General features: G+C 41.8%; 7 protein-coding genes and 1 long non-coding RNA gene across 23 annotated transcripts; 5 read left to right on the top strand and 3 right to left on the bottom strand.

Moving 5' to 3' along the window:
• The first annotated feature begins 45,764 nt into the window (after positions 1-45,764).
• LOC139827926 (uncharacterized) lies at positions 45,765-48,314 on the top strand. Its single transcript, XR_011739065.1, has 3 exons — positions 45,765-45,890; positions 46,726-46,894; positions 48,245-48,314. It is a non-coding gene; the product is annotated as an uncharacterized lncRNA (long non-coding RNA).
• Positions 48,315-61,124: 12,810 nt separating this feature from the next.
• ADAMTS3 (ADAM metallopeptidase with thrombospondin type 1 motif 3) lies at positions 61,125-188,743 on the top strand. Of its 3 annotated transcripts, XM_065836366.2 has the most exons (23): positions 61,125-61,459; positions 62,557-62,584; positions 70,133-70,533; positions 100,315-100,471; positions 121,397-121,474; positions 150,981-151,180; positions 161,514-161,597; positions 162,728-162,884; positions 164,856-164,961; positions 165,942-166,085; positions 167,099-167,231; positions 167,703-167,816; positions 168,859-169,004; positions 169,547-169,722; positions 170,585-170,718; positions 171,251-171,374; positions 174,981-175,061; positions 176,720-176,883; positions 177,490-177,655; positions 178,390-178,522; positions 178,792-178,999; positions 179,741-179,858; positions 185,952-188,743. In XM_065836366.2, exons 1-23 carry the CDS (start codon positions 61,391-61,393, stop codon positions 186,527-186,529), a joined length of 3,699 nt encoding a protein of 1,232 aa, XP_065692438.1. In that variant the 5' UTR covers positions 61,125-61,390; the 3' UTR covers positions 186,530-188,743. The 3 variants fall into 3 exon arrangements, with proteins under 3 accessions (XP_065692438.1, XP_065692439.1, XP_071664000.1); XM_065836367.2 differs by lacking the exon at positions 121,397-121,474 and having other exon boundaries at positions 61,127-61,459; XM_071807899.1 differs by lacking the exons at positions 61,125-61,459; positions 62,557-62,584; positions 70,133-70,533; positions 100,315-100,471 and adding an exon at positions 119,326-119,416.
• Positions 188,744-205,902: 17,159 nt separating this feature from the next.
• On the bottom strand, positions 205,903-225,744 carry LOC139827954 (uncharacterized). Its single transcript, XM_071808362.1, has 8 exons — positions 225,532-225,744; positions 224,807-225,385; positions 220,994-221,525; positions 219,748-219,929; positions 218,376-218,483; positions 218,078-218,269; positions 213,500-213,762; positions 205,903-210,201 (listed from the first exon to the last, which is right to left on the bottom strand). The coding sequence occupies exons 1-3, from the start codon at positions 225,742-225,744 to the stop codon at positions 221,457-221,459; spliced, it is 861 nt and encodes a 286-aa protein (XP_071664463.1). The 3' UTR covers positions 205,903-210,201; positions 213,500-213,762; positions 218,078-218,269; positions 218,376-218,483; positions 219,748-219,929; positions 220,994-221,456.
• An 867-nt stretch (positions 225,745-226,611) lies between these two features.
• LOC136101429 (sulfotransferase 1A1-like) lies at positions 226,612-228,037 on the top strand. Its single transcript, XM_071808361.1, has 5 exons — positions 226,612-227,004; positions 227,244-227,370; positions 227,460-227,554; positions 227,641-227,826; positions 227,945-228,037. The coding sequence occupies exons 1-5, from the start codon at positions 226,612-226,614 to the stop codon at positions 228,035-228,037; spliced, it is 894 nt and encodes a 297-aa protein (XP_071664462.1).
• Positions 228,038-229,354: 1,317 nt separating this feature from the next.
• On the top strand, positions 229,355-231,924 carry LOC136101334 (sulfotransferase 1B1-like). 4 transcript variants are annotated; one of them, XM_071807897.1, is made up of 9 exons: positions 229,355-229,372; positions 229,510-229,586; positions 230,376-230,524; positions 230,622-230,750; positions 230,857-230,954; positions 231,062-231,188; positions 231,274-231,368; positions 231,444-231,624; positions 231,697-231,924. In XM_071807897.1, the coding sequence occupies exons 3-9, from the start codon at positions 230,377-230,379 to the stop codon at positions 231,807-231,809; spliced, it is 891 nt and encodes a 296-aa protein (XP_071663998.1). In that variant the 5' UTR covers positions 229,355-229,372; positions 229,510-229,586; position 230,376; the 3' UTR covers positions 231,810-231,924. The 4 variants fall into 4 exon arrangements, with proteins under 4 accessions (XP_071663998.1, XP_071663999.1, XP_065693460.1 ...); XM_071807898.1 differs by having other exon boundaries at positions 229,356-229,372; positions 230,373-230,524; XM_065837388.2 differs by lacking the exon at positions 229,355-229,372 and having other exon boundaries at positions 229,392-229,586; positions 230,373-230,524.
• Positions 231,925-232,050: 126 nt separating this feature from the next.
• LOC136100994 (UDP-glucuronosyltransferase 2A2-like) lies at positions 232,051-261,323 on the top strand. Of its 5 annotated transcripts, none has more exons than XM_071807896.1 (9): positions 232,051-232,434; positions 243,514-243,673; positions 244,850-245,737; positions 251,557-252,201; positions 254,125-254,273; positions 255,596-255,727; positions 256,142-256,229; positions 256,981-257,200; positions 257,908-261,323. In XM_071807896.1, the coding sequence occupies exons 3-9, from the start codon at positions 245,005-245,007 to the stop codon at positions 258,182-258,184; spliced, it is 2,244 nt and encodes a 747-aa protein (XP_071663997.1). In that variant the 5' UTR covers positions 232,051-232,434; positions 243,514-243,673; positions 244,850-245,004; the 3' UTR covers positions 258,185-261,323. The 5 variants fall into 5 exon arrangements, with proteins under 5 accessions (XP_071663997.1, XP_071663996.1, XP_071663995.1 ...); XM_071807895.1 differs by lacking the exon at positions 251,557-252,201 and adding an exon at positions 233,565-233,675 and having other exon boundaries at positions 257,908-260,958; XM_071807894.1 differs by lacking the exon at positions 251,557-252,201 and having other exon boundaries at positions 257,908-260,958.
• On the bottom strand, positions 235,087-240,765 carry LOC136101604 (uncharacterized). Of its 4 annotated transcripts, XR_010651352.2 has the most exons (3): positions 239,211-240,224; positions 238,899-238,945; positions 236,503-236,604 (listed from the first exon to the last, which is right to left on the bottom strand). XR_010651352.2 is itself a non-coding variant. In XM_065837871.2 (2 exons), exon 1 carries the CDS (start codon positions 240,222-240,224, stop codon positions 239,259-239,261), a length of 966 nt encoding a protein of 321 aa, XP_065693943.2. In that variant the 3' UTR covers positions 238,084-238,945; positions 239,211-239,258. The 4 variants fall into 4 exon arrangements, 1 of the variants encoding a protein (XP_065693943.2); XR_011738843.1 differs by lacking the exon at positions 236,503-236,604 and adding an exon at positions 235,087-236,175 and having other exon boundaries at positions 238,899-240,765; XR_010651351.2 differs by having other exon boundaries at positions 238,899-240,224.
• YTHDC1 (YTH N6-methyladenosine RNA binding protein C1) lies at positions 260,470-282,909 on the bottom strand. Of its 4 annotated transcripts, XM_071807891.1 has the most exons (18): positions 282,791-282,900; positions 281,123-281,251; positions 278,782-278,883; positions 277,732-278,057; positions 277,245-277,599; positions 275,332-275,421; positions 274,775-274,828; positions 274,065-274,159; positions 272,025-272,133; positions 271,807-271,924; positions 270,616-270,700; positions 268,317-268,483; positions 265,706-265,788; positions 264,206-264,242; positions 264,074-264,113; positions 263,907-263,969; positions 262,219-262,353; positions 260,470-261,515 (listed from the first exon to the last, which is right to left on the bottom strand). In XM_071807891.1, the coding sequence occupies exons 1-18, from the start codon at positions 282,816-282,818 to the stop codon at positions 261,291-261,293; spliced, it is 2,241 nt and encodes a 746-aa protein (XP_071663992.1). In that variant the 5' UTR covers positions 282,819-282,900; the 3' UTR covers positions 260,470-261,290. The 4 variants fall into 4 exon arrangements, with proteins under 4 accessions (XP_071663992.1, XP_065692752.1, XP_071663993.1 ...); XM_065836680.2 differs by lacking the exon at positions 281,123-281,251 and having other exon boundaries at positions 282,791-282,909; XM_071807892.1 differs by lacking the exon at positions 274,775-274,828.
• Between the last annotated feature and the right edge of the window lie 5,449 nt (positions 282,910-288,358).

Genomic DNA, 288,358 nt, shown 5'->3' with positions numbered 1-288,358 from the left:
AACAAAACCAAAAACCACCAAGAAATCCTAGTGAAAGCAGAAGAAATCATGACTGGCTATTGCTTTCTACCAGTCGGTTCCATTAACCTTTCCACAAACAGAACCCTCATCTCAGCTGATAATTAATTTTACATTAGAACTAGACTAAGGGACTAGATGTGATGTGATGTTTTGGGAAGAAGCAGTCATAGCTGTGCAGGTAGATCTGAAAATTCAGAGAAGAGCTTTCAGTAGCTCACTTAGATTCCCAGATGATGGAAATATGGATCTTTTAAAGTATACCTCTCAAAGTCACAATTCTTTGTTTAAAAGCCAGACTCCTTGAAGTCAGAAATAAAGACTTTAAAGCATTGGTTTTGTTCGAGAATACAGGACTTTGTGAGACTCTCCATATTAAAATTTAGACTAGTAGCACTACTGCGGTATTGTATTAATTTTCTACATTGTTGGCATAAAAATACCACTTTATAAAGAGTTCATTGTATTGAAAGATGAGAAAGTACAACTCATGCACATCATAAGGTCAAATAGGAACTAGTAGGGCCCTTCCCAGACCTGTAGAAATGACATAGGTGCTGTCATAGAGGAAAATGAGGATAGTTATCCTCTGTAGGAAGTGATGGTCCAAAAATGTAAGAGAGGGAAATTATCTGGTCGTCGTTTCTTCACAGGTGATACCCCAGTGAAGTTTTTTATACGTATGTCTGTATTTTTGTGTATACATGTACTCCTGTCATAGTACTCTGTTTTTTGGTAACCTGGCTGTCTTGTCATTCCTGGTGTTACTGCATAGATCCAGCAAATCATGAGAGCTGCCTAAAGAATACATGGTCAGTTTTAGCTAAAGCTAAATCAGTTTTATAGATGCTCCGCAAAAAAAATGCATTCGTGTTGCCCCGGACATTCAGACTGCTCCATGGAAAATCTTATGGCAGATTTTAAGCTATTTTAATTTTTGTTACCGATGTTTTACAAAACTATAATTTAGGACCTGAGCCTGGATTAAATTTATATGCATCTATTCAGTGAGAAACCATGCTGGAAATTGCTGGTGAACGGTGTTTCTAACAGCTCCTGGTTTCGACAGGCTTGGAAACATAGACTTTCTGGTTTCCAAAATTCCATCAGACTTCAAAAGAGATTTTTGTCATTTTAGTTTGGCTTTTTAGGCTAACTTGAACCCCAGTTTTTAATTTATTTGAACTTTGTATGCATTCTCAGAATTGGCTCTGTAGGGAGCCTGGAGGATTTCTATTTATGAGTCCCCTTTTATACTTTCAGTTCATATAGCAGTAATATTAAATTCAGTGTTTATGTAGCAGTCTCACAAAGGTCTCTTTGAGCTTGGTGGCAGTCTCTATTTATAGACAGGTGAGAGAAGTACACAGATTTAATGACCTGTCCATGGTCACTCAGCCAACTATTAGTGACAACAGTCTTTCTTGACACCTTGCTTACATTGCAGCAGCCACAAGACTGTGTGTGTTGTTGGATGGATTCTTTTTATATGAAAATTATCTGGAATTTGCATGATTTCTAGAACTATAATGTACAAGGCACTCTGTGAATGAATGAGTGATAGCTGATTTTCTTGAGGTGAACTTCTGTTTTTGTTATAGTGATTCTATTGAAGATTTTTGCCCAGGGGGAGCTTGTGGATAGAAACACATTTAGAAATGTGTGTCTTCTACGTAACTTCAGTATTGTACTGTGGATGCCAATATGATCTTTGCTGTATGCACTAATTTCCACACACATTTTGAGAGCTTCTGTATGTCCATTTTTGAAATGGCTAAGGAGAAAAGAATGGGGTAGCTTCTTTGGACAGAGGAAGAAATGCTTATGGAGAAATTACGCACCAGAGGAGTCTGGAGAGCTCCAGGGAAATTCCAGCTGACCTCCATCTTGCCCTTCCCCGCTTTTCTGTCTTTGTCTTGAAAGTCCTCTCTTCTCGAGCAGCCACGTGAAATGTAATATTTTCTGCACAGTAGACAAGATGGGAAGTCTGGCAAGGCCAGCTTTTGAAGAAAGTGGTGTCAGAAATCTTTTCTGGTTTGTTTGGTTTGTTGGGGTTTTGTTGTTGTTGGTTTTGTTTGGTTTTGTTCGTTTGTTTTTGTTGGGGGGGGCTGTTTGGGGATGTGTGTGTTTTGTTGTTGTTGTTTGGTTGTTGGATTGTTTTGTTTGGGTTTATTTTTGGCAGTGTATGTCATTATGTGTCAACAACTTATGTTTTAGAGGCTTAGGATAGGCTGTGTGTAGGTGGGGGCAGGTGTGAGCACAAGCCAGGGCATAGTACCAGTACAAAAAAGAAGGCAGAGTCTATCATAAAGATGTGAGGACAGCTAGTCTGTAGAAGCTAGCTATTCTTGCCGTGGGCAAGTACAAAAGCATGTAAGTCTAAGAAAACTAAGTATTCTTTCCGTAGGAAAGTTAGCTTAGCTAATATACTTAATTTGCCGCTGGTTATCTTTAAATTAGAGTTAAAATCCTCTGCCTGATTGCTTCAAGATGTATTCTTTTTTCCTGCAAGGACTCTTAAATCCCATGAGAATTCCTTTAAACATCTGTTGTGGCTTCACTAGACGTAGCGATGGGTGACTGCTGTGATACTGTAATTAGATATGGCTGTTTGGTTAGCTGTGGTTGCTGTGTCCATCTGGTACCATCTTTATAATGTGAGCAGTTACATACATCCCATAAGCCAAATAAAAGCATCCGTTCAGCATTCTGAAATTGGACTCAGTGCTTGTTTTCTCAGCAAATTTTATAAATCATTGAAGTCTCAATTTGAAAAGCTTAGAATATGCGTTTGAGTACTGAGCTCTTCGAAACGGCTGCATCCAGGGTGCAAACACAACCTTTAAGACAAAGCATGTTAAATATATACTTTTTATGTTAGATATGCTTATATGGAAAGAAAGTAAAGATATAAGCAAAGCCCCCAGTGCCAGTCTAGCCTAGCTTACAACAGTAAATCCAAAATGCTCTTTGAAATTAGTACTGATGGTTTACACAGTTCTGAGAATGAGAATTTGGTAGACATTTTCACAATTCACATCTTGGAATTTTCCAGAGAAATATCTAAGAGTGAAATACTAACCAGCAGATTTCACCAATTCTCTGTTATTCAGTCTCAGCAGCTAAAAATTGCAGGTAACTTTCTCATCTTTGCGAATGCAGTTGTGTGTTTTAATATTGTACTGTGTTTATACTTATGTTTTACTACTTCCAATCAAAGCTTATTTAGCTTGCAGATTAGCAATATATCTAAAAAAGTGAACGTAATAGAAAAAAATTAAAAAGCTACTCTTACAGATGTGTCTTAGGATGTTTAAGTCATGACATGTTATTTTTGGCAAATCCATTATTAATAAAGGTTCTGCAGTTGGGACTTTGTTAACCATTCCATAACTGATCCACCATGAGCCAGGATAACCCAATTTATCATTGTGAAGGCTATATTGTCTCTGTGTTTTCCTGACTGCGCTTACATTTTGTAAGGAAAAAAAAAAAAAAAAACAAACAGCAAAACAAACCCAAGATTATTTTTTTTTAATTAGAAGCTACCATTAATCATTCCCTGTGTCATTGCTAAAATTAAAAAAAAAAAAAAAAGTCCATCAGAAAGGTCTATGTTGTCTTAACCCAAAAATCTGTGGATTTATAATCCAATTTCACCTGTGCGTAAATAAGAATAACTTCTGTTCAGTGTAATTCGATCCAGTGTTTCAGCAGAATTAAATTAACCTAAGGAAATGAGGTTAAGAATGATGTGCAGCCTTACTCTGCTGTCACTACAAGTGGTTCATTTTTGTTAAAGCCAGTTTCACCTGTTCAGTCACCAAAGCTAACTTGCTGGGGCTCTGAGGAAATGTTCACTTGATTTCAGTTTAATCTGTTTTAAGAATGGCCATAATTCTGTTTGCTTAAAACCCTGCTATTTTGGTGCTTAAAGCAATTAATTTTTTTTCTGAAAATCCATATTTGTAAGAGCTAATTTTTCTACTCCTTTAAACATACAGACTGTTAAGGGCCTACTGTTACATTAGTGTGTATTGTAACATCTAATTTCTTTTATGTAAAATCTTGGGAAATCATCACTGCTTAAGTTCATGTTTTGGTGCAACTTCCATGAATGATGTGCATCCAGCGAGTATTATTTTAATGGTCTCATGAAGGGTAAAATTCCAAAATACTTAGTACTGATTTAATACTACTTGTATTAAAATCATCAGCCTGTTTACCTCATATTAGTTCTTGTTGTAATATTGTTTGACCTCCTTATGTATTACTTCTTCCTCACGTCCAGTTCTGATCACTGCATTTTGTTAAGTACATCATCTTGCTGATGGTGCAAAAGCCCAGTCTGGAATTATTTAGCAGATTGAGCTCTTCTTGAAATTTAGAGGAAAATTCATTTTCTGAGTCCTTTTCTCTTTTGCTTACCTGATTGGTTTCAGTAGAAAGAAATGAGCTCTTGTTCCTGCTTAGCATTGGTACTGTTCACAAAGGACTAGCTAGATTTCCAGTGAGCATGTAAGCATTTCAGTGGAAATCTCATTCCTCTGTACATCCCACTGGATGCCATTCCGTTATTTACATGGAACTGAGCACTCCTGCATATCTGGTTGAGAAGTCTTTTCTGTATGGCTGGCACGACCAGCACAGGTAAATGTTCATTTTTCCTTTGCATTTTGGAAGCATTTCGAATACAAGCTTTACCATAACCTGTATTTTGAAGCACCTCTTTCTGCCTCCTAGACGTCCTTTCTCTACCTTCTCATCTTTTTCACGTTATTTTGAATGCTTTTCAAGAATTGGCCAGGGTGGCCCTCCAATAAGTAAAATGCAGGGAATGGTCAACAAGATTAGCTAATTATTTGTGTTTCTGTTCTTTTCATTCCTTAAATTTATTGGTGGTCATTAATTTGACTTATGATCATCTGAAAATTTGCTTGAAAACCTGGAGCTGTATCTGAATTCTACCAAAGAGGAGATGCAGTTCAAGTAATATGTGTAAATAAAGGCTACCATGTATTCACATTTGATTGTCACTTTTTTGCTTTATTGGAGGAATGGGCACAGCTTCGTGACTCAAGTGGAAGTACACTGATTGTGTCAGATTATCTCTGCTAATGCTGGTGGCCAATTTCTAGTATAAAGGAAAAAAATAATATTATTTCATCATTGCTGCAGGTAGATAACAGGCTAAGAGACAAAATCTGTCATGGAGATCTGAAGGAATAACAGTCTGCATTGCTATATGGTGAGAGGAGGAGTCTGAAAGGCTAACTTGGCTTCTAGACCAGGCACAGCTGCTCTAAACTGGGGTTGTAAAGAAGCCTGCCTGGTCTGCAGAGCTGAAAGCAAGTCCTGCCCGTGGATTCTGCAGAGTCACAAAAGTGTCCTTGAAAGATGCCTTACTGCAAGGATGGTGACAAAGGAGTTCTTCAGTTAGCAACGATCTTGTCTGTCGAAGAGACTCCACTTAGGAATGAGTTTGAGAAAGGATTAAATTCTTAACTACTGGCTGAATCTTTAGCATAGGAATGCTAGGTTTGTAGATTAAAAGACTGAGTTTATATTCGGATCCTCTCAATAAGACATTAAATACACAAGAGGAGCCGTGACATATGGGCCGTGTTCCACATTTTCAAAGCATATTTCAGAATTAATTGTGCTGACAAAATTTTATAAAGAGCAACTCTAGGCTCTTTTCTTTTTGCCAACAGTTGGTTCTGGCTGTCGTCTAGCAGATGAACATGTTTTTATGGTTTTATTATTTTGGGCTTGGCTTACATGCTTATTGTAAAGATGATTGGAGGGCTGGGGGGAGAATTACCTTGCATTCATTAAGCAGGCTTAAAATACTTGCAACAGTTGACTTTTTAACATGTTGCCCTGAGTGCCTGGGAAGTCAGGAGGGGGAACAGCAAGAGGGAGAGGTGGGAGTGAAGCCTGGAATAGGATCCAGGCTGTGTTGTTGTTTGCAGCTAATACAGATGACTGTCCGGGATCCAGAGGGCTGAAGTCTAGTCTGTGGAGAATTCCAGCGTGGTTTAGTCTAGACTAAACATTTTTGGATGCATTGAGTCTATCACTTTTGCTCAGGCTCCTCTGCCAGGGACTAATTGGAGCTGATGATCACAATACCCATGAGAATTGTGAGTTCCATTCGGAAGGTGTTTTTTTTCCTTTTTTCTTTTTTTTTTTTTTTAAACCTTTAAAAAAAAAAAAAAATTTACAGGATACTTCTGGCTCTAAAATTATGAAATACTTTCAGCATAGATTCGGGTATTAATGTTTAATACTCTCCAGATACCTTAATTTAAAAATTATGCCAATTACAAACAAACAAAAATCCACCCCTCTTTCTCATTTGGTTAACTAAATTTACTTTTTGCTCATTTATTTTCAGTCTTGAGTAGTTCTTTCCTTCAGGCCTTGTAACATGGAATGCATTCATTCATTCTTGTTTTGATAGGCTTTCGTTATATGTTTCTCCCACAAAATTTGCATGCCGTGGTGAAGCGATATGGGTGGGATTTCCAAAGGGCTCACCCTAAAATTACTCTCATTTAAGTCAGCAGGATCAGTGTTAAGCTGTCTGTGGGTGCTTTTGAAATCTCATTGTTGCTCAGGCAGTTTGTGTTTGTTCGTTCGCTTCTTATAATGCATTTTCCATGGATAGACCTTGAATGCTTTTACTTCATACTGAGTTTTCAGCTTATATTGCTTGACAATGTGAGCGAAGGGAAGGCTATATATAGTGTAATATAATGAATTTTAGTAATTATTGCAGATTTGCTTTCAAATTTTATAAGGCGATTCTTCTCTTCTCACCGTGTCTTCAGTGTTGTCAGGAAAGAAACCTTAAGGGCAGATATTTTAATGTTGCCAATCAAACAAAGGCTTTTTTAGAGAAGAGATATCAAAAGGCAATCATTGTGAAAATTAAGTGTTTTTTTAATGAGTTCTTTTGTGTATGTTTACGTAATGCTAATTTGGAAACAATGAGATTTTGTAAAAGCCCCGAAGTTCTGAATAATACAATTATAATCAATGTACATTTCCAAATTTTTTTAAAATCAAAACCAGAAGTAGCAGTGAAGGAGCTGCAGAACTCATGAATGGTGAAAAACAGAAACTTTGCAAAGGAAGCCTGCTTATTGCATAAATGTCTTCAGGCTGCTGCCTGAAGAAACAATATTTATAAGCATAAGGTAGCCTTGCTGTCATTGGGATGAGATGAAAAGTGTCTGTGTCATCAGGTATTTGTGTAACAATAGCATTAAAGGAAGTATGAAATTACTTGCTGTTAGTGGAAGAACCAGTTGGTAAGTGTGATGAGATATTTGGGACTTCAGTAGCCCTTGCATCTGATGTAATCCGTTGTTGTCATTTTAAGTCTGAATAGCTTTGTTGGAGATGACCCATCAAGTTTCTCAATATACTGATTTCTCTCATTGCAAAAAGCCTCCTGAAACTGGTAAAACTTTAAGTGTTTGGAGTTAAAAGACATAATAATAATTGCTGTTGCATACCTTACTATAAGAATCAGAAAATCATTGTCTTCTCTTTGTGTGGTGAAGTTCAGATTAATACTATTTTTGAAAGTCATAGCTCAAATGTCTGGCTGAATGGGAAGAAATGCAGAGGCCAAGGAAAGTTCTCCTCACTTACTTGTGGTTTCATATTTTCTATGATAAAGCCTATTTTGTAATTAGTCAGTTAGTTTTGGTTCCCATTTTGTTACAGCTGTCATACAGCTATATACTTGACTCCTCTGTCCTTCCAACAGGAGTAAATGCTTCCTGAGGGGCTCTGCCACAGGACTCTTTCTTGCCAGCCCAGGCAGTCTCCCTTAGAGCACTATGAAGTAGCAAAGAGAACATGAAGTAGCACTGTAAGGGATTTTGTAGTCAATTTGATCAGCTTTCCCAGTAAGAATTTTTTTTAATCTATTTTTTCCTCCTTTTTTCGTGTTTTATTTTTTGTTTGTTTGTTTTTGTGGGTTGGCGGGGGGTGTGTGTGTTATTTTTGTTTTTGTTCAAGTTCCTCCTCCTCCACTATAGGATATATAGACCATTCCCCTAATACTGCCAGTCAATTTGAGGAAGATGCTCACTGCTTTTGAGGAAATTTCAATATGCTTTGTAGAAGCTTTCAAGAAGCAGTTGTAGCAAGGCTTAAAATCGCTAGGAGATTAAACTCCCAATGTCCTATTATTCCTCTTGTAGTAGTTGAAGCCTCTTGAAATCTTCTGAGCTCATTTCAGATCTCCTGTAGAGATTTCTACAGGGGTCTTTGGAGTGGTCTGGCTCTTCTGGAGAAATCTTCTCTTGGAGGGTAATATTCCTGCTTACTCCTACCTCATTTGTGTCCTCTAATTTCTTGGAAAGACTTCTGAAAAAGTGGCAGCTGACTGACTCAGGATCAACTCTACTTCATTTCCATAACCACAAGCTAGTTGGTTTTTGGGAAATTATTTGAGGAGTAGATGAAGACATGCCAACAGTGCTGTGTTCTTTGTGAGAAATACTAGATTTTCAAGTAGTCTCCAGCAATGCTGGTGAACATATGAAGCTGTTGAATAAGCTGTGGGACATGGCAGGAATTTTTTTTTTTTTTTTTTTTTTTATGGGCTGGCCTAATTGCGTTCAGTGAGTCCCCAGATAGATGTGATGGTTGCTTGCTCTGCCTCCCATAAGGTCTTTAAAGTGCTGAGTTTCATGAAACTTAAACTTGTCCACACTATTTGTTGAGATTCTTTGCCAAGCCTCCAAAAGTGAACCTAAAATTGTAAGTGTATTTGCAATTCTTAACAACCTGTCTTCTTTCCTCTGGGTCTTCATACAGAAATTTGACTCCTTGATGTTCCTTCTGTACACAAGGGAAAATGTTAAATGTAAGTACAGACAAATAAAAAGTGAGATACGATGAGGATTTTTTTGAAAACAAATGTTAACTCCAGTTTCTAGACTGTCATCTGACAGACCAGACAGCAGTTCCTCTTGTGTCAACAAGTCTCATTCTTGTGGTCTTTTGACTCACTTTTTGTAGATAGATTTCAAATGCCTGCCATGAACATGAAGTCCTAGAAAACAGTTGAGATTTGCACGCAAGACAGTCTCAGCCATTGTATCTGCCTTCCTCTGCCTCTACAGATTTCTGCTGTCCTCTCTGTGTCTGAGCAGTGTCAATTCCGTAAGTAAGCAGGCCAGTAGATGAAAGGATGATGCTTAGTGTTGTTCGACGGAGGCCTTCAGTCCGATGTAAGACTGTAGAAAGTGTATATTGTCAGGCCTTTATTGCTTTCTAGGAAGGGAATTACACAGTGGCCCCACACCTTATTTCCACTCGCCCTAGGATTAGGGCATCACAAAAGTTTTGTGTAGTGTTAAAATTTCACCATTAACTTTCGTGGAGGAAAGCACACATGGCTTTTCTTCGAACACTAGAGGAAAGGCAAAGGAAAAGGCTATTGTTGTAATGATACTTTTTTTTTTTTTTTTGAAGAGTCCAAGGTTGATCTATAAACCATTTGCACTTACTTGTAAGAGCTTGTGCCAGTTGTATGCCCTCTAATTACATTAGCCCAGGAACTGCGGTGTTAGAAACAGCATCAAATATTTCAGGAGGTGCCAAAAGTGATTTCTTCCAAGCATTGATGCATAATTTCAGCCTGTGTTGAAGTTTCTTAAATAAACCTGGTATAAAAAAAAAAAAAAAAAGATGCAATAAAATGTAGAAGAGGTCTTGCCACATGGTTTGAATTTACCTTGCCCATAGCCAGCAACCGTAGATTAAGATTTGTGATGCAGCAGATAGCTGGAGACCATAGTGTTTGCATTAAAATACACTTCACTTCATTAAAAGGCAGCATATACAGATAGAATGTGATCAGTTACCAGTTTTAATAGAATTACTGTACAAAAATTGGCAAGAAAACTGCTGCAAGTGTCAATGTGTCCTGTTATGCTGTTTCTTCTAACATATTTTCTTAGTTTTTACTATACTTAAATGCAATGTCTATTCTTAATTATTTCCAAATGAAAAAAAAATAAGACATTTTACAGCATTGTAATAAAAACTGCAATGCATAGCAACAGAATTAGTCTGCTTGTTAGAGAAAGGTTTTAAGGAATCAGTAAATATAATTATTTTAACTAATTCCATAAAGGAAAAAGACCAGCGTGCTGGAGACAATTCATAGGCTTATACTTTTCACTGACTTGATTACATTTAGCTTTGGAGGAATATACAACTAATTTTAATAGACAACACACATGTAGATGTATTTTCGTTGGAGAAAATTTTGTAATCAGTTATGAGACAAAAACAGATGACCCAAACCAAACATGAAATTCATTATATTTTCCTTGCTTAGCATAGACAGATGCTTTAAACTTAGTCTACAAGCAACACTCTTGCTGTGAAGTGGTGGGGCATGAAGAGGGAGGATAGAAAGAATGAAGTCAAAAGAATTGCCACTTGTAGGAAAGAGATAAGAAAGAGATGGAAAAACTGTAAAGGGTGGGTTTTTTCTCTTCAAAAACGACTGCCAAGTAGTTTCCTGACTTAAACAACTATTCTGAAGGGCCTGAGTGAGACATTTTGGGTATATACTCACCTCAGTCTGGTCTGGGATTTAAGTACAAAGCTGTGCTCAGCAAACTAAAAATATAATACTATGCCTCTTGGATCCTAATGTTTACAAATTGTGTGGGTTCTAATGTATGGACCACGGTTTTTTTGTTTGGTTGTTTCTGGTGGTGTTATTGTTGCGTTTTCTATCCACTGCCTTGGATTTCCCGTATCTTTTCTATTACAGCATTTGTGTGCCTTCTAATAGTTTTACTTGCACAGGCACTGAATTAATCTCAAGTTTTACTTGGATTATTTTCCCTTTTACTCATTTCTCTCCCTGAGGTAGTGATGTGAGAATGTCAGCTGCTGTCCTTAAGTCAGAGGCTTTATGTATCCAGAAGCCAAAGTTGGCTTATTTTCTTTTCATAATCTCCTTTAACATATTGCCAATGTGTCCATCTCTTCAATCTGCTGACACCTCCCTACTGCATGTTTCAATTTAGATAATGTGAAGGAAAACAAGGCAAGCAGGCACCACTGAAAGTACTGCTGTATCTGTGCAAAACTCTTATGCTCACTCTGAGCTGTCTAAATGTGAAGGTGTTTCTGCCTGGCTTAAAAGTCATCCAAATACCATGCATTTGGAAGATTGATATCCAGTTCAGATTAGGTTTCACTTAAGAGGATGACTAGAGGAACAAAGTCTGAGAGGGGAATAGTAGTAATAGGAGAAGACCGCAAAAGAGGTTAGAAGTGGAGAAGAGAGAAGAATGAACAAGCCTAGAAAAAAAGAAGTGGAGTGCAAAAGGAAGAATGTAGGAGCCAATGGAGAGGAAGGACAAGGAAAATCAAAGGCTGCAAGAAAGGAATGGGAAGGGAGAAGCATGGATGGGAAAACAGTAGAAATTCTAGAAATGGTGCTTATGTATGATTCCTTGTATTATGGTAACTTTATCTTTGTTATTAGCACATGTTTCTCCTGATTTAAATCCTCCCTCCTTTCTGTGCTTAGCACATTAGTTGTTTATTGGTATTTCTTATTTCATCTGTGTCTTTAGTAGCAGAAGCCCTTTGAAATTTTCCCCTGGCTTTCTGTAGGTGCAGGATTAAATCTTCTGAAAGAAAGCAGTAGTGTAAAGAAAGAGTAACAGGCAGGAATTTGCCTCTTGGTAAAAGGAATTCCAATAAGGAGCACTACATTTCAGAATATCATAAAGCCTTCTTTTAAATTGGAAGTTCTAATTTTAAACTGCTGAAACTGATGATAACCTTGGCTGTCTCAGCTGATCAGCTCCCCAGGGGTCTTTTTCATCCTTTCAGTCTGTGACTTTATTAAATTGTTTCATTCTGAAGGGAAACCTCAGGAAAACTTGTCTTATATATATTTATAGTTAGCTAGCCTAATATTTCTCCAGAAACCAATTGATGATGATTGCCAGATAACAACAGCAGGAGTATACTTTGTTTTTACAGAGCAATAACTCATTTCAGGAGCAGTTAAAATTTAAGGCTGACAATAGGATTATTATGGCAGAAAAACAAAGGTGTCAGTTCTGTTATGCCTATCAGACTGGGAATGATATTCTTTGGTACTAATAGCAATCATGACAGAGTTTTATGTATTAATGGAGACATCATATTTTCCTGTCTCCTCACCCAGCCCTGTCCCTAGCTGTGTTTTGATGCTTAGACCACCCAGATTCTGAGACGATTACTGCAGCTGAAGTCTAAATTCAGTTCCAGAGCATGGCCAAGAGGACTAAGAGTCACAGAATGAGTCACAAAATAAAATAATAAAAAAACAACACTGAAACCTGAAGAGGCTACTACTGCTCTGTGTTCCTGGAAGTCACCAGGAGAACAGGATTCAAATACTGAAGGAGAATGGGTGAAGGACAGTATGAATCTACAATTTATCTACCTGCTCTGGAAAGGATAAATGCTAGATGGGATGCAAATAATTATGTATAAAGTAATCAATGCTTACTTTTTCTTTCTTTCATCCTTTTATAGGCGATGAGAACAAAGAGATGCCTCATAAGTGTAAGGGCAATGGGCTTTGAACAGATGCTGACTGAACATCTGTGGGATGTTTAGGAGCTGACTTAAGCATCATATAATAAAAGGAAATGCTGACTTTAGGTTTTCTAATGGGATACATAATTTGATGATTACTAGCAACGTCTGTAACATTGTGATGTCAAAGTCGGTTCAATCTCAACTTCAGGGAATGCCTAAGTGGTTTCTGAAGTATATGGCTTAAAGGCTGGTTGCCAACTTCGTCTGGAGTATATCGAGCTCAGTTTTGCCAGGAGCCAACATTAGCAGAGGACTAGGAAAATATATTATGAAATTCAGTTTGGCAAATTCTGAGTTTATGTTAACTGAGGGTACAAATTGTTTGATGTGAGTGATTTTGTGTTGTTGGTGAGATGGAAGTTATGGGTGGGATATGTGGCACACAGCTGCAACAGAGGAGGCGCGAAGATACATTACCTTGAGAGATAAACCCCTTTGCATGTTATGTTGCAGAATATTTATGTAATGTGTGGGATAGGGAGACTGCTATTGGCATTATCCTGGTATCTGTGCAGACAGAGTCATGTTGTGTCCTCCTCCAACAGAAAATAATGCATTTTCTGGCTTGTGCCTTTCTTGTGGCAAGAAGAATTCCGTGGGTCTGTCCCTGCTTCTCTTTGTTCTGACTTGATGGGAGGATTGGGACTTCTCTTTTGAAAAAGAAGAAATCATTGCTGGCCACAGAAACAAGAGGAAATCAATGACTGTGTCTTGTGTAAAGAAGTAGGAGCAGCAAAGCTGCCTTGATAGCTCTCTTCAGTGTTAGTCTATAATGCAGTATTGTATTGATTGTGTTCTTTGTCCTGTGAGTGGCTGGAGCTGTCTTCCTTTTGTTTATGGTAATATGAAATTATATGAATATATTGACTTCTAATATTTTCAGTAGGAGTAGTTTGGGAAGTACCATCTGTCTCTGTCTTAATTTTTATATTTCATGGACTTTTTCATCTTTTCATTTAGATTTTTACTTTCTAGTTATTTCTGCTTTTTCATATTTCTGTTTTGATATTTTTGTTCCTTTGTTGTTCTCTACTCTTACACTCCTTAGGAAAGTATGAAAATTCGGGTATTAATACTGGATGATTTTTAGTACTATAGTTTCAGCTTTTAAATTTGCAGCTTTCCCTTGCTTTCCTAATGTTGATGAATTCTCTGTGAGAACTGTTGCAGTGATCTTCTGTATTGATCACAAAGTAAGCAACTATTTAACATAAAAACAGTGGAACTGGGTCTTAACTTTTTTCATTCGTCTTATCATAGCTGAACTGGACAAGGTGCTGAGCAAGCGATTCTAGCTGACCTTGCCCTGAGTTGGACCAGAGATCTCCAGAGGTTCCTTCTAGTCTCATTTATGCTGTGTTTTTTGTGGTAATCTACATTTCCACCCAGCAAATATGTAGAAGGTGGAGTAAGTGAAGCTTTTAAACTGATTAAGATACTTCCCTCTTCTGAAAACTGATACTAAAAACCGTATTTCTCTGTCAAGGACCTCCACAAAAGTCAGTATCTGATGCAAGCTTTTCCTTCCAAATACATCCCTCCTTAGCCATGCCTTTCAAGATTTGTTGTCAGTCAAACATTCAGTCAAATTCTTCCCTGAACACTTTTGGTGAACACACAATGTACCTGGAGTAAAATCCACAGTTGTATCATTTCATCATGGCTCCCCATCATTCTCAGAGAAAAATCTTGCTGAAAAAGATGACATTTTGACAGGATGTAAAAAAAGTCTTCATTAGGGCAGTACATACCAGCTTGAAGTTGTTCTCTTTTTCATTGCATTAGTACAGGTTTTTCAGCTTGTTGTTTATAAACAAATGCTCATTTTTTCTGAAGATTAATAAGATTTCTGTATGGTGTGTTTATTTAAAATATCTTAAGATGTAAGACGTACAGATCCACCTTGAGCCTCCTTAAAAGAACTTACCCCCAAATGGTAAGCCTTCAGAGACCTATTTTAGTGAGTTATAGCAATTAGAAGCATGAATTCTGTCTAAGAGCTCAAACTGCTTCTGTTGACCTGGAATTTTTCCCAAGACCTGCAGAAATGTAACAACCAATATCTATACAGATAAAACACACTGTCCTGGCCAAACAATTGACATTGTTAATAGGTACTCTGATATCAGGCTTTTTAGAGTGCACAACACCTCTGTCAGCAGCCGAAGCAGCAGTATCATCTTAGTCCAACACTGCTTAGGTTTCTGTAGATAGATCATAAGCACAGACTTAAAGTCGTCCTGAACATGCCACTGTCATTCACTCTTGGAAATGCTGATACAGAAGTGTCCAATGGAGCCAGTAGCCATCAAGACCCCACTGTTGTCAATCCTGTATGTGTGCAGGACAAGCATTTCCTGCATGGCTTCCACCCGCCTTCTAAGCAGGACAGAGAGCAGCAAAAGAAAGCTGGTGCAGTGAGGGGAAGTGATGTAACTGAGCTTATATGGAGAAAAAAACCCACATCTTCTAGCAGGGCAGATTGTGCAGTGCTGTCTCTGCTAGCTGCATATTCAGAACATTTAAGCAAAATACTTAGGTATTAACAGAAACTGTTTTGGCTTTGAGCCATGTGTATGATGTTTTAGTTATGTATGACTGAAGTCACTTTAATTCTTATTATCATTGCTTACAGGAAAGATCTGCTTAGCCTTCCAAAGATGAAACAGAGTTCACAGGGTCTCTTCCTCTGAAGACGAATTATTTGTAATATATTCTTTTGGGTGACTCCTTTTTAAGAGAAATAGGCTTGGGATTTCTCCAATTGCTTTTAGGAAAAAAAAAAAAAAAGTTATTTAAGTATTTGGAGGCATAAAACAGAAGCTGAATTAAATGCATTGAATGCTTATTTTGTCAGGATTATGTGTTGCTCTTCACAGTAACCCAAATGTTTTTTCTACAGGAGAAACCATTCTGTGAAGTTTCTAAAGGTACAAACAAATAGCTAGTTAGATTAGCAATGATCAGAAAATGTTTCTGAGGACAGAGTAAAGGCAACAATTGCATTTTCTGTTTGGATGGGAAGAGACAAATTTAATTTTTGTGCTTGGATGGAAGCAAACTCAGCTTTCTGTCACTGGCCTAAGCAGTGGCATGTGGTTTTCTGGTACGTTCAGTGAGATTTCCTGAAGATGTTGTGGCTGCGTTTTCAAGGGCTCAGCAACTACCAGTGGGCCCGAAATTAGGAAGGCACTGTGCACAAAGCAGCTTCCACTGGAACAGTTCAGTTTGGCTTTTCTGACTTTCCCAGGAGGTATGGCCCTTGCTATGCTGCAGACTTCCTCTGAACCTCCAGCTGTAAGATGCAATTATTAAATATGTAAAACTTTTCATATTCCTTCAGTGAATCAGCTTCCACGGACACATATTGAGGCCTTCAGCCTCATCACTGCTTCTGAAATTATCTTTTTTTCTTGTAATAATTTCAGACAGGTGAGCAGTGGAAATTTAAAATCATAACTTTATCCATGCTGTGAACCATTCAGGATAATGAAAATCATTGAAATGAAGCCCCAAAACAATCTGTATAGTAATTTTGAACACAGTCTCCCCAGTGTTCCTGGCACATGGTTTTCAGTGAATGTTCCCAAAGAAAGTAGTTGCTTTGTGTAAACTATCTATCTATTGTCTGCTTTCATTATAAAAGCATCAAATAGCATTTCTTTTTCCATAAAATTCCATAGACTTATCTTGCCAGATGTGGAACTAAATCGTACAGTTGTGAATCAAACCAGTCACTTTCTTCACAACACTAAAAGCTGTGATTCTCAAAGGCTCTTCACTATTGCTTCCCCCTCAAAATCAGAAGATACTATTACGAGATGATACGTAGACTTAGTCTCCAGCTCTTTCTCAATTTTTTCTGATACTGATAAGCAATTCATAATGGTAATGTATTACTGGTATTGCGCAGCACTGATTTGGAGTCAGAATGGCCTGGAAAGGTGCCATGGAACAGATTCTGATGTATCAGAACTGTGTCCGTGGCTGTATATAGTAGTCTGCTGGCACCTCCTTCCTTGCAAAACTAGCTAGGTTTTGAATCTCTGGTTTATGATGTTTTACATACTGCAAATGTTGATGACATCCATCTGTTGCTTTATTGTGATTCCAAGACCTATAACAAGCTAAACATAAAAGCTGGAAAGGTAACAAATCCTTTTGAAACCAGACACTTACTTGCAAACTCAAGGGACTTTCCATGTAGGATTTTTGAGTACAGCAAATTATTGATGCACGATTTACCATGGAAGCACATTTCTTATTTTCTAAATAAGGAAGTTATCTTTTACTTCTTTATAAGCCTGATTTACTCATTCTATGTAGAATGTCATAGTTTCTTCTTTTTCTTTGTGTGTTCTCCTGGGGTAGCAATCTGCAAACTACTAATCCTAAAACTCAACTTATTTTCACTGCTGAATTGCTGGAGTCTTCAAGGGACATCTAGCTGTTCATAAGTTGTGAGTCAATGCATATTTTCTCTTGAATTCACACATTCACATCTGTTTATGCCAGATGAGGATATTCGGATTCTTGGTCCTTCCTGAAGGAAACAGTTTAGCTGGCGCTCTGTCAGCGGACAAGTACACAAAACCCAAAGGATTTCTCCTGTTGATCATGTGCATCGGCCTGAAGTGTTGTCTTTTGTTTAAACACAAACTTTTTAAACATCCAAATAATCAGTTTCTTGCAGTGGGCAACTATAGCAATTACTTGGCCTTTATCAGCCAGTGCTCTCTTGTCAAAGCCCCAGTGGTCTCGTGTCAAAGTAATTTGCACAATGCTTGCTAATTAGTAAGTGATATTTAAATGTTTCCCTGCTATCTTCTGATCCATTGGTGTCAGCAGTCAAGGGAAGGAAAGTAAAAGAGAGAACTGTTGTTACAGAGTTCAGATAAGAGGTATTTTCAGTATTAGCTTGAAGTCAGTCTGTCTTTTGAGTTAGAACAAAGTCTATGTTTAGTAACAGATATTTCTATGCACAAAATCAAACAACTAAGTTCTTAAATCCATTGCAAAGTGGATTCAACCAAACTGTCAAGGAGATTGGAGTACTGAGGGTGTGTATTTTTTTGTGAAATTAGTAGAGTTCTCGTTCTAGTATGAACTGATTAATTCCTTTTACTGTGGAAGGTTTCATCTATATCATTGCGTCCCACTATGGTTTCTTTCTTCGTGACATTCTGCATGTTTTATTCTTCTACTCTGCAAATATTATTGACTTGAGCTTCACTTTGACTTCATGTAGTAGTAAAAATGGCAAGTATGTAAAGCTTTTTTGTGTTAGACAAACATTTTGTCTGAATCTAGGATCAGCTAGAAGCAGCTTTTTGCAGGACACTCCATTAGCTATGTTGCTTTCATTGTACAATTTTTCTAATAAACAATATTATTTCTGCACAGTATCTATGTTATGGCAAATATTAAATTTTTTTCTTTCTGGGACTAACATTTCCATAAATATGTCTATATTTCTGGTAGCATAGTGACAGACTTGAACAGATTTTTAAATACTTGGGAGCACTATTTTAAAATAATACAGTATATCATGACTGAAAGAGCTTATCATGGAACTGTGAAATGATTGTTCCAGATTATCTGCATGAGCAGACACCTGATTTCAGTGCAAAATTGTGACAATGCAACACTGATAGTAAAGCAGGAAATAGACTGTCAGAGCGTGGAACTGCTGCAGATTTTCTGAATTGTCAGTCAGATAGGTGTCAGAAATGGTTTCAATGTATATCATGCTAGGTGGTTTAGACACTGCCTTGGGAAAAGGGATATGGCTACAGATGATCTCTGTAGCTCTTTCTAGCCCTATCTTCTGTCTCTTCTAGGGTCATTGAGACAGTTGCACGTGTGTTTTTGCAGACTGAACACCCGCCTTTTCCGTTCCCTCTTGTTCATCCTGGATTCTGCCTCTCTCCAAGGTGACTTGGTTCCAGGAATGAACCAGTATCACAGTTTGATTGCAGGGTGACGATAAACCGTGGCAGATGCTTTGTTAACCCCCCCTTTTCCCCACTCAGTCCCCCCTCCCCACTAAGGAAAGGCAATAGGAGGGCAAAGAGAGGCAAAGAGAGAAAGGACTTGCAAGTTGGAAAAACTTAAAAATGTTTTACTAATGCTACTAATAAAATAGAGAAAGTAAGACAAAATATACAATACCAACCTTGACATTCCAGCACAGCTCAGCACCAGCTCCGCACTGCAGACCAGGCAGCCGGGAATCCTGGGTTGGACTCTTCAGCAGACCAGAACTGGATTCAGTCTGTCACTAGGCCTCAGATTTGCAGGGATGACTGGCAGACTCCTGCCTAATGCTGGCCATAGTCCAAGAGGGATGAGACCCCCGTGATTGCCCACTTTCATATGGTGTTATGACAAGGATGGGATGGAATAATTACTTGGTCAGTTTTAGTCACCTGTTCAGTTCGCTCCTCCTTGCTTATGGGATGTGCATTCTTGTCAGCCACCTTGCACGCCATTGCTATGTCTACCAAAACATGTATCCAACTTCAGAAAAGTGCAGTTGCTAAGAAGAACTCCGCTGAAAGAAAAGTTCACTGAAAGAGAAACTGTTTTTAACAAAATCAGGACAACCAGTCAGACCTGGAATGCGAAATTTGAACTAAATAAAAAGGTGGACACAATCTCTTCATACCAGTGGAATAACTGCCATTAATTCAATGGGGTTTAAGTGATGAGAAATTGTGCTCATGAGACCAGAATGCAGTTTGAAAACATTTCAAGTTAAGTGTATTTGAAGTAGCTGTCTTGAAGTCTTTAAGTACATGCCTTTTTACTGTGCAATTGCTTTATTCAATTTTGACATGTTAAGGTTAGCTAGGAAAATGCATTTACTGGTTTTTCTCCAAATACTGTTTTATATGTAACCTGTATGTTTGTTAAACCATAAAGAGTTAGTGGAAGGATTTCTTCAATTATATTTCATCCTGGAAATGCTGTCCTAAAAGGTGGTGTTTCTTGAAGAGACTGAATCTAATGATGTACAGAAACACAGGAAGGAGCAAAGCTGCAGATAAATTTAACAACGTCTACGTTTGAATGTAGTATGGTGCCAAGTAGGTTAAATAGCATGATCTTTCAATGAAAAAGCTGCTTGAAGCCCATAACTATAGTGCCTTTGAGAAAGCGAAGTCCATTTATTACAGAGTAAATACTTCATGATTATGAATCTCTATCTCATGCAAAACTATTTTAGATTAAATCTCTTTCCAGTTTTCATTGTTCAAATAATGATATTTAGCTGAGGTCAGAGTTTTGACAGTGCATTCCTATCCCTTTGGTTTATTAACTGGCTTCAGGACCAGACCACAATGTCAAACAGCTCAAGGAGGTTTTCGATTTACTCTGTGTTTTGGCTATTTTCAGCTGTGCTGCTCCTTCCTGCTGCAGTCTAATCAATGTAGCTATTTGATAAGTGCTTCTCCATTCTGTGGCATGCCTTATTTGCTAAAGCTTTACTTTCTAAACAGAAACATCCACTTAAAATGCAGAGTCTATATATAAGACTACATTCTTCAAAATGAACTACTTCCCAGTTCTGAGTAGTAAACCACAGTTAAAACAGTAATGGAAAGATGGTGTACTCAGTGAGGATCAAATCTGAGAGCAACATCTGGATTTGTTAGTATGAACAGCCAAAGTATGCTGAAGTGTTGCTTTTAGAGCAGAATATTCTCCGCATCTGGCTTTTTGGTCACGCTGTGTACATGCTTCATGCCATTAACAGTGACAGAGCGTCCAGGCAGAGCAGGGTAGTAAGGTAACAGAGCTGAAATCTGTTATGGGATTAGAAAGGACCTTGGCAAATGCAGTTGCCTCTGTATCATAAACAGCATCCTGAAGAAGCCCATGCAATTGCTTTGCTAAGTCGGGCACGCTGCATGAAAAAACAGGTGGTTTACATTTCTTCTATGTGAGCCATGTTTCATTGAAAGACCACTTGCTCAAATAAAATATTGTTCTATGTCCTCTGAAATATGTAGATGTTTAAAAATAATTTCCTCAAGTCATTTCAGTTGCGGGGAGAGAGGCTGTTTTCCTCTGGGAAGTTTTATAATGATGGAAGTTTTATAATCATTGTTCCTCTTGTCATTCCTGCCAGTTCAGAACTCTGCCTTCAGAAGAAACAAGAATCCGTCTATGGTTCCTTCACTGTTAGTTTCTGTGGCTCTTAAATCACTTAAGCAGTTGGTGTGACCTCTTAAGAGTCGCTTTCCTTTAGATGGTTTGATGCTGCATAAAATTAAAATGTCAGACAGTGATTCTTTTGCTGTTGATACCCTCAGTTCTTCCTGACATCTGCATTGTCAGTCCATTGTCAGTAGTCACAGAGAATGAGCTGCCCACACGTTTCTGGAAATCTAACTCAAACTGGATGTAATATGTTTTTATTCAATGGCCTCTGTACATGAACTTCAAATGACTGTTTCAGAGGTGGGTGGGGAATCAAATGCTTATTTTTCCTACTGATGAGACACCTTTCTGGAGGAACAGGAATTGGAAAACCAGATGGACATGGAGTGAGATAAGGGCTGCTATGCCAACTACTGAATGACATACTTAAACACTGTGCACCTCTAATTCCATTTTATTTCTGTTCATGTATTTTATCTGTAAATTGAGCAGCATTGTCTCTTGTTATGTTTTTACATACGGTATCTTGCACAACAGAGGTGTAGTGTTGGCTAGCAGCTTTAACCACAGCACTGATGAGGATGAATCATGTATTACATCCTCAGATGTGGTTACATATCTACTCATATATCTTTGAGATGTTAAAGCAGATTTCTGACAAAATGAGTTAATTTCTGATCAGAACTATACTACATTACCAGTTGTTCAGAACATCTGTATTATCCTGAGGCTAAGCTTTCTTTGCATTCTGAATGTGCTTATAGCCTGAGAAGCATCCAGCATATTGAAAGAATCATGAGGACCACCTCTAAGCTTTGCTTCTCATCTCTGTTGGCCTTCTGGTGTATTTTATTCATGTTTCTGGAGGTCAGCAGCTAACATGTGGCTATCATTTGTTTTGAAATCAAGGGGCACTATTATTTGATATGCAGCAGTACATACCTTAGCAACTACAGCAGTACTCTGCTGGGCCCCAGCTCTGCCTTCTTTGAACTTGCAAGTAAGACTATGTAACTGAAATTTTTACATGCAAGTGCTGCAGATCTTTTCCTCTAATTTTAGGTCACAACAAACAAACTTGATCCTGTGGAGGGCAACTGTTTTTGTAGAATTTAAAGGTATGTTTCACCGCCTACCTTTTATTGAGCTGAAATCTGAAATCACTTACAGAGCCATAGAACAGTTTGGTCGGGCTGCACTGTCATCTGTACAACATTGAGGAATTGTGTAGATTTTTCTTCATCCCTGCCCAGACTTTAGACATAGAAAAGGAAGTAATCTATCTGATGCAGGCAAGAGGGGGTGATTTCTTCAAGTCAGCAACATTTAAACTGAACCTTGTTTGGCCTTCTAGGTAGCACCACTTTACTGTACTTCTTATGTACAAGCTACATAACCCCTGCTACAAAGCTACCATATGCTCAACACGTTCAGAGAAATGATTCTGTACTCCTCATACTTCAACCATTTTTTCCTTGTATTTAGACTGATTTCAAATGTATTTTGAGGTGAGCCTAATGATCCTTTACGTAATTGCAACACAGTTAAAGTAGTTGCACAGTATTTAGATATTTGCTTGCATTTCAGAAGTGTTTCTTCTTCTTCCTAGGCCAGACAGACTAGCAGTGAATATATTTATATTTCACTCACTGACTTCTATTAAGAGACAGCAAATTGGTTCAAGTCATGGTAACAGTTTTCATTATGTAAATGCAGGTCTGCAGCACTGAATCCACTGACTGCCTGTTCGATGGTTTGCATCTGTATAAGGATGGGAATTTTTCTCCTCTGACTGCTCTCGATTCTGTGCTGGACCACTCTGAGTTTTGGTTCTGAGATGAGGTTAGTGTTTACACAGGTTCGGCAAAAGTAGCTCCTGAGGTTCGTCTTTTCAAGAATTGGGATTACAATTGCTGAATTACACCAGCTCAAGGACCAAAGCAAAAAATCTAGGGCTAACTCACCAACTGCATCTGTGATACAGTTTGATTTTGAGTATCATATTTAGAGAAGAATAAAATAGCAGGAGATCTTGTTTAAAAGGAAAGCTATAGTTCGTTCACTGTTTCATAGTGCATTCCCAAGTTAATAACTATTGTAAGTCTCTTGTGCTCCAGAGCTGAGAAAGCAAACTGATTTTTAAATAAATTTACCTAGTGGCTCCGGCGATTAGAAACTATGCACACTGGGACGCAGACTGAGATTCACACACAGACAGAGATCTTGTTCAGGAAGGAGCGCAGAGCCAGGCAGAGCAGAGAGCTGAGCCAAGCTGAGACCCTCTTTATTAGCCATTGACAATTTACAGGATTTACAGATATGGGCCTGGACCAAGATATAAGATGTTTTTCCAATAATTGTTATTAAAAGCACACCACACTCATGTTATGTTTGTTTCAGTTACATTCTCACTCATTCACAGACCAGGCCCAAGGACATTCACGCATCCCATGCACATGGGGGGCAGTTATGCAGCCTGAGATACCATTCTCACGAGTCTGGGCTATCACTCTTTACAATTATGAGAAACGTACTTCAGCACAGTCTGTCCAAGGCCCTTTATATTTTGCAGTATTATTTCTTTCACCATCCAGATGGTCATGTTAGTATTGATTGTCCTGTATCATCCAGGTGGCTGGAACTGCACATCTTGCTTTCCCACAGTGGCTCTTTTGAAGACAAATCTTGTATTGATGGAAGTTTCAAAGTTACTAAACTTGCCAAAGCTGAAGGTCGGTTGTAGTGTTGCATTTCTGTGGCTTCCCCTTTGCTGTGTAGGTGGTGTGATTCTGTATAGATAAAAGAGGGTTACTGATGCCCATGTAAAATCTAAATTATAATTAGCCAGAAAATAAAGAGTTTTCTGGTAGGTCTCTGACATAACTGTCTGAGGCCCTTCATGGAGATTATATTCTAAGTCAAAAGAGTGTTTTCTGGTAGGAGTTACGTCAGGTATTGTAATGCTACTGTCCACATGATACTTGGGCTGGCACCTGTTTTGAATGATGCGTAGTAGACAGCAATGGATGCTGAGTCAGGCTTTCTACAATCATGAAAGGGAATGATTTTGCATCACTTAAATGTACTAGGAGAAGAGCATATCAGGTGTGTACTTTCTATGATCCATGAGCTACCTCATAAACTGGTTACAACTCTGAGATGGCCTTCTCTGAAAGAATCGTTACTTGTGTAGACAGGTCAAAGCATAATTATTCCTAAGTGATAGGTCTTTTCTGTTGAAGTGTGTCCAATAGGAGATTAAACTTTAAAAGTCCCAGGACTTCCCCAGGGTGCATGAAGTGTGTTGTATCCTAGAAAGATGCAGCTGTCTGCTTGCGCTTCATTATGTGGCTAAAAACTAATGGAAACATGGTTTGCAGTGTCATGTCCCATTCTTTGTACCTCAACACATGTAACAGTTCAAAGATTCAGTGCTTTCCAGAAAGCAGAAGTATTACAAGTTAAAAACAGGAAAAAAAATGAGATGTATGTACTTCTGTGCTATTACTGAGATCAGGAATACGGACTGGTTTTTGAAGGAAGATGACAAATGAGCAGGATGCACGTATACCTAATTTGGGGGGAGAGTATTCTTGTTGTTAAGGTACCCTAATACTGGGTTTCCCAGTTGATTTGGAGGCCCTGACATGGGCCTTTTTCAAGACATGGTGCAAGTCATCCTTCTCTATATGTCCATTTTGACTGTGCTAGTAAATTAAGGCTAATATTTTCTACATCCCACATCAATCTCTGTGTGTTGAATCATTTGTCTGTGATGCACAGTTTCTACTGTAATCAGGCCCTGATTTCTGTTGAAGACATTTGGTAGTACTGTAGTATCAACAAAATTAAATACTGTGTGATGGATCCTAATCCAGAACACTTACGGTAAAACTTGATTAAATATCGTTGTGCAACATGCATTGGAGCTTTGATGTGTTTGTGCCTCTTATTTGTTTACTGAAAGATAATAAAAGATAGGCATTGTTTGAGAATTTTCATTTATATCTGGTTCATCGTATTATTATAGTGTTTCCTCTGCCCCCCTGGAGGTGCTACCATTAGTTGCAATAGAGTTATATCAAACTGTAGTAGTTTATACAGACCTTATCTGGAAACATGCATTTCCTCTTCCTAGAAAACAGAATTCACAGCTTACATTGTTTAGTGACATTTTCTACAGATATTTTCACTGTTGAACAATTTGTTTCTTGTCTCTGTAGCTTGAGGAAAGGACATCAAGTGAGTCAAAAGCTTCATGTATGTGAAGACTCACAAAAGTGCTGCCATCAGTGACTCCCAGCAGGGACAGGAAAGGCTTCTGTTGTGAATTGCAAAGAAACGGCTCTGCCTGTGTAACGCTGGAGTGGGCTGCAGCAAGAAAGTCACACATGGGAAGGCATAAGTCAGCAGGTAAGCCTCTTGGTGTCTCATTAATCAGTCCAGACACTTCATGGTTTCTCAGGTTTTGAAGTCTGTGGTGCTCAGAAACAGTTCAGCAAGTTCTCGTTGGAACTCTCTGGCTGCCGCACAAATGAGGGAAGAATGGGAAACAGAGAGAAGAGGGAGTTACTGACTTGGCATGGGGCACTAAAAAGGGAGCCAGGCATCTGACTTCAAGTTTTTTGTCTTGTTCACAGAAACAGGTAACCTGATGTATGAGATTTTTGAGGCATTTGGTGATTTTTGGTGCAGAATTACAATGAGACATGTCTTTGTCCTTTCTTGGCTTCTTTCAGTTTTAACCAGCTATCCCTGTTAATTAATTAATTAACTCCAAATTAATTAATTCCAGCCACTACTGCTACTATTTGTCACTGCCCTCTTGTTACATTCTATCTATGGTTATGTATGCCCTGAATAACTGAGTGCCTTTAAGGGCACAATTTGCAGAAGCAGTCACATCACCTCCCCACTTGAAATTAGGTACTTGGAATAATCTTCACTTGGGTGAGAAGTAAAGAATACTAAGCTGCTTTGGATAATAAAGTTAGGTTCCAATTTTTAGATTTTTTTGTTTTGTTTTGTTTTTTGGGGTTTTGTTGTTGTTGGTTGGTTCTGTTTGTTTGTTTGTTTTTAAAGAAAGTACTGGCCAAAGATCTGTGTGTGTTCATTTCAGTGGGAAATTGTGAGGTGCTTAGCACTAGCAAACTGACCTTGTTATTTATGTACACTTTACACATGGACTTTTGGTTCACATAAGTCAACAGTTGTCCTCATAAGTTTGTATGCATCCCTTCATAAGATGGATGTAAGCCAGAAAACATTAGTCTTGGGCCAGATCTTCCCAAAGGATACCTGCCTTGATTCAAGTCTTGCTGTGTGACAGAAGTGTAAATCAGGAACATTAATCTTCAGAAAGAAGGCCCTACCAAGACTCTGTAGTTCAACTACCACAATCACTAGCTACTTCTCCAAAACAGTGTTTTCAACTCAGGATTTTTGTAAGTCACAGTCTTGCCACCACACATGTTGCAGTAAATTTAATTTCATAGATTACACTGCACTCAACGGTGTAATTATATCTAGACTATCTGACACATCCTATTTTAAAACACAGAGTGCTTTGTACTGCATATATGTGAAGTAACAGCAGGCCAGCTTTGCTCTTAAGTGGTGAAAACTAATCTCCTGTAAAGACAGCTGTGTATTTTTTCAGAACTTTAGGTAGTAGAATAGTAAAATATATAATTTATGGACATGCAGGCTTATATTTACTTTTGTTTTTCAACTCTTTCTTGCTAGGTTGTAACCCTGAATTAGAATTTAATTCTAAGAAAGAATTTTAACCAGTATTGAAACTGAGAAAACATCCAACTGTTTTTTAAAAATTATCTGATTAATTTTAAGCCCCAGTTTATTAAGGAAATTCCTGGGACAGGATCTAAAATCAGTAAGAATTAGTTGGGTATTTTTTCCATATTTTTGCTCCTAGAATAATTCATAGAAATAAGTGCAGATGGAGTTGTTAATAGTACTCATATTGCTTTCCTTCATCTAGAAAGCTGAAGGGGAAATGCCTTTTTCCTTTCAGTGCAGACAGAATCAGTCCTGAAACACCTACATGAGAGTGTAGCAAAGCGTTTCGGCTTTTCCCTGGATCCAGTCCCCTCCTGTGTTCTTCCTGCTGCGTATTTCCTATACCCACCTCAGGGGAATGCAGGGCAGTTGAAAATTCTGCCTTTTACTCCTCGTTCCTGTAATAATAATAAAACTAGATCAGGTGCTGTATTCAGTAATGAGCAATGAACAGCTTAATGATAGGATATTAAAAAATGGAGGAAAATATTTAAATGCAAGTGTGAGAAAAATTCAGAATAAAAAGATTTGCTAAGTCATGAACAAAAGTCAGGTACTTGAAGGTACAGGTAGCTTGCTAGCCTTGAAGAAGCAAACATCTTTAACCTGCCATTAAAGGAAGAATAGACATAAAAGCTATTGCTTTTGCACAGTGGTCTTGATCCTGTGCTGAAATGTTGAGCTTCCAGTCTTGAACAGTCACTCCCCCATATTCTGTATGCAATATCATATGTCTTGGTTTATAACCTTGTGGATTGTGGTTTTGGCAGAATTTTTTGCAGGACTAGCTCTGTCCTTCGAGATCTTATGAGTGTCAGCTGCTAGGCACAAATCCAGAATTCTGTTTATTTTGTTAGATCTCCAAACCAATGTCTTTAAGGCAGCATCTTTGAAAATGAATAAGAGTTAAATCATTAATTTTTCTCACTACCTACTTTTACACAAAGTCTGTTATTTGGCATTAAATTACTCGTACACAAACTAGGTTAAGCCTGCCCCCACAAAGCACTCAAGAAGCTAAAAAAATAAGAGCACTGATATGGGAATGTATATACTTCAGGTTCTTCATGAACTTCAGTTTTTTACTGTATCATGAGACTTAATAGATGCCCAAGGAAAACTTCTAACAAGTATGATAGAGGTAATGTAGCTTATCCACATCACAGTGAGTACCCCTAGCATTTACTTCAAAATTCTTATTCAGTGTGTACTTGCTTAGTCAAAACTGAATCTTTGTAGTTTTCATTCAGGAACTGTTTTTGTGCCTGTGATGACATTGCTTCAATAAAATACAAGTGCTTAACTTAAACTGTATCATAGCACAGAAGTGTTAAGCATGTCTCCCAAGTATCAAAAATTTACTTCTGATCTTAGATGCCTATTTAGAAATACAGTCTATGGTAAAGAACTTTGTTTTAAGCTTTCTTTCTAGTGTCCCAAACTGTAGTTATGAATATTAATTATTGATCATTCCAGAAAGGAGGCCCTCCTTCTAGCCACCTGTATGTGTCCCATTAGTGAACACAGTATCGTGTCATTGTTTGAACCTCAGATGAGGTTCTTAAAAAATATACACCATGTCACTTCAGTCATGTAGTTACAGTGTGAATTAGGGCAAAGTGCAGAAGAATCTGCTGATCTTACCTGTATGGATACTCTATATATTTATGGTTTCACCCTGAAAACCTCAGACTCTCCACCTGTGTATTCAGCAAGTTTTGAATTGCTCATCAGAAATGAGAATTTAAAAAAATCAAGTCTGATAAGAAAGGCCACACCTTGAAAAGAGGTGAGGTAAAAATGCTGCTTTTTGGCTGCCAGCATTTCAACGATTTAGCTCAGTCTTTTTTTTTTTTTTACAAAGCTAACCTTCAGTGCTGTCTAATAAAATGAAATAAGAGTGAAAAGTTCAAATATTAGACTTTTCTGTGGAACTGGTTTCATAGTAGCCTGACAACCAACATCAACAGTACAGTAGTAAGGATTTCATGTTTCTGTCTTGTCTGTGGTGACCTGCTGAGATGGCATATGCCTGGGAGTGAATAAAAACTCCTAATGGGAAAACCAATCATATACCTCATATAGAAGTCCAGCTCAATGACTGAAGGGGATTTTTCTTTTCCTCTTCCGTATCTCAAAGCAGGTATCATTTATATGTCTGTATGGAGGAAGAATGGGAAAGCACATCACACCTCAAAAAAATTGTTTTTTCATTTATTTAAATAACAATGGGAGCCTCAGTCTTGGATCCTAAATTCAGTTCTTAATCAAATTTAGACTGTTGCCTTGAAATCCATAGTTGCTTTGGAGAACTGAGAACAAAAGTTCATGCAGGTAGGGCACAGAGGGTGAATATTTTGTTGTTGTTACAGTTATTGTTAGGGTTGTGCATGTGTGTTGAGGCAATAAAAAATCAAATTATATCTTTAAAGATGTAGCTTTTTTCAAGAGTTCAGCACAGAGGAGAAGAACAAGAAGAAATCTTTGTAGCATTGATTAGAAAGCTTCTGCTGGGCCTTTTTATCTGTTTGTTGTTGTTGTTAGCATTTTTTTAAAAGTGAGATTAACTACATTTTATGTTTGTCTGCTAAAAGTAGTATGTCATCTTACAGGGAAGAAGGTGCTAGGACAAACACCTGCTGAAGACCAATGATAAAGTGCAAATTGTTGCTTAAATTATTTATAGCTGTTGTCTTTTTTGTGAGCAAAATTTGGCCTTATTGCATTGCTGTGGGAATGCAAAAAGCCCCAAATCCATGCATATAGTGCAAGAGAATAATTGTGCCTGTCTTTTATCAACAGAACCTAATACACAGGTTTTGTGAAAATGGTACCAAAGGGGAGAACCTTGTCTTCTCTTTTTGTGGTGAATACAGAAGAAATGTGAAGGAATGCAAATTCATGGGCATTGTTCTGTGGTGTCACTTGTGGAGTATGAGAAACAGATTTGTAGAGTCATTCCTATTCATCAGCCTTCTCTCCTAGCAGTGATACACTAAATTAAGTGGACAGTGATTTCTCTTATCTGTTCTTTGGCTACATAGAGGAAACACAGCTGATCAGGAGAAAAGCAGACAGACATCTCACTAGGCAACAGACACTCCTCTTTTTCAGCTCATCTTTTTCCTTAAAAAACTAAAAGCAAAAATCCAAATGTCTGATTTCTTTAGCAGTGATCAGTAATTCAGCTGTTTTCTTGCTCATTCTGAAGAAGAAAACTGCTGATTCTAATTCTTGCAAGGAAGATGAATCAATTTAATTTAGAAAACCAAGATCATGTTTCTTTAAACTCCAGTTATAAGCTACACTGCACAATCAAGGCATACAGTGAGGGATGTAATCAGTAAATACTAAAGTGTGCTTAAAATTAGCAGTGTGTTCCTGAACCCAGTTAGAGGGTTTATTGAATCTGCATGTGGATCTGCATCAAGCAACCACACAATTTTTATTTCGGTGACTTCTTTTCCTTAAAGTAGGTTGTTCTTTGCTCAGAGAAGAGGTTATAACTAAACCTGTAAGTAAAAATGAAAAAGCAAGATTTACATATAGGGCCACAGTAAGATTTCAGTGTAGTGTACACCTCGAAGTATAGTCCTTATCAGTGAGATGCAGCCATATGCTTGAAGATAAGCATGCGAATCACGACCGCAGGAAAATTTGGCTCACTGGTTGTGCTGTCTGTGAATTTATCATTAAATATGTAGTTTTGTGAGCAACATGAGCCTAGGTTTCTAACAGATTTGTGTCTCTTTGCTGACTGATTTTGGAGGCTAAGAAGATAGGTTTGAAGAGAAGCATTTTTGATGTATGTGGCGTTTTTAGGACTTCTTTTCCTGTAAGGCTGATGTTGCAGCTTTTCTTTTAGGACATTTGGACAGTCTTTCTCCTTTACCTTACTACCTAGATTGCAAAATATGCAGGAACCTGATTGTCGTGCCAAATTTTGTTAAAATTAGACCGCAAGAACAAAACTTAGTAAGGAAGCACTTATGTATGCACAGTGATTAAAGAAGTCTTTTTTCTCCAGTAAATTAGCAAGGAAAAAAAAAAAGGTTTGGACTTTTCAATCATCTGGCTTCCACTTAATCAATTTTCAAAAGGTCTTAGTAGCCTGTATGTTGATATTTGATAACTGGTGGCAGTTGTGAAAAGAAATAACTTCAAAATTTAGCCCATAAATATTAACTACCTTTGTTGTTAGACGAAAATTTATGCTGTCAAATCTGTTGAGTGAGAGAGTAAGACTGAAGATCTTTTTACATCGTCTTTAGACAGAAGGAAACAAATTGCTTGTCTCACTGCTAAGTTCTTACAACACGTCAATCTTAGATCCACTCTTGTGGAACATTTTGCTTGTTGGGTTTAGCAATCTAGAGATCTAGCAACAAAGTCTGAATCCTGTTGAGTTTTAACTTCATAGAGCCAATGGGAGGGAGAGATTAGGGTGTTAGAGAGGTGCTTAGTGCTTCCTGAACTGGCCCAGAGCTGTGCTAAGAAGTCTCACCCCAACCCAGCCTCAAAAAGGAGAGCTGGGCAGAACAATCCTTCTTGTAATAAATGCCTCAACTCCATCCCCACTTTGTCCTTCTCCTTCCCTCCTCATACATCCCTCCGTAGTCTTAAAACTTGAACAGGCCTGCTTCCTTTTTGGAGTGACCTTTCCTCCTTACAGTGCAGGACTTTCTATTTTTCCTTCTAGAGCACTGATGCTACTACCCACTGCTGTGCTATATTTGCACAGGAGTTATGTAGGTGTTTTAGATGTCTGAGTGACCTCTGCTAGCTAGCTTGTAGCTGGTTCTGCGTGATGTGAGTCTGCCTAATAACTCAGATTAAAAACAAATGAACAAAAAAAGCACTAGAAAACTATTTTGTTTGTCTGTGTTTTGTCCAAATTTAGTGCTCATACAAGAACTCACATGAATGTGAAGCACAGTGGAAAAGAGGACCGGGAGAAGTAATTAAGAATTAATATTGGCAGAGGTGTATGGAAAGAGATTAATAGGAATGCAATAACAGCCATCCTTAACGTGAGACAGAGGCCTCTTCCATTTAAAATAATGAACAGAAGTGAGTTTCACCCTTACAAGATGTTGAAGGCAAAAATTGTTAACTTAGACAAATGCTGGAGCTCTGCGGTTTTAGTACATCGTTTTGAAGTTTTCCAGTCACTGGGAGATATTGAAAAAATATTTTCCTAGATATTAATAATGTTCTTGTTGTAAAATGTATTCCTAGACCAAGTATTCATTTTAGAGGACTCTTAGCAAATCTGTATTTTTATTAAAAAGCCAAACAAAGACCTTTTTTCTGTTAATGGCAGATGGTAGGCATAATGGGAATCTGCAAGGAGATAGGCCTAGGCTCTGCTATCATAATTTCAGAAAAATGTACCTGGGGTTGTATTCTAACTGGCAGGAAAGCTAATTACTTTAAAGGGGAATTCTTTTAAATATGGAGCGAAAGGTTGCTCATCAGTGAGACTGAGAAGGCCAAGGCTTGCACAAATCAGTGGAAGGTTTTCCAGATGTGTTAGCTTAGGCTCTATTTTTTTTTTAGTGTCTATGAAGAAGTCTTCTTTCCTACCATACTTCTTTTTACTCAGTACCTCTTTTCCTTTTGCTGCAACAATGTCCTTTATTAAAGATTTTTTCTAGGATGCTGAAGACTTACTATCCCTTCTGTATACTTACCCCTTGATGAGGTCAGAGGCTCACCTGGTAGCAATCCATTGTTTTCTAAGGAGCTACGCCAGGTTGTACTAACCAAGGGGATCTGTCTTTCTCCCATATGACTGTATAAAACAAAGTGAATGCTTTAGTATATGTACAGTGGAATTAACCTAAATAACTACGTTGGTATTTGGGAAAGTAATCTGAAATAGAGTAGTATGTAACTGTTGAGTTGCTGACTCATCTGGGGTGGGCAATTACAGTTATGATGGGCCAGCTGGATGCAAAGAAAAGTGCAGATGGAGAACATCAGTGAAAGCTTAGGTTAAAAAAATGCAAGAATGCCGGGCTAGGACAAGAGAAGGACTGTGAATGATATTATTGCACAAATAAAAATGAGAATAAAACATCACTGCACTGTCAGCACTTAAAAGCAATCAAGAGAGTTAAGTCAAAGTCCAGGGAAGTTAACAGCCTCCCGTTGCCTGCTATGGTCTTTGGACTGAGCTCACCAAGTGGACTCAATTTTGCTTCCAATGGCTAGGTATAAAGGCAGCTCTTATCCTTCAGCTATTTTAGAGGCTATTTGGGGCAAAAAGATGAATATTTTATTGGACAAATGTGATTGTCAGTCCAGAATATTTCAGGATATTTTCAATGCTGGTGATTGTTTTTTTACTGTAGCTGGTTGAAAGGATAGTGTTTCTGCACAGTGTCACAGAGGGTTTTCTATGTTCACCACTGATCTTGATGCCAAACCATAACTTTGTTTGGGGTTTAGACTGGCAGCCAAGTAATTTGCTGCAGCTGAACGGAGTAACTGTGTGAAATGCAGGTGGAGACTGAATGTGTCCAAGTCGTACAGACAAATCCTTAGTGCAAGAGAAGAAACCACAAAGCTCTCTTCTGAACTATTAAGATATATTTGCTTGCTGGAAGATTTGAGCAGTGAGAGGAACATCAGGACTCTTAAGAAGTGGGGAGTGCAGTGCTTTTCCAGGAAGATTTAAGGTAGAATTTAATTTTACATGGAGCATCCCATACTTGAGGAATACCAAAGTGTTTTATACAGTATTATGTTAAATATAGAATGGTGACTTGGTAGGTAAAACAAAGCAACCACTAAATCAGTTCACACACATAACATTGGACAGCAAATGAAGGGCTTCAGTAGTAGTAGGGCTGTGATTCCTGACCTCTCACAACTCCTCCTGGGTTGATTTTAAGGGGTTGCTTTCCACTCTGCCCTGTATCAGCGGTGGGTGGCTCACTTCTGGCAGTGATAGCTGAGGAAGATAACTTTTAGATCATACCCATGTGCCTTGCCAGAGCTCATGAGTTAGAGCCAGAGCTTCTGACTGCAGGAACTGTGCCATACATAAGAACCAAAACATTAAGAAAAGAAATCAGCTCCTTTTGGAAGGAAACAACTGCAACTCTAGCCAAGTCAGGTTACTCAAAAGTGTTTTTGTTGTTCATGTGGGGTTCGTTCCAGTTGGTGTCTCATTAAACAGCTTACATTGCTCCATTCTTGGTAAAACAGCCAAAATGTGAAGATACAGAGCTGTTTAGCTGAAAGAGAAGGCGTGGGAGGATCTTATTAATGTATATAAATATCTGAAGGGAGCATGCAAAGAAGATGGAGCCAGATTCTTTTTGGTGGTGCCCAGTGAGAGAAGAAGTGGCAACAGACACAAACTGAAACACAGGATGAACCTCCTATACATCAGGAAGCACTTCTTTCTCTGTGAGGGTGACCTTAGCACTGGAACAGGTTGTTCATATAGGTTCTTGTGTCTCCCACACTGGAGATAGTCAAAAGCTATCTGGACATGATCCTGGGCTCTGCTTGAGCAGGGAGGTTGGAGAAGATGACCCGTAGAGGTCACTTCCAACCCCAACCCTTCTGTGATTCTTCCAATGGCCGCATTTTGTTGAACTTTGATAAATCTGTTAACTGGGACACTGTAACATCTTTCTCAGATTTGATTGAAACTAGAGTCAGTAAGCAGCAACTGGGTGTACTGCTTATCAGTTTTTACAAAGCTGACTTATATTCTTATCTTAAGGATTGGTGCCCTTTCCCAGCCCCAGGCAGTTACCACTGATACTGTACAAACCTACTGAAATTTGTCAATCACTTGCGAGAAAAGAAACATTTACATGGAGGTGCATATGAGGATTTCTTTGCCCTAATTTCCTGACTCCTTAAACTATAGGTTTCTGCTTTCTCAGTTGTGCAAAATGCAAAGCTGCCACTTGTGGAGGTATTTAATTATGTAGGAAAACGAAAGAGAGTTTGGGGAAGGAAGCTCATTCAGTTTCTGCAATTGTTTTTGATAAGAAGGTAAAATTAACAATCCTGTTGAAGTTTACCACCAGGATTCAAAATATGTAAGAGACAATTGCTAGTTCACAAAGTATGCTCATTGTAAACACTTGGTTCCTTTGTTGTCTGAGAAAACAAAGAAAAACCACATGGGCCAGGAGTGACCTAATGGCTTTCTTTGCCCAGATTCTTGCTGTGACAGTTGAGGACCCTGCTGGTGTGTGGGAGAAGGTAAAGAAGGGAAGGAGGCTATGCTTTCCTTCCAGGCTTATGCAAAACCACTTAAAAATTCCAGCAGAGTGAAAGATAATGGAAGGCTATGATTTGGCCAGCATTGGGTGAGGGATACAGACCTGAGGTTGGTCATAATGAATGATCATTCTGTATTCAGGTGAACAGTTGTGCACAAATTTGATTTTGTAGTCTTCATATATGTGGAACCCACAATTTCACTGTCTGTTAATAAACCAGTTCTCAAGACTAGGCTTTGGGCAATCTTCTTAAGAGCCAGTGTCTAAAGTCACTTATGGAAATGTTTGCTTCTTGTATTTTCAGTGATCAACTAAGCAAATAGCATCTCTTCATTGGCATATGCCAAATTTGTGTGTGCACCATTTTTTATACCACAAAAGTTGTATTTGCATATCAGATAGACATTCACATATTCAATTTGATATACAGATATTGGCTGAGGAGTCTGTGTGTGCAATTGCAAACTTGTCTGCGTGTCAGAATTTTTCTGAACATTTTTCTCTTCATATCTTTACAGAATCTGGTTTATGTAAAGTGAAATGTTATCCTGCACTATTTGTTGGTAGTGACTAGAACTACACAAAATACTCACAATTAAACCACAGACCATATATACTTCATTCAGATTTCATTATGGTTTCAACTTAGGAAACCTTTTCTATGAATTTGGTCTAATACTTGAAGACCTTTTAAATGGCCCGAGTGCCATTGCTGTTTAAATCATATGAAATACATAGCTTTACATAGTTCTAAAGAAAAAAAGATAAAATCCTGCAGTTTTTATTATATTTGCCTTTGAGGTGTCAGATTCAGTAAAACCTGAAATTCCAATAAAACTTGGAGCATGCCAACCCACGTGGATCACCACCCAAAGTCATTTTTGCATGACTTCTACACATTGTAGCAATCTGTAAGACATAAGGGGCTGGTTAGTAGTCTATGGCCCTGAATTGCTGTCAGAAGAAATTACTTCTATGTCTAGCCTATGCTGTGGTCACAGAATTGACTGCAAGTTATTGTAAAGATTCCTGAGCTAGTTTTAAGCTGGATAACTGCAATGCTGTGAGCAGTCTAGGCACCACATTCTCAATCTCAGCTCAGACAAATTTATCTAGTCTTTCTGTTGTTACAGCTGGACATACTAAAACCAACTTAACATGAAGTTACCTTGGATGCAGTGCTGCATTGCATTCATTCTTGTGCATTGGAAAGAGGAGGCATCTTCCTGGTTTCAATCTGAAAACTGTGTGTGCTCAGAAGACTGTAGAATTGGGGGTGTCTGCAAATAAAAATGGAACCAAAATTATTCCCTTCCGAAAAGATAGCTTTTTGGAGGCACTGGGATCCACTTCCAGGGGAGGCAAAATTTGATGTCTCAGTTTCTCCAGGGCATATGTTTAGTCAGAGAGGAGGTGAGTAGAAATGAGCAGTGGGGTGAGGTGTAGTGATGAGATTGTGTTATCTCTAGATAATGGTCTCACCAAAGTCTGCATCATGTGTTAGTTCTAGTTAATGAACTAAATTGCAAGAGGCATAATAAATGAAGGTGTTATTTTAGTTTTGCACTGAGGTCTACAAATCCTGAGAAATCCAAAGCCTAAAAGTGAGTCTGTTGCAGTGACACTTTTCAGTTATTCTACGAAGTGCAGATACTTTTACTGATGTTGGTTCTGTGTGCACTTTATTTCTCTTGTCTCTGCAAGCAGGAAAGAGCTTAGCTCCACCATCTTCAATTTCTTTTTAGTTTTTGTAAGAGTTTAAAAAAGCAAAAAACCCCAAACCACCACCACCACCACCAAAACACCACATAAACAAAAACAAACAAAAAAACCCCACAAACAAATGAAACCAAAACAAAAAAGACATGAAAAAAGCAGGCTGCATAGAAGCTTATAGGTAGCCCATATAAATTATGCAGCAAAACAGTCCATTTGTAAAGTAGAGGTAGCAGACCAATTGACAGCCATCTCAGACTGAAAAACTGAGATGTACAAAATAATTTGGTTTTGGTTTGGTTTGGTTTTTTTCTGCATACATGAGATGATGTGAAAACTGTTGAGAGGGAGAGGTTCACTGTGGATACTGGTACTTGTTCTGTGTATATGCGGAGTTATTTCTGAGAATCTGCTCTTTAAGGTCCATGTGAACCTGGATAATCTGCTGGATAATCCACTGCTGGATAATCTGTAGTTTTCCTTAGTGCCAAGAGCCCAAATTGTTTTTCCTTCAAGTAAAAAAGATCTTTAGGAAAAAAAAAAAAGAAAAGAAAAAAAAAGCCAGGAGGCTGAGAGTGAGGTTTGGAAAATTTGCCTTAAAATGAGCACCTTAAGACACTCATTCATTTGACTTATTAGGAGAAAGGCAAGAGGAGACTAAATTGCTTTGTGTTTATATGGAAAGCAAATGTTTGTTAGAATAAGTCTCTCTAACAGAAGCAAGACAAATGGGAGCTGAAACAGTAAGAGGTAATACAGTTGATAATAAGAAACTTGAACTGAAGATGGAAATCATAATTTTGTAGGTAATGAACTCTTTGACCAGCATATCTTGTTGGATTCTCCCTTGCACTGGACGACTGCTACAGCTCAGACACCTTGCCAATTACTAAGGGGAATTAAACTACCTATGTTACTGTCACCGTTTACTGCATGGCGACAATAAACCATGGCAGATGCTCTCTGTTAACCCCCTCTCCCTCCCTTCCCCACTAAGGAAAGGTAATAGGAGGAAAAGGGAGAGAGACGTGCAAGTTGGAAAAAGTTAAAAGTGCTTTACTAAAGCTACTAATGAAAAGAGAAAAATAACACAAAATATACCAAACCAATCCTGAATTTCCTGGGGCAACACAGCGTTGCCCAGTGGAGTCTGCAGGGCAGGCACCCGGAAGTCCTGAGCTGGACTCCGCAGCAAACTGGAACTGGATTCAGGGATGCAGGGTCTGGAACCAGGCCTCGGATCACAGGGACGACAGGCAAGGTCCTCTTCAGATGCTGGCCATGGTCAAAGAGAACCTCATGATGTCCCACTTTTATAGGGCGTATGATGTGTATGGGATGGAATACTTAGTTGGTCAATTTTAGTCACCTGTTCTCTTCGCCCCTCCTTGCAAATACGCCCCTCTCACTTACGGGATATGCAGAATTTATCAGTAACCTTGACTGCCATAGCAATAAGTCTAAACCTGTGTCTCTTCTGCATACCATTGCTACTGTTATCAGCTCCTGTCTGAAAAAAAAATGCAGCCAAATCCAGAAAAGTGCAGTTACTTAGAAGAACTTAGCTGAAAGGAAAATTCACTAAAAGAGAAACTGGTCTTGTTTTTAACAAAACCAGGACCTTCTACCCCTTGTTCCGTACTGCTTACGGCATGCTTGGGCCTTATCAATACATGCTAGTTAATTACTACTACTATATGTATATACACACATATATACAGATACACGTATGTATACACAGATGTAATTCATCGTTCTCTTAGTTCAGGGACCATTCTTTTGAAAAGTTCATTAAGTTCATTTAGTTAATGACTTGAAGCTTAATTTATCACAACAGTCTCCCAGGGCAGGAAAATGGTAGACCTACTGCATCTCATGCCCACGGTTTGTGGGTCAAAGACATCAACTTTGAAGAAGTTGTCAGGAGCCACTTATTGAAGCCAGCTCTAGTTTCATCACCACTGCCTTGATCTGAAGGATGCTTATTGAACACTGTTACTATGGCATATAGCATCCTGTAGCAATTAACATCATGCAGTTCAATACTAAATATTCTTACCTAAAATCAAATCCCCTTGAGGTACACATCAAACTTCTCTATCCTTCAGCATTACCCACCAAGTGCTGCCGGGTCCTTGGGTGAAAATAGTCCAACGAATGGGCTTGCCTTTGCCTGAGGCAGAAGTAACCCAGATTGCCTTTCCTAACATATGTTTTGTGTGTACTACAGGGACTATCTCCTTCTACAATACGTAGAATTGGGCAGGCCCGGCTCAATTGGTTGATCCTCTGGTGTTAACCAACCAAGTAGCTTTTGCTAAATGTGAATCTCATTTTTAAAGGTTCCACCACCCATTGCCTTTAGTGTAGTTTTTAGCAGACTGTTGTACCTTTCAGTTTTCCCAGAGGCTGGTATAAGATATGGAAAGTGATATACCCACTCAATACCATGTTCTTTGGCCCAATTGTCTATAAGACTGTTTTTGAAAAGAGTCCCATTGTCTGGCTCAATTCTTTCTGGTGTGCCATGTCACCAAAGCACTTGCTTTTCAAGGCCCAATATAGTATTCCAGGCTGTAGCATGGGGTACACCATATATTTCCAACCATCCGGTGGTTGCTTCCACCATTTTAAGTACATATCGCTTACCTTTACAGGTGTGTGAAAGTATAATATAATCAATCTGGCAAGCCTCTCCATACTTATATTTTAACCATTACCTTCCATACCATACAGGCTTTAGCTGTTTGGCTTGTTTGTTTTCGGCACATATCTCACATTCGTGAATAACCTGTGAAATATAGTGTCCACAGTCAAGTCCACCCCTCAATCACGAACCCATTTATATGTTGCATCTCTTCCTTGATGCCCTGAAGAATCATGGGCCCACTGAGCTAGTAAAAGTTCACCTTCGTGTTGCCAGTCCAAATCCACCTCAGCTACTTTAATCTTAGCAACCTCATCTGCTTGCTGGTTATTTAGATGTTCCTCAGTGTCTCGACTTTTAGGCACATGAGGATCCACATGACGTACTTTTACAGACAGGCTTTCTGGCCGAGCAGCAATGTCTTGCCACAGTGTGGCAGCCCAAATGGGTTTACCTCTGTGTTGCCAGTTGCTTCTCTCCCATTGCTGTAACCACCCCCACAAGGCATTGGCTACCATCCATGAGTCAGTATAAAGTACTGGCCACTTTTCTTGTTCAGCAACATCCAAAGCCAGCTGGATGGCTTTTACTTCTGCAAATTGTCTAAATTCACCTTGTCCTTCAGTGGCTTCTGTAATTCGTTGTGTGGGACTCCACACAGCAGATTTCCACCTCCGATGTTTTTGTACAAGACAGCAGGATCTAACTGTGAACAGTGCATGCTGCTTTTCAGTCTCTGATAGTTTATTATACAGTGGTGCTTCTTCAGCATGTGTTTACTTCCTCCTCATCTGGTGACATCCCAAAGTCTTTACTTTCTGGCCAACCTAAGATCCACTTCTAAGATCCCCGGGCAATTGGGACTCCCTGTTCAAGCTCGTTGTGTGATCAATGCAATCCACTTACTCCAGGTAGCATCAGTTGCATGATGTGGAGAGGGAACCTTCCCCTTGAACATCCAGCTCAGCACTGGCAGTTGAGGTGCTAGAAGTTGTGCTTCAGTACCAACCACTTCTGAAGCAGCTTGGACCCCTTCATATGCTGCTAGTATCTCTTTTTTCAGTTGGAGTATAGTTGGCCTCAAGTCCTTTGTATCCTTGACTCAAAAAACCTAAGGGTCGACCTTGAGTTTCTCCTAATGCTTTCTGTCAGAGGTTCCAGGTGGGGCCATTATCTCCAGCTGCGGTGCAGAGCACATTTTTAACATCTAGTCCAGTCCAAACTGGCCCAAGGGCCACCACATGAGTTATCTCATGCTTAATTTGTTCAAAAGCTTGTCGTTGTTCAGGGCCCCAGTCAAAATGGTTCTTTCTCTGAGTCACTTGGTATAGGGGGCTCACAATCTGTCTGTAGTCAGGAATATGCATTCTCCAAAAACCTACAATGCCCAAGGAAGTCTGTGCCTCCTTTTAATTAGTAGGTGGATCAATTTTGTTGAGCACATCCATCGGGATTTAACCATGCCCATCTTGCCATTATATTCCTAAAAACTGGATCTCTCATGCAAGTACTTTGACCTTTCTTTGTTTTATGGCAAAATCAGCATTTAGAAGAATTTGAGTTATTCTCTAACCTTTCTCAAAGACTTGTTTTGCTGTGTCACCCTATACTATGATGTCATCAATATATTGCAAGTGTTCTGGAGCTTTACTTTGTTCCAGTGTGGTTTGGATCAGTCCATGGCAGATGGTAGGACTGTGTTTCCACCCCTGGGGCAAGCGATTCCACATGTACTGGGTGCCCCTCCAGGTGAAAGCAAACTGCGGCCTACACTCTGCTGCTACAGGAATAGAGAAAAATGCATTAACAATGACAATTGTGGCATACCACTGAGTTGCCTTTGATTCCAGTTCAAATTGCAGTTCTAACATGTCAGGCACAGCAGCACTCAGTGGTGGTGTAACTTCATTCAGGCCACGATGGTCTGTTAGTCTCCACTTGTCACTAGATTTATGCACTAGTCAAACTGGGCTGTTAAAAGGTGAGTGAGTCTTACTGATCACATCCTGGACCTCCAGCTGATGAATCAACTTCTGGATAGGAATCAAAGAGTCTCGATTGGTGCGATATTGTTGGCGATGCACCATTGTCGTACCAATTGGTACCTGCTGATCGTCAGCCATCAGCAGTCCTACAACAGAAGGGTCATCTGAGAGACCAGGCAAAGCAGACAACTGTTCAATATTCTCAGTGTCCACAAATCAAATGCCCACCAATACCCTTAAAATACCCTCTCCTGAGGTAGTCTATGCCAAAGATGCATGGACCAGCTGGGCCAGTCACAATGGGATGCTTTTGACAGTTTTTCCCAGTTAGGCTCATTTCAGCCTCTGCTACAGTCAGTTCCTGGGATCCCCCAGTCACTCAAAAAATACTGATGGATTGTGTTCCTTTATAGTTTGAGGGGATCATTGTGCACTGAGCACCAGTGTCTACCAAAGCTTTGTACTCCTGGGGATCCATTGTACCAGGTCATTGTATCTGCACGGTCCAGTAAACTCTGTTGTCCCTTTCCTCTGCCTGGCTGGAGGCAGGGCCCCTCTCAATTGTGTTTTGCACAGTCTCTGGGTATGAAGTAGAGGTTCCTTCAAGAGGATCAGAATCTCTTCTGCCCCTTCTGGAAAGTGGAGCAGCCATTTTCCTAGGAGTTTTTCCTTTTAACTCGCGTTCTCATTCCTGAAGTTCCGAGGTAGGTCTTCCATCCCACCTCCAGATGTTTTCTCCCTGGTCACACAGGAAAAAACACAGTATGCCTCTTTTTGTGTACTTCTTCTGTCCTCTCTCTTGAGACTGGAAACACCTTCTCCTAATAGCTGAAATACAGGTTCGTACAGGTCGTGAGTGGAACCTGTCTTCTCTGAGTTCTTTGATTTCTTGCAACAGCTCTTCAAACTGGTCATCAGATTTTTCACACAGTTTCTCCACAGTTGAGACACAAGCCCATAGGGAACCAGCAAGGCTGTCCTCAGAGTCCCGAAACTGCCTTATCACGTCAGAAATGTTTTGTACACCTGCAGCTGTTCAGGTCATTGCTGCCAATGACTTAGCATATGCAGGTCGTGCACTTTGTACAAACCTGTGCCACATAGGTCGTGTACAAAGGAATCTATCTGGGTCTGTCCCCTCTTGACTGTTTGGCCCAAAGTAGATGATCTCCCGTACAGCTAATTCTCTCAGGAACTGGATACCTCTCTCCATAGTATCCCATTTCCCTGGATTACATATAACATCTTCCTTGAAGGGAAACCTTGCCTTCATGGCTGCCAGGAGTCAACTCCCGAGGGTGGAGGAGTCATTCTCTCTTGAAATTGCCCTATCAAGGGTGGCATCCCTTGACAGAGATCCCAGCTGCTTGGCATCCCTACCTTCTAGTTCCAGACTATCAGCTCCATTATCCCAGCATTGGAGCAGCCAGGTTACAACATTCTCGCCTTCATGACGACTAAAGTCTTTTCGCATATCTCTCAGCTCATTTATGGAAAAGGATCAAGTGGTCACTTCCTCTCCTCCTTTTGTTGATGAGGATGCCTCTTGTGTTGATGATGATGCCCCTTGGCCTCCTCCTGCAGCGTGGGCAGCCCTCCTCGTGACTCTCTTAACACCAGCAGCTGATGCTGACATGGGCTCACCACCTCTTGATTTATTTCCAGAGTCTAAGTGACTTATCACTGGCATTGGCCTAATTACAGTGGCTGTTGTGGTTGCAGAAGCAGTGGTGGTGCCCAGTGTGGAGGGGTACAATAGTTGCCTTGTTAGTCTTTGAGGCTGGAGTCTTTGAGGCAACACTGTCTGTGTTCAGGGAGGCAGCGGCCTTGGCAGCTTCACTCTGTGGAGCTGGAGCTGCTTTGTGAGCTGCTGAAGCTTGAGAAGCTGCAGTATCGTTCGGCAGGGGGGGCAGTGTCTACAGAGGCTGTAGCCACTTGCTCTGTTTTGAGTGGCCAGCGGCTGTAGCTGTGCTTGTTGCCAAGGCTTGTGCAGACACGAGTCTCAGGAGTTAGAAAAGGTTTCATCCTCCTATTTAAACTAATCTCTCTTATCACTAGTATGAACTGACACACATTCAGCAAACCTGACAATACCAACAAAGTACGGTCAAAGCTCCATGGATATTCAGAGCTCTCAAAAACATCTGTAATCTGTCCTAATGTAAAAGGAAAGGTATCATTAGTCAGCTTTTCTATAGGTTGGCACATTCAATTAGAAAACATGTAGGTTTATTTCTCTTTAATCTCTACCCGAGGTTTCTCTAGATACAACAGTAATGAATATAAATTAATTATCGGCTGAAGCATAATAAAATAAACCAGTGCAAAACCACATGGTAAGGTCATCACCATCGTCCAGTTTCCAGTTTCAATCTGCTTTAATACTACTAGATGATGTCCAGAGCACACAGACCTGTGACTATTTCAAACCTATGAGTTGGCACCATGCCAAGAAAATTGAATCTGCATCACAGCACAAAGAACACTAAAATCTCCAAACTTTACCCCTTTTTAGCACCAAATTTTAACGTTTCTGAGCCGCACATTGGGCAGCAATAAATCTGTCACTGTTTACTGCAGCGTGACAATAAATTGTGGCAGATGCTCCCTGTTAGCTCCCCTTCACCCTGTCCCCACTAAGGAAAGGTAATAGGAGAAAAAGAGAGAGAGACCGACAAGTTGGAAGAAGTTAAAAACTGAAAACAAAAAAAAAGAAAAAAGTTTAAAAACATGCAAAATTTATCAGTAACCTTGGCTGCCATAGGCATAAGTCTAAACCTGGGTCTGCATACCATTGCTACCGTTATCAGCTCTTGTCTGAAAAAACACGCAGCCAAATTCAGAAAAGTGCAGTTACTTAGAAGAACTTAGCTGAAAGGAAAATTCACTAAAAGAGAAACTGGTCTTGTTTTTAACAAAACCATGACAGTTACATATAAGGTAAAACAAAATCATAACAGTTATTCCTTTTATTTTCATAGTATGTCCAAGCTGGAGGAGAAAAATATATGAATCTGAAATTTAGGTTCAAGAATTTGAAACTGAGAATGATGAGGTACAAATTTCCCTTTCTCTTTGCTCCAGAACTGGGCTCGTTTGAGGTGACATGGCTTGAGTGAAATAAAAGCAGCGAAAATGAAGAGAAGCAGAAAAATGTGTTGAGGAAGAGTAGTCGCAATGCTTAGTGTCCTGGTTTTGTTAAAAACAAGACTGGTTTCTCTTTTAGTGAATTTTCCTTTCAGCTGAGTTCTAAGTAACTGCACTTTTCTGAGTTTGACTGCATGTTTTTGTACACAGGAGCAATGGTATGCAAGGTCTCTGATAAAAACACACATGCCATAAGTGAGAGGGGCATATTTGCAAGGAGGGACAAACAGAATAGGTGACTAAAATTGACCGACTAAGTATTCCATCCCATCCACCTCAAACACCCTATAAAAGTGGGACACCACGAGGGTCTTGCTCTCTTTGGCCATGGCTGGCACCTGAAGAAGACCCTGCCTGTTGTCCCTGCGATCAGAGGCCTGGTTCCAGATCCTGCATCCCTGAATTCAGTTCCGGTTCACTGCAGAGTCCAGCCCAGGACTTCCAGGTGCCTGCCCTGCAGCTGCCAGAGCAGCTGGCTCCACTGGGCAGCGCTGGGAAATTTGAGATTGGTTTTGTATATTTTGTATTATTTTCTCTATTTTATTAGTAGCATTAGTAAAGCATTTTTAACTTTTTTCCAACTTTCAAGTCTTTTTCTTTTCTTCCTATTGCTCTTCCTTGGTGGGGAGGGCTGAGGGAGTGAGTGGGCGAGGGGATTAACAGAGAGCATCTGCCACAGTTTATTGTCACCCTGCAGTAAATGGTGAAACTTAGAAGCAGTTATTTACCATTTGCAAAAGACAAGGAGTTTGTATACTGCAAAAGATAAAAGAGTTATCAAAGCATGCTACTGCTAGCTCAAAGCAGAAGCGGAGAAGCAAGCTGAAAAATGCTGAGAATGGCCAGAAATTACTGAGATTTCCAGTCATATTTTAGTATTCTACGTGTTTGCTTTTTAGGCTTTCCACTTGCAGGGTTTAAATGTTCAAGTTGTAACATGTGAGCCAAAAGTTCAGAAAGCCTTGTGTTTTTTATTTACGGAAAGTTGAAAGTCTATGCCTGTGTTTCATCTAGGGTAACTAGCAACACCATGTCCTACAAGACTTGCCAACACTGATGACTGAAAGGCACATTCTTTTCTATCTAGTATACATCAAGGAAGTTTTACAGCAACTGCTCTCTTCTTATTTCAATTTAAAACCTCTGCTCTGATGCAGAATGAAAAAAGGATGCATCAATTTTCAGTGCTCTGGCAGTCACAAGTCATGACTCCTCTTGTTTTTTCTGACTAAGCAAGTGTCAGACCTTGATTCCTACTAGATAAATTGAAACATTTATCTTTCTTTTGCTGCTTCTTTCACATACCTGGCTATCTGTAACCCCTTATCTCCTTGCTCCTTTCTTCCTTTACCTTTTGTCTTTCTTTTGCAGTTCCCTTGCTTGGCTAATCTTGGACCTGGTCCAGCAGCTGGAGCTGGACAGTCTAGTTCAGCAAAGTTTGCTCTCTCACTGTTTCACTGGAAGAATAAGACCAAAGGGCTCTCTGATGTATCTTAATCAATGGTTTGTGTAAGTAATAAGCAAAAAGGATCAGCCGATACCTTACCACTGGTAGAATTATGAAGCATTTTCCATGTCTAGCTAAAACAGCTGGGGGAACACCGAAACATGGTTTCTAATTTTTGTTACATTTTGTGCCAGTGGCTGAGTGTCGTCTGTAATTTGTACTGTTTTGTAAGCTTGCCCCCACCCACCTTGTTTATGAGTTAGTTTTATTTCGATTTGAATTAATGGAAACACAGCAAAGATAAAAACTGTTCCCCTAAATTATGAAAACTGTTGAGAGACCTTAAGTATTTGGAAGTTCACTGCAGCAGCATTTGTTCTGTTTTGAATATGTGATCAGTGAGCTGTAAGCTGGCACTTTTACTTTGCTCAGTGTATTGAATTCCCTCTTCTGTGCTGAATTCAAGGTTCTAGTTGAGTGTAGAGTGAAACCTATGGAAGGACTGCAATATCAAGTTTCTTTTTCAACAAAGCTGCAAAGCAGCAAATAGCAACTTAATAGAATAGAAAAAGGATCATCTTGCATGTTTCAAGCTACGTGGCACTCTAGAAGAATCATTTGATTAGAATTTTCAAAAGGCATTTTGTATTGAATAGTGATTGGCTAAGCCCTTACCATCCTTGTAGATTTTAAATATGGATTTTTCTTTAAGATGCAGATCTCTTCTAATGGGAATGCAAGTTTAGAAATTCTAATTATTTGTATATTTTATTAAAATACATTGTACTATTGCTTAGGATCTGACAAGGGAAAGCTAGGTGAATTATGGTGGCAGTGAGTGAAACAAACGGACGGTAGCAATTAGTGATAGTGTAAATTTGTCTTGAATTTTCTTAGATTATGAAAGTACCAATTTGAGGCTGAATGCTACCTTTGAGTTTTGGACCTCCTTCTGTAACTTGTCCCAAAGTCAAAACCTGCTCCACTGAATGGGAAACTGAGGAGAAGCTGAAGAAACAAGACACTGGTAAACCAAAGATTTCATATTGAAGTTGGAAACCTAAAGGTAAGTAATATGGTTTAATCCTCCTTGCTTCATTATTACTTAAAGTCCATTAAAAACAGCAGAATGTCTGTGTCCCTTACAAGCTTATGTTTATTCATGTTTCTCCACAACTCCTGAATTTGTGGGCTAAATTCAGCTGAATCTGATTAATATACAAAGGTATCAGAGGTAATGAAGTTCCTACAAATGACACACACTGTGTGAGCTTACAGATTACCACACACAATGTGAGATTCGAGAAAGAGCTTTTCTACACATTCAATAAAAGGAAAATCTGCAGTCAGTGCTCACAAACAAGCATGTGATAGGAACCTGCAGGAAGTCAGGCTTGATTAGTTCCAGTGCTTGGGCAACTGTACTTCTTCCCATTCTTCTCTCCTATTTTTCTTAGGCTCCCTCAGCAAAGAGGAGAAATAAGAACATTAGAAGACAACTACTGAGAGTAGAGCTTAATTTATAAATGAGGTCTCTTGTTTCTGGTTATTGTAGTAGCTCTCTGACTTAAACTGAATATAAATGAAACTGCCAGGAAGAAATGCATATAAAGCTTAGTAAGTTATAAGCTTAATGTATAAGCCTTCGGCAACAGGTGAAAATTTAGAAATTGCGAAAGTTCAGAAATTGCAAAATGTACCATGATTTCATTTGCGAAATATTCAACATCTGAGTGGGTTTTCATGGGGAAATGTTTATGGGAGTGAGGGGTAAGGATCCACACAACTTTTATGTATTAGTTCATAACCGGGATGTATTTGGTTTTTGTTACCTGCTATTCCCTTGAAGAGTAAGTATCCTGGCCTTTGTGAAAACTTCCTGCTGTCTTAGTACCACTTGTGAAATAAAGGTGGAAAGAGGAGAGAGTGATATCCTGAATTATGCTGATCTTGATAGTATGATGTCCTGTAAGAAATTCTACTGGATTTAAGTTAACCTGAATTTTCTTAGTCTTCAGATGCCTTGACGTTTTAATTGTTTTTAAAATTAAGTGTTGTATGTTGCTGAGACATACAATGCTGTACAGGATTTTCCGTAACCATGGGCAAATAACACCAAGCATTCCAGTCTGGGTAAAAGTGTGCAAAACAAATAAACTGAATAAATAACTCCATATTTTTAAAGTATTTTTCCGTTTAGTTGTCACACAAAAGTGAAAGTGCTGTACTTCAAAATCCCAGAAGGAGAGGGGGAAAAATCCAACTCGCATAAATCTGCATATAGCACCTCTCTAATTTGAAAAGGATGCCTCAGGATGTGTTTGTACTACTTGATTGCAAGCACAGAGCTGGCTTTATGATAACTAGCTTTGATAGTGATGCTGGACCGGTGTTCCTAGCTCCTGTTTTTTCTCAGATATTTGTTTTCCGCCTGAGCTGTGCTGGAAAATCTGTTGGTAGTGTGCACTTCAAAACTGGTGACAGGATTGATCGAAGTTGAACATAACCTTTACAGAAAACAGGACAGGTGGAGGAGCTACCACAAGGTAACTACTCTGAGCTGAATGTCTAGCTGGTGTGAGTATTGTCCATTGCTCTTGCAGCCAAAGAAGGCTTAACTTTTTCACCCTTGAAATTCAGTGCTTAGCTTTTAAATTTTATTTTAACTGTTCCTCTCTTCTTGTATGTATGTGTGTGTATGTATGTGTGTGCATTGTGTGTTATGTCATAAACACTGAAGGACTTTACTAAACAGACAGAAAATAAACAAGAAGCAGTGAAGAGAGTCTCAGTTTTTACATATTTTGCCATATATTTTTACACATATATATATATAGATATATATGTACATACCTGTGTGTAACTATACTAATTTGAGGTGAATTTTGAGATATTCTTATGCAATTGATTGCCAACGGACCGGAATATAAATGAAACCTAAATGAAACCAATCCTAAAAGAATACCCTGTTTAGTGTTTTAATCCATTTTTAAATGTGGATAAGAACAATCAGCCATCTCATGCTCTCTGGAGGATTTCTGTGCAAGCATAAGAAGGAGAAAATATTGATGTTGGAGTTCTTGTGTGATAGCAGAGCTCTGGAGAATGCTAAGGTGATAACAAACTCTGTCACATTTGAACTGAAACTTGCAGAGTAGCCTCATTTCACTGTAATTTATATACCTGAAGCTGAACATGTGCATTCATATTACAGTCCCATCTGCTAGAGTTCTCCTTCTTCCTCCCTTCTCCTTGATGCATGGAACTGGAAGTTGCTGATGCTTCTACACTTGTTGGAAGTTGCCTAGAAATTGAGTCAGAAAGACTAGTCTCGAATTAGGGATTGTGCTTTCTGCATGAGCTACTCACTGCCTGTGTCTGAGCATGGCACTCCCACCAGAGAGTGGATATTGTTGCAGGTGGACTTGTGAGGTGCTGTCAAGCGCAAAGGTTCTTTTGAAATCACTACTTAAATTTTTCTCACAGTTCTGCCTTTCCACAGCCTGACAGCTGAGAAAGCATTCTCAATAGACACTTGCTTCATTTTTAAAATCTTCCTTGGCAATTGGCCACTCGCAGAGGCAAGATACTGGGTTGGATGGAAGTTTGGTCTGATGTGTTTGGCTCTTCTCATGTTGCTGTATTCTTATTTCCTGTTCTCTGTGTCCGATTGCATGTTGAATCATATCACCATAACTATGTCAGTGAATAGAATTTTGAGTTTCTTTTTCATGCTGTCTCTCAGAACAGACATGAGGTTCAGGAAATAAAATTTTGCAGGGAGCTCTGCTATTTCTAGGAACCCAGAGCAGCTCTCACTTTCCTTTTAGCTTGGTATTTGCTTGGAACTGCTGGAGTGAAAAAAAATATTCCTTTGATAGAGGTTTGAAAGCAGAAGACCAAAGGTGAAGAGGTTTATCTTGTAAAAAGCTACTTCCCCATCTCACTTTATTGTTTCCTTGGTTTAAATGCCAGCAAGAATAGCAAAAGTCCTTTGCTTTAAATTTGTTCAGTCCTGGCTTATGACACACTTTATCACTGCTTGGTTCTTTTTGAATTTACTCTCTACCCCATGTAAATTCATCAGAAAGAGATTGCTGTAGTAGTTTCCCCTCTTAAACAGTACACGAATTATTGTTTCATCTTGCAAAATACTTCTTTTCCTTTTCCCAGAAACAGTGAGCAACTATGTTGAACGGATTTCTCTTCAAGGTTATTCTACAGGTCAGGAGGTTAGCTTACTTTTGTATTTTTACTTCAGCTGTTTCAGAAGAAATCCTCTGTGTGTTCTCCTGAATTGTAAAGGCTGGTAAGAATGAGAAGCCTAAGTCATCCATTAATCCACAGGCAAAGTACTATTCAAGCAGCTGAAGTGAAAGCTCTCACATGCTGGCCTGGAAATAACCCCAGCCATGACGTGGTAAGATGACCCTAGGTAAGGTTAGTAGCTCAGATCTCATTTTCATTTAAGCTTCTGGTTTTTAAACAGTATTTGGAGTTGTCATTTGTGGTTATGATGATCTCTTAAAGCAGATGGATGCTCACAGAGGGAGAGTGGAGTCCAGAGAGGCAGAGAGGTTTATTTGCTAAACATCGCTACTCTCTGGTCTCAACTTATTCTTGTTTTGACTTAAATATATAATGACCATGACCCCATGTGATAGCAGTAAGTGGTAGCAGGATTTTAGCTTAAGCTGCTTTGTGGAGTCAAAGCACCTGTTTTAATTCCTTCTGAAAATGGAAGTGATTTGGAAGAGTCCCAGCAAATATAAGTCAAAGTGGTAATGCTTGTGTACTTTCTTATGAAGTGCCATGAATCTGAATGATCTGTCTGTGTGGTGTAAGAGATTGAAGCTTATGGCTGGGATTTTTCAGGAAGGCATGAAAAAGCTGGGTATCTCTGTCCCTATGGCCTGAAGGCTGAATATGGCACTTAAATGAACCTTAGGTCAAACCTCTTCCAACTTCTTTGAAAATCCTGCCTTTGCTAGCCTTCCATGTGCATTGTGGTCAGTGTGCAGTGCAGAATATGTACCAGAGCAAGTTCAGTGCTTTCATATATGAAACCATCTATTTAAATAATATAGAACTGATTAGACTGTGATTTCACCATCTGGTCCAAGTAAAGATGAGTGCAATATGTAAGCTAGCAAGAAAGCAACAACAATGCAACAATCCACAGGTAGCTATTTCTTTCCCTATTACAAGCTCATCTGTATTTGTGGCAGGTGAGGGAAATCCCAAAACTAAATGAACAATATATCCAGTACTTCTGTCTTTAAGCCTGATATTACTACAAATGGACCATTAAAGTTTCTGGAGATAGTGGCTATGAAAGTCTTTTCCATACCTAAACAATGATGGCTCCAAAAGAACAAGGTTCAAAAAGAGCTATCTCCAACCCCAGTTTAAAAGTAAAACTCTCTAACCTCTAACTTCACTGAACTTAAGCAGTCTTATAAAATTGTCTGTAGTAATGACATCTAGGAAGTTGCAGCAGTCCTGTAACCTGTTTATGAGACTTTCTAATTAAAAACTATCTATTTCCAACTTAATTATGTGTTTCATATTGAAAACAGAGGGTTAGTAATGTCTTCTGTCAATTAAAAGTGTTAGGAAGGAAGTGGTTACCTAGGTGTGTGTTCACATTGCATGCATATCCTAAAATAATATTAGCATTTCAACTTTCTGGTTGTGTCTGCTTATAAAGTTACTCAAGATCCTCCTATGTTGTCAATATTTTCAGAAGTACTTACTTTTATCTGTTTTTTGTAATTTATGCCTAGATAAGTAGGCCAGGAGGTGTCACATGTGCTAACTTCTCTAGAAACTTCCTTCTTGTTTTTGTTTTGATCCAGGCTGTTTTCTCGTACATGAAACCCATTGAATGGGTCAGTATCTATAAGATTTACTGAAAGCACTTTGTACTGTGGTTCTGTTATGCTTATTTGCAATGGATAATGTTTCTGCTTTCACCCAGAACTGGGGTTGTTGAGAAATAAAAGTGCTCAGCCCAATCCTGCCACTGCATCCATAGTGACAGCTCCTGCATGTTGCACACTCTGTCACAGAATCTAATTTCAACCTTTTACTCTTGATGTTGACTTAATTTTGCATGATGGCATATATGGGCACTTTATCTGTGATACTTGACTAAAGGAAATTTTAATTCCTTATTGTATTAATTATTCCATCTTGACAATTCCTGTTCAAATATATTTAAGAGTTTAAGAACAGCTTGCATGTGACCTTGGCGAGATGAATGGCATACCCATCTATGGTAACACTACTTCCCCATATTACATGCAAGGAAGAAGCAAGTGATCCTTTAATGGAGATTACGCTAAAACATTTAAAGCACCTGATGAGAAAGCAGACTTTGTCCTAAGTATAAATTTACAGACTTTCACAGCCATCCAGATGTCGGCTGTGCAACACCACCAGCACATGGTGAGTGGACAGATGTCTGAATTGTGGAACACTGCAAATGCATGAGCCCTTCCAAGCTCCAGCAGTCCTCTTCAGAACTGCATTCCTTCTAGGTGAGTCATTTGTGTGCTGAGTCTGCATTGAGGTTAAGGGTGGGTCCTTACATTAGATTGCCCATCCTAACTGTGAGAGGACTTAATTGAAGAGAGTTAAAACTGACTTGGAGCTTAAGTTATTCAACTTTTCTATTAACTTCGGAGATAACAACTTTAATGGCATTGCTTAGGAACCATTGCTAGATGGTCTAAATTCCTAATAAAGTCCAGTTTTCTCTTTATTAGTTTTATGTCTTTGAGCTCAAGAATATAGTGGAAATAAGGCTATGTGTGCTTGAGGTGGAGCATATGCTTTGTACTTTGCTAGGTTTCTGGCATAATGCAAGATACATTTAATGCAAAGATAACAGAATAAACTGTTTGCCTCTTTTCTTTATAGACACTGACACAATATAATGCAAAGCTGACATGCAGGGCATAAGACAGAGCCTGCAACTTCATATGGTCCTGGTTAAAATCCCTTTTGAGCCATTGGCAGCTTACAGGAACAGTGGTGTCTCTTGAATTCCAACTGTGGTTGTTATTAAAATGCTTACAAAAGGGACTACTGGCAACCATCCTCAAGTTGTTCTTATTCTTGTGACACAGAATGAATTTTTTGTAATAGAACCAAGGAAATGGAAGTAAGAAAAACTACTGACAGGATTGACTTGAAGTATTTTGTGAGGTAATCAAGATAACATCATAACCCTTTGGAGTAGGCAGCTTCAAACTGCAGATGAATCAGACATTTTCATTGACTTACTTAAGGAAGTCTTTCAACAGCATGTTATTGATTTTTACATTTAGCTTTTCATTTCTGTGGTGCAGCTTTTGTCTTTTCTGTCAAGCCAGGATAGTTGATTTTCATTATGTTTAGGAGGTAAGGGAATGCTCAAGTATGCAACTTCCCTCACTCTTTATGGAAAATTTTTTGTGTGTGAATCAATGGCAGAAAAGGAATCAGAGTACCGAAAAAATATTCAATTCATCTCTGTAGTCATAAAATAATCTGTTGTGCCAGGGGAGGTTTAGATTGGATATTAGGAAAAATTTCTGCATGGAAAGAGTTGTCAGCCACTGGAACAGGCTGCCCAGGGAGGTGCTTGAGTCACCATGCCTGAAGGTGTTTAAAAGACAAGTAGACATGGCACTAAGTAACACCATTTAGTGGTGGACTTGGCAGTGTTAGGTTTACAGCTGGACATGATGATCTTAAAGGTCTTTTCCAACCTAAATGATTCGGTGATTCTATGATCCCTTCCCCAAAAATTTCTAAAGAACATGACTAAAACCAAAGCACTTGTTAACAAGTTACAAAGGAAAAGTGTCAAGTTGGTGAAGCCATTGGGAGGTGTACATGCGGTAGGGTGAGATACTGATCTGGCTTATACTACATCCTATCTAATCTTGTAGCTTTATGGGATTACTCATGAATCAAGCAGCCTCATGGAGGTCATGGCCTTTATGAGAAGGCTTTACGGTATCTTTGTTCTCAACCAACAGCTTGTCTAGGCTACCACAGGTTAAATTTATGTAGCATGTGTTTTGGGATAGGTTGATTCCAGGCAGATGTTACACTGATTTGCACAAATAATAAATAAATAATAAATAAAATTTGTGGAAAAATGAGTCAGCTGGCAGTGCAGGCTGTGAATATTCATCTTTTTCACTAGCAACAAGTCTCTGGTTCATTGGTAGTGGCTAGGGGAGGGCCAGCCATGCATTCAGCATGGTTGTTTCAGCTAACCACAAACTCCTTCAAAGAAATAGATATTTGAAGGGTTTGTCTTCTGACGAGAAGAAGACTTGAAATTATGTGATGTGTCTCTGTTCTGCGGCAGGGTGGCCATTACACTAAAAACCCCAACATTTTACAGTGTAATTTTCCTCTACAGTAAGCAAACATTGATGGCACTTTTTACAGATTTCTTACAGAGGACTTTAGATTTTCTGATATCTTCCTGTTCTCTGGCACTTTTTACAGAATTCTTACAGAGAACTTTAGACTTTCTGATATCTTCCTCTTCTCTGTTCCCTCTCTCCTTATGACAAGTTTAACTTTACCTGCTAATATACTGAGAATTTCTTCCCTGTTCTTTCCAGTAATTGTTTGATGTGCTATTTTTGTAAAATGTGACTGATCACCTTTGCATATGAATTCCATTGTTCTAGTATTCATAGATGTTTTGTTGGGCAGTACTTGGCTACAGAAGTAATACATATTAGTGCCTAAATGTTTATCTTAGGACATTAGCAGCACTGTGACATTTGTCTTACTTGCATTACTTATGACTTTCATTGGTTATGAAGTCCTGGGAATTAAATGTTACTGAAATCCAGTTCCTCAGGCCTGCTTGGCTGCCTGAAGAGAAAGGCTTACTTGGACAGTTCCAGAAATTCAAACATGCTGTCACACTTTCACTTACGATAAATGCTATGGAAAGAACAGCCACTCTGTGGTTGTAATAATTACAGCATCTCTCATAATTTTGCATAAGTGGGAGGAGATTTCCATTTCAAAGAGAGTACTGGGCAGCCTTTTCTGCGTTACTTAAGTCCTTGGATTGTGTGCTTTGCTGGTGGAAGGTACTGTTCTGTCCAGTTAAAGGAACAGAGAAGGGGAAATGGAAAGTGAAAAATAGCCGTGGCAAGTATAATCCCTGTTTAAGATCTCTTGAGTGCTGATTTCTCGAAGCAAATAATTCCTCTTTCTCTTATCAGTGGAAAAATTATTGAGAGTGTGTGAGCAGCCATCTCTGTGCATCCAGCAAGTGCTCAGCCTCATGTGCTATCTGTATGTGTGTATTGTCTGTCTGTCTATACATACAAGGAGATTGCACAGCTCTGCACTGTCCAGGAAGGTGTATGTGTAAAAGTATAAATCAGGAATTTTTGCAACCAGAAAAATGCTAGCAAAAATGAGCAAGCGTAGCACACAACTGTTTCCATACTTCCAGCGTACGTGTACAATTCAAGTAACCCCGTTCTATGCGTAGAGGCAATTATCTAGAATTTTAACACAGAGCGCACACACACATCATGCATTAAACACACTGACTGTGCAGGATGAGAAAGATGTTTTCCATCTGTATTTTCTTCTGAGGGCTTAAGGTAAGCACAAGCATTTAAATGGGCCTTTGGCACTGTCAGAATCTGTGTAGTGTGTTAGGGTCGCAGCCTCAGCAGTTCCAAGAACCTCTTGCAACACAAGAACAACTGATTTCTGTATCAGTACCACAGGCCATTAAAAGTTTGGTCTTACTGGATCTTATTTTTAGAATGATTTATGGGTATTTACTTGTTCATTTATTTTGAGGATTCAAGATGGTTTTAATTGCATTTTATTTGGCGCACACTGTTTCAAAATTAACCACCTTAAAATAGGAAGAATTTTATGGAATGTACCTATTAAATGAAGTTGTCATAAGCGCTGCCTCTTTCCACTACTTTTTATTTTTCAGAACATTCTTTACAACTGTAATATTCACATCTCACATTTTTCTCTCCGGTTTCCTATGTCCTGTGGTTAAATCTTGACCATAAATCTTATGCTGCCTTGTTAAAAATAATAGGTCTACTACGTTTCTTCATTTAACAATCTGTTAGATTAACAGTGTCTTTAAAACATTTAAACGTAGTTGTATGGTTTAATATTCCAAGTTTTAATGCACCATGAAGGAGAAACTATAGCCTTTTTCATTTATAAAGCACTTGCATTTCACATGCTGTCTGGCAATTCTTGTCTGACACCTAGGTACTGAAATCCCTTTTTTATTCTGCTGTGGTAAACAGACAAAAAGTGTAATATCAAAAAAAAAGCTTCTTGTGCATTTTGGAACTCAAATGACAGAAGTAATTGGATGGCAAATAAGGCTAAAATTATAAATGTGGTATCTCAGAAAAAAAAAAAGGCTGTTGCATAATTGGAATACATGCCTGGAGTTTTCATTTCATGAAGCTGGAGAGGAGATAGATAGTCCTTTGGATTGTAGAGGCAATATTCATATGCCTGTATGACAGCAGCGACAAGGTTTGGAGCTGCTTTTGGCACCTTTGTTATCTGTGATGCAACAAATTGCCTGGAGAGCAGAAGCTTTAGCTGAGACTCTGCTGCTTGAGGACAGTTGTACAACTAACTGTACAGGCATGCAGCAAGGCATGGGTTTCATTTCAGAACATAACATTTGGTCCTTGTGTATCCAGGCTTTTGGACTTTGGGTGGGGTTTGTTTTGCAGTAGTATGAATACAGCCCTTCGACTGAAAGGTCTTTGTGTGTGGACTTTTTATTGTGTGCGCTCACAATGTCTACTACAATGGGGCTCCAGTCCATGAATAGGACCTCAGGCATTACTGAAATGCAAATAGTAACAAATTTTAAAAGTGAAGTGCAGGCATTCTTTTCAGATGTATCCTGGACTAAGAAACTGATTTATATTGCCTTTGGTTTAACGATCATACTGTAGAACTCCTGCATCTCTAATAACTTGGAAAAAAAAAAAAATCTATTTTTCATTAAGCAAACAGTTAGCAGGCTGAAAACCTGACCAGGTATTTGTTGAGCTTAGGTAAGAAAAATGTATCCACACTAACTCTGAGTTTTATAAGCATACAGGGCAAGGTCTTTATGAGGAAGACTCTTTTTTTTCCCCCTCAGTGGGAGAGTTGCAGGCTGAGAGCCACGTGAAGCTAAGGGAATAGGCACAAGCCACAGAGGTCCCTCTGCCAGGACACTGCTGCCTGTGGCCAGCTCTGCCTGCAGCGCTCACCCTGGCATGGCATGCAGACCAGTGCTTCGTGTACTCCAGTTTCACTAGAACAGGAACAAGAACACAATCTCACTGAGGATCCTGCCCTGTGGCTATATTTAGATCAGGGTGTGATAGAGAAGGACAACCTGAGGCCCAATATATCAATCATTAAAGAAAATTAGGATTTGACACTAAAGCTGACTGTCAGCAAAGCTGGTGTTTGGAAGTAAATAACAAACTGTGGGTTTAATGGTAAAGATTAAAAGATGGGGGGGGGGGAAGAAAAAAAAAGAAAAAAGGGAAAAAAAAGAAAGCCCAGGCATTGTACTAGGGATGTGTTCTTTAGTTTGTGGAGGTGACAAAGAAAGTAAATTAATCTGTAGCTACCTTAACCTAGACTGTCTCATACCTTTTTCTGAACCAGCCTGCGTTAACTTTTCTTAAAGAAAGACGTCCTCCATGGCCTACTGCTACAGCAGTTCCTATGAAAATAAACAACCATCTTCATATGTGTAGAAAGTATTTTTAGGTTTTTGAAACAGGTGTTCAAAGTGGATGTCTCTGCCATCTTAAATAGGCAGCTTGGTTTACCCTTGGCTAATTTTTAGTGCTTAGTCTGTTTTGGAAAGAACAGAATTAATGTTTTCCAAACCAGCCACCATTAATAAAGGTCATCACAGACTGGCAAAGAACATAACAAATCAGTAAGTCAGTATATTATAATGGGGAAGAAAAACTTGATTCCTAAATATCAGGAAATGTAACTGCAAAACTGAATATTAAACCACATGTGCGTGCATGATTGGTGAAGACTGTGATTTGTCTCGACTATAGATTATATTCCTAGATGTCATGGTGAAGTTTACTAGGGGCTTGTCTCAAAAAAATGTAATATTTGAAATCTTATATTGAATAGCAGTGCAAAACTCCGGTGTATGCATCTTGGTTGCGTAGAGGGAATATTTTTCTTTAGCGTTTCTTTGTTTGAATTCTTGTTCCAGTTAAATCTTGCTTTGAAATTGTTTTGTGTTGCAGGCATGGCTGCTCTGAGACAATGTGCAATTTGATAGAGACCATGTTCTGGAGCCTTTATAATCAAGTAGTGCTGCATTTTACTCACAGGATTGAGTGCTTACTCCTTAAGTACTGTTTTAGCCATGCAAATACTGCTGCACTCTTGACACTCCAGAATCTGACCCCATGCAAAGCCTTTTAGACCTCAGTGCCTCTTTGCTTCAGGGCCTAACCTCAGGTTCATAAAATATTTGTAGCTTTCGGTCTAGTGCATCAACAGAAAGTGCACAGATGTGGGAATTCTATCTGACATAGGGTTAACAAGTATGCATGCATCTGTAAATACATATACATGTTATACAGTTACATATATGTATATATAATAGACGTGAAATATGCATAAGAAAATACATTATTTCTATGATAATAGTGTATCCATACTTGGCTGTTAGAGATCAGAAATGTCTTTAATTGAACTTTCAAATACTGTCTTGATTTATGTTTGTTACAGATATGGTATTCGGTCTTGTTTCTTATTAGAGATAGCTGATGAGACATCTAATTTTAACACCTTGTTTTTGCTCTCTTGTAATTTTGTCAACTCAAAGACTGCAGTCTCTGCAATGGTGTCCAGATCTGTCTTTTGTGTATCTTTGTTTCCTTGATATTTAGAAACATTGCACCTGATTAGGAAAAATGCAACAACCTAGGATAGAACACATAACTTAATTGAAAGAATGTTTTTAAGATCACAGGAACAGCATTACAACATGTTTGTTTCTCTGTACCTGTGGTGTCATGGCTTCCTGCACCTAGATACTCCCGTCAAAGTTCTGTTCAGCAGTGCTCCATGCAGTGCCTGGATGACAGGTAGTGATCAGAATTGCTTTTTTTGAAGAGTTCCTGTGAGATACGGACTGAATTGCTTAAACCAGCTCCTCCTGCATATTCCTCATTGCAGGGAGCCTGATCTTGTACATTTGTAAAATTGTGAAGTCAAAAAGAGCATGGCTTGGAACTTAGCTAAATAAAAGGGAAGAAAAGGAGATAAAATAAGGAATTGCACCTATAATTAGCCAGCACGAAGCACCAAAGATTGTGCTGGTCCATCATTTCACTGCAGAATACAGATGGTTTGCAAAGCACTCAGGTATGTTGTGTTATGGAAAAACCCACACGAAAATCAACACTGTGGTTTTCAGGATTTCAATAATGCACAATAAATAAGGTCTGTGGTCACAAGCATCAGTGAGGGAAATGAAATGTGGAATTCCTGTACGCTAAGCAAATGGTACCTGTTGTGTGCACTGGATGAGGGAAACATCCTGTGGGAGAAGTGATATATTATCAAGTAATGCCAGTCAATGTCTTAATTAAGGCACAGTGAAAGAAATCTTATGCTGGCATCCTGAGTTTGTCATTTCTGAACTGACAATTGTGATGCTGTGCCTTTGCAAACTTACTGTCCTTAATTAACCTTTTAATATATAATTATGTACCTAGCAATTTACAGAACCTCAGCCTTTCTGATTCTGCTCTTTCCAAAAGTGGTTATTGTGCAGTTACAGCCTGCTTCTTATATTTGATGTATAGAAATGATCTTGCATTTGTAACAACAGATACATACCCAGGCATTTCCACTTTTTTTCATAAGAGAACATAATGCGGTTCAGGATCTGTGTTCTCTGAAACAGTAGGGCTGCTTTACAGGCTGGTGTCACAGAATATCCAAGATATCTCCTGAAAATCAAGGCTGGAGGTCTGCTTCTCTTAAACGTTGCTATGAGCCAACTTGAGTTTAGTAGAACCAGTATTTTCTTTTCATGTGATGTTTTCTGACAGGCAGGTCAACTTTAAAGATTATTATAGTTAAGCTTTCACACATTTGCTCTGAAAACTGAGTGGCAACTATCTGCTTGTTTGTGCTAGATGGAGGCCAGTAGAAACTTATTTTTGTTGGTCATGACATCACATGAGTGGTAATACAAAACATACAACAGAACGCTATGATTTTAAGTTGGAATCCAGATGTTCCCGTATTAACCATCTCTGGTAACACTAGATAATTTTGACCCTGACAAAATTCAGTCCTCACTTTGTACTGCTGAACTGCAGGGATGTAGGAGTGTTTTATCTCTGGCTCCTAAAAGCTGTTTGCAAAGCTTTTTGTTTCCCTCTTGGGGATACTCCTGGTGGTATCTGTTACCAAGTTGTTATTGCACAACTTCAACTGCATAACATCTTCTAGGCAAATATGAGGGAGCAAGCATGTATGGAGTGTGTTGTTGGAGATTTCTGTCTCCGGAAGGCCCTGTGAGAGAGCATTTTGGTTTCTGTCCAGGCCTGGACATTGCTTTATGTGCAGCCGAGATTTAGTTGTGTGCTGAGTTCCAAGCTGGGGGTAAGAGAAGTCGCTTTGCAATTGGACTCCAGTCTGGTGGGAGTCTTGGGACCCTGTAGCTTTTCCTGTTCAGCCTTGGGTTGGTATGAAATATGGAAACTCAGGTGTGTTGTCACAGGTTGGGGAACTCTTCTCAAGATTACTGCACTGGTACGAAGCTGGTGCCCCTGTGAAGGCAGCTGAGGCAGAATGAATGGGCGGGAAGGTTTTTTTCTTTGCAGCCAGCCTGTCCATTTCCCTTCTAAGGCACGTGGGCGAAAAGACGGGGATCCCAGAGTATTTAGCGAGGAGCACATGGACAAGTCAGTAAATGAAAAATTCGTGTGGAGTGTGGAGTTCGGAAGTGTCTGCGTTTATAGCCGTGCTGAGCCGTGCCGGCCGCCGGGTCGCCCCAGGTGCGGGCGCTGCGCCCCGCCGCCCTCTCCCTGGCGATGGGTGAGCCTGCCCAGCAGCGGCAGCCTGCGGCCGGGCCGGGGCTGGCGGCCCCTGACGTCGGTGTGCCGGGCCGTGCCGAAGGCGGAGCCGCGCCCGGGGGCCGGTGCGGCTTTATTAGCGCCCCAGGTTGTGATGCGCGGCGCAGGCAGGGCGCAGCGAGCAACAGGAGGCGGCGCGGTGACTCGCCACCCCACCGCCGCCCGCGCCCAGCCCGCCCGGCTGCAGCCGGCCCCGGGGCGCCGGCGCTAGCGGGGTGCAGCCCGCGCTTCCCGCGCCCTGCCCCAGCAACGGCCACGGGGGGGATCCGCCGCCGCCCGAGGGGAAAAAAGGAAAAAGACGAGGAAAAAACAAAGGGAAGGCGAACGGAGGAAGAGCGCGGCGGGGGCCGGGAGCGTGTGGCTGGGCTGGGCGGCGGCCCCCGGGCGGCCGGCTCGTGATGGTGCTCCTGCCCCTGTGGGTAGTGGCAGCCGCGCTCCTGGGGGTCCGCGCTGCAGCCGGCCAGCAGGTGAGTGGCAGCGGGGCTTGGCGAGGCGGGGTGCCCTGTTCTGCCCGGCTGCGGAGGGCCGGGGACCGGACCTCCGCTTCCCTCGCTTCTCCTCTCCCTTTCCCTCCTGTCCTTCCTGTGGGGAGGTGCCCTGGGGCCCAGCCCTCCCCGCGGGGTCCTTTTGCCAGCGGCCCCGGCAAGCTGCCGGAACTGCGACCCCTTCCTTCACTGCCCACTACCCCTCCGCTCCCAGCCGGGCGGCCAGGGGCGCTGCGAGGTGGCCTCGGGGTTATCGGCTGGAGTGTGGCTTTCGGGACAGACAAGCCAGCCGTTCTGCACGTGTTCAGGCAACAAGCGGCACCGGCCTCGGGCTGTAAATTAGGCTTTGACAGATCAGAGGTGGCGGGCTGGGAGTGTTTACTGCTGCTTTTTTCTTGCGCCGAGCCTGTTTCATCCATTCCTCCACAGGTTTCTGTATCTGACTCTCTGATCTGGGGGGGGCAGATGCCAAACTCAGAGCAAGCTTTAGCTGGGCACGCAGCATCCCCGGTTCTGGGCCTGTTCCTGTGGCAGCCGGGGAGTGTTACTTCTGAGCCCTCTGTGTATCCATATGTATAGCGAGACCTGGTACCACACTGGTGCTGTGCTGGCATTGGCATCAGACTGGTGCCTCTGTCCCTACTGTCACTTGGGAAGTCTCATTGATTTTCCTGTTCTCTAGCACAGAGACGAAGAAGGTGAACTGTCAGCAAACTGCCTCATTACCATGCTGGCACCCTTACTTCTTAGGACCTATCACTTTCATTGACATTAAGGCCTTTATTTGGCCACTGAACTTAATTTTTGACACAGTGTTATGACATATAGAATGGGTCATTCAAAATCAGGATTTCTTAGCAGCTCTATTTATGCTAAACTTATTATGGACTCTGATATGTTCGTGGGAACAGCTGTTTATTCAGTTAAGGAGAAATACCATCCCTGGAAACCAAAACCAGAAATGTAAAAAATGGTGCAATACACACCAAGTAGTTTTTCAGACTTCTAGAAGCACTCTGCTGCCACATGTTGCATAGTAATTACACTAACAACTTTGTGCATGTGTTTCTTTTCTGCAGGCTGGTAAAGAACAACAGATCCAAACAGGTAAGTGTATTTAGCTGTTATTGCTTCTATCAAAAATAAAACAAATAAACTCAACAAACTTGCTTATTTTATGGAAAAATTATCTGTATGCAGGCAAGCATTGCCTTGTTGTACCCCCACACCATTACCACCCAGGAGCATTTGTAGTTTCACAGTGATGTGGCATGACTTGAATTTGCAGGCCCTCTCATGTCTTTGCCTCCTGATAAATCTGTGTTTCTGTTCCTAAAAATAAAACAACAAAACTTCAAAATTGCAGCGTGCTTAAACCAGCCCTCTGAATGTCACAGCAAATCAGCTCTGGGTCAGACACTTGGTCTTCATTTCTGAATCAAGGAGGAAATGCCTACTTCATTTGGCCTGGGCAAACTGTGTCTTCATACTATTTTTATTCTGTATTGGAAGCATTCAATCTTTTATTTTAGCAGGAAAAAAAATCGTTTAATGCTGAGGCCTCTCCATATTCTGTTGATGACATAGTGTGCTTGCTGCATGCCTAATGATAGTTGTTCTCTCTTGCATTGTAAATTGATATGTAAGAAAGTAGTGCACAAAGTTGGTGCCTGTGATGGATGAGGGTACTGAAATGAAAGGTACTTTCTAGTGCCCATGAAGTATTTCATATTGAAATGAAAGCTTCACTGGCTCTTTCCTAAAGACAGAAAGCTTCATACAATTAGTACCATGGAAACACACTTTAGTTTCAGAAAATCTGTGTTCATTTAAACTAAATTAATTTAGGGCTCTATGGGATGGAAGAGGTGGTGGAATGATGCAGAAGCTGGTGTTATCTCTTCCAGAATGTTAATGCAAAGGTGAACCATCTTGCAGGCTCCTTAGTTTACCCAGTTGTGAAATTAGTCTTTTAACAATTTGCTGTTGAGCACAAGTGCCTGCACAGTGCTCTGTAGCTTTTAAATGAGCGGAGCAGTAGCAATGGGAACAAACTCCTGGCAATTCTATTTCCAGTTGTTGTTAGGTCTCCAGTTCTGGGATTTTGATCTGAGGTTTTGTTCAGAAAAAGGCTTTCAAGTATTTATCTACATTTTTGAGATCTTGTCTCAATTTCAGTTTTGGCACTGCATTCTTCTGGGCTTAGGCTGATTTCCACTGTGATCAGTGAATAATAGGAATTGAGGCAGTTAGGTACATTTAAACCTAACTGGCAACAGACTCTTCTTTTCCACTGGTATGCTGATCCTGTGATTTATTTCTAGTTGTTTCCATGAGAAATGGGTTGTATTTGAATTTCAGAAACCATAAGCTATACAGGAATGTGTCTTTTAATTTATACAGTACATCAGAAAAAATTCCTTAACCTGGAAAATAACTTTTTCTCCTTTAACTTTTTCCTTTCTTTCATGGTCTCAGCATTGCTGTAATCTGAGAACAACTGAGGCACAAAGGAACCACAGGAGAGAGATGTTGTGGCATGGCGGAGAGTGAATCAGGCTCCCTTAGCAAAGGCCCCAGCGCCAGGTCTGTGTGCTCAGTGTGGGACAGGATCTCAGCCTGGCTCTGGTGGCACATGGGGAGCTTTTGCAGCTGATATGAGCTTGCCCTCCTCTACCTGGGAAGGGAGAGGTGGGAGATGAGTAGGATGTCAGCTGGTGGGTCTGTTCACTCACAGATCCATGGTCCCAAATGTCTGGTTGGTGTGTGTAGGATGCCCTTGGTGTTGGTTGTTGCCCAGCAAGAGAGAGCTCGCTGACGCATCTCTTCAGCACAACTGCACAGCATCTCAGTGGTTCTTTGTTCAGAGTAGTTTAATGGCTTCCCAAGGTCAGACCATCTGTGAGTCACTCTGGCTTTCAGGAATTGATGGTGTTTCGGCGAGGGGAAATCTATATGTTTTCAAAACACAAACAAATAGCTAACACAGTCATTGGGATTTGTCCTATGCTTTCTGTCTTTTAAACTATTAATATTTAAAGTGATGTTTTATCCTGTAAATTCTGATTCAAAATTATGGCTTACTCAGTTTAGAGTTTTAATGATGACATTAAAACCTGCACTAGGATTGTCTCCAAATGGGCTGTCCTACTTCAAGTCTGTGTTAAGTGTCACTTTGCATTGGTATTTTAAGTTTTGATTTGGCCCAGGGCTGGCTGCTGTCAGCAGCTAATCTTTTTTTGTGACCTAGAAAGTCATTTAGGACAAATGAAATAATATAGGATTTTTTAAATATCAGTATGGAATGTATCATAGAGATAGGGAGTTACCCATGCCTAATTAATTGAACGCATAAGGTACTGCAAATGCCTGGAAACTATCAGGAGGAAATGTTACTGCTGTCACTCATGAAATAGTAATACTGAAGGTGCTGGCACTCGGGCTGGTTCTATGTCTTCCCTTTGCATGCCTCAGCTTCCCATGCAGCAGAGCTTCAGCACTGTTTTTTAAAGAAAACTCTGATGTCTAACCTGCAAAACACCAGTGCCAGGCTGCTCCAACGATGAAAGCAGAAAATGGTGATGACAAAACCCCTGCTAGGGTTGTCTCTGTGTTCCTGCACCATCTTTTCTTGTTATTAAGCAACAGTTTGCTAAGTAACTGGAACAGCTCTGTGCTCATCCCATTCTGTCAGAAGATAGGAACCCATTATAGTATTTTTATTGAAGTGCTGTCCTCTTTCTGCAACAGCAGGTAATTATTTTTTCCAGTACTTCCACTGCAAAGCTGGGTGTCTGACATCCAGCAATCTGACTGTATCATAGCTTGTGAATTGAATTCAGAAGATGCAGGCACAGTGATGCTCTGGAGGTTTTATGTTGGCTCCACTCCTTGTACTACCTGAGCAAAAGTAGGTGAGCTGCCTGACACTGCAAACTATGTTCAGATATATCCCCCAAGAGAGGTGAGGCAGCTCTGGAAGGTGATGGTAACTCTCTGGTCATCCCAGCATGCCAGTACAGGACAGTCTGGGACTTAGCACACAGCTCGATACTGGGCCAACTAGGACAAGATGTTATCAGAAGTTCCTGCACATTTGTTTCCTTGCACAGTACCCAGCATCATCTTTGCCAAACCAGTTGTGCTTTTGGTGTAATTTTAGTGGGTTTCCACATTCTTGTTCCTAATTGAAATATTTGCTAGCAGTATAAAGAGGCAGAAAATATTTGGAAAAAAAAAATGTACTGCCAGCACTTTCACTCAGTGGACAAAATTTCACAGGTCATGGCAATAGGCAAAGGAGCTTCTGTGATAAAAATTATTTGTTCATGAAAATTGGTCCTTGGATTGCAATACAGGAGGGTCCTGTTATCAAAATCTATTTACGTGCAGTGTAAGCAAGAGAATAGTCGGAATAATGAACACTAGATGAGGTTTAAATACTTCATAAAATAAAAAGAAAAAGTTGTCTTTGATCTTGGGTAGCTTGATTTAGACATAGGAATAATTTTTCTGAATTTTCAGAAATTCCTGCTTTTCTGCTGATTCCACTGATTTCAATTTAGGCTATGCTTTTGAAATCTACTTTCTTAAGTGAATGTTTATGCATTTGGAATTCCACTGTGGGCATTCACATGAACAATTTTTGATCTGTGTATTTCACAATATCTTACACCTGAAAAAATAATGCTCTTCCAAATGCAAATGACTAAAACAAAAAAAAAAAATTTAGGGCTTTTGAATTTCCATTGTCACCAGCTGTTTTACAGTGCAAAGACAACTAATGTGAGCTGGTGGTGTTAATTCTTGGGTTTCATGTGTATTTGAGAGGAAAAAGGTATGGGCAGACTTTTCAGAGGCATTCTTGCTAATTATGTTCTGGCACACAAAGAAAGAATGTAATGTTCTTTCATCAATGCTTTCTTTCAACTTAAACATTGTGCAACTGGAACAGCAGTTCAAAACCAGATGAAAAAATGAACAAAATTTTAAGTGTTTTTTCTATTGCTCTGTGTTATTCTCTGATCACTACTGTAAGCTTTGAATTATCAAAACAGAATGGCTCTGAAATTTTAGCATAGGAAAGGCAACACCTACAGCTGCAATAGTATTGCTGAAGGCCGTGGCGTCTGTGGAAAAAGGGTAATAGAAGTCAGCATAGGAGTTTAGATGTCTTCAGTATTCAGTCATGTCACATTTAATTTTAATTGCCTTTGAACAAAAGGTATTTCCTCTTCCAGCTCAGCATTTAGAGACTCTGGAAAAGGCTTTTACTGACTCAAAAACTCGACAATTCTTATTTTCCACTCCTTATTCCTACCTTCTTGTGGCTAACTGGCTGTTCTTCTTATTAGCAAAGTAACTTTTTTTGTTCCCGCAATTAGAAGTCTGGGAGTACTGCTGCAAGACATGCAAAGCATTTTCTTGGTCAGGCAGTGGACACAGAATTTGATCATCAGACTGTGGTCTCTGGCATTAGTCATCCCGCTTTGAAAATAAGCCACAAAGAATCTTGGTGAGGTAAAAGGAGGAATGTCGATCTGTGAATGAAGTCTCCTCACCGAAGTGCGGGGAATGTGAGGGTCTAGATTTTCACTGTGACCCAGTTAGGATGTACAACCCAGTAGCTCTGTCTCCTACTCCTGGCCTGATGTATAAGTATTAGAAATGAGTTTTAATTTGGTCCATCCTCTGAGGAAAGAGGTGAGCAATCCTGACTCAGAATTCCCAGTGTTTTACATGGGAATTATCCTAAGGGTAATGTCCTAATTAGGATACCAGTTTTAGAACCTGATCTTGTAGGTGTATGGCAAAATAGGTTGAGTTGGCTGCTGCTGAAAAACACCATGATTCCTATCTGTAGGACATGGAGTATGTTTTCAGAACAATGGACTTGAAAATGATAAGGAACTTTTAACTTGCCTGTGTTATGTGAAGATATTTAGAGTGCAAGAATTTAAATGTCTGTGTATGTCCTATGAGTACTATATGTTGTCTTTCTGTCAAATCCCTCAGTAACTGGCGTGAAAGAAAATTGGAGAAAAAAACCAATTCTATGAAGCCGTTAGGAATGTGTTCCTACTACAGTTATTAGTTGAATGTGTCAATCTCTTAAAAAGGGCAGACTCTGCTCCCAGTAGAGAGGAATTCGCTACTGAGCTTATTCTCTATTAATGTGCAGTTCAAGTGTGGTTCACACTGGGAGCAGGTAAAATTTAACTTGTTTAATTAAGTATATTTATTTGAGGAATTCTCAGTGGCACTTAGTGGTAGCATCTGAGCTAGCCAATTGTGGAGTTCTTTTAAGTGAAAAGTACCAATAGTATCACTCTAATATTGCTTTAGCCAGTTAGGAAGGGAAAAGCTAGGGAATAATTATTTCTGTGATAAGTGTCTTTCTAACTCTCACATAATCTAATACACAGGTAATAAGACTTAGGGTTTGGCCCAGCTCTTAGCAGCAGTTTAGCCCACAGCTTTACCTGGCTTCTTCTCCTTTTACAGGATGAAAATTGGACACCGAATATCCTGATTACTCCCAGATTACAAAGGTGTTGCAGAAAAGATAAGCTCATTTGATGGGCTTGTTTTACAGTGGTGTAAAATTACTTGAAACACCTGTGTGTCCCGATGAAGGGCTGCAAATGTGATAAGTGATAACAGAAGACCTTTCTCTGACCGAAGGGGAGATTCTCTTCCTTTTCTCAGCAGTGCCTAAGAATAGCAGAGAGCACAGAGGGCAAAAACATTATTCTCTTAGGTTGTTAATGCTATTTTTGGGATACAGGTAAGGGACCACACAGAGGTTTCTTGGGGGGTGGAGGGTATTGTGTTCACCTGGACCAATTCAGAACCCAATTGCAAGTTTTCTAGTCAGCTAATGTTGCTGCTAATTACACAGGAATCCTGAGCTGACCAGCGGGAATCACAAAAAGTGAGGCAAATGGGGCTTTCATTGCTGTTATCTTTTTTTCTATGGTGGCTTTCCTTGTTTGGCCAATGCCCCTGCTAAAGCAAATTAACCTTGGGATAACTTTTCCTACTAATTGGCGGCGTGCAGCCTTGTCTGGCCACACCGTTGAGGTGTCTGGGGATGCTTTGCCACTGATCAGAAGTATTAAAGCAGTGACTTCTTGGCAGCACACCTTGTGTTTAGGACACACTGCCTTAGCTAAGGGTTGTGCTATTGAGCTTCTGTAGTATTACCTGAGGATTTCTTTAGTACTATCAACAGAGTACTGTTTTGCTGGTTTTATAGCTCCTGTGTATTGCAATAAAGTGGAAGTTTTAGGTAAAAATTTGTAAAGTTCTGCATTTAGGTTTTTTTTTTTTCAATAATTACCTTCTCTGGTTTTGTATTCTGTTAAGTTAAGATGCAAAGAGGAAGGGTAATAGCAAGTTGCTGGGTAAGGGTATTCGTTAGAGGAGATCTGTAGAGGGAAAAGTTACTGCTTGTACCACTGCTTGCATCGATTGCTTTATCAACAGTGTGTGATTCCCACTGGATTCTTTTCTGTATTTCAGTTTTCTAAGACTGCAGGAATATATATGGAAATTGCAGCTATAAACTGAGCATGGCACTTGATTTTCAAAATCTTAATGGAGGTCTTGACACAGGAGCAAGCAGTTCTGTTTAAGGTTTATGAAGCAATTGCACGGCATTTCTTACAAGAAAATTCAAAAGGGTCACTGCCTCTTCTTTGGCTAGTAAGCAAACCTAAACCTCAGGAAACTCCTCAGATAAATGTGAAAGAATATTTCAAGGTTTTCTCTGTACATTTTATGAAAATAGTCATCAAGGACCTGCTTCTTGAAAATTTTGGCATGTGAAGGGTATTTTGCATGTGCTTATTGTGTATCCCAGCATCTGTGGTGTGTGTTTATTGGAGGTGGCTAACTGGGCAGTTTCTTGTGTTGGTCCAACTTGGCATGATCCATGTGCTTTCCCTTAAGCTGAAATGGTCTTCCTCTCACATTGTCACTGGTTTGTCATACCTTGCTTAAATTATGATGTGTCAAAATTCTTCTTTCTTACATGTCCTCCTCCCAGTGTCTGTGTAAAAGTAGTACAAAGCATTTTTATAATAGCAGTTGATAGCATTAAGAATTTTAAAAGCCTTACTGTGAGGTACCCAAGTGAAGATTTATAAGCTCAAGTGTTCCAGCTAAGGAGAGCAGTAACATGTACCTTATGTTTGCTTACGTTTTATTGGTGTGCTTAAATCCAGACTAGCTTATCTAGTAGATGGTTTAATGTACATTGGTGTGGTAAGTGGCACTGTCCTCTGTCCTTTTGAAACATAGACAGGTTTTTATCATTCTTCAGCAGACATTGTCAATGGAGTGATTTAGAGCAGCTCTAACAGGAATCCTAAATCGACAATATTGCAAGCATAGATATGAGTCAAAGGGGTCCAGCACATGTGGCATTTGATGTTAGGCCTGAAAACACAGTAGTTGTGTGTTGTATAGTAAATGAGCTGCAGCTGGAGTGTACTCTGAGTGAGCGGAGCCTGTAACATTTAAGACAATGGCTTGTCCAATCCTTGCATGTACCATTTGTTCTAGTGACGTGCATTTCTGTTCTTTGGTCTTCAGGCTTGTTCCATACTCTTGTTCTAATTTTAGTTTGCTTTTGGATATTTCTCTTGGCAGAATTACAAAAAAGCGGACTGAGACCGTATGGGTTAGTGATTCCAATTAGTACCAATGCAGATGGAAGCTATATCTCCAATATCCTCTCTGCAAGTCACCAAAGAAGATCAACACGGGAGGTATCCCAAAGCCCTAAACAGCTGTATTTTAATGTCACTGCATTTGGAAGGGAATTCCATCTCCGGCTGAAACCCAACACTCGTTTAGTGGCTCCCAAGGCAGTGGTAGAGTGGTACGAAGACTCTGTGGAAACTGGAAATGATGCCAGTAATGCAAATCAGACTAGAACTGCTACAGAGAGATTATGGAAAAAAGAGCCCCTGTGGACCAGCTGTGCCTATGTGGGAGACATAACTGATATCCCTGGAGCTTCTGTTGCTATTAGCAACTGTGATGGTCTGGTAAGGCTTTCATGTCTGATATTTTACCATTTTGCACACAGCTTTTTTGCTTTTAACTGCACTTTACTAATTGTATCATTTTAAGAACTTCATTTCATAAATCCCTTAGAAAATGCCTCAGTATGTATTGATATATACAGCCCTACTGCTTTACTCTGGGATAATTTCTCTGATTTTGATAAACAAAGTCCTTAATGTCACTAGTGATGGAGAGAAACTAAACCTACACTTTTTTAATTTTCCTTTTTATTTTCATGAGGTGCTACAAATGGGGAAATTAATAATGGTGTTATTTTTAAGACTTAAAAGATGACCTGTTGTTGAGTGAATGTAGAATTTGGCATCCAAAAAGTCACTGTGTATTTCTCAAGTAGCAAAATTGCAGGCTGCCCTGTAGTCCAAGAATAGCAACGGATTTAAGTTCTAAAGTTTTTATTTATAAAGCAAGCATGCTTTTTGTTTTCTTAGATGCAATTTTGTTTCATCACAAGGTATCATACGAGAATTGAGTGGTTCGTATCTATAAAGGGTCCATTCTCAAAATTGTGCTGGCCTACTTGCTGTGTTAGTTGAAAATGTGGTATTTCATTGTGGTTTCAACAGATGCAGTGACTGGCTTGGTACACAAATCCCATATTGAAAGACCAGGCATGTATTGAGTACACATACCATTCATTAATTCAATCATGTGGTAAAGAAAGCTAACAATACTTACCTTGTACTCTTTAAGTAGCAGGAGCAGTGGTGGAACATGACTGCAGCATCCAGGAAGATTAATATACTGGTTACTCTGCTGGTATTCAGGAGATGAATCATATCAACAGGTCTGCAACAAGTATCCCTTCTTGGAAACAGGTTTCCCTCTTCCCGCCACATGTTAACAATTTGATTCCATTTTGCAAAAAGTACTGTCTAGCAAACCTTCCTGCCTCTGCTGTACATAATTTATTTCAGGTAAAACATTGCATAAATGTCTCGGACTCCTGATTCAGAGTTTAGGGCTATGCACAACCAACCTTGGCTTTCCTTACTTAAAGAAAGAAAATACTAGTGGGATTTACATCTGAGCTTATCAACTACCATAATTTTGGTGGGGTTTGTTTGGGTGTTTGTGATGGTGGTGTTGTTTTTGTTTTGTTTTTTTTTAGGAGAATCTGTTGGCAGTGTGCTGTGTTTACGAAGGCCATGCGGACATTTCCCTGGATAGATATAGCTTCAGATGTAGTTCTTAGAATGAATGAGACACTGGGTTTGAGAGCTGTGTTTTAGAAGTAATCCTGAATGAAATTCTTGTGTTAAGTGAGACAGCACAGTAAGACAATAAATTGGATTAAAAGGAATTAGATTAAGGAGTACAGCAGCTTTGGCAGAGATTGCCATGTGGCCGACAAGCTGCTTGTGTTGTTTTTTGAGTTAACTGAGATGAAGTAGTCACTGTCTTCACAAACCTCCATGTGTATGAGAAGACAGCAGGTGTCAGAAGGGTCCTAAGTAAAGAATAGGGGGCTAGCAGAAGTAACTTGAAGTTAGCATTTCTGGCTTCTCTGTTGCTGTACTGTGTGTCTCTCAACCAAGCTAGAATATTTGATCCTAAGTGTATCCTTGTGAAGGGTTTCGTTAGAAGGAGATATGTTGTTGAATTAGTCAGGCCCAAAGGAATCTCAAGGCCACTTCGAGAAGCTGAGAACAGAATCTGCTGTGAGAAAGAGGGGCATTTCTTCATTAACAGGGCCTCAGCACGGTGTGAGTCATCAGACCTGTCATCGGTGGGGCTCCAGCGTGTGGACTGGCCATGATACTCATTTAGTGAATCCATGCTTGGAGCGTGGATTCGTGATTAGAGAATAGTTGCGTATATAAGGAGACTTGTTTCTATGATAAATGGCTTTTGCGTGATTCACATTGAATCGGAGTGCTGAGTCCTTTATCGTTCCAACATATCCTAAAGATGTGAAGAATGAAATAACATTGCTTAACGGAAACTGGAACAACAATGAGAAATTTTAGGGCCATGTGCCTATTGGAAAGATTTATTTTTGACTTCAGAAGAATTTAGACACTCTCAAGGGTAGCCAGGTAGGTCCTTACCTTTTGGGGGAAGGTAAAGGCAATTACTGTTGTAACAATTTGCTCAGTGTATAACTTATAAAGGAAGTTTCATGTTATAAGTAACAGAAAAAGAATACTTGGCTGAACACCAGTTAGTGAAAGGCCTTGCAAACTTTTTTGTGCGTAAGATTTTTAATCATGACTTGTAAGACACCTGCTGATAGCTAGGCAAAATTGTGTATTGTGTTGAAGTGTACTTCAAAGACATTGCTGAATATCATATTGTTTAATGTTTGCTCTCAGCACTAGACATATGGTCATGAGAAACATAATGGTTCTAAATTTTGGTTGCTTAATTGTAAATATGTGGAATAATTGGCACTTGTACTAGTAAAGAAAGGTTTTATCCAATGTTTTTCCCTGAATGGAAACTTACATAAACTATTTAAAACCAAAACTGTTCAAATATTTTGGTTTTTGAATGTATCTACTTTTGCAGTAGAAGTCAGCTGCATGCCATCAGTTTTGCAAAATCCTAACTTCACATTGCTTAATATCCCTTGAAAACAACCCTGCTTATTTAAAAACTCACGTGCAGGTGCGTGAACTTGTCATAGCTAAACAACACTTAATTAGCCTCGAGTTTTTATTGCTATGTTTAAAAAAAAATAATAGGATGAGTAGATGACAAATGCTATGTAAAGTTGTTGAGGGTTAAGATTGCGGAGTGACAATCAAACCCTGGCAGACGTATTGTTAACCTCCTTCCCTCACCCAACTTCCCCCTTTTGCCCCTCCCTCTCCCCCCTTCCCACTCAGGACAGGCGATCGGGAGGGAAAGAAGGACAGAGAGAAGAGAACTGGACAAAATTAAGAATGTTTTACTAATGCTACTAATAAGAATAGAGAAAATAATACAAAATATACAAAACCAATCTTGAAAGTTTCAGCAACTGCAGAGTCGGCACCCAAAGTCCTGGATTAGACTCTGTAGCCAACCGGAGCTGGATTCAGTCTCTCACTAGGCCTCAGTTCGCAGGGACGACCAGCAAGGTCCTCTCCTACTGTCAGCCATAAGCAGAAGGGAAAAGGAAAAGGGATGAGATCCTCGTGATCTCCCACTTTTATATGAAGTATTCACGTGAATGGAATGTTATACACAGTTGGTCAGTTTCTTGGTCACCAGTTTCTCGTTGCCCCTCTCGTGAGATGTCCATCCATGCTTATGAGTAAGTTTGCATTCCATTGCTAGGCTTACCAAAACATGTGTCTGGTTCTCCAAGAAAATGCAGCTAACATGAAGGCTTTAGCTGACAGGCAAAATTCACTAAAAGAGAAACTTGTTTTTTAACAAAACCAGGACAAAGGTAATAATAGTGATTAAAACCCCCTGTAAAGGAGAATTCCATAGCTTTCATATGTAAAACATGTCAGGTGGATTTGTAATGCTGTCTAATACTGACTGGGTTTGGTATTGTATGAGTAATGCTTTCTTTCAGATTGTGCTTCCACAGTTTTCTATGGCACCTTTCTGCTGTTGTTTTGGTCACAATAACAGTTTTTGTTACAATATTTACAGTGTTTATCAAATATTTGCTAGAGTTGCAGCAAAACTTGTAACTGAGTTACAGGCATCAAGCAAAATCATCCTTCTTGAGTTCAGATAGCATGTGGAGAAGTCCTGCGTTGTCTCAGGTCAAGAAGATTATGTAGCTTTTAGTGCCTTGCAGAATTTGGCCTTCTGGTAATTATTGCTGGTTCCTGCTGTAGTTACTGCTGCTTTTGTCTGCTATGTTCATGTTATTAATACTAGAGCTTGCCCTGTGATGGCAGTGTTTTGAAGTTAAGATGGTACTGTCATAATGCAGAAATATTGATCCAGCAGTGGGAAGGGAAGAGTGCTGATGAAGAACGTGGTATTTTTTGTAGAAGATTATTTTTGCGTTGTGCTGACATTCATCAGCTGAAAGGGACAGCATCCTTGGGCTCTGTGGGCTTGAGAAATTGAAGCCTGTCATCTCTTGTCAGAAAAAGGGTAAAAGGAGACAAGCTCTTCATAACTTTGATCTGCAGATGGTGAAATTGTAGTTTCACAGACAGCAGCCTGGATTTAAGTCCACTGATTTGTTCTTCGCCTTTTCTTTATTTGGCTTTGGTTTAGTAGATGTTCAGAGGCAGAGTATGTTGCAGTGATGGAAGTACATACAGTTGTTTGGGCTCAACAAGGCTCAGCTTACCCAGACCATGCTTGCAGACTGTATGGGGTCACGCATTTGTAGCCTTTTAATTTTTGCATTCCCATGTCTCATTCTGCCCCCTTCCTGCTTTTAGTGCCTGTGCAGTAACATCTCACCTCGGTACTCTGCTGCTGTCCATCTCATGAAGCTCAGTTTTACAAAGGGGAGTACGTATTATTAAAGGTTATTGCAAGCCTCCCTGCGTAAGCAGTTGTCCAGCCCCTTCCCTGTTTACATGAGTAGCATCTTCACTTTTGTCCTCCATATAAAGATCAGATCCTGAAAACACTCATGATATACTTAAATTTAATATAATCTGACATAGTAAATCAGATAATGGTGCCTTCTCTTCTGGATGACTGTGGGAATGTGTTTTGTGTGTGTCTGTACTCAATAAGTTTAATGTAGATTCCTAAACAGGGTCAAGTTAATGTTCATCTTCTGGACAGTATTTTTGTGTCTGATTCATGTGGTAGGCTTCTTGTTCTAAGATGCCAAGATGCTACAAGGGCTTTAAGTGGCTTAACTTTTCAGAAGTTACTAAAGTTTTTCTGACCTGGTGGTAATTTTGTTGCTGAGACAGTATTGGCGTGCATCTAGAGAAACATATGGTTTAGAGAAGAAGGAAAATAATTGCAAGGCATTCAAGAAGGTGGAACTAAGTTCAAAGCAGATTTTGCAGGTGACAGTTTTTACAAATTGCTTATGCCCGGTGCAGTGCTGTATCTGCTGTGGAAGATGCAGAAAATTACTAGCTTCAAAAATCCCTTACAAATGTTTCTGATTGTAAAGAAACAGAGCACAGCAAACTTCACATTTAGAAATAACAAAGTAAAAGTTTTTAAATTGGTCCCTACATTTTTGTTGTAGAGAAAATTCCTTCAGTTCATCAATTGCCTTTCTTCCTTTTGTAACAAGCTCCAAACCATTGCTGGTATGCAATGCATTTAGCCTGTACTTACATTTTGAATTATGTCATTACAGACATATTTGTCCTCGTTATTGTGATCTGGTTTATATTCACATCTAGGCATTGCCAAGTGTGAATGTTGTCTTATGTTTCTTCCAGAGCATTAATGTTACTTGTTTTAAACAAAAGCCAGTATGGTTGATCTTTAATCTTTGACTTCAGTTACCAGGTAAAATGTGATTTGCTGTGTTTATTGGAAAACCATGGCCTTCAAGTCCAGGGCTGCATATGTTCATTTGAGGGTACGACTGTTTGCAAATGAAACATCTTCGGTAGTCTATCTGCCATTTAATGGTCAACCGTCAAAACAGGGAAATCCTGAAAGATAGACCAACTGTGAAGACTAAAAACAAAACAAAACAATGACAAAAAAATCAACTGGTCAGGTTTATGACTTGAGACCAATTATTCCTCATTTGCTTGTTGTCATCCCTTTTTTCTAAGGATATGAAAATGGGAATAAAATTGTGAGTGTCTTTGACACCATTAAAGTCAGTACACAAGTTGATGTTCACCTGTTTGTGTTTTGGGAGTTTCAACATGTCCTCAAAGTTTGGTTTTGATCATTGGACATGACAGTCCCCTAGCATAGACTTCTTGAAAGTAGGGACTTCTTAACTGTTAGTCTTTAACTTTGCATCTTATTTTCACCTTTCCCCTTCATGGAAAGAAGCTGATAAGAGTTCCCTATTCTCAGTGATTATGGTACACTTTGCATTAATGATTTTTGAGTTATTTGAAGTTTCTGAATGGGAGGATGTACAGAGATGTGCACAGTTACTTTCCTTTGGTAAATGTTTGAAACACAGACTGGAGTATTTCAGACTAGAGATACTTGCACGAAAACTCAAGCCCTGGTTCAGGAAAATCCTCAAAAATATGCTTAAGTTCAGGCACGTGGTTAAGTCCATACCAGGACCTAAGCAGTTTCAGAGCATTTTCATTTGTTTCAAATCCTTTTTATTACCTGTTGCTCCATCAAGACTCAAGTAAAGGCTTATTTCGTGTTCACATGTTGGTACTAATGTATTGTTTCAGTGTTATTTCCCCTAAGCTGGCAAAATGATGTTACTAAATGGAGAAACCGTTGTTTTCTAGGAGCTGTTGATTTTTTGTGTATATTAAAAAAGCATTTTGGAGACAAACACTTGAAATGCTGCTGAGCATCTGGTTATAGACCATGTGAAACTCTTGATGAGCTTAATTCCAGTGTTCTAAATAATATTATTAGGGAATCACTGTCGAGCAGGGCTGCTGTGGGAAGGTCATTGAATCATCTTGACTTCTCAGTGCAATGGCAATGAGTGGGTGGTGGGCCACAGCCACAGCAGGCATAGGTATGTGTGCTCTCAGGCGGGATGAGATGTGCATCAAGGCTCAAAATGGGACCCTTCCCTCAGCCCTCCCAGTCCAGGCTGTAGGGCTGTGGAGCAGCATGGGAAGCTGTGTGCTTCTGCTGCCCAGACTGTGGCTGAGTGGACATCTGGTAATCCAATACCTCTGGGAGCGTGAAACACTGGAAAACATGATAAATGGCTTGGGAGATATCGCCACGTCCTGACTCTGTGCTGCTCTGTGCAAATGGCAGCAGTGTCTTAGACTGATTTAACGTTCTTATATTCATGTTACTCTGCCCTATTGCACACTTTCCACAGTAATTACATCCTACAGTGCACTCCCTTAACCTGCCATGCCTGTTCTCACCACTTGTATTCTGCTGTACTTGGCAGCCCTGCAGAATTATTAACTGGGCTGGATATGTTGCAGCTGCCTCTTTGGAGTGACAAGTCCCATCTGGTAACCTCAGCCAGTCCTCCCCATTTGACTGAGCAAGCTGCTGGGTCAGTGGCCTTTGGTCACTGTCAGACTGGGCTTGGACTTCATCCCAGTCGCCTCTGGAGTATGTAGCACTTTCTAGAGGGTAATAGAGACTTTTCAGACATAGCAATCCACAGTAGAGAGAATTGTTCAAAGTTCAAAAGTTTGAGGAACTTAGGAAAATGCAGTACTATCGTGTTGCTTATTCAGGATTTCAGGCTTCATGCATACAACACTGAGGGAAGTGGTATTGAGAAGGGAGGTGATGGGTAATTGAAGTAAAATGTCAATGTAGTATAAAGTAATATAATATAGAAGAACCTTTAATATGTTTAATTAGCTTTCTTCAAAGCTGTCACTCAAAGTAGATATTTCATCATTACTTTGTGTAGTGTAGTCAGAGTTTATGCAGATGGTTGCTCAAGCTCCATTTGTTTCTCTTTGTTTTTATAAGTTTTTCTAATGGGGCCAGATTTGGGTTGATGACAGATTTTTTTCCTTGCTTTGTAGAGGAGCTGATTCTTTAGTCCTTGTATTTCCTTCTCTCCCTCTGCCTTGCATTTCTCCCATTCTCTTTTAGAATAAATTACCCTTTCCCACATAAGATCTCTCTTCACACATAAGCCTTCCAAGTCCCAGCTCAGCTCTTAGCCATCTCTGCTTCCCGCCTTGTTCCTCAGGACTACTACATCAGCCCATGCCCTATGTAAGATTAAACTCACTTGAAAAGAAAGCTCTTTTTCAGAGATGCAGAGAGAATTTCTTTGCTTAAGCAGGTAGTTTTAGAAACCTATTGTTGATACCAGTTTCATGGCTGCCTGTTTGAGGATGGTCAACTGGGGAAACCTTTGTGCTTTGTACTTATTGTACAAAGTAGGAAGTAGTAAAAAGGGTTATACTCAGAGATTCCACTTGGTTGTATGCTTTATGTTTTCAAGGCTGATTCACCCTCTACGTCCTCCTCTGAAATAAAAATTTTCCGATGGGCTACATCTCTCTTTCCCTTTGTTCCAAGGATTGTGCAGTCATAGGAAAAACTGAATAGCTATACAGTAGTACTGCTCTGGACTTTTAAGTAGATCAAATTGGGCCAAAATGTAAGTAGCCACACAAATATCTTTCATAGCATGGAAATATGTGATCAGTTTGGGTAATAGGTTTTCCAAATGGAAAAAGATGCCATTTCTTTTTAAAATGGAGAACAAAAGCAAAAAGCCTGACGGTCTCCCTGATCTGAAGAAATCCCTCCTGCAAGAGCTCTTTTCCTCCTGTGTAGAGAGGGAGGGAAGCAGACCTGCTTCCTTGTTGTTCTGTAAAGGATGCTGAGAAGAATCCTGGATAAGGAAAAACTGGGAGTGTGACCTGACACAGTTAAATAAATAAAATAGGTGAAGTACTTTGCACATCCCTGCAGCATGATGGTACAATGAAGAGATCAGCTCCTGCCATGGCAGAATGAGGGGACCACTGAGGAAGATCAGCAGAGAGATTACAGATCTCTTGGGCTTTGGACTATTAATCAGGACCAAGAAAAGCCCTTCTGACTAAAGGGATCATGGGCAGATTTGAGAATGTTTTTTTTCTTCTCTCCAGTACCTTTCACCAGGCATGATTTCTCTGTGAGAGAAATAAAGAGCAATATTTGGGACTGTAAGCAGACATCAGCAAGGTATTTGAAGTTTACCTTTGAGGTAACTCGCTTTCCCCCCCCTCATTGCTTTGATTACGGTAATTCCTTGCTTAAAACCAGGGCTCATGATTGCTGACCAAATCCTACGTTGCTGGAGCTGACACGGTACTTCCAGGGCCCCAGCCAGGGTTTGTGTGCAACATTGCTGTCATATGGACATGGGAATACGCCTATGTGTGTGTACTGGACACTGCAGAATTTTTTAAAGTTTTTTTTTTTTTTTCAAGGAGCTCAACAGTCTCCTATATAAGCTGTACAAAGATTAAATGTTTCCAGTTCGTTATTAATTTATGCTGTGGTGCAAGTCATGCTTGATCAGAAAAAAAGGGGGGGGGAAACAACCAACTTAAAAAAAATGTCTGTTTTAAGTGTTTATAGTTATTTTTGATTGAGAAATTAGTTTTTTCTTACTTAGTAGCACATCCATTTGAAGATTAGGATATTTATGAATTTTTTCCACTTTACTATCCAGGTAAAAATATGTCTGGACCATATCACTTTATGCTGTGTCCATTTGGCTTCACAGTAGTCCATTTATCAGCATTAACAAATTCAAGATAATACAGATCTAAAATGTGTTTAAATCTACTAGGTAATAGTTATGTATGTATCTGTCACAAGTCGTGAGGACTACCCCAGCCTGGTTTTATTAAAAATCACTGTAGCTGTTTTGAAGATCCTGAGACAGGTCACAGTTTTCACATTTTAAGGGAAGTGTTACATCAACACAAATGCATTTTCTGGACCTCTGTTGCAGGAGAGAGCTTTGTATCCCTGGCTTTGTCAGGAAAGAAGGTACTTGAAGTACAAACCTATTGAACGATTTTCTTTGGTATTTAATTGCCCTTTAATCCCTTCCCCACTCAGTCCTTCTGCCCTTCTCCAGTAAAGCCACTGCTGTCTTTCTGCCCTCTTCACACACAGGTTCCCCACTCAGGTGTTGGAATGTGACTGTATGAACATCATACATAGAGAGAAGCCTTTTGCTTCTCAAGGGTAGTGTGGCAGCTAAAATTGAAAATAGCAGTTATTAGGTTTTTAGTTTAGTTTAAAAATATTTTTCATGTGGCATATTTTAAGGAAGTCTGTGTAAAAGTAGTATATTTTAAGTCCATGTGTACCAATCTGGAGGTGTTGTGTGTCTTAAAAGGTAGAATGACTGTTCTTATCTCTCTTTGCTTACTCTTCGTGCCACTGCTGGAGTAGCTTACAGAGGTGAGAAAGTGGTTAAACTATGAAAGGGATGCTTGTTTATGGCTATGAATATGTGAAAATAAACATCTTGCACGCATGGATTTGGACAGTTCTGAGTTTGTTCCAACAGCATGTCCCTACAGAACAGTTGTGGGTTTACAGCCATTCTTCAGCTAATCTTAACAGAAAATAAATTTTACAAAGCAGCTCCTTTGTCCTGGTATGTAGAGTACACCTATATTAGGCTTTCTGTGGTATGGGTGCTCTGCAGAAGAAAAAAAAGGTTGCCCTATTTCTGTGTAATCCAACAGAAACATTTTCCCTTAATTTCACCCTCAAAATATCACTGAGTCTGGTCCTGAGTCCAGATTTTTCCAGACTGTGCAGAGCCAAGGAGGTGCACATATGGATGCTGAACACTTCACAGCCTCTGTCGGAGGCAGCAGTGGGTGTGATGAAGTTGGCATTACTAGTGCTGGCTTTGATGTCACATCAGTATTTGATCTAAAAACTGACCAATTTTTAGTGTCCTCATCCTGGCACTTTTTTTTTCTTAACCTCTTTCATGAATAGCAACACAGTGTGAAATTCAGTACTCATTTCATCAATGTTTATTCCATAAGTGTTGCTGCATAGTAAATTAACTTCTGCTGGCATTTGTGATTAGGTAGTATGTTGCTGAAAAATGAGGTTAGTCTGAGACTTGAGCTGCTTCTACTTACTGGAAGAAGTTTCCTTAATCTTTCAGGGTTTAGCAGCAGCTTGCTGTAGCATCCCAAACTGCATCTCAGTCTCCTCAGCATTAATTTGCAGTCGCTTCATGGTGAAAGCAATGATGAAGTGTATTGTAGGATGCATCCTTTGATGCTCTTCTCTTGCTGACACCATACCTTCTTCTTCTGGTGTCCAAGACAGAGAGCAGGACCTACAGGGACAACATTCCCTGTCTGAGGGGAGGCAGCAGGCAAAGGACCCCCCTGCAGCAGGAGGCTTTGGCCGCTGAAGCCTGCTGCTCTCCTCTGTGGCACTGCCACTGGGATCCATCCTCCAGGTTTCAGCTCTTTCGATCAGAAGCAAACCAGAGGGCGATGTGACTTCCACCTCTTTTCCTGCACTTTTTAATGTGGTTCATCTTGCCTCTCTTTTGTTGACTGGTATCAGAGCAGGGATTGCAGAACAGCAGAGGGACTCATCCATTCTTGTTAATGAGAAGTATTTTGATGATGCCTTTAACGAGGCTCCCTTAAGGTTCCAGAGAGAAGAAATGCTGTGCCAGAACAGAAGCAGCCTTGCTAGCCTGGCTCAGGTTCTCCCACGCTCCCCTTGAAATCATTGTTACAAAATGTGTTTGCAGAAACCTTAGGAGACCATAGTGCAAGCTGACCTTGCCCCTCAGGACATTCCTTTTCATCACCTGCTTTGCTTGTAGAAACAAGATAGCTGGAAGTTAAGATCATCTTTTCCTTTGTGGTTTACATGCAATTCAGGGTGGACACAAGGAGTATAATAGGCAAGGGAGCTCTGCATGCATGTTCATGGACACCACCGCATGTGTGTCTTGCAGGACCATCCTGGAAGTAGTCATTGGTCACAAATAACTTTCAGTCAGTACCCATGTATAGAGAGGTTACACCATCCTGATGACAGCCTTGTGTAGTCTCTGTTTTGGGAACTGCTTGCTCATCTGTCATATTTTCATTCAACAAAAGTAAATTAATTTCTTGCCACAACTGAGTGGCTTGGGAACAGTCATCCTCAAATGACAGAAATTACTAACAAGGCACTTTTCTGGCAGTTTCGATGTTAAGATCTAATAGATATCTCAAATAGGTCAAAATTATATTTTGCCCTCTGGGTTTCATGTCACTTTGTAGTTCTGGTCCCTTGGAGCAGATGGCCTCTGAATTATTTTCTCTGACCTAGAACTTCATGTGGAGACCTGAGAGCCATGATTGTCTGAGATTTGTCCCATTCTTCTGATGGCACTGGACTGAAGAAATGAGCTGCTGAAGTAAAATAGTCTTGGAAATACCTTACCTTGTTCTCATGCTGGCTCCAAACTCTCCTGTTTTCTTTTCTCTCTCTGGAGCTTATTTCTTCAGTCTAGGACAAAACTTAGAATGTTACATGGGATGGAAACTGTGCATATTTCTCATGGGACATAGAGATGACACAAATAATCAGCTCATCACTTTCCTTCATCTCTAGCTCCCTCTGAAAGATCACCTGGGCAGTGAGGAGTGATTTTAGTGGATGGTGCTGTACAAGGTGTGCACTTTTTTCTTGGCAGGCTGAAAGGGTATTTTCCTCTTGGGAGTCACTTCTGCAGATGGATTCTCACAGAATGAAGTTAAGGTTGGAATGAATATGGGAATAGTTTCCAGCAGACTGCTCTTAAAGTTGACAACACTGTCAGGTTTTGAGGTGGTCTTGGGCTTCTGCCCAATCGAACTATCTCTGTCCATATTTTTTGCAAGAATGTGTTGTTTTATCCATCAGCAACTGTATCAAATGCAGCTTCATCTGTGGAAGGATCTTTTTATTTGAAGGATTCTTTTTCAGGTAGGATTATTTCCATCCTTATACTGTGCAGGGAGTTAGGTGATCTGGGAAAAAAAATGAGGGAAACAGACAGAAAAAATCTGTGAATACATAAGGCTTCCTTTATTGCACTGAATTGGTTCCCTTGATTTACATTTACAGCTGCACTTAGTAGCTTTCTGTTTGTCTTTTAAGATTTTTTTTTTTTGAAGTCCACATAAATTGTAATAAATGTCTGCTGAGATGTTTTGAGTGAATTGCTGAGCCTGTGTTCTGCCATGACTGATGTGAATAAGAGCTGAAAGCCCTCCCCATCTGCTGGCACCTCAAAGGGGGACAGTTTTATTTCCTCAGGTGTGACTCCATATAGCAAATGTTTAGAGCCTAGGAGAGTTCATGCCTTTTTCACCTGCTAGAGGATCACCCAGTCACAAGTCTTATGAAAGTTTTAGGACAACAATCCCTTTTTAGTTGGAGCAAAAGATGATGTTTTCTTGGTAGCAGAGAACACCCATCTCTTGTGGGAAAAGGCTCTTTCCAAATCTGCACGAGATGAGATTTTTTTCTCACCTCACTGGTAAGCTGCAATAGCTGCTGACAAGAGCAGTGAGCTTTTCTTCTACCTGAGTGGAGAAATTTTATGGATAAATGCTTCATTCTGAAAACTAGCCTCCTGGCTTCTGTGGGATCTGTAGCCACAGATGCACTCAGAGGAATGGGGGAAATGCTCCTTGTTTGGTGCCTTTGGAAAGGGGTGGGTTTTACCTCTGCTGTGTCCAGGGAAAGGCATTATTTTAGTGTCTCATTAGTGCCATACTATGTGTTTCTGTAGCTTTTGGAGGAACTTGGTTACTAGACAACTTTTGTGGTCTTCTTCCCTGGACTATATCCATTCAAAAAAAGGTGAAAGTGATTTAGCTTTTTACGGAATGGGCTCATAGGGAGCAGTTTACAAACATTTTTTGGTAACTGGAAGTAGAGTTTTGATATTTAACTTAAAACACGGTCTCCATTTATTCTGTGTTCATGAGAGGGTGGCACAAGGTTATTAAATAGTTGAAAGCAAGGGTGAAAGTAGAATCAGTCCCATCTCTTTGACAGTCCTGCATAATTCCTTATTATTCAGTTATGGAGAGCTAAGATGACTGGCACCAAAACTGCTGTGTTTTTTAGGCAGCACTTCACTAATATTGATTTTTTTTTTCTAGGCTTTCTGCATGTCTTGTGCTGTAGCAGCACCAGTGAACATGATGTCCTGCCTGAAAATTCACATTTGAAGCAAGTGAAAGTAACACTGGTTTATGATACAAAAGAGAAAGCAGGTTAGAAACTAGAAAAACAGCCTTAACTGGAATTCACAGAGAGGCATAACTGTTTAGCTGGCTTTGAATAATATTTCACCTGATTGTAGAAAGTTGAAATTCCTGAGCGATCATCTGCATAACAAACTGCCCAGGCTTTTTGCCTGAACAAAGAGTCCATTGGAAACAAATGGCTGGATGAACTGGTGTTGCACCAAGTGATGCAGCAACTGGATTTTCAGAAGCATCAGCACTAAACGGGCAAAGTGCTGCTCACATGCTGGGAGGTACGAGGTAGAGGAAGAGGCTGCTGCCTTCCTGTCAAACACGTCTGAGCATCCAGTGATCTGTTGGGGATTTGGAAGGAGAAGAGGAGATTAAGTCAGTTCAGGCTGGCATTTGAGTGATGTGAATTGATGACATCCAGGTTGCCTACATACTCTTTAGATGGCAAGGATTTAATTTGGGGGGCTTCCTGGGGCCTCTTTGGAATGTCCAATAGGAAAAGCTCCAAACTCTTCATTTAGGAACTTAAGAACTACCCCAGGTTTGCCAAAAGGCGTATGTGCTACAGAATCACCGATTAAGTGCCACAAGTGGAAAATATGGTGCTAGGAAGTCTAACAGTGGTGCTAGTCTCATTTTTTCTTTCTAGATTGGAGAGAATATCTGAAGGTGAATTAAGACACTTCACAGTATGTTGTTATTTAGGTGCAAGTGAGAACAGACAGTTTGCATTTTAAGCTGCACTGGTAATGCTAATGCTGAATATGGAGGTGTTTTGATTAGGTAGTCTTCCCTAGAAAAGGATTTAGGAACAGGTGTCTGTAGAAAGTCTGCATGAAAAAGTTGTGACTCATCATAAAACTAAAATGTCCCAACTTTGATTGTCACAACTTACAGGCAGGTATTCACAGTTTATTTCTGAGTTTGACAAATTGCTTATGACAGAGTGTGGTTTTATGTGTAATTCATCCCTTTTAATCAATATATTTAGGGGCTTGAACTTCTATTCACAGGTTAGTGTAACACACCCCATTTTGCCCTGTCTCATGAGACCAGGAGCAGAAAATGGGACCGGTAGTACAGAGCCCAAAGCATGCTGTGAAGCTGAAAACTGGGCACGTGCATGTTGCCCCTGTTTGCAGCTTCTCTGCTCTAGGTACTGCTGCTCTACTGGTATCTTCCATTTAAAGTGTGAAGACCTACTCAGAGGTCAAGAAGGAGGTTTTCTTGTACCACTTCCCTGTTTGATGTGTAGAAGATAAGCTGGCAGAGGTGCAGAGCTATCAGTGAGTGGGTCTGAGCTCCTTCAAGTGATACTGTGCCTGGCATAGGTGATTTTAAAAAAAAATATGTTCTAAACAAATCACTGGTGACTGAGTGCTGCTCCGGGTATCTGTTTTGTAGCTGTTATTGAATCACACCTTTTAGTCCTGGCTATGCATTTTCACAAAACAGTACTTTTAAGGCCGTTCGACAAAGAATTTCCTTTGTGGATTTTTGCTTTTTGTTACCAAATACTACTTAAATTTTTTATTCGTGGAGACTCACAGATAACAGTTTGTAAAATAACCCAAGCTTAGTATAATTACTAAGTAAAAACCTTTTTAATAGTTTTAGTAATAAAAACCAGATTGCCTAACTTTTGTGTACCCTTGATAACGCACATAGCACACATGAATTGGGATCTGATTCATGTTTTGCCTTCACATATCACATGTGGTAAAGTATGTATCTCAGTAAAAGAAAGTAAGTAGATACTGAAATAGTCAACATTCTCAAAGCTTAATCCTTGTCATCCCTGTCAAAGTTCTTATTGACTGTAGAGTTTATACTGAATTTGAAATTACTTTTTGTAGGTAAGAGATAAAAAGCCGTATTCAGTAATGCCTTTTTTGATGTTCCTTGTTGATTCGGTGCTGTACTTGTATCTGGAATTTGACCTAAGAGCTGGATGGTCTGAGGTTTGCAAAGGGGGCAAGAAAAGAGACTGGAAAGAAAATACTGCTCAGGGTTATTGAAAAAAAATGAAAAAGTGGAATGCAGACAAGATAGGTTTGTGTGTTGTAGGAACTAATCATCGGCATAAAAGTTCCTACCCTTTTCAGAGGGTCACACCGAAACTCTAATCATTGCTCTCTGACTCAGGCTCTGAAAATAAGTTTGACACGCCTCCACTAGAAGATCATAGAGTTGATGTCAGTGTTGGATGGAGATGTTCAGCTTTGTCTGTCTTCCACAGTGCTGAATGCTCTGTGATGGTAAAGTGTGGTGTATAACTGGGGAGATGGCAGCATGGGACCCTCATCAGCCAGCTAATGAATGCTGTGTGGGCAGAGTGGACCTCATGGGTACCACAGCATTGCTTAATGCAGTAATTGATGTTAATCAGTATCTGGAATGTTTGTAATTTGTGATAGTTCTGTCACATCATTCGTGACTGATGCATGTGCATTGCAGATAAATAAAAATTGCTTTTGAGGGCCACAGTAGTCATGGTGCTGCTGACCTCAAGTGTCCCTTTTTCCATCCTCCTGATCATGAGATGTTAACATTTTGGGATTCTTACTTTAAGGGAATTCCTACTTTAAGGACAAAGCGTTTTGTCTGCCAGTTTTGCAGTTAAAATGGATCTGTGTAGGTTTTCCAAGAACACATTTTTCCACATAAAATCTAAGTTTATTTTTTCTTTTCACTTTCATATAACTTGTAAGGGGTTCTATTGATTTTTCTTAGACTTTCTGAAAGAGGAAAAAAGAAACCAAACATTTGGATTAAAACCAAGCATGAGAAATCTTGGCATAAAGGAATTTACTTATGTATGTTTATAGAGGAGGCTAAAAAGCTCCTGTGGAATGACCCAGTAAGATGTTTCCATTTTCTTCTGTGCAAATTCAACAGAATTTGGTTAGTTCAGTGGCTCTTCCGAATATCTTTTGCTCCTTAAAGTGGTGTGTCAATTAGTGTATTTAGAGCGCTTTGGTTCCTTGGAGGAGCAAGGAGAAATTGAGGGAAGGAATTCTGCTTTCACAACAGATATAGAGATGAACAAGGAGTAATTGTAAGCCCTGTACGTGTTAAATGAGGTTGCAGATTTCTGCAGGAACATCAGTCTATTTTTATTCTCCATCCTGGTATCCTGTTTATTGTAGGTCATGCCTTTCACTAAGAGATTCTCACCACCAGCTGAGGACTCCTGGATTGTACTGGGCTGTAGGGTTTGGAGGAATGTCTTTGTTCAAGCCTGCTGTTTCTGCTGTGGTTTATGTTAATCATGGCACTGATTAACGACCTCCTTTTAAAAAAGAGACATGAAAGACACTCTGTGTTTCTGATCTGAACCAATATCGTTTAATTCTCTGTCCTCTCTATTTCATCTTTTACTGTATTAATGGACCATTTAGACATCACAATCCCCTCATTGCTTTCTTAGTTCTTACTTTTCTACTACGTTGCAAAATGGTCAGTTGTGCGTGGCTTTTGACTAGATTACTAATGTAGTTTGACACTGCTGTGAGAAGTAATCTTAGTGATTTACTATTATTATTATTATTATTAAGATTAGACTGAGACTGCTAGATGTTTATAAAACTAAGAACATGTTTGTATTTAAAATTACTTTATTAGCCAAAGGAAAAAGTATCCTTAGTTAAGGAAATGGGTATTGTTTCTGGTCAGCTTGACATTTGGTATTTTCGTATGAGTGTATCTCAGCTTCTTATTCCTAAATTGTGTCCGTAGTTTGGAAGAGGATATTAAACATTCCTATGTTTTCATGCTGTTTCTGAGTTCTCGTCCTGGTATTCAGTCGCACAAATAATATTTTTCTTTGTAGCCGCAGAAGATTTTTTTTGTTTTCGAAGCCTGGCATTAGATGGTTACTGACAAACTTCCATGGTATGGACAATTCAGCTGGCTATGTTGTAATGCTCTGAGACATTCTTTAGTAAGAAAAATCTTAATGCTGCTCTATGCTCTCTGTGTTCAATAGCCTTCAAGAACTGAGACTAAAATGATTCAGGAGCTCTTGCTTTAGTTCTGAAGTGCATTGCCAGGAGTTCTGCAACACGCAAAACATGCAATGTAACATGGACTTTATATCACATTGATCTTCTGAAGAGGAAAAATGAGAGGCTGAATTTCGACGTGCTGTACTAGAAATAACTCAAGGGGTGCCAGTGCTGAAGAAGCCAGCAAGTCTGCATGCTCTACCTTAAAGCCCAGAGCCCTGGAAGCCTTGGAGGGGTCTGTGGGGACTGGAGGCCCAACTATGGGGGAGCTGTGAAGCTCCTCTCTCCTTCTGTGGGCACTCAGCAAATGTATCAATAACATCTGTTTCTCAAAATGTGCAGAGTACTGCCATATTACTTTTTTCCAGCATTCTTCTAATGTGTAGTATTTTTTTTATATGCCAAGTATGTTGAGGCCATAAATACTTTAACATGCAGTAGATGTGCAGTGAGAGAAATATGTCCTTTTGGACAGCTTTTCCCCTTCCATGCCAACCCTGCGAGACAGACCTCGGCAGGGGCCTGAATTGCCTTACGTGAGTGAGGAGCAGGCTCTGCTGGAGGTGCGGGTGGCAGTCTCTAGGCAACAAACCCTCCTTGGTTCATGGCACTGTCTCCTGGATTCACAGATTCCTTCTGAGAACATTTTGTTATCTGTGTACCTTGGTCTGCTCATAATTTCATGTGGTGGCAACTTAATTTATATCAGTATCGTCAAAATGTTGGTATGTCATGTTTTCAGCTGCACGAGCAAATGCACAAGGGAAGGGCTTGTTTGATCAGCATCAAAGAGCAAGGCTGTGTGTCCAGCTACCATGTCCATGCTGCAGGCTTTTCAACTCTCCAGCTGTTTGTCTGTGTGGTTCTAGGTCTTTGCTTGTTCATTTCATTTTCTGTCACCTTCATTTTTTTAAGCCTACTCAAGCCATGAAAGATTGTTCATACCAGTTCCCTTTTCTCAGGGAGCACACACAGCAGTGAGGAATTGGGGTCCTGGCAGGGTCAGGGACAGCCCAGGAGCTGCCCACTCTGTCTCCATGGTCTGTCCTGCAGATACAACAGCTTGTTTTATTTTTCCTTTATCTGCAATACTGATAGCAGTGTGCAGTGACACAGACTGTGGGCAGAGTGATGGCCTGTACCTTCTTCTTTGATTTGGCTTCTCTGCATTTTTAATGAATTTGAATTTTGTGTAATTGCTTGGAATTTGAAATGAATGCAGTTTATGGTCACTTTGGTAAGCTTTTTATATTTATACCAAATCCTCTACGTACTCTATGTATTTTTTCAAGTACCTGTAGCAACTTTTATTGGATCAGTACTATATATTGTACACAACATTGTGATAAAAATAATTCAAACCACTGAGTCTAAATTACTCAGAAGTGTCATAAGTAGAAGAAAGTGTGTGATATTTGTTTTCACTCTATTTTGATTAATAATTACAAATATTTGGCCTATGCAAGTTAGGCAAGTAAAAACTACAGAAAGAAGAATAAATGGAAAAAGATTTAAAAAGTAGCTAAGCATTACAGGTATCTCAGTAGTGTTACAAGCAGAAGGGCAACTCTTCCCTCGTTTGCCAGATGTGTGTTATATACAAGTAACAGGACTCGTGTACGTATTAAGTTACTTGACTCCATCTATCCACAGAAGTCTTTCTGAATGTATGACGTGCTGGGAGGGTATTATGTGGATGGCTGAGCTAATAATTTTTGTTTGGTACAGAGCACTAATATTGTGAATATTCACTATAAAAAGATGCTGTGGGAAGCTGGGCAAAGAGATTCTATATCTACTATATCTTTTTTCTACCAGGAAAATATATCTGTGCTGTCAGATATGCATATATAGGCATTCTGCCACAGGTCTTAACCCCAGCAGATGATGGAGATTCTTTAGTATCAGAGCAATACATGTGGATCCGTGTTAGCTTAGTCAATGAAGCTGCGGGACTTTGCAAATGTGTTTCTATTTGATAGTTCTGTTTAGTGGTAGACCATATTCTGATATTCCTTCTTTATTACTGTTGTGTTTGCATGATATGGTGTTTGCTAAAATGTGACTCCTTTTTTCTGTGGGTGTCAGGAGTTGATTGCTTAGGTTAGTGATATACAATTATCGCAACAAGGTAATAGCTCACCCCACTATAGTGATTTAACAGATGCAATATTTGTGCGTGCTTTACACAGTGCATATGCTCAGGTAAATGACCTCTCCGAGTCACCACAGCAAAAAACTGCATCAGGGATGGGCTGCTGGTACTGCAACACCTCATGTAACTTTCTCTTTGTCTCCACTGTTGTCAGGAGCTGGCTGGCCTTTCCCCCCACATTCAGTGGTGTGTGTCTGTGGCATGATGAGGCAGACTGAAAGGCCTCTTGCAGAAAGGCTATAGCTAGCCATCAGTCCCGGATCTACTGGAATGATTTGTCAAAATCCTGGCCCAATTTCTACTTTTTTGCATGAGTCAGGTCATGCCCAGTTAAAAAAAAAAAAATTGTAGAGTGAGTGAATTCTCCTGCCAGCTTAGGTATGTAGCCCTGGTTTATGTAGCACAGTTGTATGGTTTTTTGTTCGCTTATCTCCTCCTTTAAGCTTCTCAAACATTTTATGCTCCCTAGTATGACTCCATGCTGGGGTGTATGGGTCCCTGTCCATGGACCATGGGGTGCAGCAGGGCCCTGCCTCACTCAGGCTCAGAGTCAGCTTGGCTGCCTGATCCGTGAGATAAGGTACCTGTTTGCAGCAGAGGCTTAAAGACAACGCTGTCCGTGTGCCACAAAGTAACAGTCTGCACTTGTAATGATGAGTTAGCATCAGATCATGCTGTGTGATGTATCTTGTTGTGTGCTCGGACCTAAATAAAGGGATGTGTACTTCGCACATGACTGAGTTCTGGAAAATAACACTCCAGCATATCAATTCCAATATACTCTCCAGTTGATAGTTGTGAACTGAAAGAGGGGCATCCTGGGGCAAACTCTACAACTTCAGAAGTTTCTGGTATATTTTTGCAGAAGAAACCCAGAGAATCAGTTGATTCTTGACAAAATATGGATCCCACATGGCTTGAGAAATGGCATCCACCCAGTGAACTGAAGATATAATCCTGGAGCTACAAATGTAGGAAACTTCTAACCGATTTCCACCTACTGTAGCTCTGTTTTGGTGGAGGCAGGCAAAGGGAAATGTGCTGCAGGCAAAGCATCCGTCTTTGCTTTTATTATTCTTCCAATAAATCAACAAGTGTTCAATGAGGCTCCAAAAAGTTTTCGTCTTTGGATTAAAAAAGTGAGCAGCAGGTAGCTGTGACGCAGGTTTTGCACAGTCATTGAACTGAACACACCTTAAACTAACAGGAGATGGTGAAAGGTAGTAGTGTTTTTGTGCTGAATCTGTGTTTTTAGACGAGGCAGCACCTTTTTTATAAAAGCATGTTTATATTGACTCCTTAAGAAGTTTAGACTGGAGAGCTGTTTCCAGAAACTGCCCCCTCCCCTTTTGCCAAGTCACATAATGTTTGTCTTGGCAGGATGCAGTGTCTGCTTGGCTGGTGCTGGGATATTAAATTGAGGGAACACAGAGCTCTTGGTGCTTTTCAATAGGGCTTCTATTTAGTTAGTGGCAGGATAGAGCTGTCAGCCACTTGTGATTGTCCAATAGGGAAGAAGGCAGAAATAATAGGGGTGGGAGAGAGCCCTGGAAACATTTTTCAATTTAATTGATAGAATGATCAGAAAAAAGCATTTTCTGGAAGGTACCAGCTTTGTGTTGGTTTGATTGTTGAGTCCTTTTGCTGCATTCTGGCTCTGTTAGCGTTGATGGTGGGTGAAATAAATGATGACTCCAGCTCAAACTACTTGGATTGCTGCAACCAGCTTCCTCATTTTAACTTACCACACATGGAGAATCTGTTAAGTTTTGTTAAGAGCTGAACAAGTGATTTGTGGCCTAAAGTGAGAATAGATTCAGATACCCCAGTTCTGACACTTATGGATGCTCTACATATGTCTGCATTCCATTTTAAGGCATATGCAGTGATTGATTCTTTCATTTAGCTGCTGTGTAGGAAACCAGGTTGCTGGGAGTCCATCCTAGGTGCTTGTAGGTAATACTGGTGGAAGGTGAAACTAGACTCTGCACATGCATTGTCCCTCTTTGTTACATAGCACCTTTGTTGGCCTTCATGAAAGAGAATGTTCCTCAACTTCTCTCAGTCATATAAAGCCCTCTTCTACCTCCACCAGGAGCTCTGAAGAATGGAAAGGAGAAAAAAGAAAGAAAAAAAAAAAAAAAAGTAGAGATATCTCTGGGTGGGGAGTAATTCCTTTGCATTTTTGCAAGCTTGGACAATGTGTCACTGTTTGTCTTCTTCTACTGACTTGCTGCTGCCAGTATCCTACTTCTCTTCCTTTTGTTCAGAAGGAGCATGTCTAAGGACTTGGTTGCCTACACTGTTGCACTTGCAGAAATGTCTTGGTTTTGGAGCAGATGACAGTTGCAGAAGGTGAGACAGGAGGGCTAATATGCCGTGTTTACTTGTAGTTAGCCTGAGAGCCCCCTGGTCACATGAAAGAAGAGCTTTCTTCTCTGATTTTAAGGACAGATGTCAAGATGGTGGAGGAACCTCTTCCTAAGTGGGCTTGTTTTTCCTCTTTGAACACAAGCTGCCATCCTTTATAAGCCATCATACATACTCATAGAACAGCAAAGTATTTAATTTCACAGACCTACATCTATTTGGGCCCTACACTCCTGACCTTAGGTAGTTATAGTCCCTTTGCTTGCACTCAGATGACAATTGATTGGAACAGTTGTTGGCTCCAGAAGTCTTATCATACATCTTGCAGACAAAACTTGTCTGTGTGTTTTTATCCATGTCCTCACCCCTGGGTTGCAGTCATTAGATTTAGATCTTAGTCTTCTAAGGAAGCAACTTCATCCTCCTTGAGCGCAGTCTCTCCCCTGAAACAGAGGCACCTGTCTTAGTTCTTATGCTTTACTCTCACACATGCCACATGGCTCTAGGAGCAGCCATGTCACAACTTGTAAATATTTCAGTATTGTGTTTCTGAGTAGCTCAAAGCAGCCTGACATGTTCAGTTCTCCCACTGTTCAAAGCTGGCTTAGGAGAAAGAGCTGCTATTTAATGCTTCAGTTCCCCAGAGTATCAGGTCAGCATTTTAGAAGATATTTCTGCATAATACGAGGGCACTAAGGGCAGTTTAAAAAGATAATTGATACTTTTATCTTCTCTGTGGTAGATTATGTCTTGCAAAATTGCAGGGTTTTCAAATTACAGATGGCAGCTGAAATATATAATGAAGATAAGTGCATACATAGATTTAAAAAATAGGAAAACCACAAAACATTGCAATGAAAACATTTTTCACTGAAAGTAATTGTTATGTTGTGTGCTCACTGCCATGAAGTCAATGGAGAGTAGTTGAATGTTAGAATTTAGCTATGATTCAATGTTGTCCTACTTAAAAGTATATATTTTTAGTGGAACGAAAATGGGCAGTACCAAAACCCTTGTGGATGAAAGTATATAGAGCTCGTTGTGATCATAATGTTGGTGTCCAGGTATCGTCCTTGCTGGAGGAGCAGTGGGATCTTTGCATGACTGGCTGCAGTTTCAACTAGTTGTTCAGTTACAGACAGCCTTTGCAAATGGATCCTGAACCTTTACAGGCCAATCTGAGAAATGGAGGATTTTCCTACTAGTATCCTTTAATATTCCCTGTCTTTCTTTCTCCCCACTCCAACTCTGACCCTTTCTGACTGAAACCTAAAACTTGCTGGTTTGTGTCCTTCAGCTGTCTCTGCTGAGCATAGCTTGATGGAAATGCAGCCAAAAGCCAGTCACCGAGCAGCATTAGCTGGAGGCTTGTAGAGAAAAAGGGAGAGTTAACTCTATCCCAGGAGGAGCTGGTGTGGCACTCGGTCACTGAAAGCACGGTTCATCCTCTTTTCTTTGTATTTATTACATTGGTGCTTTCTGATGAGCTTCTGGATAAGTGGTACAGTTTCAGGTTGCTGATACTGTGGCACACATGTTTGGATCTACTCTAAACAGGGGATCCTTTAATCAATTTGGTCACATCTGCTTAGTTGTTTGGTGTTCTTTTCTAGCATTCATATACAGATAAAGATGCATGTAATGCTTGGTTTCAAGTGACAATGTGCTTGTGGTGTATTTGGTTTATACCAATATCTACTGGTGGATCAGGCATCCTACTGTGCTAGAGGCTGTGGCAGACACAGGACGTGAAGACAGCCCCTGCTTTGAAGAGTTTACGGAGTCCAGTGTGAGACAGGAGGGAACAAACAGACAGGACAGTGATGGGAAGAGTAAGACATTATTAATGAGTACGTTAGATAGAGGTCTCAGCACTTTACAAACCTAACTTTTGCCAAGCTTTTTTTCCATAGGCAATTAGGTATATTAGTGTTTTGTACAGTGAGTTGCATGAGAAAAAGAAGCTTTTGTGTTTAGTGGCAGCACGTCCAGTGTATGAGGACAATAATAAGAAGAAAAATCAGAACTTGGAATAGAGTTGCACAACGGAGACTGGCGACAAAACGTGAAAGCATTTAATGACCTCTTTGCACTGAACATGAGATGATAGGTAGGATGGGGATATTCTGTTATGGGTTTATTTTGTAAAATAAATGCACTGCATACTTTAACAACCCAAAGCATTTCCTACTTGCCAGTAACACTCGGTGGCAAGTATTAGCAGCACTTGCCTTGATAGTGGCCAACAGTGTGACTCTGCTGCCTTGTTACACAAACTCTTTTTGACATTTGAGGGTGAGCCTTTCAAAACATACCTGAGAATTAAATGACTTGTCCTCATTGCAAACCACTAGAAATGGGGCATTTAACTTCCTAAAACACTTTTGAAAATCGCACACATAATGTTTACTCTAATATTGAAGTTAAATGTATCCATTCTTAATGGTCACTCCACATTTCTCTGTTGTGCTCCTCTGAATGAATGGTTCTTTCCTCTCTTGCAGTTAATACTCCATGCATATTTATACAGAATCATATTTCCCCCCTAAATGCTGTTGGTTTTGGCTCAGTAAGTTAACCCTTAGTTTAATCTGCCTGTGTAGGTTATTTTCTCAAAGCTTTCTATAATTTGTAGTTCTTTTATGATTGTCTGGGTCTTTTTGCATTTGAAAAAAAATGCAGTTTTCCACGTTCTGCTTTGTCAGTGGGTTGTCCAGTAAAGAATACATCACTTGCTGTCCTCTGAGAAATCCTCCTAGGTGGGCTACGTGCACCAGACTACATTTGGCCTTGCTCCCAGGTGCCTTTTATTATGAATTCAGGCAGAACTTGGCCCTGCCTCAGGTTTAATTCAGCAGAAAGGTTTTCTCTCATTTTCCTGTGCACCATTACTTCTGGATTGAGGAGGACGAAAAGAGTTGCAGGGATAAAATGCATTAATGGTCGTGAGTCATTTAAAGACAATTACAGATATTTATGCAAAGTGTGTGCACACAAGGTGCTAAACAGACCTTCAGCAGGTTTCCCCTGTGATACCCTTCAGGGAGGGGAATTTGCTGCCCTTTTAAAAATGGGAGAAGTGAGTCTGTAGGACAGCTGAGAAGTTAATCCGCTTCCCCTGAATTTCAGTCCAGGCTGAAATGATGCTGAGAACAGGTGGGTTTTTTTCCAGGCCTCTGCAGTTGCTGTGCCACAAAGGTTTCTTTTTGCTTTTGGTAGTTTTGTTGTGATCTCTTTTTCACATTTTAAGACTAATGAGGCCAGTTCTAGATAAACTTCACAGAAACACAGATTTTTAAACTGCATCCTTCAGTTGATGGAAATTTTGAACATTATTAATTTATAAGAAAAAGCAGTAAAATTAATAGCATTCCAAGATTTCAGACTCTGCTTTCCTGTATCGCTCCATAAAAGTGCTTTTGTGGAAAAAAAAAAAAAAATTCCACTACTTCTTTTTTGAAAATCCACCACAGTCTTTTCTCCAACTGAGTCTTTAAAAATATGTGCTCTAAACACCTGCTTGCTTTTCTCTCTGGCTGGTGAGGAAGAAAATGCTGGGTTGACAGTAGAGTTTACAGTGAAGATTCACTTGAAAATGCAATGCCTGCTTATACCCTTCTTTCTCCATTCATTTGGAAAACCTCAAACTCTTTTTACTGATGAAATTTGTGGGGGAAAAAAAGTCAGAACGGAAACAAAGCTGGATTCTGCGTTCATGCTTGCCTGTAGGCTGTTAAAATGGACCAAAACTGTCCCTGTTGATTCTAAATCTCATTTTCCAATAATAAGGAAAAAATAGCATATTTATAAAAATTTGGCTACTGTTCTTTACAACATGCTTTGAGAGATAATGCAACTATATTAATTTTAACTTGTATGTGTTAAATGTCAGGCAGAACATGTAAACATTGGTACTGTTTACGGTAGTGTTAAGGTAAAGCAAGGGTATCTCAGAAGCATGGGCAAATTAATTTTTCAAATGCATGTGAAAAATGTATTTAACTTCCACACAGGTGATTCAAAAATCGTACCTGCAAATGAAGCAGAATAAACCAAGGCTGAAAGGAGTGGAAAGGATGATCAGGAAGAAAGTAAATGGGAAATTATGCTTAATAAAAAACAGATGTGTTCTTGTTCGTATAACCCAGGAGCACCTTTTCTGTTTGTTTTTTGTTCTTTTGTTGTTGTTTTTCTTTAATCCATGTTTTGCCTTCATCAGCACTTTAGGTTTGGCTCTTTGACTGCAAAGCCGTGATTGCCTGGTCTCCACTGTAATTCTTCCTCTTTCTCTTGGGATGGTGGCGAACTCTGTTCTTCCAAAAAGCACATCACCGTGTGTGATCAATAGTCTGTGAGTGCTGACTTCGGTCTGCGTGAGCCTTTTCCCAGTGTGTATATTTAATTAACTTCTCTGCCATGCCATAGGAGGTTGTGAGTTGTGCTGGAGGTCAGATCATTGCTCTCCCACTCGATCTGCAGGAGATGTTGCTCTTTAGGAACCCTGTGTTGGTGGTAGTTGGTTGGTAATCCAGCCCTCTGGCTCCACTGGCAAATTTTGTGGATAAATTGTGCTAGTTTATTCATGATTACAGGCACAGATCTCCTCAAAACAGTTCAAATCCACTGAAATTGTTGGAATGAGCTGCTTCCATGAAGATGAAGAAAAGATAGAGATACATCTTACGTCTGTATAAATAATCATCCATAAAAGCAGTTTTAAAAGAAAAAAAAAAAAAAGGAAAGTGGGTATGAATTACAGTCTGACTGAAGTGAGATCTGGCTTGGAGAGGAGGCAGGACCTGATACCACTTGTGACTTCAGGTGTGTGCCAAGGCAGAGGCTGCTGGGCATCTTCCACAGGAAAACCTGCTGTGTGCTGCGGTGATGGTGCCAGAAAATGACAAGCCAGGTGCTTTGTAGATCGAGGTGCTCATCTGTTCTGCCACATTTGTTTGCATAGGAAGTTCACCCTGAATCTTTATGCTTTTTATCTCAAAGGTTTTACTTGATAAATTTGCCCTTTTTTTACCTTGTGAACCACATGAGTTCAGCATGATTAGGTGAAATGGGATGTCTGTTTGGGGTGTTGTTCCTCTTAATTAGTAATTAAACTTCTAAAATAGCAACAGTTTCTATCTCTGATTAATGCAGCCAGTTTATTGGCATCTGTCAAGTTAGGAGACTTTTGTGAAGCGGAAGAGTCGTGGCTTAAGAGGGGTGGAATGTGTTAGGTCTGTCAAAGTGGTTTATGGAGAGTTGTGAAAATGGAAACTGTACTTGATGCTTTCAGATTATTCTTATATTCCTTTTACAGCAAGGCACACCCATTCTCAAAAATATTATTGCAGCTCTTTCTTTGTAGGTTTAACACGGACAAGAAAAAGCATACACATTGAAACTGGAAAGCAAAGGCAAGCTTTGCTTCTGCACTGAGCACTGCTTTTGCATAGAACTACTTTCAACTCACAGGCAATAGCATCATAGAAAATTTACAAAAAAACCTTTATGCCAAGATAAGGTCTACACAAGTAACATAGCAACTGTAGTTACAAAACTTTGCTTGCCATTTTTTCTGAGCAAAACTAGTAGGCTATTAACATGCAAAGGGGACTTGTTAAATCCCAGTGTAATTACGTGTGCTAACCACATAAAAAACTGACTTGTGATGCTAACCTGAGTTATTACAACCAAAAATCTCACTTATTACTGCTACTCACTTAATGAAAACAAAGGAAGAATGTAGTATTTAGATTTATGTAGTTTAGCTAATATTTGAAGAAATTCATTAACTAAAAAATTGAGCGTAGATGTAAGAAAGCACACAGAGCATAAAAACCTTGTGGTGAAATACTATTTGAAACATTTTGAATATTTTTATTAAAATATACCTTCACAATTCTGTCTGCTTGTATTTGACAAATTACCTAAGCTTGTGCTATGATAATCTCCACTTGTAGCATTGCTGTAAATAAGTTCAAAGGCACTCAAAGTTGGAATATGGGATTGCAACCTCCTCCACAGGGGCTGGGGAGCTTGGGAGCAGCTTACATCACTGTTGGGATTGTCTTCTTTGTTAAAATTTTGTGATGCGCACCCATCTTGTGTAGCCTCTAGAGTCCGTAAGCTCTTCCAAGGCCTGATGCAGGAACCCCTGGCCACACTTGTGCCTTCCTGAGACCCTCTACACATCTTAGAAGAAACAAGACCGCTATTTGAGGTTTTAGCTTCTATGGCTTGAGCAGGGGCTGCATTTTCAGCCATCCAGAGCACAAAAGTACTTCCAAAATCCAGATATGGGTGTGGCCACTAGGTTCAGGTAGCAGACCTCATCTGTTCCATCAGACTTTTTTTTTTTTTTTTTTAAACTTCATAGTTTGTACGTACCTGTGGTTGCATTCAGAGTGCTCTGGGAGCAATCAATTTATTGCTTACTTGAAAGAAGAACATTGTATAAAAGGAAGGTCATAAGGATAATGCTTGTTAGTAGTTGCTCTGCTACATTTTATGTAAACATGATAATATAGTGACAGTAATTTGCAGAGTCCTCAAAATGTATATGTCATTGGTGTTTTCCTGTATTTTCAAATATTCTGTGTCCATTTTCCCCTATATGATGTTCTTGCTTTCACTGGCTGTACCTGAAAGAGTGTAATCTTGCCACCCTTAGATTTAAGCAGAGTTTTTAAAGTGACTGTTTCCTTAAGTGTATTGTTAAATTTCCTTTACTGTTATTTACTGTGATTTATATTCAAGTGCCAGCAAAGAATCTTTTTCTTCCTGAGCTTGAGTCTGCCTTCACTTAAACTGGACTTGTGCAGGTGTGACTTAGTCCGGTGAGTTTAATTGTAGTGATCACCAGGTTAATCTGCCTTGTCTGCAAACCTGTCCCTCATCTTTTGCAGGCAGAAGATGTAAAGGGAAAGGATTTTGAAGAATTGTCGATAGCTAGATAGAGAATGGAACAGTATGTGTTTGTTTAAGTGGGAAACCATATGCCTTCTACTGATTTTAATGAAGTAAAACACCTGAGCCATAAGGGGTTCAGAATATATGAGTTAAGGATTAGCACAACATTACAGTACATAGCATGCCATACATAGATGACAAAATAGCTGTGCATGACATACAAATGATAAACTCCTACCTGACTTTGGTCTTAGTTGGGCTTTGAAGGGGGTGATGTATCTCATGCTCATGCAAGATTTTTTCTTAATGCCTTTGAATGTTGGCCTTGGCCAGATGAACATCCCCACAGTGCAGAGGGATATCTCCTCTGTCAGGAAGTCAGTGAAAAGGAAACCAAATGGTAATTTGATTCTTACAGTACAGTAATATGTTGAGTAGTTTATGTTTCACCTCACTAGATTCTGGTTTTAAAAGCATCAGGCCGGGTGTTTAGGCTCTCAAATGACATACAGGCATGCTTTCTGTCTTCCTCACCAGGCTGGAATGATAAGAACTAATAAGGATGAATACTTCATCGAACCTTTGGAAAGAGGAAAGCAAATGGAAGAGGAAAAGGGAAGAATCCACATGGTTTACAGGCGATCAGCTGTAGCACAACATCCCACTGATATGCTCCCTGATGTCCATAGAGAAGGTACAGTACCCCTGTGTGCTTGTTTACAAGTCTATTCCAGGCAGAAAGAGGCAGTTCTGATGGAGCTGTTTGAAAAGAAAGCGTTTAAATGTTTTGCTGAAATATGCCATCAGTCACATATGCAGTTTCTCTGCCCAAGAGCAGTGTACATGTGCATTCATCTAGAACAGAACTTAGCCATGAGGTGTCCTGTTCAAGAAATGCTGCAAAATGTTTGCTTTTTTTTTTCCCCCCCTCCTTAAATGGAGGACAAAGTTTGTACTGATTTAAGCAGAAACAATTCTGAGCATTACATAAGTTGGTAAGATATTGTGCGACACAAGATGTTAATAGAAATCCTCGTATGACTTTAATATTCTAAGTTGTTATTAAGGCTTACCTGTCTATACAACTTCTGTTTAAAATTTGGGTCTGATTTCTTTCTGAGTAATAGCTAAATTGTGCCATGACTGTTACTGTTTTTCTCCTCCTCCTGGTTGCAATTAATGCAGTTTGAAAGCAGTTGTCTTCATTGAATACATTTTGACACATCCAAGGATTCCCCTCTGTTTTGAAGATACTGTGGTTGATCCATCTGAGAACAATAATCGTGTAGTTTAATCCATTTGCTTCCACCCCGCTTTTAATATTACACAAATCTTCACAAGCCAACGCATTTTATAGTTAACATTGAGGTTTTTGACATTATGGGCTGTGTATGAAAGAGCAGCTCCATTCCCCTTTAGTGCTCTGCCTTTTTTTCTCTCAGCTTCCCAACTTCCTGTTTGTCTTCTGGTTAACATGTTCTTGGAGCTTAAATGGGTTTGAGAAGAACAGGAAGAAGTATGTACAACACAGGGAAGTAGAATTAGATACAAATATTAGACAGGAAGCAAGCAGTGCCCTGTTCCCAGTACTTGTGGGTTTTAATTGTTTAGTGTGGTTTAGGAGTTTTGTCTCTGAAAAAGCAGGTAGGAATTGTCAGCCGTTTAGAATAAAATCGTATCAGGCTTTTATTAGCCTTTAGAAGATAAGTCTGTGCTGCCAATTGCAACATGGCACAGGGATATCACAGTAGGCTTGGGGACCAGCAACAGTCTGAAACACGTAGGCTAATTGACCCAGCTTTTCTCTGAAACCTGTACTGCCTCAGGTACTTTGCTTTTGGTACCTAAACAAGGTCGTTCAAATGTGGCTTGTGCCACAGTGGAGGATTTATTGCTTCATGTACTGTGTTCTCAGATATAAACATATGATCATCGACTTACCTTTGTTGTTTGTTTCTCCTTTTTTTGTTGTTTTATTGCACTTATTTGTGATAAAGTTTCAGTGAACTTTCTTAGAAAGGTGGGAACCATAAATCTGGATTTCTGGAGAAGACATTAGGATGCCTCAAGCTATTGATTAGCATGGGTTTAGCCTTCTCACTTTTGCAGCAACATAACTCTACCCCTGAAGCAGCACCCTGCGCTGATTCCTCTTTACAGTTGTCTATAGCCTCTTTCAGGAATGATGGCATATGGCATGCACCTCTGTATTGTTGTCATCATTAACTTTGTGTAGAGGTTGATTTCCTTAGAAGTGCATTGCATGAAACACTCAAGAAATTAGATGGGAAATCCTGCCTCATTCCTTGGAGAAGTGCTGTGGGATTACAAACCTGTTAACGTATATGGGTAGGCCTTGGTCTTCACATACAGAAATGCTTAAATAGTCTTATTTTTATTTTTTACCTCTTTCAAATAAGCCCCTCAAAACACCTAGCAGAAGGTGAAAAGACATGTGAATATGTCAGAAAGAAAAGTGAAGTGATAGAGTGATAGTTCTTTTTTCTTTTTTTTTTCTTCTTCTTCTTTCTTTTTCCTTTTTTTAAAAAAATTTAAATTTCATCTTCTCTCAAGTTAAGGAGCTAGGAAAATATACCAGAAGCTGAACCTTTAAAAAAATGGTACAGATATCTTTTGAACTAGTGGGGGTCTGTGTTCTTTGTGGGTATGCACACACAATTCAGACTCCTTGAAGGAACACTTTGTTGATTATTGCCTTTTTATACCCCACTCTTTTCAGTCATTCTGGTGTGAACAAGATATGTTGTGTATAAACTGTCCTGAATACTTGGTGGTTGTATTATGCTTATAAAATGGCCCATCTGTCTATGCTCTCACCCTTAGGTATCAGGGAAATGTGGGTAATTTTTGCACATTTTGACAGACCAGTGCCAGGAATGGTTATTTATATTTTGTGGGTAATTGGTCTGCTAATTCAAAGGATCTCATTTTACTGTATCGCTTGGAACTTCATCTTTCTTCTGCTAATGTGAGGCAATGTAGGAACATGCAAGTAGTAGTAGGTCCTGACCAGTTAATCTTAAAATCCTTAAAAACAAAACAACAACAAAAAAAAAATCAACCAGCCAAAAACCCCTGATTGGTAGCTGCGGTCTCCATTGCACTGGGTAAGCGTATTTGCTGGTTTGAAGTCCTGAGCTCAGGTTAGTTCTTCTGGACAGAGGAAACTCTTTGTCTTTGCAGGACAGCAGCCAAGGCCCCTCCTGGGAAGTCCTGGCTGTTGAAAACCACTTAAAAGTAGCAGGATGTGACATGGCATCAACAAATGTCAAGTGGATTTCTCCCCTGAGAACAGACAAGACTCTTGATTATTCTTCCTTGTGAAGAACTGGATCAGACAGGAGTCATACAGAAAAGCATGTGAAAACTGTCAGCTCATGATGTTGAAGGAGGTGGAACAAGAATTACCATATCACATTTTCAGAATACATGTACAGCCCAAATTTTTATCTGAATTTGAGAAAATGATTGAAAACATGTATCTGCACTCAGAAGTGAGATGGAATCAACCATCATGAGCCTGGTGGCAGACTACAAATTAACAGGTATATGCTTACAGCAAGTGACAGTAAGTCAAGTCAGGCTGCTCATACTGCAGAGGACCTTCTCACTGAGCTTGGTAGGAATACAGAGAAATATGTGGCTCTCAGAATTGCCTAGACATTTCCAGCTAATGCAGAATGCATTCCTTTGACTTGTGCTGGAGGAGAAACAGAAATGTATTTATTGACAGTGAGGACTTACAGGCCAGCAATCCTAATGAATCTCTTCAGGTTGGGAAAAGGTGATAGATGCATGGGGGAGGAGGAGAGGTACTATTTCCACAGCAAACAGCCTCTGGACATCCATTACTCTGGCAGTCTGAAAAGGGGGGAACTAGTTTGAGCTATGATGGGTTGCAGCATTTAGCCTACCAAATGGTTATTTTTAGACTGAAGTGAGCGAGCTGCTTAGAGAATAACCTCTTATGAAGTGTTACTACTTGAGTATTATCATCCTTGTCTGATACTCTGTCATGAAGACAACTTCTGCAAGGCTTTACACTATTTCTGAAAATATTTTAAGTAGTTGCTATACATCCTCTGCTAACATGGACATACCTTGTAGGTCAGCAGTTTGCAGGATGCCACCCAGCATATGCTGTGCTGTAGCATTTGACCACTCTATAGGGTCACAAATCCGAGGAGTGGAAAATGCTCTACCTTCTGCGTGAGTGTCAATGCTCAGGAAGAAGGGTGTGCCCAGGCCAGGAGGATGCAGTAGTAGAGCTTGTGAGACTTTTTTTTAAAGACACTGGGCATTTGTTTTTAAACATCTGGGATGAGCATCTGGTTAGGTATAGCCTGGGAATCCTGTCATAGAGCCAGATGACCTCTAGAGTTCTTCATGGGTGTAAATATGCATGGTTGTCTCCTAACCGCTTTTGTGTAACAGATTGCCCTGGCATGACAGTTTGTAAGCTTGGCTTCCCCAGCAATTTAAGTCTTGATCGTAAAGACACTGGTCATCTGTGACTTCATATTGGGGGAGAAGGGTCTGGGGGAGAGAGAATGAGCATACAGGACTGAAAAAAATGGAAGAATGTATGAAGCTGTCATGTTAAAACATCATTTAAGTAAATCTTTAAGCTTTTATCACTAAAATAACTTTTCACTTAACCATGGAAAGAAATACTTTCTGGACAAGCCTGAGTTGGAAGGTTTTGAAAGACTGGTGATGATATCATTCTGTCTGGCTGGGATGAAAAGAATCTGTTTTCCTTTGTTAATAAGCTGACAAACATCACTGAGATGTGTGATCATTAACCTTATTCCTTGAAAGCATTCAAGAAACAATAGAAACAGACAAAGAACTGTAGAGTTTAGAATCAAATTTGCACTCAGGAGGCCTTCTCTGCAAGTCCTGCTGAGTCAGGCTCAGGTGTATGGTAAAATAAAATCAAAATTGTATTTCTGAGAAACCTAAAAGCCTCATCCAAGTCCACTGGAATTGGTGAGATGACTCAGATTTATGTTAGGAGGCTGATAAGGCAGGTTTTGGATCACACTCCGCTTGAGCTGATCACAGAGAGTTCGATTTATCTTTCCTCCTGTGCATTCATTTATTTTTTTTTTTTCTGTGCACTTTCTTTTCATATGGTATAATGATGACATCCAACCTTAAGCTTGGAAGTTACACAGCTTGTTAAATGTACCCAAAAGTTTTCACCCAGAGAGCAATTCAGATTAAAGTACTTTTGTAATTATTTCCTAACAGTGGGAAACAAGGAATAGGAGCCTTTATCTCCCAGCTTCCTTTCAGAATTTTCATTTTCCCTAAAGAACCCAAGTGCTTGTGTGGCTGATGGTGTTGCCATGGCACTGGGTTGAAGTGTCTTTGTCCCAGGTGGGAAACATGTAGGAGGAAGAAATTATTTGGGAGTTGCTCCTGGTTGCTGGGAAATGAAACCCTGGAACAGAAGGCAGAAGAATGGGAAGACTATTGCCTGCTCGGAGACCTCCCTCAGCACTTCCCCAGGCACATTCATATTACTTAGAGATGTTGTTGTGCCGGAAGGCGTCTGAACTCTTTCTCAGCATAATTTCTCATGACCTATGTTCTGAGGGAGGATATTTTACATACTCCACAGGACACCACACATGTTTGGGCATCAGCAATAACAGGAAAGATGGAACTGATTTCTCTGGAGACTTAGTACATGACATCTTGCAACATGCTCTGGTACAATATAGGAATTCTTGCCAAATTTGTATTGGTGGCAATAACCTGTGTATGTGTTGGTCTAAAGACATCCTTTCTCTTTATTCAGAACTGCTAGAGCTTTTGCTTTCAGCTGTCTTCTATAAAACAGAAAATCAATAGGATTAATTGAAGTTCTTGATTGATTGATTGTTTGTTTCTTGGGTTAGGTTGGTTTGTTTTGTTTTTTTCAGGTAAGAGTTTGCTTAATCAAAGGAAAGGTAGTCCACAAAGTACTTTTCCAAACAAAGGCAAATTACTATTGGTGATGAATGTATTTACAATACACAAGGTAAAAAGAAAAGTGATCTAAGGAGGAGGTGAAGTGGGAGGAAAAATGATGAGAAAACCATTATGCACTTCTATAAATCAAAGTAAATGAGTAATATCTTTGACTACAATGGAATACAGCTCTCTCCAAGGGTTTCAGCATGTGTTTGCTTGCAGAGGGAAGTGTACCCTCAGCATGTTTAGGCGTAACCTGAACTAGATTCTACCTCACTCGCTTGGATATCAGTATCAGTCAGTATAACTGTAATATCAACTCATTACCACAAAACATAACCAAGCAGCTACATATATTATCGGATGTGCAGAGCCACTGTTGCTTTGCTCTCAACTCAGAATGCCGTGTGGTAAACCTGGCCCAGGATGTCTGTCTTCTGTAGGCTTTCGTATGAGGTCTAGCCCATAATTAGTTTTCAGATCTGCTTTCTTTCTCCTTGAAGTTCATAGTTGGGCTTGGACAACTTGTCCTCAGGTGTAGTTAGGGATTCATCTTGTACTTGGAAAGTGTCTTGGGTTTAGTATTTCCTGTCTCTCCTCTCTTTTTTGAATGCTGTCTGTCACCAGAGACCTACAGGAAGACTGGACAGTTGGCTATGGAATTGGCTTAGTGAGCTGTTTATCCTGCTCATCAAGTAAACTTGATGTCATGTATTTCCACTAATGTGCTGGAGATGCAATTTAGCAATTAGTTGCCAGAGCTCAGTGATGAATGCTAATATCTTCATGTGAGCAGTTATTTACACCCAGCTTCAGGAAAAAAAAAAAAAATAAATCCAATTCTTCCTTAGATAAGCATCCAAAATTAGTGATGTGAATGGATAAAAATTAAGGTGCTTGTCTGTAGACTGTGAATTAGATACTGTCTTTTGGGACATCTCTCATTTCCCTTTGTGGACCTATCTGTTTGGCCTCTGTGGTGCGGTGTTTCATAGAATCAAAGCACAATAACTCAGCAGTTGTGTTTTCAGTATTTCCAAGGATGGAGATCCCATTAACTTTCTGGACCTCTCTTCCAGTGTTTGAACACCCTCACTATGATTTTTTTTTTTTTTTCAGTTCCTACTGTCTAATTGGAATTTCATGTGTTCCAACTCATGTCCGTTACCTCTCATTCATTAAAAACCTTTTGAACAGTGGTGATCACTGTGTCCAGGAATTGAGGAGGCAGTGAGGTAGCTGGGTGTTTCCTGGCATATTCATTATCGAGCTTTGACCTTTCAAAATTGATGTAATAATTGCTCTACATTAAAGGTTGAGTTAATATGCATAAAGCATTTGCATGTGTCAAATGCTCATAGAATCAAAGAGTCACAGAATGATAGAGATTGGAAAGGGCCTCAAAAGATCATGTAGTCCATTCCCCTTGCCAGAGCAGGAACACCTAGATGAGGTTACACAGGAAGGTGTCCAGGTGGGTTTTGAATGTCTCCAGAGAAAGAGACTCCACAGCCTCCCTGGGCAGCCTGTTCCAGTGCTCTGTCACCCTCACTGGGAAGTTTCTTCTCAAATTTAAGTGGAACCTCCTATGTTCCAGTTTCCACCCGTTGCCCCTTGTCCTATCCTTGGTTGTCACCAAGGAGAGCCTGTCTCCATCCTCCTGACACTCACCCTTTATATATTTATAAACATTAATGAAGTCACCCCTCTCTCCTTTTCTCCAAGCTAGAGACCCAGCTCCTTCAGCCTTTCCTCATAAGGGAGACGCTCCACTTGCTTTAATCATCTTTGTGGCTCTGTGCTGGACTCTCTCAAGCAGTTCCATGTCCTACACCCCAGGGCACCATTGGCCTTATTGGCCACAAGGGCACAGTGCTGGCTCATGGTCATCCTGCTGTCCACCAAGACCCCCAGGTTCCTTTCCCCTGTACTGCTCTTCAACAGCTCGTTCCCAAACTTATACTGGTTCCTGGAGTTGTTATTGCTCAGATGCAAGACTCTATATGTGCCCCTGTTCTATTTCATTAAATTTTTCCCTGCCCAGCTCTCCAGCCTGTCCAGGTCTCGCTGGATGGCAGCACAGCCTTCTGGTGTGTCAGCCACTCCTCCCAGTTTGGTGTCATCAGCAAACTTGCTGACAGTGCATTCTATTCCCTCATCCAAGTTGTTGATGAATGTATTTAATAGTACTGGTCCCAGTACCAACCCTTGAGGCACTCCACTGGATACAGGCCTCCAACTCTGCCCCATTGACCACAGCTCTCTGGCTTCTTCAGCTGTTTACAGTCCACCTCACTACCAGATCATCCAGTCCACACTTGCTCAGTTTAGCTGCGAGGATGCTGTGGAAGACTGTGTCAAATGCTTTACTGAAATCAAGATAGACCACATCCACTGCTTTGCCATCATCTATTCACCTGGTTATGTCCTCATAGAAGTCTATGAGGTTGGTTAAGCATGACTTCCCCTTGGTGAAGCCATGTTGACTGCTCTAATGACCCTCTTATCCTTGATATGCCTTGAGATGGCGCCAAGGATAAGTTGTCCCATCACCTTTCCAGGGATGGAGGTGAGACTGACCAGTCTATAGTTAATGGGGCTCTCCTTCCTGCCCTTTTTGAAGACTGGAGTGACATTTGCTTTCCTCCAGTCCTCAGGCACCTCTCCCATTTCCCATGACTTCGCAAAGATGATGGAGAGTGGCCTAGCAATGACTTCAGCCAGCTCCCTCAGGACCCACAGGTGTGTCCCGTCTGGACCCATGGATTTATGGATTTCCAGATTGCCTAATTGGTCCCTAACCCAGTCCTCATCAACCGAGGCAAACTCCTCCATTGTTCTGACTTCCTCTGGGGCCTCAGGGGTATGGGGCTCCTCAGGACAGCGTCTGGCAGTGTAGACAGAGACATCATTTTAAAAAGATCATCCCTCATTATAAAAAGAGCCCTAAGGCTTAGTAAGATGTATTGAGATTATATTCCACATATATTCAAGAAATTATATTCATGAAGTGCACTGCTTTAGACCTGCTATACTGCTTGTCAGTGAGGCTGTGATACAAAAGCTGAGGTTCAGAGTGGTGCAGCACTTGGGGAAAGAGTCCATTCATGGTAGGCACCTAATTATAAAATTACACATAAATATAAGATCCATAGTCTCTGCTATGCAGGCTTTAACCTGTTGTTCTGGAATGCGTAGGAGTAAAAGAAAACCCAGACTTCTTATCTGAGGAAAAGCTTGTATATTTTTTTTAAGAAAGAAACTTGAGCAGGATTGGATCAAAAGGTGCTAGAAAGTGACTTACATGCTCTGTCTGTGTCAGAGAGGTTGCACATACCTCCTAATGATGGGAGTAGAGACATCCATCTGTTTAAGTAATCTTCAGTTCTTGGCAATAACAAAGGAAAATTTTTCTTAAATAAAACCAAGAATAAAGGTTTCATTCCAGACACAGGCAACTAAAATCAGAGTAGTAAAACACAGCAATCTGTATGAAGGGAAAATTGAAAAAATGGAGAAAGATCAGTACATGCAACTTGTAGCCTTTCCAAGGGTTATCCAGTTTCTCAATAAAAACTCCTTATGCCCCCAAATTACATAGGAAGAAGAAAACTTTTGATGAACAGTGGTGATAATGGACAGCAGACATTTTTAAGTGTTCTATAAGCAGCTGTTCCCATGTGAAGGGAGCCTGTGTCATTTACAGGTAGTATTCTTAATCTCCAAAGACATGAAGACATGGCAAGGTAAGGACCACCCTGTGTGCCTTTTCAGCACGTGTCCAGCATAATGGATAGATCTGGTGTCTTGTCAAAGAGGAGCATCTCGTGGGACTTACCGTTGCTTCTGATGAATAAGGAGGTGCTAACCATGGTGCTTTGTCTGTATTGGTAAACACCAGCCAGCACTCCATGCCTTCCCTCAGCACAGAGGTCACTGAAGCTGGTTTTCACAGTATCACAGTATGTTTGGGATTGGAAGGGACCTCAAAGATCATCTAGTCCAATCCCCCTGCTGGAGCAGGAACGCCTAGGTGAGGTCGCACAGGAACGTGTCCAGGTGGGCTTTGAATGTCTCCAGGGAAGGAGACTCCACAACCTCCCTGGGCAGCCTGTTCCAGTGCTCTGTTACCCTCACTGAGAAGTTCTTTCTCAAATTTAAGTGGAACCTCTTGTGTTCCAGCTTGATCCCATTGCCCCTTGTCCTATCATTGTTTGCCACTGAGAAGAGCCTGACTCCATCCTCGTGGCACTCACCCTTTATATATTTATAAACATTAATAAGGTCACCCCTCAGTCTCCTCTTCTCCAAACCAAAGAGCCCCAGCTCCCTCAGCCTTTCTTCATAAGGGAGATGCTCCACTCCCTTAATCATCTTTGTTGCCCTACGCTGGACCCTCTCCAGCAGTTCCCTGTCCTTCTTGAACTGAGGGGCCCAGAACTGAACACAATATTCCAGATGGGGTCTCACCAGGGCGGAGTAGAGGGGAAGGAGGACCTCTCTCGATCTACTGACCACCCCCCTTGTAATACAGCCAAGGATGCCATTAGCCTTCCTGGCCACAAGGGCACAGTGCTGGCTCATGGTCATCCTGTTGTCCACCAGGACCCCCAGCTCTCAGTAGCTCCAGTAACTCACTGGAGATGATGCTTCTCAGAGCAGCCTGATTCCCAAAATGAGAGTCATAGTGTCAGATAAAAATATAGCGAAAGAACAAGTAGCTCTTGCCAAGATTTCCTCTCTGCTGCCAGTTTCATTCCCGTTGTTTGAGGTGAGAGGTCAGGAGAAGCTTTGGAAGCAAGGATTATATTAATACAGGTAAACCACAAAGGTCACAAGTGCTGGACAGCATTGTAGAGCTGAGCTCCCAAGTTCAGATGAGTAGCAGCTCATTTCTAGTGCTGAGCTTGGTAAGAAAGACACATATGAGATGGTTAAAAATTCTGGGAAGTCGGCTGGGTAAGGTAGCAAAGAGAGCAGAGGGAGAAGGGTGGTGTTCCTCAGCGGTTCCAGGGATGATTCCAGTCATCTGCTCTTCCCCAGACCTGCACTCCTCATGCTGTCAAACAGAGTATGTACCAGAACAGTCTTGTCTGAGAAAACACTCTAATTGGAAGCAGAAGAGCTGCCTTGTCAAGATGAGTTTATGTGAATTAGAGGTCAGGAACATGAGGAAATTAATCCTCCTACAGCTTGCGGGGGCTGATACTTGTTTATTCTTGTTTATGTGTTTTACATGCACATTGTACTACTTTAGTGCTGTAATTGGATACTAGGAAAGCACCAAGACACTCATGGAAAGAAAAGATCCTTTTAAAGTCAGTCTGTGTTTTACAGTTGATGGTTTTAACCTATGTCTTTTATTGGAAAATGAATCCAAATATGGCACTTTGTAGCATAATACAAAATCATAGCTTTTGTACCATATGACTATTGCTATGTTTTTTCCTTTAAGTTTTATGCAGTATTGGCATTTCTTACTATTGGCATACCTGGTTTTAATGAGTTCGTCACTCAGTGAGTTTTTAGAAAGATTTTGGAAATGCAGGAATAGATAAGAATCCAAACTAGAGGAGGAACTACACAACTTAATACAGTTTGTATGTTTGAAAATTTCTGGATATTACGTAGTCACCCCTGCTTTATGATAGAGGAGAAAGAAAAGTGATCTTCTGTACTTTCAGCGAGCAATGTGGATGCTTGCAGAGACTGTCTGGCACGTTGCCTTTACGAGGGCTGCACGGGATTGCTGCATGGTAACTCTTGCTCTATTGTGTGTACTGCATCAAGATGTCCCCTGGAGTTCACTGAATGCTTCCGTTTGTTCTTCTAAAGTGCTGCATAGATGATAAGTAGCAGTAAACTTACCTTGTCTGTGAGATGACATGTGTATTGGGCAACCAGAGCTGACAGGAATGCACATGCAAATGACTAACGTGAGAACACCATCCTTGCAGTTAATTTTGCTCCCAGTATAGAGAGTTTCTTCAGATCCATTTCTGGGTTACAGAAGTGTGTAAATCTTTCCAAAATGCAATGGTAAAGCACTGCAGAGTAACAATATGACCCAGCTGTTGTTTGCTATGAAAACAGTGTGTTGTTTTTTTTTTTTACCAGAATGCCTTGCCTAATAATTCTTTCAAGTAATCTAATAACATGGGATAAGATAGTCAAGATAGTTAGGATTCTGGAGGTTATTAAAAGATATGCAAGTTTGACTCTGCAATCTGAGTTGAGAAAAAAAGAGAATTGCTATCTAAGGGAAGCTAGCTTCTCCTGCCATAGTGACTGGGAGAGGCTGACCTGTGGGAAACCTCTTAGGGTCTGTCAAATACAGTGTAGTTTGGGAAGAAAACCCAGAGAGCAATGAAGAGCTTTGCTGGCTTGTACCTTTGCAAATAGCCAAGGAAAGCTTTTTGTTTGTGTGTCTTCTTTAGCAGCATGATTGGCAGTGCCTTTCTAAAAAAATTCTCTGGAAGAGTCTGAGGACATCTCTGAAGGAGAGGTACAAGTAAGGGCTCTGGTGTAGCCTTTGGAGTCTTAAGGCTCCACATGGATAACAACCAGGCTGCTTCATCTGAAAAGCTGGAGTGGTGTGCATGCCAGAGAGCAGGTTTATCCCAGACCAGGGCGGTGTAGCTAGATGACTAATGAGTATAACTTTGTTAGCAACGTTAAGGCAATAGGAAGTAATAACTCTGTTACTTATTTACAAAAGTCAAAGAGTGGTGTGACAGTGACAGGTTTGTGACTGTTTCCTGCCCTGGTGTGTCTTGTAAGTTTTTGGGCTTGTGTTTTTCCTTTCATGTGACAGTTAATGCCATAATAGTTTTACCAATTTAGTATATATTTCTACATTCAGTCTTGACAGTATTTCAAGTGTGCTGCAAAGTGCTATACTTACAGTTGAGAAGATCCATTTCTTTTTACAACATTTGACTGAGTGGGGATGAACTCATTATTCAGGACAAGCCTCCAGGGCTCAGTTTGCACTAGATGTGTAGGATGCTCTGTCCAGCTACCATGAAAAATGGGCCATATGGCTAAGTGGTGCATGCAAACAGTTCTGGTTAGTGGCTTCTCTGGCAGCCTCGTGCTGGGAGCAGATTTTCTCAAAGGATCATTTGTCTAGCAACGTCACAAGCAATGGCATGCTGAGTCGTGTCACCTTCCGCCTCTCCCAGCAGCTCTGTGTGGTAGGAAAGAGCTACTGAAGCAGGTAGACTGGAGGGGACTCTAGGGAAGAGAAGAAGCCACTGAGAATGTTCCATGGAAGCTCTGAAAGCAGCATGAGCTGGGAATGATAGCAGACTTCTCTGCCAGATACGGCAGTCCTTGCCAGCCTCTGAAGGAGTTTCATTGGGGAGAAAATAATAACAAAAATAATAATTTTAAAAAGGCTGGCCTTCCTCAGGGGTTGTAGTTTTGAGGTAGTATGTGCTTTAAAATGGAAAAAAAAGCCCAAACCAACAAACCTTTCTGGCAGCAGAAAGGCCTACCTTTCTGTGTCTCTAGTACTCCTTCAGCCAGCTGAATAGACTCTGATTCTTCCTTGTTTTTTCATAGCAGTAACAGGTAATGACACTCCTAGGCTCACTTACTTCAGGGCTGGGTCTGTGGCTTGTCCTGCTGCCTACAGCTGTTCTGTTCCAGATGTTGAATATGGCTTAGCAACGTGGTGCTGGGGACATTTACTGTTGTGTTTTAATATGGGCGGAGTTATCCTGGAAAGCTCGTCAGGAAAAAGACAAAAAGCAATCCCAGAGAAGCCAGTTTACAGAAGAAGCTTGAATAAATGACATAGTCATAACTTTATTAAAATGTTTTTGAAATGTAAGTCTTTAAGAAATTATTTTACCCAATAGGGAAAGATTTTTGGATTGTTGAAAAAAATTGTGAAGGTAATGATTTCATTTTTGAGAACTTGAGAAGCTATGAATTTCACAACTGAAAGCAGTTGAAAACACAACATAAATACCTCCTTTAAATCACATCTGTATTACATTTTTTATAATACAGAATGTGTGTAGTGCTTGGTGCTTTTTGTCTTGGATTTATTTTTCACTTAGATCTTGGACTTCCGAACTGACTCAAGTTAGAAATAAGTGTGTCTTGCTTCTTCCATTTTTGGATGTAGATTTTGATTTGGGGTTTTTATGAGTGTCTGTGATTTGATGATAAAGATTCTTTGTGTGTTTTTTTTTTTTTACGTTTGCTTAGGGCAGAAAGGAAGGCTGTAAGCATTTTTTTTCCTGCAAGAACAGTTCCTCAGGAAATGATCCTGTAGTACACCTGGAGTTTTTTATTTCCTAAGCTACGTGTACAAACTCTGGTATGCCTACCACAGCCTACCTGAAAATGGTACAGGCAAGCTGGCCAGCCTGCCTTGCCTGTGATCTGCCCCCCACAGCAGAACCCAAGCATATGGAGCTGGGGAACAAACACCTGCTGTGCTCTGACAAATCCTTTATGCCTCACATTGAACAGTTTTTCAGGTTTAGAGAAACTGCATTCTGATCTGCAAGGGTTAAGGTCAACATGAATATTTTCCCACATTTCTCACAACATAGAGTGAACATCGCAAGCTTAACTTAAAAATTGTGTTGTTGAACATTTCTGGATGCGTTAAGTCCAAGACACTTGGTCCTTTGCACCTATGTGCTTTTGGGAGTCAAATGTCATTCACTTGATTTTCTCCAGATTGTAAATATTTCTCTGTTTCTTAATTCACAGACATGACCCTTTTCATGTGAAAGTGGTGTTATTACTCAGCTGATCTACATTCCAAGTGTCAGATATAGTATGTTTGTTTATTTTCCTAATGTTGTTTCTTGCTCCCATGTTGTTATCTCTTTATAGATTACCCGGGTAGGCTTCCTTTATTGTTCACCAAAGCTCTGACATATTTCTGGAAAATTCAGCTGGTACTTCTAGACTGAGAGTAATTCAAAATAGATCTATTGCTTTAATTTGCTCTGGGCCAAAAGTTGTTTTGAAAATCCTTGAAAAGTATCTTAAAATGAAAGTGTAACTCATTCTGCTCTGTGATTTATTAATACAATTAATATAATCACAGATTATATAATTAATAACAGCATAGATTTTTTTTTTTTTTCAGCAAAAGTGTTGGATATCTTTTGTAGATCTGTGACAGCAACAGAAATCCAGTTCACAAAATGTTTTATTATCTTTTTAATTTTTTTTTAAATGCTACATTTTAACCAACACTTAGTGAGTATACAGGAACCATATAATTCATTCTTATAACTATTGGAAATAGTTTGTCCCTAACAGTCCTAGAAAGTTCACTACTGTATAACTGGCTTCTGCTCAGGTTCTTTCATAGCCAAATAAATATTGTTTGGATTTTTTTTTATCACTAATCACAAGTGAATTTCCTAAGAGATGCATTTGAGTCTGTGCTTTGGTATTTTGGTATTATTTCACAATTTGCTTTCACAGGGTTGATTCTTGATTTATTTCAAGTCTTCTTTATTAATCAGTTTGCAGAGTTTTCCCTGAGAATAATAAGTAAAAATATATTTTCATTACCTCCAGCATTTCAGAGGTTCTAAATTTCTCATGTCCCCAACATTTACTATAAGAAGTAAAAAGAAGTCTTCCTTTAGTTAACAGATACTCTTCAGTAGGGAACACAAGGTGAGAGAAATCGATTGAAGGAATCTAGTATTTGAGTGACCAGCATTTCAGTTTACATAATGCCATGCAATGTTTTGGTGGCTGATTATATACTAACTTGATTGGAAAAAGGCCAGTGAAGTTCTGACCTCTACAGATCTGCTTTGTTTGCTTTTTTGTCAAACATGCTTTTTATTTTTGCTGGTGAGACAGACCTTTTATTTTTTTAACATCTGAGGTTTGTCAAGCTACTTGGAAAAATATGACAATGAAAGACATCTGGGCATCCCATCCACTTTCTATTCGGAAACATCTGCATCGTTATTAGGAACTTCTTACTAGCACTGCAGTGAGCAGATGCATTCTCTTTCCATCTCCAGACTAATTGACAGTTGCTGTTAGTGAAAAGAAATTAGATAGGCACTAAAAAGCACATACCTGTTTCTTGATTGGGCTTTTTAATACCACACATTTAAGATGCCTTAATGTTTGTTCCTGTGTAAGGATTAAACTTGTAGCATTTTTTGGGGGAAGTGATGGAGAAAAGACAGCAGTGTCTCCTTCAGGTTATTTGTTGTCTGTATTGCTAGGACTTAAAAAGCAAAGGTCTTCTTGAATCTTTGCCATGCAGCTTGATTCACAGCTGTTCTTCAGATGCAATGGTCCTTGTAAACCCAGAGTCCCCTGTTTCAGGCTGCCCTTTCTGATTTTTAAAGCCTAAAGAAATCTGCATTAACTACCTGACCATTTTATTTGATCCACCCTATGTCCTATCTTAGGAGAATATTCTTCAGGTTTTCTTTGGTTTTTGGGTCTTATGTCAATCATGCTTATCCCTCCTTATTGTCTTTTTTCCAGTCCAGAGGGAAATACTTTATTCGTCACTCACAGTCTGTAAGCAGGTTCCTTATTTGTGGCCATCCTGGTCACCTTCTCCACAGCTTTCCAGCCCTCTCCTTCTGGTGATGGCGATGCGGATGGCTGCATGCAGTGCCCAGGGTGTAGACATGTTGTGAGTTTGTGCACCGGTATCATGTTTTGCTTCTGTACCTTTTGTAACAATTGGTGCCTTTTTGGATTATCAGTCGAAATCAGTTGTTTTTAGAGAACTCATTGCATTGAATTTAGTATCCCTTTTCTGAGTGACCCTAGGTAATGGCACAGTGCATAGGTATATATTTTGCTGTGCTTTCTGCTATATCTTTGTTTTCAGCTTCCAGTACCTCCTAATAACTCTGTATTTTGCAACTGAGGTATAAGTTCTTAATTTACCTTTAGGTGTTACTGCTTTAATAATTAGAAACTTTATTGCCTTTGTGTGTATTACCTTTTCCAGGTAACTGGTAAATTTCTTGACTAGCACAGTTTCCAGCATAGATTTGGTTATTCCTTTTAAGAAGAGTGGGTGTTACACAGAAAGGAGATGGCATCACACACCACCTGGCTCACATCTTATACACTGTACCTTGTGAAAAAAAGCACAGTTATTACTGGGGGGGGATGAATAAATCATTATTACCTTTAGGGTGAGCAGACTTCAGAGAGCATGATCCTTTCAGACACTGAGGAAAGGTAAACCTCAAAGAGTTGAATGGAAGCCCAGCCTTTTGGTAGGGCTGCCCTTCAAAGCCAACTGAGGTATTATACTTCAGGTTACATATTAAAAGATGCAATTATGGTAAAATCTTAATTTGAATTGTTATGACTGAACTCAAATTCAGAAGAGAGTAACTTGATTTGTCTGTGAGTCTTAGCAATCTACATATTTTATTTCATAATCTTCACACCTCTCTTGCATTTAGTGCATTTTAAAACAGACTCATTCTACTCAGGAAGGAGCAGGATCCACACTGGATATATATTAATGACATCAGTGGTGCTTTCAAAATTCCTGCTGCTTAGGGAATTCCTTTGTTAATAGACGGTTGGCCTGTACAGGGTTTTGCTTGAAAGCATCTTCTTTCTATGAGGTTTCCTTTCCATAAGGTGCACGTTTGATAGTGAGCCTGCTACCTGATGATAGGACTTGGGACAGCTTTTTTGGCAATACCTTGAATACATATACACTCTGCTTTTAAACTGTTCACAAGTAAAGGCACTTCAACCTAGCTGGCTTAGCAGCTGCTAGTGGTGTGACTTCAGCAGCCCCCAGGCTGGGCTTAGGCAGCCTGGCAACCCCCACAGTGTGGTCACGTTCACACGATGCTGTGCAGCTGAAGAGCAGCTCTGCACTTCACGTTGAGGAGGTCCACTGCAGGAACTGTGGTCAGCTTTGTCACTTTCATACTAACACGAGCCATTTTATTAAAAGTAGAGAAAGAATTTGGCTTAAAAATACCAACTAATTAATTAGCTTTAAAAAATTAGAAGCTTTGATACAGACTATAGATAGTATGGTTTGTGGAAGGCATCCCTTTGGCCTAGAATGACCTCACTTTATCCAATCTATAATAAGATGCTAAACTGACAGTGTGCTGTTTTTCTAAAAGTGAATTGCATTTAGACTAGATAGAAAAGTTGTGGTGCAACCGATGAGACATGGAATGCACAAGTGAGGCTTTAAAACACTTGAAATGCTGGAAGGGAAGTGAAGGTAACATTCTGTTGGTGAATAGAAATCCTCATGAAGGTATACAGCATCAATAGAGCAGAGTATCTCAAGTCAATTATGGGTTTAAATGCTAAGAGAAATGACCTGTGGATTAGTAGAATTATTTCGCTGCTTGAAAGTTAATCCTGCATTTGTTGGATGCACTAATAGTGTTTGGTTTGCAATTTTCCCCAAAGAGTGAAGATCATTAAGCAATTACATTAAAAATTAAGTTTGTTTTGAAGGTTCATAGATAAATTCAAAATGGAAATGTTTCCATTTGAACAGAGGGAGTGCTTCTATTTAACTCTGTGTTCACTGTGGTGTCATACAATGCTTTTAATGACAGCAGTGTTGTCAGCAGACCTTTCTTTACCAGGAGCCTGAGGCATGGTCCAAGTCTTGTCTCAAAAACACTCACTGGGTTTGCCTTTAACTTAAAACAAGTAACCATCAGTTGGAAGCAAAACAAAACCATGTTTACATCATGTTTACAAAACCAAGATGCTTAATTTTTTGTTTGTTTGTTTGTTTCTTTCTTTCTTTCTTGTTTAAATGTTCTGTCAGGTAGCATGGATCTTTTCCCCCATTTTACCTGCTTCTAACCATTCTTCTATATCACAGTCTGAACAGGCTGCGTTCTGACTTTAGAAACAGTGTGGAATGACTTTGAAAGCGTAGTTATGTGGGCAGTGAAATAAAATTTTTCTAAACATTTAAACACAAGCATTTCAAATTACTTGATAAAAATGTACTTCCATGTGACTCATCTTGTAAAAAATACTATAAACTTGCGATCACCAGTAGTAGGGCTTTTTTCACCCTCGTTGTTCATCCCGCGTACCTTGTAAGCATCATAGAGTTTCTGTGATGCTCTTGTAGCTGGTAGTATGTCCCAGCAGATTGTATCTCTCATACTCTGCTTGCCTCAAGTCCTTCAGGTCCCCTTTAGGGACGGAATGCCCTATTGAGAGCCAGGGCTTGTTCACCCACATACACACACACACACAGAGGTGTTCATAAATGCATTCACATGGTAGATCAGAAGACTATGAGAATTTACTCATTTGGAACCTGAAGTTTTTTTGTGTCAGCATTTAACAAATGTACCATACCATCCCACCCTCATCCATATTGATATTATTAGCTTATCTGGAGCTTATCAACAGTAAGAACGGAGAGGCTGGTACATTTGTGAACTCTGGGACTCAAATAAGTTGTGGCTCTTTCTCATGTCCAGGTAAAATGAGAGCAGGAGAAGTAAGATTTTGCTGAGTGACGTTTCTATGAGGAAAAAATGAAAACTACCTGCCCAGTGACAGAGAGTTCTGGTCTTCTAAACAGTATGGATGTTTTTGGCACAGTATCCTTGAGCCAAAAGCATCTGCCTCTTCATTTGCCTTCCTCTCCTTTTTCCTACATAAGGTAAGCTAATAGTTTCCCTGCACTGTTTTAAACTGCTGCAAAAGTAGAAGACAGGATTCTGGCTCTAACATCAGGGAAACTGAGGCAGCAACTGGCTTTTCAAAGTAGGGAAAGCTGGATTCTAGGAAAGAAAGACAGCTTCTTTACTGGGCAGGGTGTTCCCTTAGGAAGGCCTAAGACTTCAGTCATTTTGCTCTTAGCAAGTCTCCCCTGCTCTGTACTTGGTCTCCTTTTTCTCTTCACAAAAGAGAAAACAATCTGTTTTTCCTTTTTTCCTCAGAAGAGGAAAATTGAGAGAGGTTGTGGACTCTCCTTCTCTGGAGACATTCAAGACCTGCCCAGACACATTCCTGTGCAATATACTCTAGGTGTTACCTGCAGGTGGGTTGGACTAGATGATCTCCATAGGTCCCTTCCAACCCTAACTATTCTGTGGTTCTGTGAGTGGAGTTGGACAACAAGGGCCTCCCTGAAAGCATTTATTTACTTGGGACATAATAAGCTGTGCTCAGGGTCTTCTGTGAAGGCTCATTTGGGATAATTATAATATTTACAGCTTGAGTGGGATTTTCAAAAACACTGCAAATTATTACTCCACCTAGAAGCAGGTCAGCTGATATCCAAGGTGAGGAAAAGACTGCTCCACAGTCAGTGCCAGAGTTTAAAACCAAATCTAAACTTCCTGGGTACTAAGTGGGTACTTCGTCCTCCAAATTGCACTGCCTGTCTCACTAATGGCTACATTGAATTTCAAATGGTGTAACCGAGAGTCAACTTGGATAGTGTTTGGTTTTCAGTCCAGAAATAGAATGATCTTTTTGCTTGATTGTTTTATTGAAGCTTTTTGCTGTCTTGCTTGTTTAAACCCAAGACTTTATTTGTGCAGATCAGTATGTTTTGGTGGTACACTCCTTTCCCCTTTTTATGTGGTGTTAGAGAAGAATGGCTTTGTACATATTTTTGCCATAATCTTGGATGATATCATGGTACATGTACTGTTTGGAAATAGCTTGGGTATGGAGGTGTTTGTTGGTCTTGGAATGCTGACTTACAGTGCATTCATGGAAAAAAAGCGGGAACCAGAGTTCAGCAGCATTCAGTGACAGTTTATAGTTGGAGCTTTTTCTTTGTATTCATGCCAATGGAATTTTGAAAAATGGCTGAAATTCCATGTGGCAAGAAAGAGAAGCTGTGACTAACATTGTGATGCATTTTTAAAATTGATATTACCTGCTGTTATGCCACTTCTACACTTCTGCTCCATTGGTTGCTTGTGTTCCTCATAATTTTAAACAGCTTTTCTGCTAGCTTAGATTGTTACTCTAACATTAGTCACACTGCCATCTTCCATTAGGGATCTGGCCAGTGCAACCACAGTACCAAATCTGAATCCAGAGTAGGGATGAGCTAGCTTTTGTGTTAGTAATTGAATCCAAGCTGGACTCCACGTTTTTGGATGAGAGTTTTAAAATATATGAAGTCTTTCAAAAACAAAGAGCATAAATACCATACCGAGCTTTTCAGTTCATTGTCTGCCTTACTCATTCAAGGCAGGTATTTTTCAAGACCAAGTACTCCAACTTTTTAATGTAATGTTAAGTCAGAACAGAAAAGCTTGTTTCCTGTAACTTAGAATCTCAGTTCACTCTTAAGTCTAGCAGTACTCCTCTTCCCAAACAGAAGCTGCATTTATGTTGAATGTTTTGAGAGTCCTTTGCTTGTAGCTCTACAGATGTGCAAGAGTCTGGAAATGCAGTTGTTTTGCCATTCATCAGTATAATTTAGATTTTTAATTGAGGCTAAAAATTGGGTTAATGTGCACAGAAAAACTCCCAGAGGATAATATACCTCTGCTCAAATTAACAGGCTTTTCCTTCTGTGGGTCACTAAGTCCTTCTGAAAAAGTGGGGGACAGCACTTTTACATGTATTAGGAGAGAAACGGTTCTGCTTTTTTTTTCTTCTGTTTTGTCTCTGTTAGGGATGCTGCTGGACAGTTTCTGCTCCTGTTGGTGGAAGTGGTGGTGTAGATACATGTTACATGGAATAAAAAGTAAAGGTAGGATTCTTGCTTCTGCAGTGCTCTCTCTGCCTAACAAGGCGGAAGGGCAGCTTAGCACTTCAGGATCCAAAGCCTGCAACTGGAAGAGAAATTGAACTCAGATAATGGTGTGATGCTGTAAGTAGCAGTTTCAGACAGTGGAAACATTTCAGCAGGAGAAAGAGGATGTTATTGCTGCTGGGGGCATCTGGAGTAGAGCAGCTCTCCTAACTGCAGCAATGTCTCTGGGCTGAGTTAACTTAAGAAGAGGGTGAGCACCAAAGCACTTCAGAACACTTTTCATCCCTTTTTCTGAGCTGCTCTGCAGGGGACCACACCTCAGGGAAATGCTGCTGATTTGTGGTCAGTGATCATCTGTGACAGTGTAGCAGCTAAAGTCCTGAACCAGAATTCGGGGATGGAGGGCATTACTTTGCGCTGCAAATGCAGGAAGGGACTGCATCCCAGGCAGCTCAGAGCCTGGAAAGGCAACGTGGCACAGCCTTGTTAGCAGCTGGAGGGAAGAGGGAGTGGTAAGGGAGGGGGGAATGAAATAGTCAGCCCTCATATATTGATAAATGAGGACTTCACATTCAGGGCTGAGTTGAAAGAGGCTATGTTTGCAGTGCTGCTGAATGGGAGTGGAGTTGCAGAGTGAAATGACTGGTGGTGTGAGTCCAACATCTGCATTTCAAGCACTTACGTCAAACCAGCTATTGTGTCATTGCACAGACTTAAATTCCTGATGCTCAGGCTTCTTTTTGCTTATGCACAGCTCATCCCTGTGCCTGTGTATATGCTTCATTGTGTTTTCTCCTGTGAGCTAGTTTGTACTTCTTATCAGCAGTGAATTTCAGCTGCCAATGTATCCTGATCAATATATATGACAAGATCCCTCTACAAGTTCTTCAGCTATTTTTACATGCTACTTTTTTTTTTGCTAATTAAAAAACATATCAGGACTGTATCTGCTGTGTTGTTAATCATGTCCAATGACATAACTGTCACACAGACTATCAAGGTATTTGGCTGTGCAAAAAGAAATTATTCTCTGCACACCTTGTATTTTCTTCTAACACCCACTTCAGCTTTCCACAAACTGTACTCTTCTTTCAGCACCTTGGGATGTCTTTCTAGCTGCTCTTCGCACAGTATTCCTGTGCTCCTGCAACACAAATATTTCACTAAGCATTTTTTCTTTGTAATTTTGTTTAAAAGTCATTGAATTTACTGATTAACATTAGCTTAAGAGGTCCTTTTATGTATCTAAAACTGGAAAAGGGCAGACTGAAAACACAACAACAAATTTGACCATAAAATGCTGTCTAATCTGGACCTCTAGTTTGTGAAAGTCACAGATAATCCCCACAAGTTTTAACTTGGTATTATTTGAACATTTTAAGCATCTTCATTCAGTATAGGATTGATACCAGACTGTCTGATAAAGTGAAATCTGCTGTATACTTTGGTCTAGAGGTCACTTATGTACACTTCAAAACAATTCTTGTCATATTCTGTCCACCTTTCTCTGCCTTCTTCACCCTTGCATACTTCACAACAGATTACACAGTAGGGCTGTTCTCCCTCTAGCATTTTATCTGCCTTTTGAGGAGGACTGTCTCTTTTTGTCATATTTCTAGTCAGACTCATTGTATATTCAATGGAAAATTCTACCTAAAACTTCTCCCATCTCAAGGGTTTGGTTTGTGGGTTTTTTGTTGTTGTTATTGTTTTTTGTTTGGTTTTGGTTTTATTTGATTGTTTGTTTTTCTTTTTTATTACTATTTTCTCACCATCTCTGTTAGCTTTGCACCAGACTGGAGGGCTCATTAAAACACACTGTGCAGGAAATTGAGAGAGGCACAGGAATTGGACCCTTCTTGCCAAGAAGGGAAAGCTGGCAACTCTCCTTTACAGGGAAATGCCTTGGCTTTGAGGAGCAGCTTCATAGAGTGCGCTATCGAAGAGGCATACGAGGCACAAAACACTTCTTGAAATGCCATTCCACAAATAAATGGCATTTTGTATATTCACACTTTGTGGTGAGGTTCCATCAATAATGTTAAAATACTGTGTTCAAATTAATTTGAATATGAGGGTTGGAAAATTACAGTTTTACCTGAGCAGTCTTGAGATTAAGCTGCAAGTGTCAGGAGGGTGACAATCGGTTCTGGGCATAAAGAAGTGATGTCGGGCAGCACAGACAGAGCAAAAATGAACCTGTCTGAAAACAACACTTTCTTTAGTTACTACCTTTTCAAGCAAATGTAGATGGTACCATCTTTCAGGCCAGAAAGAGATGGAGATCAGAATGGGAGAATTTATGACCCGGTGCTATTTTGGATGTGATTGGGATGGGGAGAAGATGATGGGAATGATCAAAATATCCTGTGTGGAAACATTTTGAGTTATATTCATTACACGTCTGTACAAGGTGCAATTAAGGTTGGCTCACAAACAGTAATTTGGTTAGATGGAAAGTGAAAAAAAAAAAGTGCTTCTTTGTATAAGAGTCTGTATGAAGAAAGGAAAGTATCAAAGGGTGATGAACGCATAATGAAATAACTTCTGTTGCAGTTATTGAGGCCATGGTGTTTTTGGCCGTGCAAAAGACTTTTTTTCCCCTTCATGAAAGGAAACAGGAAAGCTAATGTGAGATTCTCTCCTGCTTGTAAACCAGTTTTGTGGTATGATTGTCAAAATTATAAAACTGGTAAGCTGCATATTTGCTTTTTTTTTTTTTTCCAATGAAAATAGTGTGGCATCAGTAGGTACATAATGTCAAACTGTATGATTTTTGTAAGTATATAACACTTGGGTCATGTTGTATATAATTATAGCCAGAGCTGTGACTAGGAGAGGTTCTGCTTTACAAGGAACTGTGAGATTTGAGAACTGGCTTTCGGTTCAGGACAGCTCCTTCCCCTTTTAGCCCTTCCAGTTTTAAAATTCTCTCTTACAGAAAATGTATGACTGGGAGACGAAGGAGGCTTTGACTGACTGTGATTTCGTGAAATCTACAGTAGTGTGCGTGTGTGACGTGGAATATTGATTTCTGATGAAGAATCACAATTTGTCAACCCTGAACAGCTATCTGGAATATATTTATAATCCCCCACCTTGTGTATTTTTTTTCCAAATGATACCTTACAATTGCCATTGAAAAACTTATCCCATCAATATTATTTCAGTCAGTTCTTGTGTATAAGTCAGTTAAATAAATTATTTCAGCTTGAAATAGGGTTGACAGCCAAATGAAACCATCCTCAAAACTTTTATACACCTTAATGTCTAAACATTGTAATCCAACGTATGTCTAAATGTAGCGTATATATATGTGTGTGTCTATATATATTTACTGGTGCTTTTAAAGAAAGCTGACTTTGGGTATATATGGTTCCCTTCTTACAGGGCAGTAATGATGTTCAGTGTTTACTAGAGGATGAGATGTTGACAGTTTGGATGTTGAAAGGGCATCATTCAGTATCTTGGGTAAACCATGCACGTTACCTTGACCCAAACAAAACAAGAGTCTTTGGGTTGAAGTCACCAGGCTTTCAATGAGATCCATGATCTTTAATGCTTGCCTAAATCAGAGTTTGCTGGGGACTTTCAGACAAAAATTGCCACACTCCAGATTAAACATCTGAGGAATCGCTTTTCAACTGCTGGGAAAGCTTTGCCAAGGCAGTCCTCAGTTGCCATCTGCTGGGGTACAGGCACAGAGTGAACAGCTTTGTGTCCCTCAGCAGCCTGTCATGCATGTAGACTTTTGTCTGAACCCTGCTCCTGGCGCTGCCTGGCAGTTGGTCGCCTGCAGCGGAGGAAGCCTGTCTTGCACTGGGGTCAGCACGGCTGCAGGTGCATGGGCTCAGCAAAAGGCCAGTCTCCAAAAACCAGCTGTTGGACTTTGTAATGTCAGAAGGTTGGAATCCCCTTAGTGACAACTGAACAATTAAGGACAATTATGCTTTCAGCTACATTAATGAGAAACTTGGTACTAGAACATTGAAGGGAAGTGCTGTTGTCAAACACATGCGTAATTCGTGACTCATTGCAAGGGTTCTCTTTGTTTTGGTAATATGGATTACATTAATATTTTCCTGCATTTCTTTCCAGTTTTACACACTCGGTTATTCCTTTTACGTGACTGAATAATGCAAATTCCTTTTTTCCATCTCCTTTAAATGTTTATCTCTGCATGAGCCATCGAACAGCTGAGTCTGCCCATGATGTTTGCTTTCTTGGCTTTAGTCTGCAGTGGTGACCAGGTGAGGAGAGGGTGCTTGGAGTCATGCAGCAGGTGCTGATCCCTGAAACCTCCTCTGGAAAAAAAGTACTCTCTGGGGTGGGGTTACAATTGGTGAAGCAGTGGCATGTTGAGCTTCGGGAGGTGAAGTTCAATCCTGAGCCTAATTAACAGGTTTTATCTGTAAGAGTAATGCTCCAACACTTTCACTTTTGTCAGAGAGGAGAGCTCCTTGGTTGAGTACTTCACTATATATTGCTCTTAGAATGAACGTTTTTCATGCATGGTGACTTGAGTGTAGCATTTGAAAGCACCGTTGGAAATGTTCAACGGTTTACACTAAGGTAACACTCATCAGTAGTCAAGTTCCATTTTAAAATTTGAACTCAGGAAGGCATTAGCCACATCACAGTGCTTGCTTATGCTACCCTTGTCCACATTGGCATGCTTTACGAGAACATCTTTTTCAGTGTTTAGGTTCAGTATTTTCTTCTTTTGGCTCTGTCAAGGAGGCACCCTGAGGTTAGTTTAAGGGACAACAGGGTCCAAACCAGCTTTGATTAAACTGGTGAGAAACAGGGTTTTAGCACTCCAAAAGTGACTTAAATACAGATTCGGATATCAGTTGAGGAAAACTATTAAGGGGCAGCAACTAATACAACAGGAGGTCCACCGTGTGCATGCACATGGCTTCACCAAAACAATGCCGGAACCGTCTCTGAGTTCGGGAAGAACACACACTTTCCTGAACACGGTGTGGGATTATTTTAAAGGGATACACGTACTCGTAGTGAGTACGGAAAGTGTACATTCGCAATTCTGCGAGGGTAAATTTATAATACACTCACAATCCTGTGAGGGTTAATACACGTGCAAATGTGCACGGAATATTACATGTGGAAGCACGGGAGGAAAATACACTCGCGATTGTGCAAGGAAATAATTTATACATGTGCTCATATTGAGCACAGAAAGTTACACGTGCAAATGTGCACGGAAAGTACACATGCTTGTGTTAAGCATGGAAAGCACGTGTGCAAATGTGCACAGAAAGTTACATGTGCTTATGTGGAAGCACGGGAGGAAAATACACCCGCGATTAGGCGGGGATTAATTTTACATGTGCTCATATTGAACACGGAAAGTTACACGTGCATATGTGTACGGAAAGTATAAATACACTCGCAATCCTGTGAGAAGTTTTACTCACACACGTGGCGGCAAGGCAAGCGAAGTCTCCATCCCAGGGAGGGGGGCTCTCAGTGGCAGCATATCGCTCGTGCTCCGAGAGACCGGCGACAATGGGCAGAGTCTCGACGAGAGTCCCATTTTTTATAGGCTGATCGGACCTGACTGTGGGCATTCCAGAAGCTTCTCTGCACCCCACACTGGCTGTGGGGTGCCCCTGAAGCCTCCAAACATCCCCCACACTGGTCACAGGTGCCCAGCAGCTCACTGGCGCCTCGGCCCGCCCTTCTCCTAACGGCCCTGGCCAGCGTGCTCTGGGACCAAATAAAAGAAGCTGTTAGCCTCAAGTAGCAGAGAGAGAGGGAGATGTGCCTACCCCTTCCATACTGAAGGGGGGAGTGGGAGAGAGGGGGGGTTTGCATCCTGCCACAGGCTCCCCCAGTTCAGCTGAAAAATTTACTTTCATATTTTCCTTAAGAGTAAATATTTTGAAGAGACATTTCCTTCAGAACTGAGGCTGAATCCTTTTCATTAAATTCACTAACACAAAAAATAAGTCTAAATCTCAAGTGTGATGAAAGAGAAAAATCTTGGTTGAGCAAAGCGATTTTTCCTAAGCTAAACTGGGATATGATCGCTCCAACAGCTGCTGAATAGCTATTGTAGGCTGTCCTTGAGAATATCACATAATTTACCTCAGTGTGATGCTCACTTCTCTAAGTACCATTCTATTGAATGCCAGCATTAAATATCTCTTCTGAAACAAAATCTAGACTTTAATACTACACGGAGATGCTCATTTATTGTGACCAATGCCTTACATACGTGACTTAAGCTACCAAAGCTATTGCTTTACAGACACATAAGCCTCCCTGGTCAACAGGAAGACAAGTGCCATGTCTGTGCAACAATGTCAATAACAGCTGACACCTGGAAATATTAAGAAATAAACAACAAACCCAGCCCTGTGTCTGTTGTAAGCACATCAGAGTGACTGAAGATGTTGAAGAATAAGTTTGGCTTTAATACCTGTAAAGAGGTTCATTCAGTTTAGAAGGGAAACAGGCCCAGCTATTGCTTCTGTTATACCTCTTCTGTGGACAGACATGAGCATATGAGAGGTAGAAAGAAAGTGTTTCAGTCCTGATAAATTCAGACATCTTTAATTTCTTCATGTGCAAAGGTTCTGGCTTTGGCATTTTGACAGCACTTATCTCTTTCCTCCTCCAGTTCTTATTTGTAGTTTTAGACTTCGGGTGTTTTATTGCATCAGGCTGAATGTCTGCCCTGGCCAGCGTCCTTCAGCTGTATCACCCAGACTTCAGAACTCCATCTGTACAGTTAGCGATGCACCAGAGGAGGGCTGCCAAGGCAGCAGAGAGTATCGAACTTTCAGCAGTATGGTCATTAACATGAGTTTGTGGTGTTAGTGGTCTGTTCGCACTTTTGGAGGTTCAACAAGACCCACAGCAGTGTGAGTCAGTGAGAAGTGTATTTTTGTCTGTTCCCTTTTACAGAAAAATACCAAAAGTACCTTTTTTGGATTTTCCAGTGTGTTGCGATCAAAATGTTCTGGTACTTCAGCATGTTTAAAGTAGCAGGTTACAGTGCCCCACCTTTTCACAACTGACATTTTTTCCTTGGGGTTTTTATTATGTGTTTTCACTGTTGGTAATTACATTAATAGAAAATCTCAGCTGCATCAGCTTCAGCTTTTCGTAGCTCTGCTCTCCAGCTGGATGGCAATTTTGGCTCAGAGATTGTTAGTAATGCATAGCCCTTCAGCTGAATTGTTTTAGTGAGGGAACCATTCCTTCTGCTTCTCCATAGGCAACAGAATACAAAAGCTGCCCTGGAAAAGGGCAAAGACCTTTTCCTGAGCTGATGAGTGAGCTTCTCTGTTGCAGGGATCAGACTGACAGGCCTCCACGACTGGGATTTTATGTCATTAGTGGAGCTGGACCACAGCACAAATTTAAAGATACTTATTTTTGGGTGAACCATTAAATTGCATGTTGTTTCCTTATAGAAGTCCTGCCTTGGCAGTTACCACACTCCACACCTTTCATCAACAAGAGGTATAGAGAGTCATTTGTCTACTTACTGCTGTTCTGCTTTGAGCAAGGACACACCTCGCCACCCGAAATGATTCCATATCAAATGGAGCTGTGTTCTGTCTTGCTGTTCTGTCTGGACAGCATAGTAGGCTTTGCAGACTTCTAGAGGCTTAAGGCAGATAAATCAATTATTAGAGTGTAATTGTTGCTGACAGTAGACAGTGAGTTGCTCAGTAAAGATAATGACTGTGGCTGGGAGTACAGATGAGCACAGGCCATACCATGCTCCTGTTACACCTTTGCTGTGGCAGTAATAGGTTCCACATGTTTAGAAACAAACTCATAGCATTTAAATCTAAGCAGCTGTATATAAACACTTCTCTCCCTTCATCTAAGTGAAATGAGCAACCAAAGGAATAGTTAGGTGTCCAACAAAACACAAGATGGAAGAGCCACTCTGATGAGAGAAAATGATAACTAAGGAAAAATGGTGGAAAAAGTCCATTCCAAGAAGAATCTTGTTAAGCTTTTATGATTAAGAAATGGTTCCTTTGGTGATTTTTATTCTTCCCCTTTTTCCTATGCCACCTGCACTTTATCTGCTTATAAATACAGTTTCTTAGGTTTATTTATTATGTTTTCCTGGTAGGAAAATTTTCTCTTGTTGCTGGCTTCCTTCACATCAGAGGTTTAGAGCTTCCGCTGCCAGTATGTACTTGGAGACCACTGGGAGGTCTAAAGTAGCAGTTGCAGTCAGCCCTGATATGGCTACTCTTGGTCTTTTCGTGGATGTGTTGTCAGGTGAGCTTAGTAAGTTTACAAGAAAGCACATTTTGACTTACACGTGTAGAATTTAACAATAAATAGCCAGCTGTCCCTGCTTCAAGGAGATAGCAATCAGTTCAGAAAGACCTCTTATGTCCCCGAATCTGTCCAGATTGCGGAGGGAAACTGTAAACTGCCTTTATACACGGTAACTGTGACCATCCTTGACAATTGCGTTCCTTACAACAAATTCACTAGCAAAGCTAAAAACTGAGAAATACTCATTTGACTGGATCTGAGGAACTCTTTTCATTAGGGAGATGGTAGCTAAAAACCTGGATGCAAAGATGTTTGTAAGCAAAGGGTAGCCAGCAAGCAAGATATCAGCTAATTGCTGACAGTGTTGAATACTGCATCTTAGAAACTGATTTACCTGTTCTGTTATAGAAGAATGCCAGGTGGTAAACCGGACTTCTCTAATGAGAAGCGTGTTTTAAAAAGGTCATTTGTGGCACACATCTGTCCAGGAATGGGAAAGCACACAATGTGGTCACTTTTACATGTTAGATGACCCCAGGGATATTTCTGGAGCTAGAGAATACAAGATTTTGACAGAAGTTCTGTGGTGTTAAATGTGTTTAAATAAGCAGGGACTGGTAAAGTGTGACTGGATTTCTTTCTTTGTGGTATATTTTTTGCTACAGTTATCCATGGTTTTGCTGATAGTTTGTGGAGACTGATACTCTACTGTCCACCTCCCCCAACAGTGTGTTTTGACTTTTGAGTGTTTTGTTGTTGTTGTTGTGTGTGTTTGTTTGGGTGTTGGTGGTTGTGTTGGTGTTGTTTTTTCGCTTGTTTAATGTTGGCTTGAATCCGATTATGTGGTGCTATTTTTCTCCCTCCAGGAACATATAGATTTCTAGGCTGGCTTACGCTATCAAAGTTTGAGATGAGGAAATAATCTTCCTCTAAGGCACATGATAGTTATGACTTTTAGTCCTAGCTGGAGCCCAGTGGTGAAGGCACATGATGTTTCCTGGGGACTACTTTGAATTAAGCGTCTATCTCATGGTTGCCTGAGACTACAGAGAGCTGACTGTAGTGCTCCTGTCAGTCCTCTTTCCCAAATAGGAAGCTTTGCTTTTTCTGTGCTTTCAAACAACTGACAAAAGCTAGCTCAGATGCCTCGGAGTAAGGAATCCAAACAATGACTGAAATAATTTAAAAATCTTATTATAACAACTTCATTAATGAGCACTGGGGGGCTACATCTCCGCTAAAGCAAGTTCCTCGAACATTGGAAATTCTTAATAGTAGTCTGCTGCTGAAAATACCTGTTTAAAGAGTTTAGACCCTGGAACTCTTCTGAAGCCTTTATGGATCTCGGGAAAGCTGCCCAAAAATGCAGACAGCTGAAGCCATCCAGCATTTCTTCTTCTACCAAGTTCTGAGTTAGTGAATAAATTATGAATGTGACCAATGTTTTTTAGTATGTGGTGGACTTCAAAGGCTATACCAATTTCTGAATTGCCCTGTCCTTTTATAATGCATTACTCAATTTATGGATTCAAGGATTCTTTAAGTCTGTTCTTCTGTGAAATGATTTTCAAATGATTTTCAGATTGATTTAATGATACATGAAGCCACGCATACTTTTAGGTTGTTAATGCTGAGATCTTTGTTCTTGGGAGAGCGTGTGACTTGGAAAGTCATGGACTCTCTGCTCTTCCTAGCTGGAAACTTTGGAAGTAAAGGGCTGGCTAGTCTGAACTGTAAAAACTAAGAAAGTCCTCACATACCCATATGTGTTTAGTTCCAGCAGACCAGGTTATCAAGGTGTGCATTTCAGCAGTGGGCCAGTCTGTAAATTATTGCTGACTTAGTTCTTTTCAGCTGCAAACTGAATACCAGAGCCTCTAAAGGTGTTTCTTCCATGCTTTTAGATATTGTTACAGCTGATGACTTTGCAAAATGTGACTTTTTTTCCTTGTTATTTTTCATCTTTTATTACAATTTTGCTTAAAGCTCTCACTTCGTGACTGATTTTAGTATTATGTATAAATGCACTGTTCAGGTCCTGGACTTGTTTGGATTGTACAGGTACATGAAGCCGTGTTGTTTGTCTGCGTATATGACATGAACTGTCATACTAATACAGTGATATTTAGTTGAAGAACTTAGTGTTAAGTAAAAAATGAATGGGTTTGGTAGCTTTATGCATATCTAATACGTGACCTGCAAACTTCTGCAGTATGTTCTGTATTTGCATGTAAGTATAAGATATCAGTCAGGTCTCTTAAAGAGCCTGACTGAAATACTCGAGTCTTCTTCATCTATACAAAAAAATTATGGCACTTAGCTGATGGAACGATCTCCTGGTATTAAAGGGCAAAACCTTCAATTTATTTGTGACCAGAGGCATAAATCCAACTCTACTAATCTGGAGAAAGAAAAAGAAAAATGTGTATTCATCACTTAGAGATTTATTTTCAGTATACCAATTAATGGTAAGAAGTCCCAGGCTGTGCAAAGATCACTTTTGTCTGTGGCCGCCTCTTGCCCATCTTCGGTTTCAACTATTGTTCTGGGGTCATTTGTGCAAGTCACATCTGTCAGCTCTCAGCTCTGCTAGGTAATCCCAGCAGCCTGTCTGACACAGTCCAGTATGCACTGGATGTGTAGCCAAGGCCATGCTTTGGCGGTAATGTACACTGAGAAGATCCGCATACACGTATATTCATTACCTCATTCTCTGATGAAGCAAACAAAAATGAAGTGTTTCCTCTCCTAGGGGTAGTTGTTGTGGGATTTGTTAATGAATACATTCTTTAGTCCAAGCTTCCTCTTTTGAAAGCAGCAGTTTGTTCCTGAGCTGTTAAACAGGGGAGTGACTTGTCTGGAATGTGGCTGGAAGGATCCTGCTTTCACTTCAGGAAGATGGGCAAGCCTTTCTCTGTAAACAGACTGTTAGTAGCTGCTGAGTTTCTGTGCCCAGGCACTGTAGTCATACTTCTCTTTGATGTTATTGTTGTGGGTAAGCAGAACACACTTCCTGTGTAGATCCAAAGCAATTACAGTGTATCATTAGTCTAATTAATGTTTTAACAGCCTGACCAAAATACAGCAGTTATTTCTAGTGTAGTGACAGTGCTGCTAACACACCTAATTAATATTATCTAATTATTTACGAAATGCAGCTACAACTGGTATGCAGCAACTTGCAAATCTCTGCCCCTTTCTTTATGGTTTCGTTCCCCCTTGCTATGTGTTGTTGTAGTGGGTTGTTGCTGGCCCAAGTTCCTCACTTGGAGGCTTCTGCTCCTGACGGTGGATTCATTTCCTCATTAGTCTTGGGTCCGCTCTGTGTTATCGATATAGGTTGTCATGCTGTCTCCTTCTAACTCTTCTTTCTTACAAGTCCACAGCTAGAATATTGTGATCACTTGGTTTTGTTAGCTTTCTTTTTTTTTTTTTCCTGTATTATAGCATAACTCCTCATGGTAATACTGCACAAAGGGAAGCTACAGCTAAAACAAGGGACATGTTAATCATCGGACATGTTAATCATCCAGCTATTGGTTAATGTGACTGTTACAGCCAGACAAGCCAGGCAGTAGTTATCTGCCCAGGGGCAATGCATGGTTACAGCTAAAACCAAGCTAAAAATAAGGTCAAGAGCAGATGGGCCCAGGGCAAGGCCGGACAAGTCCTGGGGCCCGTTTTCAGCTATAGCAGAGCTGTGATCTGGCATTTGTGGTGGCAAGGCCAGGTGCTAATGTATTCCTTAGGCCATGGGACTGTTCAGAAAGTGGGCTGTGAATTGTTACCCTCTATTACTTTCCCTCTTTGCTACATTAGTGGATATGAAAAATGTCCTTACTGTGTTCTTAAGCTTCTGATAGTCAAAGTATAAGCCAGTAGTCCTTGAGCAAAGAGGGGCAGCATGTTCAAAACTTTCTCAGTTTAATCCTGAGACTTAGTCATCATCTTTTTGAGAGTCATTTACTAAGCCTGAGGGATCTGAGATGATAAATCTCACTGCACCTGTGACACTTTCTGTAAGTCTGTCTGGGAACCTGACAAGTGCCTTGTATGAGTCTTTGCAGTATTTCTTACAGCACAGTGGTGACAGCTGTTTTTACTTAGAGCTATAAAATGTATTGAAGGAGCTTCCAGCATGTGTAAATACCAAACTAGTTCATACGGTGTCAGAACTATGGAAGGAAGATCTTTTGAGAAATTATGTCATAGGCATTCTTTGGCGTAGATCTGGTCCATGCTGCGGGCTTCATTCTTTTCTAAAAACAACTCTGGTCTTGAAAGTTGGCATGCCTCAGTCGTATGCCTCCTGCTTGCTTTACATGAACCAGACTCATTCTGGCTCTGGAAGTTAAAGGCTATAGATTTATTCAGTAACTGTGATATCCAGTTATTTACAATAGTGCTGTGCCTGCTAACACCCCTCACCCAAGTATGTTTTCTAGCTTCTTACCTTAGCACAAGTGTATGATTGTATGTGCTTGAACTTCACAGTGACATTTCCACTCCCAGGGACATATCTCGCATGCTTTCTAAGACCTAGAGCATGACAAGTTTAGAGACAAATCTAAAATTACTTCCGCTGTGAATCAACGGAATGCAGAACTGTTGCAATGGGAACTAATTATACTGTTAGTGTGTCAAGTATAAGATTCCCTCTAGCAAGGTCATACTTTCCAGCATTGAGAACTGGCTGATGTTGCTCTTTTGCTTTTTCTATTACCAGTTTCTGGTCATAGGATGTAAAAAGAATAGTTAAAAGTTGGTCCAAATTCAGAGACATTTAATTATAGCTTCCTTAATCCTATTTAAGTTCTGGATTTGTTTTGTATATGTTTGCTGCCAGGTAAGGATAACCTACATTTCTAGAAAACCCTCATGCCAGGTAGGGAAGCGATGACAAGAAAATTATCTGTTAAAGTCCTAGCGTTTTCCTTTGGAAAAGTATATCTCAATCAGGTCTAACCCTGCTCAAATATATACAGAATTATGCCTTTAGTTGTCCTGTGTGACTTCCTAAGTGTGCTACTGGCATCAGTCCATCATGTAAATGAGTGCTAAGAAATGTTTTTGCTTGATGATGCATGGAAGTGAAGAGTACTTCCCGTTATGTCAGAGCAAAGCTGGCTCCGCAGAGCCAACAAGGAATAGAATGCAGGAAATCTTCCATCCTTCTGAAAATTATTCTGCAGCTGGAATTGATAAGGTACCAGAGAAGCAAATATTTTATGAAAGCAGTCAGCACTACAAAATATTTTCTCTTTTAAGACTAAAAACGAAGATAATGTTTGTGTTTGTGACCCATCAAGCTCATGCATTTAATGAATAATCAGGCAACCCGAAGATTCAGACATTTGCTTTACTCCTTGTTTGTACATAATTCTACCAGCCATTGTCACTCTTAAGAGTCCCACTGAAGAAAACATAAACAGAGCTAATGCTCTAAGCTGTAATTCACTTAATCATCTCAGAGAGGTGAAAGATATCCAGACTGCATATGAAGTCAAAAGAATTTTTTCTTCTCTCTTAATTCCTCTAGTGTGGCTAAGCTACTGTGGAGTTGTGGCTACTATTTTTATTTCACAGAATATTTCATCAGGCCAGTATCAGCATTACCTTGCAAATGCAGGCAGTCGTGCTGTAGGCTGGGAGGTGCTTCTTCCGTTTCAATGGTGTTTCTTCCCAGGCTTCCCCTATACTCTCTTGGCTGCATTATCACAGCTTTAACAAGAAGTCACTCTTCAGATGACTGTCTCTGGTCACATTTGCTGCTTCCTCCTTAGCCCATCTGTTACACCAGACAAGCACCCTCTAAATAATCAGTACCAGCTTGGAACAACTGATAACAGCTGATGAAGAACAGGAACATTGAGGGAAGGCGGGAGCATATTTCTCCAAAAATCTTCATTCCTTCTTTGATGTCATATCCCTGGTCTTCAAGGGAGACTTTCAAAAAAAAAAAAAAAAGCCTGGAAAATAGACGTTCATAATCTTACAAGGTAAAAAACTCAAGCACTCAATGCAATAGTGGTTCAATGGTACATATTTAACACATACCACCACCCCCCCAAATCCTCAGTGTCCTAAAAGTTCTAAAATTGCCCTTCACTCCATTTCCCATAGGAAATGCTCTGGCATCTCTGTCCTCTGCTGATGCCTCCTCTGATCCACAGATAGCCATTCCATTTCTGGTCATATAACCTAAATGGTGTCTAGTCAAACTCAGAACAGTTGTTTTCAGCGTGTACTTCTCTTAAAGGTTTGTTGTTTCTGTGTCAAAAGGGCAGCTTGTGTGCTTGCAAGGCTGTTGGTATTTCCAGTTCTGCTAGTTGGCTTTACAGGATGTGACATCTCCCAATAAACCTTGCCTTGCCACCTCCTTAGACTTTCACAGGCACAACAGCACTTCTATCTGCACAGCAGAAGAAACACCTCATGTGTGTTCATGTCTTTAATTTTGCTTTTCCGAGCCTTTGTTTCTTGGCATCTCTTGGGCAACTTAATTCATGTTGAGTTTTTCTTTCTAATGCTTTCTTCAATTAGTATTTCAAACGTTGTGTTATTTAGTCTGTAAAGTGACAGCACGTTTCTTTCTGGTTTCAGTATTTTCAGACTACTTATATGTTTGTGCTGTGTGACAAGCTTCTTATTTTGGCCTTTCTGCAGCCCTTATGGCTGCTCTCAGGTGAAGATTATTTTCTGTAAACATATTTACACTACCCTTTGGCTAAGTTAGGTTTTTGCATGCAAATAAGTTCATATTCTTTTTAAGACAGTTGTATTTTTTTTAAACTTCAGATTGAAATACATTATCTATTTAACCTAAAACTGGTTATAAACTACATTGCATGTTCAAGTGATGGAAGCACTTCCTTCTCTCTGAAATTCTGTGTTTTTGTTACTGTTATAGTGTAGGTTTGGCTCGGTGAGGATTTGACCTGTCTTCCCCGCTCCATTATGGACAGCAGCCATGTAATTCCTTTCAGAGTGTTCTGACGGCTCCTGGTCTGCACCAGTGAGAAACTTCATCCACAACAGTTCACTTAGATATAACCCAAGGGAAAAAAAATGGGAACAAATGCACAACAGACACTATGCCCAGTGTCATTTGCTTCAGTAGGAGCTGTATGGTTTTCCCTGTTTTTTTTTTATTTCAATTCTGAATTTAATGTTATTTCAGCCAAGAAGCCTGGAGGAATTACACATTTAAAGACCCAGAGCTGTATTTACCATGGGACATCTGTCTCTTTTCCACCCGCGTTTGAAACATGGTGCTGAGAGGACCTCTGTAAAGTAGGAGAGACTGAGATCTCACCCATACTCTTCCTTAGCTGTGAGGATCCCTAGCAATTGCTAGCACTTCATGTTAATTCCAGTAGGGCTTTCCAGAGCAAGCTGAATACTTAGGTCACATTGTGAATCGCTTTGGATGCTTTTGAAAACCTGCCAGAACAGTGTGGTTCAGAGCTGGCTGACTGGGATACCAGTTTCCCATTGATTTTGTTAGGTAGCAGAGAGAGCAGCATAACTGGCAGTCACACCCAGGTAACTTCCTGATATCTTGGTTTTCTGCTACATCTTCCAGGCTTCTGCCAACAAACATACTGTAGTCTTTGAAGAAGAACAGAAATGGCTTGTGGTTTGTTCTGGATTTTTAGTTCGGTTTTTATTAATGTTCATGTGATCATTATGCCTTCCTTGAGGGAAATGTTCAATCTGATTCTCTCCTCTGTGTAATTGCACTATGTTGCTGCAGAAAAAGAACTGGCTTTGTTTGTGTTACCAAAATTTCATAGATAATATTTATTTATTGTGAAATATCCCAGAGAGACACCCTGTAGGGTATGCACAGGGTTCTGGAAGCACTTAATGGAGCTCTTTACATGCGGTAAAGTATGTTTGACCAACTTGATAGTGTTCTATGATGGCATGACTGGCTGGGGAGATGAAGGAAGAGCAGTGAACGTTTTCTACCTTGACTTCAGCAAGGCTTTTGACACAGTCTCTCACAACTTTCTCATAGGCAAGTTCAGGAAGTGTGAGCTGTATGAATGCATGGTGAGACTGATCATGAACTGGCTGGATGGGAGAGCTCGGAGGGCTGTGATCAATGCTGCTGAGTCTGTTTGGAAGCCTGTAGTTAGTGGGGTTCCCCGGGGGTCAGTGTTAGGTCCAGTCCTGTTCAGCCTGTTCATCAATGACCTGGATGAAGAGACTGCACTCTCAGCAAGTTTGCTGATACCAAACTGGGAGGAAGGACTGACACACCAGAAGGCTATGCTGCCATTAAGCAAGACCTGGACAGGCTGGAGGACTGGGCATGGAAGAACCTCATGAAGTTTAACAAGGGCAAGTGTAGGGTTCTACACCTGGGGAGGAATAACCCCAGGCACCAGTACAGGTTAGGTGTGGACCTGCTGGAAAGCAGTTCTGGAGAGGACTTGCGAGTTCTGGTTGACAACAGGTTGACTATTAGTCAACAATGTGCCCTTATGGTGGAAAAGGCCAGTAGTATCCTGGGATGCATTAAGAAGAGTGTGACCAGTCGAAGGAGGTTGTCTTCCCCCTGACTCTGCCCTGGTGAGCCCACATCTGGAGTACTGTGTCCAGTTCTGGGCTCACGAGTTTAAGAAGGACAAGGAGTTACTGGAGGGAGTCCAGCAGTGGACTATGAAGATGATTAGGGGCCTAGAACACCTTTCTTAGGAGGAGAGACTGAGAACACTGGGTCTGTTCAGCCTGGAGAAGAGAAGGTTGAGAGGGGATCTCATCAATGTTTATAAATATCTGAAGAGTGGGTGTCAAGATGGAACCAGACTCCTTTCAGTGGTGCCCAATGATAGGATGATGGGTAACGGGCACAGACTGAAGCATAGGAGGTTCCATCTGAATATGGGGAAAACTTCTTTACTTTGAGGGTGACTGAGCACCGGAACAGGCTGCCTAGGGAGGCTGTGGAGTCTCCTTCTTTGGAGACATTCAAGACCTTCCTGGACACATTCCTGTGCAGTCTACTTTAGATGTACCTACTTAGGCAGGTGGCTTGGACTAGATGATCTCCAGAGGTCCCTTCCAGCCCTAACCATTCTGTGATTGTGTGATATAGAAAAGCCATGTATTTTATAGTCAACTTGCTTGGTTACAGTTGCTTCAGATACAAACTCTGCCTTTCACTCAGCCCCCAAAACCAAACAAGCAGAAGTTTTGGCAACAGTTAAGCAAAGAGTAACAACAAACTTGCATAGACATTCCATCAAAAACAATAAAGAAATTAAGGAACTGAATCTCAAGAGTAAAGATTGCAAGTCTCAGTATAGGTGTTTTATGTGGGAAGGGGAGATCTTTTTAAAATGATGTCTCTGTCTACACTGCCAGATGCTGTCCTGAGGAGCCCCATACCCCTGAGGCCCCAGAGGAAGTCAGAACAATGGAGGAGTTTGCCTCGGTTGATGAGGACTGGGTTAGGGACCAATTAAGCAATCTGGAAATCCATAAATCCATGGGTCCAGACGGGATGCACCTGGGGGTCCTGAGGGAGCTGACTGAAGTCATTGCTAGGCCACTCTCCATCATCTTTGCGAAGTCATGGGAAATGGCAGAGGTGCCTGAGGACTGGAGGAAAGCAAATGTCACTCCAGTCTTCAAAAAGGGCAGGAAGGAGGACCCGGGTAACTATAGACCAGGCAGCCTCACCTCCATCCCTGGAAAGGTGATGGGACAACTTATCCTTGGCGCCATCTCAAGGCATATCAAGGATAAGAGGGTCATTAGGGGCAATCAACATGACTTCACCAAGGGGAAGTCATGCTTAACCAACCTCATAGACTTCTATGAGGACATAACCAGGTGAATAGATGATGGTAAAGCAGTGGATGTGGTCTATCTTGATTTCAGTAAAGCATTTGACACAGTCTCCCACAGCATCCTTGCAGCTAAACTGAGGAAGTGTGGACTGGACGATCTGGTAGTGAGGTGAACTGTAAACAGCTGAAGAAGCCAGAGAGCTGTGGTCAATGGGGCAGAGTCTAGTTGGAGGGCTGTATCCAGTGGAGTGCCTCAGGGGTTGGTACTGGGACCAATGCTATTAAATACATTCATCGACAACTTGGATGAGGGAATAGAATGCACTGTCAGCAAGTTTGCTGATGACACCAAACTGGGAGGAGTGGCTGACACACCAGAAGGCTGTGCTGCCATCCAGCGAGACCTGGACAGGCTGGAGAGTTGGGCAGGGAAAAATTTAATGAAATAGAACCGGGGCACATATAGAGTCTTGCATCTGAGCAATAACAACTCCAGGTACCAGTATAAGTTGGGGAACGAGCTGTTGGAGAGCAGTATAGGGGAAAGTAGGACCTGGGGGTCTTGGTGAACAGCAGGATGACCATGAGCCAGCACTGTGCCCTTGTGACCGATAAAGCCAATGGTGCCCTGGGGTGTATTAGAAGGGGGGTGGTTAGTAGGTCCAGAGAGGTTCTCCTCCCTCTCTACTCTGCCCTGGTGAGACCACATCTGGAATATTGTGTCCAGTTCTGGGCCCCGCAGTTCAGGAAGGACAGGGAACTGCTTGAGAGAGTCCAGCACAGAGACACAAAGATGATTAAGCAAGTGGAGCATCTCCCTTATGAGGAAAGGCTGAAGGAGCTGGATCTCTTTAGCTTGGAGAAGGGGAGAAAGGGGTGACCTCATTAATGTTTATAAATATATAAAGGGTGAGTGTCAGGAGGATGGAACCAGGCTCTTCTCGGTGACAAACAATGATAAGACAAGGGGCAATGGATCCATACTGGACCACAGGAGGTTCCCCTTACATATGAGAAGAAACTGCTTCACGGTGAGGGTGACAGAACACTGGAACAGGCTGCCCAGGGGGGTTGTGGAGTCTCCTTCTCTGGAGACATTCAAAACCCGACTGGACACATTCCTGTGTAACCTCATCTAGGTGTTCCTGCTCTGGCAGGGGTGATTGCACTAGGTGTTCTTTTGAGGTCCTTTCCAATCCCTAATATTCTGTGATTCTGCGATTCTGTGATCAGCTGCCTTTTGTAAGTGAGCCATCCTTTTCTCCATACCTTGCTTTGATTTGATTACGAGAGGAGCTTGCAGCTCATTTTTTGTGTCCAGTAATTTCTCTTGTTGCTGTCCTGGATGGAAATGCACGGAAGTTCAACAAAGATAAATAAATAGTTGACTAAGCTCTCTAGCAGCCTGAAAGATCTGAGCATTAAGACTGAGGAAAGGGGCAGATAAAACTTATTGAGAATGCCTGTCCCTACCCTGCTAACACTGCTTTTGAGAGCTACAGGAAATACAGAGCTTCAAAGAACTACAACTAGGAGAGAAAGCAATTTTGGAAACTCATTTATCCAGTGGTTTATTGTGCAAGGGCTGTTCAGTGCAACTTCAGAAGTTAAATGATGAGTTGGCCTAGTTGCCTTTCTTTGAAAATGGCCTGATGGAATTTTTAGTTGCCACAGAATGCAGCTGTCCTTGGGACGTTTTATGCAATACCACGCTCATGAAGAAGGGATATACATTGATCTCATTTTGTTCCAAACCGATTCTTTAATTTCGAATTAGTGAAGTTGTAGAGCCTCCCTAGACACTGTTGCCAGCTGTATTTTCAGGAAAAGGCTCAATTAGGCAACTGAGCGCTTGCTTCTCTTACATCTGTCAGTGGGTCATAACCTTTTAACAAAAACAAACTCTACCTTATGGCTGACTCTGTGACATCCTCCGAGAGAGTCGTAATGCGTGACCTGCATGCCTGTTGTGCAGCAGCGGGTCAGTGCAGTGATGCAGCCGTAGCTCTCGCAACTGACGATCAGCTCACACATCCAGGCTCATATCTGCCCCACAGGTGGTTTTCACAGCACACCCTGACATACAGCTGTCCTTTTCTGGCACCGCTCCTGGCTCTTCGCCAGACTCAGAACTTCACTTCTGTGCTTGCAACCTCCCAATCTCTCCATTCTGTCTCCGCTCATGCTTCCTTTCTCTCCACAGATCTGATCTCTGTTGATCAGTTTTCACACTTGTACTTGAGTTCCCTCCTGAAATATGACTCCTCCTTCCCAGTTTGTTCTTCTTCTCAGGAGACAGTATAGGTGAGCCAGGCTTCTGTCCAGATAGCTGGTCAGCATTTGGGAGTGGAGCATGAGGCACGCCTGAAGGGCACCGCACAGCAGCAGCTGTTGTATCGATTCAGCAGATCAGATGAAGGCATATCACTTGTCTGCGACTCTGGTGTCCCAGACGGGTATCACCTCGCTCTGCAGTGCATGTCATGACGTTGAGTAAAGGAGTACCTTGTCAATGGGCAGATTTATGGTTACAGTGCATTAATCTCTACCTCATACCTCTGGAAATCTCAGAGTCTATGTATTCTCCTCTTTGCTGAGATTTCTCAGGCACAGGGGAAGCAGTCAGGGACTAAGCAAGGCACTGCTCTGTAGCCACCTGATCCTGAAGATAAACCCACTCCTCCTGCTGCAGAGCACTTCCTACCTTCCCTCACCTGCCTCAGCTACCTCCAAAGGAGAAAAGTGTCAATACATTGCACTCAGCTCAGTTTCAATGAGTGAAATGTGTCTGAAGAAAGGATGCAACATCCAGACTTATCCTGTTATTTCTTAAGCAAGTAAGCAGATATGAGGAACACACATTCATAGATATATATAAGGAATGCTGCTGATATCAATGGAATTGCAAGGCAGTGCAAGTATCACAAAATTCAGCCCACGTATTTTACAATATAAGTTTGTAAGAATCTTCCATGTGAGAAACACTTAGCGTTCTGTTTAGGTGTACACAGGTTTGACTGACGACAGTGTTCGTGAAATTAGACTTGGGGAGATCACAGCTTTATTTAATAGTAGGGAAAGAGCTATAATTTAATTCTTTTAAAGTTACACTCTAAATAGAAAGATATATTCTGTAACCCAGAATATCTGGTTTGTTGGGTTGTTTTTAAGTACAGGAAAGCACTTAGGAGGTGCACAGTTATGCCCAATTTTGTATGTGTTTATGTTAAAAGTTCAGTGTTTCAGAAAAAGGATTTAGAAGGGAAGCAGACTTTACTGGTCTGCAAAGGGTTATGGCTTTTAGAATACATACATCTGGGTTCACAGAGAGGCTCTATAGATGTATTTGTGCTTGACAGAAACTTAGTATTTTATTCCAGCAGCATGGTTCCGAGTCTCTAGAGGTGAATTTTCAACAAAATGTAATGACAAAGCATGTGAGGTAGATTTCCTTCTGGTGCATCTGTTCAATTTCCACTACTTCCTTTGCTGCATGCAGAAAACTCCTCCTCCTTTTTCTTGGCTGAGAACCCCCAACTGGGCTGGAGGAAGGTGTCACTCTTTGTTCTCCTCCTTTTTGCTAGATGATACATGGTAGACAAGCTCTGATGTGTGCTGTGGAAAAAATAAAATGCATACCTTCACATGTGCATGCAATGCTATATGTTTTATTTTGCTACCCAAATGTTTGCGTAACCATTTCACTTGGTGAAAGAGCATGGACTAATCTTTTTTCGGATAGGTAAAACCATGATGTAAAAGGTGCAGGGGACTAGCAAAATAAAATAAGGAAGAGATAATGAACCAACTAATTCCAGAATGAGATGAGGAAGGATTAGACTGTCTAGCACAAATCCGCGAGCAGACTAGTATTCTCTGCACGTAACAGAGAATATTGCAATTCAGCGACAGCTGTCTCTCTTTACTGCGTTAGACAATGTAGTCAAAGCTGCCTGCTAGGCTTTGTAGATTAACTTGCAAAGAACATTTGTCTTCTAATGATTAATCTAAATAATTCGCTTCAGTAATCATTACTGTGATCTCTTCCTTCTTACAAGAAGGGTGTCCATTCTCCAACTTTTGCTTGTGTCTGAATTATCTGGTCTGTGTTCTAGAGCAGAGTTTTATTAGGAAAGATTGATTTCTCCATGACCTGCTGAGAGCAGCTCCCACCTGCAGGCAAGGAGGTGACCAAAAGCACTCCTGTGGCATTCAGCTGGCAAGTCTACAGGGCTGCCTACACGTAAATTGTTCATCTCAGTGCTGAAACCACCCCTGGGTTTAGTTATTTGCAGATGATATGTTCCCTGCAGCGCTGATGCACTCAGGCACCTCAGGTTTTCCGAAGCCTTGGATTAACATGCAAGGTTTATGATACATTTTTCTTTGAACGCCGATTTTCTTTATAGTCCATTACATGCAAAACCTGTAATTGTACCTGGGGAAGTCACGGCACATGTGTTACTTAACCATTGCCTAATGACCACTAAAGGTTTAGCTGTGTTTTGTGTCCTGAGTTCCAACACTGTTTGGTAGTACCAATAAGTAACACATATTTACTAGTGCTGCAGATGTCTGTCTGTCCCTGAAGTTCAGCAGGCTTGTGCAGAATTTGAACTGAAGAAAGCAATGTGCATATCTCTTGGTTTTGATGAGAGGGAAGGTAAGAAGGAAAAGGATGGTTGCGTTTGTTATTTATTGCAATCCAGAATGTCTATGAAAGTCTTGCTGAGCACAACCAACAGTCTTTTATTTCTGCGTTAGCAAAACTTTTGTGCAGAAAGCTTTCAGACTGAACTCTGCCCTTCTATTTTCAGTATCTGTAAGCACCTACTGAAGGAACTGAATGGGGAATGCTGATGTCTACACTGGCTGTAGTAAATACTGCAGTAAATAGTTCTCCACTGAGATTGTTCCATAATGTCTCTTCCTGCTGCAGCATCCATAATGGCATTTACATTAAAATTTTTGTACAACTCTAAATTGTAGGGGTTGTGGCATTCTGAAAAGCTCACCCTTCCAAAGCTGGGAAGCTCTCAGCACAGAAAGGAGATAGAAGACAGCTTTCACTACAACTCCACAGTAAACACAGGACTTGGCTTTGTCATTAGTTAGTCTCATCTGCAGCAATGTGATGCACAGACCAGATGTAAACAATATGGACAGACTACTGTAGAGCAGGTTAGGTACAAATATCTCTTGTGTTTCTCTCTGTGTCCACCTGCCTGTGAGGTTCCGAATCACCTGGTGTATTTTGTATTTATAAGAAAAATAATGCCATTGCCTGAACAGAACACATCTGAGGTTCCTTTCTGTGCTGCTCAGAAAGGATATCTACTGATCACCTTTCCCTATGCCTTGGCTATAGGCAGTGAGCACAGAACAATCCTGTTGCTTTTTAGAATTGTCTTTAGAATCTGCTTTCTAGAATTTCCACTAGTGCCCTAGTACTTAGTTGAATCTTGAGGAGTGGCACCAAGAGAGGAACATAGGCATCTTCTGCTTGCAGTAGTGCAGTTGTGTGTCACACCATCATCACTTCGCCCTCACATTCTGTTAAGAGCTTGGTAATAGATGTAGGTTGCAGCATTTACAAACAGAGCTGTAGTTACTGTGTATAACCTGAGTTTAATTCTGGTTGTTTGACTCTGAAGTTACTTAAGTACTGGGTTATGGAAAAGGGACAAACATGAGAACAGGTAAACGACTCATACTACCCTGTATTTTTTGGACAGGGCATAGTAACTGGCAGTGAGTGTGTTCTGGGAGAAAACCACCCCAGCTTCCCTTCCCAGCACAGGTATGGAAAAAGGCAACAGGCTAGATAATTACTGGCTCATAAGTATCTCAAATTAGTCTTAAAATTCACAGTTGTTTTCTGACATTAGCATTTCTGTTAAGGAGTAACATACTTATGCAGTGCCAAGCATGGCAGACAAAAAAAAATTAAAAACAGCACCAGAAAACTGTAGCTAGAGTAGGTCCTGCTTAATATCTGAAAAGCTGTGATACAATTCCTGGAATATGCTGCATGCCAGGGCGTGTAAAATGGTTGGGTTTTTACCATGGAATCCAGTCAAGGGGAGGTTTGGGGTTTCTGTGGAAAGAAGCATACACGTTACATTTCAGGAGGTAGGAGGCTCAATGCTTGAAAACATTTCCAGTACTGCATTTCCTTTTTTTCCAATCTTGGCCAAAAATGGTCATTGTATTTCTTCCTAGAGTGAGGTTATTTTTTCTTGCTTTGGTGGGATTGCACACTTGAAAAATATTCTGTGGGTGCGTGCATGGAAAATATTGATATATTGAGAATACCCTCTATGTGCAGAAAGTGGCTACATATTAGAGAGGAGTGAAAAAAAACCACCTTTCTGACTCCCCCTGCCTGCTCACGTGCCCACAAACAAGAGATTCTCCTCTTCTGTTGAACTATAGAACCATCATTTTAAGAAGGGAAGTGACAGCCAAACCAAAGGTGCTGCAAGCGTTGGTTCTTTCTGAAGTGATCTGAAGCTATTCCATTCATGCCAGGCACAGTGATATGATGACATTAGTGGTGTATTTCTGTTGGACACCACACCTGGCAGCTTTGCCAGCTGCAGCAATTTTTAGCACTGAAGCTTGTCTATGAATTTCCTGCTTGTGTGCTGTCACAGGGTTCTCATTCTTGAGAGCGAGAGGACTTGCGGTTGAACTCTAAAGCTGTTTACAGATCTGGTCTATCACGCACAGTCACAGGTTGAGCTTCTGAAAACAACCAGGGACAACCTTGCCATTTGATGTGGGGTTTGGGGAGAGTTATTTATGAGTTGCTGTGAACCACTGTGACACCAAGGAGGGAGAGGCTTCCCGGATAATTCATTCAGTAGTTGAATCTGCTCAAGAGAATCACAGCATGGCCATCCAACACATTTTGCAACATTGGCCCTGGTCCTACTGTCCTTCCACAAGCAAATCTTGCATCCGTTTTACCAGGAGTCTTGCCTGAAAACATGCAAAGAGCCAGTTTGTGTACTTGCAACTGTGGAGGATGAAGACACAGACTCTAGCAGGGCACAGACCAAAGACCTTTATTTACACAAACTACTGTGCTTTATAGCTCTTTCTGCTGTCCATGCACTGTCAGCACTATGCTGATAGGGTGAAGCCTTGTAATCTTGTATTCTTCTATCACTGTATTGGTTGAAGTCCTTTGTCCATGCAGTGCTGCAACTCTGGAACCACATCCTGTTTCTTGCTGTTGTTTTCTCAAAGCTTGCTCATTCCACTTCTCAAGGGCACAGGCATGTCTCATCGAGGTCAAACCCTTCCTCATAACCTACGTGCAACCTTGACTTCCATCAACTCATATAGATGAAAAGGGCTTGAAAGTTGTGCCATCATTTGGGGAAATGCCTCATTGCAATATGATGGGAGTGGAAGGCAGGACCATCCTCTCCTTTCTATCTGTTGGATGCTGGTTGCTTTTGCAGGGTTCATAGAGCAGGTAGATCCCTGTGTATTTAAGGGCTCTATCGTTTCTTTCTTCTAAATGGTAGAGTAGGGGAATGGGGCTGTTCCATGACTTCCTGTCACAGAGCCAGAGACTCAAGACCAGCCCAGTTCCTAGTGAGAACTGCAATATGCAGCCCATGGTTTACATGCTCAGATGTTCACAACAAGTCTCTTCACTGTTATTCATTGCTTAGAGCCTTTTGGTGTGCTGGGATGAACTAAACAGCCTACAGCTATTGCATTTTTTCCTGTCAAAAATTCATGATGATCTTTTGCTTTATACTGCAAAATAGTCAGAAATTCTAGCGTAGCTGTTCCACTGATGAGGTGTGAGGGGGAGACACACAATACTGCTATTTGCCATCTTTTCAATATCAATTGGGTCTGACCACATGACTTTTGAGCACTAAAGCCAGAGGTTAAGCATCGCACTGCACCCCCAGTGAATGCTATGGCACTCTGGAACACATGCCTGATGTATCGCAAAAAAAGGAGGGGGCAAGTTCTGGATTAGCAAGTGAAGTATGTAGTCTAAGTCTCCGGGGGGATCAATGTTATGCTTGAAATAAGAACTGTGTGATAAATCATAGAACCATATGTTTCCATAATTTTTTTTATTGGATGTCTAGTGATTTCCCCCACCCCTACACCACTGGAATAATTTCTTCAGAATTCCTGATTCCTGATCTATTTTATCCATAAGAAGTGGCGACGGGACAGGTGAGGATGTTGTGCAGGAGGATGTTTCTGAAATGGAACTGGAGTAGATGTTTTGTAGTGGCAGAGCCCAACCCCACCCCGGGGGGATGGGGCTGTCACCAGCCTGGCTGAGAGGTAAAGCCAGAGACAAAAGAAACAAAAGGAGCCCCATTAGAAGGTAACAATGAGTGAGCAATTGCCGGACACACGCGTGCAGAGCGTGGACAGTACCTGCAGCCTGTCACGTTATTGTACAGCACGAGTAACAACCAATCACATAGTTACAAGGCGCGTGGACAGGGCAGCTTTGCTATAAAGCTAGCCCGGTCTGACAATAAAGCGAACTCTGTGAACATCACATTGGTGTGTCAGGTTCCGTCTCTCGCATGGAAGAAGCAACATTTTGGTGACCCCGACGTGATAGTTCATATCGAAGCAAGATGGTTGGAACTGAAGACACGAGGAAAAAAAAGCCACCTGGAGGGTGAAGTCAGCCCTGTGCTCGAAGAAAAGCAGAAAGTAGGCCTACGGGGAAGCAGGTGGCATGGGAAACGTGCATCCACGGAGGAAAAAATAATAGTGAAAAGTATTCTGCAGCTGGCTGCACAAACAGGAAGATTTTTGGAAAAAGACACGGTAGAGCATCTTTTACTATTCGCCCAGCGGAAGGGGTGTGTCCAATTGACAGACGAATTTTTTTCTCCCGGTACATGGGAGGACATAGGGACTGAACTATGGGAAGTGGTTACAAGGGGGAGCCGCGAGGCTTGCGACCTCGTTGGACCGTGAGAGGAGGTCAGGCAGGTGATGCAGGAAGTCTCAGAGGAGCCGGAGCTGTGTGCCGTCCCCCCAGAGCCGCCCGCCGCGAGCTGCCCCCTCTCTGAGATCTCCCAAAAGCAGTACCACTGGTATGTCCTGTATCAGATCTGGAGTTCTGAGGCAGAGAGCAAATTATACCCTCTGCACCCTTTGAGTCATTGCCTGCCTCCGACGACGAATGGCAGCAACCAGCAAGTTTCAACAAGCCAGGACAAGTTAATCCAGCTGATGTGCCTTTGCCGGAGGACCCAATGGAGCACCAGAATGGAGCACCGCAGAATCGCCCCGACTTCCAGGAGGAGAGCCACGTGCAGAGCCTGAAGGACTTACTGAGACGGTAGAAGAGCCAGATGCAAGAAGTTCTAAAAGCTATGAAACGACTAGATGGCGGTAACAGTAAAACTTCGCGATTAATAGCATATAATAAGGTGTCAGATGCAATTAAGGACAGGTTGGAAGCAATTGACAGGGAATGTGAAAAACAGGGAAAACAGAAAAGGGAGAGGGCGGAATTAAACCTCATTCCTGAGGAGCTCCGTATTAAAAGGGAGCGAATACAAAAATAGGCTTGACAATGTGTTGAAGATGGGATGTGGTCTGTAAGAGAAGCAGATGAATATTTGAGAGCGCAATGTGGAAAAGGGCTGGAGACTGGGTTAGCAGATCAGTTTGCAAATATGCGTCGACTTACCGATCCACAGGGAAACACCAGGGAATTGTATAGCAGTGATAGTAATGATAATTTGGGTGCTGCCCCTGTGCATCAGGGTAGAGATATTCCTCGAGATCATTCTTATAATGCAGGGCAACATTGGCAAGGGGTAATCAGAGATGCAACCATTGAAGGGATTATGTTACCTGGTAGTATTACAGCAATGCCAGTGCACATAGATAATAGAGGACAAAGGTAGTGGTCGCTCTTTGATTGGAAAACGGTTAAGCAATTGCAAAGTTATGTTGTGGGAGTTGTACAAAGAATACATAGAGCGCTTTTGCAGCGAGTTTCCAATTCCTCGTTGTTTAAAGCATTGTTAGACTTGTGGAACATGTTAGATTATAGTACAGTGCCAATATTTATAATGCATATAAAAAGCCATTCTAACCTGCCAGGTGGTCTAGTTGAGGGAAACAGCATTATAGACAAACTTGTGGCAGTAACAGATATATCTCCTTTTGAGCAAGCCAGACAAGCTCATGAATTCTTTCATCAGTCCTCAGCATCACTTCAAAAACAGTTTACACTTACCAAGGAACAAGCTCGATCCATTATTGCAGCTTGTCCTGACTGTGTCCGTGTAGTGCCTCTCCAACAAAAGGGAGTAAATCCTTGGGGCTTGCAGCCAGGTCAGTTATGACAAACTGATATTACTGAATTTGCACCATTTGGCCGACAAAAGTACGTGTCCATAGATACCTGTTCAGGACTGTGGGCTACAGCTTTGACCTCAGCAAATGCAAAAGCGGTAAAACGTCATTTATTACAAGCTTTTGCTGTCATGGGTGTCCCTACACAGATCAAAACAGACAATGGTCCCGCATACCGTTCTGATACACTTGCAACCTTCCTTGTCCAGTGGAAGGTACAACACCTGTTTGGAGTCCCTTATAATTCTACTGGCCAGGCCATTATTGAGCGTGCACACCGCACCCTGAAAAATCTTTTGTCTGTTTTGAAAAAACAAGGGGGAACTGGTGTGAGCCCAGAAGAGGTTTTGATGAAGGCACTGTATGTGCTGAACTGGCTTAATCCTAAAAGTGAAACTGAAATGGAACCTGTTGTTATGCACCATATCAAAAATGTCAAAGATTTTTCCGAAAACGTACCTAAGGTTAGTGTGTTTAATCCGACAACACAACAATGGGTAGGTCCTATGTCACTAATAACCTGGGGAAGGGGATATGCTTGTGTTTCTACAGGTAACCACAAAAATTCGTGGATCCCAGCAAAGTGGGTGAGACCTTGGCTAGCTAACAGAGAAGAAACCAATTGCAATGATGACAACCCTGAACCTCAGAGGTGTTATCGCTTTTAGCAACGGATGTAGCCAATGTTGAGAATACCACTTTGTAAAACAGAGCAGCAATTAATTTTTTGTTATTGGCCATGGTCACAGTTATGAAGAGTTTGATTGTATGTGTTGTTTGAACTTAAAAGATAAAAAGATAAAAGATTTGCAGAACAAGAAAATAACAGAAGATGTTGGGTTTTTGGGTTGGATGCCTGTCACGTTATTGTACAGCACGAGTTACAACCAATCACATTGTTGCGAGGCGCGTGGACAGGGCAGCTTTGCTATAAAGCTAGCCCGGTCTGACAATAAAGCGAACTCTGTGAACATCACATTGGTGTGTCAGGTTCTGTCTCTCGCATGGAAAAAGCGACAACGTTTATGTCTTACTATTCCTTGTAGAGTCTCTTCTTGGCAGCCTCGGAGACCTGAGTTCCCTGTACAGCAGCATAGAGCAGCAACTGAACAAAACCCTGAGGCAACGCAGGCATGCGGGAGATGATGACTACAACATTGAGGTGCTGCTAGGCGTGGATGATTCTGTCGTCCGATTCCACGGCAAAGAACATGTTCAAAACTACCTCCTTACCCTAATGAACATAGTGAGTATAACATAGTGCTGCACTGCTTGTTTTGGAATGTGAAAGGCTTTTGTGAGCTCTTACAGGAGTATCTAGGAGACTATGCTTGGGACAAATACAAATGTGATAATTTTGTCTGCTGTTGGATATGGTTCTCTGTTTTTAAGATGTTTCTTTAAATGGATCTTTTTTGCACTAGTTTTCCATGGCACATTCTAGGGTAATTCCAAGAATTTGGAAATAGTTGAAAAACAGTGGGGAAAAAAATGTAAACACTTCTAATAATTCCTGACTTCTCCCACAACACAGTTCTGAAGGAGAACTCAGTTAAAGAATAAACAAGTAGAGCAAGAAAGTGTTCTCAACACCTACTAGCTCTTTGAAAGAAAGCAAACCTGCTAGTAGCATCTGTTCCTTAACTGCTGTGGCAATAGCTGTATTTACACAGAAAGTGCAAAGGAGCAGAGACTCAGTCTTATGGTGTTTGCAGGTATATTTTCTGCAGGTATATACATTTCTGGCTGTAAAATCAATGGCTAGTTACTGTATTTGAAGATACAGTCTTGAACTACACTATCTGATTCCATGCAAATGCACATTACACAAGGGCAGAGTTCACACTATACCTTACAAGTCGTGTATTATACCAGCGCTGAATGCTAGAATTGCTCAAGCTTAAATGTTTTCTGTTTTTCACATATTAGAAAAAAAAATCTTTAAAATATATATGAAACTAATGTAAAGGAGATGTATAGTGCCTTGCAGTGTGTGGCCTTAATGCATGTAAGCATCAGACCCATATGGATACATCAAGGGTGTCAACCTCATTTTCACTGCGGGCCACATCAGTCTCACAGTTGCGTTCAAAGGGCCGAATGTAGTTTTAGGACCATATAAATGTAACTACTCCTACATTTATGTGGTCCTAAAATCATATTCGGCTCTTTGAAGGCAAATGTGAGGCTGATGTGGCTCCTGGTGAAAATGAGCTTGACACCGCTGGAATACATCTTGAAGCTTTGGGGATCATGAAGTTTTCCAGGAAATAAAACCAATATCACAAGGACAGATTTTAAGAGAACAGGTTTACAGTTAGTAATGGTTTGATGAAATGATTCTTGTGTGGTTTTATTTTTGTTTGTTTTGGTTTGGTGTTGTTCTTGTTTTTACACTCACCTTTTTATTCCTGGATTAAATTATTAAATTAAATTAATGTAATTATTATTAAAATTATTACATTAAATTAATTATGAAATTAAAATTATTCTATAGGCTTAGAAATCATCTTTGTAACCCTTTATTCTGTGTGACATCAGCTGCCATCATTCCTGACCGAGAGAATTCAATCCCTTCATTATTGCAAAGTACTGGAAGCACCTTCTCCCTCTCATCCCAAAATCCCCATTTCAGGTCCCCTTAGTACACATCATTCCACTTCAGGAGGGACGTCCAATGTGAATAACAGGTGGTGCATTTGGCCTTCAGTCCTTCTTTTATGGCTAGTTTACATGCTTGTGCTGTTAATCTTTTTGTCTGCATTTTCCTGCTCTTAATGCCTTCCCTTGCTCCAAACTTGATACCATTTTGCCTGCAGTGGCAGGCAGTGACGCTACTTGTGGCACTAGCACATGAAAAGGTTAATTGAGGCTCAACCTTTCACTTAGTTCATTATAATGTGAATTATGTGGGGGTGACTGGTGATTGCTGGAGTGACAGGAATAAACCCCTTGCACTTCGTCAGGCCAGTGGAAAATCTGCTGCCAGTGGGTTAATGAAAGAGGTGAGATCAGTGACACCATGAAGTGATGGGAAAGCAGGTAGCAAGACTCAGCATTGTTTCCAAGACTTCTTGGGACAAGACCTTTTTGTTAGACCTCATGTGTAACGCAGGTAACACAGAAATGACAGAAACTCTGCATTTAGAATGACTGAGGTGTTATTTCTCTCCCATGCCCTCTCCCTTTGATCCAAGCTTTGATCCAATGTGACTTTATTGCAACACTCCCATTCAGTGCACACTGTGCAACAACTGCGTCATGTGGCTACTCGGGTATGGAGACCTGAGGCTGAAAATTGTTACCTCTTCTGTTTCAGACTAAAAATATGTTGCTGTATCTAGAGATCTCTTTGCTCCCTTTGCAAGTGCCTCAGTCAGCTAAATAGGCTTTCTCTTCATAAGGAGCTGTGCTGCCAACAACACAAATCCTATGTGTGTGAAAGACTCTACTGCTTAGGTACAAATGAGATCCCTCAATACTGAGTGGAAGTACAGGGCCAGGACCAAACTGTACCCACAGGTATGGTCTCATGGTAAGATCCCAGTTAGCTTTTAGATGTTTTAAGCCAAGTCCATTAAAAGAAAAACTCACTTTTCTAAGAGCACAAACATGCCAAGCATCTTTGAAAATCTGCCCCACCTTTTCTAGCTCCAAAAATAGCAGTTTAAAAATCTAATCCCTAGTATTTGACAGGAAAAAAAAAAAAAGCTTGTCTATGTGAATTTAAACCAACTGCTATATTTTCCAGCATAACTCTGTGTAGAATTATAATAACTCTGTACAGAATCATACTGTGTTATAAATCTGGAATAAGAAACTCCAGACATACACACAGATTTTAACTGAAAAACAGAATTTAGTCTACTAGGTTTACAACCTGCAGCTTTGTTCAGTCTCATGCCTTTCCGACTGTTTCTGTAGTTGGGCACTTATATGTTTTAGATCACTGGTATTTCAGTATGCCAGTAACAGTAAGTAAATGAATACTGTAGAATCTTGATTTGATGAAAAGAGGCTGTTGAGTAATGTCTGTGCCTTTGGTTCCAAAACCCGAAGCATTTAATCGTAACTTCCTCTCCTCCTCTGACATGCACACAGAAAGCCTTTGACTGGGGTGTGTTAGAGAGCTGGGTGTGAAGCTCTTTGAGGAGAAACAAGTCACTGAACCTGGGCTGCTCTGTGCACAATCTGAGACACCGGTGAATCGACAGCAAGACTTTCATGGCCATGAATGTATGTCTACTAACTGTGTATCTTTGTTATTAGTAGAAGCTTCTTTTTTAGGCTTGAGAAACACAGAAAGCACATGAGCAAGTCTTTGCTTGCTCCTAGATAATCAGCCACTGGGAGTGTAGCTGTTGCAGTCCAGTCCACTGCTGACACCAGCACGCACAGTTCAGCACAGCTGAATTTGTTTGACAGACATGACCCTGACTTTTGGGTTCAGTTTTAGGTTTGGATTTAGTGGTGTGAAGATCCAAGAACTGAACCTCACATATGTAGATGCGTCTTTTACTCTTCCTAAAAGTGGGAGGCTCTGGGTGACAAAGAATTTGTGACAGATGTTACTAGCATTCGTGGGGATTTTTGCAAAGCTGATGGTAATGATCTGAGATTTGCCTTCCCAAGCAAGGAAGTTAAAGACAGTTTTGCCACATGTAACACAGCATACGCAAGATAGCTCCACTGTAGCTTAAAGAGAACAAACATATACAGGCATCATAAGCAACACTATTTTGCTCAAGTGCAAAAAAGCAGCATTACATCACATTCATTCAAACCTATGCCAAGACTGGTTATCCCAGGCACTGTGCCATGCTGACAAAACCATACTGCTCTTGGTGCCAGAGCTGGCTCATTGGGAACCAAGCACTGCACAGCCTCGCCATGCCATTGGCACCTCCAGTTGTGGAGGTTCATTTTCAGCTAAAGAAATGCCTGAGATGTTTCCCTGTACTTAAAATTTGTATGTGCTCTTGGCATAAGAACCAGGCTGGAAAAACCAATATCAGCGATGCATCTAAAACAGATGTTAAGGGTCAGCTCTGGAAGCTGGAAACCCAGCTCTTAAGTGACTCTCTGGGTCTGTCAGGAGCCCAGTCCTGTGTCTGTCACATAATGCTGTGCCATACTGGTGTTGGGGTCACTTCTTGCAAGAGGAAAATCAGTTTTCAGCACTGTTTAATGTTTTATGGAAATGTGACACTGTCAGTATATCTGGTGCTTTGCAGCAAGCTCTTGTATTTGTGTTATGTTGTCTCTCATAACATTGCTTTGCTCTCCTCCATGCTACCTAAGAGAAACCTCTAGCAAAAAGAGAAGCTCTTTGTGGCACTGCATTCGGTTTAAAGGATTTTTAAAAAAAAAAAAAAAAAAAGACTTTAAAAATGTCTTTAAAAGACTTTAAAAAGTCTGTAAAAAAGACAGAATGGTGAAATGTTCATGGTGATTGTTTTCAGCAAGAGGTAGCCAGTACAGTTGGACACTTGAAAAAGGCTTGATGTTTTCAGCACTGCTGTGTTAGACCTGAAAGTAAAGGTCTCCTGCATTAGGCAACTGATATTTGCTACTCCCTTGGGTGGTTACTTAAGACAAAGTGTCCCTGGATTAACGTAACTGAAATCAGAAAGATATGCACAGAAAGCACTAGGTTTTACTAGGGCATTCTAAGTGGGTTTGGGATTTGGCAGTATTTATATCTATCCTTTTATTTTTTTTTCTGGAGAATAATCCAAAATTGGCCAGGAGAGTGGTACTTCCATGCATCTTTCATTCTCAAATTTCCAACTGCTTTTGACAGAATTCCTCTTTTGGTGATCACTATCCACTCAGCATTGCAGTGTTGTGGGTATCTCCTTCTTTCTAAATAACAATTGTAGTTTGTTGTCCATCAGTACTACTAATTTAGCAACAAAAAAGAAGTCCACATTTAATTATAATTCTGTGGTTTCAGGGAGGTGTATATCAGAACTGCTCAGTGCTGCAGTCACTAAGAACCTTATGATTAACTTAAGTAGGGAGAGCCCCAGATACGTATAAAAGTTTCTGCCAGAGGTCTCCATGCACACACAATACCTGCAGTTCCTTATCTATCCATCAGTTGCTCTTCTTTGTGTTTTTTACAACAGAGGTAAGACAATCATGACTCTAAGAGCCTTTCTTGTTCACTTCTGCCTCTGTCTAGAAGTGCATAGCATGGCCTAAACACATTACTTGATAGATATCCTGACATTTTCTGGTCTCTAACCCGATCATTTGCCTGACAGTTACTACCTCGGATAAAGGAAAAGAGTCAGATCAGTGTTCATTCTTTTCTGTGCAGTTCCACATGGAAATGAGAGCTAATGCTGGTGACCAACTACAGCATGCATGAGGTAAGGTAATGTGCAACATTTTTTCTGTGCAGATCTACCAGACTATTCTTGCTAGCAGCATTTCAGAAATGCCAGTTTCCCCTGAACAGTGACTTGTGGTGGTGCTTACCTCCAAGAGTAATTTGTATTGCTGAAGAGTGTGAAATAGTAGTTAATGTAGTTTTTGCAAAAGTGGAAACAAGTAAACTTTTGAATCCAGAAAATTTGAGATGAAAAGTCATTGTTCATGTGAATAACAAAATATTATTGATACCATACTTGCAAAGAATCATTTTCTTTTTACTGCATACCTCATGAAACATCAACAATAACTCTTCATTGAAGATGATTTCAAAGTACTGGCTTTTTAGTTTTAAAAACATTTAACTGTCAACAGCAGAGCTGTTCCATGTTTTCTTAGACGTCTGTGGCTCCATCTACTGGGACTATATGTCAATACAGAGCCTGAGCAAGCTGAGACACCTCTTCCCTGAGAAGGTATACATCGACTACAGTAAGATCATTACCTCTTTTGGAAGGAATGCTTTTGGAACAATCTAGTCATTCCTGAAAATATTTTAACAATAGTAACCTTTTTCATATGGCTTTATAAAAACAAGATGCAGGTAAAAAAAAGGAAATAAGAAGAAAAGATGATGCAAAATAAATACAGGGATAGATGACAGACACGGAAGAGTATCAAGCTTTAAAAATTCTCTTAATAAAAAGTTGTATAAAGTTGCCAGAGTAGCCCAAGTTCAGCACTGTTCCTGCCATTTTTTTTGCCCCTGCTCAGTGGCTTTCTGAGGGGCTTCTTTTTGTTGCAGAGTTTAAATGTGTGTGAGTATTTGCAGAGCCTGGACATCTACAAAAAATCTCACAGGAGGCAGCGGGAGTCTTGTTGCCAACTTGACTGGGCTGTGGGCTGGGTGTTGCATTGGAAGAGGAGGAGGATGCAGCTTGCGCTCTCTCACTTGATGCCATTGAACAGTCATCATCCAGCCTAGCTTCTGTGCTAAGTGCATGTGTTTGAGTGGCACAGTTCAGAAGAAAATTTCTGCTTTATTTCTTCACATTTCACCGTCACAGTGAGCACTGAGGGATGGTCTTTACAGGCAAATAGCCTGTTCCATCAGTGGTGAGTTTTTCTCATGAGTTTGGAGTTGTTGCTCTTGCCTGTCATCCAGCTGATGGGTTACGCTGTGGAGCTGAATTGCATGGCTTCGAGAATGGCCCCAGCCCACTCACTTCATCACACGACTGAAGAGGCTATGTCAGCTGTTTCTCCTTCAAAGCCCCACTTCACAACCCTGAACATTAACACAAATATTTGATGCTGTCAGGCTTATAGCTTAGCTGTTGTCTGTCAAGGTTATTAGTTAGGGAGCTGTTTCTATAGGATACTGTCATCAAGCATTCACTTCTCTTGCGTATCAGTTTACATCATTTTTAATCTACTAGTTCCCTCAACCTATGGTAAAGACACAAAGGTGTCTCTAAAAGAGCTCAACACACTCCTTGCCATTTAATCTAGTGATTTATTCATGTGGATAGTCAGCAGACTAGTAGATGACTATTTTTTTCAAAGCTGTTTCATTTCTAGTGATGTGAACAATGAGGCAACTGATGGCATTAATCATTAAATTCTGAATTACTCAACTCTCATCATTGCAGAATACTAATTCAGAAACTGCACTTTGTTTCATGCAAGTTGTACACAGGAGTGTAACTAGTTTCAACAAGGCACAAACAGAAAGTTATTGAAGCTATATGGTCCCCAGAGCAAGTCAAATGAAGCATTTGACGTAAGCAGAGAACTTGCTGTGAGTGGGCAAACACAGGAAGATGTCAGCGAAGAAACTTCTGTAACCTTCCTCAGCCTGTTCAGTTACTCCTAAATTATTTCTATTGAAATATCTTGGTAACTTAGAAAAGTCATCAAAGATGCCATCCATTCTAAGAAAAGGAAATTAAGAGCTGGTAATCAAGGTCATACTGTTCTCATACTGAGATTTTCATTAAAAAAATATTAAAGGAGGTTGCTACAGACAAGGCCTGAAACACAGAATAGGAAAGCAATTACTGTCTGGGTCAGCCAGTAATAAAAAAAGGAACAAGCAAGGGTGAGTCCAGGATTCTCATGTCTCTTGGTGCTTTGACCTGGCAGCTGCAACCCCTCCTAGTCCTCCTGCAGCTGAAAGCCAGAAGGGACACTGATACGAGCAGATCTGGGAGATGGTTGGAGGAGACTGTGATGATTGGTGGGGCTTTGCTGGGAAGGTGGTTTACTCCTCCAAGTCATTTGGGATTTCAGCCCTTGGCAAGGGCTGTGGATTGCCTTGGATTAGCCTGCAGCCCCTACCTGTGCACCATGGAGGATGAGTCAATGGGCGCTGGTGGGCAGCCCTGACAGGGAATTGCAAGGTACCTGCACAAAACCAGCTGTGCATCTGCACCTGGCTGGCTGGCTGCCCCAAATTTGAAAGGCCAGCTACCAACAGCTCATACTGCAAAAGGTACTTAGAGGAACCGTCTAATGTAGGTGGGGGATGTATGGTTGACTGTGGGTCAAGAGGCAGCAATTTTTGTGACAGGTGAGAATCCAGCCACTTTCCCCTTAGGCTATATGGCCAGTTGGACATCTGTGATATGTTTCACAAGTTTGGATCAGGCAAAACAAGCTTACCAGGCTGTGATTTATCTATGTGCTTTGTACCGATATCTTGAAATGTAATTTATTTTGCCGTTCTAACCACAGTGTAGATGCAGTCACAGCAGTTGGAAAGTGCTGCAGTCTACACTGATGCTTGCCGCACTTTTTTTAAGGTCTGTGGCCTTCCAGCAAGGTAACATGTTTCCCAAATTTCCTGTGTCTAAGTCACAGGAATATATATGAATCCTGTAGTGGAGTAAAAAATGGTGTTATGGAGAAAAATCTTGAAGACTTGAATCTTTCAGTCAATTCCAGGATCCTTTTTGTCTCTAGGAAAGCCATACTTCTTGTTTCTTGGCACAAGGGACACTGTTAATGTTTTTTCTGACACAAACCTTTGTGGGAGCAATACTATTGCATTAGCGGGGAGAAAATATGAAATGACTGATCAAACTTAGAGATAATTGCTTAACAAAATGGGCACTCTGACTTACATGCTCATTCCCTGTAAAACTGTCCTGCTGACAGTCTATTCTCAGCTGGTCCTAAAAGGGATTACATTTTTAAAAACCATGGACTGAAATCATTCTGCCAGGTCCCACAGTCTGGACAACTCAGAATGACCTTTTTCATGAGAGGAAAAGGGAAGTTCTGTTTAGCCTGATTAAAAAAAAAGAAAACATCAAACCTCCAACTCCTTCTCCAACATACCAGTCTCTGAACAGTGGTGTTTATTTTTCACCAGTTACCCATAATATAATAATTATTTTGCTTTGAGGGGCATGAGTAACTTCATTGATGATCTGTGGATTTATACTCTGATGGCAGAATATTTCTCACCTTCCCAGACACAAGGAAGGTCCTCACTCAAGGAGAACAATTTTTGATCTATCTGCATAATTCTCTGGTTTTTAACTTCACCTCCGCAAGTACTCTTCTTAGTACAAAAGTGACCACATACTTCTAATTTATCTTGAAAAATTAGGACAGCAGTATTAGTTGCTCGTAAAAAAAAATTCTTCAAAACAAAACCCACTACGAGATATTTCAGTTGTTCAGTGGAACTGCAGTATTACTTGTAATCAGCTGCTTATTTTCACAAAACTGCTGGATACAGCATTTCTTTGAGATGTTACTGGTTTGCAAGAGTTTCTGGAAGGTGGTAAATGGGGCCAAAATTTATTGGAGCATTAGAACTAACAGAGGAAGTGACCATCTAATCTTTATTTGCTTTGGAAATATCTTCTTAGACAAAATCAAAATTCAGCCTTTAAATGATGTGTACAGATCTCACTGGAGACCTCTGCAGACCTACTTTGCTGCAAAGCTGTGGACTGTTTTATGAGGACTCCCTGGGGGCTCTTTCCTTTATGTTTTCTGCACTCCTTGAGGATGTGGGTTTTGAAGTCTCATGAGGTTGTCTTTCAGATGGGCGTTTTCTCAGGCTAGCAGTTGTTTTTAATGTAGTAAGTCGTTTTTAATGTAATAAGTCTTTTAATGTAGTAAGTCTTTCTAGATCACATAAACATCACATGCTTTCATGCAGTTGGTGCGTTAACTTGCAGAAATCAAGTATATTTGGAGATACCACTACTCTGTAAGGTATAATACAGCTCTTATGCCTCTGGCAATGCCGTTCACTTTAAAACTTTCAGATGAAAATTTCCAAAGCATGTCTGGGATTTGGAAATGCTTTGCCCATTAATTTTAAGATTGATCTAGAATCAAGAGTACTATCTTTAAAGCTAAACACATGCCTACATGTGTGCAGAGATGGAACCTCATTATTCATGTCATTGTCTAAATATTCTGCCTTCCTGATGTAGAGCTTCAGAATGCAAAAATGGCTTTAAGTCAAATCCTCAAGTATTTTTCCTAGGACAAGCCTATGCTGAAGTTAACAGCACAGTTCCTTGAGTGAGAGCTACTGACAGCTGAGTCTTTTCGAAAAAGAACAAAAATATGCTTGCTCACTCTTCTTGTTATAATACTAATCCCATGTGTTTAAACTGATTGAATTGAGACAAATGATCGATGAAGCAAACAGAAACAGAATCTGGAATTCATCCACAGCTGGAGTGGCCAGATGACATAGCAGAGGTGGCCATGTGGAATGGATAGTGATAGTTTTATCTATTGTTAAAGCAAAATCTAACTGCTTTTAAATTCCTTCGGTGAACTCAAACACAGTGCTATAGCCTTGCTTTCAGGAATAACCTCGTTTCCCTCATCATGTTTATCAAATGAGTGAAATGAAGCATTCAGATAAGAATTTGCAGGGTTTGAACTTAAAGTATGTTTTTTTTTCCCCAGATCAACTTTTCTATTGGCCCTGATCCAAAGGCTGTTAAACTTGAGAGGGGTCTTGATTTGTGCTTCAGAAAGTTCTCTGTGAGGGGCTATGTAATGACATTTCTCACTGCATAGAAATTATTTGAGACTTGAATCCTCTTCTAAGAAGACTGTCGTGGTATAAGAAATAATACATACATGGCCTTGGGACTTCTCTTGGTATCATCAGTGATTTTTTTCTTTTCAGTCTTTTTTTAAATTATTTTTTTGTTCCTCAGGTGAATGAAATTTACCACGATGAATCCTTGGGTGTTCACATAAATGTTGTGCTGGTCCGAATGATCATGTTGGGGTATGCGAAGGTAAGCAAGCCTTTGAACCAGTTCTCTGCCATCATTTTCTTTGTAATTATAGTCCATGTGAATCACATGAACTGCTGTGGAAACAGAACTCAACAGCAGGTTCTAGAGAACCTGCTTGGCATGTGCTAAATGTGCTTGCGCCCTCATTCCTGAAGCTGATCATGGGTGTCCCTTTGTGACACAGGTGCTGGCCTGGTGCAGCCTCCCCAGGCTTACAGCCTCAGTTCTTGCCTTTATGAGTCCTCAGGGAATTAAATCAGTTTTGTAGAAGCAATTGTTTGGGTTGACCAACACAGCTTGCTGGTGCACCCCCTCCAAGCAGTCTGCCAGCGTAACTATCCCCTTTCCTCATTTTGCATACACTCCTTTTATTGGATCAAAGAACATTCCTCCGCTTTGTACTCCACAGAGAGTACATGTAACAACACATTGATTTTGCTTGTAAAATTCTCTCAGAGTTTAGAAACAAATACTTGTTAAATGATTCAGGATGAGAGGAAAGTGCTAATGCTGTTTAGCATTTGATAAAGATCATATCTGTTCCATTTAACTCAGATATTGAATTTGGACCAGTCAAAATACCAGTTTGATGTTTGTCTTGCAATGAAAATTTCTTGAGCTTGTAAGCACACACTGTAGCAGGTCTCACAGAAAGAAGTGTTTAATCTGTGTTAATCAGTACACATTTAGTGGCACTACAGTGTTGTGCACCAGCTGAGGCACTGTCCTATGTGTTTATATTATTCACTTCCTCCACACAGGCTGTGTGTGTCACTACTTTGTCATAGCTTATTTCAACTGAGTCGCACTGTCCTCTGGCAGTCCAGAGGGTAAGCAAGTTTCACCAAAAAAAAAAAAAAAAAAAAAAAAAGCCCTGATTCAATCTTAACATCTTGTGTCTTCCTTCTGCGCATGCAGGCTACACAGAAAGGCCATTATTTTCAGATGTGAACACTGTCTTCAAAAAAAGCCCTAAATATGTGCTATTACACATGCACGGTCACAGTTAACATACACATTTTCTTTTCTCATAGGAAAGGAGGTTATCATGACTTAGAGTGACAGGGTCTTAGGAATAGAGAAATTTCCTACCTTGAGAAGCTCCTGGGTCTAATCTGTTGTTCTTTCAGTCCGTTAGCTTGATTGAAAGGGGGAATCCGTCAAGAAGCTTGGAGAACGTTTGCCGCTGGGCATATCAGCAGCAGAAGTCAGACCCCAATCACTCTGAGCACCACGATCATGCCATCTTCTTAACCAGGCAAGATTTTGGGCCGGCTGGTATGCAAGGTAATGCAGCTGACAGAAAGAAAACTATCTGGACTTGGTGCTTTTTGGCTGGTGCCTGCCAGAAAAGGGGAAAATTTGAAAACTGGCTTATTATATGATCCTGAGACAATAAGCAACATAGGAATTCATTCAGCAAATAGTTAAGGCAGTGTTCAATTTTAAAGATATATTGAAACCCCATCCTGTTGGGGAGAGCATGTACACGTCATAACTTTCAGTTCCCTCTTCTGGCTCTAGGAAAGGCCCAAATGGACAGCCTGATCATGTATTCATTGCTCTCTTGTGGAGAGAAAGTCCTTCCTCCCATTCATGTTACATACTTTCAAAAAAGCAAGTAGACCTTACCATGGTAGTCCTTGCCATTTCTATCTAACTGTAAAAGACTAAGTTTCTTATTTGAGAGATGTAAGCTAATAGCTATTTACCTTCTTCAAACACCAGGTGTTTGTGTGTGTGCAGGGATCACTAGAAATGCTCAATGCACTTTGCATTAAACTTTGCTTTTATTTCAGTGCATTTTTCACTGTAGATTTCTTTTTCTAGACAGCATACTAGTTACTTTGATACCTGCATTAGTCTTTCTGACTCAAGGAACTGATGATAATGGGAAGTAAATTCACAAAAATTCAATGCAGATAAATGAGTCTGCCTGAGTTCTAAAATTTTGCTGCTCTGTGCAGCATTGCAACAAATTGATCCCTTTTTTCATTTCATTGGTTCTCATGTAGTTACACTGCAGAATGTGCATCCTGTAATGATTTCTCCAGACCAAACAAGCACTTTCATCTCTTGTGCTGTGGTCTGTGGTAGGACTGAGGGTTCCTTTGGCTGTGCACACTTCTTGCTTCTACTTGCAGGTAGAAAAAAGGGACTAGAAAATAGAGCAATTTCTGAAGCAAAGCACTCTTACTAAATGTAATGGCTTCCAATGCAATAAATCTAGTATTAGGCATTCAAAAACACCCTCTGCCTTCTATGCCTCATTTTCCTTGAACACACCAACAGTCCTGCTTGCTCCTTGAATGTTCCCTGTGTCAGTCCCTAGACATTCCTATAGTAAAACCCTGGAGCTTCTCCTGCTGCTTCATGCCCTGCTCCAGCACTGCAGCTGGTTCTGTGGCTCCATCCGTTCTGCCAGCCACCAGAATCTACTCTAGTGCTGTGCCCATCCTCTGCACCTTCAGACTCAAATCCTGCAACATACCTGTGAAGAAAAGGCCCCCATGCACTATCCAATCATGCAGAAGCAGTGTAATACGTATATAATTTAATGCAGTGTCAGTAGTACATTCAGCTCTAATGTCCAGAGCTTACAAATCTTCACCTAGCACCAAGGTAAGACTGACCTGCTTTCAGTCAGAAATGCCCTTTAGCAAGAAAGTTTTTGTGCTCATTTGCTGGCGAACCCATATTGTCTGAAGTAAATTTCTGCTTTTCCAGGTAGCTTATTGAAAAATGCACTGTGTTTTGGCTATTCAGCTGGAGATGCTTTAGATATTTGTGTTCGGTATCTCCATGCTCCCTTCACGTTTCAGGGTCTGAGTTCTCCTTCAGGTCTGGACTTGCAGGCCTGGAGTAAAACTGGTTGGGATGAGATGTCAGGCAGACTTCCATGTCTTCGGAAAGATTTTAGGTTTTGCTGAGGAAAAGACAAGCACTATGCACATGAAGGTACTAATACAAGCATGGGCGAAAAACCTCAGCCTACAGCTCTACCCTTAAATTGTATGGGAACCTTGTACATTTTTGGTGATAAATTTGTAAGTGCCTGAAGTAACACAGATGTCTGTGGAATCAGTCTCAGTCTGTCAGAGCCATTTCCTCTGTTTGACAACAATTGCAAAGAGAGAGAGAAAAATGACAATCAAAGGAAAGGAATCCTCGCTTCTTCTCAGGTAGTAAATTTATTGGGGTGTCTCACATAAAATCAACGTAATGGGTAAATAAATCAGACATGCTTTCTTTCAACAGGATATGCACCTGTTACTGGCATGTGTCACCCTGTCCGTAGCTGTACTCTCAACCATGAGGATGGGTTTTCATCAGCTTTTGTTGTTGCCCATGAAACTGGTCATGTGTAAGTCTAACTTTTAATGTTAGATTACCAAGAAAATATGGTGCTTCATCTCCTGCTTGCCTCAGGTGGTTTAATTTTAATAGCTATAAGAAAGCTATACTATTTTGATTTCTATCCCCTTCGAATGCATCAGTGGTTTCAGCAATGAAGAGATAAGTAGGTGAAGAAGGGAAAGGGGAAGAGAGAGGGGGAGCTTGCTTTCTGTAGGGTGAGAATGAGGAAGAGGTCAGTAAGAAAGGTGGAATGCCCAGGTAGTGGAGACAGTAGCTTGTCAAGCATCTGTAACTTTTTTCTTCTCATTGAAAATGCTAATTTGTTAGATTGGGCACTTCTTCAAGAATGATAAGATGTTAGGTTGAGAGTAACTGATTAAGCAAAGATCTCAGCTGTCTGGATGAATGGATGTCAAGCACTGAGGGTCTCATTTTTATCTTCCTTAAGCAGTGCAGGCTACTTGGGTTTTTCTGACAGTGTCCAAGTAATATAGGAGGAATTTAGCAAAACTGGAGATGACCCAGTCACTTGTGTATTAAGTTGTACCAGGTGCACACGGGGAGATGCAACATGCTAACCATGTTAGCTCTGTGGAGATGCAACCTGGTAACTGTGTTAGCTCTGTGTTTAAATAGGTGGTTTTTGATAAATGACTATACAAACATGAACAGTTAAATGTCTGAATGATCTGCTCCCTAACAAGCAGAATAGCTGTTTTCCTTCTTCTGAAGTATAGGAAGTCATCATCCTCTAGTTAGTTCATTCCTGGTATTAACAATTAAAGTATAAATGAAAGAACATTCAGAGAGTCCTTACCTTTTGGCATCAGAGAAGATCCATTTGATATACAGATGATATCTGTAGAATGCAAAGAACAATTTCATTTTGCATCATTACATGTGCATGAGAAACTGTTTTCTTTACAGCATTTTTACCAGCTGAAGAGCAGAAACTGCCTGGGCTCTGATACCGGTTCTTTGTTACAGGCTGGGAATGGAGCACGATGGGCAAGGGAACAGATGTGGGGATGAGACAGCAATGGGGAGTGTTATGGCTCCCTTGGTGCAGGCTGCCTTTCATCGTTACCACTGGTCCAGATGCAGCGGCCAAGAACTCAAAAGATATATACAGTAAGGACCTGTCAGCACTCAGCGATAGTTGTTTTACTAAAGGCAAGAGAAGTCTTTGCAGTTCCTGGGATGTGGGGCCAGTGTGCTGCCCTCTGCTAGACAGCAGAGAGGAAATGAGAGGCAACCCCAGTGCAGAAGAACGGGCACAAGTGTCATAAACTGGACTCTTGCCTGTGGAAGCCCTTTTCATAAACACAGCCTTACAGGGGCCTCAGAGCTGCTCTTCATCCAATTCTTTCTTAGGCTTCTTTCTCCATTGCAAATGGCTGGTTTTGCCAGTCAAAACTGAGTGAAAACTTCATGAGCTGACCCACATCTCCTACAGATGAGACCTTATTCATAACACAAAGCATAAAATAGTAATTGATCGAGACCTTCAAGTGAACTACCTCAGTGCAGGAGGAGCAGCCCACCAGTATTGCTCTTTTGAGACCTCAGAGTTAAACAGGAATGAGGAAAAAGCAAGCCTTGTTCTTGCCCTTTGCATAGGCAGGGCTTCAGCCCTGTGAATACAGTAGGTTTTGGTTAAGAAGGGTTGTTTTCAGACTGCTGTTCTGTTTCAAAGCTTCATGAAGTCAGTGGAAAGGCTCCACATGACTTCAGCATGCTTTGGGTTAGGCGTTATATTAGGAATCCTACTTCAAGCTGAAGCACATTGAGATGTTGCCCTCTGGCACTGAGAGTGGGGAAGTGTTTGTTTTCTCCCTTTAGTGACAGGAACGTAAAGTGCAAATGTCATGTTTTGCAAGGGCAGGGAAGACCTGGAGATGCTTCTCCACAGTCTTCAGCAAATGCAGGGATTTTGCTGTAGGATCTTCCCACCCAGTGGTCTGTCATATTCCTACAGAAGGGACTGTGATACTTTGGGGAGCAATAACTGTAAGTAAACAGGACAGCAAACAGGTCAGAGAAAAGGAGTATTGCCTTACTAAGAATAGGCACTTGGATCTTGCTGATCAAGAAAAATACTACCACATCTCATGATTTTTTTTTTCCTGTGTATCTTTCTACAGCTCTTACGACTGTCTTCTTGATGACCCTTTCAAACATGATTGGCCTAAACTTCCTGAACTGCCAGGCATCAATTATTCCATGGATGAACAGTGCCGCTTTGATTTTGGCGTTGGCTATAAAATGTGCACAGCGGTATGTCCAAGGCAGTCATGGTGAAGACAAACGTCCATTTAGCAAGTTGGTGTCTGACCTTATTTAAAAGCTGCAATATATGCATTTTCTCCTAATTGAAGAGCAGTTAATGGAATAGTTTAAACAGGAAAGAGATATTTATGGGTGCAACACAGTCCTCTGGGTAATTTGGTTTAACAGTCAAGTGAACAGCAACACAGTCCACATGGCACAGACTTGTGGTATTGATCCTAAGGAAGGAGGGAAAAAACCTCACTTTCTTCTTACTTCTTCGTGTCTCCACCTTTCTTCATGCCACCAGCTTAGGACTAGAGGATGCAGAGAATAAACAGTGCCCTTTTCTTTATGAAGATACTGTACTTGTGGGTATTCATGTGTTCGAGATGAACTGACTGGGTGGGTTGAATGCTTATCTGAAAAGTATTAATAATCTAATTTTGAGTTTCGTCTCATAAATGTTCTGCATTTCAGTTCCGAACCTTTGACCCATGCAAGCAATTGTGGTGTAGCCATCCAGATAACCCATATTTCTGTAAAACTAAGAAAGGACCTCCACTCGATGGCACAGAATGTGCCCCTGGGAAAGTGAGTATTGTGTTTTTGCTATGTTTAAATTGAAGAAGGAAAAAAAAAAAAAAAAACCCCAAACATTTATTTGGGTTGAAGGGCACAGGAGAAGACAAGGAATTGCCTAGCATCCCCTGGATGGAGCCAGAGGAAGGTAGAAGAGGGAGCTGTGCTCTCCCTTTTTGTTGTTCTGTGAACTGTGAAGGTTTACCATAGTGCAAATAAATTCTGGACACTGAAACCACAACCCACTCCTAGCCTCCCTCTTCTGTAGCCTTTCTGTTATGTTTTTTTGTATTCTTGTCTCATCTGCCAAGTGTCCATAAAGTGCCATGAGCAATCCATGGTAGCAGATGATGCTGTCACTGTAGGACTGCTTCTTAGTGCTTGTGGTCCAGACATCCCATAGCTAAATATTTGTGTAGGCTTAGGATTAGCTCTTTTTTTTTTCCTTTTGTATGCCCATTAATGGGTGTCCTGCTGCTAATTTATTTTTAATTATAAAATTATGATCAGATAAATGTTTGTTTAGCAGATTTCCTGTATTTTGAGATACACGAAAGCAAATTATACCAGCTGCATATGCCATAGCAAGCATCAAAAGTACACACTGCTCAGTGACTAGTCCTCTGTTCCAGCCTATTTGTGTAAGCATGATATTTGGCCACTGTGAAGGGAAAAGAAAACCAGCAATACACGCTATTCCTCAGCAAAATGTTTATCCTGCTAATATTCAGAACATTAAAATTACTTTTTAAAGGTGGTAGTGACTAAGACTCAAATGATACAAAGACTTACTTAAGTGGAGAGTGGGGTGGAACATGTTGAGCTTCCTGTACCCGCCCATGGAACGATTGGGGATCAGGTACCCTCAGACCCCAAGTACATAAACCCTCACTCCCTTTGTCCTCTGGAAAGTCCCTGCTTGCAGTCTATTCTCTCAGATGTCCTTTCTCAGCCCATGAGATCACCTCTGTGTTCTTTTATATTTTACCACATTTATACAGTTGGTTTGTTTTTTGTTTCTGTTCTCATCTGTTTTCCTTGCTTAATTTCTCAGTGGTGCTATAAAGGTCACTGCATGTGGAAGAACACTAACCAGCTGAAGCAGGATGGCAACTGGGGACCCTGGACAAAGTTTGGCTCCTGCTCACGAACCTGTGGAACTGGAGTTCGATTTCGAACGCGCCAGTGCAACAGTCCAATGTAGGTCTTCTGTCTTGATGGTAGTTTCAATCAAGTGGAATTGTTATAGGCATCAGTTTAAGCGACATTTATGTTTTGTCTGCCAAAATTCACATTCTGTTCAAGCCCCTTGAAACATGGCTTTTTGCAGGGAGCCAGGGTCATTTTTGGAGAATTTAAGAATTTCCAAAGGAAAGCCTGTGGAAAACCGTCCCGAGGTTGATAGTTGATGTGTAAGACAGTCAAGAGTACATACTGTGTGACCTCAGCAAGCTGCAGGGTAAACCTAGAGATTCTTTAATTGTAAATCAACTATTGGCGGTATATATGTGCTCATGTATTACTTCTGCATTTCAGCCTCTGCACAGGCAAGCACGAAGGTTATACTGCAAGTGTGTAGCTGTGCCCTGTAACTGCTCTGGTTCCATTTCTGTCACTTCATACCCCTTTTTTTGCAAAATCGTCTCTTAAAATAGAGTGAAATTTCACTTAAGACAGAAGAAAAATCCCCAGACCTAGTGTCCAGAGGGTTTTAGAATCTCTTGAATATTTTCTCTTCACAGGCCCATTAATGGAGGTGAAGACTGTGCTGGTGTCAATTTTGAGTTTCAACTTTGCAATACAGAGGAGTGTCCAAAGCACTTTGAGGACTTCAGAGCGCAGCAATGTCAGCAACGCAATTCCCACTTTGAGTATCAGAACAGCAAACACCACTGGCTGCCATATGAACATCCTGACTGTAAGTTCTGTTATTTGCCTTTCTCACAGATCAGTCCTGGAATCTCACAGAGCTTGTGGGGGATCTTGTTCATTCAGCCATATAAAGACTAGAAATAACCAGTGTGTCAGTGAGTGGTGAGACTAAAAAGCAGGAAAAAAGGATGGCCCTAGAGGAAGAGGGGGAGTGCCACGCGAGACAGTTATAATTTCCCCAACCCTAGGCTAACTAGCTTCCCCTGAGTTTCATCCTTCTCTTAGTGTGAACATGATGTAGCAAGAGGCTTGAGGCCCTCAACTCCTGCTGGAATAGCTGGTGGGTGCTGGTAGCATTTAACACACTGCACTGGCAAGCTCTGGCTCTCTGCTGTTGAGGCAAAGCATGGAAAGCTGCTTGGCTGGGTCGTGACAGACTCTTCCTGCCCTCTCTTCCATGTGGCTGTTCACCTGAGTGCAAAGTGTTAATGTTTAATTGTGGCTGCTGCTAGTTAGTTCCACTGAAAGTACTTCAGAAGTCCTTCTTAGCATTTTTCAACTCTTGTAGATATGCCTCAGCCTGATTCTGTCAGTCTTCATTGCTGACATTAATCCTAACCCGGTAGTTACCTTGAATGACAAGGACAGCTTAAAGCACAAAGGCAGGTTCTTAGCTCACTGAAAGGAGCCTCTTCAGAAAGGAACTGATTTCTGCCAGAATATCTCATAGTGATAGGCCCATAATTCACAGAAAAGCAATTAGTTGCTTTTTGTCCCCGCACAGCTGTCTGTTTAAGGTCCTTTCTATTTCTGTCATATTGTCTTCACTCCTTTAGTGGGATATTTTCCAGAAGCACATCTGGATTGCTGTTAATTTATGCAGTTACTTCTCTTTCCTTGCTATGCAGCTAATAAGAGATGTCACCTGTACTGCCAATCCAAAGAAACCGGAGATGTTGCTTATATGAAACAGTTGGCACATGATGGGACTCGCTGTTCCTATAAAGATCCCTACAGCATTTGCGTTCGTGGAGAATGCGTGGTGAGTGACAGCTTCCCAAGGTCATTATGGAGTTTGAAATGTGCTGTTGTGGTTACCAGCAACTTTGGAATCAATCTGCAGAACTCCATCAAAAATGCAGAGATGGACTTTGCACATGTTTCTGAATTAAATATTTGCAGCATCATATTCCTCATAATTCCTTGAGATTTAAATTAAATTAGAGCAATTGCACAGATCTATTCCATGGAAATAGTCCACTTCTCTTCAACTGATTGGTTAATTTGCCTTTTTTGCACTTAGTTTTGTGTCTGAAAAGAATTATGTCTATTTTTCTGTCTTTCCCATCTTTCTTAGTCTTGAAGTACAGTGACTATAACACAAGAATCAATTCCTGTTTTTCACCTGGAAACTATTATCCAGGACCAGATTTGGAAGTAATTTGTGTTTAAATAAAATAGGTCAGTGTTGTGTGGTAGTTTGTGCATTAATTTTTAGATGGCTTCCCACCACAATTTAAACTTAGAGCCAATGACAAAGCCTTCTCTCTTTTTTTTGGTTCTTCCTCCTGCAGAAAGTGGGTTGTGACAAGGAAATTGGTTCCAACAAGGCTGAAGATAAGTGTGGTGTCTGTGGTGGAGACAACTCTCATTGCCGAACTGTGAAGGGAACCTTCACCCGCATTCCCAAAAAGCTTGGTAGGAATCTCATTTTCATGTATCTGGATAGCTTTTCTGTTGCCTCTGCTGTTTCTGTCATACTTACTGCTTTTGCGGACTGGTCAGAAATGCAACCTACTTTTAAAGCAACAAAACACAAGTTGTAAACTAATGGGCAAAAATAGCGTAGTTATTGATAAAGAAGTGACATCTTTAAAACAGTGTCATATTTCTGTCCTTTGAAGGACTTATTAAAAGAAAGCTTGATTAGTCAAATGTATCAAGAAATACCATGCAGAGCATGTTTAGTTGTTCTTTGCAAATTCCCAGCCAGACAATGCTTGTGAAAAGTGGGGATATGCTGAGTTTAGCAAAACAAAAATGCACCATTCTTCTAACAGTGAAATACAGAAGTCGTTGAGGTACTTTGCCTGAGACTAACTATAGCCTGTCTCTCTCTGTAGGAGAACTAGAGGAAACATTTTTTTTCCCCCTTTAAGCTTTTCACAAGTTTTTCTTCTCACAACAAGCTTTAAATGGAAGTCTGAATTTCTGTGCATATGAAATGAGTGTATGGATCCTCATGTCAAGTTGGTTTTGTGTGATGCTTTCTCACAAATTCTAGCCCTTTAGTCAATAATAAATTCAGGTGAGTTCTGAACCAAATATAAAAACATTTTGACAGGAATCTGCATTTCTAATACCCTTTAAGTTATGTGGCTGACATGCAGTGGAATATACAATAGCATTCTGCTAGCTCAGAACTAAGAATGACCTAGATAAAATTTTCAGACTGTACTCTGGGGTATTTAGCAACACATTACCTATCAATAATAATTGAAGATCTCCTTGGACTTCTTCAGAAATGTCTATTTAGTCAGTTATTTGTTAAGCCAGGGCAGTATTATCCTGTACATTTTGCTGTGACTATTTTGTATTTTCAGTCTGGGGAAGCTACTCAGGGATACATATCTCCTTTATGACTGTGAGCAGTTATTTCAGGAATAGAAATGTCTGATAGAACTAAGTGCTTTAAGACAGAGTGGAGAAAGGTATCTGCAGTTTAGAGGCTGGTAATTGCTGCCATGAAGCAAGCTTTACTGCAGCATTAATAATTACTATTAGACAGTGAGCAGCCAAACTGAACTTGGACAAAGGTAAGTTCATGTGCAACTGGAAATAAAATACATTAAATATTTTGCTGAAAATACTTATTAATTATTACTAACTAATTGGAAAAGTTTACTGATTGTAATTATCAAACTACAGTAGAGAGCTCTTCTGAAAGGGATGGTTCTCTGGAGGCTGATGGATTGGACACCCAATAATGCAAGAATCACTCAAACTTCGGCAGCAATTGACTTAGGAGTATGACTTTAGCCTCATTTATAGGCCTGTGTATTTCTGGACCTGCCAGCTACTGTGCTTTCAAAAAAAAAAAAAAAGTGCTCAGCCTTCTAAAAGCATGGCTGATTTTTTCACTAAAAAAATTTTGAGAGCAGAGGGGATATTCATGTCACAACTCTGAATCCAGTCCAATAAGAACTTTTTCTGATGAATCTGGTTTCTGTTGTCTACACCAACAGTTTGCAGCTCCTAGCTGTGGTTTGGCTCACTCTCACTCTCTGGGAGATGAACAGGGCAATCCAGAGGCCAACACTGGCCAAAACATGCTACTGACCCCACCACGTTCTGGCTCAGCATTTCTGCCTGTGGGCCAGTGAGACCCACTGCATTGTCTTCTCGGGCACCAGCATGTGGCTGGATGTTTGCACAGTATTTTCAGCATCTGAAAAGCATGAGAACTCGAAGTGACAGTGCTAGGAGAGAGGTCAGGGAAGGTAGCTGTTGATCAGCCACTTAATTGGAAATGTTTAGGAAAGCAATAGAAGCGTTTATGAAATGTTTATTGTTTTACAGTAACTTTGGCAATCTAGTCATTAAAAAGACTAATTGACCTCTTCCAACAGGAAAAGATTTAAGCAAGAGGTGCCAAAAAGAATTCAAGTTTCTGGAGAATAAAATCTGCAAGTATCCAACTTAAAATCACCTACCTGAATTTTCACTGGTCTGACTTTCATTGACTATCAACATTTGCTAGATGTGTCTAATTTTGCTTTAAATGCATGGGAACATGTAACATAATTCAAACTTGTAAAGACCATCTGGCTGACAACATAGTCAATGAAATAACAAGACTTGGCTCCCATAGCACTAATTACAGGCATTCTATTTAAGGGAAGACAAGAGGAGCATTTACTTTGCCCAAAGGAGCACGCAATATTTCCCTTTCTGAAACAAATGAGTCTAAAAATATGCTGGGTAAGTTTCAAGTGCTTGCAGAAAGAGAGGCATCCATGGCAACTTGAGAGTTCTTGCTGCAGTTCTCATATCCATGCAGGCATTGACAGATAATGCCAAATCAGGCAAAAACTTTGTTTCATATGCTCAAAAGACAGTAAATGAAAAGATGAACAAATGCTATTTGTGCAGTCCCTCATCAACCAAGAGCATGATTTTACATATTAATTTTCTTCACTTAGATTTTTTCCAGGGAGCTGGAGTATGTCAGGCATATGACAAACTACTGATGCATTGGTTAGTCCCAGAATCCCTAGGATGAAACAGAATTACTGAAATGCTACATCTTGTGTTTGCAGTGCACAAATACTGAAGTCTTGTTACATCTACACTGCTTCTACAAAAGGGCTGGATTACTCAGGAAGATTCCATAGCAGAGTACAAAACAGGGAGGAACTTACTCAACTCTTAGAAGAGGGATCTACAGAGATCATAATTAAATTTGAAGCTGTTAAACATAAAGTAATAAAAATACCATGCACTCAAAATGCTTATGATGCTCTTGTTTGAAACTTGATATAAAAGTACCTGGAGACAGGTCCCTAAGAGGGATTTTAGTCTTCCTAATGACAATACTTACTTAATGTGACACTAATTACCTGTGGTTTGAACTGATAAAAAATTGAAATTTAAACAAAGAATTATTTTCTTTGGGAACAGCTTTTTACTTTAAGCTGTAGAGAGCTGAATTCAGCCCTTTCGCTTAAGCAGTAGCAATGTAATTGATGCATTTTACTTTCAGAGTTGTAAATAGTTTGCATTCACTTCCATATGGACAAGCCTTTTCTCATGTGTAGTGACAATACACTCTGTCCTATGCCCACCTTTTTCTAGTCTTTGATGTCTCAGAAGTAAGCAGACACACTTAAGACATTACCATCTAACATGACAGTAAGTAAACTCAAATCTAACAGCCTGGCTGATGGGGAATTTGGAAAAAATAACCAGGAAGACTTGTGGGTTTTCCCTTTGTATGCTGAGAAACATAGGAAACATAGTTTTGCCTGAATTGTTCATTGGTACGGCCTATAACAGTGTAGCTTATCAGGAGGCAAATAGATTTGTAGCTGGTTTCTCTTCTCTCTTTGAAAGAGGAAAAACACAAGGAGGTCCTGTCAAATACGTTACAAAACTATTTGCTCAGTTTCTTTCTGACAATGCTGCTTAGTTGAATATGGATGCCCTCTTCTGCAAGTAGAAGCTGGATAATGTAGTGCACTCTTAACCATGGCTGTTACTTCTTCCCATCTCTGCTTTCTCCGTCAACTACTACACATGCCAAAGGGTACCTTAAGATGTTTGATATCCCTCCTGGTGCTCGACATGTGTTTATCCAAGAAGACGAGGCTTCTCCTCACTTTCTTGGTAAGTATTTCTTTCCTCAGGTGTGGCTTTGAGGCATGATGAGAAGCACAGGGCAGTCATGCAGAAGAACCTGAGAAATGAGATAACCAAATTCAAGCGTTTAGGGTAAATGCATGCATTCAGAATTGCATGTTAAGACCTGAGTCCTACACTGTAAGCTCAGCAAACAAATATTTGAAATATTTGATTGCAAGCTTAGCAAACAAATACTGAATTCTTCAAGATAGTAAACTCATCGTAATTTGCATGTTTGCTAACAAAAGCTTATCATCACTCACATTAAAACTGGCGCTGACAGTGTAAAAACTATGTATTCTATTATGTCAATCAAATTCAGTGTCCTTAATTATTATTATTTACTGCAGATTGTAAGCAATAGCTTTTTAAATGGAAAGATGACTGGGGAACTTGTGATATATTTGCAGTCTGTTTCATTTCAGATTTTTCTCATGTAGGACAGTTCATACTGTTCTCAGTCCATTACTTACTGCTTGCCATTTTCTAATGGTTAAGGGATTTTTAGCTCACACGATAGGGGTGAGATCTTCCATGGATTTTAATGGCTTTTTAATCAGCTTGTTATGTGCTAGGACAGTGTCTGAGTTGTAAACCCTTCAGGGAGAGGTAGATTAGTTATTACAAACAAAATTAGAAAAAGAAAATTATTACAAAGAAAATAGAAAATTAAAAACCAAACCAAACCAACCAACCAAGCAAACAAAATAGTTTCAACTGCAATGATGTCAAATAGGGAAACATGACTTTTGAGGTTCAAGAGCTTCGTTTTGGACCAAGCAGAGCTTTGCTTTGACAGCAAATGTCTTTGTGAAGCTACTTACTGCAGAGCTCATGCATTTGCATTACTGTAATCATAGGAACTTGTAAGATTTCTGCGTAGATTTTATAATGTTTTATGGTACACTGAAAAAAAGTTGTACAACAGAATAAAGAACAGTACATTTTTCAGCTTTCTAATATATTGGCTTCTAATTGGAGCCTACTAATAATCCCCATACTACATGACTTTCAGTGTGTAGTACAGGAAGCCAAAACCAAGTGGTTTCCCAAGGGCTCAAATGCCTCAGCTCTTTACTTACTGATTTTAGCATTTGGTACATACGTACCCAAATGAAACTAAAATGTGATGAAAAGGCTCCATTTTCGTAATTTGAGGAATATAAGAAATACACTTCTAATCTCCTGAGGGGTCTGTTACACTAACAGGCATTCCCACTAATACTGATGTTGGATATATGCAAATAAGGAATGACAGGGGATTCTGAAGATTTGACCTGAGTTCCTTGCAACTACCTGTGCTTCTTGGGAGCTAAGCTAATGCAGGAAATGTGCACACTACGAGGAAGAGGTATCTCAATCTCTCTCTAGTTCTCTGTCTATAACTAATTCATGTGGACAGGGAGGTACAAAATTGAAGCAAATATCCAAAGGCACCTGTCATCAAACTGGAATTTGGAGGCTGTATGAGATGGTCTTGGAGGGTCTTTCTCTGACCCAACACATCTACAGCGCTTGCCTAGTGCATTGGGGTTTTTTGCAAACGACCTTCTGTAATATCTCCTGTCAAGTTTCACGTAAGCCACTGTGATTGCTGACAATATGATGGGAGGCACGACTGCCACTGTTTTCAATCCTTTTAGCAATTAAGAACCAGGCTACGGGACACTATATTCTGAATGGGAAAGGGGAGGAGGCCATATCACGATCTTTCATCGACCTGGGCGTGGAGTGGGAATACAACATAGAAGACGACATAGAAACTCTCCACACTGATGGGCCCTTGCACGATGCAGTGGTTGTGCTGGTACGTTAACATATCAAGCAGTGGGAATACGGTGGGTTTGTCTTCAGTTGAAAAAGTGCACGGCCAGCATGGAGCTTGCACTGAGATAAAACAGTGCGGTGTATTGCCTCTCTGAAAGACTTGTGCCAGTGAGATGGCTGATAGGCTGAAACCCTTGTCTCACTAGCTGTTACCCTCTCATAAACTGCTGCCTGTTCACGCAGTGGTACCATGTCAATCAGAAGCCAAATATTACATTTCTGACATCAGTGGGACACAACCAGTGGACCAGAAAAGGCATGGCATATCAAACCATGTTTGAGACCAGCCCTACTCTTTAGCCAAGTAAATGATGTGGCCACAACCATCCTTTCATCCTAGATGACGGTGTCTTACTTGGCCAGATTAGAATGCTAACATAGAAAGATCTCCCATTTTAAATGGCTCTGTGTTGATCTTACTATGGTTAGTTCTAATTGGGAAGATGAAAACCATTTTTTTTCCCTCAGTTAGTTAGCTAGCAGTTTCCATGTTTCCCATAAGGGCCAGGCCTTGGTTTCTTTACTTTGCAAAGAAATAAATAATAGCTCTGGTTTTGTACCACTGTTTACATTTGATTATTAATAGATCATTCCTCGGGACAATGACACAAGATCTAGCCTGACTTACAAATACATCATTCATGAGGATTCAGTACCAACTATCAACAGCAACAATGTCATACAGGAAGAAACAGATACTTTTGAGTGGGCGTTAAAGAGTTGGTCACAGTGCTCCAGACCTTGTGGTGGAGGTAAGCAGATGAAGTAGCACCTTCTAGTAGTGAATGACAAATTACCAAAAGTAGAAAAGTAAAAGGTGGGTGAAGTGAATGCTTTAGGAATCTTGGGCTTCCTTTTTTTTAAAGCAGCTTGTTATTTTGGGTGCCCACACTTAAAATATCCTAAGTGCCTGATGGAGTTAGCATCACACTTCATGCCTAGGAAGAAAAAGTCCTTTTTAGGTATTGAAATTCAACACTCAAAGCCACTTTGGAAGTACAGACTCAGATGTTTATACTACTGAACCTTCATTTTGCTCATGGTATGTACATTATTCTTATGCAAAGAATGGGCAATGCTAATGTTAAAGTAACTTTAACTCTTACATACAGCAGTGGAGTAGGTGATGTGTGCTGGTAGCAAGAACACTAGCTTGAGACTTGAGTTCATTCCTCGGTTAGCTGGTGACCTGCTGCTTGTCATTAAAGAGGTAATTTCTCCCCTCGCTGTGCCATGATTTGTGTGTAAAACAGAGGTAAGACTAAGGGGTTGTAACTGTCCCTTCTGGCCTTAAAATCATATCATGGTGTCACATGATAGCATCCACAGAGTGCTGTGCGGCAATCTCGTGCTGGACAACTGAACAAATTGTGAGAGTGTTTAAATATGTCATATCTGTCATGTAAAACCGTTTTATTAAAACTTAGGCTGAACCCAAAAATTAAAACAAGGATGTTTATCCTCATTTTTCTTAAATATTTTCCAGGGTTCCAGTACACCAAATATGGGTGTCGCAGGAAAAGTGATAACAAAATGGTTCATCGCAGCTTCTGTGAAGCCAGCAAAAAGCCAAAACCCATTCGCAGAATGTGCAATCTTCAAGAATGCACACAGCCTCTGTGAGTACATCTGGCATAAAGATGTAAAAGATTGCTTGTGGTAGGTGTGGAAGTTAACCCAAGCCAAATTCAATAGGGTGCTGATAGCCTTCTAGACTGCAGTTCCTATGTTACGGATGGGTTTTTTTTCTACCCGTATAAGAATGGCTACCCATCTTTTTGAGTGGTTTCATCACAAAAATAATGTATACTAAGAGCTGCCCGACCTGGCAGCTGTTTGGAAAACAGGTAAAAGTTGTGATGGTTTTTTATTCATTTTCAATTCCTAGCTGGGCAGCAGATGAGTGGGAATACTGCACAAAAACCTGTGGGAATTCAGGCTACCAGATCCGTACTGTGCGTTGCATTCAACCTCTTCACGACGGTGCAAACCGCTCTGTCCATTTCAAGTATTGTAGTGGAGATCGCCCTGAGAGCCGCAGGCCATGCAATCGAGTACCATGCCCTGCACAGTGGAAAGCTGGACCCTGGTCTGAGGTAGGCAAACAGCAATCATGAATGAGCAACTTACCCTTGCGACCATCTCATGCCTCCAAACTCAGATCTGTGCCTGGGCTGAAAGCTCCCAACTGCACTGGACAGTTTTCCACATCCTGATGATCTGCAGCAGATAATGACTGCCAGCTTTATGGGCTTTTATAGGTCTCCAGACTTTTGCAGAAAGTAGCAGAGGAAATATTCCCAGTATCAGATAACACAATCCTGCAAAACAAACATTGAGATTTTGCTTGTTTTTCTCCAAGTCTCCAACTTTTCACTTCCTCACTTCTGAAGACAGTATAACATTTTTTACTAACTTGGACAGTTTTGCATTCACAGAATTTCTGCACGTGTTGATATTGTTATAATGACTTAGGACTGAACAGCTGAACCATACAGCTAACTCAGTGAACACTGAGTTTTCTCTGTCCCTAGTATTCTTTTTATATTATATTGTCAAGATCAGGTATCGACTACAGGAAGAATAAGTAGCAAAATTCATAATATACTCTGATAATAAATTTAACATTACAGAAAGCAAGAACCAAGGGAAATACTGTCCTCCTCCTCTGCGTATTTCTCCATAATGTCAACCTTCACTAAAGGCTACTTTCAAAACTAATTGCTGGGATGTATAGCCTGAACTGAAAGCCAACCTTGGGTTATTTTAGACACATTCATTTGTGCACATTGCTCAGAAAGCTGAATGTCCTGACTTGTCCTCTGTCTGTTCCATAGTGTTCTGTGACCTGTGGGGAGGGAACCAAAACCCGGCCAATCATGTGCCGTGCTGGCGACCAGTGTGATGGAGAAAAGCCAGAATCAGTGAGGGTTTGTAAACTCACTCCCTGTAACGGTAAGAAAACATCTGAAAATCACTGCAGTAGATGAAGGTAACCATTCCTTGTCTCAGTGCAGCCTGTATGGATAGCACAGTGTTGGGTAGGGATGCTAGACACAGGTATCATCCATTAGGCCTAGATAAAAGCTGAACTTTCTGTGTTCGTGTGTACACGTTTCTAAGACAAGGTAGAGCCTATGCTTATGAATGGGTAGTGTGCCCACCAAACTTGTACTGTATTTTAAAGACAATACACTGTCAGGTGACAACCACACAACACCATTCATCTCTTGCATGCTAGAAAGTACACCCTTCATTGGAGATTCTCCTGCTTTTTTCTGGTTAAACACGCCCTGTTATTTAGTCCAGCGCCTTATTGATACTGTAACTCCAGGTGATCAGTGCTTCTCACACACCAGGGTCTCTCTTGTAAACATGCTGAAATAGGGGGTTTAGACATGTTGACCATTTGCAAAAATTTGTGCTGGCAGTGATGGTCAATCCCAAGTTCAGCCTCTAAATTCGAGGGTAAGTTTTGCAAGCCTGCCGATGAAGGGGAAAAAAAAAAAGAACCATAGAATGTGCTCATTACATTGCTCTCATATAATTTTTTGAACAGATTTTCAAGCTTTTAATGGCAAAAAAGCTTTTCTTCCTTTGGGTTCATGCCTCTTAGATTTGGAGTTTGGTGGGTTTTTTTTTTAATCCCTCATGGTAGTCCTAACATTCTGATCACTAGGTGGTAGAAAAAAAAAAGATCAAGAGTTCTTAGAAGGCATGGCATGTTTTTCCCTAGAGTGAACCTAACTGCTTCCCACAAGTCTGGTAAGGGCTTTTGCTCATATCTGTCTTCTCCCAGTGAAAGAATTCTGAGCAGAAAACAATTCTGGGAGCAATGAAGAGTTATGAAATGGTGTATTCACCAGGTAGGAGTAAACCGCTATCTGTGACTCTACAAAAAAGTACAAGATTTAAAATTCTGTTTTTCTTTGGTGATAAAAACATTTCCAAAACTGAAAGAAACAAGGCTGCATCTTCGCCAAACTATTAAAATAGTTTTTATCTCATGCTTTAAGCATCAATTGGGATTTTCTTGAATAATCAATGTGAAATTCCTGCATTTTGTAATTAAGCAGCACACAAACTTTTTTCTCCATGTGAGAGTACTGTATCTCTCTCTCTCACCGTACTCAGAGCCAAGTGCCACTGACTTATAAAACCCACTATCCACCTGTATAAGATATATGCAGTTGATGACTTTGTACAGGCCTTGTAGCTGAATCACACTGGTTAACACTGTATTCTTAGCGCCTTGGGTGCTTATTATATACCCCATCTCGCGTGCCCCAGAGAATGAAGGATTTCTATGGTTACATGTAAGGGGGGCCTAACAGGGCTCTGAAACCTGAGGTACATTTCTTAAAGAACATAGCAGTGCATCACAGCAGCTATTAAAAAAAAAGGAAATAATGACGAGGGAACTGCACTGATCTACCCGGCTTCGATGCAGCAACCTAATAGCACAACCTGAGCTTTATGAAAATGCTGTGAACTACAAGGGGATGGGCAGCTAAATCCAGTCCCTCATACCTTTGACAAAAACCACAAGGTCCCTGGGGATTCTCCTCCTCAGACAGACTACACCCAACTCCTCTCTCTGAGCTCAAACCTCCCTACTCTGCTCAGGGTTTTGGGCCATAACTTTTACCAAGCATTGGGATTTTCAGGCTCTGCACTAAGTAGCTTAACAGTATTCTTTCAGACCAAATAGTCTTTTTTGCCACGCTTTTCTGAGGCGGCTTCTACCATGTTCTGTGTTTTGGGGGAATACAGCTAAAATAGCAAGAATATCCTGAAATATTTATGCAGATCAGCTTTTTATGCATGATCATGCATGGCATTTCTTTACTTTTAGATCTATACAGCCTTGATTACAATTTTTAGTTTCAGGGCTTTAGACTTAGCAAAGCGTTAGACTATATCAGGTGTTTTTGACAAATTACTGTTTAAATGCAAGATTGCTGAGAGTTTAATCTTCATGAAGTAGTCATGAACATTCACTACAGTTGGTGTGACTTCTTTTGTGCTATGTGGCATATCAGCATTTCTCTTCTGTTCCATGCAAAAGCATGTTTGCGTATGGGAGAAGGGCCACCAGCTCTTCCACCACATGCCTCAGTGGAGCTGTCTTGTAGCATGGAAAAGTTAGGACACCTCCCATAGATATTTCACTGAAACTTCCAGTGTCTCTGTGACTAGAAGGAAACAGGAGACAGGATTTTATGCTGCAGGTCCAAGGCAATGATCTGAGCAGTAGTCATGTCGGATACATGATGTTACCATCAAAATTCTTCTTTATCTGTCCGAATTTAGAAGAATGGATTTTGTGGCACTTGCACAAATAGATGAGCTCTGCATAAGAGCCTGTATAGAATAGACCCTGAGAAGTCTTTAGATGAGCTATCCCTGCTTTGCAACACAAGATACAGAATGAATAAGAAAGCACCTGTCATTTTAAATTTTGGTCCCTAAATACCAACTTTCAGCTCAAAGTGAGATTTCTCAAGAGGATGCTGTCAGGAAGGAATGTACTTAGGCTTCCAGTGATGTCTGTGTCGATTCTGAAATCTAATGTGAAAAGTTTTGAGTTGATCTAAATTTTTTTCTAGTAGCTTCATCTTCTAAAGACTTTCTAGGGAGCCGATATGCTTTCTTGTGTCTTCTGCACTTAGTTACCATGAAGCATGAAACAAATGGTGAGAAGGGGAATTTTTATTGTGAACATCAGTGGAAGGATACAAGCACTTACTTACTGAATAGGAAATGGTTGACTAGGTTTTGCAGGATTAATCTAAAAAAATTTTTTAAAAGGATTATGTGAGTATACAGCTCCAAGATTGTACTTACGGAACCTACTTAAAGGAGATAAGTACAAAACCAAATCTTCGCACTTTCACTTGAGTCATGAAATCTAAATGATCACAAAGCAATTTCACAACAATTAATCAGGAGAGAAGAGGACCAGATAAGGTGCCCTGTCACTTATGGAAAGGCAGAAATAATTGTCTGGTACCTTCTGTTTTGGTTTGTCACTTTAGGTGATATTATCTGCTTGACTTACATACTGATATAATCGCAGTATGTTAACAAGATGACTGCTGTAATTTTCCAGATCAGGTGCTTTCATTTACACAGTAGCATAATGATTGTTCAAGATATCATGCAAAGATTTGTGTTTCAATATTAGCTTTTCTAGTTTAGATTAAATATGATATAGCCCTCAAATTGCCCATGCTAGATTGCTGCTGAAAATAGTCTTATAGTGCCTTCGTGGCATACGTACATTCCCATGCAAAGTTGCAGATTGTCAAGAACCAACAAACATTTATCCAATGAAGCACATCAGGGAAGCATGGAAAATTTTCGTATTACATGCTGCATTTATATCATTTGCTTTTTATAAACAACATCCCACAACCTCACTGACAGAATTTTACAGAATTCAGTGGAATTAAGCTGATTTACAGTGATTCAGAGATTGGGCTATGGTTAATATTTTAAAATAGGAAAACTGGATTGCCTAACATACTATTGACATGTGGTGAGGCAGCATCTGTACACAGGTGAAAAAATATCACAGTACAGAAAGTTAATTTCAGAGCTTAAGTGGTGTTACATGCCATCTGTTGCGCATTAAAATGTGGACTACATAATTGCTAACTATGAATGGAGGACGAGACATGAAACATCTTCTCAGTAGCTGGGGTTAACTTTGGCTTTTCCCATTATAATTTGGCAGACTTCTATTTTAAGTAAAATCCGTCACTACTGTTTTAAGCCAGCTACGGTATCTTAGGAAGATTCTGCTAATGGCAACTTTTTGCCCCAAAGTGTTTGAATAGTGACTGGATGCACCAAGCTGCTCATTTGTCCCCACTGCTGGTTTTATATCCTGTGAAGTGTTACATGTTTGTAGGTTCCTGATCTGATTCTGGAGCGCTGCTAGGGCCTTGGTATCCAAATTAGGAGACTGAGGGTGGACTCAGATGCCCTGTATTTCTCAAGAGTCCTGGTCACTGGGTTGAGTCCTCTGTGGGAAAGAGACAGATTCAGCTGGAACACAACACTGAAATGCACAGTCTGTTTTGAGGGTCCCTGTAAGATGTCTGTGAGAAGGTAATTACCCCTCTCTGCCTACAGGTGCTTTGACTTGAAAACAGCAAGATGACTCTTCTGAATAGCATTGACCTGATGCAAGGCTGGACCGGGTGACCTTCTGAGGCACCTCCCTGCATTATTTTGTTGGGTGTTCATGCCACCAAGGCACATCATATTCTTAACTACAGAGATAAATAACAGCATAAGTGAGTGGTAGGATGAGTTAGACACAGGGAGGAGAGTAATAAGGAAGTATTAAATCTCCTTGTTTTAAAATCTGCCAGTGGTGCAGGCCATTTCAAATGTTTGGAGCCAACCTTCCATCTTCTTCTGTGCTTTGACACTGCTCTGCTCAGATACAAACTGAGAATTTGACTATTTCTGTCAAATGAGTGAAGTTTTACTTGAAACAGTTTCCCCTACAGAATACCAAACTATGCAGGGAACATGTACCCTGATATAGTCCATACAATAGACTGCAAGACTAAGGACAGAAATTCTCAACAGTGCCACCTGCTCATGAGTGCTACAACTCTCAGTGTTTGTCCCAGCCCTGGTGTTCCTGGTTTTGATTGCGGGGTGACAATAAAACTGTGGCAGATGTATTGTTAACCCCCTCTCCCCCCGCTCCTCCTTCAGCCACTCCCTCTCCCCTCCTCCCACTCAGGACAGGCGATCGGGAGGAGAAGAAGGACAGAGAGAAGAGAGTTGGAAAAATTAAAGATGTTTTACTAATGCTACTAATAAGAATAGAGAAGATAATACAAAATATACAAAACCAATCTTGAAAGTCCCAGCAACTGCAGAGCCAGCACCCAAAGTCCTGGATTGGACTCTGCAGCCAACCGGAGCTGGATTCAGTCTGTCACTAGGCCTCAGTTCACAGGGACTACTAGCAAGGTCTTCTCCTAATGTCAGCCATAAGCAAAAAGGAAAAAGAAAGGGATGAGATCCTTGTGATCTCCCATTTTTTATATGAAGTATTCACATGAATGGAATGTTATACACGGTTGGTCAGTTTCTTGGTCACCTGTTTCTCGTTGTCCCTCTGGTGCGATGTATCCGTTTGTTATCAATAACTTCTCATTCCATTGCTATGTTTACCAAAACATGTATCTGGTTCTCCAGGAAGATGCAGCTAATATGAAGGCTTTAGCTGACAGGCAAATTCACTAAAAGAGAAACTTGGTTTTTAACAAAACCAGGACACCTGGTAACAATAAAACTTAGGACTTCATCTCTGAGTTCATGTGACAGTCTGAAGGAGCCTGAGTACTGATGTGCTCTTACCTCAATATCAAATTCTTAAAGAAACTTTGACATTTTTGAGACCTCTGATAGACCTTTGACCTCTTTAAGATCTTATCTCTAACTGAAAGGAACACCACACACAACTTAAGCCATCTGATGCCTGACCTATCTGTTAAATTCAGAAATATATTTTATCCAACTATATAACCTTTTAGTTTAAAAGATCATATAAAAGGCATCTTTGAGAAATATTACTTGGGATTTCATTTCTTTAAGGGAAGATTTAATTGTTTTTAATACATAATGTTGATAGATAATATCCTCAGGCTAGAATTGAAGGTGGTGTGGGCTGGGTAGAGCTACATCTGGCCTGGTGTTTGAGAGCTCTAGTAGGTTAGCTCTGGAAATTGTCTGTAGCACTCTGCACATCTAACATGCCTTTCCACAGGTCTTTGAAAATGTCAGCTTCTGTGCACAGCAGAAGCAAAGTGACTACTGATTTCTTTGATACTTGACTAGGATTATTTTTTAGGGTGGTGGTGAGTTCTGTCAGGGGATGAAGCATCTCAGGTTACATATCCAGAGTAGCCCATCATTTGGGGAATATAGGGAGAACTTTATCTGTGCCCATGTAAATGCTGTCTGGGCATTTCAGTGCTCTTCACTAGCTTTACCATCAACATGATGTTTGTTTTGCAGATGAGCCCTGTATGGGAGACAAATCTATCTTCTGTCAAATGGAAGTGCTTACACGTTACTGTTCCATCCCTGGCTACAAGAAGCTGTGCTGCGAGTCCTGCAGCAAGCGCAGCAGCACCCTCCCACCACTGTTCCTTACCGAAGCTGCTGAAACCGAAGAGGAAGTGATGTTTGATCAAAGCGATCTGCCTAGGGCTTTGATGATGCCAACACCCTTAGTGCCGTACTATGCACAATTCCTACCTGGGAGAAGGTCTCTGGGCAGGCTTCCTTTTGCAGAAGAGGACACAGATACATATGTCTCCCCATCAAACAGTAAGCCCAAAGGTGCTGAATTGCCGCAGTGGAAAGCTCCTCGGGCAAGGAAGACTTCTAGGTTGTTTGCTTTGCTACACCAATCACCTGCCAACAGCAGCGGTCTCAATCCTGGTAATGGCCTTGCCTTGGCACCAGCTGTTCCTGTGGTACCAGCTAATAACACTGCAGCAGGTGCTCCTTCTCCATCGAGAACCTCAAGGAAGAGCAAGAAGCATGTTGACAAGGGATGGCCTTTGAGGTCCTCCACTGTGGAAAGATGACCATGAATTCTTCATGGAGGATAGCCATTGAAAGAGGCTTGGTTTGGCTTGGGGTTTAACTTTACTTCTGGACACTATGGTGCATGCTGCTTTCCACAAGCAGGACACTGCAGGTCATCAACTTATTTTCCTTGTAAATACAAAGAACAAGAAGTGCTGGTTCACTTTCTAGTTGCTCCCATCCTCCTCCCACACTGCGTTATCTGGCTAGCTTTGAATGCATTGGAGGAAAGCACCAAAGAATATTCCTAACAGTGAGCAGAAGTTGCTGAGGGCACCAGTCAAGCTCCAGTGCAGAAAAGGGGCCCTGACCTCAGCACTCACCTCCTTATTTTTATGTTTAAACACTCACATGTAGAAAATGTCCCACCACAAGAGGTACCAAATGTTTACACTACGCAAAATACTTTTGCAATGGAACAACTGAATCCATAAGACTTGATTTGCTCATTTATCGATATGCATGGATATTGTATGAGCAAATTTGCAGCTGTTGTGTAAATACTGTATATTGTGGGAAATCAGTATTATTTTTTAGAGTTTTATGCTGTGAGACAACTGTTTACCTGTCTTGCATTCTGAACAATTGCTAGGTGCCTGCCATTGAGTACTGCCTTATTTACATTCCAAGAGTTGATTTTTAAAGCAGCATTATCATAAAAGGAGGAGTTCTGTTTTCATATGAATTACATCTACTGACACTAGGAAAGGGTTTTTTTTTTTTTGAGTATCAGCAATGTGATGCTTTCTTGTGAAATAAGGAGGAAAAAAGTGTAAACCTAAAAGCATGAGTCTACATATAGCCACTAACCCAGATTTAGACATTTTAGTGTAATTGCAGTCACAGGTTGGAAAAATGATTTTACATGCCTGTGCAATGAACACCTGTGGCCTACACTGAGCAGGTTGTTCCTTCAGTTTAGGAGTAGCAGTGCCGTCCTTTAAGTCTCCTTTTGTCTGAGAGATCAGACCAGTGTAGGGAACCATGTATATACTGTAAGTACTGCAATGTTCAGAAGTCAAAATGAGCTCTGTTTTCAAGATGATCTGTTTGTTATTTCTGAAGCTGAAAAAGCATCACAGCAATAGAATAGCCACTGACAAGAAATAGCTGTGGCAAGACTTAAAGTAGATTTTTTTTTTTTCTTTTCCTACTGGAAGCATTGATTTAAAAGTGAGAGAGATATTTATTTTTCAGCATGGTTCACCTCAAAATCTCCGCAACCACAATGCATCTGACTGCAATAATGTACTAGTAATTTATGTCAATAACAATCTTGTTCACAGTCCACCCAATCACACTCTCTCCTGTGTGTTGCTGTAAAGTACTTGTATATAGGATGGAGAACTAAAGCTATTTATTAAAAGTTGAATTCTTGATAGTATTTTATGTACTTAATATTTACACTAAGGGCAGTTGACTATTCTTTTTGCCAAGCTAATATAGAAAAATTTAATTAGATACCTGTACATGCTATGTCTTATGGATAGAACAGAAATTTAAGCTAACTACTGTAGAGAAACTGTTGATCTTATTCTTAAAAAAAAAAAAAAAAGGCTTATGAGAATTTTTTATTATCAACATCTTTAATTCCCAAGTAGGCTATTAAAATTTCATGTTCACTTTTTACTTCCCCATTTAAAAGTCCTCATGACTGACCCATTTAAAGAATATGTACCTCTGAAATTCTATAAAACAGATTAGGACTCTGAGGATTAAATTATAGAAAGAAACATCTGTAGTGATTAGGTGGAATCACTAGGCTGAAATAAGGATGAAGATTGTTGTCAGAAGACCTTCAATGTTAATGACAATATAGGTGGATTAATTCAGTTCAGGGAAGTATATGGCCACACTACACAAGATGCATCTTGCATCATCTAACCCACTAAAGTATTGACTTGACACCTCTAAAGAATGGCTGCTGCCTTTCTGCAATGCCTTTGAAGCGCAAATAAATTAGTATTAAACAGATTGCACAGACAATCCCTGAGCCTCAAGCAGACAAATAAGGTGTGTTTGAAATTCCCCAGAAGTCAATTTCTCTTTTCTCTCTGTCTTTATTTTTTACATATATACAGTGTGGGTGTAGATAATCCTTGTACCTTTTTGATTTCTCTTCTACCAAGCTAATTTCTCTTTCTACAAAGTGTACACTACTGATACTGTTTGTTGTATTGGGGAGCACGTAGCAATAAAATCCTTAACAAGTCTTTCTATGGTTTGATTCACATGGGAGGGTCTGTTTTTATTAAGTTTCATCTTCTGCAAAATAAAGGACCATTAACATCACAGTTGTGACCTTTACCATCTTGAAAAAAGTTCATTTGAATTCAATATTTAACTTGATTTTTAAAAAACGAGGTCCTCATTTTGCTACTGGAGAGTGCAAGTTGCAGAGAAATTTGGGGAAAAGAAGGAGTGCATTTCCTTTCATCCAAAGACTTCCTGGCACATGTGTGTGTGTCCAAACCTTTTATCAAGAACGTGTAACATTTTCGGTTTTGCTTTTTGAGAAAGGCTATCTAAGGAATTCCATGCCAGTCAGAGGCAGCTGCTTTTTTCTTGTTTAGCTATTACAGAAGTGTTTGCTGAGCTGATGAGAGGATTTCAGGTCTGCTCCAGCCACTAAAGACTTAAAATCCCCAAAACTCACCCATGTTTCTTTAGTACAGATGCACCTTTTAAAGAGAGTTCTAGCCTTCTAGTCCATCTGTCTTTAATAATGTTTGAGACCATCCACTCTAAAATGCATCCTTTGATATGATTGCTGTGTCTCTCATTTGACAAGTGCAGGCATGCAGCTGTAGCTGGTATTTACCTGAAGCCACAACTTCTCTGTGGCCACGAGATGGTGTGACACAGGGGCAAGTGGGGATACATGATGGGCATGTGTACTTGTGGGCTGTCACTCAGACCCACTGAGTCACACTAACGCTTAAGGAAGGGAAGCAGCTTGTGCCATTGTGCCTCGTGCTCCAGTTTCACTGCCTGAGGTCAGTCATTCTGGTATTGTTCCAAAAAGCTGCTAATTTTTCTGCAGCTGTCGTTGCCCATTTTCAAGAACGGACTGGAACTTCTAGACAAAACCTAATCTGATAAGAAAATATGGAGGTCTTAATCTCAGAGATGCAGATGAGAGAAACTGGATTTTTAACCGGGCAGAACAGAGGCTGAGAGGGAGATCTAATTGTTGAGTATACACACATAGCAAGTATGAACAAGGCCAGGAACAGATGCCAGCATTTACAGTACTGCAAGTAGATACACAGTAAGGAGTGACCTGTGTTGCGCATGTACATACCTCCAATAAGGATCTGCCAGCTGGCAGTCCCACATGATGCACTGCAATCTGATAGAGGAGAGAAGACTTCCACACAGCTCTGCTGAGGCTGAGAGGCAAGGCACCTCTAGTCCTGCCGGGAGATGGGAGGGCCTTCTACTGCACATCACAGTGCTGCAGATGTACAGAGCATCCACAAACCTGCAAAAGAACACAGCTTTAGTATGGCAACAGCCTTTGCCTCTGCTATAAATAAATGCAGCGGAGCATTTACTTCCAGTGTGTTGGTCTGCACCTGAACTTGGCAGTAGCATTTTGGTATTTGATCTGTAATTATTTATTTTAATGCTAAATGATGTCACAAAATACCACTATGTGATATTAAAAAAAAAAAAAAAAAAAGGCAAACCAGAAAATTAATACTAAGAGGCCATATTCCCAACCCTCTGCATCGGTAAGAGGAGTTTCTATCACTCAGTTTGGCTTCAGGTTTTGATTAAATCTCTGGTTTACTACGTTCTGCCAAGAATTACATTCTCTGAACAAATTCCTGGCAGTTTTAAGCTGGGCAAGTAAATCTGCAGTAAGGGTCCAGTCGAAATCAAATTCTGTTAGAGAGCACTAATAGTAACATGTCATAAGTAAGTGTCCATTAAAAAAAATCTAAGATCCATTGAAGCACCACTTGAGAGTGCTGAAAAACCTCTATTAATCAAAGTTCAATATGCAAGATGCTAGGATAAATGGCTTGCAATTAACAAGAACAACAATTGTCAACTACACTATTTTTCCACTTCTGATGTGGCTCAGAGAATCACAGTACCTGAGGGGTTATCTATTTGAAGTGGGAACTGCAGCTTCAACTATTCCTGCAACTGCAACATGTTACCAGATGACAGCCTGTTCAAATGCTGCTTAAAAATTCTTCAAGACCAGCAGACAGTTTTTCATGTGACAAAATTCAGGCATTAACTTCTTAAAAGTATTAGAGAGAGGTATCTTTGAAAAGACAATCTGAGCCTCTCATTTGAATTGTAACTAAGGCAGAGATTCCTGTAGTATCATAGGAAGATGTCAAGCATCTGTATTCTTTTGAAAAAAAACGTCCTTTTCCTTTCTAAATTTTTAAAATGCACCAAGTTTAGGTTTAGGTGAACCCGATATCAACACACTGCTAAATAGGTCCTGGTTTCTTATGGAGGCTTCATATTTTCACGTTAGTTATGTAAATTTTTTCCTAGTTCTCTGAAAGAAAGACTGTGCCCAAAACAAGACCTCTCATATGGTAGGTGTCATATGAATTGGATCTTATTAATTACACCGAAAGGAGGAAAGAAGTCTCTATTTTAAATTCCTTAGGAAAGTATACCAGCTCAGAAGCCATGAAGATAAGGGAGTGCTAATGGCAGAGCTGGGATGAGAAGGCTCTGCTGGGTTATTTAGCAAGAGCATGTTAAGTGTCAGCTTCTGGGTGAAGTGTCTTCATATGGCTGCAAGAAAATGGACAGACAGCTGCTGCTGTGGGAGGGAATCAGACCATCCGAGAGCAATCTCAGGTTATCAAACCTGGTAGGTCAGAGGTATGTGAAAGGTCATATCCAGGAAGACCGTGCTTTATCAGGATCAATCAGTAAAATCACCTTTTATTATTCAGAAAAAATAAATCACCATCTGCCAAACCACAGAAATATCTGCTCTCATATATTGTGTTCCAGGCTCCAAGTCTCTGTTAGAATGATTTTGGTTTTGGACTGCCTTCACATGGAAGAAAAATTCCCGTCCCTGTTTATGGAGCATGTTCTTTTCTATTACATAAAGATGATTTCTAGGCTCTTCTGAGAGCCTAGATTTATTACCTTCTAGTTACAATAATTTGGCATACTAGGTAACCTTTACTTAAAATGAAAAAAAAAAAAAAGGGAAGACAGAGGGATTTGCATTTTATTTTTTGTCCCCCCCCCCGCTTTTTTTTTTTTCCCAGCCCACAGAGATACCATGCATTTCATTGAGAGACACATTGATTTCTTACTCCCTGGGGGGCGCTTTTCAGGATCTTGCAAGAACTGTTTCCTTCAGAGTCAAGCCAAAACCCGCAAGCCCTGGATGCACTTAAGACCACATAAGGGCTGGCCACAGTTTCACAAGAATTTGGCTGGCCTCACACCCAGCAAATTTCAAACCTGGAAATATGGATGACTGCCAGGGTCACTGGATGCTACAAAGGAGGACACCTGAGACAGAAGTGGAGATGTGATGCCTATGCTACTGCTGAAGGAGATGCAGTAGTTCAGAACAAGTAAGAGCCTTTTCTGTTTGTCACTTGGTATTTATTTTACCTATTTTAATGCCTGTTCTTTCGGGTAAAATGCACAATATTTTAGCCTGTTACTTCTACTTTTGTTCCACATTGTAAGAAAAGTATAAAACTCCTTTGAAATTCGATGGGTAAGCAATCCTAATGTACACGCATGTAAAAGAGCAGATATGTACTCTGTGGGGAAGAGTCACAGCTGCTCCCTTCCCTCCTGTCAGGATGACTGCTTTGAACTGAACATTAAGATTGCATGGGTATGCATGAAATCAAAATTATAATAGCACATTTAAATGAATTAATTTCATGTGCTTCATGGTACATGTGTCCTGGACCTAAACACCGAGTCTCCTACACTATGGTCATCCTCAAAAGGGTGCAAGAGAATCTCTTGCATTCTAATACCAATCCTAAACTACTTCAACCCAACTACAGAATCTAAGGCAAGTTATACACAGACCTTCCCATGCTCGTTTGTGCTAAACCATTGCTATACTGATGCAGAACACTAGAGAGCACTCCTCTTCTTATGTGCGTGATGCTCTATGAGACAAAGTCCTTCATATAGAAACTCAAACGCATTTTAAAAACAGCATTAAATTTAAAAAATATATATATACCTAAAGTAGCAACTCTAAAAATTGTACTTCTTTTATTTCCTAGGAAATCTAGTGCAGGGACAGGTGCACTAGAACAGACTGATCATATAGCCCAGGCTGACCACATAGCTGCCATCAGTAGTGAATGCTTAAAGAACATATGAATAAGGGATGCATAGGATGGTCGTCTGTTCCCTGGCAGCCTTCTCCCTCTGTATGTTCTGTATTCATTACCCATTACTAAATTTTGCTTGCTTAGAATTAATAAATCTAAAAATGCAGGGCCAAATTCCCTTTCCACGGTAGTTTTACATCATGTACTCCTCAGGCTTAACATTGGCGCAGGCAACTCAAGTTATTATATTTCAGTGCCATCAGCAGAGGTTTATGCTTCTGAGGAAAAGCAATTGCTTTAAATGTGTGTTTCTCAGGCAACCAGTTATATTTACACACTTTCAGGATCCCACGACTTGGGAAAGAGGTACTACTAGAAATGACTGACAATAGCATAGGAAATCTGTTTAAAACTCAAGAGTGCTTTCTGACCCAAAGAAAATGCATTTTGGAAGTCCTAAGTGGCTTTTTTAATCTGTGCCACTGAGAGTAGGCTAGAACCACTCATGTTTCCAAAGTGGCCCCATGCACTTAGCACAGGGAAGTGAAGGGGGCTAAAAGCAATGCTATTAAAAGTAAACTCCCTTCTGAGAAACACTGAGGTGTCTCACCCAGACCTCTGCAGTTAAATGCGAGTGCAAATCTTTCCCTCACCTGAATTGTAAAATACACATGAAAGGACAAAATCATATTTACAGGAGTGTCAGCCTTTCCTTTTTAGATGCTGGGGGAAAAAGTGTACACCTATATCTCTCTTTCGATCTCTTGCTGTGATCTTCCTCAAACTCTGAACCCTTGGAACCTTCCTCTGAATGTGACTCTGACATCACTGCAAAGTCTGTTTGTGATTTAGGGAGACCTGAAAGGATACAAAGCTCTGAAAACAGGTCCTTTGTGGATCCTGAATAGAGAATGAGGATGAAGACTGCACTTTGTTACTTCTTTCTGATTAGAGACTAGATCCTAGCTGAATGTCTTCCAGGAAGCAATGAACAGTGGAGATAAGGGTTATATACAGACTTGTGCCCCACGGGAGACACCCTACCACAGGACTAGTGGTACTCACAGCCTCTACTGGGGATGCCCTCGCCCTCCACACCTGAGGCCTTTGCCGTGCTCCAAAGAGCACCAACATGCATTAACGCTGGTGCAGCCTCACACAGCAGCCAGAAAGTTTCAGGCAGATGTTGTACAGTAAGTGTCTTGGAACATAAAATTCCTTCCTCTCCAAGATATTCATAAAGCAAGGCAGCCCACCACTGCTATCCGTCCAAATCCCTATTTAAACTCTCCCCACAATGCACTCAATCACTTGTGTGCACCTTGGCAGACTCTTCACAGTCGAACGAAGGAAAACACTTGATCGTGTTCCTGATACATGGATATGCTAACACACAAGCGTCCCTCTGTGAGTGTGCTTAGAATTCTGCATTTGTGGTCATAGTTGCAAGTGCAAGTTGCTTCTGCTCTCACACAAGCACCAAAGTGTTTGTTGTCAGCTACATATCACAAAGAAGATTGCTCCTTCTGCTCTTTCTCCTTAGGACATGTTCTGTTTCATTTCTCTTGTCGATCGATTGCTAAGAGTCTTTGCTTGGTCGACTGTGAAGAATATGCCATGGGAAAGAAGTATCATGGCACATCTTGTAGTTCAGCCTGCGTCTGCTTTGTTGCTTTGCTAGCAAAGTTCCCTCGCATCGGTCCACATGAGAAAAGCAGCACTGTGCAATCAGATATCTCCGTCTTGCCATGCAAAAGGTTCTCCTTCCCCTCTACTCTGTCCTGATGTGACCCCATCTGGAATATTGTGTCCAGTTCTGGGCCCCTCAGTTCAAGAAGGACAGGGAACTGCTGGAGAGGGTCCAGCGTAGGGCAACAAAGATGATTAAGGGAGTGGAGCATCTCCCTTATGAAGAAAGGCTGAGGAAGCTGGGGCTCTTTAGTTTGGAGGAGACTGAGGGGTGACCTTATTAATGTTTATAAATATATAAAGGGTAAGTGCCACGAGGATGGAGTCAGGCTCTTCTCAGTGGCAAACAATGATAGGACAAGGGGCAATGGGATCAAGCTGGAACACAAGAGGTTCCACTTAAATTTGAGAAAGAACTTCTTCTCAGTGAGGGTGACAGAGCCCTGGAACAGGCTGCCCAGGGAGGTTGTGGAGTCTCTTTCCCTGGAGACATTCAAAGCCCGCCTGGACACATTCCTGTGCGACCTCACCTAGGCGTTCCTGCTCCAGCAGGGGGATTGGACTAGATGATCTTTTGAGGTCCCTTCCAATCCCAAACATACTGTGATACTGTGATACTGTGAAAAGCATCTTAAACTTGAAAGATATCCACTTGTTTGGCAGGTGGCTAGAAAGCATTGATCATGTCAATTGTTTACGATGGCGATGTCCTTTGTACATTAGGCACAGTGTACATGAATAGAATGGCTTCTCTTGTATATCGCTTGCGTGTCCACCTGCAAGCAGGGTAGAGATATAGAAGAGAAGCTATTCAATTCATGTAAGCTGTGGTTAATTTACAGAGAACACCGCAAAGTGTTCGATATGCAAGAGAAATGAAACTAAACATGTTGCACAGGGAAAGAAATAGCAGAGCATCTGTTCACAACCTTGTTTGGGATATATGGTTGAATGTTTGTGCTCCACTGAGATTAAACACTTCCGTTTAACTTCGCGATTGTGCATACTGGTGCATGTGGTAGTACATATATACAGTCCTCTGTGCAGGGCTTTCAGAAGTGTGTCTGTAGGCAAGAGTGAATATATGCCACTCTCTTAACATATATTGTTCACCCACATACACACACACACATTTTAGCACGTAATTTTGCATGCACGCAGGGACCTTTGTTTATTAGCCACCTTGTCAACGCATCTGCACACACAGACAAAAAAGCACTAGTTTCCTCTGTGTGAACATGAAAATTTATTCGCAGACGTCTGTTCTTGCAGGCACGCAGACTTGCATACATGCAGCTTTTTAAGACAGGCTCTGCTGATTCTGGAAATTTTTCACATACAATACATCTATGTACTAAGAAAGAGATGCTTAAGCCTAAGGTTAGCATGGCATCAGTTTTTTCACATTCTTTGCTGCTATCTAGCGTCCCTTTACTGCAGCCTCTTTCTGGGGCGCTTCTAAGGGGCTTTCCGTGTGTCGCTGACCGACCTCTCCTCGTTAAAAACTCTTCGCAGAAATGCAACCAGTACACACAGAAGTAATTGAGTTGCTATTGTAGAATACTTCTATGAATTACTAGTAAAATATAAACTAAGCACTCTGCTTCTAAACAATGTATCACTTCATCTCCCTCTTGTCATGCAGAAACATCTTTAACTTGAAAAATATCCACTCATTTTGCAGGTGGCTAAAAAGCATTGATCATGTCAAATGTTTACAATGCCGAAGTCCTTTGTAAATTAATCACAGTGTACATGATTTTAGTAGCTTACCTTGTATAATGCCGTCATACAAAGAAAACTTCTAAGCATTCGATCTGCAAGAGAAACAAAACAAAATATGCCGCACAGAGAAAAAACAGCAGGGCATCTGTTCATAACCTTCTTTGTGACATACGATTGAACGCAAACACATTGGTGCTTCTCTGAGATTATACACTCAGTCTAAACTTGTGATTGCACACACTTTCAAGTGGTTGTACATACATTCATTCCTTGGGTGCGAGGCTTTCAGAAGTGTATCTGTAGGCAAGTCTGAATGTATGCCGCTGTATGACCATGCACACTCAATTGTTTACCCAAATGTATGCAGACGCATTCTAATACGTACTTTTGCATGCACACAGGTGCCTCTGTTTTTAAGTGACAGCGTAATCATGTGTGCACACAGAGAAAAGCGGACCACGTTGCCTTTGTGTGAACATGGAAACCATGAACTTACACAGACGGGCTTTTGCTCACAGAAGCTGGAATGTCTTCGCATTCAACAGTAAGCGTGTGAAGATACACTGTGCTGTTCTTCCTATGTACGGCATGTTTTGTCGAATTTCTCTTGCAGATTGAATGTTTAGCAGTTTCCTTTATAGGACTATGTATGCCGAGAAGAAACAGATTGCGTAAGAAAATTCACAGTCTGTCTTCATCGGTGTTGGAGCTTACTTTGCTAGCTTTCTCTTTATGCACACATAGGATTCATCACCAAAACACAGGCAGAAGTGTTTGCACCAGCATGGTAATGGCTTCAGAAGGATGGGGGAGAGAGTCACTGTCAATGCCTTACTAGGTTCAGGGTGGAGCAGAATCTGCCTGGCTCTGGATGGCCACATATCATGCCCAGGGAAAAGGGTTTCTCATTTCTGGCACTGTCTGGCCCTCTTTGAACACTCTACAGGTGGAGGGAGCTGAGTGCCTGAATGCTGGAGTCCTCTTCCCACCTGAAAGGAGATTCCAGGACTTGGTGAAATAGAAGTGAGAGAATGCGGGAGGAAGTAGCGCAGGTGACAAGGCTGTACTAGAGGGATTAAATACCCATGTGTGAGGAATTAAAACGCTTGCTTTTTGTGATAAGTGTGACCATCTTACGAGTGCGGAGGATATTTTGATGATATCCAAAGAGACAGTCTGGTGAAACAAAGGTATGGACTTAACAGTAAAGCCTATACGCCTAAGCAGTCATTTCACGGTCTTTGCTGCCATCTAGCGTTTTTTGCTGAGCATGCAGGCTGTTTCGGCGGGGCTTCCGGGCGTCTTTTCGTGTGTCTGCCGATCGAGCTCTCCACGTTGGCAGCTCTCCTCGGAAGCGCAACTACTACACACTTACATAAGTAATTGATTAGTGTCTGTCTTATATAAGTAATTGATTAGTGTCTTACTTACAATACACTTATTAATTTCTACTCAAATATAAGCTAAGCACCCTGCTTCTAGACAACTTAATCTTCTGTCTCCAGCTTGTCATGCAGGAGCATCTAAAACTTGAAAAATATCCCCTCGTTTTGCAGGTGGTTAGAAAGCATTTACCGTGTCATTGATTAAGTGATGGGTAAGTCCTTTGTAACTTAATCACAGTCTACATTAATTTTGCAGCTTCTCTGCACTTGGATAGAGTCCCCTGTTCTGGACATAGCCTTGGTCCCGCCTTGCCAAGGACGAATAACTAACATCCGGGAACGAAAACTCTCCACACAAAAGCTGAAGACAAGACCCAGGCATCTGGCTTCTCAGTATCTCTTTTCTTTTCCGTTGTGTTGCTGTGGTTATCTCCTTCACGCCCAGAGCCAGAAGGAATTCAGAGGTTGGAGCTGCTGTTCCTTTTATGCCCAGCCGCAATACCGCCTTCCCGATGGTGAGGCAATTCACTCTATTTGAGGTGGAGTGCAGGCATGTAACGTGTCGGGCGGTTTATTTGCCCCGTAAAAATCTGTTCGTGGGAAGAGAATGTGCAGTTGGACCGGTGCAGTTAAGATTTTGACCACGAGGCGGCACCGTTAACCGCTAAATGGAACTTGCGGAAAGCGCGTTGGCTGCCGCTCTGTCTCTGTCACTGGGGCCCTCACGTCGTCGATCTGCACCCAGCCCCTCCACAGCGTGCACAGGGGCTTCCAGCCCTTGCTCAGCAGGCATCCGCCACCTCTTGGAGATGCAGCACCCCACCGAGATGCTCCAAAATTTAAGTCCTCGATGCAGTGCCCCGCTTCCTCCCAGCAACTCCCACACCAGTTGTGCCTGGTTATATACTAAGCCCCGAGATCCTGAAACGCTCTGCCCCCGCCTTGCCCAACATAAGCTTCCCCAGCCAAGAGGGGGATGTTTTCTCACCTGCCACCTAAATACTGTGGGTTACTCAAAAGCCACCCCCCTGACCCTTTCCCCAAAAGTGGCTTTGGGAGACTTTTCCTCCATCTCTCTCTCCCCTCCTTTTCTTCAGTATCCTCTGCTCTAATTCTCCAGACCTACTGCCCTCCAAGCAAAACCAAATGTCTGGATCCCTTCATCCACAGACATGCCTGGCCTCCCAGAAGTAGGCTGAGAAAGTCCTTCCCGCTCCCAGACCCACATCGTCCTCAGAGAAAAGAAGAAAAATAACCACTTCACTGTTGCATGAAGTAAACAAACTTGGAGGGGCATGGGAGGACAATTATCCCACGGTAAACTGAGAGGAGGGGTGGATGCAAGATATCTGAGGATTCTTACCTACACGGCTCAAACACGGTGTCGTTTCTTCCAGAGTCTGGGGTGCAGGGTTTTGGGGTGAAGGGTTTGGGGAGGAAGGTTTTGGGGGTGACATATTGTGGGTTCAGAACCTGGCAGTGCAGGATTTGAGGGTAATGGGTTGAGGGTAAAAGGATTTTGGGGTGCAGGGGTTTAAGGTGAAGGGTTTGGTAGGGACAGGTTTGGGGGGCAGGGTTTGGGGAAGCAGGACATGGGGGCGGGGGAATGTTGGGTGCAGGGTTGGGGGTTCAGGGTTTGAGAGGGCAGGAATTTGGGGTGCTGTGTTCTGAGGTGAGGTCTTGGGTGAAGGGCTTTGGGGTGAGGGTTTGGGGGTGCAGGGTTCATGTGTTCAGGAACTGGGGGTGCAGTATTTGGGGGGTGCACAGTTTGAAAGTGAAGGGGTTTGGGATGGAGGGTTTAGGGCAGCAGGATCTGGGGGTGCGGGTTTTGGAAGTGCAGGATTGTGTAGGGCAGGAATTGGGGGGCAGGATTTGGGGGTGTAGGATCGGAAGTGCAGGATTTAGTACTGCAGGATGTCGGGGTGCAGGATTTGGGGGTAGAGGGTGTGGGGGTGCAGGGTGTTGGGGGAAGGATCTGTGGGTTTAAGATTTGGGGGGGGCAGGATTTGGGTTTTCAGTGTTTGGGGGTCTACGATTTCAGGGTGCAGGGATTTAGAGTGCAGGGTTTGGGGTGCAGGGTTTAGGGGGAGGATCTGGGGGTGAAATATCTGGAGGGTGCAGCGTTTTGGCATCAGGATGTGGGGGTGGAGGATTTGGGGGTGCAGGGCTGATGGTAGAAGGATTTTGTGGTGCCGGGCTTAGGGTGAAGGATTTGTTAGAGCTGGGTTTGGGGGCGAGGGGAGGCTTTTGGAAAGCAGGATGTAGGTTTGCAGGGCTTGGGGATGCAGGGTTTTGGAGAGCAGGATCAGGGGGTGCAGATTTGGGAGCGCAAGATTTGGGTTTGCAGGGTTTAGGAGGGTAGGAATTGGGGGTGCAAGGTTTGAGGGTGCACATAGTCCTTGGAGAAAAGAAGAAAAATAACAACTTCACTGTTGCATGAAGTAAATGAACTTGGAGGGGCATGGGAGTACAATTATCCCAGGGTAAACTGATAGGAGGTTTGAATGCAAGACATCTGAGGATTCTTACATGCACGGCTCAAACATGGTGTCATATCTTCCCGAGCTTGGGGTGCAGGGTTATGGGGTGCAAGATTTTGGGGTGAAGACTTGAGGATGAAGGTTTTTGGGGTGAATTATTGGGGGTTCAGGACCTGGCAGTGGAGGATTTGTGGGTGATGGGTTGAGGGTAAAAGGATTTTGGGGTGCAGGGGCTTAAGGTGAAGGGTTTGAGGGGAAAGGGTTTGGGGGTGCATACGCTGCCAACTCTTTGCTCAGTGTATGTTCATAGGGGAAACCAGACTGAAGGGATTAAAAGGATCTTTTCTAGTAAGGTGTGTGAGCACATGCTCCTTGGTTTGTTCCAGGGGAGACATTCAGACTATGAGGTTGCCTCCTGACTGTGCTGGATGTCACCTGGAGGTCATAGCAGCAAAAAAAGGGTTTTATTGCTTATGGTGCTGGCTCTTTCACAGACTGCTGCCAGGGAGCCACTGCTCTCAGCTACCTCTGAAATAGTATTTGTAGCATTTTTTCATTGGGAACGGACATTAACCGTGAGACTCTCAGAGTTGAAAATAATATTTGGAAATAATATTTGGAAAAAAACTACCTATGGTTGTTTGTAACTGGCAAGGATTAATTAACTTTGCAATGTGGATGTGGGAAGACTTCTCATTGTGAAAGAGCTAAAGCCTTTAAAGAAATTGTCAGGGAGATGACAGTAAAATGTTGGCATTGGTGAAATGAGGAGTGCAATTCCCCTCAGTTTCACAGAACCATGATTTTGGCCTTCCCCTTCGTGCTTAGAAAGAAGATGGGACGACCAGATCTGGTGTCTGGATGCTTGACACCAGTGCGCGGTAAAAAGCATCCTTTTATTTTCTGTTTTTGGGCTATCTTTTGCTGATGATGGAAGGTAATGTGGAGACTGTGGGGTTCTGTTCTCAAGCAGTTACTTAAGCTCCTTGTTGAGTTCTTCAGGAACGTTTTAAAGCAAACCTGCAAGCCCCTGTGGTGACTGTAAATGTTTAGCAGCGTTTAGAAACACGAGCAACTGATCTACCGCTTGCCATGAAGCAAGAACTGGAACATCCCCCACCCCGCGCAGGGCAGAGAAGCGGCTTTGAGAACGGGAAGGGGAGGGGAGGCGGCCTGCCCTGGCGCGACAACACCGTTCGGTGGGGCGCCTGCGCAAAGAGACCTCCCTCATTGGCGCGCGGCGGCCACTGACCAATGGGGAGGGGGGAAGGAGGCGTGGCCGGCGCAGTGTCTGTAGCCGGTGCGCGCGCTCAGCGGAAAGACGAAATAAAGTAGGTAAAATAAATCTGACAGGCAGTGAAAGAATTTCATACCGGTTCTGGAGAGCTGACAGATAAAATATGACCCATTTCATAATCACTAAAAAAGCATTTTCACCAAAACACCTCCACCTTTAGATCATTGGGAAAAGCTGTGGCAAGCTGCAGTTCTGACTCATGGATAGAAGTGTGAGAACAGGTGCTGTAATGACTGGTTTTATCACTCCAAAGGGTGAATTACTATTTCATGCTCCATACTTCTCAAAACATTTTTTAAAAGGTAGGGAGTAATTTGCTGTCATTCTCTAGCAGATTGCTAATGGACTCGAGAACAGTTTAAATTCATTTATCTGAGTTAATAATCACATGATAATAAAGAACGAAACATAATTTAGAATATACTTTTGATTCCCACCCCCCCCAGATGGCTAACTCCACATTTGTTGGTAATGGTGGAGAGATAATAATACCAGAACAAAACAGATAAGAATAAAAAGAACTAAGTACCAGTGTTCACGGACATCAGCAAGAAAGACAGATTGGTACAAAATAGCAAACTATTCTGTCCATTCTCACAAGATGTTTTAAGATACATTTTCATTCCTACTTCTCATTGAGACACATCTATAGACCGAATAGTATTTCTGTTCATAAAGCAACATTATGCACGGCTGGTTGCTTTCTCTCTGGATTTTGTTTTCTGTTGTTCCATTTCACAGTCTTAGTTCTGAGTCAACAGCAGTAGCAATCTACATTCCTCAGCCTCCTCCAGAGGCTTTATTTACTGCCATTTGCCTGCTTTCTGCCTCCTTTCTCTTTGCTCCCCGGTAAGCTACATGAGCTAAATCCTGCTCTCAGTCCTAGTTCTGTAACTCTACTGTTGCCTACTGGAGACACAGTTTAAAATTCATGGGCAGTTGTGGCAGTCTACCACCACTGCTTGACAAGGGTGGTTATGTAAAACACTGCAAACTCCTAAACAAGTAACAAGCACCAAATCATCATCAAACTCTAGAGGTTTTCATGGACTTCTTTCCCTGGAGAACAAAATCCCATGTGACAACACTGCCTTTACTTTTTTCTTTTTTTCAGTGCTGATCTGGTGCCATGAGTGTTGTAGACACATTGGGAAGCTGCTTTAAAGGTAGGAGGCTCAGCTGAAGAGCAGTTTAACAACATACAAACTTTTTCACTGACACAGGACACTGTACTGGCCCAAACGCATGACATTTTAATCATTAATTGCCTCACTATACCAGCAACTTTCAAGGTTGGACCTTGTTCAAAATTTAGAGCAGCTTTCCCACTGCTGAATTACATGCCTGACAAAATTCCGTCATCAGGAGCTTCTGTAAAGGGCTACAGTGGGAGACACAGTTGTCAATTTACCACAGTCCAGTCCCTGAAGTCACTGCCCAAGGTAAGAAATGAGGAACTGCAGGACTTTATTTTCCCTTCGGGGCATTCTCTGTCTCAGTTGCAAACTTCCACGGGACTTCAGCTGCATCCTGCTGGTGTCCTTACAGTGTCTTCTCCTGATTTGGGACTTGGGTGTTAAACGTGGAGATAAAAAATGTTCCAAAGTCCACCAGCTTTGCCACATTCTGGTACTGATTCTGAATTTAATGCTAGATCAAAATAGCATGCGCACTCTTGCCAGCTTACTGGCATCATATTTTGTGCATGGCAGGGATTTTCTGAGGGTTTTTTTATGTTTGTAATTTCTTTCTTGCTTTCCAACTGAGTCACAGCATGAGGCAGTTTAATTATAAACAATATTGATATTACTTGAACATGTAATTTATAATAACTTTTAAAGCCTCCAGGCCTGAGCTGTGATGTATGAGCTCACAGCTTCTGTCAGTGAACAAAATCAGTTGTGGGTCATGTGAACTCCTCTCCCCAGTGGCACCATATCAACCAAAGTTTGGAATTACCTGGAGAGCCTGGACACTCATGACAGCTTGCCAAACACAGAGGCTTGGGCAGATGGCTCTGAGATGAAGCAGAAGTCAGGGTCACAATATTGCTTGGGGTGCACTTAAATTGTCTATTGGCTTCCTGACAAAGGCCAGTTTTCTCTCTGGATTCCTCAAACACAAAGAAATATGCTATGTACGGACCTAGGAGAGTGAAAACCAGTGAGCTACGACTTCATTAGGAAACATAGCCATCTCAAGAGTGTGTCCTCAAGACATTGTCTCAAAAAAGTAATCTTAAAGGGATGGAGAAAGCTCTTTCTGTGTAAAGTACCTGCTTATTTAGGCTACTACCAACCCAATGCCACTGCACTGGCAGTACTCTGTGGTGGATGTGACACATCACACACTGTCAGTTAACAGAAATTGATTAACATTGCACATAGTTTGTAACAGCAGCATGTACAGGATTATAGATGCATATTTTTCAAATATAAGTTTTCAAGGGAAAGGTAGGAGAAGGTCTTCATCTGACTTACACCCTTTACTGTGTCAAATTTTCAGGAAATTGCTGCTACAGTTCCCAGTCTATGTAATTTTACACAATTATTATCAAAATATGACTCAGATACAGATTTTGCCTCACCACTGGGGCATTTGCATGGCTACAAACTGTGTGCCTGTTTTTTTGCTGGATACTGTGACCTACGAACTTAAAAAAAATCCCGCCCCACCCCAATATCCACTGCCCTGATCAAAAAAAAAAAAAAAGAAACTGAACCAAAACCAAACAAAACCCCAAAACCCTATTCAAAAATAGCTTCAACTCTAATAACTGATCATTTGTAGCCTTTCAGGCATTTTGGCTTTGAGTTTCTCAGGGTCCTCAGTCCAGCTAGTACCACTTTAATACAGACATGGGTTACATCTGGTTCACTCTTGTTGGGTACCACTGGTCTTCTAGCAAGCTTGTAATCCTGTGAATCAGGTCAGGAAAAGTGAACATAATTGAAATCAGAAACTATGCTTTAAGCTGTTTAGAAACATCTTTGGGGCAACAAAAATGCAAAGCAGATCTGTAGCCCACACCAAGATCTTCCAGAAAAGGCTGAGAACACACAAAAATTTCAACAGTATCCATCTTCATGCTGGGTAGGGGATAAGAGCCTTTAGTTTCTGTCTACAACACATCTCTGACTAACAGACAACCAGATGAGAAAAATGGTCTGACCAAGGAGGGGAATTCCTCTAACTGCAGTGTTTTTTCAGAGGAAATTGTCTTGTGGGTTTTCTAATAGGCACCTGTTCAACACATGAAATCTGTGCAGAAACCTGCATGACACCTCTCTGCAAGCAATGGCTCCAGCTGTGCTCTCACACCCTTGCACATTTAGCAAAGACATTTAGGTTATGCTGTTATAAAAAGGGTGCAAGTCTTCTATGGAGGTCAGGCTGGCGGTGCACCCTAAGCATATATGCTGTTTGTGGATGAACAGTGGTTTCATTAAGTAACTCAAGTTCTACTGCAAATGTTTTTAGAAACTCATTTCCCATGGTTAGCTATATAATTTGTTCAATATTTAAAACATGCATACAGCAGAATCCTCACCTCCTCTCTCTTCCTTGTTCATGTGTGTTTTTTAAAGCCCAGAAAAGGCCAGATCCTGCCCATTTTTTTTTCCTGTTATTTAAAGTTCACTTTCTGTTGGGGACCCTGCTATTGCAGGGCACATTCATGGTGTTCTCTGCCCATGCTGGAAACAACTATCATGTTATACTTGAACTGCCCAGGCAACTTTTAGCCAGAAATATTTCCGCTGCTGAGGCTTGTTAGAATTGCCATGCTTTGATAAAGGCTCAGGAAACACGTGACTGAGCCGGGCTTTCATTACTTCATTGGAAAATATGGGGGTTTCCACTCTTGAATGTATCCCAACTCTTTCTGAGTGCATCAGTTCCAAAACTTGCAGCTGTCCCCAGAGTCCCAGATGGGCTCTGTGATCTAGAGACACAAGATAGGTGTCTCACTAACAACCATACTACTCTACACAGTGACACCCAGGCCAGCCCTTGAGCATCATGAGCCCACCAGGATATTACAGCCATACGGAATTGATGGGCATCTTTAACTCAATGGCTGCTCCACTAAAAACCTTCTCATTTTATCTCTCCCCGATTTATTAAAAATGTTCCTAGAGATGAGTTTTTTGCAGAAAGGAGAGGCACGTGTCCATATCACACTGCAAGTATATAAAAATAGGAGTATTTACAGGGCTGGAGCTGAACCCTTCATACAGTCCCGGAGAGAGGACTCAGGTCATGTTTTTATTAAAACCTTAGAAAAAAAAAAATCCATGGACATGCTCAGCTCATAAAAAAAACATCAGTTCAGGCAGGGCTGGCTGGGCAGTGATCAGGGAGCCTAATTTCCCTTTAAAAATGTGCCTTCCTTGAAACTGAACTTAGTGAAATCGTATTGATTTGGCAAAACTTTATGTCAGAGGACAAGTCAAGGAAAATAATTCTGACAATATTAGAACACGCCATTTTTCATAATAGCCCACTTTCATAACAACATAGTTCTACATGTTTTATTCAGTAATTTCCTATTGTACAGCAAAATATAGACTGCTTAAATCGACTCAATTTCAGACTTATTTTACTGTTTAGTATGAAACTGAAAATCTGAAAACCCACAGCCAGTCAGACTTTACACTCTCTGCTTCGCTTCTACTCAGATGATTTGTATATTTTTCTAAGCTACCAGTTTTCCTTCTGTTGATTGGTGAAAACAAGAATTTATAGAAATTGTCTCTGTCATAGTTGACAGAAATCATTGTGCACAAGGTGCACAATTCAAAATCTGACTGCAAGTCTCTATGGTGTAATGTGGAGATAAGTGTAGATAAGATTAATAAACACAAGTTGAGTTGTGAGAAAAACATAATTAAGCTGTTTCTGATGTTTATCAGAATGGAAGGAGCCATGAATAAATGCAGGCATTTAATCCACGTGGAGGGATGTGCTTATAGCTGTATGTCTGTCACAAGCAGACTTCCCCCAGTTCCTTTATGAAGCTGTTTGTCTGGAGAACCACAGCACAGCGTGATGGAAAGTCGTGGCAAAAGGAGGCATGTACGGAGCATACCTCTATGACGTCAGTGCCCTGCAAATGCACTTCCCTGGTGGGTCTGTCATATGGCAATAAATCAGACCAGAGATACATTCCTGCCTCTGTAGAACATGCTTGGAAAGAGAATATGGGAGCTGCAGCATGGTCATGAACTGTAGTAATTTTGATTTGCTGGTGGCACTCTTGGAACTTAGCATGAAGCTGAATGTCTGGACAGCTGATTTCCCCAGGTGGCACCACCGTGTGCCACACAGATTGGGTCATGATTTTCAGGGCCTTTTCAAAAACATGTAGGAAGAGGGGAAAAAACATTTAAGTGCTCTCCCACTCTGAAAACATCCATCTATATTGTCAGCCAGGGGCAGTCCCTAAGACAAAGGGGAATGGCAGATTCAGCATCTTGAAAGGATTCTGAATTACGTGGGAGAGTAAGGTAAGTTTTCAGCACAGGACAGAAGAGTGGACCGCACACTGTATCGACTGCAAGGATGGTCCCAGTTAAGCATCTGACCCAGTATGTAAAAGCTAAGTTTGATAGCTTATTTTAGTGTGACAGTGACTGAACACTGGCACAGCTGCCCAGAGAGGCTGTGGAGTCTCCATCCTTGGATATACTCAAAAGCCAACTGGGCATGGTGCTAGGCAGCCTGCTCCAGGTGGCCCTGCTTGAGCGGGAAGGTTGGACCAAATGACCTCCAGACGTCCCTTCCAGCCTCACTCACTCTGAGATTTGTTGCTCAGCTAGATTATTACTGTTATTACTGTGTCCACTTGCTGCTTCTCTGTAAAGAGCACAGCAGAAACTCCCTCTCCCAACCTCTGTGCTGTCCACTCACATCCAATGCCATCCCAAAGGCAGGGAGAATCTCTGAGTCAATAAGGTTTTCATGAGACTGTGATCTCAGAGGCACTTTATAGCTAATATCGTATCACTGCATTCGTTCTAACAGCCTTCTCAGTTATGGGAAAAGGAGACAGGATTTTCACTGTGTATCTATACAAAGCCAAAAGCAAAAATTTAAACAAGGTAGAACCTCTAAAGAAGCTTGATTACAACATCTCAAATACATTTCATATGAAGCAACCAAAGAAAAACAGATATTACTTTCTTACCATGCATCCTTTCCTACTGTTGCAGGCTAAATAAATGCCCATAACTGCCTCTTTCTCCCATGTATACTATAAACACCTGTATCAACATTGCAACACACACCCTTTTTGCATCAAAAAACTCTTTCGTATGCTTACCATTTTAAAAAGGCTTTCATGGCATGATGTGGCCTTGTCCTGGAGCTCTGGGTGAGACAAACAGGGTGGAAAACAGGTTTTGCTGCTTATTCTCATCTAGCTATAAGCTAGAAGTCAAAATATCCTGAGGTAGCTCACACAGATCCTATGAAGTTGTTACACATTCTTTAGTATTAGGCATCTGTTTGAATGACAAGATAATTACAAGCCCTCAAGCAGTTTTATGTCATAGAGTTCCACTTCTAAGTTCATACCATTTTAGCAACAGCTGTAAGGCTCGTTGGCTTCATGGTCAAGCTTGATAGACGGAAAAAAGCACTTGAAATGTACTTTAATGCCACACAACCTCCATGCACAGAAGTACAAGTCATCCTGGTGGTCACAAGTGTTGGTATATCTTGGCACACAACTATTGGGCAGTTTAAATGCTGCTAAGAAGTGCCTCATTTTACCAAGGGAACAAAGTGTGCACCAAGTGTCACCCTGGAAGTGTTTTATGAGCAAAATTGCCCTGAGATGTGAGGAAAACCTGAGCAGCTTAGGCCATCTCACACCGGTAGCTGGAGGTGGACTTTAAGGTTCAACATCAGCCCATTCACCACAGTCCTTTCCCTTTTCCTCTTTCCATTGATTGCAAACTGTCATTTAACCTTTTAAAACTCTTCATCCTGTCAGATGTATCTGGAACAGCTTTAGAACTGCCACAGCAAATGCCGCCCAGGGACCAAACACCTGGAAAATGTATACTAACATCTCTGATTTCTACTGCACAGCTCTAAATTCACCCCACTAATCCCCCCTCACAGAGACCTGCAAAGCTGAGCCTTTTCTGGGCAGGTTAAAGTGTTTCTTTCCCTGATAAAAGAAAGTAAAATAGACAGTGAGGAGGACAGCAGAAAGATCAATATATCTCACTTTTCTAGCTTTCTGTGGCATTAGGTGCTGGAGAGTGGGATGGCTAAAGATGTCACTGTTCAGCTAATGCACTTTCAAAAGACTATATCAAATACTTATGCATTTTATTCTTCCTAGATACAGTTTTTTTCGTTGAAGACAGCACAGCTCAATTCAGCCCTGGTGTAATTACAGCGGCTTCAGGGAGGTTGCAACCTCCTTACAACCGGGCTAGAATTATTTGTTCATTCCACGTTTCCTTTCTTCTGACCAGCCATAGCTCCACTGTCCTGATTTTTAACTCTTGTACCAAACCAGCAATTGCTGCATAAAATGCCTTTTTTGTCCATTTGCAAGCGGTGACCTCCTTTTCCCATGGCACAAGTCCCCAGGTGGAAGTTTAATCTTTCACAGCTGAGTGGCTTTCAACATACAGGCAAAAGCAGAGTGAAAACCTTAGCATTGCTATTAAAGCTGCTCTCGATAAACAATTACTTGTCTTAATAGGGAGTAATATAAGAACTAATCCAGTATTGAAGCAAAGTGAAACCACTGCAAAGCCTGTCTTGCAGCTGTGATTTCCTTTTGCAAAGAGAGCTGTGGAGCTACCAAGTCAGGCATTCTTCACCAAGGAGGTTATCAAGAGAGGGAGAGTGAAGAAATAAACTGTTTTGATGGCTTGTTAGCAATGGAATGTTTACGTAAGACTTCAAATAAAGAAAAAAATGACTAGTGTGTGCAGAGCACCAGAACAAGACAGAATAAGCTAGGTAATAACTTTTATGTGGTGAATTTTGAAGCACAGGCAATTCATTAGGAGCAGCAACAACACAGAACCAACTACTCAGAGATGTGCTCGCATAATCAGCTAGATTAAATGCAACCTTGTGGACCTCTAAGAAGATTACATTTCAGTGAGCTAATTCAGGCAATGTTGTGATTACATGGAATTAAAATAGACTGTTAGAATAGAAATAAGGCCAGTAATTTGGATGGAATTAATAGTCTGCCTTTTCTCATTTTTACATTTCTTAAAATTCAAGCTTAGTGCTAATGGTTTTACAAAATCTTTTCTTTGTTATGTTCTATCTGTTTATTTGCCATTCACTAGGATAGCTTTGCTCAGGCAAGCAGAAGTATTAGTAGAAATCTCATGCTTTGTCGTAATGTGGGAAAAAGTGACAACATCTGGGGAGATCCAAGTCTCGTTTTGCTAAGGGGCAGCAGTCACACAAAGATGCTAATGACCGAGCAGCTCGGGCACAGCCTTCTTCAAATGCTGTGTTTTGGACCACGCAATGCACCCAACTCAATGTTCTGATGACAGTGCTGGTCTGCTGTCTTCTAAGGTCATGTCTGTCTCACTTGCCTTGACATAGATGTGGCTCGCCTTCCTCAGCTTCTCCATGGAGCTCAAAAAATGGCTCTGAGCTTCTTAAGTGATTTGCAGCTTAGTATGGCATTTGTGAGTCCTACAGAGCTGTGTGGTTTCCCTGAAGACCATGCACATGGGCCAGTCATGGCATTGCTACTGGAGATGCAGAACTTTCCAAGTCACACTACAGGAGTACCTGGAATAGACAAATACAGTCCATATGATGCAGTATCAGACAGCAATAATTGCTAGGCTATGTGATAAAAGCTCATTTGCACAACCATAGAAGTCCACTGAGATCATCCTCAAACCTGCTCCTTGTTACCTCTCCCAGCTGGTTGTCTCCCAACTGCCCACTGCCTTTGAGCAGCATTTTGGTTTTGTTTTTGGTTTTTTTTTCCCTATTAAATCTTGTCTCCCTGAGTTTAAATAGTATTTTTCTTCTGGTGTTATGAAAGAAAATACTGTGCTTCAGTATAAGTAGATGGAAACTATTCTACTTTCTTGCCTTAAAAAATAATCATATGCCTCATGGATCTAGAGGTTACTTTGCTTCAGTCTGCCATCTACCACGGCACAATGTTTCTATTTTTCTCTGTCAGGTTTCAGAATTTTGTGCATTCTGAGGTCAGATGTCAAGATGCTATGTTTGCACACCTAATTTTTTATTCTTTCTCAAAAAAAGTTGCATTTGTTATTTGATGGTCATGGTATGTATGGCACCTCAGTTTGGTGTTTCTTTAAAATAAAAATTAAAATATTTGACACCTTGAGCCAGAGTTCTGAGATGGAGTAGGACCTGTTTCCCTGTGTCTTTCTTAACCTTTAAAACCACCTTTTAAATTTAGTTTCAATGCTCAACTATTTATTTCTATAGGCTAGGTAGCTTCTGCTGCAATCTTCATTGAAAACTGATGCAAACTACGCTGAATATAATCCCATTCTCTATATATGACTGTCCCATTTCTCCATTTTTTTTTCCCCACAAGACCTTTTTCTAATTTCCTTTACACGGCCAATATCTGCCTAAGCCACAGCAATTTTTTTATTCCATATTCTCCTAATATCCTCTTTTAATATCCACCTACTGCAGGCTTTATCATTCTTTTTACTAAAATAAATAGCAATTAGAATATTATTACTAAATTTCAATACATAAAAAGAATAAGCAGACAAATACAATTAAAATAAAATTCAAATTCTGTTTTCAGGCTGATCAGCGTGAAATGCTTGCTGGCATCTACCTGGCTTTCTCCATATTGCCAGTTTCCTTCCAACCAAGAGTTCAGGTTAGGAATCCTCTCCCTGTCTACAGATGCTCAAAGCTTTTGTAATTGTTCCTAAAAGCAGAATGGCTGGTATGGCTTTCTTTGCTCTGCCTGACATACATTTAAATGTGTGTTAAACAGAGCAAGTTGCTGGGTTTCCTGGAAAATTACAAAAACTCAATATATACTGTGAGCAAAATATACACTTTTTCATCTATACCCAGCAAACAGCTTTGTGGTGGAGTAAAACACTGGATGTGAGAGGCATATTCCAATCATTTGGTTGTGAACTCTGCATAATAACTGGAGAGGAAATTAGCACATTTACAGAATATAATGGTGTTAAATTGATGCTGTTTGAAGAACTATAAAAGATCTGACAAAGGGTGGCTAAGCCATTGAAATGCAATTTTTCTTTCCTTTTATGAGTTCAAAATGTGAATTGTAATTTTTAGTTTTACATTTGTGATATAACTTTTGCCTGTGAATATAATTTATTTAAGAGGTAGTTAACTGCTGTGTTAAAACCAGAAATTTAAGACCCTTAGTCAAACTGATCTATTTACACAGGCTAATTTACTTACTTTTCATGTGCTCAAGCATTTTAGGTAGTTTTAGTCTATGTGTAAGGATTTTTTTTCTTTCCTTTTTTTTTTTTTTTTTAGTGTAAGCTTTTTTTTCCCTCCAGACATTTAAGGTTAAAAGAGCCTTTGTAACCTTTATTGCTTAATCAAAATACATTAAAAAAGGAAAATGCCTAGGATTTCCTGCATTCTTTCCTGTTTTTCAGGCAATTACAAACACTCCAGGTAACTCACTCTTGTTGATCCAACTACTACATAGGTGTGAGAAGGCATAGCCTGAATACAAGACCATACCAGCAACTGCAAAAGCATGATATGCAGAAAACCAAGGAAGACCTGAGTTTGTACCCCAGTTTGTTTTGAATTTGAGTAATTCAGAGTTTTATCATGTATCAGTGTCAGATCTGGTAGCCCAAATACATGAGTTCACACACTTAGACAAAAGTGTATGCACAGAAATCAAGGCTAGAAAGTTTACCTGAATTTGTCAGCTGCACTTTGCCTTGTACTAATCTGCCCCAGGTTATAGACATTTTTGTTTCCTTTTCTCCTTCACTCTTACTTCTTTTGAAATAACCCTTTCTACTGCTCTTCCTCTGCACTGAGATTTTCTTTCTGTTTTCCCTGTATTTTTGCCTGATGTTTTACATGCCTGCAGGCAATCTAGGAGGAAAAAAACTGAAATATTGCAGTTTATTTACTTGACAAAGTGAAAGCTAGAATAGGGCAGGATTTTTCCTCAGGAACGTTGCAGAATGGCAATTACTGCAAAAGGAGAATGCTGTTTAAACTACTGGATTGTACTGGCAGCAGAACAAACAGATAACAATTAGTTAAAAATGCATTTTGCTTGGATATTTTGAAGGTGCAGTGCTGGGACTGAGCTTCCAGAATAGTCTTCCAACGGAAGCATAAAGATAATCCACCAGAAGTGTATTCAAATAGAGCTTAATAACAGTATAGGAAAAAATGGTTTGGCATGGACAGTTGTAACTTCAAGTGACTGGAGGTCCTCTCCAGATCAATAAGTCCTTGACATCTGAGCAGCCCAATGGCTATGTTTCGGTTCCTTCTCAAGCGATGAGGAAATATCCTTGTAATCCTTTCCTAACACATTCCAGCAAGAAAAATGAGTCAAGATTTCATGGCCTTAAGAGCCAGTTGCCAAAAGCAAATCATAGTGTGTACCAGCCTGCTCCCACTTCAGTTGCACTAGCTGGCAAAGATGAGCCTTGCAAGGATCCTGGTTCTCTGTGCATTGTTAAGCTGACAAAGAATTTAATACAACTAATAGTGTTCAGTGATGTCAGCCAGTCTGATCGTTTTGCCCCAAACTTTACTCAGGGTTACCTCTTGAACCTAGTATCCAAATTTAAAATTCCCTAACAGCGTTAGCAGCCTAAGCTGCATGTTCTAAAGGAGATGAAATCAAGCTGGGCTATGCAGTGACTCAAAACCTTTGCAGATGACTGACCTTTGGCTGTAACTTCAAAGGACAATTTCAGCCTCCTTAAGCAAGCATAGCCATTAAAAGACACAGTCCTGCCCTTCTCCTTGATCATTTATTTCCATGCTTCTTTCTTGTGCTAGCACAAGCTTTTCTGTGAATATACCAGGGTACTTAGCAGGTTGAAAAACAAACCTTTGGCCAGGCTGTTCTCCAGCTCCTCAAGTCTTGCCTGTCGCTCAACTGCACAAATCCTTGTGCTCACCCAAAGGTAAGTTTAACACCAGGAAAACTGTAGCCTTCCTGTTTGTCATCATCTGTGTAGACTTTTAAAGGCCAAGTAATCCACCAGTTGATCTCTGTCAGCAGCAGCGCTGTTTCTCCAAACGAGGGCTGAAGTCCCAGCTTCAAGCCCTGCGCCACACTATGGCACTGTCATGGAATAACATATTCAGTCTCTGCAAAAGAAAACTACCATGAGTAAATGATCCAACAACAGCAAAATAATGAGAGCCATAGATCAATATATAGCTTGAATGACAGTTTCTCCTCCCATTAAGATTAGGGGATTTAGATCACATATTTCCACAGAACTGCCCTAATTGATTTTTGCACAGGCCTGGTGCTTTTGCTCTTGAAACTTTGCCTAGCAGGAGCTGCTGTTAAGAGATAATTGAAAGAAGGAGAATAGGGACTTTCTAGTCTCCCTCCTGAATAGCTATTTTGTTCTGGCTTTGATATGTCTTCTCCATTCCTTGGTGTTCCAGCAGTAAGAGAGCAAAACCCATTTATTCTTGAAGTAAAGCTGTGAGTAGTAACGTCTGCCTTGGGAATATTTTCGTCAGATACCTGCAGCCTAGGCACTTGCGAAGGAAAATCCAAATTAAATAATTCTTCAGAATTACTTTTAAAATCAAAGTCAATCCTGCTAGGTATGAGTTGGAATTATTCAGAGGAGAGAATGCTACTGTGGTGTGTTTGGAGGTAACTGGTTTGTTTTATAAAATCTCAGGGAAGATAAAACCTATGCCTGATATATCTAAGACTGTGTACATGTTCCCAGTTTGTGGCCTGCATATTCTGATCTCAGTAATTTTTTAAAGCCTGCAGTAAGTAATGCAGAAACGTTTCAGTCTTGTCCAGTTACTTTGAGATTTTGATTTCTTGGATACTCTTCTGTGTTCCTGGGTGATAAATTAACAAACTCAGGGTGCAAAACCTGACCACACTCTGCTTCAGCCTCTGAAACAATATCCTGAAAACCCTGAACCAGAGCTGGACACAGGGCTCTTAAATATTCCAGTGTTCACATGAGAGAGCTGGGATGGAAGAACTGGAAGTTTTGAGCTGCGCTGAAATGGCATGTACTGCAACAATGCCCAGGAGACAGACACCCTGGGGGCTCCCTCACTGCTTTGTGGACCTTGTTGCTGGCAACAAGAATATTATGGTCCCCTGGAGCAGCTGCCAAGTGAGGGAAATATTTTCATTTAAATATATTGCATTCAGGTGCTTCTGAAATAAAATTTTCTTTGATTTCTTTTTCACAGGTTTGTGCTTTAAATAGAAGAAATCAAATTCAAATAATCAAATAACATCCCATAAACAGTGGACCCTGGCTGTGCAGCCATCTTTACTGTTCTCCAGAATAAAAGATGATTTGAGGACAGTTCCCGTTGCTTTTCTGCTGATGGATAAAACAATAACATGGATGCTGGGTCTAGCTGTATTGCAGCTTGCTTTACTTCCACAAAATAGCATGAGGTAACTGCAGCCTTAACACCTGTGTAAGAAACAACCATCTACAACGTTGCCAACATCATTCAATGCAAGACTCTTTAAACCAATGTGTAAAGTGGGAGTAGAAATCACTCTAGCTCTAATCCATTACTGCTTTCTCTCAAATAATGTATTAATTTAAGAAACATTACCTGTGGCAAACTCTAGCAGACCAAAGAAGGAGGCAGAGCAATGAATTTACATCAATGGCTGCTAGCTTTCCCTTACAAAGAGCCCAGTTTGGTAAACCTCTACAGGGATCACCAACAGGCATACTGCTTTCTTCCTTGTCCTTTTCTGAATCATGCTCTATCTCTAAATAATTTCAGCTCGCTGCTGTAAGAGTCGATCCAAAGAACAGTATTTGCCTGAACATTGCCATCAGGGACTTGGAGAACAGATGTCCTGATAGAAAGGAGAACAGATGCCCTGATTGAAAGAATTGTACAAGGACTTGGAGAGAGGCCTGAAGAAAAGTATTGTGTCGTACAGGTCTCTCTGACCTGGGGCTACAGGTAACAATAGCTGCTACCCAGAAGATGGATTTCACCTGCTGCCTCAGCCAAACTTGCCCCCACCTCATCCCTGTTACTAAGGCCAATGAAGAAGAGCATGTGCAGAGGCTCATGGAGGGTCTTGAGGTCACCCAGCAGACAAGTAAGAGACCCCTGAATGCAGTGTGGCGCAGGCGCAGACGGGTTCTGGCAAGCGAAGCGGGGACTCTTTGGGCCTGCACAGTTAAGCCTGGATTGCAAAACAAAGGCAGAGATTGGCCTCAATCCATGAGAGAGAGGAGGGGTGAAGAAGCATAAAAGATGGTTCCCGACTGGACATCATTTTGATCTCCTCTCCAAAGGATCACAGATGACAACAGAGGACCAGCAGGATGCTGCTTACGGGACCTGGGACCATAGGAACACCTTTGGACTTGTGGTGGTAGCCAGCCCTCTTTCCCCCTTTTGCTTTCCTTTTTCTCCACTTTCTCTATCTTGTGCCACTTTACGGGGAAAATAATAAAGTAACACTGCTTGATAGAATTATAACCCCTTGGCATTTTGGTTGCCTTTATTTTGTGCTTCAAGATCAAAGCAAACGAACTATCACGAGCCCACCACTGAATGGACCATGACACCCGTTCAGTCGTACCTCAATGAAACTTGGCACTGCAGGAGCAAAGAGGACTGAGGAATTGTACTCCTTCCCCAAGCAGCACACTGCAAACCTGCTGCGGCAGCCCAATCCGTGGGCATCCTCTCTATCCAACTGATGTCTAAATAGCTAAATATTATTTTGCTGTTTAAAGTGCAGCTTCTGGGGATGAGATCAAGCAGGCAACTGGAGCAGAGTTCCTCCTTCTGCTGCCATGCCTGGCACCTACCGATCTCCTTTTGCTCTCTAGGCAGCTTAGCAGGCCAGCCCTTGTCCTCTATGCAGCAGCTGTGTGGTACAAGTGGTTTACCAAAGACTGGCAAAGTAGTCTCTGTTTCAGAGAGGAAACAGATGCAGTGTGATTTTCATTTGCCATTCTCTCCAGCAGCTCTGCAGAACACCTCTCACCAGCAGGTGGAATCCAGCCGGTTGCAAGACCATGGCGCTACAGCCTCCAACGAGCTGATGTGCGAAGTGGAAGGTACAATCCCGCTCCCAGGTGTATGCCCAGCCTTTTCCAGAGGTATTTCATAGAATTGTAGAATCATTCAGGATCATCAAGTCCAACCATAACCTAACGTAACTCTAGCACTAAACCACATCCCTAAGAACTTCATCTAAACACCTTTTAAACACCTTGCAAGGGAAATCTGCTGCCCCTGGAACAAAAGGCTCAGTAAGGCAAAGGGAAGTTTCTTACCCAGCTTACTGAAAGGAGGAGAAAATAATGAAAATTATAAATTACGGGGCTTCCTTGGTATAATTATTTTGTATGCCCTGCTTATTCCTACACAATACTACAGTGTTAGATTCCTTTAATCCATTAAACAGGTAAATTCATGGTACAAAACAAATGAAGTGGAACAATTTTGGATACGACTGGCTTGTTGCAGTGTGCTAATGCACATGTGCCATCAAGTGGTGCAGCAAGAAGGAACCTGGCAAAGAGCTTCAGCTGATTACAGTAGATCTGATGTCTCCCAAAGTCACCTTCTCATCCATAAATAACAAGTGACAAATAGAGATGTGCCACCATAACACTGGGTGGGAAAGAGCTCTGTGGCTGCAGTTACAGGGCACAGAGCTACAGGGGCAAGTGTCTATTAATTCAATGGGCTTTGAGGCACTTATAACAGGCTTATATGAAAAAAAAAACTTTTTAAATGCCTACCCAAGTCCCTAATTATACAGCGTGGTGCGTGTCCCACATTAGAGAACACAGCAGCTCTTGAATGACCCTTCTGAGGAGCTGGGGAGCAGCACGACTGGTTCAGACATGGGATGATGATTTGGGTGCAGCTCTGTTAATCCCAGAAGGGAAAGTGCTGCTGTCTTTCTGTGATTTTATAACATGATCTGGGAGCCACTGGCAGTGCCTGGTTGGTGACAGACTTGTACCCTGATGCAGGGACACCAGGAGACTCACCATCCTGCTCCTCACATTCCTTTCAGCCACGCCAGAGCTGAGGAGTTCAGCTCCAAAATGTCTGACTGGGATCAGGGATACAAAGGGATTAATTTAGAGAATCCCTGCTGGGAATTTCTTGGGGACCAACACATCATCCGCCACCAAAGTACCTCAGTACCTCAAACGTGAATACATCAATCCCTGTGTTACTGAGAGGAAATGTTTTACTGACTTTTTTTTTTTTTTTTTTTACAGCCAGGTAACTTGAGCACATACAAGGTTGTACTTGAAGAGTCTGGCATATTTTTTACCTCCTCTATTTCTATTTCTATTTCTATTTCTATTTCTATTTCTATTTCTATTTCTATTTCTATTTCTATTTCTATTTCTATTATTTCTATTTCTATTATTTCTGTTTCTATTTATATAGCACTTACGTGTTACTGCTGCATTTTCACTTCTGGTGAAGCTGAACAGCAGATATTCCCCCCTGGCAATCATACTTGTTCTAGATTTTCAACGTTTGCTTGATGCAGCTGAGATGAATGCAGCCCTATTTTCATTATCTCTTTTTTTTCCTCCATTCTAATTAGAACTTTCCAGTATATCCTGAATGAAACAGAAAAACTCTGAAAAAGAGCATTTAATATTTTAATATAGCCTTGCACCATAAATAAGAGTCTGCTTGGATAGCATTCAGGTAAAGATTCTTTAAAATGACTGAGACAAAGTTACCTTCTGAACACAGCCTGAATTGCTCTTATGGTGACCTTCCACTTCACTCTCAGACAATTTTTTCCCTGGATATTGGCCAATGCCAAGCGCATGCCCACCTGCCTCCTTCTTTTGATAAAAAAAAGATAGTGCAAAAAAAAAGTTGTGTGGTTAGCAGGTAATTGCAGCCGTGTTGAAGCAAACATTTGAAATAGCAGAAGTGGAAAATGTCAAGGAAAAACAACAATATGAGCAATAACTGAAAGATTGTTTGGAGAGTATAAAGGGGGCCCTAATTTACTCCTTGGGGAGTATTTGTTAATACCGACATTCTGAAATATCCAGGAGCTCTTTTCTCCTTATTATCAGCATCTACCAGGGCCAGAGATAAAGGAAGTAGGAAAGCAGAGGAAGAGGGGAAATACCCATTTGATTAGTTTGAAACACAGTGGTAAAATGGCTTTGTATTAAGACAAGCAGAGTAGTATTAACATTGTCTGGTTTTGTGCTTGCTGGAGGATTCTGAAAAGTCTGCTCTCTTTTCTTCTTTTTAAAAGTATGATTCTTAACAATGCCCCTCACTGAAGAGCAAATAACATATGATACCCTTAATGGATTTGCAAATTAATTATTAAAAAAAAAAATCTAAGGATTGATTTAAAGCTCACAACAGTCTTACCCCTTTAAATGCCGGAACCAAAGAAATTTAGAACAGAAAAGACCACCAAGTAAAACAAAGACCAGAAAATACACACACATATCCGCCCCCCACCCCTGATCAGGCCCAATTACCTGCATTATCATTTTTGCAGCCACAGATGGGAGAGGGCCTAATATTAATCACTGATGGAATTAAGTGACTAGTTTTGCAGAGAAAAGCAAAGGTGTATCTTCACAGCCCAAACTGAAATAAAAAAGCTCCTGTAACTCTTTATCAGACTGATACAGATTTCAAAAGTCCATCTATCAGCTCATATAGAGATGACACCTTGGGGTGACACCTCTCTGGAGAATTGTAATAAATAAGAATCTCCGTGAAGTCACCAATAACCTATAAGCTCATTTTTAGGTAACTTCCCTGCTCCCCATGGCAAACTAGATAAAATGTTTATTTACACAAATTTGCTTTTCCTCTTGTTCCATTTTAATTCTGATACCTTGAATTTTTGTGTTATAGAATTTTCATTCAAAGATTTCCATGCCTTTTTTTCAAGCATTAGCCAGAAAAGCCTGGAGATGCTTTGACAATACAGGTAAGAATTTCTCCTATTTTATGCAACTGAGATGGGCAACACAATTCAAGTTAAAATAACAGCTTAGTAACTTATAGCACAGAACCTGAGATTTTGACTACTGTGTTCCACTTCTAATTAAAACAAAACAACACAAATACCTTCTATGACATACTGCTCTTCCCTCCAAAGTGTATAGCAAATACAGGTGTGAATTATTCCTAGGCCAGATTAAGTCGGTGATCTTCAGCGTTTTGCTTCAATGGTGATGAATTTTATCATCTTATTTGACTCTTTGCAGAGTCAAATATCTGTGTAGATGTCCCTCTCTCCTTGCAATGAGCTGGATTATGGAAAATCACAAGAGAAAAGTCACTTCACAGACGAGCATGAAGAAAGTGCTGAAAACGGTTTTTCACAAAAAGCATTTTCTTTAATACAGAATTTTTTTTTTTTTCCTCTAGGTGACATAAATGACCCTCTAGATTTTTTGTCTGAAAACTTTCGATTTACCAAAAAAATGAATATGTACCACTGTCTCGTGCCCTGTAAACCCTGTGTAGTTCATCTGATATCTGCACAAACGCGATGCAGGTGTACTTAACCTCATGTGGCACAGTGTGTCAGAGTAGAGTATGCCAGCCCTCATCATAATATTTGTGTCTTAAGTGGTTTAGGGTTTTTTTCTGTCTTTTTTCCTCCAGCATCCTCAGCCAGCAGCCCAGCAGCTGCATTGCTACTCTTCTCCCCATCCAGGGACAAAAATAGAGTAGCAGCTTAAAACCACACAGACTTGTTTATGAAGCTTAAAACCACATGGACACACTCACCCCCATGTGGCAGTAAGTGCTGTTGGTTTGTGGTGACATAAATTCAGTGCCTTTGCTGCTGGAGCAAAAATAGCATAAATAAGGAGAAAAATCACCTCAAGTTTTTTAAAGGGAAAAATACTGTTTTCACTACATAATTATTTTATGGCAGAGGTCCATGTAAAGGGTGCCCCTCCGAAACCAGACTTTGGGATGCCCTGTTTTCTTAAGCAGGACTGAGAAGTATAAGCCATCGCTTTTGGGGTGTCCTAGGCTGGGGGTGACACAGAAATGAGCAGAAGGGATGAAACCCTCAGTTAAAAAAAAAGCTTTTTAGAGGTGACTGATGTCCATTAAAGTTCTGTTCGGGTGAAAACTCCAAGCTCCAAGGAACGGCTGGTTCTAGGTTCTGCGGCCCTGGTCCCCTTCAAGCAGACCTCACTTCTGCTGTGTCTCCACCTTTCCGAACCTTTTAAATTACCTTTTGCCTTTTAATTGTGTCACTTAGTGTGATACCTACAGAATTATCCGAAACATTTTTGTTTAGGAAGGATCAGAGGCAAGACGAAAAATAAAGCTCGAGGATACTGTAACCCACCTGCTGCTAGAATTAAACTTCTTCATTTGCAATGGTTATTACATGTACAGGTGTCATGCAACCCAGGTTACATTTGCCATGCTGCCTTAAGAACTGAAATCTGGCAGTTCTTTCTCGGTTTGCATCTTTTTCTTCCTAAGTAAGAGGCACATTAAGAAGACTTCAAAACCCTATGGGAATAGAAATACTGAGCATCATTTCGAGGGACCTGGATGGTGCTGAGGTGCTGACCTGGCATTCCTCATCTGTGGATGGACCAGCCAAGGGCAGCTCCGTTGTTTTTTCAGGAGATCCTCATGAATTAAGTTTGGCCGAGGTGTTCAAACAGATGCCCCCAGCCTCCCCTGCAGAGCATCCCCCAGCTGGTTGGTAATGGAGGAAAGAGCCCTTGGTGATTTTAATTCTTGCTTTCTAGCTCTCCCATTTCAATGTTCACATGCAACTCCATGCAAAAGAGGAACTGTCATATTAGTCTCATGTTGGCGGTGGAAATGGCAGGATCCTTTCCACGCTGGGCTCTCAGTGGTCCCTGCTGAGAGACAACAGAAAGTCCTGAGGACCTTTGAGGGGGTGTTTAATATTGGGCTTCCAGGGGGTCGAGTACAAGAAAAAACCCAAATATGACTGGCAGCCTCAGTTATCTGCATTAGGTTTGAAAGAAGAATAATTAGCAAGGCTTATTGAGGGCTGAAGCACTAAAGATTTCTGCTGGGCTTGCCACAGGCTGTTCTCAGGCTCATGAGAGGAGGAACCGGGGTTAATTCGAAGATCAGCGCTCCATTTTAATCACAGTGACTTCACCTCCTCAGTTCATATACTGGGATGGCATCTGGTCAGTATTTTTTCTCCTTCTAAATGACAACTTTAGTCACTTTATTTTAAGACGTATTTTAGAGAGTTCACGAGGTTTGTCCTGTACTTCACAGCCAGAGAAACTGTCAGAGTGTCTAAAAAAAAAAAAAAAAGCCAGGGACACAACGAGGAGCGGAGTGGCCGCAGAATCTCCTTTTTGGAGGAAACAGGGCAAAAAAGCAGCAGGAAGCGGAGCCCCGGGTGTCCCGGGGGAGTCCCCGGCGGGGGAACCGAGGAGGCCAGGAGCAGATGGTGGAACTCGGGGAGATGCTGTGGTTCGGGGCCGGGGGGTCCCCTGGGCGCTGCCGCCCCCTACTCCACCGTGCGGCGTCCGGGACGCAGAGCCAGGACGGGCGGCGTCCGGATCCTCTCCCAGCAACTCGCTGCTGCGGGACTGGCTTGGGGATCCGGCCCGGCCCCGGCTGTCCCATGAGGCTGGCGGGGACCGCCTGGTGTCCCCTTGCTGAGGCAGAGCCGAGGAGCTGACGGACCCCATGGCTGGTACGGGAACCGTGAGGAGAGACACCTTGGACCCCCGGGGGGCTCTGCCTGCTCCGACTTTGTGCTATCCGGAGCGCCGGAACGGACCGACACCAGGACCCCCGGAAAGGAGCGGGGGACAGCGGAACCCCCCGCCGAGCACAACCGCGCAGGGACGCCCCGGAACTCCGCGGGGAGGGATGCCCGGCCCACCCTGCCCGCGGGGACTCGCTCTCATTTTGGGGAGAAACAGAAACCCGCGGGGGCCGGAGAGCCGGGCTCAACGGGGCCGATCGGTGCCCCCTCTCCCCGCCGGGGTTTACCCTCAGGGGCCGGGGCGGTGCTGGGCGGGCGGGCGCTAGGACCCCACGGCCGACGGGCCGAACCCCTCTGACCACGGCGCTCCCCAAACTCCCCCCCCAGGAGTGCCTCCTCCCGCCGGGCGGGGCCCAGGGCGCCTGCGCGGGGCGGGGCGAGGAGTTTAGTCCCCCGGCGGCCGCCATCCCCGTTTCCTCTCATTCTCTCTGCGGCGCAGGGGTGGGCGGAGCTGGGTCTCCGGGCGGGGCTGTGGCCCCGCGGGCGGGGAGACCGGCTTGGCCCGGCTCTTCGCCAGGAGCTCCGGGCTCTCGGGGAGGAGGGAGCGGAGGCGGGAGGGCAAGTGCAGGTGGTGCCCGGGCGGCTCCACGGAGCAGCAGCGGGGGGCGCAGGGGGTGAATAGAGCCCGCAGGACTGGAGCCCGGTGCTCACCGTTCCCGCCCGAGCCGCCCGCGGGCACATGGGGCCCGACCCGTCCCACGTCCCAGCCAGACACCACACGCGGGTTCGGTGGGGGGCTGTGAGGTCCATAGGTGCTCGTGGAACTGGAGCCCCGTGTCCCGGTGCTGGGGTTAAGCAGCACCAAGCGAGCTGGGCATTTCTTAGGCCTGAGAACGGGGCCCAAGTGCTGCGTTGTTGAGGTTCAGAAAGGGGCTCCTGGGCCTGGAGCAGAGCTCAAGGACTGGGCTTTCGGCTCAGGAAGAGAGACCGAATCACTGTTCCTGGGCTCAAGCCCTGGGGCCAGGTTGCCCAGTTGGGTAGGGGATGGGAGGGCGTTGGGGAGGGAGGTGGGCAGAAGCAGGTGGCTGGAGCAGGGTGGGCAGCAGGCAGGGGGACCCCTTCCAGAGTGGGGGGGTCTGGTCAGCCTGGCCACTGAATCTTTGGATGCTGGCATGCACCAGGCTGAATTAAGTGTTTGACTTAGTTTCTGGCATAAAAAGTTATTTCCACCCCTTTTTATTCAAAGAATGTTCAACTACTGGACTAGTTATTATTTAGTTCATATTTCACAGAATCACAGAATATTAGGGATTGGAAGGGACCTCAAAAGATCACCTAGTCCAGTCCCCCTGCCGGAGCAGGAACACCCAGATGAGATTACACAGTAATGTGTCCAGGCGGGTTTTGAATGTCTCCAGAGTAGGAGACTCCACAACCTCCCTGGGCAGCCTGTTCCAGTGTTATGATACCCTCACTGAGAAGTTTCTTCTCAAATTTAAGTGGAACCTCTTGTGTTCCAGTTTGAGCCCATTACTCCTTGTCCTACCACTGGTTGTCACTGAGAAGAGCCTGGCTCCATCCTTGTGACAGTAAACATTAATGAGGTCACCCCTCAGTCTCCTCCAAGCTAAAGAGCCCCAGCTCCCTCAGCCTTTCCTCATAAGGCAGATGCTCCACTCCCTTAATCATCTTTGTTGCCCTATTTATTCAATGTTTGACAGTTCATATGGAAGTTATGACAGTGATTGATTTATGATCTAGCCAATGGCCAGGCTCATTGGAATAAGCACAAACTGAAAAGAACTAGAGCTGCATAACAACTGGAACCAGAAGGAGCTAGAGCTTAAGAGGAGCTGGAACCATCCTTGAACTGGAGCCTTAAACAAGCCTGAAGCATCCACAGGCTGGAGCTGCCCATGAGCTGGACCCAAAAGAAATGAGAGTAGTGAAGCTGGTACAGAGAAGAACTGGAGCCAAAACTAAACTGGAGCTTCCTACAAGCTTCATGTGAAACAAATGAGGGCACAAACCACATAAAAGGGTACACAACAAATAAACTGGTGCACACACCAAAACACAATAGGTGCATAAACCCAAAAAACACGTGTGTAAAACCAACAAAAACGGGGGCATAAACCAAAAAACAAGAGGTGCAAAACCAAAAAAACCACAGGTGCACAAACCCAAAAACCGAGGGTGCAAACCCCAAAAAAACACGGGCACACAAGCCATCAAAAAACGAATGCAAATCCTCACAAACAGGAGCACAGACTAGTCCCACAGACGGAGCTGGGGCAGAAACAACCGGGCCCCCCAACAGCCTTAGCGGTGCCAGCGGGTCTGGGCCGGACTGCCCCAAGCGCCCGCTCCGGCCTCCCCGGACACACCCCCAGCCCGGCCCCGTCCCTGCACCCCTAACAGCCTCCCAGCTTTGGACGTGCTTACCGGGCACGTCCTCCCCGCCGGCGGCTCCCGGCGCTCGCCGCCTCGGGCCCGAGCTCCAGGCCCGGCGCCGGGATGAGCCTCCCCTCCCGCCGCAGCACTCGGGAGCTGAAAAATAGGCGCTTCGGTCCAAGCCCGGCTCTGCGAAGGACTCACAGCTGCCCCACGACCCCGCCGGGGCAGCCCAAGGGCTGAGCCCCAGTGGAAAGCAGCTCCCCCAGCAGCAGCTCCCGCAGTCACCGCTTCCAGCTCCTCCGGCTGCGGCAGAGCTAGCGCCGGGCCGAGGGATTTGTCCTCCTGGCAGCCGCTGCGGACAAAAGCCGGGGAGAAGAAACCGGAGGAGGGAAAACAAAATCCGGTCGCCGGGCTGCTTAAAGCGGCCGGGAGACAGTGCCGCCCGCGGTTCCGCCCGCCGGCTGCGTTCGCCCCGCGGCCGGATACGTCCCGAAAAGACGAACCGCCCGGTCCCGGTGCAGCTACAGCCGGTTCCCAACACAGCGGCACCCCCGCACCGGCCCGGAGCCGGTTCCCGAGGACCCCAGGTCGGACAGAACTCCCGCCGAGCAGAGCCCACCAGCCCCGCTACCGCCTCTGTGCATCCTCCCGCTGTAGCGGCGGCCCCGGGCGGGGGAGGTTGAAGTCTCGGGACCGCCGCGCACGTGCCGCCGCCGAGTCACGTGACTGCGGGTTCAGCTGCGCCCGGCACAGTGGCGCCGCCTGGCGGACACGGAGCGGCAGCGCGGGGCGGCACCGGTGACGTTATCGTGGCGCTCGGGCGCGACCCGCCAGGCGTCGTCTGCTACATCCCGGCTGCCCTCGCCCCACTGTCCCCGCCCGGACACGGGCCCATGTTTCTGCCCACAACAAGGCTTCCGTCTAAGCTCCCCATGCCATCCCATGTCCACACCTAACTGGCACGGGGGGGCAGTGTTGTCCCCCATGCTCTACCAGCTCCTCTCGATGTCTCCCCAGGGGATATCCACCCCAAAAGCCCCCTCCACTCCAACTGTTGGCCCTTTAAACCTGCTCCCCATCCTCCTTGTCTGAGCTGGCCTCCATTAACCATTACCAAAATGAAGCTGGGGAGAGGCAGAAGGGCGGGAGTGCACTGAGGCTCCCAGATGAGCAGTGCTGCTGACCAGCACCCATGGGACACTGGCAGGTGCTGGTGGGAGGGATGGTGGGGGGGGCACCCTTTGTCAGATCTGTCCCTGTGTCCCCAAAACCCCATGGCATCCATTAAAGGGGGTTAAGTGGGGTCAGAAACATGGTGGGTGGGAGGAGAAGCCGTGCTCCCAGTCTCTCACATCTTGGATTTAGTACATGGGCGGTACCAACAGCATGGTGGTACCTTGCCAAGGAATGGAGCACTCACCCTGCTGACACCAGCAACACCTCCACCACTTGTGATATGAGGTGGACTTAACCCTGGGCTCTGGCAACCCCACAGGCAACTCGGGGGCTCCAGGCTGAGCCCCAACACACGGGGAATCGACACCACAGGATGTGGGCTCTGGTTTCCAGATCCCAACACTGGCCAAATGAGTCGCGATTCAAGTACCCAAAACTCGGGACTTCGTGTCTGCTTCTGACCCCTATCAATGGCCAGATGAGCCTGGTTTCAATCAGTAATAACACGTGTCTTACTCTCCTTTTTTAACCCCCAAAACTGCCCAAATGAGCCCAGTTCCAAGCATCCCAAACGCAGCACTTAGTCTCTGCACTTCTGCAGGCATGGTCCAGCCAGTGCTGTCACCGCTCTCATTGCCACCAGGGAGGACCCACCATGGGCCATAGGGAGGGAGGACATGGTCAGAGAGGAGCTGGGTAGACTCCACGGCATCCCTCTCTACAAGTACTTTGTGGAGGGTTGGCCACAGGTGGAGGCTTTCCAAGCCCAGCTAGATGACCTGCTTATTGCCACCTACCCCAAATCAGGTGAGTGGCCCCCGGGGAGGGGGTGCAAGATGGGGAACGGAGGTGACCCCAGCCCCTTGCAATGTAGTCCCTGTGCTGCAGGTACAACATGGCTGAGTGAGATCCTGGACATGATCTACCATGACGGTGACATGGAGAACTGCTGGCGGGATGCCATCTTCAACCCGTTGCCCTTCCTGGAAAGGAAAGCACCTGAGATGCCAAGCGGTGAGAGCCCCAGCTTGCCCGCCCCGCTAGGTTGGGTGCGCTGGGGACTGAGCTGGGTGAGGATGCTGGGGCTCACACCACTAAGCCCCCTGGCCTGCAGGTATTGAGCTGCTGGGTAAAACCCCATCCCCACAGCTGGTAAAGACCCACCTCCCAGTCCAGCTCCTCCCAACTTCCTTCCAGGATAAGGACTGCAAGGTAACACCATGGGTGACCCCATCTCTCACCCCAGATGGGTAGCAAAGTGGGGGCACCTCTCTGCACCCACCCAAACCACATCCTTGGCTGTCTCCAGGTAATCTACTTGGCCCGCAACCCCAAGGACATCGTCGTTTCCTACTACTATTTCTACCAAATGGCCAAGATGCACCCTGACTCTGGCACACTGGGCAAGTTCTTGGAGACCTTCGTGACTGGCAAAGGTGAGCCACAGGGTGCCCACTCTGAAATACTGGTGGGGAGGATGCCCCCCACCACCTTGTTTTTTTAACTCCTTGACCACATTCCACAGTGGCCTACGGGTCCTGGTGTGACCATGTGCAGGGCTGGTGGGAGAAGAGGCAGGAGAAGTGGCTCCTCTACCTCTTCTATGAGGATATGAAGAAGGTGAGGGCAGGATGGAGGAGAGGGTATCCCGGCTGTCCCACCCCCACAGCCTTTTCAGCAACCTCCCCATGTCCACCACCTCACAGGACCCACAACAGGAGGTACACAAGATCCTGCAGTTCCTGGGCAAGGAGGTGGCAGAGGGGACAGTGGTGAGGATCCCCCACCGCAGCTCCTTCCAGGAGATGAGGATGAACCCTGCTGCCAACTATGAAACCATGTCCACCTTCCTGATGGACCACAGCCTCACCCCCTTCATCTGGAAAGTTGGGGTTCGGACAGTGGCAGAGGCATCCCTGGACTGTCTTGCAGCCCCATTCCACAGCTGCAAATATTTTGGGGGTGTCAGGGTTATCCCCTGCTTGCTTTTTCACCTCCAGGAATCTCCAGGGACTGGCAGAGCCACTTCAGAACGAGCGTTTTGACCAGCACTACTGGCAGCGCATGGCGGGTTCTGACCTCCATTTCCAGGTGGAGGTGTGAGGGGGCTTGTGCCTCCCCAAATCCAAGGGGGCTCTGCTTCTCACTGCTCCCCCAGTGGAGTATCCTCACACCGATTCGCTTTTCTCCCTGCAATAAATTGGGATAACTGAAGGGCAAGCCATTGCTTGTGGGGAAGGGCGGGGGGGACTGAACACCCCCCAAATCCTGGGCAGTGGTTGGGGACATCCCCATACACGTTGGGTGGGAGGGTGGGTGCACAAATCAGATTTTTTATCTGGTTCTGCATTACCTGGGGTGGGCATCCTCTTAAAAAGCCACTTCTGGCCTGAGAAGCCTCAGGCCACCAAGGCATCTGGAGAGAACAAAGTTCATTGAGAAGTGGAAAAATCCCAAAGCACCAGCAAACCCTCTGCCCCAAATATCTCATGTGCACACGAGCTTTTGTGCATCCACATTTCTTTACAGGGCAGGCAGTGGCCAGGCTCGCCCCAAACTCTGTACCCAGGCCAGAGCACATCAGCCTGTGTTTTTTTGGAGCAAAGGCAAAGAGAAACCCCTCCCCACTGGCATTATCACCATCCTTTCCTGATGGATAACTCACCCTGTTACCTCCCTGTCAAGCCCTTGCTCAGAAATGGCTGAAGCAAACCGGTCCCTGTACCGTTAGCACCAAGGATTTGCACTTTAAGCCCCAAATTGCCCTTGTTACACCCCATTTTTCCAGTCTGTTCTTTGAGTTTAAAGCTTTTCAGTAAGGCAGTCTTGTGGGGTTGTTTCATCCCCAAATAGGTATGACCTGGATCCGACTGCTAAACCCTTTCCACACATTTATTTAAATGCTGATGGGTATCTCTGAGCTTCCCCAGCTCCCGACTTTGCTCAAAGTGGAACTTTTTCCAAAAAATCCCCGTGTGGGGATGGCACATGCAGCCTGTTTTTCCTGGCTGATGGACAGACAGGAAGGGAGGGCATGTCCCTGCAAGCAAAACACCTGACAGGACATGTCCCACATCACAGGGAAATTTGCCCCAGGGACAAATCAGGGATGTTTTCCCCAAGGTTGCAAACAGGTGAGCTGTTCCCCCTTCCCGGCTACCATGTCTCCTGCCACCTGTGCACCCCCAAAGTACGAAGCAATTACAAAACATTCAACCATCACCGTCACCTTTAAACCCTTTTCCTGGCAGCACAAGATCTGTTGCATTTGTGTTTTTACAATCCTGCAAACTTTGGACCTGTATTTGAGTGCCCTGAGTGTGTGGTCGTGGTGGGGGGGGTGTCACCAAAGCCTCACCCCCACATCCTGCTAGCAAGCCGCACACTGCTGTGAGGAGCTGGGGACATCCGTGTGGGTGGCACCCGGATGGGGACAGGGTGACGTTGAACCCCCCCGGGATGTGGGTTGGGATTATCTCCCTGCATTTGGATCCATGGTCCTTTCCGCAGTGCTGGGACCTGGGTTGCCCTGGCTCCCTTCCCTAATGACGTCTCCTGAACTCCGACATCCCCAGGCACCTCCCCACGCCTCCATCTTAGGCGCAAGCAAAGCTTTATCTCCTCCCTGCCAGAGCGCCCGAGGAAGAAGCAGGTAATGGGGAAATCCCAGCCATGGTTTGGGGCTTGACACCCCAAAAGTGAAGGGTCTGTATGTGCGACATGGGGGGACACAGGGTGGGGGGCGGGGCTTGGAGGAGCCCAAGCAAGGCTTCCCCATGCTGCTGTGCAACAGAGGCCTGAGCAAAAAAAAACAGGAGGGGGGGACGGGGCACTGAGTGCACATGCCAAAGTCCAAGGGTGGTGGATATGGCAACGGTGGCGGCTGGCTGTGCCCATCCCTGTCCATGTCAGGAGCACCCCAGCTGCCAGAGTCCAGGGCCACCCGGGTTTTATCTTGCTGCCTGAGTCACATTGCTCCTACAGGGACCTGCCCTTGAAGCTGCCTCCCTCCTACCCTGAAAGCTCGAGATGAAGCTCAGGCAGGGTACTTTTTGAGCCCCTTTTTGTGCAATCCTGGAACACTCCCCCCGGCTGGAAGTTGTTCAGAAAGCAGCCCAAAACTCTAGCCAGCAAAGCCCAGTGAACTTTTACACCCAAGGAACGGTGCTGCTGGCTGGATATGGGAAGCTGCCCACTGCCTGCACCAACCTGAAGCCCCTTGGGCCAGCCATGCCCCCCCATGCTCTCTGTACCCCCAGCTGACCCCCAAAATCCCTGCAGGAGGCAGGTACCACCTCTCAGGACATCAGCAAACAGGGGATGGTTTCCTTCCCCTTGGCCAGGAGAGGCGGGCTCAGCAAGGATTTTGGGGACCTCCCGGGGATGAGGTGGCCCCGTGATGCTTGCCAGCCCCCCTGCAACAAATCCCAATCAAAAGCAGGATGGCGGATTTGAGCACCTACCTGCGGCAGCCCTGGTGCACAGTGCACGGCATTCCCATGGTCTGCGCCTTCGCTCTGGGCTGGGAGCGGATTGACACCTTCCAGAGCCGTCCCGAGGACATCGTGGTGGTCACCTTCCCCAAATCTGGTAAGTGTCCCAGGCTGGGATATGGGGGTGTACCTCCAGTGCCCGTGATGGGGCTCCAGTGAGAACAGCACTGGCTGGACACCCGGCTTCTTGCCAGGCACCACCTGGCTTTGCGAGATCGTGGACATGATTCTGCAAGGAGGTGATCCAGAAAAATGCAAGCGGGACCTCATCTTCAACCGAGTGCCCATGTTGGAGTTTGCTGCCCCTGGGGAAATGCCAGCAGGTAGCAGATGGGATGTGATGCAGGGCAGAGAGTGCTGGATGGGGACAAAGCTTGGGATTTGGGGTTGGGGGCACCCCACCGGCAGCAGGAGGAATCTCCTTTGCAGGCACAGAGCTGCTGGACGCCATGGCGTCCCCTCGCATCATCAAGACTCACATCCCAGCTCACATCTTGCCCAGATCCTTCTGGGAAAATCACTGCAAGGTAATGGGTTGGAGGGGACACACCTGGAGGGACCCAGCAGAGATAAAGGGGTGACTTGCCCTGGGGGGGACTTTGCGAGTCCCCACATGTCAGTGAGCCCTCTGCAGATGATCTATGTGGGGCGTAATGCCAAGGATGTGGCCGTCTCCTTCTACCACTTTGACCTGATGAACAAGTTGCACCCCCACCCTGGGACGTGGGACCAGTACCTGGAGGAGTTCATGGCCGGCAGAGGTGAGACAGGGCACCTGGGGTGCAGGTGGGGAACCTGTGGGTGCTGTCACCCAGTGACTCCCCGCTGGCCACTCTCCCCATACAGTGGCATTTGGTTCCTGGTACGACCATGTCAAGGGCTACTGGGAACGGAGGAAGGATCACCCCATCCTCTACCTTTTCTATGAGGACTTGAAGGAGGTAGGGGACTGAGTTGGATGGTGGTGTAGGGTCTAGGGGATGATGCGGGGATGAGCATCAGCCTCTGTCCCACAGGACCCCCGCCAGGAGATCGCCAAGGTAGCCCAGTTCCTGGAGAAGGAGCTGCCGGAGGCAGCACTTGACGCCATCACCCAACACACCTCCTTCAAAGCCATGCAGGACAACCCAACCACCAACTACACCATGGTGCCCATACAGCTCATGGATGTGGGCATCTCCCCCTTCATGCGCAAAGGTGAGTGTCCCCAGGGTCCTGTACCATCGTGTGCCCTCGGTCCCCGCTGAACCCCATCTCGCCCGGTCCCAGGCACCACGGGGGACTGGAAGAACCACTTCACTGTGGCCCAGAGCGAGCGCTTCGACCAGGACTACGTGCAGAAGATGTCGGGGACCGACCTGTGCTTCCGAACCCAGATCTGAGACAGCGTCACCTGGCACCCTCAGATCCGAACTGTGCCAATGGCACCACCGCTATGCCGGGGGCTCCTTTCCATCCCCTGGGACAGCTGCAGAGAAATAAAACGCCCTCCCTGTCCCCTCTGAGTGATGCTCAGTGCCCTGTGCCTACTCTGCCCCCCACCTAGGGCTGCTGGCCTCTCCCCAGTTGGTGTCACCACATGTCCCCAGGGAGATCACCCCCAGTACCTCGTGGGATAGCAGAGGATTTTAGCAAAACTGTGTGCAGGGAAGGCACCGGCAGGATAGAGGCAACAAGAAGCGGCCTCCCCATCCCCAGGTGGGCGACATGGGATGGGACACAGAGGATAGGGAGTCGGGGGGCTAGTGGGGCCAGACTCGTGGGTCCCAGCCTTACCAGGAGGTCAGTGACCAGTAGGTTGTGCCAGTGATCAATTGGTTGTGCTCCGCCCTCCTGGCACACAGCAGCCCTGGCAAACACTGCTCTGGCTGCTCAGCCTCTTCCCTTCCTTCTCCTGCTGAGAACAGCCTTCGTGGGCTCTGCGTCTCCCTGTCCTCCCACTGTCACCTCCCAGCTTCACCCACTGGTGTCACCCTTCTGGCACAGAGCGTCACGGCATTGGATGAGGTGGGTGCCCTGGGACTGCTGCCTTGGGGAGCAGAGCTGAGTGGGTGGGGGAGAGTTTGGGGACCCCCTGGTGACAAGGAAGGGTTGCTGGGCTCAGGCTCGCAGGGCTGTGGGTTTAGGGGACTTTGGCGTGCAGCTGATACCCCTGAGCCCCTCCCATGGCGGGGGCTGCAGCCATAACCCTGGCAGCTGATTCCCTGCCCCTCTGGGGTGCTGGGTCAGGGGGGAACGTGCCCGACTTGGGTGACACCAGCACTGAACAGGCACTCCCAGCCATTGCTGTGGCACAGGGCGGGGCTCCTGCTGCCCTACCCCTCTCCCCAGTGTTTGGCACAGCAGGAGCCTGTGGTGACCTTGGATCCCTGTGCCGACCTTGGGTCCCTGCGCCAGAGGCATCACCACTGCTCCCCAGTGCCAGGTGTCTGGGTTGTCCTGGCTTGCAACCACCCTGGGAAGGCCAGAGCGTGTCCCCCTGCTAGCTGCCCTACACATGTCCCTGTCTCCGGCAGGATGGTGGATTGGGGTAGCTACTTGTGGCAGCCCTGGCACAGTGTGCATGGCATCCCCATGGTTTGCGCCTTCACCAGGCCTGGAAGCAGAGTGGCACTGGGTCTACAGGCTGCAAAATGGAGTTAAATCCCCTTATTTTGCAAAGTGCTTGGAACTTGGCTGTTAGAACCACAAACACAAAGTGGGGAGTCTTCCCTACCTGAATGGGTGAGGAGGAAACAAGGAGAGAAAGAGAAGATAAAGAACTGTGATCCCTCCTTTAAAGAAATGTTATTTTAAGTCATAATAGAATGATTACAATGGGTTTCTGGTTCTCTCTCAGATGCTGGGAGCTCCTCTGCATTGCATGATGCAGTTTCCATGTTTCAGTAAAAATAACTCAGGTTATTACACACACAAACAGAGATATCTGGTGAGCAGTGGTTTCAGTCACTTTTGTTGTAAAGAAACCACATAGGAAAGTCGCGTCTGAGCCAGATGCAATTTCTCTGTGTCCGGTCACTCTGTAGTTTTGCTTTCTACACATTGCACCGCCTCCAGGGATTCACTTTTCCTCCACAACTTGCTATTTTAGGGTGGTTGACTCACGTACACAACTTGTTCCTTGGTATTTGTTCCAGGCATTTTCTTCCCTCCCTGAATCGCTTGCACACCTGTTGTTTGTTGCCTCTTGAATGTAAATCCAGGCCTTCCAACCACCCCCAATTGGCTCCTTAGATATTTGCACTTGGGTAAGTTGAACATGGATATTTGATTACACCCTCAAAAAAAAAAAAAGCCATCTCTGGTCTGTTAGATGAGTTTTCTGATGACACCTCTTCGGTTAGTAGCTCTTGTGTAATGTGAAGGTGCACATAAGGTGCTCAAAGAAGTGTTTTGTTCACTACTGTCAATGAGAACCAGTTGGTTTTGTGTTTTTTAATAGATACATCATTTGGTCCCAGCTCAGAGTGCAACCTTAACAGTACCTACTCTCTGTGCTCTTGAAACAGCACTTGTTAGCAGCCAAAGAGATGCAATGTAACCAACTAAGGGAGTCTCAAATGTCATGCCCCAGAGGTTCTGAGCAGATGTAAAGAACCTGCAGCTGGTTTTGAGGCCAGAGGAGGGATGGTAGGAGTAACTGTGCCCTTGGAAGCCCCATCCAGCACAAGGAGGAATACAACTCAGGTGAAATCCTTGATGCTCACAGTACCAGTGAGCAAGGGGGCTCCCACATCACACGCAGAGGGGTCTAGACCCCCAAGGAAGTGGTACCCGAAGCAGAGGATGTTCCTCCTTCTCTGTCACCACCATCTCACTCCTCCAGCCTTGAAACATCGTAAGCAGCCCCCTCCAAAATCCAAACCATGCCTCCACTACAAACAGAGGAGTTAAATACAAACTTCTCCTGACGAAACACCTCTAGGGATGAAGTGACATCCCTCAGAGTCACAAGGGGAAGCCCAAGTCCAAACCTCCCAACCTTGCGCCTTCACTACCTCCAAGACAGATGCACAGAAATGCTCCTCCACACCCGATTAGCAGGTGAAACACTTGTGGACCCAGGTACAAACTTCCTACCAAACAGCAAAGCTTTCCTCCTGCAAGACACAGATGTGGCTTAGGACCTTGAGCACACTGCATCTGAATAAGCAAAAATGATTTCTCATTTGCCCTGGCCAGAGATCAGCTTCTCTCTGCTTCCAAATTTCTTTAAACCAGAAAGCCAGCAGGGAGCTATGGTGCAGCAAGAAGGGTCATGTGCAGTTGGTGGATTCAGCCAAAATGTAGCAGGGATTTCAATTTACTTATTTCTCTGCAGAGCTATGAACACCCAAATGCATTATTGCATGTCTATTTATATTTATTTATAGCATATTATATTTGGACCTGTTTGAGAGGGATCAGAGAAGCCATAGAAATGATCCAAGTCTGGAACAGCTCTGCTGGGAGGACAGGCTGAGAGAGTTGGGGGTATTCAGCCTGCAGAAGAGAAGGATCCAGGGAGACTCCATTGCAGTCTTTCTGTGCTTAAAAGGGGCTGACAGGAAAGATAGGGACAGACATTTTAGCAGGGCTTGGTGCGGTAGGACAAGGAGTGATGGTTTTCGACTAAAGGAGGGGAAATTTGTTGGAACGATAAAGGACTCAGCACTCCGATTCAATGTGAATCACGCAAAAGCCATTTATTACAGAAACATGTCTCCTTACATACGCAACTATTCTCTAGTCACGAATCCACGCTCCAAACATGGATTCGCTAAATGAGTATCGTGGGCAGTCCACACGCTGGAGCCCCACTGATGATAGGTCCGACGACTCACGCCATGCTGAGGCCCTGTTAATGAAGAAACGCCCCTCTTTCTCACAGCAGATTCTGTTCTCAGTTTCTCGAAGTGGCCTTGAGATTCCTTTGGGCCTGACTAATTCAACAACATATCTCCTTCTAATGAAACCCCTTCACAATTCCCCCTTTTTGTTCTTGAACAAAAACAGCATGCTGAATCATCTTTGAAATACACTGCAACATAGGACACGTGATTAACAGCATAATTACAATTACATATAATGTAGCTAAACCTTACTTAATAAGATTAAACAACTATCTGCTTATACTCAAACCTTCATATCATATATAAAACCTTAATTCTACTTATGACAACCTTACCAACGCACTATTTTAGAATAGTCAGACAACTTAATACAATATATTCTCTTAAATTCTTAAAAGATCTATAACTGCGCAGTTTATAGAGTAACGTACTTAATACCATCAGCATATGCTAATTATTGACTTAATATCTTAAAACTTATATTAACCTGTTCATATGCTAATTATTGAATTAATATCTTAAAACTTATATTAACCTATTTAAAAGATCTATAGCTTAATCTTAATATCTCTTTTAAAACCTTACCAGTTGCTAAATTAGGTTACCATGGTAGAAATATCTTATACTTTTACCTTATCTATGCATAGATTATCTAATTGTAATATCACCCTTTTGGAACTCTTACTATCTGTTCAAATTAGCATTCTCTATGGAAGGTACCTTATCTGTTTACTAATAAGCTTTTAGACCACTGGGTCTAAGAGCATCTATAACACTGAATAAGAATTCATGGTTTACATTTGAGACAATTCTCACAACTTATCTCCCTCCTGTCCTTCTGCATCTGTCGAATCTTTGTTGTCTTTATTCAGCCATGGCTTGATCCATTTCGCAGGAATCCATTTTGATCCTTGGTCTGTAATGACACAAGCATAACCCTTTCCCCAAGTTATTAATTGGAAAGGACCCTCCCATTCACCAGTAACTCCATTGCGTATTTTGACCTGACATTGATTTTCTCTAAGGTCTGTCAAGTGTCCTTTTAAGCTTGTTCCATGACGAATCATAGGTGGAATGTCGAACCCTTGCGGAAGGCGTAAAAAGTTTAAGACATATAATGCTTTGCTTAGTCTGTCATGTGGAGTAGTACAGTCAGTTCCCCCTTTTTGTTTGTCAAGCTGATGCTTGAGAGTTCGATTCATCCTTTCTACCAAGGCCTGACCAGTAGGAGAATTTGGTATCCCTGTAATGTGCTTAACACCCCACAACTGAAAAAAGGTGGCAGTAGCTTTGGCGATATAACCAGGTGCGTTGTCTGTCTTGACCTGTGCAGGAACTCCCAAAGCTGCAAAAGCAGAACGTAAATGTCGTTGCACATGTGAACTAGTTTCACCAGTCTGAGCAGTGGCCCATATGGCGAAAGAATATGTATCAATAGACATATGCACATACTTCAGCCTGCCAAATTCAGGGACATGTGTGACGTCCATTTGCCACAATTCCAAGGCTCCTAATCCTCTTGGATTGACTCCTGCACCCAGCCCTACTGAGATGCGCTGACAATCTGCACAACTTTTAACAATACCTCGGGCTTCACTTTCGGACAATGAAAATTGCCGCTGTAAGACCTGAGCAGACTGATGGAGGAAACTATGAGAGCGTACTGCTTGCCCAAACCTATCTACTGGAGGTGGAACCCAGGCAGGAGATACAAGAAAATCAGCTCGGCGGTTTCCTTCAGCTAAATCGCCTTGAATTGTCAGATGACTACGGATATGTGTTATGAAGTATCGGTGTTGTCTCTCTCCGACCAACAACCATAGTTGCTTGAACAAAGACATCAGTTGTGCATCCTGAACCTCTTTGAGCAATGATCTTTCAATGCGAGCTACCACACCTACCACATACAAAGAATCACAAACAATATTCACTGGGCTATGAGCAAATCTGATAAACACTTCTATTACAGCCCTGAGTTCCAAATGCTGAGTTGATCCTTTCAGGTCAGTTAGTATCACATCGTGCCATTTTCCATCTGTTTTCCATGTAATTGCTGCTTTCTGCATTTTACCCCCTGCATCAGTGAACACTGTGGGTCCTTTAATAGGAAATTCTGAGAGAAGAGGGGGACCCTCCTCCATTGATCCTATATTCAAAACTGACATTAACTTGTGTGGAGGGGAAAATGTCTTAATTAAAGCTTGAGAATCTAATAACGCAATCTGAAAAGGTAAGGAGTTCTGCAAAGCCCACTGTAAATATTCTGAAACGAGGGGAACAATGATATATGCAGGCTCAGCCCCTGAAATTTCGACTATTCTCTGCCTACCTTTCATTATAAGCTGAGCAAAGACCTCAACCCTGGTTGTAATGGTTCGTTTGAGTCGAAAATGCAAAAACACCCACTCTAAGATCTTTAACGGCTCCTTACCAGTTGTCCATTGCATTATGAGAGCAAAAGGATAGTTAGTATTGTTTACAATTAGTAGTCCGATTACATAATCTGGGTTCCACCTATGGCTGAAAGCTTTTACAAGTTTGGACATAATCTTTTTCAGAGCAGCATCCGCCTCAGCAGTAAGCGTTCTAGGAGAGCTAATGTCACTATCCCCTTTTAGCAGTTTTACAATTGGAGCTAAATCCTCATTAGTGATCCCACAAATGCTTCGGAACCAATTCAGATCACCCACTTTTCTGGAGCAATTTGCAATCCTCTATGCTGCAATGTATCAGATACTTCATTTATCAACAAATCAGTCGAAAAAGTTTCCCCAGCTATTAATATGTCATCCATGTAGTGGTAAATCACTAATTCAGGATGAGATTTTCTGATTGATTGCAAGGCCCAAGCTACATAAATTTGACACATAGTTGGGGAATTTTTCATTCCCTGTGGCAAAACTACCCATTGATACCTTTTCGCAGGTTCAGCCTTATTTACAGAATTTATGGAAAATGCAAAACGTTTACAGTCATCAGGATGCAAAGCAATGGTGAAAAAACAATCTTTCAAGTCAATTATTAAGATCTGCCAATTTTCTGGAATCATGACAGGGGATGGTAATCCCGGCTGTAATGCTCCCATGTCTTCCATGGTATCATTAATTTTTCGAAGATCATGTAACAACCTCCATTTCTTTGATTTTTTCTGAATAGTAAACACAGGAGTATTCCAGGGACTTGTAGACGGCTCTAAATGCCCTTTTTCAAGCTGTTCCTGTACTAGCTCTTCGACGTGGGCGAGTTTTTCTTTACTGAGCGGCCATTGATTTACCCATACTGGATCATCATTTTTCCACTGTAATTGAAGTACTGGTCGCCCATCATCAATGGCCGCTTCTAGAAATGCTGTTGTTTTGTCACCAGAGTTGCTCCTAGTTGTCCTAACACATCCCGTCCTAATAGAGAAACAGGGATAGACATCACATTCATGCAGTAAAGAACTAAATTACTCATGTTCTTCTGTATTACCACAAAATGCACATTTTGAGTCAACGGAATCTCATGATTTAACAGACTGTGAACTTATCGTACCATGTAACAAAGACCTATCAAAATTGCAACATGCTTAAACAGATACCCACAAAGAAAACAGGTTAATAAGGAAAGCATCTTGCAGACTTTAACAAGTTTTCTGACCTGTGTGTTAAGTCTCTCTCAGCTTGTTGAAGTTGAAATCGCCCCACCTGTAAAAAAAACTGTCTGAAAAGATTTAATGATTTCTTGTCCGAGTGCTTTTCTATGTTTTAAAACACCTCCCAATACCAATTTTTTAGGAACACAACTGAAAACAATCATTCCTGACCCCATCTTGCAAGTAAAAACCTTGAGGGGGGAGGGGGGGGGGGGAAGGCGGTGGGGAAGCACAGGGCTGCTTGCAGCCTGAGTGGGAAGAGCAGGCAGAAGGTTTTATGGCGCACTTAAAAACAACTAGTGAAACAATTAACTCACATTCCTGACAAGCTGCTTGATTTTCAGAGAGACGGTACACAGGAACACCTAATATGTACTGTAAAACTCGCAAATAACATGCTGATAGCAAACATCAGCATTTTCTACTGCTAATTTCAACACCAGTGCTTCCTTAACTTCTAAGTTTTCAATCTGCTTATTGATGGTCTCTTGAAGGTGGTCAATAAATTGCATGTAATTCTCATTGGGACCCTGATTAACAGTTGCAAATGATTTGGCTGCTTTGTTGGTTTCAGGCACCTCTCTCATAGCTTGATATTGCTGACTGTTGGATTCACTCGCTAATAGCTGATCTGATCTTTCACACAGTTCTTTTGCCCAGTTCTTATCCGGCGGCTTCTTCTGTTCTCTTGTAGGAGTTAGAAGGATAGAATGCGGTGAACGCGGACACAAATCAGTAAAAGAATTGATATTACACTTATTTACGACTTTAGCATTCTCAACTTTCACCAGTCCTTTTGACAAATTATCTGACTCCAGTTCTTTGGACTTCTTGGTCTCTCCAGGGTCGTGTGATGGTACAGGAGGCCATCCACTCGGTAATTTTCCTCCCTCCGCCCCAGACTGTTGTATCATTGGGGGTGCCGAAGGCACAACAGGGGATGGAGTAAGGAGGGTATCGAAAACACGGACTGGGTAAGCTTCACAGTTATTTTTAGAGTTCTTATCAGGCTGTAACGCTGCAAAAATTCCAGTAACCGCAGCCCGCTCAGCCTTAAATTCTTTTAAGGTGGAAATTATAAGCTTCCATGTAGTCGCTAATGATTTAGCTTCTTTATCTCCGTCGCTAATCTTATCCCATAATTTCTGCCCTATATCGTCCCAAAGTTCAATTTTAAAAGCTTTCTCAGCTTCTGTCGGGTAGCCGTTAGTTCTACAACAAACCAACAGTCTACGTATGCTACTTTCTTCGTATTTAAGTCCTCTCATAGAGAGAATATGCAGGAGGACTTTAACTATAGCTTCTTCCTCTGAGGATATATTCTGCCCCATAACTTCACTCTTCCCTCCTCCTGCTCCCAGCCGCTCACCTTTCCCGGGGCCTTCTTCAACAAAATTTATCTGCGGAACGTCCGTACGTCTCCGCCCGGTTCTCAGTCCAGCTGAGCCGCCTCCGGCTGGGCCGCTCCAGGCTTTTCCCCGACCTTAGTGAGACGCCGTTCGGAATATCACGTCGGGGTCACCATTTGTTGGAACGATAAAGGACTCAGCACTCCGATTCAATGTGAATCACGCAAAAGCCATTTATTACAGAAACATGTCTCCTTATATACGCAACTATTCTCTAGTCACGAATCCATGCTCCAAACATGGATTCGCTAAATGAGTATCGTGGGCAGTCCACACGCTGGAGCCCCACTAATGATAGGTCCGACGACTCACGCCATGCTGAGGCCCTGTTAATGAAGAAACGCCCCTCTTTCTCACAGCAGATTCTGTTCTCAGTTTCTCGAAGTGGCCTTGAGATTCCTTTGGGCCTGACTAATTCAACAACATATCTCCTTCTAATGAAACCCCTTCACAGAAATTTTTTACACTGAGGGTAGTGAGACACTCGCCCAGGTTGCCCAGAGAGGAGGTGGATGCCCCATCCCTGGAGACATCCCAGGCCAGGCTGGACGGGGCTCTGAGCAACCTGATCTGGGTGAAGATGTCCCTGTTCATGGCAGGGGTTGGACTGGATGAACTTTGAAGGTACATTCCTACCAAAACTATTCTATTTTATTTTCCTATATTTATACATTGTCACTTGGCTCAACGTGATAGTGCTGGCCAGTCCCTCAGTGGGACTTCTGCTTCATGACAGCCTGGTCTTTGCACAAATGCTCTGTGGACCAGTTTAACTCCTGGACCATAAACAAACTCATCCAACTCATTATTAGTGAGCTGACCTGGTGCAGGGCAAGGCTTGGCACAGGACCATGAGCAACCCATGGGGAGGTGGGAGGCAGAGTGTGACTGCTCCTTTCCAGGCTGGTGAGCCATGAGATGAGTCCCACCACACTGACATCCTCGATGTTTGCAGATTTGCTGATCTCTGTAGCACTCAGCTTCCCCTTGCGGGGGTCAGACAGATGCTGGCAAGACAGGGATGTGCCATATCTACAGGCAGATTCAGCAAATGCCCACCACTGTGCCTCACTCTAGAGCTGGCAGGGACACACTTGGGCAGGAACACAAGCCTTGGCCTGGGTTCTCTCTCATTTTCCTTTTTTTTTTTTTTGCCTACGCATTTACACACTGAGATGTCTGTGCAGCGTCAGAACAGAAGTGAAGAGAGTTCATCAAGTCTTGAACTGAATCAATAAAACCACATGGAATATCATCAGCCTAGTCCATGGTGTTTTCATCCTGCAGCTGCAGGGTAGAGATTTTAAGATATAATTTAGCTGAGGAGAGTGGTTATGATAAGGCTATTCCAGCTCATTAACCTTTCTGCAATTTCCTTATTACCCCTGGGGATTACATGGGACGAGGCTTTTACTGAGCATGTTGCACATGTACCTCTGCAAAATTGCTCCATCTACTCACTTCTGTTGGTACTTGAGGATGAACCAACCTTCAGCATTCAAGACTTTAAAGTCTGCTTTCAGTCCAGAAGCTGCTTTTTTGCACTAAGTGAAAAGAAAACCAGAGTCGTTTAGTGCTTCTCAGGGCAAAAACTTCCCTTTTCTACACTGGCACTGGATTGCTGGGGTGCTGGCATCCCAGTTTTCTGGAAGTAACACAGGTGCTATGTACACTATCATACCCATTCTGCAAAATTATGTGGAAAATACTCATTTATATCACCTAACTTTTGCACAACTCACCTTAACCTCAAAAAGGCTGTCATTATTTAACAAGGTTGCATCAGGTCCTGCAGCCATTTTACTTAGTAACGCCACCTCTGTGAAATACAGACACCTAACACCACCCAGTTTCTTCAGCCCCACTTTACTTTCATTTACTGGATTTTCTCCTTTAATCTTCTCAAAATATTTGTCTTCTCTGTATTAAGAGTAATATGAGTATGATCTTTAAAAGCTGGCCACAGAAACCAGATGAATATAACACTCTGGTTCCCCTAATAGTTGCTCTGCTTTGTTATGGAGAAGTTAGTTGCTGAGGGGCTAAGAGCTAAAGCAAAGTTTCCATCTGCCCTGGCCCACATGGAAATGGCCTTTCAATAGTTGCTGGAAAAGCTTTAAGTTTCTTATGGGACTAAGCTAGTTCTATAAACTAAGCGAACCCTAAAAAAAACCAACCAAACAAACAAAAAAACACCCAAACAAATTACCCTGAATACAAAGATCTGTGGAGAGATCATAGTGAAACTCCTGGCTGTAGGGCCAAATTACTGATATAATATACTGGGGGAATTGTTTTGAAGTCCAAGAGATTTGGAGGAGTCAGGCTGAATATTATGGACAAAATTTAAAAGCCATGGAGATGCATCTTTAGATTCCTATATTTTCAAGTCATTAAAAACTTGCCTAGATCTCCAGAATCAAGGGCCACACACGCAGCACAGGTAACATACCAACTTTTGAAAAACCCCACAAAACCAACCACAAGATTTTCTCTTTGTTCTTGTGGACAGTTTAGATGATTAAGGGAGTGGAGCACCTCCCTTATGAAGAAAGGCTGAGGGAGCTGGGGCTCTTTAGTTTGGAGAAGAGGAGACTGAGGGGTGACCTTATTAATGTTTATAAATATATAAAGGGTGAGTGCCACGAGGATGGAGCCAGGCTCTTCTCGGTGGCAAACAATGGTAGGACAAGGGGCAACGGGATCAAGCTGGAACACAAGAGGTTCCACTTAAATTTGAGAAAGAACTTCTTTTCAGTGAGGGTGACAGAGCACTGGAACAGGCTGCCCAGGGAGGTTGTGGAGTCTCCTTCCCTGGAAACATTCAAAGCCCGCCTGGACGCCTTCCTGTGCGACCTCACCTAGGCGTTCCTGCTCCGGCGGGGGATTGGACTAGATGATCTTTCGAGGTCCTTTCCAATCCCAAACATACTGTGATACTGTGATTTTTTTTAAACAAACTTCTCTTTTTCCCCCCAGCTGGGACCCTAGAAGCAGTGAAAAATGTTTTTAAGCAGCCAGATATTGTATTTCTGAGCTACAAGGTGCAAAGTCCTTCTGAGAATCTGGCTCTATAATATGCCATAGCATGGGGAAAAACATCTTGACTATTATTCAATTACTGGAGCACAACAAAGCAACGAATAATCCCATAATACCTGCCTCATTGTGGTCATCCCATATTGTATTACTTCCTCCTATTGAAAAACAGGGTGGAATTTATTTAAGCTCCTTCTGCTCAGCACCCAACCTCACCAGAGCTTCCCGGGCACAGAGGACGTGAGGCACCAAAGACAGAGGCAAACCAGCAAAGCAAATTGCACTTTATGACTCTGAGCACAACACTGACCTACCTTGGAAGACCCAGCTAGGTAAGAGCTTTTTTTGCTACATTCATCCCCCAAATTGTGCTGGATCAAGTGAACCATTTCACGCCTGGGGTTTAGTTGTCATTTTTGATCCAAGTGGTTAAGAGCTCCTTCCAGGACACCACACCTTACACTCAAGCACTGACTTTCCATGCAAGAGCCACCCTAGAAGATGTAGAGTTTGCTCCAAAAAGAAATTTCAGCAGCCAGGAGAGCCTCAGATCAGTGTTTAGACCCCCAAACCAAACCCTTAATATGGCCAGGTTGGTGCTCACCTGCCCCAGAGAGCAGCAATGAGCTCCCTGCTTTAGGAGTTGCCCAGGAGTGGCTGGAAACCACCTGCCATATAACAAAACAAAGTACATATCATTGGCATTATCATCACCCAAACAAAGGATTTGCTGCCTTCTCTCAGCAGGGGGAATGGGGCTCTGATCTGGGTAAAGATATTCCTGCTCATGGCAGGGGTTTGGACTAGGTGAGCTTGGAAAGTTCCTTCCAACCCAAACCATTCTATGGTTCGGTTTCCAATTGTTTCCAATGGAATACAGGCATTTTAAAGTCAGATGTGGTTCATACATTCTCCAGCAAATCTCAGGACATCTCCAGTGTAGGCAGCAAGGCCACTTGTTTGCTAAGACTTACTAGTAAATCTGCCAGAATTTACTGATGCAATAATTACACAGCAAGAAGAGACTCCCTGGTATTTGCTTTCATTTCCATGATAAGGGTTTTGCTCTTCAGAGTAAAAACTACAAAAGGTATAAAAAAAATAAAGAATTAAAATCTTCTCATGAAAAGCAAGGAGCCTGAAGTCAGTAGGGACTTCTGACATCAGTGGAGATTGCTGCCACCCCTCCACTAGACATGAGGAAGAAATTTTTTACACTGAGGGTCGTGAGACCCTGGCCCAGGTTGCCCAGAGAGGTGGTGGATGCCCCATCCCTGCAGGCATCCCAGGCCAGGCTGGATGGGGCTCTGAGCAACCTGATCTGGGTGAAGATGTCCCTGCTCATGGCAGGGGTTGGACTGGATGAGCTTGGAAGGACCCTTCCAACCCAAACTATCCTGTGACTCTACAATTCTACCCAAGGAAAGGAGCTGTCTCAGGGGAAAACTAACAAGGTAGAAGGCAAAAAGGGAAAAGTTAACACAAACCATCCTTTTTTGTCTTTTCAGACCCAAAACCAAATGTGGATTTGAAAGACCCTACCTGTGCAGCTGCAAACTCTTGCCTTTGCTCAAGGTGCTTATGAAGAACCATCTGCATACAGAGGTGGAACGTTCCCAGTTGGAAAGGGTAACTCCCAGGTTATCTAGCACTTAACCCTACCATGGCCACAAAAGCCACCAGCTCTCAGAAATACCTCCAGCTGCTCCTTCTTCAGGTCACTCTCCTAGGGCCTGTCTTCTGTGGGAAGGTGTTGGTCTGGCCAACAGAAGGTAGTCACTGGCTGAACGTGAAGATAATTATACAGGAGCTCATCCACCGTGGGCACAACGTCACCATCCTGGTGTCCAACGCTTCCCTCTTCATTAAACCTGCTGAGGCCGCAGAGAAGTTTGAGGTCTATAATGTGCCCTTTGAGACAGACACCGTTGAGAACTTGATCAGGCATGTAGTGGCACTGTGGCTGGATAACAGGCCAACCACCTTGACCTTCTGGTGGTTTTACAAGGAGCTGGGAAAACTATCCAAAAACTGGAACCAGATGTACAGGCTGATGTGCGATGCGGTGGTAACCAACCAAGAGCTGATGGCCCGTCTGCAAGAGTCTGGCTATGACCTGGTGCTGTCAGACCCCGTGACCCCTTGTGGGGAACTTGTGGCTCTCAAGTTGGCCATCCCCTTCATCTACTCACTGCGCTTCTCACCAGCCTTCACCCTGGAGAGGCACTGTGGGAAGATCCCCACCCCGCCGTCCTACACACCTGCAGCCCTGTCTGAGCTCACTGACAACATGTCCTTCAGCCAGAGAATAAAAAACATCTTGTCTTATCACCTGCAAGACTACGTTTTCCAGAACTACTGGGGAGAATGGGATGTCTACTATAGCAAGGTCCTAGGTAAGCCTTCTGCTGCTTCACTTCTCATTATGCTGGGGCCAGTTCTGTTTAATCTCTTTATCAATGATCAGGACAAGGGGATCAAGTGCACCTTCAGTAAGTTTGCAGATTACACCAAATTGGGTGGGAGTGTTGATCTGCTGAAGGGCAGGAAGACCATACAGAGCGATCTGGGCCAGCTGGATTGATGGCCTGAGGAGGTCAATTGCATGAGGTTCAACAAGGCCAAGTGCCAGTTCCTGCACTTGGGTAGCAACAACTCCATGAACGCTACAGGCTTGTGGAAGAGCATCTGGAAAGCTGCCCGGCAGAAAAGGTCCTGAGGGCACTGGTCAAGGAATGGCTGAACATGAGCCAGTGTGTGCCCAGGTGGCTAAAAAGGCCAACAGCATTCTGGCTTGTACCAGCACTGGTGTGGCCAGCAGGCCTAGGGCAGTGACTGTGCCCTGTCCTGGGAATTGGTGAAGGTCAAACCTTGAATCCTGGGGTCAGTTTTGGGGCCCTGCAGACACGAAAGACCTTGAGGTGCTGGAGTGAGTTCAGAGAAGGGAATGGAGCTGGAGCACAAGTGTGATGGGAGGCAACTGAGGGACCTGGGGGGTTCATCCTGGAGAAAAGGAGGCTGAGGGGAGACCTTCTCACTCTCTGCAACTGCCTGAAAGGAGGTTGGAGTGAGAGGCAGGAGGTGAGTTTCTGCTCCAAAGTAACAAGCAATAGGACAAGAGGAAACAGTCTCCAGTTGCACCAGAGGAAGTTTAGATTGGAAATTGGGAACTATTTCTTACCAGAAGGGGTTGTCAGGCATTGGAACAGGCTGCCCAGGGCAGTGGTGGAGTCACCATCCCTGAAGGGGTTGAACAGATGCAGAGATGAGGTTCTCAGGGACACAGGTTAGTGCCTTGGTTGGGTTAACAGGTGGACTTTGTGATCTTGAGTGTCTTTTCCAACCAATATGATTCTATACAGCCTCAAAACCTGCAGAGGTAGGAAATTGGCAGGGCTGCAAAGTCAAGGTCTGAGGGAGGCCAGCAAGAAATTTGTCATTATATGTGGAAAAGGGAATGAGCCACCAGGGTCCATCAATCACAACCACCCCCCTGGCAGGGTGCTGTGCTGTTATGCCACTGTATCGAGACAAGGATCAGTGGTCATCTCCATTGATGGATTTGACATTCACTTTTTTTTTTTTTTTTTAAATGTGGAGGTTGCAGCAACATCCACACTATATAGGAACCTCAGCCAGGAAAGCTCACATATTTGCCCTCAAGTGTCTGCTTTACTTATCTTTCCAGATTACTGTGACAAGGAGGGGAGGGCTGGTGAATTACAAGCCAACCCTACCACCCTCCGTAGCAATACTGAAATGCATGGTGGCTTCATAGAAACTCCACTTCCATCCCTGAGCATATGAAACCAATCCTCTCCACACAAAACCCGTTTTATTTAAAATATACCCCCCCACCCATGAGCAAACAGTGAAAGCAACAAGTCATTCGCCACAGGATTTTCTTCCAGCCTGTTTTGAGTAAATACACAGAAAAATGTATTTATGTAAGCGTGAGTCACATGTGATCAGCAGGCTCTTTTTCCTAACCTCACACTGAACTTGTGGAAAAAAAGAGCCCTTCCAAATCCCACCAAGTTCAATTGCCAGCAAACACTTGCAGGCTTCAGGACTCCACAAGTACACCAAGCTGTTGGCCTGTCTGCAGCCAATGAGGTATCTCACCTTGTCTCACAGCCCAGCTGCTTCCATCACCCTGGAAAGGATGCTCTAGGCAGCACAGAAGGAAAAGCCTTGCACAACAACATGGTTAGGAAAACAGCAAATACCACAGGAGCCCAGCAATGATGGTTTTTGGCACAGTGAAGAGGGCTTACATTATTTCTTAGAGGCACATCAGAAGTATGACCATCAGTAAAACTGTTTAACAGATTTTCAGGCTGCATTTGTGCATTTTTGGCACCTAGTGGCAGGTAGGACAGTCCGCACCATCGCCTGCCAGCCCTGGCCTCCTGTGATGCGTGGTCTGGAGAATGTAAGTTCCTATGAGGAGAGTCTGATTTGACACTGGAGTCACCTACCATGAAGTTTCATCCACTTCAGAGACAAACATGTAAGCTGCAGCCCTGGATCACCATCTTAAGCACACCATGAACTGACACTCAGTAGCTTTATAAAGCTAAGCATGCCCACACAGCGGCTTAACATGTCCATCCTCTCTCTGAAACACAGAGGAGAAGTCACATCTTCTACCAAAAAACAAAACCCCCAAACCCACAGAGACCACAATTAGACAGGCACAACAGGACACAGCCCTTCTGGGACCAAGCCCCACAAGGCTCACCGCTCTCCCCACTGCTCCAGAGCAAGCCCATCTTCCAGCTTCAACACATTCTTGACCACCAGATGGCATCGGCTGGCCACAGCCACCCTTTTACCCCAGGGAAAGACAGGGTTATCCAGGACGGGATTTCACACCAGCTACCTTGGCTCCTTGCCCTCCAGAAGAACGCAGCATCACACAGGCCCAGCCCAGTGTGAAGTCAGCCCACAGGGACACTTTCACACAGGGCTGGCTATGGCTGGGAAGGAGCTGACAGCGCTGTGGCTGTTGGCTGTGTTGGGTTGGGGGTCTGGGGGGAAGGTGTTGGTGTGGCCAGCTGACAACAGCCACTGGCTCAACATGGACTGCATACTCCAGGAGCTTGTGGTGCGGGGCCACCAAGTGACCGTGCTGCTGCCTTCATGCTTCCTCATCCTCGACCCCACTCAACCCTCACCTTTCCAGTTTGAGGTGTTTAAGGTGCCGATCACCAAAGAAGAGATGGCTGCCTCACTAGAAGAAGCTTTTTATTTCTTTTTTTACAAGGAGAGAACACTACCTGCCTGGAAAAGTATTTACGAGGCAATTCAAGTGATGTACAAGCTGGAGAACTTAACCAAAATCATTTGTGATGAAGTCCTGAAGAACAAAGCACTGCTGGAGAGGCTAAGGACATTCGGCTTTGATGTTTTCTTGATAGACCCACTGGTGCCCAGTGGGGAGCTGGTTGCTGAGAAGCTGGGGATCCCCTTTGTGTACACCATCCGCTTCTCCATGGGCAACACGGTGGAGCGGCACTGTGGGACACTCCCGGCACCTCCTTCCTACATCCCAGCCACCCTCAGCCACTTAACAGATAGGATGTCCTTCCTGGAGAGGCTAAAAAACACCTTTACCTACGCCATGCTGGATATCATGTACCATTACGTTCTCTGGGGAAGCTGGGATCAATACTACAGCAATGTTTTAGGTAAGGCTGCTCTTATTTTCACATATTACACCTGCTGTACACACTAGAGTTCTCAGAACTTAAGAGTGAAGGCCCAAATTATAATTAAAATATCCCTGAACTCACTCTTCACTCTCCAGAATTCTTGTGCAAAATCCAGTTAAATACAAGCCTTACCTGTTTATTTACACTGGCAAAACAAAGTCCATACAGATATCTTTGGAGTAGGTAAAACACTGCTAAAGCCACAGCAAACAGGACTCATGAGTCATGCCCATACACAAATCAGGACAAAGAAGAGTGAAACAAGACTACACACCCACTAAACACTACTACTGAATTAAAAATTCGGAAATAGAAATTAAAAATTGAAAACTACATAGCAATACTACCTTTTATTTCTGCACAGCACCCTTCTCACTCCCTGGCTCAAATGGAAAGGAAATGTAAAGGCTTCCTCTGGTCTTTTAAAGGCTTGGGAGAGCAAATGACCCTGCATGCCAGGAAAAGTGGATACAGCTGAGACCAAATTTGCAGTGACAGAAGGCCCTCAGCAGAGTCAGGGCTTGTTGGTTTTCTAATAATATTTAAAAGAAGTGTTAGAAGTTAGCTGTGTTTATTTTTTTCTATAGTTGTATAAGTATTTTCACATTTTTGTTTGAAGTATTTATTATTATGTTTAAAGGAAGCAGGATAAATATAAATGTTGGACAGAAAAAATTGATATTATTTTAATGTGAGGTTCTACGTTTTTATTTATTTTTCACTAGTAGGATGTAATTTTGCTGTGAAAACTAAGTTGTCAGGAAATCCTACTATTATGGTACCCAATCATACATTTATTTGTATTGTTTATCATGTTTGGCAGAGGCTACAACATCTTGTGTTGGCAGGAGCACTGTTCATTGATGCCTTGTGTAAGTCTCAGGCCTGCTTAGATTTTGTGTTGGCTTTTTTATTAACTGTAAAATGTGAGGTTTGGCATTTAAGACGCAAATTAGTGCTCCTCACTTCATTTTTCTCTCTGGCAGCAGACTGATGCTGAAGTTAACTCTACCAAGACTCTTCCTTTCAGCAGTGTTTTAGGTGAATCACTAGTTGTGAATCACTAGTTGTGAATCACTGCAGAACACTTTTCACCTAGTGAGGAGATAAAAACCATAACTGGCTTTACAGGTAGGTTTGTTCTTACAGGGTGAGGAAGCAAATTTAGGCTGGACTCAAGTGATAAGACTGGGCTAAATGTTGTAGCTGCTGGAAATGTCTCACGGGCTGCTCAAGTGCCTTCCACAGCCTGAGTTCTTGCTTGGCACAGGCAAGTGGAACTTCACCTTGAAGATCTGGTATGAGACATATGACATACTGGTTTTGGCTGGAATAGAGTTGATTTTCCTCATTGTAGCTTGTGTGGGGCTACAGTTTGGATTTGTGCTGTAAAGAGTGTTGATAACATAGAGGTGTTTTAGTTATTACTGAGCAACGTGTGTGCAGCATGGAGGCCAGGGGTGCACCAGAAGCTGGGAGGGGACACAGCTAGGACTACTGACTGTTGAAACGATAAAGGACTCAGCATTCCGATTCAATGTGAATCACGCAAAGCCATTTATTACAGAAACAAGCCTCCTTATATATGCAACTATTCTCTGATCACACGTCCATGCTCCAAGCATGCATTTGCTAATTGGATATCATCTGTGTTCACGGGCTGTCCACGCGCTGAAGTCTCACTGCTGATAGGTCCGTTGATCTACACCATGTTGGGGCCTTGTTACTTCGGAGATGCTTCTCTCCCACGGCAGGTCCTGTTCCCAGCCTTGAAATTCCTGACTGGTTCAGTAACAAATTTCCATCTAACAGCAAGCCCTCCACAGCTGACCCCAACTGACCAAAGGCATATTCCTCCTGTATCCATGATGATCTGCTCAGCAAAAAAAGTTGGTGGGGGGAAGCTGGCCAGGGCTGCTGTCACTCAGGGACTGGCTGGGCATTGGTTGGCTGGTGGCCAGCAAATGTTGATTTTGCACTACTTTTCTTGTTTTTTTTGTCATTGTTTTGCTCATTAAGCTGTCTCTGTCTCTTCTCACGGGTTTTCTAACTTCTGCCCTTCTAATTCTTTTCCTCTCCTCCTGTGAGGCAGTGAGCAAGTGACTGTTGCGCTTAGGTGCCTACCAGGGTTAAACCACAACACTGCGCAAGGGCTTCTGGGCCTCATATGCTGCAAAAAGCACTTTGTGCTCAGCAGAACCAGGAAGTGCCTTTATTTCAAGAACTGGAGGAGACTCCAGCACAGGATTTGCTGCTTGCCCAGCCCTGCTGTGCACACAGTTTTGCTTTCTGATGTGCCCTCTTACCAAACTTGGCACCAGGCAGATCTCACTTATTGGCTGGCTCTGATGTGCAGGCACACTGGGGCAGTGAATTGCTCCCAGCTTGGTCAGACTGCAGCTGTACACAGACTGCTGAGATGAAGGGGCCAAGGCTCACCTGGCTGCTGTGGACCTGCATGTGCTGCTGGAGCACTGGCTTTTGTGGAAAAGTGGTAGTCTGGCCCACTGATGCAAGTCACTGGATCAACATGAAAGTCCTACTGGAAAAGCTTGTTCACCGGGGTCATGAAGTGACTGTGCTGGTGCCTTCAAGCAACCTGCTCATCAACTACCAAGACACCTCCTCCCCCTTCACCTTTGAGGTCCTGCAAGTCCCCTTTTCCCAGCAGAGCCTGGATGCTCTCATGGAGGACTTCCTCAATTTATGGCTGAACGAGGCTTCTAATCTCTATTTCTGGGAGAAAATGCAGAGGCTGAAAAAGGACTTGGAGATCTTTTCCTACATATCAAAGCAGACCTGTGACACCTTGGTGACGAACCCTCAGCTGATAGCAAAGCTGCAGCAGGCCAAGTTCGATATTCTGATCGCTGACCCCCTGGCTTTAGGTGGGGAGCTCGTAGCAGAGATCTTAGCAATCCCTTTTGTCTACAGCTTCCGCTTCTCTGATGGGAACGTGGCAGAGCGGCTGTGTGGTGGGCTCCCGTCCCCACCTTCTTACGTGCCTGCTAGCACAAATGGGCTGACAGACCAGATGTCCTTTGAGGAAAGACTACAGAACTTTCTTTTCTACCTTTACACAGATTTATTTTTCTTGAAGTTTTGGCAAGACGAATGGGATGGGTACTACAGTAATGTCTTAGGTAAGGCAGCTGTTGAGTGGTCTCTGCTCTTGCATAGGTTGTGCCTTTTGATTGTTTTGGGAGCTCAATGGTGTTTTCTCAAAATATTCTTTCTTAATGGCCAGCAGAGATGGTAATATTGTTCTGGGCATATGGAGGTTGTGCTTTCTTTTTTAGGTCTGGTCTAGTCTAACAGACATCAGTGTGGCTTTGCTCTTGTTCCTTTTTATGGTCTTTATGGCACATAGTTTCAATTTTTGCCAGTGATGATACTGCTGCTCAGCTCTTCCAGTGAGTTGTGTGCCCATTTTAGTGCTTATGGAGGAGTTTGGAGGACAGTTCTTAGCTCTTCATTTTGATGATAGGTACTCCTGCAATTAAGATAGAGCAGATAGAGGCTGGAGGGCAAAATCATTCTTTAACATAGTGTAAGGCCGTGGAGGGACAGCTCCATTGGCAAGACAGGGATGGAGTTAACCTTGTTCTGACTAGGAACACTGGCTGACTTTGGGCAAGTGCAGAGCATAAGCACACTTGGTCCACGTTGTGTACATTGTCTGGAGGTACCACCTTACAACCCTGCTTAGTACATGATGCTAAGCCTGAGTTTCTACTCTCCAAGAATAAACGCTAAGAACTGTCACCTTCCCCTTTCCTTCACCATCTAGAGTTTGAAATAAACTCCTTAAACTACATAAATACCTGAAAGTCCTGTTCCAACACAGTACAGCTTATGCTCAAGACAAAGTCTATCAAAGTGACCTTTGGAGTTCAATGGAGTTTGAATCCTGCACAGAATATCTGTGTCAACAGAAAGCACAAGGACGTTTATCCTGTTGCATCCCTTTTCCCTGGTTTGAGTTTTCCTGCCATGTTAAGACTTAATTACACCTTCCTATCACTCTAGTTGTAATGCAAGCTTAATATTAACTCCAGTAAGTTTCTAGTTGCCTCATTACTTTTTAAATTAAAATAATAAAAATGTACTAGTGTCAATTTTAATGCTGTTCAAGTAGTATAAGAAGATGCCCTACAGATAATTTTTCTTTTGTTGCTTATTTTGCTTGGTTTCTGCTTGCATTAGGCTGGCTGTGGACAATCATTTACCAACACTTCTAACCCTTTTACTCCCCAGTTACACTTTGGTGGGAAAATACTGCAAAGACAACTTGCAACATGTACCTGAGAATAGGTTACTTTTCCAAATGGGAAGCTATAAAACTGTGTGGTGTTTTTCGTTTGTATGTTTGTTGTTGCTTTGTTTTGTTTTGTTTTCCCCCCACTGGATTTTTTTCTATAGATTGATTTTGAGAGACACTGGAATTTGCACAAAATTACACTGAAAGCATCTATAGTTTTGATCTAATTCTCTCAATATGTGTGGAAGGAGATGAGCCAGTCACCAAGAAAAGTAGGGTTGACTGAACCTGGCTTTTATTGTAGCCTGAGCAGCCACCGACTGAGTCACCATTTGAAAAATGCAGCAGAACTTTGTTTAAAACCTTTCTTCCTCCTTGACTGCTGATCATTGATTTGTGATTTTTTTTTTTTTAATTTGGAACTAAGTTTTCTGTGATAGTTCTCTTCCTGTGCTTGTAGTAATAACCTGCTTTGAGGTAATGAAGTCATTTAGCAGTACAAGAATGGCATTTCTGTAACACAGGAACTAAATGTTTCCCACTTACTCATGTGCTGCTCTTAATTAATCCTGAAGGTTCAAAATCCTTCTGAAGATAGTATTGCCTTGTGGCAACCTGCCAAGGCCAAACACAGGGTAGGGCAAGGAATAGGTCTGGATTTGTCCATGTTTTAATTTCGTGCACGATTTGATAGACTACACTGACTGGGAGTGCTAAAGGACAAAGGTAAGGCTCCGGTTTCACGATCTACAGCAAACAAGACTGCTCCCGTGCATGTTGTAAACCCCTTGTACCTTCCCCATAGGAAGGCCCACAACCCTGTGTGAGACGATGGGGAAAGCAGAGATCTGGTTAATCAGAACCTACTGGGATTTTGAATTTCCACGCCCTTTCCTGCCCAACTTTGAGTTCGTTGGAGGACTTCATTGCCAGCCTGCAAAGCCGTTACCAAAGGTATCCCGACTTGGTTCTGCCATCGGTTGGGTATCTGCCCAGCTGAACAAAAATTATTTCTCTCCCTGATCATCACCCATGCAAGTCACGGCCCAAGAAAGCTGATTTTTAAAGAAGGTTCTCTGCTGCCGGTGTGGAGCACAGAGCTATTTAGCCATTTGTCCTGCTTTGTGCAAACTGAGGGCTGGGTTTACAGCCTGCTCTCTGAAAAGATGAGAGCTGACATCACCAGAACCAAATGTGGTGTTTATTTTAGGAAAAATAGGTGCTATGTCATAAGATTCATTTCTATGATAGAGACTTGCAGCCTGTGGTAACATTGAAACATTCAACACAAAAAGGCTCAATGAAGGGACAAATTCTTCAGGCAAAGCAGAGTCGAGGCTTGCAGAAAGAGACTAGGTATAAATGCCTTTTCTACTGTTGCTTAGTTTAAGACATCTTAAGGGGAGTAAAATGCTCAGTCTCCAGCCTATGGTCTGATTTGACTGGAAATACTCAGGAGGCATTTGAAACTCCCAGATATTGATGACAGCAACATGACATGCTCAGGTCTACATTATTGCTCCTGTAGGAGCCTTAGAGGAGACAGGGTAATTTCAATGCAAGTTATTTACTGAAAAAACAAAACAAAACCAAAAACCTTGCAACTCTTCTTCCCTCTGCCCTGTAGCAGGGCTTGAATCGGGGGAATGGATAACTGTTCCCTTCTGGATGATATTGCTCCATTTCACAAGACACTAGCTAAAAAAAAAAAAAAAAAAAAAATCAGGAAAAGACCTATTAGTCTGATTTGTATAAAAGCCACTCAACAGTACGTGCTGTATTGCAAGCAATAGGAAAATGGATGACTAGCAAAGTGATGGCACCAACCTGATGCATCAGGATGCTGCAAAGCCCTGACATTTTTCAGCACTCTTTCTTCCCATGGATTTGTGAAATTAGAAGTTCTTGTTCTGGGAAAATACAGAATCTTGACTGGCTGTGCTAGGGAGGGTGTCACAGGGTACAGCCCTGTCACTCCCCTGCCAGGATCCATTCCTGCTCCCTGTGCTCTGGAAGAAATGTGTCCTGAAGCTGCTTGACTTGCTTTCTAAAAGACAAGGCTCCTGTCACCTGTATCAATTTGTCATGCTCCTTCTTGGGGACAACCTGTTTTGTACAAGGTCAAGTCTATTTTAGTAATGCCCTTCTGTCAGCAGAGCTGCTCATACACCACGGTCATCTTCTCGATAAGCTAAAAAGGTTATTCTCTCTGTTGACAGAAATCTGTGTAATCTGCAATGCATAATTACTCTTAATATGTTTTCTGCCTCTCCTAGGAAATGGAAGAATTCGTTCAGAGCTCAGGGGAACACGGCATTGTGGTATTCTCTCTTGGGTCGATGGTCAACAACCTCACTGATGAAAAAAGTAACATCATTGCCAGAGCCCTCAGCCAGCTTCCACAAAAGGTGAATTTTCTTTTTAGTCTATACCAGCTTGCCTTGTTTTTTTTTTTGTCACCTGTCTGGTTGCCTTCAGCGAGCCTTTGATGTTTCAACCAGCCATTTTTTTCATCTGCATCTCTGCTGGATGTGCCATGACTGGGAAGTTGGGCTCTGCAGAGCTCACGTGGAGTTCTGGTGTTTCCCTTCCTCTGAACCAAATGACATGGAGATGCATCCATAGGCCAAAGTACAAAAAACACTTTATGTGATTTTTATAATGACCACATAATAACCAATCAAAGAGCTAAACTGGAGCGTAAGCTATTTGAATTACTGGGAAAAGGTATGTGGGTTTGAGATAAAGACCTACATTACATGTAATAATACAGAAGAGCATGTCACATGCACTATGTTTATCTTACTCTTCCTTTGTTCAAGGTCCTCTGGCGGTACAAAGGGAAAAAGCCAGAAGCTTTGGGCTCCAATACCAGGATTTATGACTGGATACCCCAAAATGACCTGCTTGGTGAGCCTGATTCTATCTGTGATCATTGCGCCCTCGGAAAAACTGCTTCCTCCTTTGTTTTCCCACTAAAATGGCTTATTTGGTGATAAGAACCACATAGTGCTTGTGGTGACAGTTTTGCAGCTTAAGCAGCTGAGGTTTGCTCTTGGAGCCTTTATTTCCTAGCCTGCTTTGGGCTTTAGGGTGAGTGGCTGTACAAGAACGATGGAACAGCCTGATCTGGGTGAAGATGTCCCTGCTCATGGCATGGGGTTCGACTAAAGGAACTTTGAAGGTCCCTTCCAACCAAAACTATTCTATGATTCTATGGATCTCTAAAGTCAAAGGCCCTGTCTTACAGAGCCCAGTGGCAATTGTCTGGAAGGGCTAAGAACCACCCGTGGGCAGCAGTAGATATCAAAATAGCCGTGTACTCTGCAGCTGGATTTAGCCTCTGCAGTCTTGAAAATGCTTGACCCAAGACAGGCTGCAGCAGGGGACTGTTGTGAACCTGAGACAGTGCAAAAATGAGAACTGCACAACAGCAGAAGGGCTGAAGTCAGTCCGAGCTAGTCTGGAGGAACATGCCAATTCACATACTGCATTCAAACAAGAATGTAAGGAAGCCAAGTGTCCCAGCTCTGCTGATCCTAGGGTCAGGGCTGTTCCCTTCTCTAGCAGTGCATCTCCCCAGGTAGTTTGCTATGTTCGTGTCCCAGCAAATGCAGCCTGCCACAGCTTTGTCACACATGACTTTCCCTCCCTGCTCCAGGCCACCCCTTGGCAAAGGCCTTCCTTACTCACGGTGGGACCAACGGGATCTATGAAGCGATCTACCATGGGATACCCATGGTTGGGATTCCCATGTTTGCTGACCAGCACGACAACATTGCTCACATGAGGGCCAAGGGAGCTGCAGTGGAGCTGGATTTCAACAGGCTGACGACGCAGGACCTTGTCAATGCACTGAACACAGTCATCAACAATTCCACGTGAGTTTTGTTCTTGCCATACAGCAGGAGGAGGTTACTAAAACCTTGGGCTGCTGATGTGAGAAATTCTGCTGGCTCTTCCAGGCACCAAAAATACTGAGTAGTTGGAGTTTGGGTTTCAGATGAAAACCATCCTGAGAATTAGCATCTCTCAAAAAGGAGAGATCAGTAATTTGATTTCCTTGTACTACATTTTGTGATCCCGTTGAGACAAATAGTTCTTCGAAAGCCCAGAGCAACTCCTGAGAGTTTTCTGCTCTGTCTCCTCCCTTATTCTCTGCCAGTCTAAACTCTCTGGAGGCTCTGGCTGACAATTTTACTTGTATTAGTCTCCTCTGTCTGCAGCCACAACAGTTCTTTCTCTTGGCTTCTGAGTTATAAATATCCTTAGGTTATACTGGAACAAAAAATGCTGCAAATGTTTTCATGTTGCTTTTTTTAAAGGAGTGTTTGGAATAATTTTGAGTAACTCTTCTTTGCAGAAGATTGGTTTTGTCTGTTACTGTTTGCAACCCAGCTTCATGGCTTCATGCAGATAGAAGTAGATTTGATCAGTGTCAAATAGATTTAAGTAACACTGATGAAAGCAAAAGCAGGGCTGTTTACCTTCCTCAAGAAGACTGTCAGTTGCTGAATGGGTTGATATGGGTTGTTGCAGGAATTGGTGACAAATCTCTGGTTTCCTTTCTTTTTTTTAAATTCTCCAGCTATAAGGAAAACGCTCTAAGGTTATCCAAGATACACCACGATCAGCCAATCAAGCCTCTGGACAGAGCCGTCTTCTGGGTTGAATTTGTCATGCGTCATAAAGGAGCAAAGCACTTGAGACCAGCCGCCCACCATCTCACCTGGTACCAGTACCACTGCCTGGATGTTCTGGTCTTCTTGCTCACCTGTGCAGCCATTGCTGTCTTCATTCTTGTCAAATGCTGCTTATTTTGCTGTAGGAGATGTGGCAGGATAGCAAAGAGGAAGAAAGACTAGACATCCTGTTCCCACCAGTGCTTTTTCACCTCCTAGGCTGATTCAGCAAGGTGTTTATGCATATTCCCTGGTGAATAAAATTATTAGGAGGTGCTTATCATGAAGCACCCTGTTGAATTGAGTTGTGCTGAAAAGCTGTTGTGGGGTAGAGCTGCCTGCTTAGCCAGCAAATTTCTTCCGGCATAAATCAAACTCAATTATAGTTGCTTTATCCCTGTTAGCTGATCACATGGGGTTCCTAGAATGGTAACTGCTGCTTTAGCATTTCAAGTTTATTTTGGTATAGTTCATAAATTCAGCCTTGCCTGTGTTGTACTGTGAGCCCCCAAATCTGAAAGTAGTCTCCTCACCTTAAATCTGCCCTCTCCTGTAATAGCTCTTTCCAGATTGGTCAGCACAGCTAAAGTCACAGGCTGCCAAAACCAGCCAAGATGATGAAAAACTGGGAGCTGCAAGTGGCTGGTGAAGGCTGGATCATCACTTTTTTACAAATGCACTATTTGGGGGGTGAGCAGAGACCAGAGTCCTAAAACAAGCAGGGAAACTACTTTTCTGAGAACCATTTCTCTTTTCCATTCAGTACATGCTTACAGTCATGCTGCACAGGCCATCAGTCCTGCTGCAGCACTACAGGGGTGTGAAAACAGCTTCTGTGTGGCAGCAGTTTGCCCATCTTAACCCACAAATGCCTCTGAGCTACATTACCTGAGAAATGTACGAAAACCTCTAGAGATGGAACTTGCCAGCAAGTAACATCACATATGTGAATGGTGCAATAGTACCCTGCCTTTCCTGAAATGCAGGGAGGGAAAATAATGCTGCTCTTGGCTCAGAAAAGAATGGTAGTACATGCAGAATTCCTGAAATTGTTCACGGTGCGCTTACTGATGAAAGCTTACTAGAACAATGCTAGTTCAGCTCTCCTGTTCCAGGTAAGGCCTATTCCATGGCCATGCCAGCTTACTCAAGAAAGAACTTGCTCAAATTTTAATGGATATGTGCTGTATTCTGGAATGCTGCAGAATTGTTTTCAAACAAAACAGGCTGAGAAAACACTTTAGATTTGTTTTAATAGTAAAATTACTGTGTTAACTTTTTTATTGGCATTGTCAATAACTTCAGCTTCAGGGCTGCTTAAATATCTTCATACAAAAGCTTAATAAATTGCTTCCAAACTAAAGAGGGGCTAGAACAACACAGCTCTTAAAAGTGCTTCTCATGGTAATATCCAGTTCTGGTACACTGTTCCTATGGTGATGATGGAATGATACGCAGACATATGCATAAAAAGCAAAGCAGAACAGCATGACATTTAGGGCCCAGATGTGAAAGGTTCACAGAGCTGGGTCCCTAGGTTCAGCTCTATAGCACACTGCATCACTAACAGCACCCACTGTCCAGCTTCTGCAAGCCAAAGACTTGCTGAGGATGTTGGTTCTGTCAGAAGGCCAGCAAAGCTCCCAACGTAAACAGTAGACACTGGTCACATCAGGATAACACAGGGCACAGCAACAGGATAGCAGGAAAAAGCTGGACAGAGAAAATGCTCTGCAGTTACTTCAAGGAAGTGCTTCTTCTCTGTATAACTTACTCAAAGCCCATATTACTGTCAGATCTCAAAAACATTTCCACAACTGTCACACTGTGGCCAACTGCATTTCGCAGTTTATAGAAACAGCTACAGCTACTCAGCTCTGTGGTGTTGGAGGAAGCACATGTGAAACCTGGGTTTGTTACACGAGAAGGTACTGAAGCAAGGTTATGAAGAAGTCCACTGATGACGTGCTACCCATACAAGTTCTGCAAACTAGGAAATTGCTGAAGAAACTAAACAACTTCCACTACGAGTTTGCCTTTTTTCCACAGTTTTACCATCAGCATGTAGAATCAGGTAATTCCTAGTTAAGAAAAATAACAATTGACACAGTAATCACTACAAAGAAGATGGGGTACAAGTCTGGTAGTCGCAGGACTAATGCACTCCTGGCAGACAAGAATGACTATGGCTGAGGACAGCCTATTGATAGCTCAAAGATCATTTGATTAAATTAAACATGTAAAGCCTCAATAACTCCGATTATCTGCGGGAGCTGTAAGTAGCTACTTCACTGTTGAAACAGAAAAGAAATTACCTTTTATTTCAGTCACCCTTTTCCTAAATTCAGCCTTCAATTTCACCTATCACAAGACCCTTTAAACTATTTTTGAACAAAAATAATTCCCTAGAACTGACAGAATCTATCAAAGCTGTCAGGCTTAGAAGACCCAAGAAACCCAACCTGGAGTTTTAATCATTTGAACAGTTACCAATTTATTTTTATATATATATATAAAAATGGTAGCAATGTAGAATACAGCAATATTTTTCTAGTTCCACACACGCAGGTTGTGAACATTCCAAGCAACGTGTACATTTTAGGAGGAGACTAGACAAGAGAACTGACCAAAGTGTTACTGAACTTGGGAAGATTTTTAAAAAAAGGTTAAAAATTAGATATCAATAGTGTCTTCTTAATATTGCTTTAATCATTGAAGACTGAAAAAACACTTGACTTTACAGACAGGGTTAAAAACCAGGAGGAGGTTGGAAGGAAATAAAAAGAACAAAAGGCTGCTACAACACTACCATACAGTCAAAAAAATCATACTTCAATATTTGCATACTTGATAGCAGCATTCTCCCACTGAACCATGTGAAACTACAGGAAGAAAACAACAAAGCAAAAAAAAAAAAAAAAACAAAAAAACCCACCAAACAAAAAAAGGCAGTTATCCATCAGTATTCAAAAACTGAGAATGAAGTCACTAAGTAGATGAATGCTTATTGAGAATTAATCAGTATCTACATTCTTAGCTGTTTCCTGTTCTGCTCCAACAGAAACATCAAGTTGCGTGTCAGCTTTGTGCATTTTATTTTTGGCCGATTTGAGTTTTTCCAGTTCATAGTTCACTGCATGCTTGGAATAGAGAGGGTTCTTATAAATCCTTCTACACAACGAACTTTACGTAGACAGCTGAAAATAAAATGTACTACTTGTAAACACACAAAAAATACAAGCTTTTTTGTTTGTTTGTTTGTTTCAAGTGAGCACAGGGTCCAGATAGATTATCTTCGGTATCTACCTCTTTCACCTCTGTCTCTGTCCCGGTCACAAATCCTCTCCCTCTCCCTTTCCCGATCACGACCTCTGTCACGTTCTCTGTCTCTTCTGTTATCTCTAGGACGGTCCCGTTCCCGCTCTCGGTCCCTCTCCCGGGGCCTGCTCCTCCTACCGCTGACAACCGCTTGCGTGCGTCGAAGAAAGTCATCTACTCTCATGTCATAGTCGTGCTGTGATGAAAGGATAGCTGTTTATTTTCTTTCCCAGATTAAAACACCCTCCCTTATCCACAGAACTGGCTGCAACTCTTGGGAAAGCCCAGTATTTAAAAAATAAAAAAAACCAAACACGTCCACCATCCACAAGCACAAGTTTCTTCTTTCATCTTCAGGGCTGCACCGTGTCTGTGCTTCCACTGTGCAGAAGCTGAGGTTCAAATGCCAGATACCAGCATCAGAACCGAAAGCTAAGCAGTGTTCACAAACAGCTAAGAGAAAATATGTAATCATCTGCTGTGTTTTTCGATGTGCCCGTAAAGTTATAAAACACAAACTTTTCTGCTGATAATGTAATTTGCTGTGCATGAGTGCAAGTAACATCACAGGTGTGTCCTTATTCAGAGTGGGCTTCAGCAGGAAAAGTTCACATGGAAAACAGTTGAAAGACATGTTAAGCAAACACTTCAGTCTCTAGGAATTTGGCACTTCTACATCACCTGGGTTAGAGAGGCTTCTCAAAGATGCCAGAAGCCTCTAGTTGATCTAAATAACTGACTTTTCCAAGGAAAACTAAACTGCACTTTTAAAACCTGTATTTTCAAAGTCAACAAATCTCAGGTTAGGCTACATCTGTACCAAATTCCTTCTGCTTCCCCTCCGGCCTGCATACTTGCCTCCCCGCACCCCGCCCCGCTCTGTCTTTGTGGATACTTACTACTCGTTTGTCCCTGTATCTTGCATCATGTGGTACAGGATGATGTCCTGAGTATGGAGGGTGAGCCTGAGGTGGAGGCGCGTGGTGTTGATAGTAAGTGTGGTGTGGTGGCTGCTCCATACCCGGATATGGCGGCTACAAGAAAAGTTACAGGAGGTTTGCTGAGTGCACCCAAACAAGGGAATGCATGCAAGGCTGAGAGCTGGGAATTAAGAGCAGAGGTTACTTTCATTCAGATAGAAAACATGACACCCAAATATCTAATCACAGCCTCCTAACTGAATAGCAGAATATTTTCATGTTGCTTTCATGGAAGTTTGGCCAACAGCCTCTTCAAACCCCAAATATATCTGCCTCAAAGTTATACAGTAGATAAACTCTGGCTACTTAAAAAATCAAAATCAAACCAACCACATTTAAGATCTACACATGTAGAATATGAATTTCATCCAAACTAGTGACCTCTTACAAGTCTTTTTAGGAATATATACATAAGGAACAGCCCTATCTTAAATGAACAAACTTACTTGGCAAGAAAAATTATTTGACAAAAGGCTAGCAGATTTTTTTTTTCTCTAAATCAAGACAGCTCTTGGCTCTTCCATCTTTTCAACCAGCAAGGCCTTGCTTTCCCATATTACCAAAGCATCTCTGGCCATGCTGTTGTTCAAAAATGAAATACATGGAAGTGCTGGATTTTAGGATGACTACTTGGACAGCATGCAGAATGGGTAAGAGGGGGAGAAAACAGGGTAGTATCTGGAGACCTAGCTGGGTTGTAAAACCAGTTTCCTCCCAGTATGACCACTTTGTTCACTTCCTTCAGTGATGACAAACCAGAGTTGTGTTTCAGCTGATAAAGATGAGAGGCTATAGTAGCATCTCCACATCTGGTGATGCCTTTTGCTCATTCACACTATAGACAAGAGCCAGAAGACTCATTATAGTTATTCGAAATCAGGACCCTCAGGGCCAGAATTACTAAGTATAACCAAAGTAACTAGTTAAAATGACCATTCCTCCTGACAAATGGAAGGCAAAGTAACAGTTGAATATAAGCATGAGTGAATTATCTGTTAATTTCCACGTATCTAGTGCTATACATATGTACTTGTACATGTGCTTATCTGACTGGGAAAAAAAGTGCATTTCAGTGGAGGTTGCAAAACAGCAAGACTTATTCTGATTCTGCTGTGCAGTACATTCTGCTGTTTTCCTGCGTGTCACTGCTACAGCCAAAAGCAAGCCACTGCGTAACACCAGAGTATGTCAGGCTGTTCCACGGGCCTCTGCAGCAAGTCCACCTCTTTGATGCATTTTTTGCTTGAAAGAAAGCCAATTACTATGAGTATATAGTGGAATACGGAATTTCATCACACTCTCTTATGTGGGCTAAAGGAGTGCTCTGTTGTTTCCTCAGGGCTTTCAGTTTCTCATAGGTTCGAATCAAGTCAGATTCCTGCTGCCATATGGCTTACTAGAATGCTGGACTAGTGTCAAGAGCTAAGCAGATTACAAAATACTTGATATAAATAATTTTTACCCTAAAATTTTTATGTAGTTACAGCAAAGATACATTTCAGTAAAAGGGAAGAGTTGAACGCAGATCCGACTTTCTAGGCTCCTCCAGCAGGGAACAAAAAAAGCCATATTTTATAGAGAAAAAGTGAATTCAACAAGACACAAACCATTCCTTGCCATGGTGGTGGTGGTCCCATGTTGTGGAATTCCCTCACGTAATCATTGTAGGACTAAAATGAAAGACAGTAATATTAATATTTGTGATGTGTGTTCTTTGGAAGCGCTGAAAGCTGATTATAAAAAGTTCTCCAAAAGTTCACATGCACCAACTTACCCCATTTAAAAATACATCTCGTCGAACTCCTGAAAATCGTCTGTTGGGAACAAAAATTTGTAGAACTAAATCCAATTTATCCATAAAGACAAGTCACCAGGGCATAAAATGAATAGCATGAACACACCTTACCTGTCTATCTCGGGATATCTGGGATCCTTTATATACCCTGTTTGAACATCAAGCAGTATTAATTCAATTTACCATCTCATGACAACAGTCTTAAAAAAATACACGCATTAGAAACTATCCTTTCATTTTGTGCCAGTTACAAAGCTGTATCTATCTAGCATTACCCTCGGTTTCAAGATAACTCTCAAAAGCTTACGACTTCTTGCAGACAGTACAGAAAAATAGCATAATATGGTAACAAAAATATAATATAGATATATCCATAGGAACTTTCACACAGTACAAATATGCAAGGGGTTATCTGTGCAAATAAAGACCTGAATTTTAGCCAAATGAATGCGGAGTGCCCACAAGCTTGAAGGGTACGGTCCCTTGGTAGTCAGCACAGGGCTGCAACTACTTATTAGCCCTGTATTCAACAGAATCTGTTCATCTGATCAACTCTCAGAGCTGATTCCTAATAGATTTTGGACACAATGTTAGAGAGAAAATTAAGAGCAACCTAAAAAACATCTGGAAAAGCCCCATAGGGTGAAGAATTGTTACAGCTTTGGTAAATCCCAGGAAGTAAACTTTTAAGAGCTCAGTAAAATAGTGTAAAACACAAGGCATGTTAATAGAATAATGCTTCCGAGCTTCATTATTTAAAAAAACCCAATTGTTCTATACTATAAACAAGGCTCTTGGAAAGCCAGGGAGCAGTAACACCACTTTTTTTCTATCCAAGAACACAGGCTTTGCAGTGCAGCTGAACAAATGAGGGTAGGTTCTTAAGAAAGATTTAGAAATCTGCTACTGAAGGAGTGGCATATGTATTTGTAATAGCAGTGAAGCAAGACTCAGTAGATTACAACTTCGTGACATTTTCTTTAGAATTGCTTTCTGAAAAGAAAAAAAAAAATCTGCGATATTACTAGTGTTGTTGCTGCATTACCACAGCAAACATTTCTTTCCAGAGAACAATAAAATCTCTTTCTCAAACTCACCATTAGACTCTCTTGTAAAATGCAGTGAAACTTCCCCCTCCCTTCCCTCATCTCAAGCTTGTAAAAAAAATTCTCTCTGAAACCATAATTGAATATCATCTCTAAACACAGGCTGCTAGTCAGGCACTCTCAGCTGACTTTCCCAGTTGGAAACTTCTGGTGAACATTTTAATTTGATGATTTGTGCACTGACAAGTAGGTCAAACCAATTCTTGTGTCCTCAGGCATTTCAAACTAGCCCACATTAATAAAACGCTTGAGAGGATCACTCACAACAATTCTGAGGTTCTTGAAAGGGTTCTGTCTAGAGTAACTCAGCTCTCTCCCTCAATGCAGCAAAACAGTGTCACCAACTTGTGCGAGAGGTGGGTTAAACCAGCAGGCAGCACCTGGGACAAGTCCCATTTTTTCTATCCTAGTCATAACAATATTTACTCTTTTACTTATGACGATACACTGAAAGAGAAAACACTTGTGAACTGGTGCACAGAAATCTTCATGGTAAGATATTAACCTGGTCTTTGGTGAAACTCAGGGGGATAGTCAATCCTTGGTTTCTTTCTGCTGTTATGAATATCATAATCTTCTGGTCGACGCCTACACAAATTAGATATCAGAGATTAAACAAGGTTGCTTGGAGTATTCGTCACAGCAGAATACCTCACAGGAAGAGCTTGAGCTGCCCAGGATCTCCATTTAATCATTCTGAATTCAGCTGCTTCAAAACATTCTACAGCTTTAAACTTGAACTCAAATAATCAGGAACAACAGTCTGATTAAACACCCTCCACTGTCACTTTCTGGCTACAGGAGCTTTGATAGTTAAGGAAGGAAGTCTACCCCACTGTACCTTCATACCAAACAAACTGTAACAGATTTGCCTAAAATAAATTCAGACTTAAGCTTTAACATCACACTTTTCACATTACATTTTTAAACAACCTATTGGATAATGGAAGAATTTACAGCACTAAAGACAGTGAAAATAGATGGCAAAATGTATCACTACAGTCAGAAGACATGGACATCGCTGTATTTGCTAGCTACGGGGTAAAAGGTTTAGTTCTATAACATTTATAAATAGAACTCTGCATGATTTGTGAAATCGACTCTTTCACTGTAGCTTTTCTAAATGGGTAGGTCGATAATATTACTTCTAACAACTTCTGTTCTAGGCAATTTATCAGCACTTCATTCATGCCTTTTAGAGAAAGTTTAAGAATGCTTAAGAGTCCTAATTAAAATAATTGGGGCTTCTTTCAACACAGCCAGCTCTTTTCCGGAAAAATGCTATCTTTAAGAATTCCGCTCTCAGGGAGGAAGCTTGCTTATAAAAGAGTTACATTCCGGTTGACTGTTATGTTTATTAAAGAACTGACTGCTGATTTTGTTCCATCGAGGTACATAAACATTAATGGGAGACTCCAATGCTAATATAACAGTGTTTCTCAAGACAAAGCAGCTGCAAATTCATTCCCACCCCCACCCCAGCAATATAATTCCTTACGACAAAGACAAGAAATCAACATTTTCTAAAATTGCTTAATTACTATGCAATTTGCTCACTGAGCAATAAGCTCATGTAGCTTTTAGTTTTATAAAAAGTCATTTCTCCTCCCCCTTCCCAACTTCAGTATTTAAAGCCCACCATACCCAGTTACTAATATTTTTAAAATGAAAGCAGATTCTTTACTATGAGCAAAAAGCCCCCAAACTAAAACATTTGCATCTACAGCAAAATCAGATCAAGGAAAATAAAAGCTGGTGTAAAGAATAAACATACCGCTTTCTTGTAGTTTTGAGAGTGCATTTACGACCGGTATAAAATATGATAGAAACAGTTCATATAGTAGTCCAACTACTGACTTTAAGCTGTAAGCCACACACATAAATGGAGGCCCTGGCAGGCTTGAGAAGGTGTGGTGGTGTTAAATGTATAGTTTGCAGTCCATTGCAAAACCTTCACTTGTAAATACTGTATTGCACTGGAAACCTCTTAGCTTAACTTCAAAAGGCATCTCGGTGTTCAGTCCTTTAAAGCCAAAAAAGGGGGGTGCTGCCAGGTTTCCTCCTACCTACTTGTTACAGTGTCCTTTTTTTTTTTTAAGCTCAAGGAAATGGGGACTCTTGTTGGGTATCTGTACCTACCACAGGATGTTTCCACAAAGAGGAAACCTAACCAAAGGTTTCAGCCCAAACCATACATCAGTCTGTATGCAAAGTGGCTACACGGGGAAAAGGTGTCTGGCAGAATGGCCAATATCAGTTCTTTGTCAAGACTTCTCCAATCCTGTAACAAGTTAAACCCCCTTTTTTTCTCTGGAAAATGATGTTAAGTTCATATAGCAGTGATCAATAACCATGTCGATCCTCTAAAAACACTTTAAGTCCACAGGTACTGCCAGCATCTGGAAAGGTTGTATAAACAGACACAGCAACAGCCATTCTTTTTGGTTTGTTGCCGGGTCTCCAAGGGCCACTTGATCCCTTTTGGAAAGAACCTACTGTTGGCAGAAGCTCAGCAAGATGTGTGAATTCAGTGGTTACCATGTTAGAGAATATTTGGCAATGGGGTTAACACATCACGGTGACAAAATTTGAAACAGTCCCAATAATGCTCCTCTTGAATATCAAAATAACTTAAATATTTTATCCCCAAAATGAGGCGGCATCTTCTGCAAAATTCTAAGTGATCCTTATAAAAGTCCCATATTTGATAAGGCTTATCTCCAGAGACACACCTGAAAGAAAAGGCTTTTACAAGATATTAACACATTTTTGGCATATAAATATTTCCTTTTCTCCATCTAGCCTGCTCATAATCAAGCCAAGCTTACCTACAGCTAGCATTACACATTGCATTATCTCAAGAAATGATCTAGTCTAAACTAGACAGCACTTTAAGAGCTTTTTTTCTGCAAAAGGAAAGATCCCCATTTTCCTCTTGAAAAATGACAGACTGGGGAACCATGTGAAATCCTCAATGAAGCCACAAACTTGTCCATGCAGCTTGATTTGAGGATTTTCTCTCTTCTTTATCGCAGGGAAAGCTCTGACGAATCATATTCCTCCATCACGTTATTCTGATACATGTGCCTATTATCAGTCCAAAGAACGTTTCTAACCTTCCCACATCCCGAATGGGGTCTCGACGGGATGGGCGTCCTCTTGATCGGGGTTGTGAGTGCATTCTTCTCTTGTGCCTCATTTTATGAATGACTTGATACAAGTCAATACTTTCATCAGGAGGGAAGAGAAGACAAAGTTGGGTTCCACATTCCGGCTCAATTTCCTAGAATTAGTTAGAAGTTCAGTAGTTGTTTATAAACCAAAGAAATGTAACTCTCCCGAAATACAGTGACAACAAACATTAAAAAATAAAATACACTTGGAAATGATTTCAGTATCGCTAGAGACAGAGCAAATTCACTTACATTACCTTTCACTCTTTAGGAACTACTTAGAACTTTCATAAAATAGTCCAAAACTTGGCACAACCACATCTTCCCATGAGACATACAGGCCACATCACTGTTTCGCTACAAAATCAGAGGACTGTTTTTCAACAAAGAAAATTATCACCTATTACAGAGAGAAAAGTGACACATGTAGGAAAATATCCATTCCAGCTTCATATATAAAGCCACGGTCTGATGAAGTTGTCTATTACTGTTCAAAAATGAGTTCTTCAGTCTATGATAGGTCCAGAAAAAACAATAGCTCAATGCTTGACAGCAGTCAAAACAAGCAAATTGCATGTTCAGGATTATTAGGAAAGGAACAGAATGAGAAAAACATTATATCACAATGGAAGTTCATGTTCCACAAACACCTTAAATACCGGGTGCAGTTTTGAACTCTTTATCTTAAAAAAGGAAGACAGTAGAAGAGAAAAAGTTTCAAAGCAGGGCACCAAGGGTAACTGAATGAGGGCAACAATTCCTACACACAATGACTGAGCAGGATGGGTCTCTTCAGCCTAGAATAAACGAGGAATACATGGGGTACATGGGACAAGATGGATACAACGGGAGTGTCCAACACCACAAGTTGCCTGGAAGAGAGAGGCACACAGATCAATTCGTTCACTCCCTCTCCTGGTATAAGAACTCAGGGCCACCAAAGCAAACTAGCAGCAACCAGGTACCAAACAATCCAAAAAAGTGCTTTTTCAACTTGGTGTCTAGCAGGCCTGGGGAACACCTTCCCAAAGGATGTCATAAATGCAAGAAGGTCAGTGTATACATCCTCAGAAGAGGGATCCATTCAGGGTCACACAAAATGTAAATGGATAAATAACAACCACTTTGGGAAACAATCTGAGTTGAAAAGCAGGGAGAGCAAGCATCAGACAATGCTTGCCCAGTCCCTAACAGTACAGCAATTTTACAAAAGAATACTAAAACCCACATTCAGAACTCTACAGTGAAGAGAACAAAACATTAAAAAAGAAAATCCACTTCCTTAATCATGTAACAGAAAAAAAGTTGATTGATTTTTTTTAATTTTTACTAAATTAAAAACAAGATAGAAAATACCGTTTTACTTCTGTTACCCAACAAACCATTGTCTACGGGCAAAATAATGCACAGAGTTTATATTTTCCAGACAGTAGGGAGATTAAGCAGCCTCCCATCTTGGCCTAAGAAAGTATAACTCTGTATATTAGTCGATGCTGGGCTACTTGATGACAGCAGCACTCTTATGTCTGACAGGACACAGCCACCCCACGTACAATTCACTTAGCATATACTTCATAATGGTAGAACCAATGCCTTAAGCAATACAGTAGATGATAAAGTGCAACACAGAACGCAGCTGGAAACATCAGAACATGTTGAAAACTGATGCTATAGATGTTTGCACACCATATAATGCAAGGCATGTTACATTTCAAACTCAAAAAACCACATAGCTTTCAAGCACCAAACACTGTTTATCACAAAAATGCCAATAAAACTGGCACCACAGATTCACAGAATGGTCTGGGTTGGAAGGGACCTTAAAGCTCCTCTAGTTCCAAATCCTCTGCCATGGGCACGGACACCTTCCACTAGACCAGGTTGCTCAGAGCTCCATCCAGCCTGGCCTTGAACACTTCCAGGGATGGGGCATCCACAGCTTCTCCAAGCAGCCTGTTCGAGGGCCTCACCACCTTCATGTGGAAGAATTTCTTCCTTATAGCTAATCTAAATCGGCCTTCTTTCCGTTTAAAGCAATTAACCCTTGTCATTTCACTACACGCCCTTGCAAAAACATGTTGTCTTCCATTTCCTTCTTCCCCAACAACATTCAAAATAACCTGAGTGCCTTTGTCACAGAACTGCAAGTAACCTATCTAAAAAGATTCCAAATCTTCTGTACATACAAAGCTGTAAGCAGGCACTATAAGATGTGGGTTATAGAAAAGAAAAATTAACAAACCTGTCCATCGCGTCCAATCTTTACTGGCTTATGTTCGTTCCAAGGATTGGTCAGGTGAGCAGACTTAGTGAATGGCAATTCACGCCTAAATATGCAAGTGGCATAATTTATAGTTTCACCTCTATTTTTTGTACAACAAAAAATTAAAAATGCATACAGCAGGACATTACATATAGAAAAATCCTCTTACCCTTTTAACTGTAAAGTCTCTGAATTAATGTATTACTACATATTATGTATTAGTAATGAATTAGTATGAATTCACTTTGAATTATTCCAAAACTAACTAGTGTAGTCCATCCTACAACAGCCTATCTTATTAAAGAGCTGAGGTCTTTTTGTCTCTGTACAATATTGAGATCATGCTTGCTTATTATCTCACCACCTGAACATGCAGACCAATCTCTATGTGAGGTGCTAGCTCACGGTAGCAGCTGAAACAAATCCCTGAGCATGTGACCTAACTACAAAGCTAAAACCGCTTTGAGCTGGAGTCAGCAACTTCCGGAGAAGCTTTCCAACCTAGATTTTTCTATAATTCAAAGCACTACCTTCCCTGTATTTAGTCTTTCTGCCAGCACAACTGCTTATGCAACCATGCAATTTATCTCACAGGAGAGACACAGCCTGTTTTCTTAAGAGAGGTTTAAAACCTTTTCTCTATGACCTGCTCAGTTACGTCCATGAACATACTGCTCATGTCCCATATATTATGCAATATGTGTACTATTTCATATGTTATTTTAGAGTAGTAGCATTTTCTTTGTTCAGCCAGCCACCAAGATGTCAGATGAAGACAAAACTGTCCTTACAGGAGTTTTGCCCTGTTATCCACAGCTGTCTATCCAAGTGATCAGCTGTTTCTACTCAAAGACTTCAGAATATGGTCTTCTGGTTTCAGTGCAAGAAATCAGTGAAGGAGCACAATCAAGTGTAAAAAAAAATACACATCAAAAACTCTAATTATTTGTCTACATTTAAAAACCCAGTATTTTCTACAGTGCATGTCAGGTACAGACCTGAGTTCCAAACTCAGTAACATGGTGGTGTGAATTTGGGGAAGTTAGAGGACAGATCACTGGTTGCATCAAGTTTTCAAAAGGAAGATGTCAGCACTCAGGTGAGTAATACATAGAAATTACATTATAATGCTTTGTTACTAAACAGCAGCATAAATGAACAATTATTTACCTGCAAATCCAGTCAATTTTAAAGACACCTCCCAACATTTTTGCATTCATTCCTGCAGGCAGCACCCAGTGTATAGGCGATCCTCCATGATGGGACTCTGAGGACAGTCTTGCAAATCCTAAAGGATTTAGTATGAATTGTAACAAAGACACAACAGAAAAGCTACTGCAGATAAAACTGACTTTCACTTACCTTGATAATAGCTCACTTTCTCTTACCTTGGAATTTGCCACTCTCTCTTACAGAAAAGATCAAAATAACACTCCTCGCTGATCTAAAAGCAGCATTAAGTTTCTTCTCATTCACTGGAAGTGTTGACCATACTCCCTAAAACAAAAGACAAAAAAAAAAAAAAAAACAACACCACCCCACCCCACCAACAAAGTATAAGAGTTAACCTCAAGTGATTTAGCTAACAGAAGTATATATTATAGATGACAAAAACAAGACCAAACAAGTGTTCTGGGATAAAAGATAATGGAAAGCAAAAGGCATTGCTAAATTCAGTTCCTTCAGAAAAGAGTTTTAGCCTACCCCATGATAAAACTTCTAAAGCACTGGCCTTTCAACCTTTTTTTGAACACTGGAGATGCATTTAGACCACCTGTATGGCTTCAGTTGTAATGACAATCATGGGCAGATATATGACAATATCTGTCTTTAGTATTTTTAGTCTATGTTTTAAGTGTATTTGGGAGTTCATGCATTATCTAATACATAAATTATGAAAAAACAGCAGCATTTATACAGAAAGGTGGGCATGCAGACTTCAGTAAGCTTCCTTGTATGACAGGTTTGTTAAAGACAGCTTGCAGACTTTAAAACGCTTTTAGAGAAAGGTCAGAAAGATGAAAGCCACCAGAGCGATGTTTTAAATTGGCAAGACAACTCCAAGCAGTTTGTCCAGCCTCCCACATCCTCACCTGCTAATCCTTACCTTTTCTTTTTCACCACCCACATGCAGCCATGCACAACAAAATCCAGTCTAGTTTAGGGTATCAACTAAGCTGAGCTACCAATTTACCAGCTTGCTGTGTTACTCTTCAGCAAGATCAGCTCCCTAATCCACCTCTCTGGGCAAACTCAGAGGACAAGTTTATGTTGGTTTAAGATGTTCAAACTTCAGCCTCAGAATACCACCTAGGAGCTACCAGATGAAATGTTCCTCCCCTTCCTTTTTTCTTGAAGACATGTTCTCATGTCCTACTCTGTGCTCAGATTAGTGCTTGCCTGACCCTGACAATTCATTAGAGTCACCAGAGAGCTATCTGTTTTTTCCAGTTATTGTATTAGCTGTCAGTCAGCTGTATACTGCTCTAGGCTGCTTGTCAAGCCCTGCTATGAACTAGAACAACTTACTACGTTGGCATGACACAAGAGCCAGTTTCAGGAAGTGCAAAGGCAAAGCAGTGATGCCTGTACACTGAGAAACAACGCATCTGCTCCAAGAACTTTAGAAATAAGGTTACTGTTGCAGCCCCAAGCCTGGAAGCACAGAAAATATGTACTCCTCTAGAGACCTAAAGCAAACAGCAGTCAGAATGGTGTTCACTGCATATACCAGACCTAAAGCCAAACCCGTCTAGGAATTTTAAGATGCATTTAATCAGTTTATTGCTAGAAAATCTTCATTGATACAATTATCTACTCTGTGTATATTGTATAACAGCAAATGAGCTATTTTCTCTAGAAGCTGTTCCAAACAACATGTGCAAAAACAAAACCACCAGAACGGCCTAGTGCCATTCCTCGCAGCTGAATTCCCCTGCTCTGGAATTCCCCCAAAGACCTCCCTTACACCAGCACTGCCAGGCATACATTTCTGCAATAAGGCTTCAGATCCCTGAAGCAACTGAAAAAAATTACTTTTATAGCATGAACCCAAAGCCAAAACCACCTTCTGAAGCTGCTGACAGTACAGCAATATGCACACAGGTACCGATGAAAGGGAGAAAATGCCATCACAACATTCCCAGAGTAGGTTCGCCTAGGGCATTATCCAACAGATTGAGGCCTCTCTAACTCTATTCTTGTCAAGAGAAATGATTGATGGTCTTGAAACTTTTCCAGGCTACACTGGAAGCAGCATTGCAACCCCTGAAGAATCATGGAGCAGCAGCTTTCATCCTTGTCTCTACCAAAATCTGAGTGATGGTATGTGTTATATTGATATATAATGCATATATCAAAACGCTTTTCTACAGTAAAGGGGATGTGTCTGAAAACAAAGCAATCAGTTTGAAGAAAGTTCAACATACCTTTGCTTTAGCAAGTGATACATTTTCATGGTTATTACTTTTGATGAGAAAGAATCTTGCATCTTGGAGAATGTATTTAAGTTTACTTGTTTGGTCTGAAAAAAATCAAAAGTGTCTAGTAAGCTGAACTGTATATATTTACAGTTGTCAAAAATGTTGCTTTGAGTGTAGATATTTGTTTGCTTCTTTCAAAACTACACTGTATCCCACCCAGTTCCCACCTACATTATTATCACAGTCGACCAGTCAACTTGAAATTTGAAGCCTAAGCCATAGAGCACAAAATGCCAGGGGAAACCAAATCAAAACTAAAACTTAGATAGTCAAGTAAAGAAAAAAATAAAATAAAATGAGCATGAGTCAGTGATGTTCCGATATACAGGACTCACTTCCTTGCTTAAGAATCTTTGTACAAATACTGTGTAACATTTCATAACAACACAAGTCATCCAAGAAAGGAGGCTAAGGTGTTCCTTTTTTCAGATTTAATAATTCATTTTTTGCTCTGCTACCTCTGCAAGGAGTGACAGAACTATTTGCATCTTGCTCTCAAGACATTCAAGAGCAGCTCAAGATTCATTTGTTATGCTCAGAACAATTATGTGCTCAAACAGATTTATATCGGAACATTACTACTTACAGGTAATTTAATGATTAGAGACAATGGCTTGCTATGGGGCATGCATTAAAAATTCAAATTTAAATGATACCTTTTTGGACAGCACGAACGGAAGATGATAATTTCTCATGCTTCTTTTCTGAACCTGTGTTTAGCCAAAGTACATTTGTTCAGATTGAGCCTTAATAGAGATAATATACAATTTCTACAGCCTTGTCACATACAATTTTCATTCATGACAAATTATGCTTCCTGACGCGCACACACACACACAAAAAATACTATTCAATGTGCACGAGTGTTTTGGTTTTTTGGTTTTGTTTTTGGGTTGTTTGGTTTGGGTTTGGTTGGTTGTTTTTTTAAAATAGTATTTGAACAATTTCCTACTCAGAAAACTAGTCACTGAATCATCATCTTCCAAGTTTAAAAAAAAAAAGTGAAAATTCCACTTAAGCAACAGAAGAGCATTAAAGTAACAAGAAAGCCTACTTCCCCCCAAAAGTATCTACACACAACATGCCAGAAGTCAATACCAAATTATACAAAGTAATATACCCCTCAAATCTCTACAGACAGTTATGTTCATTTTAGATTACACATTAAGATTTGACACAAGTCAGGATGACATGCAATAAAAGGAAAGAATACCTGCATACGATTCTGATGCAGAACTTCCGCTTCTGTCGAAAACAATCGGAGAGATACCTCTAGCTCTCTTTCTTTCCTTCTTTTTCTCATCTGCGAAAAACCCATGACAAATAAAAACCATATTTTAAACAAGTGGTAGGTAAAATCAAGACTAAAGTACTCAGGCAGGAAAATAACATATTTAATGGTCCAGTTAGCATTTGGTTTTCATGTGAAAATTCTAGTTGCAAAAAATATCACACACAGTATGAGCAAATGTTCATTACTCAAGCTCTTCATTCACAAAATGAACACCACTGATCTAGTAATTCTGCACAACGTTTAGAGACAGAATTAATTTCCTAGGTGTTTTAGTAAAGGTGGTTCCAGCCTTCTCTCCAGTTTTCAGCCAGATTTGCAACACAGAGTACCTGCGTAACACCATCTAGGTGCTCCTGCTCCAGAAGGCGGATTGGACTAGATGATCTTTTAAGGTCCCTTCCAATCCCTAACATTCTGTGATGGGCTTGTTTGCTCCAAGCTCAAGAAAATGGCAAGAGGTATGAAAACAAAACACCGTGGCACACAGGCAATTATTTTCACTCTCAAAATAATTACTTTATACTACGGAGCTTTTTAGAACAATCTAACAGCATAACTTGTCTAGAGGTTACACCTTTCTGTTCTCTAATTCCAAACAGCAGAGCTGAGTCAAAAAAAGGGCGTTATGTTAAGCAGGATGATCACCCATGAAGATTTCAGACAAGGAAGGTACACAAGAGAAATCTTAACAGAACTGCAAGCACCTTTCTTAAGAAAATCCAACCTCAACAAAAAAAAAACAGCCCAAACCAAAAGTATACCAGAGTTTCTCCACTGTACAGCAATACTGAGATCACGTTTTTCAAAGCTTACTTGATCCAAGCCCTTTATGTCTGCTTGTACAAAGACAACTAAGGGGCAACAGTTCAGCTACGCTCAAAAGGTGGGTTTGTGCGAGACTGAAATCCTCCAAACAATGCAGAATTTACCTCACTAACAGTTCCTATCTCTAAGTTAGGACCAGCTATATAACTGCAAAGTATCTGTTTCTAGTTCCTGCTTAAAACATTTCTTTTTTTCCAAGTTCTCCCTAATAACTAATCATTTAATCTTAGGTTTAGATTTCCCGTGCTGTAGGCAGCCACTAGGTTAGGGTTCAACTACCCTTCCCTGGGGAGACAGTGCTTTTACTACACCAGTCTACCTGGTCGCTCACCTAGATGAACAAAGAACAGCTTGACACCAGCTTAAAATCAACCATATGGGAAACTAAGCCACAGTGGTGTGTGGGGGGGTGGGTCTCTTTTTTCACATAACAAGCGATAGGATGAGAGGAAATGGTCTCAAGTTGCCCCAGGGGAGGTTTAGACTAAATATTAGGAAAAACTTTTTCACAGAAAGGGTTGTCAGGCATTGGAACGGGTTGCCCAGGGAAGAGGTAGAGTCACCATCCCTGAAGAGGTTTAAATGATGTGGAGATGTGGTGTTTGGGGACATGGTTTAGAGGTGGACTTGGCAGTGCTAGGTTAATGGTTGGACTCAATGATCTTAAAAGGTCTTTTCCAATATAAACAATTCTATGATTCTAAGATATCCAAGAAAATTTTAACTCTAATGTTTGAACATTGTTTGAGCATTGAACAGCAAAGACAAGGCAATCAAGAACAATATAAATCTTCATCACAGTAATCCTGATATCCACCAGTTCTGGTATAAGGTAATACTACTCTGCAGCACAATTTTGCCTTGCCTATGATATTTCAGAATTAACATCTTACTGACTTGTGCTATATTAAGCCTTACTCTTCACATGGTCAGGAAGTAGTATATTTCCAAGTAGCCCAATTTTCAAGGGCCAGGTATTTCAAACTAGCAGGCTAGATGGTACCTACCTGATGCATCTGAACCAGACGCAGATCTGACTGACCCATCTGTGAAAGAGGCAGATTCAGAATCTGAATCACTGGCTTCACTTCGTGTGTCGTAGTCATTTCCTTCCTTCTGATCTCGCTCATCCTGTTCATACTCCTCTTCATCCTCCTCCCCATCTTCTTCTACCTCTTCATCCTCCTCCCCTTCATCATCTTCCTCTTCTTCCATTCCTTCCTCCTCATTCTCTGTATTGCCTTGTTCAGAAGAGCCGCTACTGCCAGTCTCATGATCTGAACAATATTCCTCAGAGTTCACCTCTTCTTTAGAAGAATGGCTGGATCTGCTTGGTCTTCTATCCACATCATGCCTGATTCTCTGATGTTTAAAGAAAAAGTGAATCAGCGCTCATATAACATTGTCAGGATGCACACACAGTCCTAAGAGAATGTGCCTTATAAAAGCCTCATATAATTGTTTAATTTAGAAGGCAGCGAGAACATTTAATACCTCTGAGGCATCTGGTGTAGAAGACTTGGCCCTTCTGTCAATATCCCTCTTCCTCATGCAAGTTTTTTCTGGTTGTCCTTTATAGGGTTCCCTGGAACTGCTCGACATCCGAGTTTTTCGATCGCCCTCTAGGCGCTTGTTTCTGTCAGATCTCTGATACTCCTCAGTCTTGTATTCCGATACCGGCTTTCCTTTTGTACTCACTATTCTCTTGTTATTGCTAACTGATGAACTAGGAGGCTTTGGCATCATCTGTCTCGACGAATGCACAGGTTTTTGTCTCTTGGTTTCAGCGTTTTCCATCCTGTCAGGTTTTCTTTTTGAACCTTAAATACAAAGGGATATCAAGTTCAATGTTATTTTGTACATAAAACTAAAAACTGTGCAGAGACTCCTACTTTCTCTGCTTTTGGTAATTCCCACATTGCAGTCATACATAGCATCTTCCAGTTTTAAGCTTTGTGACAACACTCAAAACAGTGGATGCCTAAAACATATATATATTACTTTAAAAGAGCAACTAATCCTTTAAGGCCCGGGTGTCAAACAACTCCTATATTTATACAGTCCCAAAGTTACATTTGGCCCTTTGAAGGCAATCGCAAGGCTGCTGTGGTCCTCAGTCAAGATGAGTTTGACACCCCTGCTTTAGGCTTTGGTAGGTGCTTTCCAAATTTTTATAAACAGAAATGCTACATCAAATGCTTACTGGATTGGCCTAAAGCCAGACTAACAACTGAGCTGGAATCAGACTTTGGGATCCCCTTGGTCCATTTCCACTTAACTGAACCAAATATGCCGTCATTTTCTCACAGAAATTACGTTCACAACAAGCCAGACTCAGCAACTGCTTTTGAGACAAAAGGAAACCTCATTAAATGTTTGTTTGGAAAATCAAGTTAAAAAGCAGATGCCCATGAAATAAAGATTTTTTTGGAACTCTTTGAATCAGGTCACAATACCTGCTACTTCAAAGACTCCAACCTGACTCAGACAGATGTTTCTTACCATTTACATTCCTGTAGGACATCCACTATCAAAGTCACCTACCCTTTTTCTCACTTTTATCTTGCTCACTGTCAGGGTTATACAACTCATCGTCTTGGTCAGGAGCATCAGTCAAAATGTCATCCAGAACATTGAGTTCACCATCTGAAAACAAACCAAAAAAAGTTTTAAACCAACTATAAAAAGTCTGAAGATGTAAACTACAGTAGAACTAATATTTACAAACCAAATACAAACCAAACCATTTTCTTTCAGGTTACAGATCTGCCACAAGGCAAAAATTAACGTCTTCTGGATTTATTTCCACAATTTCAGTTGGAAGGACCAAGCAAAATCAATACAAGAAATAAAGTACATCACAAGATCCATTTAAACCTCTGAATAAGGTCCAAGTTGGCCCATGTCACAATAGCTTTGCAGAGAAGCTGACCTACAAATGAAAGCTTAACACAAAAGCCTGTACAGAATTTGAAAAAAGGAGATGTCAAGATAGCCTGAGTGCCATAAGCAAAGAGAAGGGACCTCCCTCACCAAAATCCTGAAGAACTTGCACCTTCAATTATTTCTCCTCCCACCCTGGTATTTTTCTTTTAATTGCTGGGTTAGGAGAGCGAATTTTGAGGTCCCCCTACAAGTAGAAAACATGTAACAGGGCAAATTAACAAGAACATAAGCTAGGTCACTCCACTGACAAAGGGGAAAGTAGTAGCTATTTACTGCATAATTAATTCTGAGCTGCTTTGAAAAAAACACCAAATTAATTCACCTTGATAAAAAGAGCAAAAGTCTAAGAAACTTTGTGCTAGAAGCAGTAAATGGCCACACTTGGTCACATCACTTTTAAAACCTGTCATCATTTCTGACTCTGTCTAAATTTGTCTGAAACCAATAGGGATACATGACAATTCTGGCAGAAGGATTCATTACCTATAAAACAGCAGATCTATATTCTCATGAGTGGGCTAAGTCTAAGCATGTAAAGTGAAAAGTAATAGAATAGGTATTAATTTCAGAATCTCATATTTGTTCTCCTAAACTCTGCAATTCTTACTTCTTTCCACTTTATACTACTATGATCAATTCCATTTTCTTGTCTTCAGGAAAGCAGAGCAAATCCAAGGATTCAACTAGTTGACAGTATCTGTAGAAGAGGCATTGTACAATATTATAAAGCAGTGGGTAAGGACTCCTACGCTGGCTGAATTCAGGGTAAAGCAGCAAACGAAGTCCTCCACAGTTTGGCAACTTGCCTATCTCAAAATTTTGAGCTGTGCCACAGGACAAGTTTTACAGCTTGACATAAAAATACACAATCCACACCAGAAATAAAACTTAGTATTAGGATTGTATCTCTACTACCTAACAGTCAATCTGAAGTCAGCCTGTGTGCCAGCTTTCCTGCTGGCTTTTCTCCACATTCTGCGTTGTAAAGGAATGCAGAAATTGTCCCTGAACTGCACAATTGCTGTAGGTGATTCAAAGAGAGTGGTGCAGAGAGAGGAGGATCAAGCCTTTCCCTGGCAGTTCACAGTTAGAGGGCATTGAAATATAACAAGAAACTCTGTGACAATTCTCTCAGGAACAGAGCTTTATGTTTGTAGTTTGTATACCTATATATCCACATCAAATATTCTTGCTGTTACTGATGAGAAATAAGGGTCAGATTCATGGCTGTGCAACTGCTAAACACAGGCTGCAATTCCCTGGCTTGCATTCTGCTGTCCCACAGACAACTAGGCAAGTTAAGAGCAGAAGATTCTGTTACTGGAGACTAGTGAAAAAGAGGTGCACTAGGCTTGGAATATCAAACATATTGCCCATCTCAGACCATACATAGTGAACCTTAACTTTGTCTCCTTTTTGGTGAGGCAGCAGCACACTCGAGTAAACTACATTTAATCTAGCTGCTGCAATAGCGTCCGGAGATGTTAAGGCTCATGTATCAGATGGTTCAGAAATAAGGGAGAACATAATCAAAGTTTAATGGAATAAGCAAGTCTCTGGAATACGCTATACCCTCTGATAAATCCTTTCCAGGTGAGACAGGCCTGATTTATAATTGAAATATCAAAAAAGTATTCAGAAGACGGAAGCAGGAAGGGTCACTACCCGTTCGCTCTGTAGATGCATCTATCTGATTTATTTAAAAATATATATTTTTTAGATTTATTTAGCATTGTGGTGATGCAAAAAGGGCAACCTGAACACAGAGTTCCCATCTCTCACTCACATCAGTTATACTACTATTGACTTTGACAGGATGACTCCACTCACTGAACGGTGACTGTTCAACCCAATGAGCAAAATCACCTCAGAGAGATCAAGGTAAGCATCAGGAAATATACAGAAAAAGAAGAAAAACAATAGAGGACAGATCTCTTACAGTTCATCACTGCTGACGGGCGAAGGTCCAAATGAGTCCTTTTAATTACTCCCAACTTGGCTCTCCTGCAACTCATCTTTTGTGGACTCTGTGGTGTGTTGGATCCTTTCATGAACAAATTTAACTCACCTGAAACAGCAGGAAAGTAACCTGAGGAGGCCTTTTTTCCTCTGCTGGCCATGAGAGTTAGATCTATTCATGGAAGGGTCCAAGCAAGAATCTCATTTGGCAAACAGAGGGGATGAGACCAAGCAATTTCAAACTAAAACAGATTTATTTCCACTTCCTTGAAGCTGTAGAACAGCATTTCTCTTCCAAAAAGAAGCATAGAAATAACATCGCATTTGCAAGAGAAATAAATTAATTACAAATAAATGTGCAATCACACCTGCTTTTTAGTTAGAATCAGCCCTTCACAAGACAGAAAATGAAATATGAAAGATAAAATATTTGCCCGTTACTCATGACTTGACCACAATTAAAGATCAACCTCAACCACCACAAAAAAACAACACAAAAATTAAAGCTCACAGATAGAAATGATGATATGAATAGAAATTTACAGACGACAACACTAAACATTCCCTTGTCACTGCTCATCCACAGTGGAAGCTCATGTCTGTTTCAACACAACTTGATCACACCCTACCCCACCAGTCCTACAATAATACCCTCAAGAATCAAACACCAGAAATAATCTTGTTTATCAGCTCTAACAAAATCCAGTGGGAATTTTCCACGTGACTTAGTTTCATAAGAAATATTAGGCACAACAAACTTTTGCCACTCTGACGTTTTATGGACATCTATGCTGCAGAAAAACTTGACACGAAAGGCCTTCCATAGAAACCCACAGCACCACAGTGATCCTTTACCTTTTTGATAATATTATCACCTGCATTAAGCACAATCCAGCAGTATTCTACATATAAAATTGTTACTTCTTAAATAGACTATTTTGCAACAACGGATTCATATAACCTCATATACAGCAGGTGGATCACTTCAGCTTCCACATACAGCCATAAGCAGCCCTGAGCGTTCTGAACACACATCACCCTGGAAACACTAAATTCTTTTAATTCCAACTTATTAACCCACAGTGCCCAAAAAGCGTAATCGACTGTGCAAAGCCGAGGAAAAAAAAAAATATCACCAAAACAATATAACAGTGCCAGCTTGCTAAAGTAACTACGTCCTTTGGCAAAAAAATTATGCAGAAAATGCGACTAGGGATCTAAGCAGAAATAAAAGGCAGCAGATGTTTTCTGCGAGAAGCTGCCCAGCGGCAACTCATGGATTATATCGATAAACTTACTGCCCCCCAACTCATTCCGCTGCGGTTCCCCATGTTTCCTCGCCGTGGGCCCACAGCCGCCAGGGACCCAGCGTTACGGCCGCAGTAGCTCCGTCCCCTCCGGTACCTCAGGGGGTATTTTCCCACACGCCACGCCTGAAGGCTATAAAAAGGTTCCTCAAAACGGGTTTCCCGACCCCGCCGCCCCTCCGCTCTCCTCACAGACATCTCCCAGGGTGAAGGCCCAGAGTCAGCAACCAAATAGGCTCCCTAAAGGGAGAACAGCTCAGGCAGGGAGAGGTCCACCCCCGACCCAAACTATCCCCCCTGCTCAGGCCGTAGCGACTACCCCCACAGCTACCACCACATACCTTTTACCTCCCGGCTATCAGCCGCCATCCCGCCGCCGCCGCGACGCGTCCAGCGCCTAAGATGGAGGCCGCCTCTTCCTGCGCGCAACGGCTCCCCCTTCCCGGCGTGCACCGCTTTGTTTACGCGCCGCGCGTCACAGGGCGCCGCGGGCGGGGAGAGAACGCACGGCGCATGCGCGGTGGAAGCGGGGGGGTGGGGGGGGGGTGGGGATAAATATGTGCTTATAAAAGGCCCCGCGCGGCGGCCACTCTATCGGGGCGGTGGCTGGATGTGCGCCTACGGTCTGCGTTTGACGTTTTTGCGTGGTGGGCTCGGTGCAGCGCGCGGCCTCGGTGCAGCGCGCGGCCTCGCGCACACTGTTTGTTGGAAGAGGCGCTGTGGGGCAGGAGAGAGGTTTCCGTTTCCCCTGAGCGTGAGGGAAGCCCCTGTCGCTCGGCGTCCTTGTGCTGCCTCATGAGGCGTCGGAGCTCTTGCCGTGGGGCAGAGCAGTTGTGGTCTTCTGTAGTGTTAGAAGTTGCTGTTCCCCAGGTCTCCCTCCGCTCTGTGAATCGCTGTGGTTCCTATCAGGTGTGCCTGCAGCTTTTTTTTTTTTTCCGAAGCTTTTTTTTTTCTTGCCCCTGATGATGTTCGGCTTCTTTTGTAATACATGTGTTAAACACGTGTCTTACCAATTTAAGTATTGTTTTTAAAAGAAATCTGGGATTAGGGCATATTTCTACTGTAAATAGATGAAAATTGTTACCACCTTGTTACCCTTTAAGACGGTTTCTGAAGAGGCCTGGCTATTCAAGTGTCCTTCAGTAGTTTATTAGGGCTGTGCGTAATTTGCAATTATCAACTAAGACCTTGTTTTGTGCACTATGCTTTTAAAAATGCTGTTGGCTGGTACGTTACAGTTATAAAAGCTTTAACTACTTGCATTTTTTTAACTGAGGTAGATTAATAGCTGTAAACTAAATGATAATTCTTGTTTAAAGGCTGCAAATCATTGCTAGAGTTGCCCTGATGGATGTAGCTGGTGTGCTCAGTGCCTCAAATTTCTTCCTCCAGAACATGGCAGTTCCAGGATGGTTCACTTCTGATGTTTAGTGTGTTTACTTGTGCTTGTAGTATAGCCAGGTTAGTAAAAACATCTAGTCAGCCATTGTTTAGCCTGACTAAAATGTGATAAGGAAGCACTTTTCCACATATCCTTTCCAGTGATGAAGGCTGGAGTGTAAAAGGCTGTCTAATAGCTGTGGTTGGTATTGTCCATCTCTCTTCAGAAATGGAAAACCAAAAACCTGAAAAGAAAATAAAAACATCCCCTGATAAACTGAAGTATTTCTACAGAGATTATAGAAATTACAGTTCTGTGAAGAGGCAAAAGTGCTGAGATGATTGTTAAGCTTGCAAAAAGAGATACTTGCTTGTCAGAGTTATATTGTCTCCTTGATCTGAATAAAGGTTATTTTTATTGCTGTACTGCTACAACTGATTCAGCAGTTGCTCATCCTAGGAGTCTTTATTTGTTCTCTGGAGTTTTATCTTGTTAAATATGCAGGACTTGACAGTGGTAGTTTTACTGATACTTAACCTCTTCATTCTGTAGTCAATGACTATATCTAATCTTGTGTTTCTGTGTTCCTATTGTGTCACCTGGGTAAGCTGCTCATGGAGTGAGGTTTCAGTGACTGGCAATCCCACAACAGGTTTATTTAGTGTGCTTTATTAATAAGCAATACTTACATTTTTCAACTTTACTAGAAATTACCCTGTGGTATTGCTTTACAGGCTGTTTTGTTACTGACCAAAAAAAAAACTGTTCATCTGCCTGTAATCCACTAGATGGTGTAGTTGACATGACTGGAAAGTCAGAAGCAGCTGCAATTGATAACAGTTCATGTGACATCTTGAATTTGCAGATGCCTCAGGACAGCTTTGGAAAATGTTTTACATCCATGTGTTGCCCTTTTGGTGGGTTTCAGGCCTTTCAGGTTGCACAAAGTTCAAATATTGGTAGTATGAGCTTTTAGAACCTTTACCATAGTCTATTTTAGGAAGAAAAAAAAGTCTTCCAGTAAGGATAGCTGCTGAAACTTTTCATGAGACTTTAATGGTGCCAGGTAGATAAAGCCATTTCCAGAGGTCTCTTTCAACCTTAACTATTCCTCATTTCTCTTATTGATTGGTTCTTGGTCAAGAATGATGGGGTAAAAAAGGCTCCTTAGTGTAGCAAAGCACCTGATAGCAATGCCTTCCCACATAGATTACAATACAGCAAATCCCAGTGCACAGGAGGGGGGAAACAGGACACTGAGCTTGGAAGTGGCTTTCCTTTTAGTTCTTGCTGTGCCAGATATTTGGTAGTGTTGTAGTTTAACCCAAGCTAGCAATACAGTCATGGTAGCTGCTCACTCACCCCTTCCTCCACCACCCCACCACCCCACCCCCCCCAACAGGGGAGAGAATCAAAAGGGAAGGGAGAAACTTGGATTGAGATAAACACAGTTTAATAAAATAACAAAATACTAAGACACTACTAGTAAATATATGTGTATGTAATAGAAATAAAAGATACTTGACGCAACTCCTCATGAGCTCTATCCACACTAAGCAGGAAGCAGCACCCTGGACCTGAAAACAGAGGAAAAAGGCAGAAAGGCTCAGAGGCCTCTGCAAAATGGTGAAAAGCCAAATTAAACATCTTCCACTGAACTCCCTTGGCTTACACCAGAGTGAGAGAGAGAGTGTGAGTGAGCAGAAGAGCCAACTAGGATGTCCTGACTCTCCTTAAATCTGAAGTGTGATGCTAATGGGATGGAATACTCTTATTGATCATTCTGGATGTCAGTCAAGCTCTGCTGCATCTGTGCCCCCCCTTCCTCAATGCCTCTCACCTGTGGGCAAAGTGCTCAGCATGTCCTTGGCTCTCAGACCAGAACAATTAAAAACATTAACTCTGTGCTGAGGTGTTATGTCTTGTTCTTAAACTAAGTCCAAATAATGAGTGTGCTAGCTATGGGGGGAAAAAAGGTTTCTAGCTGCATGAAGAAAATAAACCCATTTTCAGTCAAGCCAGCACAGCTAGATATCTTTTTATTTTATGGAACACATAATTGCTTTGCCTAAACCTGTTTTAACAGGAATGTAGAAGAATTTCCTTGGTGTCTGCAGGATACCTTTCATAACCCTGTTATGATAGCAGCTTGAAACTTCTCTCTTTAAAATGGTGTTTATAACCTCTCATTGTTAGCCTGTTTGTCCATGTGTTTTTGTGCGAGTGTCTGCTGATGGGCGTTCTCTGATGACTGTGTATTAGAGGTGAACCACAGTTGAGGAGTGACCAGGGTGACTGACAATAATCATGCCCTAAGTTAGAGAAGAGTCTTGGGCCTGTTTCTATGTCCAGACCTTCTGTTGTCTGTCAAGGGACTGAGTGAGGATGGTTGCTGACTGCTGAAGAGGCACATTTTAGAATAAAGATTTCTTTGCGGACCTATTGTAGTCTGTACAACTTGGAACTGTAGAGAACCAAGATGAGGTGGGGATTTCACTTTTTGTAAAGTAGGTTAGCTTATCTAAAATTAAAATGTAAAATACACTGATTGAGAATTTGTTTTCTGGATCGGAGGACAGGACTTAGTTACTGCCCCTGCTTTTCTCAAAAGGCAGACTACTACGAAGCAAGTCAGCGGGTAGCCGTTCTTGTAGCTGCGTCCTGGTATGTAAGTCTTTACTGATAAACCAGTATGTTTGGTTGGTGTTACCATGTGTATGATTCCCATAAAGTCTGATACCTTTCAGAATATGTGCATACTAACCCTTGCCTATAACCCTGTAACAGTAAGGTGTATGTTAGAGCGAGAATTTCCTCTACCTTGCTCCAATCTACTTAGGCCTACAAGCCTTTCTAAAGCTACTGTGCAATGGATGAAACTATTTTGGCTATGTCAGCTGATGGAAGATGTTTGCAATTTAAAAAAATTGTATAGTGACTTTTAAAGAAATATGTGGAAGAGTGCTGGGAAACACTTGTTGCCATAGATAGCTGCAAACTATTATTTGTGTTTGGTTTAATTTCTGATTTGCACTGTAAGTAAGCTGCAGGAGGTGCTAGTGCAGAAGGATAGTTTCTGTGTGGCTCCTGTTCCTGCCGTGCATTGGCAGTAGCAACTTCCTGTTGACAAAGTAATTACTGTATTCTGGACTGAATCTGTGTCAAGGCTAAGTACTTCAGGTTGCTGAATTTATGTCTCACAGAGTTACTTCTGTGTAAACTGGAGACTCCCTATAAGTATTACTCCAAAATGTATTTTTAATTAGTAAGGTAATAAAAGAAGATAGAGGATGGAATACAAAAAAAAAAAAAAAAAAAAAGAAACTAAAATTCTTGGAAGCCATCAAGTTTTTCCCTGTTTCCCCAGGGATATGGGTTTTGCTGCTTTTTCTTGGTGTTGTTACTGTTGGTAGTGTTGACTGTGTTCTTTCTCTCGCTTTTTCTTCCTCCCCGTTCTCCCCTTGGGTAATGTGATTCTTCTGCTGCTAGGGTTAAGGGTGATATCTGTTGTTTGAACTGTGTTTCCAGGAGAGTGAGATTTTTCTGAATAAATAAATGAAACCTGAGAAATGCTTTTAGAAGTGCTTACTGTGAGACAGACTGACGCAGGAGAGTTGAATAGCCACTTCAGTGACAAGGAAGGACAAAGCTGAGTTTGTTGGTCATCCCATTGATCCTGGTTTTGTGGAGATGCAGGAAGAACGTGCATTTCTTAATAATCACTGCAGTTTTTCCTTGTTTGAGCGGTTCCATTTTAAAAAGTTGCAGGATGCAGCTGCTACACACCTCAAATCCTCTAAAGTAGGGTTAGATGATATAGCTGAGGCTGTCAGCATGTTTCTGCTGTGGAATGTGATGACCCCTGTTCTGTTGCTCTTGTCCCTTGCTTTCAGTTGTGCTGCCACCAATTCTCGTAGTCATCACTGTCCTGATTAAAATTGCTAATCTGAAGGAAAACAGATTCATTTCTCTTTCATGAACAACTTTCTGGAATGCAAGTAGAAATGACTTTTCAAGAAGCAGGACAAACACAGAAAAGGCAACTGTCCCCTTTTGGCAGTAGTGAGTAGTGTTTAGATGCACTCAGTCTAGCTGTGACTTGGTACAGCTTTGTGGGTTTTGTGGGTCAGTCTCGTATTGAATCAGGAGGTGGCAGCATCTTGCATTTGTTGCTTATTTTGATCCTGGACCAATGTGAATTATTTGATTTTTCACTGCTGTAGGAAAGTGGCCTACGATGGTTATGGCTGGAGGAAAGGAAACACAGGGTCTGATCTATATTGCCAGCATGAAAGCACTGCTTGGCCTAGACAGACCTTGTCTGGAGATGGCAGGATTTGTTCTGGGCTGTATTTTAAGTGGCAAATTTTTGCTCCTGTGCTGTGTCTGTTTTCTTGGGAAACAAGTGGGGCTGTAACATTGCAGTTAAGGTCATCCCTAAGGTGTATTTCTCACAACTGTTTTTGACATTTGCATATGCTTGGTCTGAATCCAGCTGGTCATCTGCAGAACTGTTAGAGCTCTTGCC

Source organism: Patagioenas fasciata, chromosome 4, assembly GCF_037038585.1.
Source record: "Patagioenas fasciata isolate bPatFas1 chromosome 4, bPatFas1.hap1, whole genome shotgun sequence".
Classification (NCBI taxonomy): Eukaryota; Metazoa; Chordata; class Aves; order Columbiformes; family Columbidae; genus Patagioenas; species Patagioenas fasciata.
Note: the sequence above shows the minus strand (reverse complement) of the source record. Positions and strands in the feature narration are given on the sequence as shown.

Bases quoted from the DNA above. Each gene is read 5' to 3' on its own strand.
- ADAMTS3 (XM_065836366.2), top strand. From the start codon at position 61,391: ATGGTGCTCCTGCCCCTGTGGGTAGTGGCAGCCGCGCTCCTGGGGGTC. The intron at 70,534-100,314 runs GTAAGGCTTTCA...CTTCCTCACCAG, and splicing joins TTAGCAACTGTGATGGTCTG to GCTGGAATGATAAGAACTAA. The intron at 121,475-150,980 runs GTAGGATTCTTG...TATTCCTTGTAG, and splicing joins ACATGGAATAAAAAGTAAAG to AGTCTCTTCTTGGCAGCCTC.
- LOC139827954 (XM_071808362.1), bottom strand. From the start codon at position 225,744: ATGGGGGACAACACTGCCCCCCCGTGCCAGTTAGGTGTGGACATGGGA. The intron at 225,386-225,531 runs GTGTCCGCCAGG...CAGAGGCGGTAG, and splicing joins CCGCCCCGCGCTGCCGCTCC to CGGGGCTGGTGGGCTCTGCT. The intron at 221,526-224,806 runs GTAAGCACGTCC...GTTGTCTCTCAG, and splicing joins CGGCGGGGAGGACGTGCCCG to CAGGGACCACTGAGAGCCCA.
- LOC136101429 (XM_071808361.1), top strand. From the start codon at position 226,612: ATGGTCAGAGAGGAGCTGGGTAGACTCCACGGCATCCCTCTCTACAAG. The intron at 227,371-227,459 runs GTGAGCCACAGG...CACATTCCACAG, and splicing joins GACCTTCGTGACTGGCAAAG to TGGCCTACGGGTCCTGGTGT. The intron at 227,827-227,944 runs GTTCGGACAGTG...AGGAATCTCCAG, and splicing joins CCTTCATCTGGAAAGTTGGG to GGACTGGCAGAGCCACTTCA.
- LOC136101334 (XM_065837388.2), top strand. From the start codon at position 229,429: ATGGTCCTTTCCGCAGTGCTGGGACCTGGGTTGCCCTGGCTCCCTTCC. The intron at 230,955-231,061 runs GTAATGGGTTGG...AGCCCTCTGCAG, and splicing joins TCTGGGAAAATCACTGCAAG to ATGATCTATGTGGGGCGTAA. The intron at 231,369-231,443 runs GTAGGGGACTGA...TCTGTCCCACAG, and splicing joins TCTATGAGGACTTGAAGGAG to GACCCCCGCCAGGAGATCGC.
- LOC136101604 (XM_065837871.2), bottom strand. From the start codon at position 240,224: ATGGGGCAGAATATATCCTCAGAGGAAGAAGCTATAGTTAAAGTCCTC.
- LOC136100994 (XM_071807896.1), top strand. From the start codon at position 245,005: ATGGCCACAAAAGCCACCAGCTCTCAGAAATACCTCCAGCTGCTCCTT. The intron at 252,202-254,124 runs GTAAGGCAGCTG...CCTTCCCCATAG, and splicing joins GTACTACAGTAATGTCTTAG to GAAGGCCCACAACCCTGTGT. The intron at 255,728-256,141 runs GTGAATTTTCTT...CCTTTGTTCAAG, and splicing joins TCAGCCAGCTTCCACAAAAG to GTCCTCTGGCGGTACAAAGG.
- YTHDC1 (XM_071807891.1), bottom strand. From the start codon at position 282,818: ATGGCGGCTGATAGCCGGGAGGTAAAAG. The intron at 278,884-281,122 runs GTAAGAGATCTG...GTTTGTTTTCAG, and splicing joins CCCGTCAGCAGTGATGAACT to ATGGTGAACTCAATGTTCTG. The intron at 274,160-274,774 runs GTATCATTTAAA...GATTTTTTTCAG, and splicing joins CGTTCGTGCTGTCCAAAAAG to ACCAAACAAGTAAACTTAAA.